General features: G+C 41.1%; 1 protein-coding gene and 1 long non-coding RNA gene across 2 annotated transcripts; one reads left to right on the top strand and one right to left on the bottom strand.

Moving 5' to 3' along the window:
• Nucleotides 1–1,508: 1,508 nt before the first annotated feature.
• On the bottom strand, nt 1,509–4,632 carry LOC148675419 (uncharacterized). The gene is made up of 2 exons (XR_015935524.1): nt 4,330–4,632; nt 1,509–3,235 (listed from the first exon to the last, which is right to left on the bottom strand). It is a non-coding gene; the product is annotated as an uncharacterized LOC148675419 (long non-coding RNA).
• Nucleotides 1,511–170,615, top strand: rngtt (RNA guanylyltransferase and 5'-phosphatase). The gene is made up of 16 exons (XM_088626745.1): nt 1,511–2,113; nt 8,935–9,044; nt 9,810–9,913; nt 13,068–13,156; nt 18,670–18,745; nt 19,662–19,920; nt 21,160–21,269; nt 24,429–24,530; nt 51,470–51,605; nt 56,852–56,923; nt 87,508–87,672; nt 116,041–116,109; nt 145,132–145,232; nt 157,257–157,323; nt 167,299–167,422; nt 169,502–170,615. Exons 1-16 carry the CDS (start codon nt 2,050–2,052, stop codon nt 169,666–169,668), a joined length of 1,815 nt encoding a protein of 604 aa, XP_088482871.1. The 5' UTR covers nt 1,511–2,049; the 3' UTR covers nt 169,669–170,615.
• Nucleotides 170,616–204,706: the final 34,091 nt, after the last annotated feature.

The raw sequence follows: 204,706 nt of genomic DNA, 5'->3' as shown, positions 1-204,706 counted from the left end.
TGGGTCTATCCTGCAGTCATAGACATGACAACTGCACACCATGAATCCATGATAAAAGATTCCCAATTCCCTGTTCAGTACCACTTGGCATACACAGCCCATAGCTACTGGCCATGCTAGATGCCTGTCAGACATTGGAACAAGCAACAGGTTTATTCCATGCTGAAAAGAGAAGAGAGAAAACACATTTTTTTTCTCTCTTCTCGTTTCAGCTTGGAAAAAAACTATTACTTGTTCCTTTGCAGACTGCGCATGCTGACGCAGCTGCCCACCTGGACCACTTCAGCCTGTCAGATATTTATATATTTGCTCAATCAGGGCTAAGAGTGGGTTAATGTAATAACCACAGTTTTTACTCTGTGCCAGGAATGCTCGAGTCCTGCTGTGTTGGCCCTGGCATTGGAATGCCTGAAGACACGATGACATTAACTGGCACCACTTAGCACCTCAGGAGGTCATCAGTGTAGTAGCAGCCCTGCGCTGTGATACACTTGACTTGGCTCAATAGTTCAAAACCCGATGATCTCCACTGTCATACAAGATAATCAATATCACTGTTTGTCCACCAGCAGATACACAGCAAGCCAACCGGGGACCAATTTCACATAAAAGAGGTTTGCTGCAGCTTTGAAAATGCAAGTTGTTTCCATAATTACAAAATACCCCTAAAGATGAACAAACTTAGTGTGAATCTAACTTTCAACTCTTAGTTTATATCATGGTATTTTAGTGTTATTTGATTGCATTATTGTCATACTCTATACTCTGTATTTTTATGGGATCGTGATGTACAAGACAAATTCCCTTTAGGGGCAATAAAGGATAATTCAATGAATTCAATTCTACTGCAATTGAACAAATATCGGCTCGTTATTGTTCTGCAGTCTGGAAAAAAATGTTGTAACAAGAATGGCACTGCAGAAGGAGTTATAAACAGACAACACCGTCTGCAGTTCAGATCCATGCACGGTTAAAATAATTACGGTACGCTATATAGCCGTCCTGAGTGCTGCTGCAGCGTTTTTTTTTTATCACAAACCCTTGCGAAAATGAAGCTGGTCAATTCAAGGTAAAGCATGTTTCGTTTTGCTTTACTTTATACGAGGACTTAACGATCCCACCTTAGAAAATGACTGACTAGTGAATAATATTTGGGTTGACCAGGGTAGTGGTTAAAGAAAATTAGATGTCTGCTTTAACTCTATACTTTTGAAGTCCAAGCTGTGTTTGTGAACTGTAGACTTTACAACCAGCAAGGAAACCAGGAAAACCGTTTGGCGACTCTGCTATCAGACTCTATACCAAGCTACAAACTGGGCGCTCTTTGAGTTAAGTTCAAAACAATACGTTATTTCCCTATTTCCCTTCTCCCAATGAAGATGGCTTGACTCTACAAAATGCGCAGCTAAAATGAAACTTGAATCGCTTAAAAAACGGCGTTAGAACACTTTAGAAACCTTAAATGTGCTGTACCGTGATAATAAGTGCAGACAAAAAATACAATTCAATTTCAAGAGTTGGCAAATATTTTATCAATATTAGACCAAGCTGTGTATCACAAGTCTACCACGACGTGTGGTAGTGAAGTGCCAAACAGCGACAGCTCTTTTTCGAGCCGAAGGTACCATCTAGCGCTGCTTCTCGGCCACTGCAGGTATTTGTATAGGAAGTGCGGAGCACTCTGGGGGAAATGTGGAGGATTTGATTGTAGTTCATTCATGGACGCTGCGTTTGATTCTGGGGAAAACTAGAAGTTTTTTCCCGTTATTCGGGAGACTAAACTTCTCGGAGCTCAGATCCCGGGGAGGCAGGACCGTCCGAGCGAAGCGGGTCACCTCTGCACCCTGGACGCCTCCCGGACTTGCTGAAGTATTTTCAACATCAGCCTTTAGGCCCAAGAGCCGCGGAGCACGGGAGTGCAGCAGCCCGCCGCGGAGGGCTGATCTCCTGGGGACTCTCTCGTAGATGCGGGCCTGACCGACCTGTCCTTCCTGCGAGGTCCGTGGCGAGGTCCTACCGGGGAGCCTTTCTCCCGGTCTTAGAGACACGATGTCGCACGGCGGGGTCCCGCCGAGATGGCGGAATTGCCCGAGAAGGGGGCAACCTGTGGCAGGTGAGTACCTGCGGCACCTTGTGACATTTTCGCTGCTCGGTTTGTCAGCGCATTGCATTAGGCGGCCCCTTTCATAAAGAAAGGGGACGGTGTAGTATTTTGCGTTGCACTGCGTGTAACGTCCAGCTGTTTGTCTCCGGCTGTGCACCGGGAGCGGTTGAGGGTTTTCCGATGAAGTTCGCGTTTTGGAGGGATGGCGAGAAAACGGTGACATTTCGGCGATTTCATCGCGCATCCCAACAGCTGCAGGTCACCGGGTCGGCCAAGCCCCCGAGCAGCTCCCAGCCGGCTCTGTGGTGCCCCTTGTAACCTGTGCACGCTGTTAAGCTGTGTTTTATACACCGAGAGGCTGTGCACGTCAGTTGTATTTCCTTAGCTTGTGACGAGATCCCCACACAAAACAAACGTAGTCGCACGGTCCTAAAAAAAAAAAACCTTTTACGTTTAAATTCTCCGAAAACATTTTTCTTTCGTGCGTTGAGACCCGTCTCTCAGAATGACCTACAGTTCATGTTATTCTTTGTTTTTTTTCCCCCCTCTATTTGTAGGGACTTGTTTGTAAAAAATAAAAGCTTCACCAATGTCTCACTCTTTTGGTTAAGAAGGTCATTCTGTCATGTGTCTAGGGGTTCCTTGGTTCCTATCTGAGTTTGGCGGTATTTATTTTTTTCAGACCTTAATAGACTCTTCTCTCTTCTGTGCTCAAGTGAGAGGTTTTAAGTTGACCAGGATGTCAGTTTTCAGTGTGGATATTCCTACGGCTGCTTCTATTTTATGGCTTTCCAAGACGGCGGTTTCTTTTTTTGTACCTTTGTGATCGATCGCAGATTGAATTTTGGTCTTTCAGGTGCGTTACAGGTTTTTTTAACATTAACACCTTTAACTTGAAATCGGCGTGGTGATCGACTCCTGTAGAGACGTCCTGTGGGGAGATTGTGTGCGGGCTGGTGGCAGGATTGCAGGCTGATTCAGAGCAGTGGGAGAAAGGTAACTGGGTGACTACAGGCACACACGGGTGACCACCCCAGATCTTGCTGGGTCCCTCTCATGCCAGGCCGTGGGGGAGACAGAGCAGAGCCTGGAGGAAGCTGGCAGGAATGATGGGCCCACTTTAAAACTCCACTAAAATGCAAACAATATGTAAAAAAAGCACAAATAACACAAGGTAAGATATAAGAACTGCGTCGCTTTGACATTCAGTAATATCAGTGGTGCTCTATAGGGGTAGGTCGATTATGATGGGTGCTGTTTGCTTTTTTCGGCTTTAGTGAATTTTATACAGGATATTTCCAATACATTAAATAAAGAGCTTGTATTTTAGACAAAAAAGCATGTGAACAGATCCCATTGACACTCTTGAGTGCAATTGTTAAAATAAGTCGAAAGATCCAGAAAGCACATATATATAGTAGTGTATATTTTCCCATATAATGTGTGATTTTAGAGAGTGGTTCTCAAACTTTTTGGACCAAGTACCACCCCTTATCAATCCAAAGCATCCAAGTACCACCTACAAGTCATCATCTCATAGGAACCCCAGAAAATCTCAATGACCAACATGAGCGCGCGTGCACACACACTCACACATACATACATATAATAAATAAACTTTATTTGATATAGCACCTTTAAAGGTGGCTTCTCAAAGCGCTTTACAGAATTACAACAGGAACCACAACAATTAAAAATAAACAATACAAATTTCAGTGAGAGGGTTGAGCCTGTTTAGTTGAGCAAAGCAGATGTGAATTCATTGGTCGAGCCTTGATACAATTCACAACAGATTTTAAGTGTATCCACTTCATATCTGGAGCAACCTCTCTAATTCTTGCAACTACACCACTGTGTCGGCTTGTCATTGCTCTAGCACCGTCTATAGAAACTCTGACGCATTTTATCCAGTCGATGCCATTCACTTCGATAAATTCATTCAGAAGCTGAAATATGTGCTCTCCTGTAGTTCCTGTTGGTAGCGGCTTACAGAACAGAAAGTCCTCATGGGACGTACCCTCAAACTCGTATCTAACCTAAAGGAGCAAATTGGCCAATTTTGACACTTTTGACATCATCCGCCATATCAATAATTCTGTGAATGACTGTGTCTTTCAGAGGGGGCAGCAGGACAAGCTGTTTAGCAGCTTTTTCTCCACACATAATACGTATCATCTCTTTTGCCAATGGTAAACAAAGTTCTTTAAAAATAGCCTGGGGCCTACCTGCTTTAGCAATCTGCAAGCTTGCATTTTTCCCCCGTTTCCATTTCAGGAGTCCATCTCAGAAGTTAAAAAGGTTTTATTTCATGTGCGTGGAAGCGAAACACAGAGACACTTTGTGTATTTTTCTCAAATTAACCTAGAACAGTTCTTAAATATTTTTCTGTTATCTATCACGCTTTCCTGTGCTCACAAGAGTGCCGGCGTTCGTAGTACGCATTTCTATGCTTTCCTGTGCTTACAACATTGGCATTGTTCCAAAATCACGCACATCCTCCTCCCTCCCTATTTGCTGGAGATAACTTTTTTTAAATACAATTGGTCACTTACGTTCCTAGCACGCATTCCTATACAATGGTGTAGAATAACATAGTAGCTGTTGTGTCCACTCAAGTATTAGCGTGCATTGTATTGTAGTACATAGGCTGCGTATTGACACAGACTAATTTTATTCAAATAGAAAATATGAAAACCCGTCCCAATTTTTCAGTGCACACAACAAGGTTCCAGGGTCATATGGCGTACCACCTGGTGGTGCATCACAAGTGGTACGCGGACCATAGTTTAAAGAACCACTGATTTAACAGACATTCGACCAGAACGGACACCCCTTGCTTACTTTCTTTATTTTTGATTGCCACACAACAGTAGCTGGTGGAATTTGCTTTTGGTACAAGAGAATGCTGATGGAGCAGATATCCAACACATGCAATACTGAAAAATAAATACAAATTGAAATGGAAAGACAGACAGAGCACAATCACACATATATGTGCACATTAACCTTACAGGTAGCACACAGAATTGTAGATGACCATGGGAGGCTAAATAGCTGAATTCCACCCCCCATGACTCTGTCAAACCAATGGTGTACTGTAATGCTGTCCTTACATGAGGCCAAAAACAGTCACTACTCCTTCATGAATTCTACACAACATGTTATAACAACATACATAATCCTTTACAACTGTTATTGCAGATGTCATGGCAGGCCTGTAGTTAATTTGTAATGGTTCACATTGAGACAGAGCTTCAGCTGAAAGCTAAGAGCAGAATTCCAGGTCGAGAGACATCTCATGAAAATGCTGGAAGTCACAGTTAATAGACTTTCTGCTGATGCAGCACAGCAACAGCAGTCCTGCTACATTTATGTGACATTTTGTTATGTGTTTTTTTTAATCTTTTTTTATGGCTGTGTTATTGTCTCATGAGGTGTTTAGGAAGGAGCTGTGGGCAGCACTGTGGACCAGAGGTCAGGGTCCTGGGCTCATAACCTGGTTGTGGGTTCAAATCCCAGGCCGGACCCTGCTGTTGTACCCTTGGGCCAGGTACTCCATGTGCAAAGCATCAGCTAAATAAATTCAAGTTAGGACAGACTCATTCAAACAAACATAACTCAATTCTATCCAGGTCAAGCAAAGGCACAAGAGTTGACTGATCCTGAGATTAAGAACGTTATAGGCAGAAAATCCCCTTGTCCCCAAGAAATGCAGACAATGCACCAGTGACTATAAAATTCATTTCAGGGGCCTTCATAAATTTTAGCCAGCAAACAGCACAGCACTGTCCCAACAGGACAGACAAAGAAACTCCCATCTAAATTCTTTTGTAGCTCATCTAGTCCCTGGACTGGCCAACCACTCCATATAGAGTTACACAAATGCATGCTTTCTGCATGCTAACGTATTAATTCCCAAGGGTGTTTGCTTGAAAACGGCACTATTACAGAGTAGTTTAAAAGTTCCGCTGCTGCAGAAAACATGTAATTTAGCAACCTTATCATAAGACACAAAGAGATACATCTGTGCTTGCAAATGCAGTGCCTCAGAGAGAAAACTCACTGTTCAGCCAAGGACACAGCCTTCACAATTATTCATTTTAACTCTCTTGCATTCATTCCTGCATCAGCTTATATAAAGAAACTGCTTACTGAAAGGTGATGCTACATTACTAGGACATTTCAATATTTCTTGCACATTCTGAATATTATGAAGAGGAAGATGGATTTTGACACCGATACTCTTGCAATAGTTAACAATTGCTTGTTTGTGAAAGCACCAAATAGGACAGATACGTTTATTAACCTGTTTATTAAGTTTATTAACCAGACAATTAGAATACAGTTGAATGCACAGATGTGTTAGAGCCCCATGGTAATTGTGACCTAAATATAGCATTTTTGATGTATACATTTGAACACTACTGTAGCGTACTGTACTGTAAAGTAGTTTTCTAATTTTAGAAAATCAGATTGCTTAGTAATGAGAGGTCACAGACAGTGAACTGGGTGCAAATTTATATGACAAAAGGGATGTTTGTGCTTCAGAAACACAATGTTAATGTCTCAAAAGGAATTCATCTCTAAAACAATGAGGTCCAAGGACATTATAGCCCAAATGAGTTAACAGATGTATTAAAAAGTCAATCGCATAAAAGAGCCCAGCTTCAGATATAAAGAAAGAGTAAACCAAGGTTTGGGTGCAGCTGAAAAAGATATTAAAATTGTGAAGAAGCAGGCAAAGAAGAATATTGCATTGTAGAAGCAAAGAAGACAACAAAGAAATAGTAAACATGCAAAATGAATACTTTACACAGAAGCCTTTTATTGTACAGTTGATGTCCCATGTTATGAAACAAGCTCTGTTTTGGGTAATTTTAAGAAAACTAAGACTGTGGTTCTGCAGCTGCCAGCGCAGGTAAAAACCAGTAAACCACCTGCACCTGCTGTTTTCCCAGTCATACCCCAGGAAATGCTACCTGTCTAGTCTGTCCCCCCATCCGTTCTTCAACCCCTTTATCCACTTCAGGGTCACAGGGGAGCCCAGCTTCGCAAGCCACAGGCGCAAGGCAGGACACACCCCGGACTCACACACCCACAACAGGGCCAATCTTCCCAGGAGCTAGGTAACCTACCAGTATGTTTTAGACTGTGGGAGGACACCCACGCAAACCTGGGTAGAACATCAGGTGCCGCCCAGGCGCTGAACCAGCACGGAGAGGCAACAGTGCTAACTGTGGCGTGCCCCTGCCATCCCCACCTGTCCTCTAATTGTAAAGAAAGCATTTACTGCTTACGACGGTTTCAGTTTGCTTTCCTTTCAGTTTGAAAAGCCACGCCTTAGATTTGTCCTATTCCCTTATTGTTGGACAGAGCTACAATGTTCTTTTTGTCTCTAAGAATGGCCAAATCCGCTGGCAGGACAAGAGTTTTCCTGATTGTCTGAGCACTACCAGTCAGAGCCAACCTAGAGCTGGCATTGCAGGGCGCTCCTAAAACTCTTACTCCTAAAACCCTTCCAGAAACTGTACTAAGAGCTTCTAAGCTCTTAGAGCTGGTCATTGGTTTCTGGTAACTGGCTCAGCCGTCTTTGGGAGAAATCAACAGTGCTTTCTTGGTAGCACCGTGTCGCGTGTGAAGATGATTCCAAACGAGTGAAGGTTTCCTGCGGTGATTTGTTGGAAGCTCACAACAGCACGTCCACTTTCTATCCCACTCGCGGGAAATCCGAGGGCTGGATCGCCAGGATCCTTGCTCTTCTGGCCTGTTCCAGGAAGGTCGATATGGGACTGCGGGAGGTCTCCTCGGGTGTTTCGCCAGCCCTCGGCCTGCGCGTTGATGGCGTATGAATTTTCACCAGATCGTCTGTTGTGTCATGGTTTTCTCCCGCTCTCCGTGATCTCGCCACTTTTTCCATTTGGGTTGGAATTTTTGCCCTCGACCGTTTGAAACCGCAGATCCCGCTATTTTAGGGTGAAAATGCGGACTTCAGAACGACGAAGCTGCCTGGTCTTTTACGTTGGTGAGCAACCTCATCCGCGGTGACGTTTGTGTCAGTTGAAGTGACCCCACAATTAGACAGCTGCTAGATGGTGTCAGAAACACCTTGGGGAAGGTAAATGTAAAACAATAAAAAAAAGACTTGAGAGGCATGTTCTAAACACACTCTGTGTTTAAAATGAATGAGTTAACTTGTACCACTCGCAGGATGTCTGTTACTTGCACAGTTGGAGAACCGTGGGTCTGGCACAAAGCCGTTGAGAGGAGTTTGATTCAAGCGTACAGGACCCTAAGGTGTATACGCAGAGGTACAACGAGGCCGCAGACTCACAGCTGGAAACGAAAAGTTTTTTTTTTAAGACGAAAAGTAGGAAACATTTATTAAAGCAAAGAGTTGTGGGTATTTGGAGAAAGCTTCCCCGTCAGCTCTTAAGACTCGGGGCACTTTTAAGAATCTGATGGTTTAAATTTGGTGTAGTATCATTTATTTTCTGAACTTCCAAATGAGCTAGTTGGGCCTTTCTCCTTGCTTGTATTCTTTCGTATGTCTTGAGGCAGATATTCTTGTTGTTCAGTGCTTTTATTTAGTTAACTTCTAAAGTTCCCATTCGATGTTACACATACCATACTAAGAATTGTCTGTATTCACACTGTGAACTGTAAAGCTTTTAAGGTATCTGAGATGTTAAATAATGTGACATACGTTCCTTTACTACTGCTTATGAAAAGTAATGTCTGGTTGTGGCACCCAGAAAAGATGCTGAAGATAAATTCTGTGATCCAGTCTATATTTTATGTTCTTTTTCTATCCCCCCCCCCCCCCCCCGTAGGTAAATTCCTGCCCATGAAGACAATGTTAGGGCCAAAATACGATGACTTGGTCCAGGAAGAGAACAGGTTCCACCCCAGCATGCTGTCAAACTATTTAAAGAGTCTAAAGGTAAGCTGTAGCAGACCGAGGGCCGGTGTACTTGCTGTAGTTAGGTGCTGGGCTCACGTGCTCTGGCATGATGGGGGCAGAGTGGTGGCACTGTGGCTGAGGATCTGCGCCTGTGGCTGGAAGGTTGCCGGTTCGTATCTCGCGGCCGGCAGAGGACTCCTACTCCGTTGGGCCCCTGAGCAAGGCCCTTCGCTCTGAGCCCAAGCTTCTCTCCCTGTCTGTGTGTCTCATGGAGAGCAAGCTGGGGTATGCGAAAAAGACAAATTCCTAATGCAAGAAACTGTATATGGCCAATAAAGTGATCTGATCTTATGATTTTGGTTGCTCAGCCCAGAGCATGTGAATCACTGGTTAACCTCTGTGGCAGCTCTAGAACACTTCTGAAACCTCCTGGCTCCTCCTTTATCATTACATTTCAACTTAGAGTAGTATCACGGTGATCCTCTGAGCTCTTAACTGCCCATATCACATGATTTGGGATTCGGCTCACATTGTCTGAAATCTGTTCTGCATTGAATTACCACCACTCAGTGGGTATCTTAAGCCTTTGTTTACATTATGTTTGTTTGAATGTAAAGACAACGGGCATCTGAGGTTATTGTAAGCTCGCAAACCTAATATGTTCTGTTGACAGTTTTCTTCCACTCTGTGGGCTACATCTAATAACTGAAGTTCTTAACATCAACAAACAACGGCAAAATAAAGACATATATATATATAACAGCAGCAGCAAATAATGGACTAAGACCTTTTCCTTTTTTTTAGGTCAAAATGGGGTTGCTCATTGATTTAACAAATACATCCAGATTCTATGACCGGAATGAAATCGAGAAGGAAGGCATTAAGTATGTGAAGCTTGCTTGCAAAGGGTAAGTGTCTTGTGGCTCTGGAATTCTGCTCAGCGATGGGATTGAACAGCCCGGTGGAAGGCTGGATTGTGAACACATAATAATAATAATAATTGCTTACACTTATGTAGCACTTTTTCTGGACACTCCACTCAAAGCACTTTACAGGTAATGGGAACTCCCCTCCACCACCACCAGTGTGCAGCTGGATGATGCGACGGCAGCCATAGTACACCAGTACACTTATCACACAACAGCTCTCAGTGGGGAGGAGAGCAGAGTAATGAAGCCAATTCATAGATGGGGATTATTAGGATGCCATGATTGGTAAGGGCCAATGGGAAATTTGGCCAGGAGAAACGCCCTGGGATTTATAATGACCACAGAGAGTCAGGACCTTGGTGTTATGTCTCATCTGAAGGACGGCGCCTGTTTACAGTATAGTGTCCCCGTCACTATACTGGGGCATTAGGACCCACACAGACCGCAGGGTGAGCGCCCCCTGCTGGCCCCACTAATGCCTCTTCCAGCAGCAACCTTAGTTTTTCCCAGGAGGTCTCCCATCCAGGTACTGACCAGGCTCACACCTGCTGAGCTTCAGTGGGCTGCCAGTTGTGAGTTGCAGAGTGAAATGGCTGCTGGCTGCTCTTATAAAATAAGACAGGATCCAAACGAGAAGGATTTGGATCCTTCTCGTTTGAGAAGGACTTCCACATGGCTTCTCTGCCATTTGGTAGTAAGTATTGCATACATTAGTGTTACATTATACTAATGAGTATTGCATGTGGATGGCAAAACCATAAAGTACAGATATCTTCTAGACAATATGGAGAAGCAATAAAAATGTAAATAAAAGATTAGGATTTGTCGTTAAAAACACAGAATTTAGATGAATGGATTTATTCAAAATAATGAATGCTTTTTGAGAGCATCAGGAATAGATAACTATTGATGCAAACTTGGGTTGCAAGCAACAAGAGCAAGGTAATTTTCTTTGGATCAATGAACTAATTTCAGTATTGAAGAACTCATCCAGCTGCCTCTTGGGGAAAGACAGGGTATTGACTTCAGCAGCATGACTGTGTGGCTTGTTCGATTCTTCCACAACTCGCTGAGTGAAGTGCCTGCTGTTCTCGATTTTAAGGTGCACTCTGGTTCATGTTTCGCTGTTCCTTGTGAAGACATCTGCTGGGTTGGCCTTGTCAGTTTTAGTGCCCAAAATCTAAAATACATAGTCATTAATTGCATCATCATTTTTGCTGTAGGTTTTTATGTTGCTATTATAATTTTTTTTCCAATGAAACTGGATTGAGTTCATCCCGGTTAAGGTGATGTAAGTTCAGGTATGCAAAATGGTGCTTTTTGTGGCATAACCAGAACACAAAGGATTTTTGTCAAGTAAGATCATTTGACAGCTATGGGGATATGTGAGTTATTCTCTGTTAGTCTACAAAACCTTGTCCGAACACATCTGTGACAATGTAAGACAGGTTTACCTGTTAGCCAAAGGTGTTAACTTGTGCATCTAGTGCTAAAACTGGTGGGGTTTCTGAATAAAAGGAGTACATCATGACATTTTCTGTTTGTCAGAAAGCTTTGGAAAAGTTTACATTAGTAAAATGCAAGCGGAGACAATTGCTGTAAAAGCTTCTTAGTAGAGCATCAGGAAACAGTGTCATCAACTCCAAATGTATTGTGCAGGTGTTGAAAGAGCTGTGTAATATCTGGCTGTTTCAGGCTTTTGCAGTATGGTTAGAGTAGTTCCATTTGCCTCTTTAGTGAATTTAACAAACATTATGTAACATGGTGTGTTGGATACAACTGCAAAACTGTGCTTTGCTTATTTCCCGTCATTGATCTTATAATCTAAGACTTTTTTGTTTTTTTGAGAAATTGGGCTTATAAAGACATTTTATCAGCCTTCAAATTTGTATTTGTTTAGGAATAAAACCCAGCTCTGTTTGTATTTTGAATTATGATTGTGTTTTAGCACTGTTCTAAACTAGTGTTTTTCACAACACTTTGTCCCTGACACAGCTCAAACCTATAGGTTTCCTGCTTGAATCATGTCATTCAGCAGATTATCGTCTATATCTGGTATAGTGGTGCTAGAAAGTTTGTGAAAATTAAGAATGTTCTTTATTTCTGCATAAATGTGACCTAAAATGTGAAACATGGTGGTGGCAGTATCATGGTTTGGGGCTGTTATTCTGCCACGGGACCAGGACAGCTTGCCATCATTGACAGAACTATGAATTCTGGACTGTACCAGCAGATTCTACAGGAGAATGTCAGGGTATCCGTCTGTGAACTGAAGCTCAACAGAAGGTGGGTCTTGCAGCAAGACAATGATCCTAAACACACAAGTCAGTCTACCAAAGAATGGTTGAAGCAGAAGAAATTTTGCATTTTGGAATGGCCGAGTCGAGGTCCAGACCTTAATCCAATAGAAATGTTGTGGCAGGACCTGAAGCAGGGAGTTTGTGCAAGAAAGCCCACCAATATCACTGAGTTGAAGCAGTTCTATAAGGAGGAATGGGCCAAAATTCCTCCAAGCTGGAATTGATCAACAATTACCCTAAACATTTGGTTGAAGTCATTGCTGCTCAAGGGGGTCACAGCAGTCACTGAAAGCCTAGGTTCACATACTTTGTCTGACAAAGACATTTAATGTTGGGTCATTTTGATCAATAAATGAATGAAAAAGTATATACCTTTGTGTGTTTTGTTTTATTGGGTTCTCTATCTATTTTTATGGCTCAGATGAAGGTCTGATCACATTTTAAATTTTTGCAGAAATTCTGAAGGGTTCACAAACTTTCTAGGACCAATGTATAATGATTATAGAATGATTTTTCACAGCACTCAATTTAAACATCCTTGTATAAATTACAGGCAATATAGATCGATATCTGATTTTGGCCCTTGCACTCTATAGTAATGGTATATCTTAAGTTTTAAAGAACTGTCCGTCTTGAAGGATTTTGATCAGGGCTGCGAGAACAGATTTTGAGACCCAAAGGAATGCAGCTGCTGTAAACGTTCAGACCAACTGGTTTAGGTGGCGGAGCGTAGGTTATGAATAGATTTCAGAAAGCTCTTCAGAGATGGTTCACACTGCATTGAAACCAGTGGAGTTTGTTCTGTTTTTCTCATTCCTTTTCTCCCCCTTTAGGCATGGAGAGTGTCCTACGGCAGAACACACAGAAATGTTCATCAGGCTGTGTGAGCACTTCATGGAAAAGAATCCTACTGAACTAATAGGTATGAAGGCATGTATAGTGTTGGAGGCCAGGAAGAAACCGCGTTTCACCATATACTGTTTACAGAGAGACCGAACATTTTTCACAGGCTTGAACTCTGACATTCATTGTGTAGTCATGTGTGATTTCTTTCCCAGGAGCCATAGCGTAACCCACATTTCAAAACTCGAAAATGGTTTCCTTGCCTGTACTGATGTAGTCATTGAAGCAGTGTAGCACATTCTGGTCATTTCCCTCACAACCAGTGACATTGTTGCATGTCTGTATTGGATAGCGTCTCATTTTCAAAGAACAGTTATCAATATGTAATGTGTACGTTGCATAATATACCCTTTTTTTTATCGATGTCATGATTGACTCTAATACTGGCGCCCAAATGTTTCCAGTTCACAAAAGACAGCCATTACCCAATCTTAAACAAAATGTAATATTCCTTTGTTTCCAGGGGCTATCTTCAATGTCAGATGTAAATAGATATTCGTAATTAAGCAAAAAATGATGCATAGCCTCGATGTAGTTAAAACCACTTAATGTTATGGATGGCTAGTCTCTCTGCTGCTCTAACTTGCTCATAATCAGTGGTGATCTCTGCTGCACTGGTTGCAGACAGGCTGATTTGACACCGGACCTTCAGCTTCAGCCATGCATCTCCAGAACAATTGCACTAGCAATTAGGAGATGGAATGCATATGTCACAGACTGCCTAATCTCATTAAGGGTCATTACCTGTGGAAATTAAAACAGTTAAGGCAGAGGTTAATAGCCTCCAGCAAGTGCAATATGACAGGAGTCTGGGAGTGATGTACTTTTTCCTGAAGGCAAAACACCTCTTCTCATTTGTGTCTCTCCCTTTCAAATGTCAGAATCAGTACCAGGCAATTTCCAGTAAATTAATCTCCCCTAATAACTTTGAATATTAACACGATAGGAATTCTAAGTGATCATAAAAAAATAATTTGCATGCTTTATTTTTTTGAATAGCATCATTTTTGTGGCATTCTGCCAGGAAGAGGGGTCAGGTTTTGTAAAAGAACACGACAGCTAGTAAAGGTTTCGTACACTTGGGGGAGCCAGTGTGTTGCAAACTGCTGTGTATTCTGCCGAGACACTACATACACTATTTCACTGATGTCTTTCGGTCTCCTTGTTCATGTGCTCTAGTGCACAGCTGAATTCCTTGACCAGAAACGTGTGTGGTTTCAATGTGATTTGTCTTTAGTTTTTCTAAGCGGTCTTCTAGCTCAGGTATAAAAGGAAATAATTTTGTTTACAGTCAGGATTAACTCGTCACCCGATGGGCAGAAGGGCCTCTTCTCGTTCTTGTTAGAGCTTACACATTTCTGGAGCAAATTTGGAAAGCGCACAAAAGAATTGCACTTCGCGCAGTGATGTCTGTGGGGAGTACGCAGACACTAAGATAAGTGTAAAAATGACATGACAGCTAATGCTTAATGGGCTCCTGAATGGATAATTCAGGAGTACTGTGCAGCTGTTACTATCTCATTATTGATGTGCTCGGGTTGAGGCAGCGTGACGCTGTGAGTGTGATCACTAGTTAATTGGTGTCTCTCCCTCCTCGAGAGAGAGAGCAGATGTTGACTTAATCAAGAGGCAACTCGAGAGGCGGGCCCGGAAGAGCCCAGGATCTTTCATTGGCTGTCTTGTTCCTGACACTTCTCTCCGGTGGGTTTGAGCAGCGAAGAGACAGCGTGGCGGGGGAACGTGTCATCCGTCAACAGCGAGAGGGCGAAAGTGGAGAAAACTGCCTGTCGTCTTTCCAGGCGGCTCCCTCCCAACTTTTCACAATAGGCGGGGTCAAGATTTCTAGTGCGGTTATAATTTTTGGGGGGGAGCATCTTGAAGTGATTAATTGAGACAGAATTTACCTCGAGTACAAAGGACAACCAAAAAATATTCGGGGCTAAAAGCTGTAGTTCTTTCTCTTGCTGAACCTGCTGGGGAAAAGTGTGTGGTCGTACAAAGCCTCCGGTTTAGTAACTAAGACATGAGCCTAAATCGAGAGCAGTACAGTCTGTGATGTATATGGTAATGTGTTGCTCATGTGATCCTCCATTTCAAATCTTGATTTCTGCAGAGGGTCTAAACCTTGAGCCTATTTGTGTTAGGTTCCAGAAATCAAGGAATGGATACCAACATTCAGATGTGTTTTAATAGGGACTTAATGAAACCACTGTAATGGTAGGCTGGCACTTTTTGCTTTGTCAAACCATACATTGTCTTTCCCATTTCAGCACTGGCTTTTTTAAATGGGAAGTCCTTCTTGTCACTAAAACAAGGAGCTGCAGTGATCACCCAAAGTATTGTCTGGATGGAGTTTGAGGACCCGCTGAGTAGATCGCCCTTCTTTTACATGGTGCCTAATCAAATTTGCTCGTTCAGCTTTGCTTCTGACTGCAATCCAATCGCATTGTTCAAGAGAACCTTCGCATTCTCTTCACCATGTCCTTGCTATCATGGTGCCAGACCCTATACAGAGCTGGGGGTTGTTGCTTTGGCAGCGTCTTTGAGAAGCGCTTGCAGGAAATATCACTAGTGTGGTGCTGCTCCGTGATTTTCCATCACCTCCTGACAGACAGGCATCCCAGGAGAGACTCTCTTATCAGAAGGCCTTCCTCTCTGCGTTGCGAGTTGCAGGCCTGCTGTGCCTTGAGGAGAATACATGAATATATGCGTTTTTTGAACAGGGCAGACTGATTCTCTCAAGGTAGTCTCTTGGGTGTTTTTTTTTCCGGGGAAGTAAAAAATGCAGTTCCCCCTTTTGTTGGAATGAACGTCAAATTAAGGTTCTCAGATTTTGCATTGCTTTAGGGTTAATGAGATAGAAGGCTAATGGTGTCATTTTTTTTACAGTTCTTGATTCTGGGGTCTGAGACTGAAACCCAATCAGAAGGAAACTGCAGTTGTAATTCTTAACCAAAAGCATACAGTCTGTCCTGTTTAAGTCTGCATCGTTTAATTTTATGTCCTCCATAAGGAACAAAGGCGTTTCCAGGATGGTGTATGTGTCTTCACTTTATTGCACAGCCAAGATATTTCGGCTGCAAACGCTGGGTTATGATGTGCAGCTCAGCGTGCATGTCTGCTGTTAAGTTTGATGCAGTGACTGCAGCCAGTTTAGGGAATCTGAAAGTGTCTTGGTGAGACAGAGGTTGTGGGGAAAAAAAGCCAATTAATTCTATGAGCAGGGAAAATGAAATGGCTATTATTAAGGTTCTGTTCTAAAGAACTGTGATGTGTTTGAATGATTGTGCTCCTAAAGGTACAATGATGATATTTTTCTTCAGTTTTTCAGTAGACATGAAGTAAAACTAATAAGAATTACTTGCATAAGAACCTATGATTTTGGGTAATAGAAATTTCTAATTTTTTGGATGAACACCTGGAAAAGGCTTCCAGTTTTCAATTTACTCTTCATGAAACCAACATTTTATCACGTATATACTCTTATCTCAAACTCCATGTTGTTTGCCAGTCTCTGATACGTATGCAGTGACTTCGGCACACTCATACCTCGGTTTTATTTCTTAATTCGCTCTGTGGGGCTCAGTCTCTACCTAGACTCATTTGGATACCTGTTCAGTTGTTTATATCTTCATGTTTCTTTACAAAACTGTCAAAAGGTAGTGGAAAAACTTAAATTTGTTGCTAGAAATTTTGAATGGAATAGTCTGATCCCTTTAAAAAGATGATGTACCATCGGAAGGGACTTGATTAAGATTAAGCTCTCAAACACGTCTCTAGCTTATGTGTTGAAAGGATGGAGAATTGTTATCCGTCTGTGTGCGTGAAGCCCTGTGTCCCGGTGAAGGATGTGGCTACAGGGAGCCTGTTCCAAAAAGACAGACAAGGCGGACTGGGAGTGCATGACTGCTCTTGGCAGAGACAGGCTCCCAGACTGTTGCTGTTCCGTGGATGAAGGGATAAACGTGGAATCGCCAATCAAGCCTAGCCTGCCTGCCTTTGGAGGTGGGAGGAATCAAGGGGGAACGTGGAAACTCCACACTGAAAGAAGAAAAACACAATAAAGGAATGAGTACTAGTGTGAGCAGTTCAGGTCCTTAAGAAGGGCTGTTTTAAGTTAGTGATTTGTGAATGGCTTGTAACTGTCTCCTGTTTCTGGATTGCATGGGATATTACCTAGGGACCATTGATTTGAGCCTATTTTCCCTAGTTGGTTCACGGTCAGATTATTTGTCATTGTGGATTTGGGGTTCACTGCTTTTTGGGTGATACTAACAACAGACTTGCAGTCTGGCTTACAGACCAACTCAAATGTTGTACTGATGTCTGAGCTTCATGCGTATCTGTCCGGCGTAAAGAAATGGATGCAGAAGGACTTCTTCCGTAAAAGGTCTAATTTTATTTGTGACATAACAGAGTTTTGTGTTCTTGGTCTCCCAATATCGGCAGTGCTGAACTCGTTCTCTTGATGGCAGTTAGACATTTTCATATTAATTTTTGATCCCGAGTTGCCATTTGAAGCGCGTGGGACAAGACGCATGGGTATCTTTTAATGCTTAACACGAAATTAATATCCTTTCAAACGTAAATGCTGAAGCTTTAATCTATTCCTAGATTTCATTTAGATTAGACGCATGTATTTCCTGACAGAAGTATCTTCTAAAGTTCTTCTAGGCTTCATCATGTTCCTACAGTTTGTGTACCTGCCCTGTGCAGATTACCTGTCCTCTAAAATTTATAATGGACTTCAAGGCTCTCCTGCCTTTTAAGGTGCTAAATGGCATAGCTCCAGTTATTTTCAAGATTTATTGCATCAGTATAGTCATAATCGGAGATAACTGATTCAAGGTTTCTTACTCTGCTGAAAGCCAGTCTCCACAGAATGGGTGATTTATGCTTCTTGGGAGCAGAGGCACAACTGTGGAACATACTGCTCAAGTCCGTTAGAGACACTGCGAATATCAACGTATACAAATCTCATTTAAAGACGTACCCTTTCACTAAAATTTAAAATGTATTATTTACTTTTACTTTTACCATTGGCTTTGCAGAGTCAATTTGATGTGCTTTTTTGTCTCTTACTTCTATCTGTGGTCATTGACCTGTGCTGAATACCTGTGCTATGAGTGTCTTGGTAGCACCAAGAGCAGTAAAAAGAAATTATGCAGTGAGGTATCACATTTTGTGGCCTAAGAGCCTGAAATCAAGACACATCAAATCAGAATTAGTTTTAATTTGAAATATTTTTGCAATTTTTATTTAGAGGTTAAAATAATTCTAATTGAATGTGTTTGTTTTTTAGTTGTTAGGCCACAAAATGTGTTAATTTATAAGGGGTGTGTAGATTTTCTCTAGGCACTGTATGCAGCAAGATACAGGAATTAAAGAAGGCTGGGCCACTTCTTTGTACATCCCTGAATAGTACCGTGCTCTTTGAATTACATTCTTGGGAACTTTTTGATGTTGTGCTCAGCAGTTCATGGTTTGTGTTGAATATTGCAGCACATTTATCCTCTTTTATTTCTTCCCCAGGTGTCCACTGCACACACGGCTTCAATCGAACAGGCTTTCTCATCTGTGCCTATCTGATAGAAAAGATGGACTGGAGGTACGGTCAAGTGAATTCAGTCACCCGCCCTCTTAATGGCTCCTTCATCTTCTGGCTCATTTCAGAGCGTCTTTCACAAACTGGTCCTGGCGATCACGCAGAGGCGAGACGATGAGCCAGATCTGAGGATGGCCCTCGATCAGCCACAGAGCCCCGTTAGTGTCCTCCTTGCTGTGGAAGCAGAGAGGCAGTGTCGAGTCTGTGCTGCTGTAGTGTGGTATCTTGGACACGGGGCAATGTCAGTGTTCATGCTTTTGGTAATTCCTTGCAGAACAGGGGCCTGCAAACTCTTCCCAGCTGAGCCACTTATAAATATTTTAGCGTTGATGGGGAGCAAAGTGATGATGGCTAATGCATTTTAAGTAGTGAAAAATCAGTTTGGAAAGGTCATTGGAATCGTTGTGTGTTCTGCTTGGTGAGAGAAGAGTTTGCTGGAGGCCGTGCTGCATGTCAGGGGCTTAGGGACACGTCTTTTCTTCTGAGCACGCTGTTCTGCAAGGAAGGCTGCATTATAAGCCTTGGACGAAATGCTCTCTGGGAATATTTCAGCTCCTGATTTTGGAGAAGTATCTCATCCTTTTCCACCTAAAATCTGTGAACCTCTGGGCCTCCCTAGTGGGTTCAAATGCGAAACGGGTTGAGGTGGTTGTTGAGGTTAATAAATGAATGGCACTGCAAGCAATTTATGCCGCATTGGTAGCTTAGCAGTTTTTTATTTTTGTTTATCCGTCTGCCGATCTTGAAACGGTTTACAGAAAAAAAATGCAATTTTATTTCTTGACTCTTCAGGAAGAGACTGCTTTTTGGTAGAGAGCAGAGAAATGTGATTGGAGGGAGAGGCCGGCGAGCTGTGGGAAGCTGCAGCAGGGCTGGTCTTTTCCCCGCTGAGTGTCCCTTTCCTGCCTCTGGTCCTCAGTATCGAAGCGGCTGTGGCTGTCTTCGCTCAAGCCAGGCCTCCGGGCATTTATAAGGCGGACTACCTGAAGGAGCTGTTTCATCGCTATGGCGACGTCGAAGACGCGCCTCCCGCTCCCGCCCTCCCTGACTGGTGCTTCGAGGAAGAGGAGGAGGACGTGGACGACGACGAAGACGGCGGCACCCTCATCGGCCCGGACTCTGGCCCCAGCTCCTCGGGGTCCTTACCAGGCAAGAAGAAGAAGGAGCGGCTAAAATTGGTGAGGTTCTGAGTGGGGGTGTGGACAGTGACTCCATGATGTGGCAGCTGGGAGCTGTTAAATTACCTCTTACTGTAACATTGTCTTTTTTTTTTACGTTGTCTTGTGGTTAAGTGTCGGCTGGTGGGTCCGATAATTATCATCAGGATGATCGTTTTTCGCACGTATGGCGATAACTATTTACCCACTGGAGAAAAAGATACATTTACACACTATATTTAGTTTATGTATTTCTTTTGAAGGTACAGTTGCACGTATTCAGGGAAAGGGCTCTTTTAGGAATAAAACCTGTTTTATGGTAGTCAGACCCTGGTCTTCTCCATTTTAGTGAGTGGCCAAAAGAGGGCAGTGTTGGGCCTAGTTGTGCCTTGATTACCAGTATCTTGGCTGCTTTACCTGGAACAAAATGAACACAAATCCTTTTCTTCTGCCATTTTAATGACTAGATTTTCTGACTTGCTTTTGATTATAGCTGCCTCACCCTGCACCAAGTCTTTCTTTTTGTCCTTTACTATAGAAATAGTGTTCATATGGCACGATCTTTTACTCCGTGCCTTGAAGAATTTATGTTTCCAGATTACTGTTTGCAGAGTTTGTTATCCAAGGGGAAAACTCAGAAATTCCTAATCTCACTTGGTGAAATCTGTGTCAAATCTTTGCACTTAACATGAAGTACCTCAGATATCCCTACAGAGTCTTTAAGATCAAGCTCTCCATAATAACCCCTTATTCAAATAGTCATTTCCACCATGTTTAATTTAACCTTTTTACACTGTCTCTTATCACATTTAATAAAAGTAATTCTCAAAAATTCCTTTCTTTGGATTTGCCCTGATGATCATTTTACCAATTCAAAAGCATAAGAAGTGACTGTTAAAATGAAGCTGGGTAGAAGATCATTGTATAAGATGTCTTGCTGTTTATCCAGTGGGCTTCAGAGCCTTGTGTTGCAGTGATTATCTTCCCTGATATATGTCCACACTGTCTCCTGTTGTTTGTTTGGGTTGGTTTAATATTACGTTATAATATTGTTTGTTCTTAACGTCCATACCTGTTGCTTATCTGTGTTTATGTAATTTTATAATGACTTTATCGTCCCCAAATCAATCATTTGTTTTTTTAATATTCATGATGGATCTTTTCATATGATACTTCTGCTTTTCATACAAGCTCCCTGAAGTACAGCACAAATGAGTGTTTGCCTGCATCACACAACATGTACAAGTGTTTGTTTTTCAGGGCGCCGTGTTCTTAGAAGGCGTTCAAGTTAAAGGCGTCACACAAGTTACAACTCAGCCAAAACTTGGGCAAATACAGAGGAAATGTCAGAATTTCTGCGAATGGGAGAAGTAAGTTTAGATTTTTAGTTTAGAAGTTCTTCTGTTTTTGTTGAGTGTTTTATGTCTGTTGTTGAATGTTTTCATTTTCTTATTAAATTGCTTGGATGCATATCTGGATGAGCTAAGAAAAATAATGTTGTTTCCCTGTGTTAAACACCAGTTACGGTGGGTGCTGCTGGAATGATCTGAGCTGATTGCCAGCAGTGCTCTCTCAATTAAGAGAAGACACTTTTGAATTGATTAAGATTGACAGTTTGTCAACAATCAGTTGTTTTAATGCAACAGCTTTAGCTGTTGTTATTCTTTATATCTACCTATCTAGATATTTCTCAGTGCAACCTAATAATGTGGAACTGTGTTGAAATTAAAAAACACAGTCATAGAAATAAGGAGTCATGGTTATCCACAGGATCTAAAGTGCAGCTTCCCACTTATTAACAAAAGTCTGTCTGCCTTTGGACATTATGCTGGCTTTGCAGTTTCTCTCCAGATTTGTACAGGTTTGTTATTTTGCCTCGTCCATTCTAGGCTTTTGAACTACAGTAATTGTTTTGGAACTGGCTTGAAACTATCCAAACATAATTGTCAGTGCTAGTGGTGAAAATGCTGTTGACAAGTTTGGATAAGGATGCTTCTGTATGTGCTTGACCCTGAAACATGTGAAAATCCGAACACAAGGTATTGATAGCCTAGCTCCTGTGAAAAATCTTCATTTCCTTCGTTCATTTTCCCCTGGTTCGCGAATGAAGTATACTCTGTGAAGCACGCATCATATTGAGTGACTGTGGAGGCAGTCGGGGCTGGATGTTCATCTGTCTTATGAACAACATCTGCAGGCCTATGTAGATGCCCTTGAGACAGCCAGGTCCTCCTCCTCGTCTTACTGAGAAGGGCCGCAGCAATCCCACACAGTCCTCTCTTCAGATATCCATAAAACACCTGATCCACCTGATAAGTCTGCTTTTCCTCCATGTTCTGAGCAGTGCAACACGTTCATGCAATTCTTCAACAAAGAGATTCAGAACACAAACATGATGACCACGCCCTTGCCGGCTTTCATGGGTTCACAATGTCATTTTGCTGCTGGTGATGCTGCCTCTGTGACTAAACCATGCAGGCTGGTCACTGCAATGAGACCTGCTGCTCCTTCCTGAACACATTTCCTGCACTCCAGCTCAAAGCCAGCTTCTCATCTCTTTGGCCTTCTGTTAATAACCCCACGAAAAAGTCACTGAACTCTGGTCTTGTTCCTTTAGGTTTAAATTCTTTTGCTATCACACCTATATTAAAAAACGGAATGGGGCCAGGACCCCCAAGTACTTAACAAGCATCTGATCTGCTTCCAGTTTCTCTGAGAAAATGAAAATACTGGAGCAGGCAGTGCGAGCTCAATTAAAACCCCACCTTGCATCTAATGAGGTCTTGGAACCTTTTTAGCAGCAGTTTAGACAAGAATATCGCAATAGTCCTTGTTAAGGTTGTTAATGATTTGCTGATGGCTTCTGGTTTGGAATCACTTAATATTCTTACCATTCTGGACTTAGGTGCAGCTACTGATACTGTCAATCGCAGTGCTCTGCACACATGCTGGGAAATTTTATAGTAACTGTAATAATAATATCGATGAGAATTCCTGGTTTAACACCTCGACTCTTTTGGAGAAACACCCTGGGGTTTTTAATGACCTCAGTTTTATGTCTTACCCAAAGGACGGCGCCTTTTTACAGTATAGTATCCACACCCCTATTTTGTGGGGTGGTACTGCTCCTTCCTTTTAATTAGTTTATCTCTGATTTGGCTACTGTGAACCAGATTGATTGTATTATCTACAAGGCTCATACAAAATGGGCTTTTTTTAAAGTTTAATCTTGTCCCACTTTCTTGGGGGTCTAAGACATTCAGATTTTAGCATTTACATGTTGCTCCTTGGTTCCGCTGCTGTAATCACGGCACTCTGTTTTATTTGCATACAGCTGTAGTCTCTCTCAGGAAGATAAGCGCAGGACTTTAATGCAGCACTACTTTAGGCTAAGCTGTCACCAGTCTGAGGTTGTGTTTTTTCAGGCTCATAGACTCCTATCATTTGCTTCATAAAGTTCTGGATGACGGTGCTAAAATCAACTTTGATAGAAATTAGAAACCTTGGCGTTACTTCTAATCCAGTGTTGTGATTTGGTGACCGTGTTAGGAAAGTCACATAAGTATCTTTCTCCTACCTGCTTAACATTTCTCAGTTGCTCTGCCTATGTCATGTTGAACTACAGAAACAAGCCTTTATTTCATTACAATTCAACTGTTGTAATGCCTTACTTACTGGGATGTACTCTGAGATATTAAATTGCCTCTGGTAGGTTTGGACTTCTGTAGCTTACAGTAGGTTCTCACTAAAAGTACTCTGCATCAGAACATAACTCCCATCCTCCGTAAATTGTACTGGCTTCCAGTAAGGTTCAAACAGCCCAAGGGTCTCCTGATGCTGATATAATGAGCTGATTGGTCTAGCTGCAGATTATTTTGGGGATGTATTGCATGAATATGGCCCAGCTCTCAATGTGAGTATCTGCTGGTCCTGACCTCCTTGCAGTGCTGGCGAAGAGGTTGATTGGAGTAGGCAATGGGGCGGTCCTGATTGCAGCACTGTGCAAAACCCTTTTCAAAACCCTTGTCACTAAAGCTTTTGATTTGTATTTTTCTTTCTGTCTTGGTTCCGCACAGTGAATATGCTGTGCTCCCCCCCCACCTCCAATATTTTCCTGTTGCTTTTGTTGTGTATTATATGCAAGCTATTGTACCGCTCTTTGATGTTCTTCAAATCACTCTTAAATAGAATTATTTTTACAATCCTTTGTCCTTTAAAAGTGTCTCAGAAAAACGGTCTTTTGCAGTAGCTACAAGGGATAGGAAAAGAAATGCAGCTCTCTGTCTGTATATGTATGCGGGTCACAATATTTCATCCCGAGGAGAAAAATAAGGCCTTCAAAGGGTCAGTGGGTTCTAGTGTATGAAATTAAGTTTCAGTCCAAGACTCTGAGTAGTATTGCTGATATTTGGTTAAAAAATCGCACCGCTCATGTTCTGTCTTATATTGGCCAAAAATGTAAGGTTAGCCTGCTGAAGGTTATTCTTCAGCGACGCTGTGCTGACCAGATCCCGATTTGTGTCGTCTAGGTCAGGTTTCCCAGGGGCCCAGCCCGTGTCCATGGACAGGAAGAACTTGTGCCTGCTGGAGCAGAATGCTTACAAAGTCAGCTGGAAAGCAGATGGCACGCGGTGAGTGTATTGGATTCGAAAAATCATCTCTTCTGTTCATGGCTTGAGTCATCGCAGCAGCGCAGAGATCTGGATGTGGGGGATCTCGAAGGCAGGGAGACTTCTGGTGCGCACACGTGCATGAGAGATGACTTGGGAGGATCGGGCTGAGTTTGAACTCGAGTCGTCTTTTCGTTTCCTGCGTCACTTAGTGGTACCCAGATCATGACTGGATTTTGGGATTGAACCTTAAGGCTGATATTCTTTTGCAGGAAAATAACAACAGAAATATTTAGTCAAAATGCAGGCAAAGGAAGCCCAGATAAACCTGCAGTGCCTAATGTTTCCAGGAAGGTGGCTGTTATTACCAGCGTATTGGTTCACATGTTAATTTATCCTGTGTGCCTTTCGCATCCATTCGTGCTCTGGTGGAGGACGTTAAAGACGTGCAGGTGAGCGCTCCTGGTTGGAACAGTTGACAGGCTCGCGGCTCAGACCTCAGCTGACAGCCCGTCACAACCTCTGTCCTGACTGCTCAGGGAGGGGGTGCCTGTAGAGGTGTCAGCCAGGGGACGCCTTTTACTTGGTACCTTTCTGCTCACATTGCTGTTTACATCAGTTATGGATACGGCTGCAACAGTTCCATGCGTTTCGATGAAGACTGCTGACAAGGAGGCTTACAAACGCGAGGAGGCCATTTGGCCCATTTCGCTCACTTGGTAGTTCATTAACCTGAGGTTCCCATCCAGCCATTTTATGAAGTCTCTTGGCTTCAAACACATGGCTGGATAGCTTGTCTAGTTTTCCCCACAGTCCCTACGGTATGCATATAAGTCTTCTTCTCGAGCTTCTGTCAGGCCCTGCGTGGCACATGGCCCTGCTCCCAGATATTGCTGTGTTGGGGTATGCTCGACTTTGTGCTCTGTGTTTTGGGGTGCAAGAAGATGAGAAAGCTTCCGAAGAAGAGGCACTTTTAGTAGCTGGTAGTTAATTGATCCAAGGATCTCTTCCAACCATTTCTGGAAAGAAGCCAGGATATTGGCTTCAACAACATGGCTGGGTAGCTTGATCTATACTCAGACAATCCTTTGGGTAATGAATGGCTCCTGTTATCGGTTTTAAATGTACTCCCAGACAATTTCCCTCTTGTGCCCTCTGGGTCATGTTTCACTGTTTGTTCTGAAGACATCTCCTGGGCTGACTTTGTCAGTACCTTTTAAGGATTTTGAATGCTTTTATTATACTTTATTGGATCTTGAATACCTGTTTCGGGTCCCTTCATACTATAGGCTCCTCTGTTCAGGGTTAATTTTTTTTTCTTTTAGCCTGTGAGTGTAGGACATTTCCTACAGTTAGTTGGGAGGGGCACACTTATGCAACCAGGGTGTTGTAGGTTTTTTTTATTTCAATTTTATTTGTTTTTCTCTTGAATTTTGTTGGTTGCAAGGTCACATCAAAGATGGAAAAATGTCTGACATTATTTATCTTGATTTCTGGCTTTAGTTTCAATATGGGTGTGTAGACTTTTCACTGTTAGTATTCTGTGAACTCAACATTTGGTGGAACCACATTTGGCAGCAAACAAAGTGTTTCTAGGTATGTCTCTTCCAATGTCGCGGACACTGCTATACATTTCTTTGACTGATTTTCTCAAATTCTCTCGGGTTGCTTGGGGTTCACTTACAGATAATAATTAATAATAATTGCTTACACTTATATAGCGCTTTTCTGGACACTCCACTTAAAGTGCTTTACAGGTAATGGGGTCTCCCCTCCACCACCACCAGTGTGCAGCCCCACCTAGATGATGCGACGGCAGCCATAGTGCGCCGGACCGCTCACCACACATCAGCTCTCAGTGGGGACGAGAGAAGAGTGATGAAGCCAATTCATAGATGGGGATTATTAGGAGGCCATGATTGGTAAGGGCCAATGAGAAATTTTGCCAGTACTCCGGGGTTACACCCCAACTCTTTTCGAGAAGTGCCCTGGGATTTTTAATGACCACAGAGACTCAGGGCCTCGGTTTTACGTCTCATCCGAAGGACGGCACCGGTTTTACAGTATAGTGTCCCCGTCACTACACTGGGGCATTAGGACCCACATGAGCCGCAGGGTGAGCGCCCCCTGCTGGCCCCACTAACACCTCTTCCAGCAGCAACCTTAGTTTTTCCCAGGAGGTCTCCCATCCAGGTACTGACCAGGCTCACACCTGCTTAGCTTCAGTGGGTTGAATTAGAGGAATCCCTGAAGCATGATGCTGTCACCCCCATGCTTAACTGTAGCGGTGATGTTGACGGGGAAATGTGCTGTACAGGGTCTGGGCCACAGGTAATGTTTGTCATTTAAACCAGAAACAATCAGTTCTGGTCCCATCTGACAACACCATTTGCAGCACCACTCGGGTGCTTTGTTGCAAGCCTCATGCAGGATATGTGCACTGAACAGGATATTCTTGACTAACGCACATCATCTCTCTTCTCAGCCGTTACGCTCTATAGCTCTTTCGAAATTGCTGTTGTCCTCACAGAGGCCCCCTTCACCAGTTTTCTCCTTGCCCAGCTGCTGTTAGGAAGGACAGCCTAATTTAGGTAGTGACTGCTTTGGGAGATACAGCTTTTGTCCAAGTTTGCTAAGTTCAAAGGGATATTCAGCATCATTGAACTGTTTTTATAGTCTTTTCCCCATCTGTGCCTTTCTACAACTTTACCCCTCAGTTGTTTTGAAAGCTTCTTGCTCTTCATGGTTGAATCTTTGCTTGAAATTCACTACCTGACTGAGAAGCCTTGCTGAGAGGTGTATTTATTCTGAAGTCATGTGGCTATTGTAGCACACAGACAGATGCCACTCAACTTATTGTATAGCTCATTAGGGTAATTTTGCACAGGGCACAAGGTTTTGATTACTAATGAAATCATGGCATTTTTATTTTTTCTTATTACCTCTTCATTCGTTTTGTTTTGTCTCCTGCCGTGAATGTGTGTGGTAGGTTGTGTATAAATCCTGACTTCAGTGTGTGGTGAGCGGAGGATTTGTCGCTTCTTGCCTTCAAGGCCGTGGCAGAGCTGCAGGGGTTGACGTCTCACTAGAGGCCGAGAGAGCCCAGGTCGACTGGTCCCACTCTTTGCTTGGTGCCGCCAACTGTGTGCCATCACTTGGGCAATGCCATAGTCAGCAAGCGACATGACCCGGGTTTGAGCATGTGGTGTTGGGATCATCAGCAGCCAGGAATGTCCGGAAATCTTTGAGCTAGGACTTTGTTTCTGGCATTGTTTTGTTTTAGACAGTGCTCAGGACTTACATTGGAAAATAATAATAATAATAATTGCTTACACTTATATAGCGCCTTTTCTGGACACTCCACTCAAAGCGCTTTACAGGTAATTGGGACTCCCCTCCACCACCACCAAAATACTTTTGGATCTTTCATGGGTCTCTGACCAGGGAACTCCAAAGATCCCCTTCCTTTCAGAACCGTGGATAAAACAAATCTGTCACATATTTTTATTATTTGTGCTCCGTTTGCCTGATTACTTTTAGATGGAGTAAATCCCCACTCGAAAACCCGTTAACTACATAAGGTTCATTGAGGCTTGTGTTTGGTGTGTCCTGAAGTGTTCCAGATAGGCCGTGTTGCTGGTGCTGTTTGAGCTTGGGCTGTGCTGAAGGCTGCAGACCAGACGTGGGATGGCCATGTGACTGGCCGGCGCCGTGCCACAGCCCGTTGCTCTGATGGAGGAGAGCGCTTTCATTTCAGCTGTTCTGTAGGTCTCAACAGGGTTTGAAAACTCACCTCCAGCAGGGCCTAGTTCTTTATCTTCCACCTGTTCCATCATTGGTCAAATTATTTACTTTGCTGCAAAATGGCGGTATTTCTAACCGGACTCTGATGTGTTTTAACATCAATGAAGTGAGCGTTTTGGCTAATCAGCTGTATGCTACACTGTCTGAACCAGAGTGTCCCGTGTCGTGGATTAGTTGCCTTACAATGTCAGCGATTGGCACAGCTAGTGTAGTGTGTGGCGAAACTTGTCTGCATGGGTTTTCTTTGTTAATTACAAATCCTTGTCCCCTGTGGCGCTCGTTAGTGTGTTTTTCCAAATGTGTTGAAGGGACAGGATTTCCTACAGTCCGTACCCTGGTTCTGACAAAGGTCTAGCATGCATTGCTCTGCTAATAAGCCAGACTGGAACTGGGACGCTGAATTACGCAGTGCTTGCTGGCGGAAAGAGTTCACTTTAGCTAAAAGACGGGATGACTCTTTTACTAGACAACTACTTGGCGAGTGATTTTTAAGAACACAAGACCATTTGCCACCGATGGAGGGAGATGCTGAAGCATGTTTTCCCTCTGGTGCTTGTGTGTGCTGCTTCAGCACAGGAAATCCCTAGGAGCTGTAATTGCTAAGCGTTCATGAACAGTGAAAATGCTCCAGATGAAATAGGAGCGGCTCATCTTCCCTTGGAAACAGTCGTCTGCTCGCTGCACGTCTTGTTTGGTATTGGTTTGTTCAAGCTCTCCTGGCCATACGTCATACACCTTGGTGTTGAAGGTTTTGCTCCGAGAGGTGTTTTTATCGCCATATTGGCGTGAAAGTGTTTGGCCATTGATGCTGATAATCTATTTCCATGTGTACATAAATGTTTTCATAAATGTATGGACATCGAACATAATGTAAGACAAAAGAGTCAGTAAAAGGGTGAGATTCTTTTTTCTTTGCAATCCTTTGTGTATTAAAGGTTCCTCGTAGTGTTGCTGAATGATTCAGCTCGTTCAATTAATTCAAAGCCCAGTGCAAATTACCTTTGAAGGAAAATGTTACATAATTTATCTATTAACTTTCTCTTATCTAGTTTATGTTTCTTAACCTGTTTCTACATCAAAGGGGGCTGTGCTTTCGTGCATGAGAGCCTGAAGTGTTTCATAAGCAGTGTGGGACTGAGATGAGCTGTAACGTTTGGCTTTAAAGGTGAGACATTAAAAAAAAAAAATCCAGTAAATGCAAGTGCTTATAGATGCAGGACAGACAGACTTCTTATCCTCAGTTGTTCTCAGGTATTCAAATGTAGGTTATAGGTCCTACAGTAAAATCCCATTTTTGAGTAGGAGTTATATAATAATTTAAAAAAAGGTATGGTCCCCTAGTAGAACAGTATCAGGTCAATAACTTCATATGAGTTACATGTAATGCACCTTAAGCGAATGATAGTCCTAGCTGAAATCTCTGTCTTTCTGATAAAAGATATCTTGCCTCAGGAAAAAGAAGAATAAGGAGATGTGTGGTGTGAAAGGCTTGGTCCTTTTCTACACCCACGTGTTGCAGGGAGGACCCCCTTGAGATGAGGGCTGCTCCACTGGACGTATGCGCTTCGTGGAAATGTTTTGGCTGAGCTTTATCACTCACCTGGCAGAGCTTCCAAGAGCTTCCAAGAGCTTCCAAGAGCTTCGCCGAGCTGGCGCTGTTTCCAGGACAGTTCTCTTTCTCGTTTGTTCCCGCTGGTTATCAGCCAAGAGGAGTCAGGGGGTTATCTGCCTTCCGTTTTTTTTTTTCTGAACGCCTCCGCTGTATCTCGAAAATGCCATAGACACCGCTGGAAATCAACTTTGTTTTCCCATCGTTATCGGAACGCGCGGACTTCCCGGTTCAGGCAGCAGCGCGTCTTGTCTTCTCGATAGATTCGGTGTGGTTCTCCATCCTCAGGGGGTGGTTTGTGTTTAGTAGCACGCACGCTTGTGCGCTGACCGTTTTTGCACTAACATTCAAGTCAAATGCATCTTGGAAATGACCACTTCAGTGGAAAGAAGCTGCTGCTTAATAATAATAATAATAATAATAATAATAATAATAAAAATAAAAATAATAATACATTCCTTACATTTCTATAGCGCTTTTCTGGACACTCCACTCAAACTGCTTTACAGGTCATGGGGACTCTCCTCCGCCCCCTCCGGCGTGCAGCCCCACCTGGAAAATCAAAATGGGAAAGTCGTAGGACCTGAAGATGCATCTGTGGTGGAAGCAACACAAAAAAGTAAAAGTGTCTGAACGCTTCACAAAATTGTAAAGAAAACCGGCACTTCAAAATGATGAAGAGTAATAATATATGGGTTTTTATGTGTGCTTTTGTGTGGGAGGCTGGTTTAGATAAATGTTTTCTAATAAATGTTTCTCTTTTGCCCAAAATGAAATGTCCCAGTGCCTGTTGGAGAAAAAGATCTCATTTTTCTAATACTATAACATAAGTTTGGACAAGGAGGAAAATAAAATTGAATCCCCTGATTTTGATTTTGATTTTGAGGCTATCGGGTGCAACCAGGAACATTATTTTATTGTTTTATGAAAATCTATATAGAGAGCACAGAGGACTTCCAGAGACATTTTCTTCCTTTACTGCATTACTGAAAATTGTTCAGTAACCAACAAAAAACTCTTGACGTCCTTGGAGCAAGGTCAGAAATCATCATTTAATGTGTGGCTGTTTTACAATGGAACTATTTCCCTAATACAAATTTAGGTAGTAGAGTGGCCTTAAGAACTGTACAAGATTGAATTACTAATCTTTTTAAACAATGTCTTGGTTGCTAAAAGAGTTAGAAGCAGGACATCAGTATGTCTCTGTTTTAAAAAATAGCTGTTAGGTGCAGTAACTAGATACAACTAAATTTCTCCATAAAAAGAACCATAGATTATTCCAGATACTTCTGTTGTAAACAACTTGCAGAGAGTTTAAGTGAGTCTGACACACTGATGGTATAATGAGAATAATCCTGAGTTATTCCATCACCTCCATATGCTTTGCAAGAATGAGTCACTGTGATGACTTATTGTGTTTAGTGTAGAACTGCTTGTTTTGCTGTAGATTAGACAAAGCTCACAATAAAATGTATATAACTTGTGATTATGAGAGCATTTTTATTTTTTAAAATGATGTACTTATAAATTAATGTTTGTTTTTTTATTCTTTGTGTTATGTAACTGATCAATTATGCTTTGTCCGTAGGGTGCCTAAAAACACAAAGAATTTTTTAAATGACAGGTTCTGAATGCAAGGAAAAAAGGCTTTGATTGGATGTCGTCTTTGTTGTGGTTAAGCTGCCAGTACTGTAGGGTGGAGATTCTTTTATTTCTGTAGAAAATGAGCCTTTATTATTTCCAGGTGTCTCTTAATGATGCTCTTTGTCTTTGAAATGGAGGTCATGTCAGTATGACAGGATTTTTTGTGACATTTTACAAGCTTGGTTTAGGGGCTTTAAAGTGTTATTGTTTTTAAGACATTTTGAAGTGTTAAAATTGTGGGTGGGCGTTGGAATAAAGGAAATCTCTTTCAGAACGGGAAATATGAGACCATGGATGAAATTTCAAAACCTTTACGTGCAATTTGCCACAATGTGTAAAGGCTGTCATTTGCACCATTGTTTAGCTCCATATGTGCGTTCTCAAATATTGCTTAATGCTGAGTCAACAACCAAGCACTGTCAGTAACACAGTTCTTCTGAAATGGGCTTACTTTGTTTCACACAGGCATGTCTTCTTAAATGCAGTTGGGTAAAAAATGGGATCTCAAATGTGGATTAGCCACACTTCTCATAGTTTCTTACTGCATCAGCTTAATTACTGTTATGGATATAAAGCAATACTGAGAGGTTTAAGTTGAGTGATTTCTGGTATCTTTAGTGCACTAGCTGGGAATAAGGAAAACAAGAGGTGAGAAAAATGGTCATGATTTATTCACCTGCGATTTGCAAAGCTACTCTGACCCGTTGAAAGATGACTGAGGCGTTTCTTACTGAAGATGAAGTGTGTTTGAGCACGGAGGCAATCGATTATTTATATTAGTTTGGGCACTATATGAAACAGAATTAATACTAAGAATTATAAGTGGTTTGTCACACATTTGGCAGGTTCTTTGAGTCCAGAGGAGTGTAATATTGAGTAATTCTGGTTTTGAATAATATGATTTGTCTGTTGATGTGACACAGAGCTTTCACTTGGAATGCAGCGTTTATAAGGACACTGGGTGTCATACTCTGATACTTCTAAAGAAAGATGTTTTCCTCTTTTTTAATTTTATGTTGGTATGTAGGATTTTTGAAACTCTTGTGGAAACTATTGTGCTGTATTTGATTGTGTTACAGATTTTTCAGGTACCGTTGTCAACAAAGCCCCAGAATCTCTCAAGCTTAGTCATTGTGTCAGTTTGTTCTCACCATAAGTCTGTTAAAAATAAGAATGTTACACAAGAGTCTCTCACAACAAAATGGCACACACGGAACATTCCTGCAGAAACCAGCTCATTTTAGTGGATCACAATCTAGAAGATTTTTCTAAAAGAAGCTCTTGATCTTTAATTGCTACTCATGTAACCAACAGACAAACACCATATGTAAGTCAACCAAAATTATTGCAAAATAATGTTTTATTAATGAAGATAGTGCTCATAACATGCAGGAAATCCACAGCAAATAACCAGTAGAACAAGAGAGAGGGTGCAAACGAGAGGAAGTTCCTGTGGTAGTTAGAAGGTGATTGATCCAGGGGTCTCATCCAAACATTTCTTGAACGCAGCCAAGATATTGGCTTCAGCCACATGGCTGGGTAGCTTGGTCTGTACTCCCACAGCCCTTTGGGTAAGGAGCTGCCTCTTGTTCCTGCTTTTAAATGCTCTTCCACGTAGCTTTAATCAGACACCATGCTCTTGGGGGGCAGTGTAAAAGCTGGTGTTTGTGCAGAGGCACACCATGTCATCTGCATGCAAGGGGCTTGAATGCCTGATTCCAAGTTTTGATTAAGTAGCAGGTGCTGAATAATCGCTGGGTAATAAGCCTGAAGAGAATGCACGCATCTAAGACTCTAACCGTTGTCTTGAATGGTGATTATCTGCAAATAAAGCAAGAAACCCGCTTTAATCTCGAAAACAGATAAGGCAGAGACAGAAGCGAAGACAGATGCTGTGTTGTGCAAAGCAGGCAAATCTGGGCGCGTGCAGTGCTAATCTGCTGGTAATGTAGTGTTTTTAAAGTTGTGTGCTCTGATAAAGTCATGTGATTACGATTGGTCTGTTTTAATATCTCCATCACTGTCACTGATTTGCATGAGGTTAAGATTATGGAAGTTATGCTAGGGGTCAGAGGAAATAAAAAAACTTGATAGTGATAAATTGCAATCCGGATTCTTGAGGGCTGATGAAATCTGAAGGCATTGTATTATTCATTATTAGAGGTATTTTGAAGTCCTTTGTGCATAATGTTTTTAAGTCAGTGACATGTTTTCTTATTAAATGGGGAGGAAGGCAAAAATGAATAAAATAACAACCTGTCATTTTGGGTCTTTCTTTCCTTGTCCTCCAGCGTGAATGGTTGGAAACCAGCTGCTTTTAAATTTTAAGATCACTTACACTTTGAGTGTAAAAGGAAGTTGATATTAACACTTCGGAACTATGAAGTAAGACTTGTGAGCGACAGGAGGCAAAGGTGTTGGTTTGTAAGATTAGCCATCGGTATATTTATAGCCAGTGCGTGTTACACATGACTGGTGAGGACTGCTGTGTGTCGTGAGCATGGTTTCACCGTGCATCCTGCTGCGTGTGGAGATCTTTTAAAAAATGCAAAGGATCTCCAAATAAATAATGTTTCACAGAAGATATGGAACTAAAACTATGCAAACTGTGACAAACCAATAATGGCTCATTATTTTCGGAAGACGGGGCAGCTCATCAGATTAGAAGACGTGCTGGGCGGCTGGGAGGCGGCGCGTTTTAGATCACAGCATCTGTCCGTGCAGCCTTGGCTGAGATACTTTATAATTGGCCGTGAGGATCAGTGATGGGACATTAAAAATCACCTTCCAAAGCAACCTACTGCAGTGAGGCCAACAGTGGAGATACGCAGCGTTCTTCAAAATGTTCATGATCATTTGAAAATCACTTTTTTAATCATTTCCTCATTTGAAAGGTTAAAACTGCGGGACTCGAGCCCACACTTCCATTACAAACTTTTAGTAGAAATGTCCTTGTGAAAAACATTTTGCGCAGTAGGGTCTAGGAATGCAAGAGGGGTGGTTTTTAAAATCCGCTCTGGGAAATAAAACCCGGTTATCTTATTTGTAGCGTCGCAAATGTGGTCAAAGTACGGGTTTTGTACGACCATGTAGACTTTGAAGGCATATTAAATATGCACGATACACTTATCTGTAGGCTCAGGCAATAAGAATTCTAATCGGCTAAAGTTAAAAATGATCGAACCACTTTGGTCTTTCTGCAAGACTACATAAAACAAATAATCATCGAAGGAGAAGAAAACTCAGTGTCCTGGTTTTCCAAAGAAAAAATAAAATCGCCGCACTCCTCCCAACTGCTTTCTTGTGTAGTTCATTCAGGATTGCAGCTGAGTTTTGATGTCACTATGGATTCCACCCTTACCAGCTTTATTTTCCACAGAGAGGCGATAGATAGAAGTTGGTAATATTGAAGAGGGAACCAGCTTTTAAATGGATAAACGCACTTCTGCCCGATTGCATGAGTATTTGTAGTTTGCATGCCGTTAAAAATATCGATATATTTAGATTTGGTGCAAACGCAGAGATCTGGAACGCGGTCAAATCACTTATCTGCAAGGGTGGAAAGTTCTCCTTGCTCAGCCTGGTGCAAACCTAATGTGATGAAGATGTGTTTAGTGTGTAGGCTGAGATAAGTGGCACAGCTTGTTTCAGAGCCTGTCAAACAGAGCTCAGGGCCTCCGAGACGGGGCCTCAGGCCACGGTGGGTAACAAGCTTGATCATTGTGCGACTGCGAGACAAGGGGTTGGAAATAGCTGCCTCACAGCTTGATTAAATGAGTTTAACTTGAGGGCACTTAACGATCAAACCGGCTTCAGTGGCTTTGATAGACATCAGTGGAGCAGGATGTCCAGTAGCTCAGCACAATGCCTGTCATCAGTGCGTCTGCTTTAATGATAGTCTGAGGGCTTTGCTCACTGCCAAACGATTAGCATCGGGGACCACAAAAGCTGTTCCGCTCCCCACTTGGCCTTGGATTAAACATGGAATTGGATTAACTGCAAAGATACAAATTGAACAGACAAAAAATTCAGATGGCCAAGTCGGGCCGGTGGATTAAAATGAACGCAGTCGCCTCCTGATTGTTCATGCAAAACAATTTCATCCAAATTGGTGTGCTTGGTACAGTGCGACTCCAGTTTGGTTTTAGCAGAAACAGTGGAAGAATACATGTAGTATCGCCCTACACAAATCCAAGCCACGTTAAATTTGTAACACTAACCGATCTGGGGATCGCGAAAACGAATTTGTCTGAAATAATGGCATTTTCTTCCAAAGAAATGAGGTTCATAAGTATTCGCGCCCTGTTTCGGCTGAAGAGCCTTCTTCGGATGTGAGAAAGAGAGGGAAGTCGGCCTCTGATAAAGCACGTGAAATATAATAATAATTTATTACTTGGGCAATGCCATAGTCAGCAAGTGACATGACCCGGGTTTGAGCATGTGGTGTTGGGATCATCAGCAGCCAGGAATGTCCGGAAATCTTTGAGCTAGGACTTTGTTTCTGGCATGTTTTTTTTTTTTAGAAAGTGCTCAGGACTTACATTGGAAAATAATAATAATAATAATTGCTTACACTTATATAGTGCTTTTCTGGACACTCCACTCAAAGCGTTTTACAGGTAATGGGGATCCCCTCCACCACCACCAGTGTGCAGCAACACCTGGATAATGTGACAGCGGCCATAGTGCGCCAGTACACTCCCCACACACCAGCTCTCAGTGAAGTCAGTTCAGAGATGGGGATTATTAGGAGGCCATGATTAGTTAGGGCCAATGGGACATTTGGCCAGAACGCCGGGGTTACACCCCTACTCTTTTCGAGAAACGCCCTGGGATTTTTAATATCCACAGAGGGTCAGGACCTCGGTTTTACATCTCATCCGAAGGACGGCGCCTGTTTACAGTATAGTGTCCCCATCACTATACTGGGGTATTAGGACCCACATGGACCGCAGGGTGAGCGCCCCCTGCTGACCCCACTAACAGCTCTTCCAGCAGCAACCTTAGTGTTTCCCAGGAGGTCTCCCATCCAGGTACTGACCAGGCTCACACCTGCTGAGCTTCAGTGGGCTGGCAGCTGAGAGTTGCAGGGTGATATGGCTGCTGGCTATATATATGCCGTTTTTTGTAATGCTGCAAGGCTTTGCGGTCATTTCATAGATTTTTACAGTTTCTGAAAGTCACCTGGATGGCTGCTGGGTGTAAAAAGCATGTGTACACACAAGCCTTTCATACCCACGTGTACAGTCCCCACCTCGTCATCATGGGGCAAGTCTGAGATTTGGAAGGAGGCCAATGACCCTCTACATGTTGCACGATGGCTATAAAAACATCACAAATCGTTGAACATCGCATCATGTCCGTCATCAGGACATTCAGGGCTGGAGGGACCCAATGGTAATAGTCGTGACTCTTCAGCAAGCTGCAACATTGCCATGCTGGTGTGTCCAAAACTACCAGTTAAGGTTGATCTCTGATGTGTGCTATAGCTCCACGAGACCTTTTCCAAAAAAGCAGCCAACTCCCGAGTCGCATAAAGCCAGGTGATGTAGTTGGATGAGACACAAATGGAGTTTTGGGGAAAAGTGTGCTGTAAAGGTGAACCTCATGTTGGGGGGGGGGGGGAAAGTCACCCGCACAGATGGGTCTCCTTTTCATTCTCTGCTCTTGGCAGGGGCAGAAGGATATTTTATCGAGAATTAAGATAAGAGATAAGATAAGATCACTTTATGGGCCATATACAATTTCTTGCATTAGGAATCTGTCTTTGTGTATACCCCGGTTTGCTCTCCATGAGACACACAGGCAGTTAGAGAGAAGCTTGGGGTCAGAGCGCAGGGTCAGCCACTTATACAGCACCCCTGGAGCAGTTGGGGTTAAGGGCCTTGCTCGGGGGCCCAATGGAGTAGGATTCCTCTGCTGGCTGTGGGATTTGAAGTGGCACCCTTCCAGCCACAGGTGCAGATCCTGAGCCACAGAGCAACTGCTGTGCCAATTCTAGTTCCTTCTACTAAGAAGCTAAAAACGCGTTTACAAATAGACTTTCCAACAGAATGATGACCCAACACATACATCCAAGTCTACTGTTTTTTTTATTCGGGATTGCAACCCAGAGATTTCTTAATGCTTTAAACTTTAAAAAGAGAAGTTCTGTATGGTGGAATGATCAGAAATCCATTGGGGTCGCTGTGGGATGCACCTATGTAGTTATAAGAGCCAAAGGTGGATGGAGGAAATATTGATCAGTGGAGTATGAGTAATTTTAGATCATACATTGTAAATTGAGGAAAATATGCAGTAAATGTTGACAGATTTGATTTATGGTATCCAGTATAGTCTTAAAATTTTCATGTAGCAAAATGCTGAATAGACATATATAATATAATAGTAGTTATAAGTAGAAACTTTGAAAACTTTCAGATACATTTTAGAAAAGATGAGTAAATGTGGAACTAAATATGTCTGTTATTGTATTTTAAAGTGTAATTTTCAATACACTCTCCAGTGCATCAGATCCGAGCAATGCAGAAAACTAGGAAAGGGGAAACAGAAAATGCATCATAAAATTTTCATTAATATTTTAGTATTAGTATTTCTAATCATGTTTTGGAAAGGTAGCAGGTGTCATATATTGTGAAACTGTCTGTCAAAGAAGTATTCAGTAAAGCATTTTTAAACTTTTCGACTTAGTAAGCAGTTTTAATACAGCCTGGGTGGTTTGATTAAAACAAATGTCACCATCCCACACAGCAGCAGCCCACAGCTCAGCCTCTGAGAGGGCCTGTCATCCGTTTCTGCATTTTCGAGCCGAGTTTTGTGAAAGCGAGCAGCTCGTGTGTTTACAAGGGAGACTCTTGTTGCCATGCCTCTTTGTGCAGTATGCAGTTCATTAATTATATCATCTACCATGAGCATGAGTTGTCACTTGGGGTAGTCTCTCGGATTCTTTTCTGAGGGAGCCTATCAAACGGGGATGTTCATTAACTTTAGTTCTGGTGGGGTTTGTTTGGGTGTAGTGTGATTGCGATCACTTTATTGCCCATGCCTGCAGGTCAGAAATATAATTTATAATCTAATATAATGCGGCTGTAAGTGGCATTGCATTTCAGAGCCTTGATACAGTGCGTAGGCTGCCTTGTGACAGACGATCATTGGGAAGAGACAACCCCTCTCTCCTCCTTCGTGTCAGAAGACATCGGATATGGCAGCTGTCAGACATTTCTCATCTAAAAACCCCTTGGATCAGCTGGAGGCGGCTGGGGGTACAGTGTGTTAGTTATTAGGAGTTCACCCCTTGAAAAAGCAGTGTTCAATTTGTGTTGAATGATTTTAGGAGTTTCTTAAAATTTCTTAAAAAATCATTTTCACCAAAATAGTTATTTCCGACCGAGATGGTTCAGAGTGGCCCGGGTGTCATATTGTATTTGTAGTGTCGGTGTCACAGCTGGGCAGCGTTGCCGCCTCGCCGTGCTGGGGCCCAGGGTTCAATTCCTGACGTCCGGAGTTTGCAGGGGCTTCCTCCGGGTGCTCCAGTGTCCTCCCGCCATCCAGAGACATGCTGTAGGTTAATTGACTTGAGGGAAATTGGGCCTGGTGTGAGTGTGTGAGTGTGTGAGTGTGTGAGTTTCTGTGCCCTGCGATGGGTGTGTCCTGTCGTGCCTGTTGCTTGCTGGGTTTGGCTCCAGCTCCCCTGCATCTCTGTTGGAGAAAGCAGTCAGAATATAGATGGGTATTGCAGCTTTCTGATGCTTCCTACAGTGATTTATGGACTTTAATGCATCATAGTAGAGGAAACCTACTGTGAATATAAAGTTTTATCTTTTCCATTTCTAAAACTGCTCGAGCATCAGACAACTGAGCATGTGTTTGGTGCCAGAGAGGCCATCAAACGTACACCAGGAGTTGGGGTCTTGTGTTAACCAAGATGGTGACCTCCTGTCCCACATGATGAAAAACCAGTTCAGGATCCTCTTTTGAACAGCTTCAAAATTGGATCGAAAACCTTACAGATGTCATCAAAAGCTCTTTGTGATGTTTGCTCCTGAATGCTTCTATGGTGATTTATGGGGGGCTGAGATCCATTTTGAGAAATTCAGCCCATTGCAGAAATGGCTCCTTTTAAAAAAACAAACAAACTCTTTGGCTGACAAATGTGAAACTTGTTAGGTGTCCTTCTATTACCAGCACTGTAAAGATGCAGTCGGCTCTGGAAAATAAAAAAAAATCTAGAAAATGCTTTATTCTCAGAAAAAAATTGTCAAGCACACCTATGAGAGCTAGTTAGTGAGCCTGTACAGTTGTCTTATTTACTTTTAATAATAATAATCATCATCATCATAATTGCTTACGTTTATATAGCGCTTTTCTGGACACTCCACTCAAAGTGCTTTACAGGTAATGGGGACTCCCTTCCACCAACACCAGTGTGCAGCCCCACCTGGATGATGCGATGGCAGCCATAGTGCGCCAGAACGCTCACCACACACCAGCTATTAGTGGGGAGGAGAACAGAGTAATGAAGCCAGTTCAGAGATGGGGATTATGAGGAGGCCATGATTGGTAAGGGCCAATGGGAAATTCGGCCAGGTAACCGAGGTTACACCCCTACTCTTTTCGAGAAACGCCCTGGGATTTTTAATGACCACAGAGAGTCAGGACCTCGGTTTTACATCTCATCCGGTGGGTGGGTTAGAGGAGTCTGACTTCTTCCTCGCTCTCCAGCTTGGATGATTGCACTTGCTCGTATCCGCAAGATGAAGTGTGACCATGGATCATGATCGCCAGGAGCTTACTCTCTTCCTCTTTATTCTAGATCAGGGGTTCTCAGTCTGTTTAAAGGTTAACAGTTTTTTGAGACAGGTTATTCAATATTATACATTATAAATTAATTGATGGTATCGCAAAATCTTACGAATGCCAAATTAAGCACAACATGGGGAATTTTGTGAAAGTCCTGGATAGGCGCCACGTTGTTGAAAGCCCCTGGTCTTGCCACGGGCGAGTGCGAGAGTTAGTGAGCCTGTACAGTCGTGAACTGTGACGTGGAGCGGCCCTTCCTGCTCACTAGTCACCATGATGACTGATGTAAAGCGATGTACGAGTGAATAAGTACAGGTTCTGCAGGACACATGCACCACAGAAATGTTGCAGTGTGATGTGCACGCAGAGATAACAAGTGAGTTGTATTTGTCGACCAAGTTGACTCAAAGTCGAGAGCGATATTTCTGTTGGGTTGAAAGCGATGTATTCACAAGCCTGCTTGTTTGCGATGTAATAAGGCCACTTCACGTCACCAGGGGTTTTGTTGCCTCGTTCTGAATCACAGAACACAGCGCTGTGCACACCAGGAAATTCTGTCTGTTTTGTAATGTAAATTGGAGGTTTTGAAAGTGACTGTGTACAATTTCCTTTCACCATGGTTTGAATTGCACTTATCAATGCTGATTCTTTCGAACCCTAAAATGTAAGAAAAGCCTTGCTGTTTCCCTTTAAGTGAGGGAGTCAGATCCCACAGCCCATGGTTCAGTTTCTAATTTTCTATTAATTACTTTACTGTTGTCTTCAAATTATGTTATTGTTGGTAAAATATATGTAATGCTTAGGACATTAGTTAGTTAAAGTAATATTAAAATATGATTAATAATTAGTTTTATTAGTTGGTAGTACACAATAGTTCTGCCAAAGCAAAAATATTAGAAAAAATGCACAGAACACATGCACTTATCGGTATATTACTGTGAACCTTGACTTTGCACATGCTTAGAATGTGGTTCAAAAGGATAGGAAAACTTTCAGAGCCTCCCAGAATTACTTTTTCACTTTGATCCAGAGGGAACTTAGTGATTCCGTTTGCTTTTGAAAATTGTATCCAAGTGTCTCGTCTTTCTGAATCTCGATAAGCTGCTTTTGAAGCCAGCAAATCTTAAAATGTCCTCAGCCAAATTTTCCATCTCAATGCGAAACGGGCTGTGCACCCAGCTGTAGGTGATGATGATCTGTATGATGTCACATCCTCTGGAATATAGTGGTCCTTCTAGGAAAATGCCTTTACACATGCTCAACCTAGGATTGTTGAGAGTGATGTTATTTTATTCTCTTTAATAAAGATGGTACTTTCAAGGAGGTGGTATTATCGTTCGTAAGCGCTTATTTTTAAACAAAGCTGCAAAATAGTTTGTCTGAGTTTTTTTTTCAGGTTATTCATTACTAATTACTGTGAAATACACAATGTTATCCTGTAGTAATGCAATCATGATTTTTTTTCCTCCGGCCACTCCTGTGTGGTGACACACTCGTTTTTGGGTCCAGCCTCAGGGGTCAAGAACCCCTGTTCAAGATAATTAAACTTATGGCACAAGAGGAGGTCACCCCCCAGGCTCTACATGCGAGAGCGAGAGCTCTGGCGTGTGTTCCGCTATTGGCTCTGGATAGGTCCTGTGGGTTGACTTTGTCAAAGCCTTTGAGGACTTCGAATGTGTCCCCTTGTAGTCTTAAGTGTTCAGTCCTTTCAGCCTGTCAACGCAGGACATGCCTGTAAAACTGGGAATGTGTCTGGACACTCTTCTCCAGACTGATTCCTCAGCCATTTGCTTACCGTAAAAGTCCAGAATTTTAAATTCACAGAGAAATATAACCTTTTCTCGCTTTCCCGTATTGTTTTGGCGGAATGAAATCTCAACATTGATTTTTTTTTTCCTTAGCTTCTTCTGATGCTGTGGTTCTCTTTATATATCTGCCAACACCGTACCTTCCATTTTTTTCCCCATGAGACGGGGTCAGTTGACCTCTGCTGGGCTGGAGTTTGACCCTTTGTTCACGCCTTCGGGGGGCTCTGCTGGTTGCTGTGGGAAACTGCGGTAAATAGAGCCTGTTGATATGATGAGCCTGTGGTCTGTTGCTGCCATGACGTCTGCCGTCCTGCTGTTGAAGAATCCAGCACTTGGCCTTGCTCCAGGTGCAGGACAGGTCTCCCTCCCAGGAGTTAAAGACCACCTCCTCAAGTGTAAGGAAATGATTGGGTTGTTATCACGACCCTAGTCATCTTGACACGTCTTTGCCCTCAGCGAGGGGTTGATTTCCTGTGCAAGGAACTGGAGTGTTGCACCAATGAAGAACGAGGGGGTAGGAGAATAGGAGAACAGGAGAACAGTGAAAATGGTGTAGTCTCAATGTGCTGTCTTCCATAGGAGTGAAGAGGTAACTATATATTAAAGGGTATGTGCCCTTGATCTGATCATCTTATTCAATTGTCAAATAAAGATAAGAAAGAAAGCAAAAAAAACCCTTATCACAGGCCACATATTTCTAGGTAAAGATCAGTGCTCTGTTATTGCTTTGTGTTTATTGCGCGTCTAGATTGGTCTAAACAGCGGGTGTAGTTGGATTGGTTGCACGTGTTCTCGAGGTTATAAGGTCAGGTTTTGTGACACACTAGGTCCTTTTGGGAAGAGAAATTGTGTTTTACCTCTGATCTGACAGGCGCCTGCTTGTATTTGTAAATTGTTTCAGGTTGCCTTCCAGGCAAAATTATGTAAAGCTGTTAACTTGTATTAAATCATTTGGAGATCTTGACAGGTAAGCATAAGTTATTTAATGTAATACTAATAGATCTATGTAAGCCCATGTGTCCGTGTACAGTACTTTTGTACTGACAATCCACGTAAAGACAATTTGTTGACTTCTGTAGCTTTTTAGTAACCTCACTACAGTATCTTTTTTGTTGGACCCATTTTTTTCTGTGCTATTAATTTTCCTGTTCTTGTTCTGGAAGTAGATTGCTTGAAACGATGGGATAATCACTTATTTTCACTGATCAATAGCTGGTCATTTATTCAAGGACATTGTAAGGACTGGCAGTCTGGAGGCAGGGCCAGTGTTACATATGGTCTTCTTTGAGCCACTTGAAGTAATTAAGCAGGTCTGTTTTTTTCCTCACTCTAAGAAACCCTAAAGATCCATGTTTGCTGACACAAATATTGGGTAGTATTTCTTTTTTGCTTAAAATGTATGGCCCTGAGAGGGAAATAAAGGCCCTTCAGCACAACCCCGAGACTGTGCCAAGAGTGTGTAAGGTTTCATCAACTTCTGTTCTTTTCTTTACATTGGTAACCGGTTGCCATGTCTGATCTTTAGAAACCAGAAGATAAAGACCAAGGTCATATTCAAAGCCCTTGTTTTTAATGGAAAGCGAGAGAGGGGAGGGCTCTTCAAGCAATTGCAGTATCCTTACAAGCGGCTGCCTATTTCTGAAGATAACGGGGGCCGCCCCACAGTTGAAGATGATATGAGTCGCAAAACATTTCCGAAAGAACATTTTGCTGATTTTTTTTTAGCAGTATCTTTTTACGATGCTCTGACTTCCCCCGTGCTGAGAAGCAGTGCTCCGTGTTTTTTACTCTGACGCTTGCGTCACTTTGCTTAGACAATCAAGCATGCACTTGTTAAAACAAATGCAAGCAGACAGCACGAATTGGGAGCCAAACACAGTAAAACGTGTTTAGGATAATGTGCATGCTTTTATTATGTTTTCAGACCCATTACATATTTTTGATATCAGAGTACATCTCGGTGAAGTCTGGCAAGACAGACCTTTTTTTATACGCTCTGACAGGGTAGCAGGTGTGTCTGCTCCCTCTAGGATGCAGTTGATCTCTACGAAGAGGGAAAAGAATAAAGCCCTATCACACCGGGTAAATCCACACATGCATTACTCCTGCTCCCTACAGTGTGAATTGTCAGCTGCTGCTGCAGACTCATTGATTTGCGGCCCAGTAAAGCTTCTAGATGTTTTTTTTTTTTGTGAGAGCCGCACTTTTAATGAAATTGGTGTTTTGTTTTGGTTTTGTTGCTGTGCTGTACAGGGACAGTTAGTCTCTGCTGCTGACCTACCAATAATTTCCTTTATGATTTCTTTTTGGGAGCTCATGATTCAATAATATTTCACACTTGGCTAGCCTATTAAAGTCCTTGACGATCAAAGCTAAGAACCGAGCTCATCCACGGAGCTGAAGAGCAGTATTTTAAAAGGCACCTTTTGCACCCAATGGGATTTTGAAGTTTTTCAAATAAAGTTTTAAAGTGTTGTCATATTACACTATACTTACTTGCCAGTTTTATCTCTTCAAAGTTGATTCAGCATTCATTTACTCTAGCACGTAGTAAGATTTTGAAGAATAGTGCTTTTTCATGGCGTGGATGTCTGGTGATTTGTGCTTAAGTTTTATTATTTATCAAGTTATTTATTATTAACACTATAATGTCAGTCTCATACATTTTCTTCTATTGGCATATGTATGTGCATGTACATGCAAGATGGAGAAGGTACTTACTCTGGCAGAGCAGCAATATCCTGCACTTACTGACATGGAGACAAAGCAGAAGAAATGTACTGATAAGGAATACAAACTGGAAATGTGGGAGTGTTTTTTACAGCTATTTAAATATATTAGCTATTTTCAACAGTGGTGTCTGCTTGTCCAGCTGCCCAAAATCAGTGATCATTTTAAAATATTTAGGCTATCTAGTAATACCAGATGTAGTCTTATGTTGCTTTCCTCCTAGCAAACTGTGGCAGTTGCAGTACATCTTGCTCTCAAATTAAACCTGTTTGGATATTTCTTCACTGCATATGACTGGGAATCCTTGGTATAAGTGATTTTGTACGAGGTGTTTGTGATCTCTCCTGGATTTTGTGGTGGGGTGCCATATCTTGGTGATATTGAGCACAACCTGGTATATTTCAAGATGGAGGGCAGGGTGTGGCAGAGGGGTATAATCAGCACTGCAGGTGGCTGTGGGCCAGGTAGCTGTGACACTGGCTATACGTCTATATGTATGTGTTTGAGTCTGTGTACCCTAGGAAACTCTGATGTGTGAAGTTTAGTATGGACAGCAGAGAGGCTGATTAGTAACTCATTTAAAATAGGTAAGTGATCAGTGCAAGGAAACTCCCTAGAAAAGCAAGCCCCTGCATGAGAGATTTTCTGACTGCATGCAAAGTGTTAACACAAAGACAGGATGTCTGCACTACTGTTCATTTCCTATCTCAAAAATGATGATCTGCAATCAGGGATACGTGGCGTTCTTGTGTGATTTTTACTAATTTGTTGAATCGGGCTAATGAGTTTAAATTAGCATGTCTGTTTGTGATGTGCTGATTAGAATAATTAACCTTTTTTCCCCCCCTGTGTGCAGTGGGAGAAACTGTTACAGAACTAGTCATTAAAATGTCAAGGTTCCTTCATTAATGCATATGTACATACTGGCCTTTTCAGTCTTAAGTGGCCTGCTTTCTAAGCAAGCCAAATTATGCTTCCATTTGGAAATGTAATTTCTATATTGCATTTTGGCCCCTGGAAGGGAGAAGTTTGGTTAGAGCTCCACATTTCAGTTCTAGATAATGGGGTATCAATTTCTCCTCCTGAAACATCGCAGCTGAACCCAGGCAGGATTTAAACGGGGCACATGAAATCCCTTGCTGTTAAGTTGATGAAGTGCCTGGCCAACAGTAGGCAGTGAAAGACAGTGCTTTCTGACTGTGAGGGGTGTTAATGATGGCGCTCAAGCAGGGAAGCCAGGAGGTCCTTATTTCTCTGCTCCAGTTTGTGGCACACCAGAGCTGCCTTTCATTTCTGTCAAGTACGCGGTAGCTGCTGTGTCAGAAATTGTAAGCCGTTCTTTGTTACCAAATTGTATTATCATTCAGATGGAATGTAAATAGGATTTTGTTTGGCTTTGCATCCATCTTGCCAGTGTGCGTGCTCATTCAGCTTGTCCTAGCCGTGCTGATCCCTTATCTTTTCAGACATGCACATGTTTAATAGTGGGCTGAAGGCTGGCTTGTTAATGCCCTTCAGGGTGCGGACCAGTCCCCCTCGGACATCTGTTTCTTAATGAGACCACATCACAAATATGTGCTAACTCTGCAGTGGGCATTCTGACCTTTCCCTGCAGGACGATGTGGACTTTGTCTTTAATCGGAGTGATCTGTTTGGTTATTCTAGTGCATCATTGGTGAAATACGCTGGCGGGTAAAATTTGGTGCTCCTGAGACATCTCCAGGTTTAAAAGTATTCCCTAATATTTTAAGCATTTGGTCTGTTTTCAGGCTAGCTGGGAGGATATTTGAATAAGGGGGAGATGTACAGAAAACACCCAGTATGAATATCAATGTTCTTATGTCTTTTGTTATGGAAAGAGTGTTTTGACGCTGTAATATTGGTTAATTGAATACAAGCAAGAAAACGTAAGAAAACAAAGGACAGGTAACACTGCAGTGTGCTTCAGCCTTCGTCGCCAAAGCAATAGGGAAATGTAGTAATAGGGAGAGGTTCGCTTTACCTCAAAGCGTTTGTACCCTACGGAAATGTTTCTGAAACGTAATTTTCCATTGACTTACCACGCTGCACATGGAGACACATTCCATCGTGACTGTCTTCCGTGTGCTTGATCCGCTTATACCCAACTTGCAGCTTCATTGTAGAAATATAGTGGTAGTGATAAATCCATCGTTGCATCCAATTTCCACTGTTAGAGCACGCATATAGAAGAACTGACTGTACGTGCATTGCCTTGGATGACCTGCTACCAGCAGTTTAATTTTTTATGAGGAACTTGATCAAAAGCCTCGAGATTCTAAATATACAATACAGTATGCTCTGTTTGTATCCTTTACAACTGTTCCTAGTTCACAGAACTCTAACAAGGTCGTTAAGCAAGATGTGCCTTTTCTAAATCCATCTTAAAGCCTCTTGCTACCACACTGACAACCCTGTACTGTACAACCCTGTAATCCTGTATGTAAAAGAGGTTAGACTTATTGGTCTACAAATACTTCCCTTGTTTCTTGTACAATTGGTATCATAAAAGATGGTAAAAATATTTGATCATCTTTTACTAAGAGGGATATAATGCAATATTAACACCCTTCTGGAAATAACCTTCTTTAATGGCAGTATTTATAGTATGAAGCAAAAGTGGACTAATAGGAGCCACAAAGTACAGTAAAAATCCAGAGGGGTGCCATCAGCGTCCATTGTCATGTCCAGGCCTGTCTTTATTAGCTTCAGCTCAGACAGGCACAGCTGCTTCTGTACTAGAAAGACAAGGCAATGGGAAGAGAATGAATAAATCTTATAAACTCTCTTAATCTTTTAAACTACCCTGATGCAATTAAAAGAATATATCATTTTGAGTAAAACAGGTAAAATACTCAATTTGTCTGCATGGGATCTGACTAATTCCCTCTGTGGCAATCTAATGGCAGGAATACTTGCAAAATATTCATTACTGAAGTATCTCAAAGCTAGTACATGACTGGATTGACTGCATTGAGAATAGTCATTTTGTCTAGGTCTTAATATAAGAAATTTTGCATGATGTCTTACCGGTGAATTTAATTCCTTTCTTATAACCTTTTCAGCAAGTTTCAACAGGGATTTTGACAGGAGGTTAAAAAAAAACCATGGTTTGAATGTTGTAGGAGCATAAATTGAAGCAAAACCAATTGTAATCTGCCTGAAATATTAGTTTTCAAATGTACTACTCTCCTTGGTTTATCACCTCTGACCCCCATATAGAAATTGAAAATTGCTTTGCTATACAATTAAGCCCTGTTTGTCTTGTTCCATGCAGAAGAGGAGGCTGCCACAAAGTAATTCTAGCAAATCTGCAGGCTTCTTGCTGAGTTGTATGTGAGTCTCGTATTGTGGTGATACAATGCATGTCTGTATGTCTCCTTTGCAGAATATCTAAAGAGCACATTTGGTGAAAGAATTCAGCCTGCATACATTCCAGGGCAGAATAGAAGCATTAGTCATGTGTATATGAATCCAAGTCTGGGAGAAGAAGTAATGTCTTCAATTTATAAAGAATAAATACCATCTGCTAGGTAACAGTGGAAAGACAGAGGAGAAGTCCTTAATTGTGTTCTTTAATGGAGGACCATCGCCCACTCCCAATAAGTTTCCCCTAATAAGAAAAATAATTCACATGTATGCAAAACAATATTCCCTTAACCCTAATCAGTTACAATCAGAGAAGAAAATAAAACATTCTTGCAAAAAAAATGCAAGACAGCTCTCACAGAGAACTGTGTAAGCACCTCACCTGGGACACTTTGAACTGACCAGTAGAACCAATAGCCAGCTGCTCACACTGAAAAAAGTCCCCTTAATCCTACTTCCTCTGAGGGTGCGAGGCAGTCCGTTCAGACCGAGCCCCCACAAAAATCTTCAGTTGTGGGCTGGATTCTGTGGCCCTGTGAATAAAACTTCGATACGCACTGAATGACGTGTTCATTACTGCTGAGCTCTGTAGATCAGGTTTTATCATTGTTACTTTAGATAACATTTAATTCTTTTTGCTCTTAACGTAATATGTTTACCGAGCCAAACCTTTTAAATTGACAGTAATAACGTTGCTTTGGTAAAAAAAAAAAAAATAGCTCAAATTCTGTAATAGTCTTAACAGTTGTTTACGACATTAAGCTTTCAAGAGGCTAAGATCTCCTTGAAACATTTTCACAGTTGTCATATACTTGATGAAGACATACAGTATACTGTAGGTTTTTCAGTGTGCTGTGATGGGGTTTAAGGTTTTAAAATGATTAAGATAGACACTTTCACTGTCATGCTGTGTACCGTTCTTCTCTTCTCTGTTAGACAGCCAGTGTGGGTTAATCAGTGTAGTCTCCTTTAGAAAGGAATCTTACAGTAAGTCTCTTGCAATTTAACTTTGGAATTGCCTTCAAAGTCCCTTCTAAATGTATTCCATTTGCTGCCATTGATGATATAGGAATAGCGAACTCAAAATAACAGAAAGATTTCACCACACAGTGCACGGTCATGCAGTATTTTGAAGTTTTCTTGACAGTAAAGTAATAATTACGAGAGTCACATTTGTTCACTTCCCTGTACTTAGGATTTTGTAAATCCTCCTTGCCAGGATTGATATGGCCTAGATATCTCCTGTCATGTGCTAAGGGTTTCTGGTCCCTCAAAGGGAAACCTGAACATTCCTCTATGTAGAATTGCCCTTCTGACCTGAAGCGGAGAGATATCTTTAATTAGAACCCCAAGTTCTAATTTTAATTGAATGCAGGTACGGAGATGGCCAGTTGAGCACATTTAGCGCGCAGTTAAAATGTCAAACAATTCCTCTGACGATTTGGGTGTACTTCTTGGGTTACTAACATGCTGAAATGTCCATTTTCAACAAAGCTTGAACTTTCTGATAGATAATGTTTGGGTATGAGTTGGAGTTCATGATTTCCCTTTAACCTGGGCTGAGACCGGTAGCCACGAAACAACCCGAAAACATAACACCGAGCATGCATATTTTCTTAATATGAGCTTCACCTTTTTTTTTTACACCAAAAAAAACGCTGAGGGACATATAAAGAAAAACAGCTTTTCATTTCCCGCGACCATAAGACATTGTTTTAGTTTAAGTCAGATTGTTAGGCAAGTTCTGAGTGCGATTCGGCCCCAGAAGAGACATCTTCCTTCATTCAGATGACTTAAGAGTGGTAGGTTTGACGTTTTGTATCCTGAAAGTGCCATTGTGTATTGGAGAGATTCAGCTGCCTTTGGACTTACAGTTGACTTCAATACACCACTTGTTTTACAGCCTGTGGTGGCAAAATACACTCGTGTCCACTTCTTAGCAGGATGGCCCCTATACCAGTATCCTTAAATGCCTTAATAATGGACACTTCAGGGGATGTGGTAGATTCATTTTTGTGGCTTCTTGTCTTGCCACCCCCCAGCTTGTTCAGGTCAGCGACTGCCTTCAGTCTGTGAAGAGCTCTCTGACCTTAATCACGATGAGGCGTGACAGTGTAGAATGTTTTCCATTTACCTCCTTATATATATAAGGCAGCCAGAAACCTGCAGAAGCCTCTGTACAGTGCCAGAGGCATCCACTGTACTTAACAAAAGAAAAAAAAATGTTGCTGTAGTTTTTTGTTGAATTTTATTTAAAGGAATGTTTCGAGGTGTGAATAAATGTCACCCCGTTGCTTTCTGGAATTTATTTAAATATTGATGACACATGGCTTTGCACAGTGGAATTATGATTGCATCATAACATTAGTAGAACTGTTTTAAGTGAGACGCATTATCCAGCTCGTAACTCATTCTGCTGTGTGATGTTTCTTGCTCCTGCTGCTCCATCAAGGGGATGAAGAAATCTGGAGGGCACTGCATTGTGTGTTGTGTTCAATGCTTCATTTCTTCAGATCCTTGGAAGGTAATGGGAACAGACTGTGAGAGGAGAGCTAATCTCTCTTCTGAGAGAGGAGAGTTAATCTCTAAACTAATCTCTTCTCACAGTATAGGGACTGTTTTCGAAGGGTGAATAAACAGTATAATGTTAGAGGTAGTGAACTTGGTAGCTCGATGACAGAACGCATTTTATACTGACGTTTTCTTTGCAGAAGTGTAATTTTTTATGACAGCAGTGAAGTTATGTCAGAAATACACAATTCCAATGTTCTTTTTTCCCCCCACTGAAGTAAGATATTATTCTTTTGTGAATCTGAGGCCCATTATGCATGCTAATCTGAATTCTCATAGAAAGCTGTGCAAGGAGGAAAAAAGCTAAAAGTTTTCCCTGTCTCTTATCTCGTCCTCACAAATTGAAAAAGTTTCAAATTGCAAAAGATAATTTTTGATAACTTCTGTGTCGATCCGAAGCAGCATTGCAAACTTCAAAATGCCTCTTTTAGGTGTTTCATCACATGCTGTTGGAGATAACGCAGGTTCAGACGTCACTATCTAGAAAATATTCCATTTGCAGCTGTACTAGAAAAGTAGGGAGGTTGATATTGTGGGGTTAATTGGTAAACCATGACTTTTGCTATATTAAACATTGGACTTTGGGCTTTTTTTCTTCTCTCCTGCAGGTACATGATGCTGATTGATGGGAGAAACGAGGTGTACATGATTGATAGGGACAACTCCGTGTTTCATATAGCGAATCTGGAGTTTCCTTTTCGTAAGGATCCTCGCATTCATCTTTCAAACACGTTGCTGGATGGGGTAAGTGACTGTCTTCTGAGCTTTTTTGGGGATTTATATTCTTGGTAGACCATTTCTATTTTTAACCCCGGGCTTAGTGAAGAGGAAAACTGAAAAAGTATGCCATTTTCATCATTTGTGGAAGGTAACTTTCCCGAGATGACCCCTTTTAAGGCAGGAGAACTTGTAAGGTAGTTCAGGCCCAGTTGCTTGGTGGTTTGTTACATCGGGCTTCAATTCCCTTGTATTCGTTTTTTGTACTATATTATGACAAGGTGGTTAGAAAGGAACGCATCTCTGTTCATGTTCACTGTATTTTTGCGTTGTTTTTCTGTGGTTGACATTGCTGGACTCCCATAAACTGGTGGAAGGGTTACTTTCTCTGAGGTGATTGTAAGACCTCATTACAACATGTGTTATAGAATTACACACAGAAAACATACAGAAAATGCCATGACAGTTAACACAAACAGTACCTTTTAGGTTATTTTAAGATTTTTGTTTTTCTTAATGTAGAACTTTGACAGTCTTAAAAGTTTTGAAACTCAGCAACTTACAGTGCCTTGCGAAAGTATTCGGCCCCCTTGAACTTTTCAACCTTTTGCCACATTTCAGGCTTCAAACATAAAGATATAAATTTTTTATTTTATGTGAAGAATCACCAACAAGTGGGACACAATTGTGAAGTGGAACGAAATCTATTGGATTTTTGAAACTTTTTTAACTAATAAAAAAATGAAAAGTGGGGCGTGCAAAATTATTCGGCCCCTTTACTTTCAGTGCAGCAAACTCACTCCAGAAGTTCAGCGAGGATCTCTGAATGATCCAATGTTGTCCTAAATGACTGATGGTGATAAATAGAATCCACCTGTGTGTAATCAAGTCTCTGTATAAATGCACCTGCTCTGTGATAGTCTCAAGGTTCTGTTGAAAGCGCAGAGAGCATCATGAAGACCAAGGAACACACCAGGCAGGTCCGTAATACTGTTGTGGAGAAGTTTAAAGCCGGATTTGGATACAAAAAGATTTCCCAAGCTTCAAACATCCCAAGGAGCACTGTGCAAGCGATCATCTTGAAATGGAAGGAGTATCAGACCACTGCAAATCTACCAAGACCTGGCCGTCCCTCTAAACTTTCAGCTCAGACAAGGAGAAGACTGATCAGAGATGCAGCCAAGAGGCCCATGATCACTCTGGATGAACTGCAGAGAACTACAGCTGAGGTGGGAGAGTCTGTCCATAGGACAACAATCAGTCTTACACTGCACAAATCTGGCCTTTATGGAAGAGTGGCAAGAAGAAAGCCATTTCTCAAAGATATCCATAAAAAGTCTCGTCTAAAGTTTGCCACAAGCCACCTGGGAGACACCCCAAACATGTGGAAGAAGGTGCTCTGGTCAGATGAAACCAAAATCGAACTTTTTGGCCACAATGCAAAGCGATATGTTTGGCGTAAAAGCAACACAGCTCATCACCCTCAACACACCATCCCCACTGTCAAACATGGTGGTGGCAGCATCATGGTTTGGGCCTGCTTTTCTTCAGCAGGGACAGGGAAGATGGTTAAAATTGAGGGGAAGATGGATGCAGCCAAATACAGGACCATTCTGGATGAAAACCTGTTGGAGTCTGCAAAAGACCTGAAACTGGGACGGAGATTTATCTTCCAACAAGACAATGATCCCAAACATACAGCAAAATCTACAAAGGAATGGTTCACAAATAAACGTATCCAGGTGTTTGAATGGCCAAGTCAAAGTCCAGACCTGAATCCAATCGAGAATCTGTGGAAAGAGCTGAAAACTGCTGTTCACAAACGCTCTCCATCCAACCTCACTGAGCTCGAGCTGTTTTGCAAGGAAGAATGGGCAAGAATTTCAGTCTCTCGATGTGCAAAACTGATAGAGACATACCCCAAGCGACTTGCAGCTGTAATCGCAGCAAAAGGTGGCTCTACAAAGTATTAACGCAAGGGGGCCGAATAATTTTGCACGCCCCACTTTTCATTTTTTTATTAGTTAAAAAAGTTTCAAAAATCCAATAGATTTCATTCCACTTCACAATTGTGTCCCACTTGTTGGTGATTCTTCACATAAAATAAAAAATTTATATCTTTATGTTTGAAGCCTGAAATGTGGCAAAAGGTTGAAAAGTTCAAGGGGGCCGAATACTTTCGCAAGGCACTGTAAAACACTATTTAGCCAGAAATGTATTACATTGTAATCTACAGCCCTGGTTAGAAAATGTTGCTTGAGTTCCTTGTGTGACTTGCTACAAGGCTGCTAAACTGCTTAGGTTATTAGGATAAACTCTCCTCTCAAGTCTTTAACTTCTGGGAAATTTAAACCTATCGCAGGCAGTGCGATAGCCAGTGCTCCTGGGTCTTTGTTTCTATTCAGGCAGGGGTGCTGTCTGAGTGGAGTTTGCCTTTCCTTTCCTTCTTTATGTAGGATTTTGCCAAACTTCCCAAAGACAAGGTAATTGAGATAAGGGTCTCTCAGTTGTTCTTGTGTCTGTGTACCCTCCGATGGAGTGATAGGCTGGCTTTCTGCTGATGAGTGGATAAACTAAAAATTACATTTTAATCGCGAGAAACCCCACGGTTTGTCAGTCGTATTGACTTTCAACTTTGCAGGCCGTCTGCACCGAAAATGTTTATAAACATCACACCTTTAATTGTCACTCCAGCACACTCTCGCGCCTTCTATCGCTGGTTCAAGTGTAGTATAAGCTGTTGCAGTCCTGTTCTACGACTGCCCGATGCTGTGAAAGAGCCAGAGAAGTAAGAGTGCTGTGGAACATTTCTGCTTTAAAACGAGTCCTGCTCGAAGGGGAGGCTCTTATTATTTTACCAATTAAAAAAAAAAGCTTTCCCGAACATGTGGAACAAAAAAAATGAAATAAAAATGGGCAATGGAATGCTTCTAAATTGCTCCATTATTTCATATACTTATTGTTCTGCAGGAGAATATAGTCTCTCTAGGAGGTTGCCATCAGCACCTTGCATCTTATGCTGACATTCTGTTAAAGTGGTTTACTGAGGTTACTAATAAGATTTAAACTAAGAATCCTGTGCTCACACTTCTGCTGGTGTGTCAGATTGTGTCGTTTTCCTGGAGACATAGTTGTTTGCTCAGAAAGAGCAAGAAACCAACAGTACTGATAGTCATTTAGTATGTAGCTTCAGACCTGTTTGTGTACAACCTGAGCTAGTTCTGCAGGAGTTACTCATCCTGTCTGAAGTACTTTGAAAGGCCAAACTTGTTTCTCTGTACGCGCTGTAAAGTAGTAGCAGACCTGGTCCTCAAGTGTTTAAGTAGGTAGGTGCGCCGACGTGTATTGGCTGCAAAGCAATAAATAAAGGTTAGTTCACGTGGGGGGGGGATAAAGGTAGTGGGGATATAACACATTTAAAAAAGATCTAATTATTTCCAGATTTCAGACTTTCACACCTTCCCCCAGATCTCCTTTCATTTGGACACTTTCTCACCTGCTCCGTGCCCACTCTCTGCAGCTGTGTCCTTTCTCCTTTGCTTTATATTCCTGCTCCCTTCCTCTCTCTGCCTCACACCTGAAGGAGGCTCCACAGCTGAACCTTTTTTCTTTTTATTTTCTACTTTTTTGGTAGGAAATTCTGCAAAATTGTTCCTGGGTTCCTCAGTGTGATGTGTTATGGAGACAAGGTGGAATTGAGGCATGTTTATTGGTCCCTTGTACATAGACCTAGGCAGACCTGTCTACCACATGAGTTCAGACAGTCTTAAGGCATTAGTTGGTAGGTTGAAAAGCACCAGAAGAGGTGATGAGTTCTGCCTGCAAACAGCTGCAGAACTGCTGCCAGCATCTCATGTAGATATGCTGTAATTTAGGTGTTATTGCCTCTGCCAGCCGACTGGCCATCAGTATTTTGGTGGGAGAGCGCGAGTACATGTATGCAAGTTTGATAGTAAAAATGTTCTCGAGATTATTCTTTGATGAGGTCAAACAATTTAAACTTTCAGGAAAAGCTCTTCACAGAGGTGTTCGCTCCAGGAGGCAGCTGTGCGTTCTGTCGTGGTGGGCATGAACGGGCCGGACCCAGTCACCGTCCTTCCTCCCGTCTGAACCTGCCTACTGCCCTCAATGTGGCAGACTGGCTTGCAGAGCCCATGGCTATAGCCAGAACAGCCCAAAACCAAGATCTAAATCAGTTCCTATATGGCAGCTAAAACTATCTTTGATTATATTAAATTACGTTATGAGTTTTACACACAAGGACGGTTACAGATATCACCTAGCAATGAAATCAAGCAATTAAAAACACATAAAAGAAAATAAATTGTATTAAGGTGTCCCTTATTGTCAGTTTAATGTTTCCAATGCAACATGTCACTTTCCATTTCACCTTCTATGGGTTGAAGAGTTCTTTGATCTGCAGGCAATAAAATCCGAGCGTTTGCTGAGAAGGTGAATCTCCCTGGGAATTTTCCAGTGCTGTCCCCTCCCTCTGCTCTAGGTCTTCAGTGCTGTTGAATCGGCCTGCACCTACGTGCCAGGTTGTGCTGTGCTGTCCTGGAGCTTCAATCCTTACTGGAGCATTGATTGTGATCTTTCAAGCCCCGGCTATGAATTGAAACAGCCAGGCCTTTTGTGAAAAAGATGCGTATCGATTAACTGAACTTGGAAATGTTTGATCCTGTAGCAGAATTATACAAGCTCTGGCTATTTTTTATTTTGCTCTCCCTCTTAGAATTGATGGAAGAGCTTAGCAGAGCCCGCTGCTCGGAATGATTTTTTTAATTTGCTTATGTACCTGTTTGTTCCTTCTGTTAAACACCAGTTGAGGTTTTTATGAGTGAAATTCCCACCACAGAGCAGTTTCATATGCCACCCCAACAAAAATCATGTACCACATCAAATGACAGTAGCTCTGCACTGTCCAGAAAGGGCTGTTTTACAGAGCGGCAGCATTCTCACAAGAAAAAATACACTGGATATTGCCAGCGGCAACCTTTTGCCTTTCAGCATTAAGCAGAAGTTTATAAAATGACTACAGAGCTCAGTAATATGGACCTTTCGTTTGAAGCATGGATCAAATACTCCTGCTTTTTTTACATTTGTAAATTATACATGGAAGGTTATTTTTGTTCTGTTTTCCATACATACTTCTATGCGCTTGGTTCGGATTGGTTGTAGGCCTGGTTGCCTCCTGAGATGTTTCAAGGTGACAGAACTGTTATGAACTGAAAATGATTTCTAATGTCTTTTGCTTTGTATTTTCTCCGTAGGAGATGATCATTGACAAGGTTAATGGACAGCCAGTTCCAAGATACCTGATATATGACATTGTCAAATTTAATGTGAGTATGACGATCTTCAGCTTTTCCTCATTGTTTTTTGGGTGTCTTTTGTTTTGTGATATTAGTTCATGGCAAAAGAAAGAGAAACTTAAGGGTACATGGTAATAGCATCAATGATGAAAAGAAAAACTTGAAATGTCAATGCTTTTTAAAAAAAAACCCGACATAACATAAACTTATGCTGAATAGGTAATATTCCGTTGAATTCATAACAGCCTGTAGCAGATTGTGAAGTCAGTCACGTAGCCTCAGAACAGTGCTGTTCATGCATAGTGACAGTTTGAAATAGCATTTAAAAATGAGGCAAAACATTTTGAAAGCCAGACATTAGAGAAAATAGCTCATAAGAGCTCTCTTGGCAAATGGCAGGGACTGACGCTGGTCAACAGGACAATCCCACCAAGCTGTAGAGTGACAGCAATTTATGACACAGTGGCACAATTTAGAGGGTGATCTTCTACTGCAGTTGGTGGTGGCTTTCATTTTGAGGTCAGATTACTCCAAGGTACCTGGGGAAAGGAGTGTAGCTTGTTGTTTGTTGATCATTGGTTAATCTGGTACGCTTTTCTGTTTTTCTGCATGTAAGGGTAGCTAATGGCACCAAGACAGTTGCCATATGCACAGTTTCTCCTATCTCAGCCATGGAAGACTTTTTTGTAGTTCTTTTTAAGAGTTGTCACAGGCCTCTTGGTGGCCTCCCTGATTAGTGCTCTTCTCACCTGGATACTCAGTTTTTGAAGACACCCTGTTCTTCACAGTTTCTATATGAACTTTGCTGTGCCTGGGGGGATATGTAATGCCTTGGACATTTGCTTATGCCCTGATTGGTGCTTTTTAATAACCATATCCCATAAATTACTTTGAAATGTTTTGTGTTGATCAATAGCGAATAATCCCAAATAAATGCATTATAATTCTATATTGTAACACAGTAAAATATGAAAAAATCCCAGGGGGTGAATACTTTTGCTAGTCATTGTAAGATTTAATGAAACATGGTTAGGTAAGGATGAGGGGACTAATATAAATAAGTGAGTACACACTTCTTCAGAAAGACAGCATGAACAGAAGAGGTTATGGTGTGTGGCTCTATGTAAGAATTGTCTGCAATCTAGAGAATTGCAACACAAGAGTACAGGCTCTTTAAAACCTATATGGATACAAATAGAACTTCAAAGGGCTTATCAATAGGTGCCATGCTGTGTGCTACAGAGCACCTACCACAGATGTGGGTACAAGCAACTTACTGTTTGGCGAGATCAGGAAAGTATGTAGCATAGGAGGCGGTATATTATCAGCAGATTTCGACTTGCCATTCATATATTGGGATATTGTGATGGCGACTACAGGAACTGAAGTGGAGATGGAAATTGAGAAATTGCTTCTTAACACAGTTAAGCTAGGCATGGTGCTCTTATTGCCGTAATCTTTTGAAACAGCTAGGATATAATTATGGTAATGGACATGAGAGAACCACTGAATAATTGTGACAGTAATATGAAATCTTTTGATGGGTACTTTAAATCTCCGAAAATGTGAGTCCAAAATGAGGGTTTATAATTTTAGAAAAACAGATGGAAGGAATGAGGCAGAGGTTACGCGATGTGAACTGGGAACAGATGGATACTGAGTCAAATCAAGAAGGACGGGTACACTTGAAAACCGTGATTTGGAATTCATTTGTAAAACAGTGAAGTCCGGGGAAGTGTGGCCTAATGGTTTAATGGAAATATCAAGAAAAAAGAATCAGATGGAAGTGAGCATAAAAGGGTTCATGATTCAGATATCGATTAAGAGTATAAAGAGCTACAGGTGTACAGGTGCAGCTAAGAAAATATATTTAAATTGCCAAGAGAGAGCACTTTTACTAGCATCACAGTGGTAAAAGAGCAGTAGACGTGGGAGCACTTTTCCAGTCAATACTGTTATGTAGAGCTGCTTGAGATGGAATTGTGAAGCAGCCTGTGTATTGTAAGGGGGACCCAAGTGCAGTGGGCAAACACAGGCAGGTATCCAGTAGCGTGAGCCAACAGCACCGTGTCTGTAGCAGGCAAGCGTCGTGAAAGCAGCACGCAGACCAGCACAGTGCAGGCAGACCTGCGAAACAGGCAAACGCAATTCAGGGTTGACAGCAGGGGCCGTGCCAAGTTCGTAATCATGTTGACACAGCGCACAAGCACGAGGGAGAATCCGAGGGACTGTGGTCAGGGTGACGCAGGAGTTCAGTTGTGGCACGACGCTGCGTCGAATCACAAGGGGAATCCAAAGGCATAGTCGTAAATAAACAAGCTGGGTCCAGGCGGAGTCACCACAGAGGAAGTATGAAGCATGTGGGTGATAAGTCAAGGTCACAGGTCCAAACGAAGCACAAGCTAGGGAACACAGGATATTCGGGACTGGAGGGGCTTAGAGTCTAAAGTCTATTCCAGAGCCCAGAGCACAGTTATAGCAAACAGCCTGATTCACCTGAGACGGGCAAGATAGTAATAGCGCACAGGTGAATCAAGCTTCCGGTCTGATTGCATTTCTATGGTGAGTGGCTCTGGGCCTGATGGTATTTTCCCAATTGTATTCAAGGAAATGAGAAATGTTAGTTATAGACCCCTGTCCAACATATTTCTGCTCTCATCTGTAATGGGCACAGAACCCACAGTTTGGAAAATCACAAGCATGACGCTAATCCTGAAAAAGTAAGACCCTGAACCGGGAAACTACAGTTCAATCAGTTTTGCTGGTTTATGGAAATGGAAGTTGGAGCTAAAATAAAAGAATGCTTAGAAAACAAGGCTATTTTAAGAGACTGTCAACGTGGGTTTAGAAAGAAAGAGAAGGTCATGTCTAATTTCCATGAATCCTTAAAACATGCAACAAGGACATTAGAGAAAACTAAAACATATGACATGATTTAGTTCCAGAAAATGTTTGAGAAGGTCTCTCATAAAAGGATGTCAAATCAAAAGCCATGGTCCAAGATAATGTACTGTGCATACAAGGCTTACAAAAGTATTCAGACCCTAAGTTGTCCCATTGTGTCCTATGATTCATACACACTTTTTAAATTTAAGATTTTATTCAAAATATGAATACTCTGTCTGAAGACTTGTTAGTATGTTAAAACAAGTCACAGTAAATAACATTTACTGTAAAAATTAGAAATAGAAAAACCTGAAATGTGTATTCACTTAAGCAGCACTCTTTTTGAGTATGTTTCTGCTAATTTTACACACTTGCTTGGTGCAGGTTTTGCTCCAGCTCTCTCAGGTGGCTTGCGGATAGCTGGACAGGAGTTTTCAAGTTTTCTAGTCCACAGATTCTCAATAGGATTCAAGTCAGAACTTCAAGTGGGCCACTTGAGCACTTTTGATTACATATCTTCAAGCCTCGCCAGTGTAGCCTTTCTTAAAAAATCACTGACTGACACCGGTTTTCCTCATGTATTTGCCTGTGCTGTGCTCCATTCATTTTTCCTTCAGTCCTAACAAGCTCTCCGGCCCTTGTTTAAGTGATGCATCCCCATGGTATGAGACAGCGACAGCCACGCACGGCTGGGAGATGTGCTGTGCTGGGCTTGTGCCAAACGTCACGCTTTAAACAAACATGAAGGCTAATCCAATTTGGTCTTATCGGACTACAACACCTTCTGCCATGTTTTTGCGGATCCATTCAGGTGCTTTGTTGCAAACTCCATGCAGCATCGAGATGGCACATTTCTAGTGCTTTCGTTCTCCTCACCCTGACAGGCTAATTTTGTGTTTTGCATATTGTTGACTGATTTTCTCCCTTATCTGCCATTGAACTCTGTAGCTGTCGTTGGCCCCACAGTGGCCTCCCTCACCAGTTTGCTCCTTGCCCAGCTGCTCAGTGTGGAGGAATAGTCTGATTTTGACAGTGCCTGGGTGGTATGATGCACATTCCATTTCTTGATGGTTGGGTGGACTGTGCGCACAGAAATATTCAGAGACTTTCCTATTTTTCTGTCCTTCTCCCGATCTGCACTTTTTTTCTTCCTTATGTCCTTTGAACAGTCCTTGGTCTTCATGGTTGAGTCTTTGCTTGAAAGTCACTCCCTGCCTGAGGGACGTGTGTTCATTCTGAAATGACGTGAACCCCTTTTATCACACACAGCCAGAATCCTCTCTACTAATTGTGTGGCTCATTAAGGTCATTTTGTGCCTAGATAATTCATCTTCTAGTTCGAGAACTCCTCTGAATTGCTGGTAATCCTAAACTAGTGGGAGTGGCATACAGGAACCGTGGCAAGGGTGTTACCAAAATGTTGCGATAAAATTGCGGATTGAGCTGACACTTAATATATATGCAAATAAAATGTAACATCGATGACTCTAACCACTGTGCCCCTGTGCCTCGTGAGCATGACTGCCTCACAGCACCGGGGCCCTGGGATCAAATACTGGGGTGCTGTCTGTGTGGAGTTTGTATGTTCTCCCCGTGTTTGCGTGGGTTTCCTTCGGGGCTGCGGGGTGCTCCCACAGTCCAATGACATACTTTCAACAGTGAACAGTGTGAGGGTATGGGTTTGTATCCGTTTGTGCACTGTGATGGACTGGCTGAGCTACTAAACTATCCATTGAGCCCTCTCGTATCTCTGACCTTTCTCATGTTCTCACGGAAGGTATTAGAATGGTAAATGAATTGCCTTTGAGCTGCTTTGTTGTTTCTAGCACTGTTTCCACAAGCAGTATTATATAGCTGATGTCCTGCTATGTATTGTATTTAAAACCAGCATTTAGAATGATTTACACGTGTTCTTCTGAAATGGTTATGCATAATAAAAAATGCACCTAGTTTATGCAGTTTTACTTTATTAACCTTCATTGCTTATTGTCTTAAGTTGTATACATCTACATCAAAGGAACCTTTTTTACTGTTGCTTAGAGAAGCACTCCCATAGTTTATTTTTAGTTTATTTCAGTTTATTAGCGTTACTTCCATCCTTCATCTGCTTCCTCTCAGTGCACCTTGCGTCCATTAGATTGAAAATGATGCAGTTATAATACGTTTCAGTTGTTTTTTACATTGATTTTCTAGGAGCATATGAATGTCATGAAAATTCCCTTTTGTGCCTGCGATTTCTGTATTTCTAGAACGACTGTAATCGGAGAGATTTTGGTTTTTGAAGAGCCTAGAAAAGAGCCAGGGAAGCACATAAATGAGAAGTAGTATTTCAAATTGTCTTGTGAAATTAGAATGTGATAAGACAATATGGTTCCTAGAGAAAAAGAAAGCAGCTTAGATTTCCCATTTTTAATACTGCTAGTAGCTGTTCTGCACCTGTCTGGAATCACTCAGTCATTTGTAAATGACATTAAAAGGCAGACATTGCAAGTTGGGTTCAGACGGGTCAGAGTAATTGGGCAGTTATCATTTTAATACGGAGAGCCAGACTCCGTATTGTAACGGAGAATGAAACGTTCCTTGTTCGACAGTGTGCAAACGTGCAGAAAATGCCGCCGGAAGGCAGACCAGTTAAGAAAACCCTGAAAACCCGCTGGTGCTGTGAAACCCAGGCCATCACTTGTGGCTCAACTGGTGTGGATTCAGAGAGAGTGATGAGGTGCTCACTGCCGTCCCGTTCTGCTGCAGATTGATCTTCACGAGCGCTGTGAAAGTACCCGCGGCCTTTTCCTCTCCTGTTAGGCAGTGTCATCCATATACTGCAGCAGACGTTGTTCTGAAACACAGCAGGTAGCCGACAGGGCAGGATTCAGAAAATATGATGGTGGCTCAAACACAGAGGAGGCTGCCTGGACTCCAGAGATCCGTTTTCTGCATCCGACGGCCTGATGGGGAATTATGAAAATGCTTGTGGTTGCCATAGAGCCCTGACAGTAACACATAAGGAAGCGATTGATGAGAGCTGAGGAGGCACTGTTTGGAACAGCTCCCAGTCTTCGCAACCTCAAACCAGCAGGACGGGAAGCCTGAGAGCCACGATCGCCAGCCTGGTGTGCCTGGTGTGCACTTGGCATTTGCACTGGTTTGATTTATTCTTTAATTTCAGACCATCCAGGAGCCAGGGGGGGTTTTAATGACTGTGACTAAGTGAAACTAATGCTGATGCTAATCGACCAGTATCTTGCTTATTGCTTTAAATGCTTGCACATATACTGTACATGCATGCGGCTGATGATGGTGAATATCCTCACGCAGATCTAAGCCAGATTTTAACCATTAAACTTGCCGTGTTGATTTGAACTGAATCCACTTGTGGAGAGTTACACTAACAAAGCTAATCCTCTTTCTGGCACTCTGCATTACTCACACACACACTGCAGTGCCATGTCTGAATCCTTGTGTTAATTCCCTGGAATACTGTGAGGTATCACAAAGCACTGTTGCTTAATGTAAAGGTATAAATAGGCGTACTTGGCAGCTTTGTGATGCTAGGCGTTCAGTGTTAGCTCTCTTTTCCCATTACATATCCATCATTCTTCTGCTGTTTCATTTCAGTATTCTGTGTTTCTGAAAGGCACTGCTGCTACATAAAGAGAATCTCATATTAGCCTTTCCAGTCGTAATGTTCATACATATTATATTGCATGAATATGATTTTCTGTTAAGGGCTGCTTAAAAAGGGCATTTTTGCCAAATATGTCTTTATTTACATTATTAGACGCAGATTGTCATAGAACTAAGATCTGCGTGGGCGTGTTGGAGATAACATTTCCTTGAGCCACTTAATCTTTTTTTTATTTGGGCGGACTTTTGCATTTTTCCTGATCGTCGTTTAGCTTTGCTGTTTTTATCCAGACTCAGTAACACTGCAGTGCATTAGGTAGCCAAGCACAGACACATTTGAATAGCTGCATGTTGAAACTGTGCTTTCCAGAAAATTTATCTGAAGGGTTCATTAGTCACTGTGTTCTCGCGTATCATTCATGACCAGTACAAATCTGTTCTATCTGTCAAAGATTATTAATATTTTCGCCTCCTGTACGACTCAGTTGGTTTGTTATTTTTCAGGTTTTTTTTCGGTTGTGATATGGAGGAACCTTTTACTTGTTTCTGGTGTAGTCAGTGGCGTGAAAGTTTGGCAGCTGCCATCTGCTTTCCACCTGATTAGAAAAGAAAATCGCTTTTCATATTGTGGTCATTATGTTCTTGACTTGCAGTTATTAGTAACACGGTTGATTTAGTGATACATCGGGGAAAAAAAACCCAGCGCTTGTGTGAAACAAGCAGAGCTTAAGGGAGTGTTAGTTTCTGAGCCATGAGTGAAGGCTTCTCAAGGATTTGAAACCATCGTAATGGCACCCATTCATTTTCTCAACCTCTACAGCACAACTGCGCCAGTACATTTCTATTGAAATTTGGCACGGGAAAGTGCTTGGGGATATTTGGCATACCTCAATGCCCCTGTGAGGATGTAGCAGCCCTTTCATTTTTTCAGTGACACGCCCTTTGCTATTCTTAAAATAACATCTGCCTTCTTACAAGACTCCGATATGGTATAATTGCGTGTACTTCACAGTTGTATAGCAATTGTTGTTCTGAGAGAAAAGCAAGCACGCTGAGGTGCTCAAAATGCAGGGCCGGGGGATATGAAAGGCTGTTTAGGTCCTGCATTGACGATAATCACTGCTCAAAAGTAGACAGGAAAAAATCAATGCCACTTTGCAGAAAGTGTTTATCTTCTTGAGTGACTACAATTAAGTTAGTGTGTCTTAAAAAGTGCTACTTATATATGTATTATATATGTATTTAGTTAGAGTTATTGTTCAGGTGGGTTGCTGCGTCAGCGTGCGTAGGCTGCAAAGGAACAAGTAAAGGTTTATTCCATGCTTAAAAAGGGAAGAAAAGAAACACAATGTTTGGGCGACACCTGAAGAATGCTACAGAGCCAAAACAATGTGTTTCTTTTCTTCCCTTTTTACGGATGGAATAAACCTTTACTTGTTTAGTTAGAGTTATTGTCCATTCATTTCTTTCTATCAATGATCATCAGGCTTGAGGTTTCTATGTATATGTGCTATACATGGCTTCATCTAAGTGTTTCTGGTCATACCCGTCTGTCGCCAAAACTCGCTGCCGCATTTTTCAGAAAGAGTTATTGGTCTTGATTGTGAGTGGCGCAGTGGCAAGCATTGCTGCCTCACAAAGCTGAGGCCCGGGTTCGATTGCTGGGAAGTCTGTGTGGAGTGTGCATGTTCTCCCCGGGTTTGTGTGGGTTTACATCCTGAGCTTCAGTTTCCTCCCACAGTCCAGAGGCATGCTGGGAGGTTAATTGGTTTCTGGGAAAGCTGCTCCTGGTGTGAGTGTGTGTGTGTCCTGTGATGGACTGGCCCCCCATCCAGGATGTACCCCACCTTGCCAGAAGGGGCTCCAGCTCCAGCTCCCCCACGACCCAGTACAGGATAAAGCAGTTAGAGAATGGATGGACGTAGACTGCGGATGGACATGTTTACTCGGATACGAGCGGAATGTGTTTTGGAGAAGGGCGGAGAAGTAGCGGTCCCTCAGGGCCTCACCTCGCCTCGCGGCCAGCCGCTCCTCCTCCCGCTGCCAGCCCAGCGCGCCTGGTCGCGGGGCCGCGGCTCGGCCGTGAACACGGAGGCGTCGGCCCGTGACCCCTGGTTCTTCAGGCCTCCGTCAGGCCCTGGCCCACTCCAGCGCCCTCGGGCCTCGACCTGGGTTCCAGACGGAGGCCTTTCCTGCTCCAGCCGTACGGAACCCGTTTTCAGCTCATTTCAGTCCACCTCCGTCGCCATATTTCAGATGTCTCTCTGCAGAGATAAGTGCGTCTCAAACAGGGTTCTCCAAAAAATGTAACCCTTTCTTGTCTGAGAGGTGCCTCGTTATTCCAACAAGATAATTTCCTTAGTGTGGTGACTTTCAGTAAGCACACGTTAACGAACTTCAGCACTCTCTCCTGTGATTTAACGGACAGCTACCGTCAACTTCTCGACCGGCAGCGCAGTCTGCTTGCTTACACTCCCTTCTCTAGCAAGAGCAGGCAGACAAGTTTCAGATCAGCTGTAACACTTCGATCTTCAAACGCTCTCGGCTCTTTTCTCAGACCATGAAACTATTAGGCTGAGGTATATTTAGGCTGAGAGCTTTTTTAGGGGCAGAGTGGTGGCTCTGTGGCTAAGGATCTGTGCCTGTGGCTGGGAGGTTGCCGGTTCAAATCCCGCAGCCGGCAGAGGAATCCTACTCCGTTGGGCTCCTGAGCAAGGCCCTTAACCCCAACTGCTCTAGGGGCGCCCTACAATGGCAGACCCTGCGCTCTGACCCCAGGCTCTCTCCCTATCTGTGTGTCTCATGGAGAGCAAGCTGGGGTATGCGAAAAGATAATTCCTAATGCAAGAAATTGTAAAGGGTTAATAAAGTAATGTTATATTATATTATATATATCCAAAGCTCTGTAAGAGATTACACTTATCTTTTTTGTTTTAACTTCCATTTTATACAGTACCTTGTTCAAGAGTACAAGTGTCCTCACCTGGGATTTGAACCCACGACCCTCTGGTTTTGAGTCCGAAGCCCTGACCACTATTTTGCACTGCAGTTAGTTGAATGTGCTATTTGACACCGGACCCATAACTTCGTCTGTCCAAGTCGCTCTGTCAATGGGTTGTTTTTCACATTGTGGAGTGCCACAGGCCTTTCTCATACTTCCTGAGTTTTATTGCATCACTGCCTGCTTACACCATAATTCCTGTAAATTGCTATTGATTTTCGATACAAAATTCACTTCAGGTCTTGGCAGTCCACAGTTTAATTGACTGTATTCTTAGTTTTGTTTCTGCTATAAAGCACTCTTGTTTCTTATTAGACAGTATCTTCACTTCTTTTGCTTGAGGTAAATACTCTTCACGAGGGTGCCAAGCCAAGTGGCAACTTGCAAATTCACCAGTAATTTCAAAATACTCTACTGGCTATTTACAGACAGCAGTTATGGCCAGCAAATCGTGAATGCAGGGTTACCATATATATTTCTGGGTATATCGGAGCTAATCATGTTTAAGACCAATTTTACTGTGAAATTCTCTTAAATAGTGCCGCCTATTTGCTTCCAAGAGCGCAGCTGTTAGAAATCGAGTCGAGCGAGAATCCCACATTATGCAATTTGTTTCCAAAGAACATGACATACCCTGCAAGGAAGTGTAACATCCAGGGATCATATTCATAGCGGTTTTTACTTGGTTAATTCAGCTGAAGGCTTGCATCATCACTGGCTTAAGTAATTCACTTAATCAGGTATTCAGTGCTAAAGCGAGTGGAGCATTTAGAGGCCCTGCTTACGACAGCAGTTGTACCATTGCTCTTCGTGTTGGATCAGAATCACGGAATCGTAAATCTTTGACTTTGTTATGTTTCAAAGAAAACTATAAAAAAAGAAAAATTTCTAAGGGCAAATGATAAACATATCTGTTTTACTATTCTGTTTAAGGAGATTTTATCAACTTTAACTGATTTAAATAAAAAAACAACCCAGTATTGACATTTAGTGGTATCAAACCTCTCAGTGACTAGATTGTCCCAGTCTTAATTTTCTTCTAATCTGAAGCATAAGAATTTAACATTTCCCCCTTTCTGTGCCTAAATGACCTTATCAAAGTTTTTTCAATATTTATTTACACAAAAGAAGCAATCAGACTGAGCAAAATCAGAAGCTGAATGTAAGATTTTTATCTTTTTTTTTCACTGAAGCAAATAATCACAACATCCATCCACCCATTTTCTAACCTCTTCTTCCAGTTCAGGGTCGTGGGGAGCCGAAGCCCGTCATTGGCCAGCAGAGGGCGCAAGGCAGGGTCCACCCTGGGTGGGATGCCTGTCCATCGCAGGGCACACGGTCACACACATGCTCACACCAGGGCCAGTTTTCCCAGAAGCCATGTCTTTGGACTGTGGGAGGAAATCAGAGCACCTAGAAGAAACCCACTCAAACCTGGGGAGAACATGCAAACTCCCCACAGACAATTTCTTACACTTATATAGCGCTTTTCTGGACACTCCACTCAAAGTGCTTTACAGGTAATGGGGATCCCCTCCACACCCACCAATGTGGCATAGTGCGCCAGAACGCTCACCACACACCAGCTCTCAGTGGGGAGGAGAGCAGAGTGATGAAGCCAGTTCATAGATAGTGATTATTAGGAGGCCATGATTGGTAAGGGCCAATGGAAAATGGAAACACCCTTGGAGATTATAATGACCACAGAGAGTCAGGACCTAGGTTTTACGTCTCATCTGAAGGACGGTACCTGTTTACAGTGTCCCTGTCACTATACTTGGGCATTAGGACCCACATGAACCGCAGGGTGAGCGCCCCCTGCTGGCCCCACTAACACCTCTTCCAGCAGCAACCTTCGTTTTTCCCAGGAGGTCTCCCATCCAGGTACTGACCAGGCTCACACCTGCTGAGCTTCAGTGGGCTGCCAGCTGTGAGTTGCAGAGAGATATGGCTGCTGGCATTAAAACCTCAGGAATTGAACACGGGGTCCCAGAATTACCGTATTACCGCAATGGTACTTTTCATGCAAAATAGAGTTTTAAATAAAAAGAGCTGAGTAGTTCAGAATGATATACCCAAAACAACTCAAGGAATTAGTTACTCGACGGTGCAAAAAATTGCCCAAGTAACTGAAATGGTTCTGGTCTAATTAACTGGAAGGTATCATACCAGACGCTTTTCTTCTAATAGACGACCGTAAAAACGTTTATTGTAAACGCGCGTTCTCTCAGGAGTGCCATGTTTTTTTTGTCAGAGTCGGCCTACGGGTGGCTTTGTGGGGAAAAAAAAAGTTTTTAAAAAGAGATTAAATGACAGTCATAGGCACTTAGGTCATGTCTGGTGAGACAGGGGAAATAAAGTGGAAAAAGACTTCCTATTAAAATGAACATTTTAGCACATTTGTAAAGTCAAAGCCTTGGCACAGTCGTTTAAAGACATGCTATTGAACGAGGCATGAAATACCTCATTAGAATTCTTAACGCTAACACGAGAACTAAGAACCCCACTACGATTAATGCGTTATATGAATACCAGATTATGGAAGTGCCACATTTAAATTTATAAATAAAGCCCACTCAGTGAAGAATTCCCAAAATTTCTTATTAGTGTGAGCAGGTGCCCACACCAATAATGTGTAATGTTTGATAATGTTTAACACTAGAAAATGAAATGTAAGGAAAAGTCTTCTTAGAATGTTTTTCAATGGAAAATAAACATTCTTCACAGCATCAGTCGTTGAAAACCTGAATTTTAGACGCCACTGTTACACCGTGGAAACTGTCAGCCCAGTTTTGTGTCATTTTAAAGGGCGTAAAGCTCTTTGCCCTGGAGCACACTTAACATTTCCTCTCTCACACAGTCCAATAATCTAACCCTGAAATTTGCTCTGTGCTTTTGGCTAGATAATATGTAGTGCTGTCACCACGTGGCTCCACAAATGTTTTGCCCTTTTAAATTGCGCGTTCGTTTTGATTTATCGAGCAATCTCGTGTTATTGCACGCGCAGGTCGGTCGTGACGCTTATTCGCTCACTTGAGCCACGGAGCAGAAAGTGTGTCTTTTCTTAAAGACACGCTTCACAGGTGGCCAGCTACAAGTCCCTGGATCTCTCCCTGGCTTTGCAGCCACTTTCTTAACGACCAGCTAATTTACTTTATGGTACCTCTGCCTTAAAGGCTGTGTAGTGGTGTGCCACAGATTTCACATATGCACTGCCCTGTACAGTATATTGCTGCAACCTTTTTTAGTACTGAAATGTGAAATAAAGCTGTACTGCCATGCTGTTCAAGCCCATACCCCGGCTTATTTTAAGAAACAGCTGGATGAAATCCTCAAATTAGTTAGATATTAACTACCCAACAAACCAGGTGGGCCTAGAGGCCTCATCCTATTGCTATGCGTTCTTAGGTCTGTAATTTTCATTTTCACTATTTTCACTATTTTTAATGTCCAAATAAATGTTTACACTTACAAGTTTCGATCGTATTCTCGAATCTCCATGTTGGTACCAAGGTTCCTCTCCTGATTACTGCCAGGCAAAAAAAAAGTATTTCCTTTTAGAGCCTCGTGGATCCTCAGTTCTGTGTTACGTGTGATGTATTGTCCTATCAATGTGTCAGTCTATCAGTCTGTTCTTTCTGTCTGGCTGCCTGCATAACCAGAATAGTATCTTTTTACTGGGGGCGATAATATAAAAGATCGATAGGACTGAAAAAAGATTACACCAGCAAAGATGTCAGTGGAATTTCCATTAACAGTCCGAGACATTAGGCTCTCCATTAGGAGAACACATATAAATGGCTTTCTGGGCTGAATTCCATATTATTTGCGGTCTGTCATTTTTATAATTGCTGGAGTCCTGCTAATGGAAATCTGGGGGCAGGTTAAAATGATTAAGGCCTTAGATTTTTTACCCTCTTGGGCAGCCTAGGTGGTGGTCTTAATTTTGTTGTGTGTGAGAGTTGTAATGGTCAGGGTGTTCACAATTGCAAAAAAAAAAGATTGTAGTTCTAGACACTGTATGGTCTAGTACATTTCATTGATTACTACTATAACTTCCTATATATAAAATCCTGTTGTGTTTCTTAACTGTCACGATCAGTCTAATAGCCAAGACCAAACGTTTTTTTTTCGTCACAATTTTGAATTTTTCTATATTCTGCTGATTGGGCTGTTTAACCTGATAAGTGCCAGAGAGATTGAGGTTCAGCCTGCAGTTATTGTCTTTAAGATATGACTCTGTCTCTCCTGTGTCTTGAGGTCTTACTGGTGTTCTGGTTCTTAGGCCCAGTGCATGGAGACACTGTAGCTGTATCTCCGTGCATTGGATTGGATATCCCTAACATTTTATACTGTAGTTTCATTTCACACCTCTCTGCACCCATTCTGACTTCACACCTCTTGATTGGCCTCTCTTTCTGTCCCCTGCTCCCGCCTCTCGCTCCTCCTCTCTCCCAGCCTTTGTTCTCTCGCTACTTTACCTTTGCTTACTGCCCTGTCTCTCTCACACCTGAAGAAGAAACGTTGTGTTCTCTTTCTTCTTTTTTTCAGCATGGAATAAATCTATTCCTTGTTCCTTTGCAGCCTACGCATGCTGACGCAGCTACCCACCTGATCTTATACTGTAGCTGTGTACTGGGTATCCCTGACATCTTATACTGTGGCTGTGTACTGGGTATCCCTGACATCTTATACTGTGGCTGTGTACTGGGTATCCCTTACATCTTATCCCTATGACACCTGAAGAAGGCTCCACGGCCGAAACGTTGTGTTCTCTTTCTTCTTTTTTTCAGCATGGAATAAATCTATTCCTTGTTCCTTTGCAGCCTACGCATGCTGACGCAGCTCCCCACCTGATCTTATACTGTAGCTGTGTACTGGGTATCCCTTATATCTTATACTGTGGCTGTGTACTGGGTTATGTTGACTCAGGACATTGTTTCTTTGGTAACATCAGGCAAGGATTGATTGATGTAATACTGCTACAATTTGTTCCCGGTCTTTTTTTCCACTCGACTAATGGCTATTAATCAGTCCCTGTGTACTTGAATAAGTGTATCAAGTCACGTGACAATGTGTTCTGCCTATGCCTGACGAGATTAAGGTCTTTTAACTTGTTGGTGTTTGATTTTAGAAATCAGTCTTGGTGTTCCCTTTTCAGTTCTTTTAAAGGACATCAATATCTCGTAGGATGCTTATCGATCTAAATCTTACAACCCTCCCACTGAATAATGTGTTGGGCTTCTCTGAACAGCGAATCCAGTTTTAGCAGGACATGACGTGTGTTCCACTGTGACCCGAAAAATGAAAATCCCAGCTGCATTATGTTCATATAGCACCATCAGATCTTGCTTTTGGGTGTGGGTAGAGATGTAGAAAGTTGAACTGGTGTTTCAAAAGATTTCAGTAAGAATGAGATCTGGGTTATTTAGTACCAGTGGAGGTGATGGAAGAAAGTCTGTCTCATGCTATTGAAGCCTGTCAAACAATCCCTGCCTGGTAGATTTAACCAGGGTTCCTAATATTTTGTACGTTTGTAAACTATATATTTCATACGTGAGGGGAAGCTCTGTGAAAATTCCCAAGATATTTCACTTTTGTTTTTGGGGGTGTGACGTCAATCAATCCCCCTACAACGGCGACAACAGCCATCTGGCTCCCTGAAAAAAGAAGGCGCTTCATCTGGGGAGAGAAAGCACCTCAGGCGGTACTTTTACCAGCACCAACCCGACAGGCAGAGTCGAGACCGGCTCAGTTCTCCTGTGCCGTCCTGGGGAAAGGAGTGGTGAGGGTCGTCGTATTCCCAAAGACATGAGGCGCTCTACCTCGGGAACAAAAGCAGCACAAACTCTGCTTTCAATGGCACAAACCTGTACAAACTGGTACAAACCGGCACAAACCAATGTGGCTTCCATTGTGCTGTTTGTAGGGGTGCCAACGTCACAGAGCCATAAGGGAAATGTAAACTTGCAAGAAAATAAGAGACTTTCTATTGATAGTTCCCAAAGCAGTGGTGAGATTCAGGGAAATGAGACTGAAGTGACAGAGAGGAAAACCTGAAAGTTCTCTTTACAAATACATTGTGAACATCAAGGATTGTTTTGAACTGTAAATGGGGTTTTTACTTGGAAATCTTACGGAATTTTTTACAAGGGGATTATTTTGCAGAAAAATGTAAATTAAGACTTTATCTTCCTCTTGAAGAAGTAAAACTTGCATTATAATTTGCATCAATTATACAAAGGGGAAAAAGAACAGTACCTCAGGAATGAGATCATTTGTATTCACTTGATGCAGAACTCTTATATCAAAGAAAAAGTTACAGACTAGCGATGCAAATTTCCCCCCATCCTGATGTGGATTTACAACTCTGCAAAGAAAATAAAAGATCAGCTATTCCCAGAGCTCTTATACAAGCTGTCTGACTTAAAATTTAGATATTAGTCTGCGCTCCAAGGCTTAATGAAAAGTGTAGTGGTTTTGATTTCTGGTAAGGCAGAGCATCCTCTCTTTGAAGCTCATTATTAAATCAAATTCAAAATGTCCTACCCTGAAGTTACATGCCTCCTCTAACAGAAATTGTGGACAGCAAATGACCGTTCCCTAGCTACTGAGTTATTCTGTCTTGCCTTGATTAACCAATGACCAAGAATAAGGAGTTCTTCCTGCAGACTGAATTCCTTCTGCACCTGGCTTTGAATGGATCTAAATGCTACCGAGCTGTCCAGTATGGTCGTGTCCTCAGATATGGTGGATGACGTGATTGACGAAGCAGAGGAAAAGGATGTCATTTTCGCTGCCAAGCTTTTATTTTTAAGTGTCCTTTTCTCGATATCTTTTAAAGCTACAATGATCTGCGAACACCTCCACTTCTCTCCCCCATCCCTGTTACTCATCCGTGAATGTTCATATACTGTACCATGGATCTCCTTCGGGGAAAATAAACACTAGAAAAGTGTTCCCTACATCAGCCCTGTCTCTTGTTATCCTCCTCCCTGTCTGTTCCTTATTTTATTTAATTCAGTTAAAATAGTAGTTTGAAGTGTAAATTGTGCCTGATTTATTTATAGCTAGTGATGCTCTGTCAGAAAGAAATGTGGTGCAGCAGTGGCGCACACCAGTGTTAGGATGAGCTTGAAATCACATGGACTGTTGTTGTCGGCGAAAGCCTAGCTTGATTTTGACGTGCAAACTTGAAGAAGATCACTGACATAAAAAAGTCCAAACGCTTTTCTAGTTGTGAGATTTTGTATGTGCTGAGGAAGGAAAAACGACTTTGACTATCGGTGAACAATGTTTTTGTTTCTGCTTGAACAGTGTTCCGACGGCAGGGCTGGGTTTTGCTGAAATGATGCTTCTGTTCAAGAGCTCTTCAGTTCCCCGAAGGCAGCCGTGTGTCACTGTCTCTTGTGGGACACTTTGGCAGAGTGTTTAACTTGCCGACTGCTCTGGCAGTGGAGTCTGTGCCTCTGCAAAGCTTAATTCTGGCTTTTCGATTGAAGGTCTTGCATGTGTTTCGAACCCTTCCAGTCCGAATGTGTTCAGACCTGTGGAAGCTTGAAATAATCTGTTCCTCAAAAAAAAATCTCAGGCTACATAACATTTGGTTAAAGGATGCTGTACCGAAATCTGCAACCGTACCAAAGAGAAACGCATGCACAAGGAAAACAACACTTCAGTTTTAAGACTGAAGTCTAATGCCATCACTACAAAGAAATGCTGTTGTATGGGATACGTAGTGAGGGCTATGGTCATTTTACTGTATTGTTTTCCTTGGAACGAAGTTTTACTCTGTAAGTAATGTAATTAGCAAAATAGGATTGTTGCATGCGTTGTCCATATGAAGGTTACTAAAAATGGCAAATTAAGTAGTAGTGCAATATGTGCAGAAAGTGTTCAACAAGCCTTGGTATTTCACTCAAAAGAGATGATGGGAGCATGCGATATGTCTTGATTGAGTAACGAGGATTGGTTGTTGTTGGTGCAATTGGAGGCATCTAGTCTGATGTTCATGGAATGAGATGTCTGAACAATCAGATCTTTCCCAAGGAACCAAGATGTTTGTTTGATGTTGCCCACATCTGGAAGATTCGTGACCCCCCCAAATAAGATTGACACACATGTTTTCTGTGACTCTGGAATGGTGTTTTGATCTCGCATACCACAGATCAGCAAAATGACAGCCCGCCATCTAGGCAGAAATGGTTTGTGTCCTCTGAAAACCATTCAGAAGAAATGTCTGTATGGCTGAATGTTGAAATAGTAGACCCAGAGGCAGTTGAGGTGATGGCATAAAGACATGTGGAATGATTTTAAAGTACTAGTGTATTATTTGTTTTCATTCCAGCACCGTGTCTTACTGGGACAAATTCACAAACTGGCCATTAATGTACAGTGTTCAAATATCTGATATTTTGTTACGTGGGATTATTTTAATTATTTTCCAGCCTGCCAACACGTATCAAAGGCAGCGTGGTGGAGCAGTGGTTCGCATTCCTGCCTCACAGCAGTGAGGCCCTGGGTTCACGTCCAGACCTGGAGTGCTGTCTGTGGGGAGTTTGGATGTTCTCCTTGTGTTCGTGTGGGTTCCTCTGGGTTCTCCAGGTTGCTCTCTCAGTCCAAAGACATACTGGTAGGTTTATTCTAGGAACAAAGTCCCGGTGTGAGTGTGTGTATGTGTCTGTATCTCTGCGTGCCCTGCGATGGCCTCGGGTACCCTGCTTTGTGCCCATTGCTTGCTGGGTTAAGCCCCAGCTCCGCTGTGACCCTGAGTTGCAAGAGGTGGTTTGGCGATGGATGGATGGATAACACATGTCACGTAGACCCGTAAAAAAAAACAAAAAAAAACTTCATCTCACACAAGCAGTAATCCGGTTTTGCTGCCATTTCCAAGTTATTTTGCAATTTGTATTGTTCTGCTGTAGCCTGCAGCATTGGAACAGAAGCACAGGCACTTGTTGTTGGTTTTTTTTGATGAAGCAGAGAAAAACTATTTTGTCTGGATTGTTTTTCTATTGAACAGTCTTTGTTTTTCTCAGAAACCTTTCCTCTTGATTACCTGTTGTTTCCAATATAGGCGTCTTTCAGTGACTCTAGTTTTCCCCGTCCTTTATTTTGGCAGGAAGTTTCATTTTTCTTCTTCTACTCGGAAGCTGCTCTTCTGCACTCTCTCTTCTGTCTCCCTTTCCTGGCGCAAGAGAAGCGTAGAACCCAATGCTATTAACCAGCCATATGTAAAATGGACAGGAGGCAGCTGCACAAGTAGCAACAGATGCTGCAGGTGATCTGTCTGTTCAACAAATGGCAGCAATTCTGCAGCGTTTACTTAAACAGGTGTTTATCTTCTGTCCTCTTTGTTCCAGTTTATTTCCATCTTTCCAGCCGCATGTTAGGCTGTTTTCTGACTGTCGGAGGTCTGTGAAGGGCTCTGGAGTCTGAAAGGAATTGCAGTATCCCGTTTCTTGTTTTTGACTTCGTTTCTTAGCCACTCACAGTGACGAAGCTTTCAGAAGTGACCTGCAGGTCAGGTCTGATGTCTTCAGTTGTTCTCCATCTGATGCAACATGTTTATATTTTTAAAATCTCACATTTCTTAGATGCTCCCTGGCTTCCTCAAGTTTGCAGACTTTTTGTTCAGAGCCATATCCTTGAATGTTTTTCTTTTGCAGCCAACAGCATTATATAATCAGCTGAAGCCCTGATGCATAATTTCATGCTTTCTTAAAAGAGCAGTTTTCCGATCAGCCTTAGTAAATTTCTTGTTGCTTTTTTCAATTTCAAATTTTAATGAGATATTTTTATATTAATTCAAAATGTTAAGAGGAGGAACAAATTCCATTTAGAAAAGTTTTTTTTTTTTAATGGAATACATTCATAAAAATAATGTAGTGATATTTTATTATTAGTCTCTGTTGTGGATTTAGATACATATCTAAATGCTTTTGAAAAAGACCTAGGCAATGTGAGGAAGCAATTACAATGGCAAACAAAATGCGAGTGCATACTGCTAAAAGCGCAGAATTTAAAACAAGGGTTGTTAATTTAAAATGCTTGAAAGTGTAACACGAATGAGCACAAATTCCCCAACTAACGTGCAATCAGCTTAACAATTATAAAATGACCGATCCTATTTTATTGTTTTTATGGAGTTGCAATAAAACAGCAAGGCTCTTCTGGCCTTATCTCATCAGAATATCAGTCTAGTTACCAGTGTGGCTTCCAGCCATCCAGCTCTCACCACTTGAGCCAGTTCAAGGTTGCTGGGGAGAAGGAGCCAGTCTCGGCAAGCAACAGGCGCAAGGCAGGGCACACTCGCACACACACAGACACTCACAAACACACACGCGCACCCACACAGACACTCACTCACAGACACTCACACACTCAAACACACACTCACTCACAGACTCACAGACACACAGACACTCACTCACAGACCCACAGACACACAGACACTCACTCACAGACTCACAGACACTCACAGACCCACAGACCCACAGACACACACACACAGACACTCACTCACAGACTCACAGACTCACAGACTCACAGACTCACAGACTCACAGACTCACAGACACACAGACACACAGACACACAGACACTCACACACACTCACAGACACACAGACACTCACACACACAGACACACACTCACTCACAGACACACAGACACTCACACTCAGACACACACACTCACTCACTCACTCACACACAGACACACACACTGACACTCACACACACAGACACACCAGGGCCAGTTTTACCAGAAGTCTATTCACCTACCCAGTATGTTTTTGGACTGTGGGAGGACACCCACACATACGCGCGGAAGACATACAAACCCCACACAAATAGCACCCCTGGTATGGATTTAAGCCCAGGGCCCCAGAACTGCAAGGCGGAAGTGCTGACCACTGCAGTATTCTTATTAATTATAATTGTCTGTATTATTACCAGTATATCAGCATAATTACCAGTGTTATTTATAATTATCAGTCTGAACAAGTGATCTGTGAGATGTATGGCGTCCTGATTGCAATCCTGCAGAAAGATGGACACATGCTGTGCATGTTAATCTGTGTTTTTGTTTTGCGGTTTTAGTAAAAGTGTGTGCTGTGTTCTTCATAGGAATTCAGGTCAGGAGTCTTCCTTCTGTGAGGCGGGGACCCATTCTGTTTGCAAGGTTTAATAAAAGACATTTAATAAAAAGATGACGATAAAAGTTTTGATAAGACAAAGAAGGCTGTTGACAGGGTATTATTGGACTTTCAAAGGTTTACTGATGCTGTACGAGATGACATGGAGTAACTGCAGCATTGTCAGCAAGTAAATGGATTTTTACCTCTTGAAGGGTTTGGTGTTTTTGAATAAGGCGTTTTGTCTTTCCACTTTGCTTTGAAGTCAATTTGTTTTCTTTTTTTTTTGCCCCTCACCTTTTATTTTCCGTTTTGTTTTTCTTCTTGATGAGGACCTATATGTAAAAAGAGGACTGCTTCCTGTACGGTGCTGGGAGCACTTTGCGAACGAGGATAAAATACAAATGTCAGAAACTAAACGTGTGGCAGAATGTTTGCTTATTATATATCCAGTATGTACCAGAATTCAACCTTTTTATTTTTACAATGCCAGTGTACTTTATTGATATTTCTAAAGGGAGAAAAGTAGGTGTTCAAATACAATTGTTTTGGTTTTTGAAAGGGCTTTATAGAAAATGTAGCGCAAAATTATTTCCAGCTATGTGAGGCTGAGCTATAATTTTAGTCTCAGAAAAATCACAGAGTGAATTTTTTTTTAAACAATCGGGTTTCTGAATTGCCGTATTTCCTACGTTGTGGATATTAAGTGGAAATTGAAAGCCATTTTGAAGAATGTGACCAAGAGATGACCGTGGTGGCCTGGTCAGGCATGGCTGGTAGATGTCAGGCAGCGGATGACCGTGGTGGCCTGGTCAGGCATGGCCGGTAGATGTCAGGCAGCGGATGACCGTGGTGGCCTGGTCAGGCATGGCCGGTAGATGTCGGGCTGCGGATGACCGTGGTGGCCTGGTCAGGCATGGCCGGTAGATGTCTGCGGTGGCCTGCTCAGGCGTGTCTGCCTCTGGGTCTGGCTCACTCATCCTTGCTGATGTTGAGTCTAGCCATGACAGCAGCAGGCATTTACACTAACGTTGCGTCTACTTATGCAGAAAGAAATGCTGCTACAGTTTAGCTGCTGGGTGGTGCTACACCGTGCAGCATAACAATAAGCCTGTGCCAGTGAGTGCCAATGTAACTGAGGAGTTCTTCAGGAGGAAAAAAGTGGAAAATCTTCGACTGGCCAAGGCAATCTCCAGACTTCAATCCAATTGCGTATGCATTTTATATGCTGAAGTCAGAACATCTTCAGAATAGGCAAGAACCCAGAGTGCCTGCAGCAGCGTGTCTCAAATGATTGCACAGGCTTTGATGAGCGCAGTGGGTCACAGACTTCATGCTGTTATTACCTCAAAGGGATAGGCAACCAGATACTGACTTGGGACACATTCGCTTTACGTTGCAGGGTGGATCAGTACTTGACTTGAAACTCTGGGTTTTGTTCTAATATGAATGCAAATATATGCATGGATACAAAACATAAAGTATGCATTGTGCTTATTGTTCATATTAATCTCATAATCACAAATGCATATTGCTTGACTGTAATGCAAAAATAACAGTTTGTATTTTTTGAGGGCACTGTTTTTGTGCAGCATACTTAATTACAGACACATCGAAGCCATCTGTATGGGGCCGTATTGAAGCACCCCCCCCAATTTGTTCAGGCAGCAAAGCCTCAGTGTCTGGGAGAGATCGCTCGATTGTTCCTAGTAGCTCAGCTTGTTGTATTTTAAGCCCTTTTGTGTTCTGTGCAAGGATGGCATAGTGTTAAAATAATGTCTGAATACAAATGTCTTTATTTTTATTAATAACATTTTTGCAAATCAAACAGCCTTTGCCAGGATTGCTTGCATGGTTTACATGTGTAAGACAGAACAAAATGCAAAACTACTGATTCTGTGCAGCTCTCTTATAAAGTTCTCTTCTAATGTTTCAACAGACCTTCCTCATCATATATGTATAACTCTTGTCCGAAAGCAGTTTTCAGTTCCAAGATGTAATTGTCTTCATGTATATAAATTTCCTTATACAGGAGTATCCATCATGTGGATATCCATGGCTCAGATAATATTTACTGCAGTGATTTCAAGGCATCCTGAATTTACAAGCAAACGAAACATCTGTAGCAAATGAGGAACAATTATTCTATAATTGTCAGATATTTCAGATATCACTGATTTTAAGTGCAATCACATAAACAAACTTGAGTGAGCCCTCTGGTCTGTCAGTCTCATTCCATTCTGTTTCTCTGCAGTCCCTTAGCCAGTTCTCGGTGTAATGGGAATAAACACTCCCCAATAGATATCCCCCTAAAACGATCACTGAAAAGTACAGTTTATTGAACAGTTGATCAAATGTTAGCTGCATGCCTTTGGGTGCTCATGGAGTATCTGGCATGAGCCTAGATAGCATTAAAACTGCACACAGACAGGCATGGCAAGCTATTAGACAGTAGTGCTGTTAGCCAATGCAACTGCCATCAATCAGTGTAAATCCTCAGTGTCCTACATATCTGCATCATTTCTCAATGCCCATAACGATTGATCGGAAATTCCAAAGTCAGTGCTAAATAAAGCTATTAATTAACTCTGTTATTATTTGAAAATCCCACCCTAAGTGCTTTCGTAATGAGCTCTGTTGGCGAAGAATAGTGTCTGCCACAGCTAGAGACATGCTCCTCTTTTGATTGCATCGATATTAAAAATTTGAAACGTTTTTTTTCCATGGTGCTTGATTTCAGAATATAGGGTATATTAATTTGCGCCGCTTGACTTAATTTCTGAGGCCTGTCTAATTTAACAGCTCTGAAGTGACTTTTCCTTCATTTTGGCGGTTAGATGTTCAGTACCGAAAGCCTAAAGAATTTAAGGGTAAAGCTTAGCGCTAACTGGATGTGCCAACAGGCTGTAACAGGAGATAGTGATAAATGTTCGGAGAGTGTTGTCTCCTCACCTGATCTCCCAAGGGCACTGGGAAAAAAAGCCATCTCTAAGACGAATGTAGCCAGTGAATTCTGCAAACCTCTAATCTGCTCTTAAAAACAAGACAGACAGAGAAGGAGTTGGCAGAGATAAGGAGACAGTAGATCCTGAGCAATAGAGAAGGTGACGCCGCTTGAACTGTTAAGTGCCTTTATGGACACTCAGCAGCGGTCCAGCAGCAGGTCAGGCATGTTGTGTTGGTGTGTCTCTGAAGATGCAGTTTCAACAAGTTCTAGAAATCTTCTCACCATGAGTAGCTTTTCAGTGTGCTGTTCTCAAACCCAGGGAGACCATATTCACTTTGTACTCCGAGATGAAAAAAATCAACAGGTTTTTGATTTTTTTTTTGTCATGCTTAATACGGCTTTCTGAATGTACAAATAAAGCCAGTGCTCCTTTAAGAAAGAAGAAAAGCTTCTGTGAAAGTAATGATGCCGACTCTTGACTTGCATATCTTTTCTAGTGTTACCCAGGGGCTGCTACCCCACCTACACTACTGCTTTTCAGAGCTGTAGCGCATGCTAATAGGCGGCGTGAAACCTCACATGTTCGTGACTGTTTCTAAGTTTTGCAGTACTGCATGTGAAGATAATGACGTTCTGAGTGATGGCATTCTGGTTTCATGGCACTTAAAGAGGTATTGGTAGCAAAGTGAACCTGAACTCTTGTAATTAAGGAAATATAAAACCAGTTGAATCGGTGCATAGAGCAGCAATGGATTGCTTGTTACTTCTGTACCCCGGTTTTCCTCGCCCTACACAGAACAGCTACATTTTCTACTGCCTGGTTGTAAAAGTTTTGTTTTATGTACTTAGTAAAATATGGAGTGGGAATTAAAGCAGTTGCTAGTAAAAGCTGGAACTTACGTTATAATGCATTTCTCAGATTTTATTTTATGGGATTTTTTTGCTTGCTTTGATAAGAGGAAAAAGCAAATACCAGTTGTGTTGTAATTTGTTATTCTAGCAGTGTGCAGCATTCGTATGTGAATGCTTCTCAATAAATACAGTTATCACACTATGCTCTGAATATTTAGAAGCCTATCTGGGTTGTGTCTGATAGCAGTGTCCGTTCCATTACTAGGAAGTTCAGTATTCATCAAGTCGATTCTTGAAGTTTTTCCTGTGAAGCTTCTTTTGCGTGTGTGGATTAATAACACAGAGGAATGCTCTTTTTTCCCCAGTGTTCTTGACCAGTCATTTCACACAGCCTGTTGTGATAAAACAAATGATCAAAACTAAAAGCGTAAAAGGCCAAAACAGCCCTAATCCAATATTTTTCCACCTTGGCTGTTGCATAAATTAAATGTATGTTCTGATAATTATCAAAGAATAGAGCCTGCTCGACCACAGACACAGTTGCAGACACTGCTGCCAGTTTTAATTTGCATGTCAAAGAAGAGACGTGAAGAAAAAAGATGGTGTGCTGAAAAGGTGGATTAGTTGGTTTAAACCTGTTATACACACTTTTTATGATCCAATTGCTTTATTCATACCAAGGAAAGCATACTGTAACTCTGAAGAAACTCCTGAGGAAGACATTGTCTGTGTGCAATGAGTTTCTAAACAAGGCTTTCAGTAGTTGTTTTTTCAGTCACTCATGATGGAAAAGGGACAGAATATTAGCCAGAAAGTATATAGAAAATGTCAGATGAAGGTGTTATTTATCTTAGACGTTAAATACGTTATTTTTCTGGCTTCTGGATTACATTAAGAAGTTCATTAATTGCAAGGTTGATATTGCTAATATACTGAACTATTGTGCAGCAGAAAGAATCAAGATCTTCCTAGAACTAGTATGCAAGACAGATCTAGTCATCTGGTATGTCAGGTTATTACTTATTGTTATTAAGTGTGTACATTTGGAAAGGGTCTTTTTTTTTCTGTGCTTTTTTTTTATCTTGTGCTTGTAGAAAAATTACCACAAAATCATATTGAATCAATTTGTATTTCTCTGGCTAAGATTAAAATGCTATGGTTTAGTGATTTGATTAATTAAACAAATTGACACACCGCATATTTTCCTAAGTGATGCGGGAGTTGGAATACTCCTCATGTCTGAAGCAGGAGTCGGGCAGACCGAGCTAATTGTTCCTTCACTGCTGTGAGAAACGCATTTTGTCACTGTTGAATTCTTGTTTCTTGCCTGTCTTGTGAAAGTCAGATTTGCTTAAATTCAATTTTCACAGACGTCCCGGGAGCTCGTAAATAGCGAAGTCATTATACCTCTCCTTTGCTCCTTGACCAGAGTAACAGAAGCAGTTCTGCTATCTTCTAATGCCACTGTGACTCACATGGCCATGCATTTTTAAATGGGTTGACGCACAGTTTCGCTCCTCTTCATGCGTTAAATATAAACCAGGCAGATCGCACAGAAGCGTATTCCTTTCCAGTCAAAGCAGATGCCTTGCTGCGGCCACTTTTGAAATTGTCACCAGTACTTGGGGAGGGAGAATCGGATTACATTTAATTTTGTAAGATATTGTACCGAGGTAATAGAAATCTAAGAATATGTTAGGCGGCATTCAAACGGAAGCCAGTGTGTTAAGAAATAGTAGATCGACAGTGCTTCATTCTATACTTTCAGAGCTATCAATGAAATGAGAGATATAGTAAATTTATGGACATGTGGCACTGATTGTTGGCATAGTGTATTTTATTTTTATCCACCTTTAAACCATAGCTGTAGATTGTGTCGTGTGTGATTTTGCAGTTCCGTATGTAGAAGGTCCTGGCCCTGGTTGTTTGATGCCGTGTGGTTTCAGAAGAAAAATATTGTGGGATTGATTCAGTTGGACTTCACAAATATGGTGTTACAGCCTCTCAGCTTGGAGGTCAGCGTCGCCTCTGTGGGCTGAAGATGAGGTTTATTTCTCACTTTCGAGAGTGGCAATCCCCTCAGAGGGACAGGAAAAGAAACACGCTCTGTTTTGAACCAAATGAGGGCGTAGATTTAAGGAAAATGTTACTATACAGTAGGTACATTTTACAAAGCAGGCTTCCGTTTTGGTAAAAAGCAGGAGAAATGCTTCAGTGCTTTCAGGGCATCTAACAGGCTTTATGCTGCATTTCAAAACGAAAATAATGCTGCAGATACATCCACACGTATTGAGCGAGTGCATGATAGTTGTATTTGTTCACTGTTGCCATGGCAATTGTTTGCCATCAATTTAAAACATGTCTGAAAGAGCAGTATTAATAGAGGCTTAATTATAGGATTAAAGCCATCCATCTGCATTAGTTAACTAATTGCCAGGTTATTTTGTAGGTTATTTATTCTGAATGAGGGGCACTCAACTTATTTAGTACCGCTAAGCACAAACACAAGCAAAAATGGTTTAGGTAATTGAATTACATTCTGTGTCTGTGAGTACATCATGTGTGAAATTCAACATGTAATTAAGCGTGTGGATTGCCGTTTCTTGCAGTACAAATACAAACGTTTGAGCGCCCAGTAAGTGGTACATGGGTGTGTCCCCCTCCTTTCCTGTGATTTTAAACGAGCTGGGTTTTCATGTCTTTTCATCTGAGCCCCTTGTGATACCCTGAGTGTTTTTCCATCCTAAATGAAAGCAGCGTTTTGGAGAAATGTTTCAGGGAAGCAAATTATTTCACCAGTGGGCAATGAAGCTCTGCTGCTTCACCTCACCACCCCCTGCCCTCTCTGTGCTGTGGCAAGCAGACTGAGACGCCTTTCCAGAAGGGTGACTCGCTCTAAGTGGAGTAGAGTGGCCATTAACATTGTCAAAAGAAAGAAGACCGAGAGAGATGTGAAATCAGAAAAAAAACATGAGATAGGCAATAAATGCTGTATCTGAATCCAATATCAGAAACCTGGTAAACTGCAACAATACGGAGCTCATCCCAAGCTCTTAAAGCACACTGTGCATAGAGGCACAGAAATAGTATATATATGAAAATATTGGTATATAATATAAATGCCTTTTTATATTGCCAGCTTTAGAGTCAAAGGGGAGCTGTTGCTTGAAGAAATCATACCAGCAAGCTACAGTGTGAGAGTGCTTTCGAGACCTGTGTTCGTGTAGGGGGTGATGGTACAGCAGAACTGCATGTGGCGCGATCGCTGGCTCCCGAGAAGGAACCACACAAGGCAGGAGTGCAGATATTCAGAGCTGTGGCTCCCGTGGGCTTGCAGCTGGCTCGGAAAGGAAGGGAAAAGGCCCGAGGCAGAGGTTTCCGAGCTCCACGCTCCCCGAGAGCACCGCGCTGCTCTGGAAGAAGCGCGTCGCTCCTGTGTGTGCAGCGGGGCTCGTCACACGCTCTCCGCTGGTCCGCTGCCTCTCACGCAGACCCGTCGCTCTCAGGAAATTTGCTTTGCCCTTGGATATTTGGGGTTTTCTTCCTCTACAATGTTTAGTATCGGCTCCAGTTCACTGGTCTTTTTTACAGTCTTGCACAGAGTGAAACGTGAAGCTAAGGGGCAATCTCTTGATAGGAGCAGCTCTTTTCTCAGGAGTAGCTCATAGTGTTCAACACACTTAAAACTCTACAACCGTAACTATTCTTCTATAGGCCTTGAGACACGAGAGGCACTTTCTATTGGATTGTATATATCATCTAAATATAAGAAAGTCTAGGTAACGATTCATTTTTGCACACAAGCTACTAATTTAGATTAATATATACAGTGCCCTCCAGATTTATTCATATCCCCAATGGAATCTGTACAAATCACATCACATCAACACATTTTATCACTGCTTCAAAAAGTATTCCAAAATGTTATGCTATAATCTGAATGGCATTCACCGAGGAAAATCATATTTGTCATGAAGTCCAGGAAACACAGGGGTCACATTTATTCACACCTCTGTCGTTGGCAGTTTTGACATTTTCCTCTGGCATGAATTATACAAGATTCCTCCTGTAGGCACCTCTGAGGGGGACTTTGACCACTCTTCGATGCACAAATGCTCTAAGTCCTGAGACCCTTCAGTCTCCATTTGTGAACAGTCTTCTCGAGTTTGAATAACAAGTTTTTGATTGGATGGAGATCTGCAGATGGAGATGGCGATTTGAGAACATTTATTTGTGTGCAGTTAACCTTGCCTTTAGTGATTCTGAAGTACGTTTTGGATTGTTGTCGTGCTGGAATGTCCATTTTCTGCAAAGCTTGACTCTCCTGGCAGAGGAACCGGATATTAAGCCTCAATGACCTGGTACGTGACGGTGTCAGTGCTTTACCTGTGCAGAGTTTGAATGGTTGTATCAGGTCTCTTTGTAGTCTTCTCTCTTCCAGACTAGAAAGGTTCAGTTCTTTCAGCTTGCCAGTGTAGGATGTTCCGTTAGGTCAGGGAAGAGACAACTGAGACAACTGTGCCTTTGGGTTCACAGTTGTCTCCCAAACAACTTGTGTCACAGTCCGGCATGGGGAGATGCACTGGCTTCCTCTTCCTTGTGGGGCAGACAGCATTAGCCTTAGGTGTCTTAATCATAGACAATACGGTGGAAAATAGAAGTTTGAACTTATTGTGGATTCTTTTGAAGCCGCTTCCCAACTTGTGAAGGTTAATGAGCATTTACCTGCAGCCTTTAGAGAGTTCTCTGACCTTAAGTCTAATGATGCATGATACAGTTGAGTGTCTTCAGTGTGTTACCTCCTTTTAGAACCCAGGGAAACAAGACAAAACTCTTATTTGGTTGCATTGCACTTCCAGAGAGCAATTGTTAATGTCACTGCAGATCTGTTTCTGCTGGATTTTATTTAAAGGAACACTTAGAGCTGTGAATGAATGTAAATTCAGTTATTTCTGAAAAAACATATTTTCTCCGGCAGTGCTTTTCTGATTACATTATATCATTTTTACGTTTTGTAAAAAGGGCACTTCCAGTCCGTAAATCTTTCTGTTAGATAATGATTTTTCATGCAGGGTATGAAGAAATCTGGAGTGCGCTGCGTATTTGCGGAGGATTTTTATCCTTTGCTCAGGACTTGTCTTAGTGGGAGTCATCACTATGTGAAGTATTCTTCCAATACTACGTGTCCCACCCAAGATAATGTTGGCCCCACAAACACGAGAGTAGACTTTTCAGCAGGTGATAAAACCTGCCTGCCTCAAGTTAAGTGACTGCGCGCTTGGAAGGATTTTACAGCGTTTGTGACTCATCCGTGGGTCCCTAGCTGATTCTATATTTATAGCGATGAATTTTGCTCAGGAGGACTGTCTCAGAAGACTTCTTTGTATTTATTGAGTCAGTGCTCTGTCGAGAAATTAAAATACAGTGCCTGCGCATGTCTGCATTTGAAAAAGTAAGCAATTATTGCAGGCTAGAATTGTTTCATTCTTTATTGAAGTTTGGGTTGGCTTGGAATTAAGCAAATGGATCGAGAACGCTATACAGAGAAGTCTGCTTAAAACTAATCAACATGGCACTGTGGCCCAAACAGAAACCACAGCAGAGGATGTTGTAAAACACAGTGACTGATGCCTTTAAAGACATTTATGAATCGGATTGTTTTAATCTCAATGATCTGTCAGTTTAAAACAGGAGGCAGAACTTAAACTAGTGAAGATGAGATGCAAATCAATAAAGTTAGTGCTGTCATATCTGGCAGTTCAGGCTACGCAGTGGATACAGGAGTACCTTTAAATGAGTAAGCTTCGCCATCACTTTGTTTCTCACTCATTTTATGCACATTTTCACCAAAAGTTAAAATGTATTGATGTAGTAAAAGACTTTACATAACAGGTCAGTGGTTGATCAAATCCAACTTTCTTATTATTGTACAAATGTGACATATTAAGAAACTTAGTTAATATTTTTGCAACTAATACTCCTCTCCACTAATAGACACTAATAGAATATTGTACAATATTGACTATTTTAAGAATTAAGGGGTAATGATGTGTAAATGGGCTTTACAGAACAAGCAGGAAAAATAATCAGATTTTTGGTCTTTTTTTAGGTTGAAAGTATTATTCCAAGGAGAAACCAAGTAATATTCAATTTTTTTCTCGTTTTCAGGGGCAGCCAGTGGGTCAATGTGATTTTAACATCCGGCTGCTTTGTATAGAAAAGGAAATAATATCCCCGAGGCTGGAGAAAATGAAGAATGGACAAATTGACAAAACGAAGGAACCTTTCAGTGTCAGGAACAAGCCATTCTTTGATATCCATGCATCAAGAAAGGTAAACGGCTCATATCCTTCCTCAGCACTGTTTCAGCATATGTGCTCAGGCATCACAGCATACATTTTGAATAACTTGCTTTTCTGTACAGATTATATTGAATGAAAGGTGAACAATGAGAAGTGCCCAGACTGTTAAGGCAGTGTAGAACAGTTTAGGTCATACTTCATAGTAGGCTTTAAAATTGATTAAATTTGTCTTTTTTTAAACGGTACTTCTCTTTTGCTGGAGCTGCAGTGTGCTTAGTTCCCTGAGATTATTGTAGCTGTGATCGGTATACATAAGATATGTTCTGGTTTGTGTTCCCTTTTTTAATATACATGACAAACATGATGAAATTCTATAACTCAATCTAGAATTTATTTCATTTTACCCAACTGAAGGCATTATAAGCATTGTCATTTTTCATTATGTCAAAAAACCCGTCTGTTAGCCAGTTGGTCATTTGTTTCTAGTTCTCAACATTCATTTTAAGGTTGTCTTCTCCAAAAAATAATAGAATTTGAACAGTAAAATGCAAAGGAGCAAAATATATAATATGCCAATCCTTCTATTTTTTTCCATGTACTGTATTTTAAAGTACCGGCATGAGAACAAATGTGAGAAATTTCCAGCCACCGATTTCCTCTCCTTAAAGTTTTTTTTTCATTATGAAATTGGTTCGTTTTCTTTTTTTTTGCAAGAGCTTGTGAATAATTCAAGCGGTCCTAAATGAGGGAAAAAAACTGTAATTTTGTTTTGCAAAAGAAGATAATCTATCCCGCTTCCTAGATCTTATTTGTACTGCCGAGCCTCAGTTCTCCTACAATTTGCAGCCCTTTGATTTAGATTAATTGTCCGCCACCCTTTCAGTTTATCACAGAGAAGGATTAAAAGACACTTTTCAATTGCTGGCTGTATGCAGGCAGTCTGTTCTTCCTGTACGCTGTCAGCGAGGTCTTCCAGTTGAAGGTTAGGTCTGATCATGTCCAGACAATTGGCTAAATTGCTGTTAGGTAGGCTTTAGAAAGCTGTCTATTCCAACTGCTAAATTAATTTTTCAGTAATGAGTACAGTTCTGCTTATACTGATGTCTTGGAGAGATTGCCCGCCACTGCTTATCAGATTCAGTCATTGTGCATTCATGCATTATCTTTTCAACATGACAATACATACTGTTGATTTCTTATAATGGGCTTTTGGCCTCTCTATGCAGGAACATACTGTAACATCTAAAACTATATTAACTGTTAGTGGCCAAGCGTGTCTACATATCCCATGTTATTTTCAGAATAGTACATTCTGGTGCATGGTTTTGGATCATTTATAGATATGCAATTGGATGTCTCAGGCGCAGGAGTCATCAAAGTCTCTATTGAAAGGCATCAGTTAAAAAGCCTCTTTTGTCAGTGCATATCAGATTAAGTAGGAATTCCAGAACGATGATGACTCAGACAATACAAACGGCATCAGACGAGATGCTCCCCAGTTTGCCTTACACTTTCTTCTTTTCTCACAGTGTCAGTTTTCGAATTTTGGAACACGTGTTGTGTTGGTTACGATTTGCAGTGAACACTCTGCCCTAATCATTTTATGGATTTTTTTTTTACCTGTCTTCAATCTAAACCCGGCATGCCCTGAGTAACAATTGCATCTTTTTGTATTCATTAACAAAGACATCCTTTCATGCTAGAATGGATGATGTAGTTCCGAAAAATGCCATGACTTATAGACTGCTTTACTGTTCTGTACAGTAGGCTTTTGTTCTGTGTACAGTGAGTACTGAAGTACAGACCATGAAGCTGAAAGCAGAAACAAAAGACACTGTGTAGTCTTTTTATTGATAGGGATAATTTTCTTTGACAGGAAGTTCCTGTGAAGATGGTGTTTTTAACACGGGCTCTTGAATCTTATAGAGAGCTCTGAATGTATTAAGCTTTTTCATTCCATAAGGCAAGAATATTCATTTTACGCTGTTTGATGTGTGCGGTTTGAAAAAGTATATCTTTTCCAAACCTGCAGAAGTTTAAAGCATTCTTTCTCATTCTTATTGTGGTTCAGCAGGGAGCATGCTGAGATGAAAACAATCCAATTACCCTGTAGCTTAGCTGGAAAAGTCGTGACACTGTTGTAGCCTGACTGGCAAACTGCTAAAGACTGAAATAGGTGCTTATGGTAATTGCAATCACTAATGCATCAGACTCTCATTTATTTCAGTATATTTCTTTGTCTCATTTGGTAAAACCATTAAGTTTGGAGCAGAACGTGAAATTACAGTTATGGCAAACAGAGCTACATCTTTCTTAACTGCTGGAGTTTTGTGCTGCAGTTGTGGCTGGTTTTATGGTTCTGGTTATTTGGCAGCTGCTTTTGCAGTACATCTCTTAATACTGCAAAACCAATCACCACTCATTGAAGTTGCCATTATGTTGTCTGACAGTTTTTTGCTCTTCTGTGGATGGTCTTTGTAGTCATGGTTGGAAGGGATGACTTCAGGTCAGAAGTAAAAGTGAGAGAATGAAAAGGAGAGGGAAGAATGTGCTCAATTCAGAAAGTTACACGCTGAGTCTGCTGCTCTGTCTTTATTATTTGCTGTTCTTGGGGATACATCTTGAGTCCATACTCACGAGGTCAGACTTGTATGAAGTGATGATATTACATAATATGTGGTAATACGAGGAACATCACTAGCTTCCCACCCGTCAGGATTTTGAATTTTGATTAAATATATATATATAGGGTGACAGGGTGGCCTAGTAGTTACCATTTCTGTCTCACAACATTTGGAACCTGGGTTCGAGATCTGGAGTGCTGTCTGCATGGAGTTCAGATGTTCTCTCTGTGTTTGCATGGGTTTCCTCCTGGTGCTCAGGTTATTGGAAAAGAAAAGGATTGCTGTTGTTTGGTACATATTTTGATTATTTGTTACTACAGAAATGTTGTGCAGGAGCTGTGCAGTGTTATGAGCTTTGAAAATGGATAAGATAAGATCACTTTATTAGCCCTGTACCATTTCTTGGAATTAATATTTTCGTATACCTCAGCTCGCGCTCCATGAGACACACAGACAGGGAGAGAAGCTTGGGGTCAGAGCGCAGGGTCAGCCATTGTACAGCAGCCCTGGAGCAGTGGGGGTTAAGGGCCTTGCTCAGGGGCCCAACGGAGTAGGATTCCTCTGCCCGCTGGGGGATTTGAGCCGGCAACCTTCCAGCCACAGACCCAGATCCGTGGAACCATGGAGAAACAGATGTACCAAGGCAGTAATATTCACCCACCCCATAACCCACTGGCATTAAGATCAGAACTTTCCTCCTTGATTCACACAATATATTTAAAGGGGCGAGAATTAAATACAATTTGTAAACTAATAAATTATTACAATCACAGCATTGAACAACCGTGTGAAAGCTTCAAAGATAAAGATGTGTATTGCTCTCTTCTAATTTATTCCGTGCATTTTATATGTTATATTTATATTATGTATCGCTCAAGTAACTGTAGACGAATTCCCATGCAGTGCTTCTTGCCGGGTTTGGATAGAATATTGTCTGGTGTCCGACTCCAGTTTAAGAACACATTGGTTAAACTGGATAATAAAAAAACTTTATTAAAAGATATTAGTTCCTGTGTGTTCCTTTAGCCAAGAATTATTATAATCATTTTTCTTTTGAACATCAAAAGTGGCTATATACAGGTCATTGGAAAAGCTTATCTAGGGTGGACACTACACCATAGTGACAATTAAGGTAATTGGAAAATGCTGCAAAGAAACAGGAAATATTTCTACTTGGATAGCCATTGACCAGTAACATGACATCCTGCTGTAATCAGTGAAACACAGCTGTGTGCAACAATCTTCCCTCTCATATTCCCATCTCTGTATCCCAGCAACAGTCTGAAGAGCCTGGGTCAAGATGACTATTTCCAGTGGCTGAGTGCTAGTAGAGTGCTTTTCATTTGGGGAAAAAAAAGACTAACAAAAACCATATAACATATAAACATTGAAAACCAGCTTTTTTAAAAAAAAAAAGACTCATTTTTAAGATGTTGACACATGCAAACCTAAGTAAACATACATTTTCTGTTGACAATAGCTTAATTTTTATAACACTGGAGACTGTTGACGTTGAACATACTTCTTGATTGTTATAATTTTTCTGCGCAACATTGCTTCCCCTTTAATGCATTTGTGGTAAAACTTGCATTAATACACAAGAGAAAAAAGCATCACAAGTGTATATACAAAGTGCTCACCCATTGTGCAAGCTTGAGGCCCTCTCCTTTTTTAGGATAGCATTTGTGTATTTATTTCTTCTTAAGTGTTATTGATTAAAATGGGTTCGTGCTGTCTCAGTATTATCTGGGACTTCAGTTTCCTTGGTCTACACCCAGACCTTCTCCTGTTTTTTGTGGCTCCGTTTTCCCTTTTCATTAATACAGATGTTGTGGGAATTGTTGTGATGAGCTTTGGTTAGTGAGCAGTTGTGTTTGAATTCACTCTTACATTGTCTTTGTTCTTCAGTCACTGCTCATATGAATCATATGAATGAATGAATGAATTTGTTTTTGCAGTGTAAAAGTTATTCCTCTTCATAGGTTCATAGATCATTGCTGCTTCTTCACATAAACAGGGGGGTAATTCTTATTTAAGATAATGTGAAAGCTACTGAAAAGAATAGCATTTGAAACCTTTGCTTTCAGTCCCAGGTCTTAAGAAACAGGATTCTTGACATGAACAGAAGGTAGAGAGATGCTGTACTGTCATTACACATAATTCATTACCTTGTTGAAGCAGCTTTAATAATAGTAATAATGATTTATTGTTGTTAATGTTCCCAAAGTCTTGCCTTGAATGTAATGAGTTGTGAGTGGGGGACCTACTTCAGTGTGTGAGCTGCAAAGGGACAAACAGAGGGGAAAAATGCAGTATTTCGACTGTGGAGCCTTCTTGAGGTGTGAGGGAGCAAGGACCCCCTTTCCCATATTCCAGTACCCCTTACTCCGTCACACTGAAGGGTTGTTTTGTTAACTCGACATTAACCCCCACGTGCTGCTAAATAATTTATTAAGGTGATAAAAGCCTGTTCGAGCTTTTCTTTCTTTAAAGAATGAATGTTGAATTTCCAAAGGAACCAAAACGATGCATCCTTCATTTTTGGTGACGTTCTAAAAAAGCTGCTGTGTTATAAAGGGCACTTGAGCCCAGTAATGTGTCGGTGTCGCCAAGATTATTAAAGAGACGTGTTAACGAAGAATTCTCTACACTGCAGGGGAAAAATCACGTCTTAATCCCTTTATGGCAGATAGGGATAAGGCAACAAATGATGAAAACATAAAACTGCAGCCTTAGTGTTATTCAGTCTGAATCATACTTGAAGCCCTTTGCTAGAACCAGATTAATAAAAAGACCCATATTCTGCTTGCTGTTAACTGTGAAGCTGCTATTCTTTTCCATTCTCTTAAGAGCTTTTTTTCCATTTAATTCCTTTTTTTTAGCAACTGTTTCTTGGGTGTTAATACCAGGAAAGAGAAGTATTGAAAAGCGATACAGGCAGATGTGCACATTACTGTACATGCTGTAGATCGTCAAGTCAAACTTATCTAATCACATGGGTTTGAGAATGAAAGATTTGTTGTGCAAATCCTTTGTCGTCTGCGAAATAAAATTAGGATTCTCCTGGGGTGCATTTTCGCCATTAGGTTGCTGACACATTATACTTTCAGCAATTGTGCATGTAAAGGGAGATGAGTGGTGGCACATTATTAGTGAGTGGTACTGTCTTGCTTCTTTTTTAAAGGGTTCTTGGGATCCATCTAAATAATATGTATCCACTCAAAAGAAATTGAATCTGCATGTTTTGTACTTGTGGTGGCATGATCGTGCACCAGTTAGCATTGCTGCCTCGCTCTGCTGCGGCCCTGGGTTCAGGTACTGGGGTGTTATCAGAGTGGAGTTTATTTATTGGATTAAACATTAGAGAATGGATGGATATATCCAAAAGTCTATTTGGTCCTTGATGTGAAGATTAGTATATTACTAGGGCACACCATCAGAAAAGAATTGTGGTTGGTGTCTGTGTCTTCGGTATGCACGTGTCCTAGTTCTTAACGAAGTGGCACAGCTCAGGGTCGGCATGAAACAGTGAAAGTGACCTGTGTGCATTGGAGTCCTGCTCATGTCAAGGAAATTAACTTGAGCTTTGCCAGATTTGGCTTCTTTTATCATGGACCATGATCTCATTTGAGGAAGAATCAAAACCAACTGAATTGTTCACTTTGGTAATTGTAATAATTGTCCATTTGGTAATAATTACTGTCCCCAACCAGTGTTCTTGTTTGTATGAGAGTATTTCTCCCAGAAAACAGCCACATTTTTCCTGGGTGTTAGTGAAATATTAAAAAATGTCAACACCTTGTATTAAGATGGCATTTAGTCCCATATGAGGGGGAGAAAAAAAATGTCATAACTGCTGTGTTTCCAATAAGGTAAACCATGTAAGAACATAAGACATGCGAGAACACTTGTGCCATCTGTTACAGCTAGCAGCTGATTGGACCGAAGAGTCTGTTTCGCATGCTTTGATGGTGAACAATAATTGCAATGTATTGAATATTAAAAAGAAGACACACAGTTTTACTTCTGAAATCAAAACTGAGAATTTGTACCTCTTTGAAGCTTCAACTATTCTGAATGAACTTTATTCAAGCCTAGTTTTGCTGTTCATAGCCCCCAAAACTCCACATTCCTGAGGAAGAATCTCCCACATCAATGTACAAAAACTATTTTTGCAGCATCTGGGAGTCAGGAAAGGTAAAAAACAAACTTAAACACGCTTTGGGGGTGTGTTTTTCATATGTTATTTTTATTGCAAGCTACTTAAAGATGCAAAACACTTTTTGATTAAATGAAAGGGAGATTTCAATGTCAGTTCTTAAATAGGTTTGAAATGGCCTGTCACAATGTTTATTTTTCTTTTTTGTTATTTGTAGATCCCTTATCAGCATTTTTCTTTGTCTGCCATCAGTATTTACCTCCAACGCCTATTGTAGCAAGATTATGGGTCTGCCTGCCACTGTTTAAGATAAAACAATTGTGTAGGATGAATTATAGAACTAGAGGGGAGACAAAATTATCCTTTTTATAAGAATGTGGTCTTGTTAATTGGAGGGTTGGGCAGGATTCCCCTTCTTTGTATTTGAGATGTGGGTTTTGTGTTGACAGACAAGTCTTTAGGCTTTCATGCTGTCAGTTTAAATAAAAAAGGACAGAAAGAAAAGCACTTTTAATAAACCAGATCTCATTAGTGCTATGCTGTCAATCAGAGTGCTTGCTGTTCTGAAGCAGTGCTCTCCATCTTAACTGCTGATGGTGTCCTGTTGGGAGTAGAGGTGAAAAGGCGGAACGTGATTTCTGTGCTTGTGGACAAACTTTGCAGTATGATATCTCCTGTTGTCAGCAATCTTTCTACTCCTGACAAAGGTAGCATGCAGAAGCTCACTAATATTCAGACATGAGACTTGACCACTCTTTGTAATGTTGTTAAAACCTCGAAAAGCTGTAGAAATAAATCTATAATGTTTTAAATTATATATCTAAAAAACAAATTGGGATATGTGAGTGTTTATTAACTTTAGAAGACACTTTTATTAATCAAGTTTTATTGTATAATAATACTTGACTAAATGAATAATTAGTGTTTATGGAGGTCCAGATAGGCAATACCTGTGTCTGCATCTATATATTTATAATATGAAAAACACGGTGTACAAGAACCTGGCACTTGCTGGTATAATCGATTTTATTATTTTATTTTTAGTAAAGTGGCTTTTTAAAAGAGAGAAAAGCAAACAATATGGGATATAATTATTCCAAACAATTTCTTTGAATTATCGCACCAAATAACAAAGATATCAGAGCGATGTCGATGCACCAGTAGTGCTGAAGTAATCCTAGAAGATTTTAAAAGTTAGCATTCGTTTTTAGCACACAATATAATCCCATAATCTGGCACTTAACATTATTGGAATTGTGAGGGGGGGGGGAATGAATCACAATGTGAGTTAAGATAAAAAAAAATGACTTCAGAATTGTATCTGTTCAAACAGACAAAAAGTAGGCATTGATGGACTGGACTGCAAGCGTGTGTACTGTATGGGAGTATCCTGGTGTGCACATCTGCTTCTTTTTTTTATTCCCGTCAGTTTCCAGTTGTTCTCACAGGTTAATAAGCATCTTTAAAAAGAAACTACGGGCTTCAGCTGGGCTTTCTGTCTGCTCTTGCCAAATGCTTGCATCTAAAAAGAAGTACACAGAGCTTATTGCCCAAGTTTTCATTCTGACACACTCCCGCTTTTTACATCACATAGAACAGATTGGACAGTAACAACAACTAATTGTGTCTCTCCGGTTCATATAAATCAGTGCTGGAAAGCAAATGCATGACATATGCTAGTCTTTGCAGAAGTCGGCCCATGTGGGCTTGTCTCACCTGTCATTGTGACTCCAGCGGCTAATCGGATTTGTTTGGGAATGAATATTGAAATTTATGCATAATGGATGGATCCTAGCACATCCTATATTCATAATTACTGTAACAAGCAGCCCATCTCCAAGGTCATGCTAAGAGTAAAGTGTATTTGCATATTTAAAAGCTCTGTAATGTGTTGAGCTGCAAACCAAATGCTTTGGTTACCGCGGATCTTATATAATTGATGTAGTTTCACACAGTAAATGTCACTGCAAAATGTTTTAAAGGATGCTTCTGTGGAGTAATTAAACCATGACAATAGGAAAACTGTCTAGTCAAAGTTACCTGAAAGCACTGCTCTAGAGTTAATACTTTTTATAGCAACTGTATTTAGCTACTGAAAAGAATGTATTTTAACCTCACAAAAATAAAATCTAGATTTCTAAATTTAAGGCAGTGGGTAAACAGAGTCTAAGATGTACTTAGTTACAATCCTCTGAGATCCTTAAAAGAAATAATGTTTAATAAAGGAGTTTGTGTAAATTCAACTTTGACACTATCATACAGTAGTGTCACAGAATTTTATGAAATGATCACATTTTTTTAATTCTGGTAAAAACGATTAATGCCAGGTTTCTCATCATATAGAGATGCATTTATCCATTCAGAGGGCTAAAGGCTGGACCAGACAGCTTCATTTCTTTCAGGCATTATCTTGTCTAGATGTTGAGACACTTCCTGTTGTGATGTCTTTTAGCATTGTGTCCCTCTGTGTAGGGGAGGTTTCCCTCACAGAAAGTCCAATTTATTTTTCCTCCAAGAGAAAACAGACTTGTTGCTTAAAATGGAGTAACATACAGTTTTGGGTAGAAGAGATGTGATTTGGCTTGGTGTGGCCTGTATGAAACAGAGGCTATGCAATGAGACTTGAAGCGCCCTGTATGATTACTGTACATGTATACTGTGAGGGTCTCACCTTACCTCTGTGCCTGTCACACTGATGCTAGAAGAACATCTCAGCCACCTTCTGGTCCTCTAGGAGACCCTCTGCCCCAGTTCTCTTTGTAAAAACAAGAGGGCAGATCTGTGAAGAGGTGAGAAGAAGTGCTACAGCACCAGGAAGTGAAACTGAACCCAGAAAATGGAGAGCACACCCAACCTGGCCAGACAATCGTGTTTCATGAAAAAGCAACAGCATATTCTCTAACCAATAAAAGACTCAAGCATGCATTAGGGTGTCATGTGCGATTATTATTCTTAATAGCAATCACATGGTCCCTGGTGTCAATGTGCAGTCATCGCCTGGCCAGTGCATGCAGTCCTTTTGCACTTGTTTTTGTTTTGGGAGAGAGTGTCTTTATAACCCCCAGGCGGCAGTTTGTTGTGCAGCAACAGACAATATAAAGAAAACACTCAAAACAGCTCATGTGAACAAAAACAAGAGATTCATGTGTTGAGTGGGGGTTATTGCCACAGGTATAAAGGAGAACTTAAACCTGTTTGTTTTTAAACATTTGTAAACCTGTCTGTTGTAAAATTGTAACAATTTAGGATGTCTATATTTTGGGGAAGGCTAGCAAATTGATCAAATCACATGGTTTATCTTTCAGTCTGACAGGCTGTCTGACGGTATTATTAGTAGGAAACTGTAGGAGTCCTCTGTTGCATAAAATTGATTTTTCAGGGGGTGTCTTTTTTTTTTGCTTATCCTTTTTCTGCTTTCTCAGAGATTTTCAAGTTTTCAGCATGTGATTTCTGGCTAGTGATTTATTTGTTTTTAGAAAAATATCTAAAGTTACTTAGATCTTCCTTTTAGTTTGCGCTGTGCACTCACTGTGAAATATTGAGGCTGTGCATTCTTTTGCTTCCTTGGGATGGCATCTTACTTGTTGTGCATTTACAGAGGCAACAGTGAAACAAAAGGCAAATAATTGCAAGAAGAGCTTTGAAAACTTGTCCTTATTTGACTTAAAAGTCAAATGTATTGATTTAATCTTATTTGACAAAAGATATCCCTTTTGGTTTTTGTTTTAAATGCCGGATACAGAGTTTCTGTTGCTGGTAGTCTACAGGGGACTCTACAAGAGTTGCAGAAAGTAAGTGGAATTAGTCATGAATACTTTCAGCAGCAGTAGGCCTGAGAAATGACTGGAATATCAATATAATCATTTTCATTTCATTACCTGGTACGCCTGAAGCTTTGCAAGTTATGGTAATGAGATTTAGATGGTAACTACCTGCACTCTGAAATTTCTTTCCATATGTACTGTGTGAAATGGTTTAAAAAAACGGGAGTTTGTGTATTTATCACAGAAGGAACTTGTATCGGTGAAGTGAAATGTACGCTGTGCTGCCCGAACTGTTTCTTCCGTTCGAGAAGAAAGGTTGGGTTAAGGTGCTGGGGCACATATAATTTGTAGATGACTTGACATTCATGAATGGGCTCCAGGATAAAGAATGATGATAAAAACAGTCGGGAGGTTTGTTTCAGTTTTGGAGCAACAGGATATAAACCCCAGGCTTTCAGACTTCAGAGCTTCATCCTGGGAACTGAAAGAAGGCCCGGGTCTGAGAGGGCGCACCACGCGTTTTTCTGTATAGGCATGTGTACAAGGAGTTAGCAGCGAACCAGCACGTTCAAGCTTAAACACGTCTTAAAGGTGAGCAAACACAATTTAGAATCATATTCTGAAATCCGAAGGGAGCCTGTTCAAGGACACTAAAACCGGTGATATTTTCTCAGGCATTTTAATTTTGGCTTTAAACCCGAGCGCCTTGGTAAAGGGCGCACTTCATCTGTTTTCAGTGCACCAGGAAGCACTGCGTCGCAATAATCCAGCCTGGAAATGACAGAAGCATGCTTCGCCTTTTCTGTAATAGACTGGGGGGGTGTGTACCGATACGTTCTGAAGACAGAGGGACAGAAATGACCCTAAAATTGGTTCAAAACCCTGAGACCAACCTGAGTGCTTAGATTGATTCCAGACAAGATCAGCAGTCAGACTAAGGGCTGATCGACGCTTTTTTTCTGAAGCATGTTTCCACTTGTGCGATGTTCGTCTGTCTCTCTTGTCGCTCACCTATTGAAGTCAGTGCTGCAGTCTACACTGGCTCTCCATCCTCTTGTGTTTAAGCATCTATTTTTGCCAGCCTACTCTTGTCAAGGGAAGCAAAAATACATATAGCAGCTATAAAATGCAGTGTAGATATTTTTTAGCTTATCATACCACTGTGTTGTTTCAATAGCCCACTATCCCCCCCCAGGGGTGCTGGGCCCAGTGGCTGAAGTGGACGACCAGCAGATGAGGTCATTTCAGAGATGAGCGCCATGAGTGTTCTATGAAGTAGGGGAGTACAAAGAGCTCTGTGACCCCAGCAGGCCTTTGTGCAGTCACGTCATAAAGTTGTCTGGAACGCCATTTCATCTGCCTGCTGGGCACAGTTTGTGGGTATCTTGTTTGATAAACTACATTTCCGGGAATGGTGGAATAGTCATTAGACACAATTATTGTTTTTGTGGTGGTCGTGGTGGTCTGGCTCTGCCTGAAGAACGTGCTCGTCGGAGGCAGTGTAGGTTCAGTTTAAGATTGACGCATCTGTGGAGTAGATCAGGAGAGCCCATCGCCATAACTCCGATCTTGTCAGAGTTGAGATGCAAAACATTTTCTGGCAACCCATTTTTAACACCTGAGCACTGCGATAGGGAAGATAATATTTGATTTAACACATTTAATGTCCTGCACAACCTGCAGTTACAAATCTCAAGTGGTAGTCCTGTCGGCTTTGGACCCTCTTAACTCAAGAAAGATGCCGGCTTTTCTGGGATTATTAAGCTTTATAAGCAAAAGTAATTGCTCCCTTTTCCTTATCCTTTTGTGTGAGCTCTCACTACACGTATGCTGTGTTTGAAAAACAAACCATAAGGTCCTGCCTACTGTAGGTATATATAGGCACACTGTTTGTAAATCTCCTCTCTTTTTTAAGTCGGTTTGTCAGATCTCCTGGTGTGGTGGAGCCTTTGATGCATGTGTCAGCACTCCCACAGCGGTCTGTGACGGTCGTTTTTATCCTGCTCCCAGGGGTCAGGAAACGTTGCCAGAAGCCTGCATGAACAGTAGACCCAATGTGTGCAACATGTTCCTTGGCTGAAGAGGCATCCTCATGTTATCTGACATAAAAAAAAAGCTATTGTGATGCGAGTCGCTTTTCCATCATTTACTGCCGTTTTTGTATTATCGGAAAGCCTTTGAGCAGGGAGAACTTCTCACTGTCTTTTTAGAGCCGGAATAAATTGGAAGGAGGTGCCTTCTTATTTTTTATATAAAAATGTGTCTTTTAATACATTTTCAACGTCCATGGTATCGGGACAGAAGCTCAGGAAGGCAGCCAAGCCTCAGCGCTGTGAATCATTTCTTGTATGCTGAAGTTGGGAAAAAAAATGGACAAAGAATATTTTTCCATTTTTCAAATGGTGGCTAAAAAAATTTGAAAAATTAAGATATTCTGAAAGTTCACCTGGGGTTTGCCGAGTATATAATATCAGTCAGCAGTTTTTGCTTTATCTCTTTGCACAAGGCTTTGAGGGTGTCTTGAAAGGGCAGATAGATGGTTACAGTTCTGAGATTTTGAAAAAATGTCTGGGTGCAACTTTGGAGAAGAGCCCTTTTCTTGATTGTAGCCTTTTTATATTCCTGTATTTCAGCCGAATGTCAATAGCTTTTAAACATATTTCTTGCGTTCAGAATATTTTACTTTTTTAAATGTGTTTGTCCTGTGAGTATAGTGAAGGTGAATTGAATTGTGTTGTGTAAACCGTAATGTCCATATACCTTATTGTGAAATAAAATAAGACCCGTATACCTTTTTCTTTAAGGAGACAGACAGATACAATTGAAAGTTTTGGTTTTAAAGTATACAGTATGTGAGGTTTTCACCTTTAGAGAGTGCACATTCTGATTTAGCTCCATTGGTGGTATACTGTCTGACTGAATATATGTTCCTTTTTTTCTCTTCTCCTTTTATTTTCTCTTCTTTCTTGTGGTATTGCTACCATGTTGTTGCCATTTTCTTAATTTCTTGTTATTAAAGTGGATTTATTTCCTTATTTCTTAGCAGTTTTCTAAACAAAGCTCTGAAGCTGCTTCTGAGAAGTGTAAAGTGTACAAACCTATTAAGAAGTGTTCAAAATTGGAAATGAAACCTCAGTAAATGCAAGACTTTGTGGGAAAGAGAACCTAGTACACGTCACTATTTCAGGACAGTAAAATTGCCAAAGACTCTTTTTTATGTGTAAATCCAAATTGTGGACACAATATTGTAAAAAAACAAATATATATTTATCTTTAATATGCATAATGAGGAGCTGTATTTTATTACCTCTGAAATTGTGTAAAAAGGAAACTATTTTGACGTGTAGAAGTAAATTAAAAGTTGCAGTTACTTGAAAGGTAATGTTATCTTCTGCATGCAGTGTTTTTGTGAAGGTGGTGAAAAGCGTCAGAAGGACAATTCTGGTTGGCTTCGGACTCGCGAGCAGGTCACGCTTTTACAGCAGAAATTGCTTTCCCCTCAGTCAGGATGCATCATGTGAAGCGCTGACAGCCGTCTGCAGAGATTAAAGCCAGAACTAGATTTGAACAAGACCAAAATGTCCATTGTAGAGCTGGCACACAATTAATCACCTCAGTGAAAGCAAGTCGGCAGAACCTGCCTTGATCTGCCAAATTTCTCTCCTGTCCTTGAGCCATGTCACAATATGCAGCCTTATCTATGGGCATGACTAGAGTAAGTGGCTTCAAGTCAAGCTGAGCTGTATGCTTGATGTTTCCATATCTTAAAAGTATTACTTGCGTCTTGATGTGCAATAATTCATGTTTCCTTGAGACTTCTCTCATACAGTGTGCATATATACATACACAGTATACACTATTTTTGTCTTTTTAATGGTGTCAAGAAATGACAGTTCTGGAGGTGGTTAACTCATGCTTTTGTTGATCTGTTTTTTTTTTAACTAGAAAGTTGACTTCATCCCACTTGTAGGTTTTAAGCTGCTGGAGGTTTTCCAATTCAACAAGAGAAAGCTTTAAAACTCAAAGCGTGTTTTGCACTCTCACGGAGGGTATTTAATTTACCTTCTTGCCACCCCTCTCCCCACAGACAGTGCTGCTTTCCTGCTTGTGGCTAGATAGAAGCAGATTGTCCCCACCTTGCTCACTGTATGAGGCTGACCAGCACCTGTGGGTGCTGATCACAAACCTCTCAGAGATTCAAGGATTGCAGTTCTCTTTTACCTTTTCTTCTCTTTTCGAAGCAGAGATGTTTGCCTCGGGGTTGTTCTGTTTCATGCTAGTAGGATGTCCTTCAGCATGTACTAGTTGAAAAGGACGCTTGAACGAAAAAATGTTTTCTCTTCATGACCATCACTGTTTTATTAATAACTACTTCATTCTATTTTTCCTGGTACTCCTGTTATTTAGTGCTTATTTGTAAGCTTTGTTTTTTTCAACTTGCATACTCATTTGCTCTCATCCTTAATAGCCTTTTTCCTTATCCTCCTCCTCTTGAAGGTACAAATACAAAACACAACCAAAAAAGAAATAAAAGGATGACATAACAGATATATTTTTATATAATTTATATACCCATACAAACAGTAATTTCATGGCATTCTTGCAGTATCCCACTGAAAGCATCTCTTGGTGTGTCTGCCCCTTCGTTTTCCTTCTCACTGCCCTTAAACCTGTTGTGTGGTGTGTAGCTGGATAAACAAAATTACAAAGTCTAGTTGCCTCAGTCCTTTGAGCCTGCTGTGTATGGATGACCAGAATGAGATCAAAGCTATACTTAAGCTTCAGTAGTTGAGGTCACTGAAAAATGTCAAATTACAAATTTCATTTTGTGTTAGAGGTGACACTCACCTTTCAGCAACAAAGAAGTTGCATTTGTAGGTGTAATACTTTCATCACACTGAAAGAGAAGGAAATGACTTTTTGCATTCCTTACCACTAAAACGCAAAACACGCTGTCAAGGAATGATTTTTTAAAGAACTGCAGGAACTACAACACATTGGAAGTTTGTCATAAGCATCACTGGTGTTTTGTTAAGAGGAGCAATGTTGCTCCTGTGCGATTTGCCAGCACATAGAAGTGCAGAGACCTACACCGTAGTGTTACAAAAACTGTGCAGCAGTCCGCCTGCATTAAGCTTCGTTATGTGTGTTCATTGTTTTGACTCTGTGTTTGTGTTTAATTATCCATGTTGCTGGGTGCTGTGTTTGTTGTTGTTCTCCGAGTCAGCAGTGACCATCTTCTCTCAGCTGTGCTTCACCTCTGCTTGCCGACCCCTCGCGCCCCCGCTCCTCGACGACCCCTCACCCCCTCTCCTGTCCTCAACAACCCCTCCTCACCCCCGCTCCTCGACGACCCCTCACCCCCTCTCCTGTCCTCAACAACCCCTCCTCACCCCCGCTCCTCGACGACCCCTCACCCCCTCTCCTGTCCTCAACAACCCCTCCTCACCCCCGCTCCTCGACGACCCCTCCTCACCCCCGCTCCTTGACGTCCCCTCCTCTCCCCCGCTCCTCGACGACCCCTCACCCCCTCTCCTGTCCTCAACAACCCCTCCTCACCCCCGCTCCTCGACGACCCCTCCTCACCCCCGCTCCTCGACGTCCCCTCCTCACCCCCTCTCCTGTCCTCAACAACCCCTCCTCACCCCCGCTCCTCAACAACCCCTCCTCACTCCCGCTCCTCGACGACCCCTCACCCCCTCTCCTATCCTCAACAACCCCTCCTCACCCCCGCTCCTCGACGACCCCTCACCCCCTCTCCTGTCCTCAACAACCCCTCCTCACCCCCGCTCCTCGACAACCCCTCCTCACCCCCGCTCCTCGACGACCCCTCCTCACCCCCGCTCCTCGACGTCCCCTCCTCACCCCCTCTCCTGTCCTCAACAACCCCTCCTCACCCCCGCTCCTCAACAACCCCTCCTCACTCCCGCTCCTCGACGACCCCTCACCCCCTCTCCTGTCCTCAACAACCCCTCCTCACCCCCGCTCCTCGACGACCCCTCACCCCCTCTCCTGTCCTCAACAACCCCTCCTCAACCCCGCTCCTCGACGACCCCTCACCCCCTCTCCTGTCCTCAACAACCCCTCCTCACCCCCGCTCCTCGACGACCCCTCCTCACCCCCGCTCCTCGACGTCCCCTCCTCACCCCCTCTCCTGTCCTCAACAACCCCTCCTCACCCCCGCTCCTCAACAACCCCTCCTCACCCCCGCTCCTCGACGACCCCTCCTCACCCCCGCTCCTCGACGACCCCTCCTCACCCCCGCTCCTCGACGACCCCTCGCCCCCGCTGGATGCCTTCAGGCCTTCAAGTGTTTGTATCACTGGATAAGCCGGAAGATGGGGAATTAAATCTTGATTGGTAGAGACTTGTCCAAGTAGACTGACAGCTGTCATTGCTGCCAAAGCTGCTCCTCCCAAGTGCTAGCTGAAGGTGGTTAAAACGCTCAGCATTTTATTTTTTAATTTTCTTTGTAGTTTTTGCTTACATCATTTTTTTCACCCTTGAATGTGAGGGTTCAAGTTATGATTAAAAATCAAACAAAATGAGACTGATGATTAGAAGGATCTTTTGCAAGACTCTGTATTTTCAAGACTTTTTTTTACTGTTTTGCTTCACAAATATACCCATTTTTCCATCTCCTTTATTTGATGTCCAGTGGTCAGTGGTAATTTCTTTTTTTATTATACAAGGAGATAATCACTTTGTTTCACACATTGATGATCTTTAGTTAGTAGTTGTCAATGAAGTGACTGCAGTTTTTAATTTAAAACATTAAACTGTTTTCTCTATTAGGGGTATTTCAATTTATGCATTTAATTACTATCACTTTGGTTGTACATCATTCAGTACAATTAAAGATAATTTAATAAGAATGATGTTAAATTATCATTTGAAACCATTTAACTTTTGAAATTATTTTTACATTTACGAAAAAAAGATCTACTTTGGATTGGTTTTAAAGGAATAAAGGATCCTTTGATTATATACTGTACATGATAAAATACTTTATAGTTCAATACAACTGAACTTGCTTTACTGTTGGGATACCATACATCTGCATACATTACTGACATTAGTGTGTTCCTGTAAAACAAACATATGGCTTTCTACTGCTGTTTCTCCTGCTTCAAAAGGAAATCATAGATTTCTTTCTTTTGTGTTTTAAGATCAATATAAGCACGTAGTATCATCTTCTTGCAAAAGTGTAACAACTCCTAAATGGACTTTTTAATGTAGCACCTGACAGTTTCTCAGGGCTCTTAGAAGCAATCTTTATAGATTGATCGTAACACTACTACCACTCAAAGATCTTAAATATCATGCTCGAGGTAACACACTGTAAGTCCAGCCTGTAAAATTCTAATCTTCCTTTCATAGCTACCTGGCTGATTGCTTCTTTACTCAGGCTGAATATGAACAGAACAAAATAGCTGTCTAGCACCAGGTTTTGCTCTGAAATTGCATTATTTTATGTATCTTTGTACATTGCAGAGAAAAACAACTGTCAGTAAGTCATAACCGTTTAGAACTTTCTTTCTATGCTATTATAATTACCTGAATCTTTACCATAAAAAAAGCTTTAGATATTTTACATATGTTCATATGTTTACAATTCTGCGAGTATTGTATTTTACACCTTTCAGACATATAGCAGGACATATACAAATAACTGTTTCCTTAAAAAATCTCACTAAGTAAATTTATTCAGATGTGTAGACATCAGAATATTTGTAGTCACAAATTAGTTCACTTTAGGTACACCACATGACAAACCATTAAGATGTAGGAAGCAATTTGCTTTTCATACTGTCCTGTTCTCTCTTTATACTGACTGAGTGGAGGTTACTTTTATGCATACTGTACGTGCATTTAGTTCTATAGAATTAATGTTGCCCTATAAGTTTGCAAGTGAAAATATCATAATGTATACAGATTGTTGGATATATTTTGCAGCATCGAAATAATAAACATATTTTTTTAGCATAATGGGATATAATTTTTATGGGGTGTAACTTTTGATCTTTGTACTATCAATAGTTTAACTATTTGAAGGGTAGTAAGATTGTGGGGAAAAAAAGGGTCTGTCCACTGGAAAATATCTGTCAAAGATGTTTTTGAAAGCTAATTGATGGGTTGAGACCAAAAGGTGTCACTTCTCATGGCTAATAGAAAGAAAAATGGCGTACTTATTGCTCAGCATCACATTTAAAAACAAAATCTACCTTGAATGCTGTTAAAAAGCATTTTTATCCATCTTTGTGGTTTAGAGCCAATGTTTTATTTATATTTTCCTCATGTTGAATTCCATAAAAGTTTTGTATTTTGTATTTCATATTTCTCCAGAAAATGTGACTTCACTGTTTCGTTTCATGCAGGGAAATGAGATGCAACATTTAACTCATTAGCCAGTCGCTGTGGGATTTCCCAGGATGCAGAGGGCAATTAACTCGATACCCCCCAGTTTGGGCCTCATTTGGCTAGGGTACACACAGCTTTTCCAGCCAAGACACGTCGGGCATCAGAGTTCGTGCCCAGTCCTCTGATAAGCACGCCCTGTCCTGTCAGACTCTGTGAGCTGGCATCATGTTGAATGGCAGTGTTAGAGGAATTGTCTGCATTGTCCTCCCTGAACAGTTGGTGCAAGAGTTGTAAACATAAAGGGTCTAAGAACTGGTGGTTCCATACTGGCAGAGTATGAGACAGAATCACCTGTTATTTTCTCTTTTGTTTTAAATTAATGTTCTAAAAACAGGAGATGTACTTTTAAAAGAACAGTATCATAGGGTTCTTTTAAACCATGTAGTTTAAGTAGGGAGTCAGCATGCGTAGGCTGCAAAGGAACAAGTAGAGGTTTGTTCCATGCTGAAAACAGAAGAGAGGAAGACTCCACAGCCAGAACGTTGCGTTTTTCTTCTCTTTTCAGCGTGGAATAAACCTTAACTTCCTTGTTTTAAACCATGTATTGAACCATATAATGCTATCAGTGTCATAAATTGTTTGATAAAGGTTTTGTTGTTCATAACATTTTTCATAACAATGCTAACCAGTCTAAACCAAATTACTCAGATGGGAAAGAAGGTCCTAAATCTGATTAGTGAAGTCGACTGGCATTGTCTCCTTTGAGATTCTAATGGACAGGGAAACAGAAGAGTGCAATGAGCATAGAGACAGAGAAAATGTATTCATAGCAGGACTACAACCATTTGAAGGGCAGCGGACAGTAAAACACGCTGTTAAAGTTCACAGAATATGGCCATTGTGACAGTTAACGAGGGGACATTTTCAACAGAAGATTTTGTGGGAAAATAATAGCAGAATTTATCCTCTTTTTTCAAATGATCATTGCCTTTTCATAATCAGTTCTTCCTTAGTTGTATCTTAAATAATTGATTATCTTTTTCTGTTTACTGTGAGTTGGTGCATATTTGACTAAGCTCGCCACGTACCCTGATGAATTTAACAGCCTATTGAACTCAGTTCAGTGTTCATTAATGATCAATGTATTGATTCTTTTCTATTGGCCTTCAAAATGTCAGATATTAAAAGCATCAAGGGTTTTTGCATTTTTATTTTTTTTAAGCAGCCTGATGCATGTGAATTTGATCAAGTAAAGGTTTTCTCAGCATCTTATGCTCGGGCAGTGTGAAGACTATTCCCCTTGTCTGTAAATGACAGATTCTCCCGAGAAGGCTACATGGTGTTGTAAAATCCGCCATTATTCAGCAGTTTTCAATCTGCTAATGCTGATTTTTAATATGGGACTCAATTACTTTTTGCCTAATCTGTGGCACAGAATCCTCTCTTGTCACTAAGACCATTATACCTGGCTGTGCTACCCTGAAGGACCAGCCTTGACATTCATAAAAATGCAATTTGGCCTAGTTTATTGTCTGTAAAGCTCATATGAAAAATGAATCTGCTTTTTTAGCTTTAAACCTTATTAGATTTATTGATTTATTAATTTTTTTGTGAGAGTTTTGTGTGACTTGGCTTTTTGAGAGAAAGACGTTATTTGCCATATTGTTTTTGTAATATAATCTGCACTTCCTGAGGTTCCTCTGTGATTTTATGAAGTGATGTCATTTTTGAGATATCATAGAAATATCATGGTAAATAAATAGTACACGCCATAAGGGGTCTTAACACTAAAGGGTTTATTTACTCTTTTTTATGGAAAAAGATTAACCTTTGAAATCACGTTACCTTCCACAAAAGTGAAAACCCATCTGAAAATAGCAAAGTCTGTAAACAGGTGTGGTTTTCAGATGAAAAGCTATGTGATCTCCAGGATGTCACAGTAACAGAGTAGTAGTAGAACTAAAGAGTACAATTGCCGAATGACTGTAGCGATTTCCCAGCTTGCTTTCTTATGTGTGTCATTTCATTCACGTAAAGAAAAAGAAGCACATTTGACCAGCAGAGGGGTACCGTGTCAAAACGCTTCAGACCTGAAGTCAGAGCAGAGATTATTACCCATAGTGTCATTGAATGAGGAGAAGGAATGGGGAGCACTGAACAGAGGCACCTAAGGAGCACTGGTACTGTAGTTGCTCTCAACAGTAGTGAACTGTAGTGGGTAGACCTTCCTCTTGTCTTGGTAAATCTAAATCTTGGGATTTGTTAAATTAAGTAATTTAAAGATTACTTGGGACCAAACTCCGAGAAACCTTCAGCCCTCAAGGGGTGTCTCATCCTGGCCTGGCGGTCTTGTGTCTGCAGGTTTCCTGGGTCTTTCCAAAACACTGGATTGGACACCTCTGCCCTAGTAACCAGCAGGTTACTTGCTTTAATTCATCAGTAGGTTACAGGTATTCCGAATCATTGGAAACAGGTGACCTACTGTATAAGTTGAACACAATTAAGGCTCTTCAGGACCAATGGTAGAGACGCCTGACCTACAGTATGCTCATGGAAGGAGGAAACTGCTGCACATCATTAAAATCTAATAATGTGCTTCAGTGTCAATGAAAAATGCTCCTGTGTGCATGACTCTACATATTGCTTTAAATACAGTGTGTGTGAATGTAACAGAGCGGTGGCCAGTCAGATTGAAGTTAGGAGCAGTTTACAGGTCAGTGATCCTCTTGATTGATAAACAGGAAAGTTTGTATAATTGAAGTTCACACAGAAAAATGTGAGCCAAGTGGTCAGTCAGTTAGGACCAGACCCACATGGGAAAAGACAGTCTCTCACTGAAAATTGAATTCTGTCTCCAGAGTGTCTTACTTCCAGTGAGGGGTTCTGTAGGTTCAGCACATTTTCAGTATTTTAAAGTAATCTTTTGTGGCATTTGGTTTGCACTGATGTTTAAAGTTTTAAAGGTGTGACATTTAAACAATATGACAGCTCTCTGACATATTGGCCTTATTGTGACATTTCTAAATTTTCCCCCTGGAATTGTTATAATTATAGCCCAAGATTGCTTACAGTCTTTGATGTGTTCTAGTTCTCTGATTATGCATAATGAGTGGCTCTCGTAGTCTTTAGTAAAAAATAATGCTTGAACACAGAGCGCTAATTTGATTATTTTAAGTGTTCTGTGGTGATTTTGAACAAACTAAAATTCAGTATGTATATCTGTTTGCAAAGCATGCGTAGATACAACCTTAAATTTAGTATGTTCTTTAGCTGTAGGTGTGATAGTGACTTTTGCAAGCTACATGGTTTTGGGTCTCATAATATAATGGAGGGTTAATATGTGAGCAAAACTTGAAACTTGCAAATGGTATAAAAATGTGTTGTATTGCAAATAGCTTAACACCAGTACAAGTAATACAAGATCCATCTGACCCATATACTGTAGTGACCTAGAAGACTAACTGTACTGGGCTTCTCCAGAACCAGGGCTGGAGACCTCTGCACTAGACGATGTGGGGAAGTTAAAACAAAAAGTGAACAAAATGCTTGGATGCATTTTGTATGCAATGAAAAATATTCCTGGAGTGAAAAGGATTGTCATACTACCACAGGCTACGGGAACTCAGTCATTTTAGGTTTTTGAGCCTGGAACTTAGTTAGCTTAGCAGTTCCAAATCCTGAAAGGTATTGATCAAGCCCACACAGGGGAGTCTTTCAAAATCAACAGGAACACAAGGACCCGGAAAATAAGTTTTGGGCTATTCAGGACGGACAACAGGAGATACACCTTTACACAGTTAAAGCTGTACATGTCTGAAACCAACATCAAGGACATGGTTCGGGCTGACATAGTGGGATGCTTTAAGAAAGGAATCGGTAGAGTTCATAAAACTTTCAGCCACTAGCAGTCAGCCGAGCTCGTGGGCCTGTTTGTCCTGTTTCTTGCGTTCTTGAAGTACGTTCTTGCACCGCCTCCGAGTCGGCAGCCTGCAGGCTTCTGGTCGGAGGTCTGGGCGAGTGGTCCAGCAGCTCGCCGCTGCCAGGATGTGCTCAGTTTGTGCTTCCTGTGAAGGGTCGTGTCAGTGAAGTCGCCCTGATGAGAATGCCCCCACCCCACAATCAAGCTTTTCACAGGCGCAGGATCTGTCCCCTCAGCTGTCAGCTGCGAGGAAGCGCCTTGAGTATCCAGCCTCCGTTTCAGGAGAGTAAATACTGGGCAACGATTCCCCCTTCTCTCGACTGGGGGCCAGAAGGCTCTTTAGATCTTTGTCTAGTTATCCGGCAGCAGCTAATCTTTTATAGGAAGTCGTTGAGCATTTTTCATCACGTTTTGTGATGTCTGATGTAATTTGACTTCTGAGCAAGGGAGCGACCAAAAAGTGGTTTTAATTCGTGAAAGTGTGTTTTCCACACACGAGCAACTGCTTATGCCTTCAGAATATTTTTTTATGATTTATGCTACCTAGTACAGTCAAGAGACTCTTGATTTGTTTTAGATGTCCTGGGGTGCCATAAAGTCTGTATTTGTGTACCATTTGCATAACGATATTGTGGGACCCACTGTACTTTAGTAAAAGCTCTCCTCATTTGCATAGTTGTGCTTTCTAGAATTTTGCTGGGCTCCGTGGGAAAAAAAACGAAATTACACTTTAATTACACCAAAGCACAGCTCTGAATGTATGGAGCTGCTGGCACATAGTGTCTGCTGTAGGGCGAAGCACTTCAGTGGGTTCTCCTGCTGTATATACGGAGTGATTGGGGGTAAAGAGCACTGTACAGTGTTATCATTGTTATTAATTATATCAGGTGATTGTATATCAAATGTATGCTCCAAAACTTGTATGCCATTGATATCTGGCAGAAGACATTTAATGTACATTTACATGTTAACGTAGGTGCTTCTTTCGCTTCATGAAATTGTAATTTTACTAGTGAAATGGTAAAACTTTAAAATGTGATTCATTTTACAGAGAACAGAATGATCCAAAGAATGCTGCGCAGAGCAGATTTGTCTATGGGCACACGACTCCTGGATTTTCCTCACCGTTTGCCACCTATCACTAACAATCACCACATCACATTTCACTTGAACTCGATAAACATTCACAAATCTAATGTAACAGGACGTTTATATACCATGCTGTATAACACATTTACAGTGTGCATATTTAAAATAGTTTGTAATGTGTGTAATCGTTTTAATTTGGGAGTTCAGTCGCCTGGTTTGGAGTGGACTTGGACTTTTCAAGCACTCTTATCGGAAAGTGGATCTTAAATGCCACGTTTTTGATTTATGATGATGATGATTGCGATCAGTTTTCAGTAACATGTTTGCCACAGAGCTCGAGAACTGCCTTCTGTCGGCAATGCTGAACAGGCTGAATTTTTTTAAGCTTCCCAGCCAAGTTGTGGAAGCCGTGGAAGAAGAACTTTCAGAACGTTTAAGAGGAGGTCATTTATGTAGCCATCACAAGTGATGTAAAGGTATGCACTTTTTTTAAAGTGCACAGTTGTAATGAAAAAAACGAATAAAGACAATCCAGTCTGTGCCCAGCCAAGGTCCTTACTTGAATCTGCTAGAAACTATGTGGCGCGTCTTAAACAAATTGCTGTCTGTCCCCAATTCTCAGTCAGCTTAGCGCAAACGAAGGTGCTCTCATCAATAGAACAAGTATGCAATCAGCATATTTTAGTTTTTGATTTTCCCAGGCGGTTCTTTTGAGACTGAACTCGTTTTAATTCATGAAAACATTCAGTTTGAACGTGCAGTTTTGAATGAAAATATATAAGGATGCAATGCTGAGAGTGAATTTCTAGTTCAACAGAATGGGGCCTCCTTGGAAGGGGGTGAAAACATTTCGCAAGGCGCTGCACATACTGTACTCTGCCATTGTTTCTTTGAAGGGGTGGCTGATGCGATCCTCAGACCAGTTAGCTACTAGCAACCCAGTGGGCTAGATGGGTTGAATGGTGTCAGCTCTTTTGTAGATTTACTTATCTACTGCCACACTGCAAATCTAGAAAACTGGTCCTCTCTGTATGGCCTGCTTTGCCAGAAGAGAACCTCTCCACAGAGGTATTTGCACTGACGCATTCGGGTGCACCTCACTTATTACAACCTCGTGTTGAAAGCGGGCTTTGGACTGCGTGCAGCACAGGGCAAAAACATTCTTGCTCTGTACAGTAGGCAGCATCCTGCAATTTAGCCTTCCAGCCTTGACTGTGATTTAGTTACTCCTTCTGAAATTCGGCACAGTTTTCAGCTCAGACAGGGATGCAGCTGGTGTTTGAAGTGGGTGCTGAATCAGTAAGAAGCAAGTGGTGATAATAAGCAAGCGAGACCTTTCTTTAATTACCCAAGCTTGAAAGGCGAGCACGGCTGTTCCAAAATGCATGTCTGTTCCCACTTACTGAACACCTGTGGCTGGTTCATTTTTCGAACAGGTTCGTTTTTACTGTCCCTTTCAAATAAACAATACCTCTTTAAATCTAACATGTACTTACAGGTGCATGTTCTTTCGGTGTTCTTTTTGTGCAAATTTTTGACCAGTTCATCTGTGTCATGGACAAAGGCAGTACATGGGCTTACTAAGTTATTAGAGGGATCAAATCATTTTCATTTTTAAATGGTTTTGTTGTCGCCGATTATAAGATTTAGACCTGAATTTGAATGCCCGAACTGCACTAAGCTGCATCTCACTGTTTGAAAACTGCACAAAATTCTGTCAGGAACAAATGCTGCATAGTCTGTTCCTAACTTGATATACCTGGAGTGATACCTCAGGCTGCAATGCTGAGAGTGAATTTCTGCTCCTGTAGCTTGTGCTGACAGTCTGCAAAGCAGGGCATCACGGCAACACAGATTACAAGCACCTGACCGCCTACATTTTTGAGCCCTCATCTCTGGATAAAAAAATATCCCTTGGGCGCATTTTCAGCTGGTACAGAGTTTGATTTTGTGGAGAGGAACATTAACTCTCAGATAAAGGAGCAGCCCAAATGACATTGTTTCATTCTAGAGAAATAAGATCCAAGTTGGATCTTCATGCAACCGGTAAGCAGCTGACAGGAGAATGCCAGAAGGGCTTCTCAGCTCTGGGCAGAATGCCTCATTGACAACAGCTGATCGTGTGCCTATGGAGTGTTTTCTGATGCAACTGGTGGGCTTGTTAGAACCCCTCGTTGTGTTGCTGGAGTGAATTTCTTCACACAAGTGTCCAATTGGCATCTGTGATAACTGAAATATTGTGCAGCGGGCTTATTGCATTTGCAATTCTTAAATTTTATTTTGTGATGCACGTACCTCTTTGAAAAGCCAGGAAATTAAAACAAAACAACCTTTGCAGCCGCCCGCGGAAAAGTCCGTTTACTTTCAGAGCTGTGAGGCAACCTGCAGAATATGAAAGCCTGCATTCCAGCATATTCTGTGGAAGCTCGTAGCGGAAATATCATTTCTGTTCTGCAGATTCTGATTTAAGGTGCTGACCTTGACATGAATGAGTTCCTGGCTTTATCTCAGAGGCGTTTCAGAATAAACAAAGAGTAAAGGCAATTAGTGAAGCCTGTTGTTTGTTTGTTCTGGTTTGTGCCTCTTCCCTGTACCCGTATACATCTTTCACCACATACTAACCTTTGAGAGCAGAGCACATCAGGAGACATGCAGACAGCAACTGAGTAAGCCTGATAAGTGGAATTCTGGGGCCTATGTTTAAGTTGTGAAATATCACCCTTGAAAAACAATGATAGCTCTTGGTAAAGAGTAGAGTTTATTGCCATATGTCCATGTTAGAATTCTTATTCACACTGATCTCTCAGGACATACAGTACACAGTACAGCAGACAACACCACACAGCGTAAATTATATAGTTAAGTGTGATACCACTGTTGCACAGAAATGAAAACAGATGGAAAATTTTCTTTCTGTGTACTGAATACTTTAGAATGACCGGTGAATAGATGTTGTCCATCTTTCAAATGTCTTCTTTCAGCTCAGGACCTGAATAACCAAGTTATCTTTAGCACCAAGAATATTTTTAACTTGACGCTGTCACACATTTAGAGACAAGCAAACAGCATTTGATCTATATGTTTATATTCTTGTTTTGTAAAAGAAAAAAGAAAAGTCCCATAATGTGCATTACAGTACATCAAAGTAATTAAACACTACTGCTGAAGTAAAAGGACTGTGGTCAATAAATACTGTAGGTTATTGTGAAGATCCATCATACCCGTGCAGGTGTTTGTAGCTCTTTGATCCATTAAGTAATAACTTGAAAGATTCTGTTCATTTGGCACGCACACGACATGGTGATTTTCATCACACAGTCTCTTTTATCTCTGTTGTGGATAGGTCCTCTGTAAATGTTCCACATCTTCCTTATTTCCAGGGTTCAGCTGGGATTGTGGTCTTTTAGTTGTGTGTTATTTTCTTTTTAAAGTGGATTAGCCACTTGTTTTCTACCCATTCCAGTGTGAAGCTGACAGTTCTTTAGCAGCGGATCTGCTCTGCTAGGAAGAGAATGAGCAGCCCGCTTGTCAGAGCCCCTTAGACTTGGACACTGCAGGCCCTTAGAGAACAGGTAGCACCGATAGGAGGGCATCTCTGCCCGGTGTCACTGCATTGTCACAGGTGCTGAGTTGTTCCAGGATTCGCTGTTGTGCAGCATGCATGTGGAAGTCCATCTTATCTCCAGGGGAATGCCAGTCCCAGTCGACTTGCAATTTTGTTTTTGCTCAGCCTCAAAACAGTGATGTCCGGACTATAGGGCTCAACCTATGTAGAAGCACTTACATTTTCATGCATCATTGTATAGTAGTTTATCGCAGAACCTCATGCGTCTGACTTTGTGGAAATCGCTGTCCTAGAAATGTTTTAGTATTGTACCTTGCATCCCACTTAAAAGAATCACATTTATCCTTGACTATTGTATTTCTTTTAAGCAGCTGAGTCTTAAAAGCAGACTTACAAAGTATGAGTGAAATTGATATATTTTTTCCACTTTGTTTCCTTTAGCATTGCTAACTTACTTTGATTTCAAACATGTTTAACATGGATGAAGATCGTGCCCAACTTAAAAGAACATCCGTCTCTTCGGCTTCCATCTGCTGAAAGCATTTCTTACACCTACCATGTGGACACGGATGTAAACAGCACAGTTTTTTTCAAAATAGGATTTACTCTGTACTTTACATGCTTGGTGCTTAATGCAGCTAGATATTTGATCAGATTCGAACGTTATTAGCTAATTATGCATCATTGCACTCAATTCAGTATCATATTACATAGAGAGGTTATGTCAAGAGAAGTGACACAGCAGATAGTTTCTTAGAAGAAGGGTATATAAATGAGGTCAATGTAGAAATAATTTTGCCCCAGTGCTTTTGGTCACTGTAAGTGGCTGATTATCATAGAAATATTTATTCTAAGTGAACAGTATGCATGGGAACGTAATCATTTTTCAACTAAGCCTGTTCTGCTTTCTTTTTTTAGCTCCTGGAAGGAAGTTTTACCTCTCAAGTTAGTCATGAAGTAGACGGTCTTATTTTTCAGCCTGTAGGGGTAAGTATCGTTATATTATTCTGACATTAATCTCGTAAATGACAGCTCTCCATTTCTCAAAAAACATGATTGTCTGTTGCAGATGTTTGTATGAACAATTCACATTTGTGCACTAATTCACATTGAGGCTTTTTACATGCACTGTAGTCCCCATACTGGATTGACAAGTATTGATTGTTTCCATTGGTTTCATTCTGTATCTCAGTCTTTTATCATTCTTAATTTATTCTTCCATGTATAGACACAAATATTTGTTCTAAGTGTTCTCCTGGTTTCATGTCATTCAGTACGAAAGAACTACAAGTAAATGCCGAGCTCCGGGATAAGTGGATGTGACCAGCTTCTCATAATGAAAACCCTTTCTACAGTGTGTTCCTGAATAAGAACCTTTTGTTATTAGTCGGAGGAAAATGGCATTTAAATCCTGTTTTAAAGAAATAATTAGAGTTTGGAATTTACATTAGTAGAATCTAAAGTAGTAAAGAAATTTCGGTAACCATTCTAAATTTTTCTGAAAGAACTTCCCATCATCACTCCATCATTAATGATTTCTAATATAGATCATTAATTATTCCAAGATGCCTCAGCTTAACTTAAATGTCCTCATTAATTTAGTGGGAATTACAATCTTAAAAACACTGAGCAGTGAATTTAATTTGAAAACCTTTGATATGCCAATTAAAGGGGACCTGCAGTCCAAATTTCTCAGACCAGTTATTAAATCTCAGTAACAAAATAAATTCATTGATAGTGTAGAAAAAATCACAGATTTTCAATTAAACACAAAATCGTGAACTTTTTGAAAGTATTGTAAGTGGCCATGTTGTCACAAACTCCCATGAATTGTGATGTGAAGCGGCCCTTCCTGCTCACTAGTCCCTGTGATAACTATTGTACTGCGAAATACAAGCAAATAAGTACAGGTTTGTAGACATTTCACTGCAGAAATGTTCCGACGTGGTCTGCATGCAGAGTTAACAAGTAAGTAGTATTTGTCAGCGAAAACGTCTCAAAGCCGAGAGCAGTATTTCTATTAAATTTAAAGAGATGTATTCACAAGCCTGACTGTTCACAATGTAACAGGGCCCTGTAACCTCATCAGAGATTTTGTTGCCTTGTTCTGAGTTGCAGAACATTGTGCTGCGCATACCTGGAAATATTGTCTATTTTCTGATGTACATTGGAGGTTTTGCAAGTTACTGTGTACATTTTACTTTCATCATGATTTGAAATGCACCCATCAACTTACTGTTGATTCTTTCTAACCACGAAATATAAAAATAGCATTGCAGTTCCCCTAAAAAACGTTGTCACGCTGACTCTACTACACTGAAGGAGTCATGAATATAGGCACCTTCTTCCTTAACAATGGTATTATGCATGTTTATTAAATGGGATTAATGTTGTTTTCAGAATCTATGACCATTTCACAGTGATATATTTTATGTTTAAATAGTTATGATAAAATCAAGATATAGGGTTTGTTCATTATTTCCGTAACTCTGAGAAGTCCCTGGAGATGTAGAAATACATATTCACGATTAATCAATACATGAAGACACACACAAACAGTATATAAAGACAGTAAATGTGTATTTAAACTCTGAATTAATATTTCTGTGATTTCAAATAAAGGAAAGGAGAACAATACTGACAGCCAGAGCTGAGAGACAAATGTGTTTTAATTTCATACAGCTACAGTGTTTCCTTGCCTTGGAGCTACCTGAATAATAATTTAAAACATGCTGAACATTGCTGTGATGGAGGTGTTGTTTAGATAAATTATCTGATTATAGTGCTTTCTTTGAAATTATCTTTCTTTCTGCAAAAGGTGATCGTCATGATTTCTATTCCAATTTTTGTTGCATCTTTGTTTTCTAGTTATTGATTTGAAACCTGCTTTTTAAACAGCAGGACAAGCTTTAAAGCCTGATGGGGGGAGTGAAGAAAGACGAGCAGCTCTCTTCTGAAAGCACGAGATTCTGGAAGTGAAATAGATAAATTAGGGAGGATTTTCTTGTCAGGGCATTTGAGCAGCAGCTGTTGAACGAAAAAGAGAATATTATGATGTCGAATTACGGCTTCATCACAATGCTAGGGAAACTGCACGTGTGAAATAGTCCAAAGCTGTGTTACATGGGGTTTGCAATCCCAGCATTGCTGCTGATCAAATGATGCTCTAAAGTGAAAAGCTCAAGAGATCTTTGTGTTCTCCATGCATAGCAGGCACTGGGATTCAGCCAATGTAGTTTTCTGCTTTTTGCTTTTAAATGAAATCTCCAGTTGGCTTTGGCTTTGATCCCACCCACTTTGGAGCTGCCGAATCCGAAACGAGTGCGATTGATCCGTTGTTGGCGTGGCTGGTCGCAGGACACTCCCCCTCCTGCCTGACCCGCCCAGGAGAGGGGCAGAGGGGTCTTGTCTGGACCACGCACCTGGTCTTCCTGCTGCGTCATTGTGTGAGTGGCGGCCCTCATCGATATAGACCAGAGGCACCTGAACACCTCGCAGGTCATAGCATTTGCTGTTGTGTGGCGTGCTTGGCTCAGTGGCTGATCCAGTCTATTGCAGATACTTTTTCAATCGCTGCTGGGGGAATCCTGGTCACAGCTGGGTAAAGACACAGCCGAGATTCAAACACTGTCTGGACTGTAAGGCTCCGCTCCTGTGCTCTGTGCACACGCCTTGACTGGTTCTATCTGTGCATAGATCATTTCTCTTAATCGGAAGGCACCTTTGTATGATTTTATGCAGTGATTGGGAAGAATCTGATGTAATCGACAGAGGATTAATCTCCCCCCATTGAAAAAAGGGGAGAATGCCAAATAATAAATTGGTCAGGGTCAGTGTTAATTCAGTGATGAGCTTTTCTGGCTGAACACTTTTCTGAACACAAGGTTTGTGTCAGCTAGTAGATTTCGTTATTTTGTATTAACATAAAATAGAAGATAACTAATTAATTCAAGGTACCCATCTTGTATGTCTGTGTTTGAGACGTAGATATTGTGAAGTGTCAAAAAGTGGATAAGCACCTCTAAAATGCAATTATGAAAGAAATCATATAATTTTAACTCAATATAATCAGCTCATTTTCTGCAAAGACAGGAATAAACGCTAGTTTTTAATTCTTTTTAAATCAGAATAGGTCCCAAGCAAAGCCACAGGAGCTGTAATGGCAGTAAAGGAATTGTAGTTTTTTTTACCAATGACTTAAAGTTATAATTGGAAAATGTTAAAAGCGTTATAGTTTATCTGTTTACAGCAGTCCTAAGATACAAAAGAATTTGTCAATTGATGCAAATGCAAGCGGACCCATCCGTAATGCAATTACACTTTATAAACCGAGAGCACCTCTTTCACCAGCCTAATTGGTCATTTAGTATTGCTGTCTTTTAAATTATTAAAATCAGTGTGCTTGTTACTACCCTCATCTCCATAAATGACTCAGTCATGTGTTTCAGTGTTTGCATATTTAGTGAGCTTCTTTTGAAAGACTGAATTTTGATTTTCAGAAGACATGACTGTATAGACTACAATAAGTGGTTAAGAATAAGTTCTTTTTTTCGTTCACACAGTATGTAGAAATATCGTCCTTGCTTTCTGTGTGTCTGGAGAGGAATCTTGTGTTTCTCAGAGAAGCAGCCTGAACATGTGAGCACACAGCCTGTGCCTAATTAACGAAGATGAAGAGCCGGGCACACTGATGATAGACTTTTCTGCATCTGACTTCATTGATTATGTGATGAACAAAGCCAAAGGACACATATCTGAGCCCAAACTGCAGTTTCTTCAATATTTCAGTGGTTTTAAAATTTAAAAAAGTTAGCAAAATGTCTTTAGGGGTGTTTTTCTCTGGCCTTCAGGTTTTAACACGAGTATAGTCAGCATAGCTTTTGGTGATGAATAATTCCTAGGAAATTTAAAAAAATCCTCTCAGGCTCTGAAAGAAAACGCTCTGTATATAAAGTCAAACAGGGTGCATTTGTCTGTGTTTTTTCACTTGGGAAGACTTTTTCCGAATTTGAGATGAGCTCAGAGTGCAGACTTTTCTTCAGAGCATTTTTTAACATGATTGCACCTAAGAAAATTGCATCTGGTGCAGACAAAAAGTGTTCATGGAATGGCATTGTGTACTCTTTCTGTTCTGCTTCTGGTTTGTTGTTAAAAAAGTCCATTCCCCCCAAAAAATTGGCATCATTAAGTTTAACCACAATAACCGCATTTTCGCTGTATTGATCAATATCCGTGTATGCAATCCTGTAAACTAATTTTAGTATAAGCAGTATATAAGAGTATCTTGTAGTAGTTCAGGTGGGGAGCTGCGTCAGCATGCGTAGGCTGCAAAGGAACAAGTAATAGGTTTATTCCATGCTGAAAAGAGAAGAAAACACGTTTCAGCTATGGAGCCTTCTTCAGGTATGAGCTCACACCTGAAGAAGGTTCCACGGCCGAAACGTTGTGTTTTCTTTCTTCTTTTTTTTCAACATGGAATAAACCTATTACTTGTTCCTTATAAGAGTATCTTACTTGAAATGGCTATTGAGAAGTGAAGACTCTTTCCTACAGTATGCTACGGTCACCCACAAAGCATTTGTTGTGTTCATTAATTAAGCCACTTAAAGACGGGGACGTTATTGTTTGACTCAACCAGTGAGACATTTGCATCCTTCCCATACAGTTGTGAGGCTTAAATACAGCAGTGCCTGTACTTTCTTTGAAAGTCCCAACAGTTTGAAATGAAATGCCGTCATTTCCAACTATTCTCCGGCTGAAATAAATCCGCTTTGATTAATTTATTTAATTTTTTTTTGCACGACACAAGGGGAAGCTGAAGGACACGGCTTCTGTCAAAAGCCAAGAGCACAACTCCGGTAGAGATGTCCGGTGACAGTACTAGACTGGAGAGCCAGCCAGGACTTCCCGGAAGTGGGGCTTGGTTAACTGCAGTTCTGGCACGGTTTATTATTATTATAAAAAAAAAAATTTACTCTGTATCGTTGTTACGTTGGTCGTTACATCATCTTGTGTTTACGAAGGAGTTGCCCAAAACCCAAACCCAACCCGTGGCCTGAACTCCACGCGTTAGATTAAGGTTAGGGCTACCAAGAATTATTGAGAACTGTTTAGGTCATTAGTAATAGTAATATTGATAACTAGTTTACAGATCGTTTCAAGGGACTTAAACAAACATGGAGCTGAATTTTAAACTTTTCTTCTCCTCTCTTCCTGCAATTCCTGGGCTTATTCTTTCCCTCTGCCACAAGCAAGGAAGGCTTTTATTTTACCTTTTAGTAGGAAAATAAGGACCTTACTCCAGCTAAGGGACATTATGATGAAACAGTGTGCACTAAATTGACAATAGTATGGAATTGGATTAGGTCCTACCGATGATTAATTATAAGATGTAGTTCTGAAGAAAATGTTTTTCCGAAGTGCGTCAGGCCCTCTCACCTGGAGTGTGAAATAGGAAAAATCCCATAACAGCTCCTAATGGATGCTCATTGCGCACATTGGAACTGAATTATTGCTGTCATCTCATTAATGATTTTGTAAGTGTGAGGAAATCTCGTCATTTGCTTTGAGGCACCTCCCACTCTCAGTGTTCACACGCACATCCGCGCACTTTGGAACTGGCCCATTTGCTCGTGTTGTCATGATACAGCTGCGACGTTCACACTTTGTGATTCCCAGAATTTGAACTCTTTCGTTGAAAATTTAGGACTCTTCGGGACATTTGTTAATTTTGTACTTTTGCTGTGTTCTGTAACTACAGCCTCGATACTATGACATGCGGCCACTGTGCAGTCGTGGCCACAATTGTTTTCAGTTAAAGGTCCACCTTTAACTTTAAGCCTCTCACATGTGTTTTCTTTTTTCAGATTAGAATAATCCTTCTAATATCAATATCAGGAGTAGTTAAGGAAATTTTACAACTAATGACCTAATGAATCAAATCAAGCTTACCTGCATTATATCAGTGTTTATTGGCATCAAAGAGGTCTAAATGCCGAAGATGCTCCACTGTTATGGAGTGGTAATTCGGGACCCATAACTGGGTGGTTGTGGATTTAAATCCCTGATAAAGCACTGCTGTTGTACCCTTGAGCAAGGCGACTCACCCAGATCGCTCCAGTGAAATACTCAGCCATATAAATGGGTTTAAATATCAGTCACTTTGAATAAAAGCATCAGCCAAATTAATAATTTGTTCATAGGTGTGAGATTCGTTGGTGTTAAAAAAACAAACATTGACATTCTTTACAATTTGATGTTGGCATTTTTGCTGTGCTAACATCTCCCTGCAAATAAGACTTGGATTGGATTAGAACAGTTTCTTCAAATGGCTTTGCTTCATTAATTTTGATTTGTTTTGCTTATAAAATTAACTATTTGCAGATGTACTTAATCACTGTAGCTGAAATCCTTGCCAACTGTTCTGCTAGGCAAATAATTGATTGTCTGATATAATTTTTCACATTAGTCACACATGGAAAAATGTAGAAAACGATGTGATAAATTGCATGTGAATTTTTAGACATTTGGGGCTGGTTATCTTTGCAGCATAGATATAGTCATGGATCAGTATTTTAGTGTGTCAAGCTGTTCCAAGTGTGGAGAAATAGATTGCTGGAGTTGGAATTTCATATTCCAAAATGACATTGACAGTAAAACCACTTCCAAGAAATCTCAAGTTGGTGGTTTTAATTTAAAAAGTTTGCTGAAAATTAATCATTGTTATGTAATTGTAAAGGAATATCTATTTTGTACCACTATATACAATAATGTTTAGCAAATAGCCTGCATTTAGATGTTAAAAATAAATGTACACACTACTGAGTGGAAAAGAAAATTGGAAATGGTACTAGTTCAGAAGATGAGTGTTTTTCATTTCCTGTAGGATACAGACAGTGAAAGACCCATGTAGGAGTGTTCGGTGAAGAACATGAGGTGGACAGTATTTCGGGAATTAGCAGTGATTCCCGAATTTTCTGAAACTCCAGTCAACTTTGGTGTCATTTAAAATATTGGCTTAAGGAGCCATTTAATTATTATTATATGTCTTGTGCATGTTTAATAATAGTGACGACGTGCAGGAGGAATATTGTTTCCCTGCAGTGGTGGAATGCAATGCCTAATATTCTCATCATTTCAAAAACTGAGATATGTTGGCAGACAGTAATAATTGGATTTAGTTTTTCTAACGGTCATAATTCAGCCTCTAGTCTCTAACCTATAGCGGGTGCTTGAGAGAGTGATTACAATTGCTACCTCAGATTCCCCATTCATTCCACTTGTGAAGCAATTATTTAGTTCTGCTCCTTCTCCTGGCACATAATAGCAGTTTATTGTATTACTGCTGTGCTTTGTCACTGGATCTTTGATGGCCCGGTTGTCAAGTCCTAGGTTAAACAATTCAGGCGAACGGCAGCACCTCTTCCAGCAGTGCCCAGGGTCACTATACACTATATATGGGCGGAGCGGTGGCTCTGTGGCTCAGGATCTGCGTCTGTGGCTGGAAGGTTGCCGGTTCAAATCCCGCGGCCGGCAGAGGAATCCTACTCCGTGGGGCCCCTGAGCAAGGCCCTTAACCTCAGCTGCTCCAGGGGCGCTGTACAATGGCAGACCCTGCGCTCTGACCCCAAGCTTCTCTCCCTGTCTGTGTGTCTGTGTCTCCTTGGAGAAAAGCTGGGGTATGCGAAAAGACGAATTCCTAATGCAAGAAATTGTATAGGGCAAATAAAGAAACATTATTAACATTATTTATTATACTTGGGCATCAGTGTGGGAACTCTGGTCCAGTGAGAAGAGTCAAACCTGCTGGTCAATCGGCACCAGGTGTTCTTTAAAGGTCTCCCGTCTCTGCCGAGCCTTGCTTCGCTCGTGAGATCTGGAGAGGACAGTAGCAGCGTTGCTACGAAGTCTTGTGCTGAGGAATGAAGCCCGAAAGAACCGAGAGTTCAGAAGAGTGCAAATGACGTGTAGGTGCACAGGGAGATAAATGTTCACTGATGTAGCCAGGAGCCAAATCATTTAAGCCTTTAAAGATGAGCAGCGGCATTTATAATTTGATTCTAAGTCCACAGAGAGCCACAGCAAGGATGCTACTGTATAGCACAAGAGAAACGTTCAGGCATTTTAGGAGCTGAGCAGCTGACTTCTCGACATTTTGCAACTTAAGAACACCTTTGTAAACACCAGCAAGCACTACATTACAGTAATCAGGCCTGACAGACCTGAGTGTGCAAAAGTGAAACAGAGGTTATCAGCGAGATCCTCTCCATTTTCTTTCAAATTGGACACAAACTGCTGGCTCTTGGCTGATAATCTAACCAAACAACCGCAGAAACCACAGGGATTTCACTTAAAACTGACTCACTGTACTCCATCAGTTCAAAGTAAGCTGTGTCGGTATAACTTTGTGTTTGAAATAGAGTCTGCTGTAAAAAAATGATTAAAAGGGAACATCTCAGGAGAGAATAGAATGTGTTACTGAATAATACCATTTTGTTGGCACATCTGATTTAAAGATCATAAAGCGCTGGAATTATGGAACTTTATTCTCTGAGAAATCAACAGGAAGACTTCATTACAACAGCACCTCTTCAGAGATTCAGATGCTGAGGTTTGTTTGAACTTGAAATTTGAATGTAGAACTTATAGCAGGCTGAGAACAAAAAGAATAAAATAGAACAGAAACCGGGGGCTCAGGGAGGTACGTACAGGGGGAGAAAGAGCAGTCGAAACAGATTGCCAGTGTAGAATGTCAAGGGGTGTAAAAATGAAGCCATTCTGCTGTTAATGAGGCGAGACAATAGATCTTTCCAATCCAGGAAATATTATCCCGCTGTCCTGGTTATTGGCCTTGACTGGGCTTTCCATCTAAATGTCTGGCAAGTTATCACATGGGCTCATCCTTGATATACAACTGAGTACATCATAGAGCCCTTAGGGATATTTTTCAGGAACAGGGACAACATGAAGATGATGTGTAACTTCTCCTATCTGTGTGGATCTGGACTGTGCAAGTGGTTTAGTTTAAAGTATCCTGGACACCAACTTAAACTTATTGTGTATGAACAGCAAAATACGTGTTTGGTAAAACCTTATCAGGAAAATGTCCATTGTGTTGTAGATCTCCACTGAGATTTTGCAGACAGCAAAAAAAAAAGTAAGTAAGCTCATTATGCTGATGAATAAGGGCCTCTGCCGTGAGGGTTCTAGGCTGTAAGCTTTACATCTGCAACATATGCTTTGCACCAGGTTCCAGATGTTATTTTGTAGAATTCTGTCCCAGTTCCCTCATAGAGCCTGGACAAGCATTTGCCTGTTCACTGGTCTCTGAGCCAGAGGAGCCCACATGTTAATCTAGCTTATACCACAGATGTTGGCTGGGGCTCACGTTTGGCTAACGGGACGTTTTGAGCAGAACTCATGTTTCCTCTCACGAGAAAGCCAGTGCTGTACGAGTGGTGTGAGGCAGCGTTGTCCTACTGGAATATTGTCAGGTCAGGACGAGCCACAGGAGGGGCTGCAGGTGAAGTCCTGGAACGTAACCATCATAGCACTGGGCAGTCGGGTTCACATCTGTCAGTAAATTTAGAGTATTGCCCTGCCCATCTGCACCATACCTGCTGGTGTGTCACCAAGGTTTGATTCATAGTTAAAGCCGATAAGAACATCTTGAGGAGTTGTTCCAATATACTGATTTGACAAAGGTGGGGTTTTTTTTTATAAGCACTAGGGCCTTCTGCATTCCTCTGTCGTTATCACCAGGCCTGTTTTCCAGCAGGTTCAACCACCCATGCCTAATGAACTCTCTGACTAATGTGCTGCTTTAGTGGTTATGCAACAGGCGGTCACTCTAGTGCCTCATAGTCATGAATGAACAATTAATCAGAAGGGCACCAAGAACATTTTATCAATACCAAAAATCGTATGCTTGATTCATCAAAAGACATAAATGCATAATGATGTTTCATTTAACTTAATTTCATAAGAAGTGAAAACAAAAGCATAGCTGGAATTGTTTCAGATAAAATTCCTCTTTTATTGTGCATCTTCTCAGCACCTTCACAGCAATGGCTGTGTGGCCTGTTATCAGTTTTCCTGCATGCAGACGGAGATTTATAGCGCTTGTAACGCTCAGTTCTAGACAGAAATTAAAGCAAAATCCCATGAAATGAATGTTGAGCTTAATTGGTTTTCAGAAACATTGATTGATTTTGAACAGGAAAGCAACTTGTCTGGTTTTCTATTATGGCCTCTTAACTTTCATGTTGCCGAAAACATGGTTAAAATTTAAAATGATAACATTCAATTAATGCTCCATCATCGAAGCGCATCCAAAATGCAGGTACCGCTGGTCGATGTGCTGCACATATAAAACTTTACACTTGAAAGGTGTCCATCTTCAGTTTAATCAAAGGAAGCTGAAATAGAGAGCAGAAGCTCTGGAAAAACCTTAAATTGTTCTCTGGCCAGCCTCAGACAGGTTATCTTACCAAGGCAATCAGAGACTTGTACCAACCCCTTGTCCTGAGTTCTTAAGACTGATTGCAAAGGTCCCCAGTGTCAGGAACAGAGATTAAGCAGACTGGTACTTATGTGAATTTAATTCCGAATAAAAGGGGAAAATTCAATCCGTAATGCTTTAATGTGTCAGAAACAAAGAAGAGGTCTGAGAGGATACCAGTCTTTTCTGTGAAAAAGGAAAGGCCATTTTTTTTTCCTTTACCCAAACAGCCCCTGTTTTTAATGTCTGCTTTATGGAGCTGGATGAAAAAAAGATTTCCAGTACTTTTGAGTGCTTCCATCAGAATGAATTTGTGATCAGTACCTGCAAATTGTATTGTTTTGGTTGTTGATACAGAATTATGGTGATCTCAATGAAATTGAGATATAATTGCAATAAAATTTCCAAATTTTTCCTTGATTATTGTTTATTTCGGTTCAATTTTTTTTTTTTTTGGTTTGTCTCCACATTTTGAACAGATTATTGCCCTGGGAAATATTTTTACAGGGGAAAAATACAAGGATTAATCACAGAACATAATGTACTTGCTACAGATGGGTGCATATCAAATCAGTGTGTGTTCCAGATGGTGTGCTTTGTATAGTGTGCAGAATGCAATACATCCCAACATGTACTATATTTATTTATTTTTTTAAAGATTAAAATGCACTTAAGTCCAAATTGCTTTGGAGTTGCATGATACCATTAGGAAGGCAATGTGTCTTTGGCAACACTATGGTACAGACCTGGTAGATAAATATGTGAAAGGTTCCAGAACAGAGGCTGCCGTTTGGCCCATATCGTCAAATATGCAGTAATATGAGGGCTTTTAATCTCACATTGTTATTGTATAAATTGGTACACAAATCCTGAAGAAAGAGTGACAGGAACGTCAAACAAGAAGACAAACTTAAATTAGCCGTGGCCACTGGCCACAGATCTTGTTCCGGGAATTGGAAATTTCAGCTGAAGGGAGTTTAACAAGATTCTACATTTCTGTGTATCACGTCCAAACTAATGATATCTAACACCGTTGGATAAAAAATGGCGCTATGTTTAGTATAAATCTTAGTAATTCATAAATAGATGCATCATTTTCTGTTTTTTTTAATAACTCCTTATTGTTAAATCAGCAATCTATTGGTTAAACGGACAGAACGGTGCTAATATTACAGTAGGCACTGGAACACTGTGTATTACTCTTTCACAGGGTGAGCTCTTCCCTTTTTCATGGGAAATGTTGCAACAAGAACCGAAACTCGGCACCTGAGAGGATTATTTGGAAAAGAAAACGTGCATATGTTGTTAAGTAGCATAAAACATGTTCATTTCCATTCCCCTGGCAGTGTCTTCGTGCAGGCACCAACCCTGTCGCTTGCAAAGTGAATAAAAAATGCTTTTTTTTTTCTTGAGAAAAAAGTCTTGAACATTTTTAATGTCAGATAGCAAAGAACACAGTAAGGTTGTGCATTCCCAGTACAGACTGTGCCCTGCAGTGGAGTTCCAGTCTGTGCAACAAGCAGAGGTCAACAGGCGCTGAAGCTCTGCTGGGTCGGTGGGTTTAATGGCTCAGGTTTCTCAATAATAATAATAATTAAGGTAAAACAATGAAAACAGCAGAGAGATTAAATTGGCACTAAGAAATGGAAGAGTTTGTAATGTAATAGAGGATGCAAAGGAGCAGACAAATAAATAAAAGCCTTTCTAAAGAATAAGGTTTTGAGATTTAAAATGGCTCAGGGACGGTGACTCTCGGACGTCCTTGGGGATAGAATTCCCGGGCTTTGGGGGCGCAGCAGGAGAAGGTCCTGTCACTTGTCCAGAGAGTCCAGAGTCAGACAAGTGAAGGTTTCCAGATGGGAAGCAGGAATATAATAAGCCAGGGTGGTACTGAAGCCATGTAGAGCCTTACAGGTGATGCTTATAGCTTATGAGGAGCCTTATAGCTTATAAGGAGTTTGAATTCAGCACAAAACCTGATAGGAAGCCAGTGCAAGGACTCCAGGACAGGAGTGATGTGATCACTTGCACAAGATCTGGTCAGGACTCTGGCTGCTGAATTCTGGATGTGCTGAGGTTGTTCAGAGTGCGTTCAGAGTGCGTTTAGATGCCCCAGCGAGAAGGGCGTCGCAGGAATCGGTGCGAGAGAAGACGAATGTTGCCCATTGTAGGAAGTGTCTGGTGCCTGTGAGCTTGCACATTTTTTGATAGAGAGGCATCGTTCCCCAGGTGAGTGCAGATCTTCCTGTAGGAGCTGTGAAAATTTTTCAAAAACAGACCAGCCCACAGTCTTTATCTTTCTCGTGTGGTACAGAGGGTCACAGTGCTGATTCCAAGTTGATTAACAAACGGAGGTTCCACAGTTGGGTGGGGGTAATTAAAAACTAAAATTAAAATCTATGTTAATAATTAATCCTCTCTTAGGCAGTAAAACCCCCATCTGTGTGGCAGGAGAGAAGGTGAAGAGGTGTGGAAAAATCTTAATAATGGAAAACTGAAAATCAAATTTGTGTGTGTTAGTGTTGATCTGAAGACATGTAGCCCTGCTGTGGTATTATATATTGTAAACCTGCATAAAGGCTGCTTCTAAGCAAATTAGTAAGTAAAAGACATAAATGTGTTTGGGTGGAGTGATTATATGGGAATTGTTAATTACTTGTCATGAATAGCCGTTGTTCCCCTCTGAGTTCTTTGGAAACTTGTAAACAGTGGCTGGTATTGAACAAACTCATTCATCTAGACATAAGAATATGGTATGTTGCTTTCTTTTAGACTGAATTCTGAAACATCTATACTGAAAAACTGTCAGTTTTGCACTCTTTTAGTATCTTTTTAAATATGTACTGATCTGGGTGTAGGGCAAAGTTTGCAACAATTGGTTTGAAACTTTCAATTTTACTTGAGGTGTTCTTGTATACAGGTAGTGGACAAAAAAAAACAACGTCATACGTCTAGGTAAATAAGAGCCACCAGGTATACAGTATCAGTTGCCCAGCTGATAGTCACAGACTGTGACTTTGGGGCACGAGCAGCTACTTTAATCAAAAATACTCCACTGATAACTCACCAGGGGAGCCAATGTGGGGCTTTTTTAGTGCACACCTGACAGTGGAGAGCAGGCACTGGACTGCAGTGTAAAATTGATGTGGTTAGATGAATCACTCTTCACTATATCCGTGGTGCAGCTCACGGGTGGAATTTTGCTTCCGTCTCGGACCATGAAAAGAGTAACCACACCAAGAAAAAGCTTTTGGGGATCATTTCCTTAATGCTCAACCTCCGATGTTTACGAATGACTCGCAGAACATTTCAAGAACCGTGCATTTGGAAAACCGATTCCATCATCAAAGATTCCAAAAAAATCCATCATCATGTATTACTGTACTGTATGTACTGTAGCTCACTTTTTCCATTATGCGATGCTTCATCAAGGGTATTTTTATGTAGTCCTACCAGTGAATGCCAGTGTGAACCCTGAGTCGTGTGAATGTTTGCGTCACAGTTGCACAGATAAAAACTGTAAGTGTTCCAAGGCTGGAGAACATTCGGAAGTGGAGGTGGTTGTGATTCAGTCAAACACAGGAATTTTTAAGTGTGAAAAAACAAACTTGGCTTACTTTTAATGTGCCAGAGAGGTTGAAGAAGAAGTCTGTTTGTGTGAATTTGCTGGGATGCTGCACTAACGGCAATTTCTTGATTCAATGGCTGTGACTAGGCATGATTTTTTTCATTGGCGGAGAAAATTGATATAGGACATGGAAAAAGGTTTTGCCTGTTTGTGATATTATTATTTTTGTTCAAGTCTCAGAAATTGGAAGATTAATGTTGCCTAAAGCAATTGCATTGATTTCTGTTTTACTCATATCTCCAGTGTCTGGTATGATCACCAACAAACTGGCTTGTCTAAGACTGACGTATTAAGTACTGTCAGTATCCTTCTGCTTCCATAAAAGTAGGGTTTGCTCTTGGAACGTATTAAAATGGTTAACATTTTGCATAGTGTAGTGAAAAAAACTTAGAACTGGACTTCAGCATAGTGCATGCATCAGATCTGAGAAGGCACTGCTCTACATCAAGAACTCATAAGCGCTCTGCTCTATACTGAAGAGTGACTTGCATCTGAGAAGTTTGATTTATGCCAGGTGTAAGGATCCCAGTGTTTGTATACTAAAACAGTAATGAGCCCATTTTTATTTCATTAGGTATAATAGTGTTTCTTGTCATGTTTTCAATTTGCGATCCCCTCAGACTGTTTTCCTTTTTTATGACGTCTGCTCATCTGTTCCCTTTAATGTGTTCTCACATTCTGAACTTGGTAAAAAACACTCAAAACTGAACTGCATTTTCCCAAGAAATTGCAAATAGCAATTTCAATAACTTGCCTTACAGCTGCTTAGAATGGTTCCAGGGGATTTGGCTACAGTTTCATTCACAATTCACCAGACTTCCAAAGCGGACAGTTCACCTCTGTAATTATGTGCAGCTCAAAGAATTTGCATCCCAGCTGCATGAAGGGGAAGAGAGAGAATTTATGCTTTTATAGCAAAATGAGCAAGAGGAAGGTGAGAGAATGTGAAGGTGGATGGTCAGGTGTAGATGACTGAAGATCAGTAACCTCTAACCTCTAACTAGTCAGTTCTTCATGCAAATCCCCAATGTCTCTGAGGACCATGTCAATCAATCAATCAAAGTTTATTTATCAAATTCACAACAATACAGTACGCAGCAGTAGTTGCTGGCAATGAAATGTCTTTTCTATGCGCTCACCGGGGGGTAAAAATCACAAAATTAAGGTTACATAATAATAGATAATACTACAATAGAAATGGAATAAAATAAACACAGACAGAACTCAATATAAATAGGGCTGCTTTGTCTCCATGGTGTATGCAATATATTATGTCCAAGTAGTGCAGTGTGCACAGTACAATGAAAACTTGTGTCCATGTAGCCATTACAGTTGATTTGCTAAAGAAGCTGCAGTTTGGCTGTTCAGCAGTCTTATTGCCTGGAGGTAGAGGCTGTTCCGTAGTCTGTTGGACTTTGACCGAATGCTTTCATGTTGATGTAAAACAGAAAAAACAATCTGTTATGGAATTTTGTGACTTGAAATACTGCAATGCAAAAATATCCACACTTATCCAGTGTTTAATCTGAGCAGGTGCTGTTTGATTTGGAATTTTTCAGATCAACAGTAACAATGTTTCCAGTGTTTTTATTTCAAGATTCAACTTGAATGAACCTCATTCAGGCAATGCATGGGAGAAATCAACGTTTAGCACCTCTTCAGCATCTGATGATTAATCTCACTAAGAAACACCTTTTAGCAAAAAATGAAATTTCCCTTACTAAAATGTATTAAATTAAATGGAATTAGAGCAGAAGAGAGACAATTTAAAAGTGCAGACGGGCTTTTACAGATCTTATCTTGGTTGGGAGATCTTGCCACAGCCCTGGAGCCACACAACAAAAAGCAGGGTCTCCCAAGGTTTTGGAGCCTGGTTTGGGGAACTGTTGGATGGCCAGAGTTCAAAGAACACCATTGACGTGTAGGTGTTTAGGGAAATCAGAGCAGCGCAGTTGGTAGATCTATTTAGGAGCCAGACTGCTCAAGCGTTTTAGAGGCGAGCAGCAGTATTTTGAATTTTTTCCTGAAATCCAGAGGGCAGTGCAAGAATGCCAAAATATAGGATCCGCGTTTATTTTAGTTAGCTGAGATCTGAGCATGACTGGATGTGCCAGCGATCACTGCATTACAGTAAACAAGCCTGAAACAGAACATCCGCAGGGTTTCCCTGCATCAGATTGGGAGAGTCATGAAACGATACAGGCAGTGTTACAAAGACGCCTTTACAGCATCATGATAAGCCTCAAACACAAAGTTCCCATCAAAACTGGTTCCCAAGATTCCGGAACCGAGTCCTTATTCCAGCACCATCTGGGCTTCTAGAAAAACAGGTTCTAGAATCCCTTTCCCCTTCGGCTATTAACTTCCTGAAAAATGCTGACCTAGGGGCAAGTAGATGAGAAGATAAACACAGATGGAGGAATACTAGTCCACGTTTACCTCCGTGAGAATTCATGGAGTGGAGCAGGCTGTCATGCTAAGGGAAATGACTCGTTTTCCTGGAGCTAAGCAGCCTAAAATGCCACCATTATAGATGTGGAATTGTAAGGTGCAGTGGAGTGCTCAGTAACAGCTGGCATTAAAAGAAGAGTAAAAATCAACTGGAAAAACAAATCTGCATTTATAGACTTAATGTTGGGATTCTTGATATTATGCTTAGGTTTGTTAGTAGTTGCCGCAAACCTCCAGATCGAAGCAGATGGCAAGGCAAGATACAAAACTGCCAGCTGAAGGGCGCGTGGGTCACTAGCAGCCTGGGAAGACCACAGGCTGCTCTTGTGCTCGGTGTGTGTGCTTTATCATGAGGGCGCACGTTCATGTAAACTAAACAATGACATTTTAGTACAGAATCCCGGTTAAAAAAGAAAGCTAGTGAGATTCAATGTGAATATTAAAAAAAAGAAGCTAAAATTCAAATCTTTGGAAAATCGGGAAATATTTTATGGCAGGGGGCAAAATTAAGGTTCTGTTTAGGTGGTCTTCATTGCAGACATCTTTATTGCTACAGAAATCTGCTGTCTAACAATACAGTTTATACGAGTGTTTTCCAAGTGTAATTGCATACTAATCAATACCAATTTCCCACATGAGATTCCCGGGTTTACCATAAAGTGTAGCAGCCAACACCCATACAGCTGATATGAAATAATCATTACTTTCTACATGACCATATCACCAGAAACATTTGAATGGCCATAGCCACCAGTACTGTACAGGTCTCGTTCTCTGTTAAACTTTCACCTCCTTGACTTTGTATATTGTACAGGGGCAGTAGACAGACCACGCAACCCAATCACTTCAGGGCAACCTGCCTTACAGTCTATGACAACAGGAAAGCTTCTTACTCGGCGGCAATATGAGATGTGTGCAAAAACCTCTGTCAGGAAGTGAAAGTTTTATATCTACTTCTATTAGATACACTGTGGTGTAATACACATAATACTTAGTTTAGCTGTCTCTTCAGGTTATAATTTCACAATGTCTAAATCACCTAATATATTAAGAATTTGGATAGGACTTAATAGCTAAGTATTGATGCCAAAACAATACCACATGCTTATTCATTATTATAATTAAGACAGATTTGGTAAACGTGCCCACACAAAATGTTGTTTATTTTCTAAGTACAATAACACGTTTGCTTACAGTACATTACTCGCTGATAAATTTGGGAGTCACTTATTACCAACTTATCTTGCTGGTATGAAAAGGTGTCCAGGGGCACCAGGTTGCACAACAGCTGAAGTTACTGGCAGCATCCGCCAGTTTTTTTTTGCATTCATTTACCTGCCTTTCAACGGCAAGAGCAGCAGCTAACGAAATGACAAGATCATCAAATCAGCACGGGACAGGATGACAGGCAGCCCTTGAAATAAATGAAAGTATTCTAGTGCTGTCGAAGAGGGGACCTAACCACAGATCAGGGTGGAAACAGAACAGATGATAAAAATGAAATTTACTCGAGTTGGATTTCACTAAATCATTCCAACTTTAAATAAGGCTTACCTATTCAAGGCAGATACTCTCCTGGCGGTTTATAATTCTATAAAACCTGTCCTTCAATTTAGCCTCCAAATGAAAAGAGAAAAGTTTTTTCTTGTGATAGAGCTCGGCATGTATGCTTCTTTAAATGGCCTTGTCCTGTTTGTACCCTTTTCCGTGTTTCATTTCAATACCCATCACAGCAGACATCTCCTCCACTGTTCAAAGGCATTGTTTTATCCCAAATATAGGATATTTGAATTTCACGCTTTGTGCATTGTAACAATAAGGGGTGCAAGATTCTATCACGGGGTAATCTTTCATGGTGATTATCTGACTGAACCTTAGGTTTGCCATTATGTAAAGAATATATAATATATATTGCTTTCAGTTCTTTCTCAAACAACAAAGAAGGTAACAGAAGGATTCTGTGTAAGGATGCAGACAGATTAGACAATAAATATGAAAAAAACACATTAAGATTGTGCTGTGCATCATGTGAGCTATTGATAGAGAATCTGTCAGATATCAAGATTTATGTCTACTCATAATGCCATTTAGGGTAGCATTATGAGATGCTGGTAATATTCATAAAGTCTAGTAAAGGTTATAAACTGTTACTTTGAAGAGGCGTGATAAAATAATTAGTTATAATCAACCGGATAGTCGCAGCTTCACAACGGGGATCGAAGAAAGACAGCCTTCATTTTCAGACTTAAAATAAAAAAGCCTACAATATATAACACTAACCCTCAATAATCTAGTCTAATTTCACTGCTGCACTGCTTAATTCAATCTCTAGTTCAAGAGGTGTTTATTAAGCTGGATTTTTGGACATGGGGAGTAAAGTGTGCACCTGACAGATGAAGTTTTCAAAAAAACATTGGCTTTCCAAGAGGTTTCTCTCCTGCTCCTTGCAGTGGGCATCTAAGAACTGATTCCTTGAGTGGAACTAAGGCATGGCTGTGATTCAGCAGCTCGAACTTGGTTCCCTAAGGGCTGTGCTCACAGAGCATGGGTATGTAACTTCCTGCGTCAGCCAGGTGCGATGTTAGTAACTGCAGCGACCTTTAAATGTTGTGCTGTAAACCAGTTGAGTACAGGTTATGCTGGGTTTCTGGTCTACTCCAGCTTGTTTCTTTGAGAAATCAAAGAACAATTATTATGTTTGGGTTTTTGGGGGAAATATGTTTAGTCAATCAAATTCTAGATTTTTTTTCATTCTTCTATTGCCTCAGAAGAGAACTGAAAGATTACATCCTTATTTTTATAGCAGCTTTGAAGGTTAGTGGAGAACTATCAAAATAGTGTTGAATAAATTTCTTCAAAGTTCTTTTTCCCTGAAGCTTGTTCAGATTCTAAAGAGATGGAAGTTGAATACTTTATTTTCCTCAGTGGTAATGGTTAATACCCCAATACATTTTTCACATAGCAGCAGAATATAAATTAAGGTGAATTGATAACGCAGCTTACTGTGTTTACAGATGTGTGACTTGTTGTAAATAAATTTTCCTGTCTGCTGTGATGCATCTCCCCCTTGATTCATGGTTTCTTGTTTTTATACATTGATTTTCTTTCATCTGAATGCTTTAATTTAAGTGCTTTTGCCTATGAGGAGTTTTATAGGCTACCTATCAGATGGAAACGATCCAGGACTGAAATGTACACTTGTTGTTAAAGTTTAAAGTGGAGTTCAGATCTATTTTTGGTCCTTTGTTTAGAGGTTTGCTGACAGAAGATGGAGACATGACAGGAGACTGGAAATGTTAGAGAAAGCATCCTTTAATGCAATGATTGTTTTATATAACATCTACCTTCTGTTTAAGAGAGAGGTAATTTGTTGTGGTTTCTGATCCTAAGGGTGCATGTTTTGTTACCTGGATCTACAGTAACTTTGATTAAGTGCAGTACCTTTGCTGGCTGTATATGCTGTAGTTTATATACTGTATGTGCGTCCACGTCAAATAAATTACTTCAAGGGGGCAGCTGCATCAGCATGCGTAGGCTGCCAGGGTACAAGTAAAGGTTTATTCCATGTTGAGAAGAGAAGAAAAGAAACACGTTTCGGCTGTGGAGCCTTCTTCTTTGTCACACCCGAAAAAGGCCCCTCAGCCAAAATGTTGCGTTTCTTTTCTTCTGTTTTCAGCGTGGAATAAACCTATTACTTGTTCCCTCATGTATAGTGAATGTGTACTTTTTACAGAAAGAGAGAATGAGGGACCTCAGTTATTAGACTGATGGCGCACATTAGATGTGTTCTGGAAATAATCTTCATTTTATAAAGAGCGCGCACTTCGCTTTATGTAAAATCCTGAGCAAAATGTCGAAATACTTTTCACAAATTGAGGTGTCTGAACATCTGTCAGAACAAAGCATTTGGTTCAAAGAACAGAAGAATTCTTTTGTTGAGGAAAGGTTGTTAGGAAAGTGTTCTCTGACAGTTTACTCCACTGTTGATTGTTGAAAAACGTTACTTTACCCAAAATATTTTGAAGTTCATATAAAACCATTTGGCACCCACAGCCTTCACCATGTAATCATACATCCTTTCACGTAATGGATATTGTTCTTTCAAAATCTAATTTAACTACCTGCAATTCCTGCAATTTCCCTCACACGATCAATAAAGAGTCTATCTACTGTATGTTTGGTCTCGGGCAGCAGAGAAGATGACGAGTGGCTGAAACCTGCTTTTTCGTAGGTTGCATTTTGGTTGTAAGGGAGACTCAAGCAGGCCAGAGAGGCTCGTGTATATGTGGGCCTTTCTAAACACTAAAACACCTTCGTCAGGCTTGCATTAAAGCAGTAGTTGAAGTATCGCATCACCAGTCTGGAGAGTCAACATTTGAACCTTACTCTGTTTCTTTAAATGTGCTTGTAAATGAAGCTCTGAAACCGATTTATTGTATAAAGATGCTACTTAATAATAATAATAATAATAATAATAATCATAAAACTTTATTTTATGTAGTGCCTTTAAAGGTGGCTTCTCAAAGCGCTTTACAGAATGACAACAAAAAATTCAAAGAATACACAAGATAAAACACAATTACAATACACAGAGGAGACTGTGGATGGTGTTTCTAAGTAACATAGGAGCAGAGGAGTAAAGAATGGAACCAGCTGAGTAAAGGCTTTTATAAAGAAGAAGGTTTTGAGTCTGGATTTGAAGGAGTTTAGAGAAGGTGACTCTCTGAAATCCTTGGGGAGAGACTTTCAGAGCTTCCAGTATCCTTAGGGAGAGACTTCCAGAGCTTCCAGTATCCTTAGGGAGAGAGTTCCAGAGCCCTGTCACCCATACAATGTAGACGAGCTTGGGGGACAGTTAGGAGACCAGAATTAGAGGAGTGAAGGTTGCGAGGTGGGGAGTAGGGCGATAATAGTTCAGACAGGTACTGAAGTGCCAAGCCATGCAGAGCCTTAAACTGTAGGTGAGCATGAGGATTTTAAAGTCCACATGGAATTTGACAGGAAGCCAGTGCAAGGACTCCAGGATAGGAGTAATGTGATCACTTGCACTAGACCTGGTTAGGATTCTGTCTGCTGAATTTTGGACATTCTGCAGTTTGTTCAGAGTAGATTTAGGTACCCCAGGGAGTAGAGCATTACATCAGTCAATTCAGCTTTACCAAGCCTAAATGTCAAGTAGTGTGTTCAGTCTTTGTTCTCTTGCATGTGGAGTGTGCCTATATAAGCAGCAATTAAAACAGAAGTATATTCAGAAGTCTGACTTAAAAAAAGTGCAACACTGAGGCGAAAACTGTCAAAACAATAGGCTCTCACGGTTCTCCAACAGGTGTTACCGCAATCATATGAATATTTATGTACCTAAATATTATTGTACCTCTGTGGGGTGAAGTCACCGAGTGTGCATTAAAACTGCAATTGTAAGCAATTTTGTAAAACTGAATGTTTTAAAATGTACATGTTCTTAACATTTTAAAGAGAAGGTTCTTAAAGCTGTTGGCTATATTGTAGAATATCCATGTATTCTAGTCTCAATTAAGAAGAAATTATCTTATGTCTCAAGTTATATAGTAAAATATATACTAGTTTAGCTCTAATTATAATTATCTAGATTAAATTGGATCCTGAAGGATAATCCGCCGGTGTTTAGATAAGGTACAGTAGATTTTGCTTGTTTGGAGTTGAATGAAAAAGCAACAACAACAAAGAACAAAGAGTGTGGTATATTTGGATCGCTTTTCAAAGTTGCTCTTCCTGTACATTGTCAAATTGCAAGCAGGAGGCATTCAGAGTAATGCATGTATTAAGACTGAGAACAGCTGAGAAAAATGGATAGAAAACAGATCACAGGTAATAGGTGAATGCTTTTACCTGTGATTCGGGTAGTGATTTCAAGCAAATATGAACCATGATGTTATTCCACAAAAGGAGCTAATGTGGAACTGAAAGAAACCTCTCAAATCCTGCGTTCAGTTTGAAATTAAAAAGCCTAATACCGCAAACATGTGACAAAGGGTTGTTTGGTCAGACAAATCACTACTGGAACTATTTGGTCTGAATGCCAGGTGTTACATTTGGCGCAGACCCAACACAGCATGTCTGCCCGTCTATACCAGCACTGCTGTCAAGCATGGTGGGGTCAGTATCTTGCCTGGGGATGCTGCCAGGGAATGGAAAGCTTGTTAGGACAGAAGGAAAAATGGACAGGGCCAAACACAGGCAAATACTAGAGAAAAAGTCTTAGAACTGGAGTGAAAGTTTACCTTTCAGCAGGACAACGATCCAAAGCACAAAGGCCGCTATGCGGTACGCTGGAGTGGCTTAATAATAAGTAAGTGAATGTTCTTGAGTGGCCCCGTCAAAGTCTGGACCTGAATCGTATTTAGAATCTGTGGAAAGACTTGAAAGCTACTGTCCATAAGCGATCGTCAAATAACATGAAAGATCCTGAACAAGACTGCTCGGAAGAATGGGCACACGTTGTTTTTCAAGCCAGTATGGAAAGTTGGTGGGGACTCACCCGAAAAAGGCTTTCATTGCTGCCTAAGGTGCTTCCCCTCAAATATTGTGTTTTGAATGTTTTTGTTTCTGAAATATACTGTCATTTATCTGAACCTTAGAATTTTAAGTTTGGGGCATTCAGGCTGTGAGTAATAAGTTTTGAAATGACTAATTTAAATATAGATTTAATATACACATCTGTTTAAATGTGTATGTATCATTTTGTAATTTCACCAAAAAAAAGGACATCATAGGCAATGTTCCCTCTAATTTTAATGTCCTATCTGCGCAACAATTTCAAGTTGTGCAATTTTTCTTTCAAGTGACAAAAACTTGTGCGCACTAAATTGAGTGTATGTAAAATTGTAAACCTGAAATTATTCTTTGTTAATATAGTCAGTCTCATAGAAGCATAGAGATCCAAAACCCTGGGACAGCGACTCGACGAGCCCAGTCACAGAGACTGAGAGTCGTGCGAGCAGGAGCAGGGAGGTACGAGACGACGAGAGCAGAGATATCGATGATCGAGCGGTAATAATGCACACAGCCAGGTTGGGCCTCTCGCAGCCTGTCTTGTGTGGTCAATTTAGCATTTTTCAATTGACGACCGTGTTTGTTTTATTCTTAGCATATTTTTGGGGAATTTAATTTCCTATGTACGCCGATTTCATAACTTTTGTGTGCACACACACGCGCACGGCTTAGAGGGAGCGTCGACCATAGGAAAGATCTGAACACTTTTGCAATGCACTGTAGTTAAACGCCAAGATTTTAAATAAAGTGATGTTACTTTTAAAGTTGACCAGTCGACTGGGAAGATCTCATTTGGTGTAGTATGTATCGCTTTAGTCACCATGATACAAACAATATATTTCTGCTCTGGAAGAGCAACCATTGAATTCATAGGCTTTAAAAGAATGTCCTATACTGATAGGCTAAAAGAACCAAACCTTTTTAGTCACTAACAGATCATTTGAGGACTTATTTTTAAGTATTTAAAAACACTTAAAATGTTAACGATGTCAACATAACTGACTTCTTTCAGATCAGCATTGAAATACCAAGCAGAGGACAAGTAAAAGATATGTGAAAGTGATCTTACAACTGAGAAAAGGAGGCACTTTTTTTACACAGATTTGTGGCAGTATGGAACTAGCTAAAACATGTTGTTGAAGCCAATACCCTGGCTTTTTTCATGAAATGATGAGATGAGATTAAAGTCTTTACCGTATTAAAACAGGGGTTCTGTGGATTTCATGCATGTCCAAAGCAGGAGAATAAATGTGAAGTAATTTTGCCTGTGTAGAAACTAGCAAACCGTCTATAGTAACACCTTCACCATACAATTAAAAGTGCCAGTTTAAGGACCTTTTTATGGCTGATCAAAACCAGTTGAATGAGTTGAGATAGAATTTTACGGTAGTTTTTCACTCTACTTTTGTTTCTTTCACTGGGATATTGTTCCTTCTGTCTAAACCACAAGGCCGATTAAAGAAATTGGTCTACTTTGTTCCAAATCATTTTCTTTCCCTCAATCATTAAAAAAAATAATTTCTACCAACCAAAAACTTATGCATTTTAAAGACAAATATAGTAGATTAAAGCATTTAAGTAGGTTTTTTGAATTTCTAGACAATACTGGGAGCAATTTCTGTAATAAAACTATTCAGTTGCAATCCTGTACATTTCTGTATTAGTATATGATGGTATATATATAGTATATTTAAGTTATGCTTCTTACACTTTTCTGTTTGTACATGTTAAATTGAATGACAATAAAAATCATTAGACATTCAGTTTCTTTCTGTGATTTTAAACCATGAATATTACCAAGCCACAGGTCTAGACATGTTTTGAATGATCTGTATACTGTAGGTTAAGTAGAGAATAGAGACATTCAGCTTTTTCCTCTGTACTGTTTCCTCTGAGCCTATTGACTGCATGTAACTGTCATCTGTATGTGGTATGGTCATTGTGTGTATATATGTACGAAATATATATCACAAGAGTGTGGTGTGCCTGTTGAGCAGCCTGATCTAGAATCTCTAGAGAGTTTTAAAGATAGAGTCTAAACCTGACTAACATGAATAGAAGCAGCCACAACCAAATTAAAAAGAAGCATGTCCTTGGAAATACACTGTAACAGCTGGATGACAATAGTGTCAAATGGTTGGATCTGTCCTCTGTTACCAGGCCTACCAAGTGTGATGGATAAAAAGGGCTGGATCTTGGTACAGTACTTTGCATGTACGGTATTTTGTCTGTTATGTTTTGAATAATTTTCTGGCTCACAGGCTGTGATCTGCAGTTAGTGTGACATTTTAATAGAATATGAAAAAATGAAATTTTCTGTCAATACTAGTTCATTCTTAGGAACACTGGTCGGGTGTTCACAATTAGAAGTAAAACAAATACCAGGGACTAACCCGTGTGATCTCTAACCAGTGAACTCACTATGGTTATAGCACTGGCCACAAATAATTCAATCTTAATTTTGTTCAAAATAGTTGTTTTCTTATTCGCAGGTAGTTTGAAGTCAGTGGTGATACAGACTCAAATATGAGCATGCAGAAGTGACATGAGATAGCTGTTGCACTTAATATAAATTGATGCTTTTCTTTAAGATCTAAGACTAAAAATGCATTCAAACGGAACATTGCTGACAGTAAACGTTGTTGAAATAGTTTTTTTTTAATAGGAGTCAGCCTCATTTCAAGGACTATTCTGTTGGCATGCACTTGGCTGAAGCATGATGAGAATGTATCTTTGGGAAGAGGTGTATTGTAATGTACAGAGAAGTATTTTGCTCTTATTCAGTATAACAGGTCACTGCGAGGTTCTTTGCCCTTGGTTCACTCATCTAGTCTCATTATATGCTTAAGTAGAAAACAACATTTTGCAGTGCAGTGCGCTAAACAGAGTAGCTTAACGACAATGCAAAAAATGCAGAATAGTGCAATAATATCCTAAAAGTACACAAATCCAAAATAAAGTGCAAGGTTCTGGAGCTCCAGACGAAGTGAGGGATTGAAATAAAATGTACCTGAACAATAAGCACGTTGTAGACCACAGAGTTCAGCGAAAGGTGGTTAGGGTGTGATCTCAGACCTCAGAATCCCATGGAGAGAGAACTCTGTATGTGCAGTAGTTCCTCCTGCCTGTAGCCTTGCCTCTCAGTGAAAACTAAAAGCATCTTAGGGCCAGGCTCTCTGATGGAGCTTCTATGTGAAATCGATGAAATGCAAGATGGAGTTGAAGCCAGAACAAGAATAATGAAATATCCATATAGCAGTGTTTAACTCTCACCATGATAGAGGAGCCCTTCTGCTATACCGCCATTGGCCATTAAGATACCAGAAAGATGTGTGCCCTTTGAGACGAATCACCTTGCAAAAAACCAACATTGGAATGCATATTGCGCTTTAGAAAAACCTTTTCAGAGCATTAGTCTTTCTGGGATTTCAAACGAAAAAGGCATACAGTGAACTCTGCTCAGTCTTCATAGCAGAAGATGAAAAGGTCCCTTACTGAGGAGTTGGGACTGTGAGAAGTATTAGGATTCAGGACCCCAGTCTTACTGCCACTAGCATGAAAACCAGAAACATTTGACATAACATTCAAAACAAAGTTTTGTTTCGGAGTGCAGTGAATAATACAGATGAGCCACTGTCACACTGAATTGGATAAGTGGCTATCGAAAGTGATATTCGTATCGCAATTATTGTAAAATGTTGTCATCAGTGGCACCGGCTAAAAAATAAAAAGGGGATAATCTGGCCACCCTGATGTTTTAATAGCATCATAGTAAAGATGGATATTGATTGACAAAGGAAAGAGGCTTTTGTTGCTTTGGTACGAGAGCACAATAACATCAGTTTACAGCACTGAGAGCTGTAAGATCAGTGCTCCCACAGCACATAAAACTTATATATAGCTGCGCGGTCCAGTATAACGTGTCTTTGCTTTCATTTTAGCGGACATATTCTGTTTGAAAAAAAATAATGTGGCCTTAGAAAGGCCTTGCATGTAGACTGAAGATCTTTTCTTCGGTGTCGTCTCATTGCTCAGGTAACATGAAACAAGCATTTTCCGTGTGTGTAGAAAAACAAACTCGAAATGCTCCATACTTACCTGCATGGTCGAACTCCATTACTTAACGCCACAGAATGACAAAAACAAATCGCTGCAGGTTAGAAACGTGGGCAGGTTCCTATGCAGGCTTTTTGTGTAGATTCAGCAGTTTGCTGAGAAGGGACCTTCAGGAATTTATTTACACTTGCCGGGTGCTTTAAATGGTCTGTTAGATATTTGCCTTGTTATCTGTTGTTCAATAACAATTTGTTACACAAGCCAGTTGTAGAAAGTATCAAATAGTTTGAGTAGGTAGCTGTGTCAGCATTCGTAGGCTGCTAAGGAACAAGTAAAGGTTTATTCCATGCTGAAAAGAGAAGAAAAGAAACGCAACGTTTTGACTGTGGAGCCTTCTTCGGCTGCAGGAAAGATTACAATGCATTTTATACACCCAGCCATTTGCAGTGGAGCCGGAGCCTATCCCAGCAAGCAATGGGTGCAAATTAGGGTACACCCCGAACGAGATGCCAGTCCATCGCAGGGTAGACACAGACATGCCCACACTCGCAGCTAGGGCCAGTTTTCCCAGAAGTCAGTTAACCCATGCAAACAGGGAGAACATCCAGACTCCACACAGACAGCACCCCAGGAAGTGAACTCAGGGGCTCACTGTGCCACCCTGCTGTTCCCACCTGCATGTTAGCATGACCTGATATGGAATGCGTCAGTAATGTACAGGAAGTGCAATAGAGCCCAAATTGATTGATTTTGATTCTCCACTGTGCATGCCTTGACTTGGTTCTGGTCACTGGTCGTGATATTATGAGACTGTGTCCTCAAACATGACCATGTTCACAGTGTCTGTTTGTGAAAATAAACACTTCCTGTTCCTGTATTTTATTTATAATCCTTTGTGCTTGCAGTTGATTCCTACATTAAAAAAAAGAGATACCAGGTCATGTTCTGTCTGCCTTTCCATTTGCCAGATGGGAATTTAATTATATTTTTCCAGAGTGCCTTGTGCAGTCTCTTTTGAGAGACATTCAGTTCCACATAACCTGTAGAGCTTGAGCACAGATATTACTTCACATACTTCAAAATACATTTCGGAATGAGATCTGAAAGCAACATGACTTCAGAAAACAGTTGTCTAGTTAGAGATTACCAGTGCTTAAAAAGCAAATATGGTACAGTAGCTGTGGAACTGACATTACTATGAAATCTCCTGTTTGAAACCTTTTTTTTATTTCAAGTAGAAAAGGCTATCTTTCAGCTGTGCTTAAGTTCATATCCAGGAAGTGCGGATGTTGAAAATCATATGAAAGAATAGAAAACAAGTGCTGTAAAATCGGGAATCAGCAGACTTTACAATCACCTTTTCGTCACCTGTGCCCAGTAGTGAAGAGCAGGTGTCTCCACTCTCTTGGCAGGTGCTGAGGTATTTTTCCTCACTTTGCAGCACAGTTGGTCCAGGCCCTGGACAGCCGCCCCAGCTCAGGACTGTGGTTTTAAAGGTGCATTAAAACATACTCTACGGGAGAATGTGCTGTAAAGCTGGCGGTATTTAAGGAATGTGCAATCTCACAGGCACTTTCATCCTGGCATCCCTGAGGAAAGAAAAGGTCAACCCAAGTGGGCAAGTTTTTACCTGCACTGTAACAGCTGAGTGTGTCTTATTGTACCTCTGTCACACTGTCGCCGAAGACAAAGAGAGGTGTCAGGGGGCAATCTGCAGTTTCTCATTTCACCTTATCTGGAACGTCCCATGCAGCTGAAATTAAAAAAAAAGAGCCTCGCTTCTCCTGAAACTGAGACAGCTAAATGCATTTGTGAATGCTGAGCCTGCCTTTGTGTCTCCTAGAAATACAAGCCGGGCAGATGTGATGACATCCTGAAGTGGAAACCTCCCAGCCACAACTCCGTCGATTTCCGTCTGAAAGTCACTAAAGTAGGGGGAGAGGGGTAAGTAACATCAGAAGCAATTAATTATTTAAACATTGCTTTGCTCCTTGTACAATAGTGTTACAGAATGTTACTTTTCTAACCTGTGCAGTAGTGGATGAAAATCTGACCTCTGCAACTACCAGATTTTGCAAATGTCATTTAAGTTTAACATTAGAGAGCAAACATTCTGCGTGATACTGCATTTAATGCACATTTATCTGGCTTTGTATATGTTTGATCATTTGTGTTGATCTGATTATTACTGGACACACTTCCTTACTGTAGGTTCATTTATTTTTTGAATGTATGTCATGAAATGCTGCTTTTCACTGCTCAATGTCTTTTAGGTATAACTTTGAAATTTTTGTTTCAACAAAGAGTTTTCGTAGTTGCAAGGACATGGATACATCGCTAGTTTTATCTTTTGCTAGTTTGTTTCATAAAACACCAACACGGATATATAAAAAGCCGAACCTGGTTTTCCCTCGACATAAATCAAAAGCTTAATAATAACGTGCTCAGGTGATTTGGAATTAGGTATCAAAATGGAGTAAAAAGACAAGAGCTGGCGGACAAGAATTGTTTCAATCCTCTTACTGCTGTGTTCTGTAAATCCTGACATCCTGAATTAAGGCTGTGTTTTATCACACCGTCAGCAACACTGACTTGCAGGCATTTCCCCATCATTCATGCTTATATGACTTAGCATCTTATTAGGGACTTACTCTCCTGTTGAGCCTGTTATTGTGACATCCCTCCCTCCAGCAGCTGTTCATTAGATAGCCCAGATCCCCCATCCTAATGACAGCCACGACCACATCTCAAACACCAAGGCTCGCTAATGAGACACAACACCTTTTTGCTCTTCAGCTTTCCTTGTTCGCTTTTCTAGAGGCCTCGTCCTTTTTCCAGCTAATTAAGAGGTAACGGTTTTCTTCCAGACGTTAAACATGCAAAAACAGAAAAGAAACGCACGCGTTGTTTGGCATATACAGTAGATACAGTTCTGTAAATAAAATCTTCTTAGATTTTAATGGTTAAAGTAACCTACCAATTAAATTATCAAAGTGAAGTGTAATGTTGATGCTGAGCTGTGGTATTCCTGTATTTTACTTGGCTGTTTGCTTCAAATTAATAATTGAGGCAATTAATGTCAATTTTGTCATTAAAGAATTTTAAAGCCATTTGGCTTGAAGATCGAAAAGTCTTAAAATGTGTCTATGGCTAGACTACTACTGCTGGATTTGTAAAGTTAGATTTAGCAAATAGTTTAACCTTTATACTCACCATGTATTAGAGCCAGGGCTGTATTTATGACATGTATTAAAGATGACAAAGTTATAACATTTTATCAGAATGTCTTCTGAAAGCTGGCTTTTCCTCATACAAAAATCTTCTACCATTTAAACTTTTTGCAGCTCAGGCATAGTTTTCCTGTGTGTTGACAGGTTGCTGGTCAAACAGTATGATCTGCCATTTTGTATTGTATGCTAGAGTTAAACAGTGAACTAAAGCAACAGCATCAGCTCTTGACAAAGTAAGCAATAGCAGATCAGAAGTCCTGGAAATACTGTGTAAAAGCCACAAGCACACTTCCCATACATGTCCAATCATTGTGTGTAACTCGAGCACAGTGTACAATAACATGTGAAACATATTAAAGTAAATGACATGTCTAAATAAATTTAGAAAGAAATGTACAAATGAAAATAAGTAGGAAAAGTTAAGAAAAGATAGGAGGTTTATTATAACATCAATCCATATTTTGATTAAATCCTAACAAACTTTATTGTGTAGTAGAAAAGAAACGTTAAGTACTGTACTGTTACTCAGCGATCATGTGCTATGGATACGTAATTGTGCGTCTTTTATTCTGAAATTCCTGCTGCAATGCAAGAAAGTCGTATTTCCACACGTCATAATCAGCTGCCTCTTCTTGGCAAGGTGTCTGACGCCAAAACCGCTGGCCTTGCGCCTGCAGGTGTGGGATCAAGAAATTCACCAGCTGCTCCCATTTTTAAGTGTTTTTGCTTCTGCATTTGGTGTCTCCCGAGCATGTATTTGTGGGGTCGGAAGGGGGTGCCCAAAGCCAGAGGGAACATGCTGCTTGCTTATCGGTGCTGAACGCTGTTGTTTTTGACAAGTCAGAACTGCGAGCTGGCCGCACGCCGTCCAGGTTCGGATGAGCCAAGGTAGTCGGCTCTGGCGTATCGGCGGTCTGGGACTTTCCTGGGCTCCGGAGAGGCCGTTGTGTTGTGAGAGTCTCGTCTCTCTTCCACTGACTCACACCATGGAAAATTGGCGACCATCCGTGTAAAGTGCTCCTGTTCAAAGAAAGATTTCCCTGTTGTTTGTAGAGGGGTCTTTTTCCATTGCCACTTGTACAGGCATGTACTCTTGCAGATGGTTTTTTTCCCCCATTAATTCTGGAAAATCCTGTACTATCTGCAGTCATGAAACAATTTTTTGTTTCATGACAGCAGAAGACAGAAGAGAAATTGCAAGCACTGAGACAGAACTGAACAACGTCAGGAAGCATATAAATGAGGAGGTCATTCGACCAAGCGGGTTTGTTCGGTTTGCAGTAGCTAAGTGATCTGAGGATCTCATTCTAACTTTTTTTTTTTATCCGAAAGACGTCACAGTATAGACTTCAACAACATGGGTGGATTGCTTGTTCCAGACTCCCACAACTCTTTGTGTAAAGAATTGCCTCCTGTTCTCTGTATCGGAAATAAATCAATAATTCATGGTTCTTATCTGCCATACAATAATAATGCATGCACTACTTCCCTGCTCCTCGCTGACCTGCTGTTTTTTAATAGCCTATGGCATTAGCGAAAACGGCATGAGGAACAAAAGTGCTGCCTTAATGTTGAGCCGCAGCGCTTCTCTGGGACTCTGGGAACTCTTCGTGCCCCAGACAGGCAACAGGATTGATAGGCTTGGGCAAATATTAATATTACAGAACCACGATATCTTTGTTTTGTGGTGAAATGAAAAGCAAGCTTCCAAGTTTAAAAATGAAATAAAAAGCAGTTTTTTTTAAGTTCAGCAAATTTCTGACAGCCTTCTAAAAGCTTTTGTTGGGGGCCGCTTATTGAAGGTTATCAAGAGTTTTGCACTGTAGTGTTTTTAAGCCCACACTCATCAGCCTTCCACCTCCACTTTCCCCTGACTAAGAACCTACAGTGGAGTCTTGACAGGGTTTTTGTTTCTCCAGAATTGTTTTTGTTTTGTTTCCTTTTGTTGTTTAATGTTTTTTCTTTACATTCTGACATCTGGTTGTATTATATGTACCGTTTCTGTGGATAATTCATACAAATTATCCTTTTAGTTTCTTCAACAAAGAGGCCTTTTTGTATCCGTTATGTTTTTGTATTTTTTCCCTATCAGACCAAACTCTTCAGAAGAGGTTGCTCAACAGTTCCTGCGCCAGCTGTTAGTCTGTTGGGAGTGCGGGTAGCTGGCTGCTTGGTCCAGCTTGTCTTGAGCAACGCCGTCTGGGGGCCAGTTAACATTCGTGATACAGGGCCAAGCTCACGCATGCGCCCCGATCTCCAGATCTGTCTTTTGCGTTTTGAGTTTGGCACAATGTTTTCTTTCTGTGTTTTTTAGAAGTGCTCACTAGCTATCGGGAGGATTTCCTGTGACTGGCAGTGCCACTGTCCTGTGTCAAATTTACCGGCCGCAATCTCGTTGCACGAGAGGCTGAACAAGTTGAGGGGCTGCATTAAGGCCTTTTATTTAGCTGCTGTTTGTCGTTGCCTAGGCGTTTGTCATCTCTAGTCTGGCCTCCTACATGGTGGAGCCCAAGACACGTTACCAAGGTCATCATACACCATAAAGCATCGATCCACCTCAGCTCTGACCCTGACAGCGCCTGGCAGGGCAGATAAAGAGATGCCATCTTTCCCGTTGCAGTAGTGCTCTTTACTTCATTCCCAGTCGCTGCACCCGGACAGGGAAGTGTGGCTCATTAACCATGCTGTCAGGAAGGTCTGCATAAGCAGGACCACTTAGATGTCCCGTCTCTCTCATCTTTCTCACCTTAATGAAGGTGAGGGAGCACCACTGATGCCCCCCTGGAGTGGAAAAACCAAAACGAATATCTCCAGCCCAGAGCAGAGGAGCATTCAAAATAAAAATAAAAAAATCAAGTTAAGCTGCTGATGTTTTTTCCAATTAATATTTCCTGTAGAAACCTGCAAAGATGTGACTAGCGTTCGTTGACTGATGTTGAAAACGTTATTTTTTGCTAAAGAGGACATAACGAGACTGTATTATATGTAACGATTTCTAAATTTATTTTCACGTCTGAATATTGCTGATTGGAATTATATTTACCATAAATTCACAATTGATTTCCCCTGGATGATTTAAGACTAGGCTTAGAAAGTTATTCTGTTGCTAGACCTTATCATTTAGGGAGTTGTTCCTCAGCAAAACACAAAACAAGCTGCCTGGGAAACAAAATGCATATATACTGTCTTTAATATATAACCGTTCAAATCGAAGTTTGCAAGGAAATTGTTCATGCATGCCCAGTAAGCTTATCTGCTCTTGTGCAAATTCAAAGGAGAATATTGGCTAAGTGTATGCAATGTAATGCTTTAATCCAGCTTACTTCCCTTGCCAATAAACTGGGCAGTGCAAATATTATATTTCCATGTGTTCCTCTTTGCATTGCAATGAGCAGAGCTGTGTACACTGTGTATCTTTTAAGATGCACAGTAATTTGAAGTGTCTGGTCCTGAAGAACTGGTTTGCATGAGTTGTGTACATAAAACAAACTCATTTTATATGTGTTTTTGATTGCGGTTTTACATAAACAGAACTTCATTTTTCAGGCGTTCACTGTCCGAAACCAATGTGCTGCTAGCACGCAGAGCCGCTGAGCAGAGACTATGAGTTTCTGCCTTTACCAAATGAGCCATGAGAAAGCCTTTTCTATGGGTTTTCAGTAACAATAACGTGAAGATACACAAAGAGTAGGTGTGTGAAGAAGCCATGTGGACCACAGTGTTAAATCCGGCAAATACAAAATGAAATAATGAGTCTCAGTTTGGAAGGAACAAAAAATGAAGAAGAAGAAAGAAAAACACTGACTGAAGGTGGGAGATTACATAAGAGCCTAAGAAAGGCTGCGGATGAGAAGAGGCTATTTGGCCCATCTTGCTTTTTTAAGAGTATTGTAGTTAAGAGAAACTGAAAATTCATTCAGCTGTTTTTTTAAAAAAGCCCATAGTTTGGGCCTCAAATACCTGTAAGAAGTGTTCCTATTCTTTGTCCCAAATGGACTGCTCGTTTTTACCGCATGTCTTTTATTTCACTCTTGAGTGTGAATTAAGTCCCCTGGGTTAACACTTCCTATACCACCTTATCGTTATACTTGGTGTGGTGTCGCCGGGGGAAAATAGGCGTAAAAGAGTTCTGACTCACACCACACTGTTCTTCTGTGCTCTTCGTCCATATGTCTCCCCAAATCCGTTCCGCAATCCGTTGCCAGTATCCTTAAACGATCCAAGTTCCCAAATCCGTATGTCCACACTACTCTGCGTCGTATCCAAGCCGTAATCCGTAATCCTAGTCAAAATCCGTATCCAATAGTCCGTTATTCTTAAATATCTTCTAGCACACTCCTAATATCTCTCCTTCCTCCGAAACGCTTTCACCTTATCGGCTTCCGCCCCGGCTCATCGCTTCTGGGGCATTTATATCCTGTTTCCTGATGTAGTTCAGCTGTGCCTCCTTGTTTCGCTGCATAGGCTTTTCCCAACAGCGGGTCAGCTGGTTATCCTGGGTGGCCATCTTGCCCAGGTCTATATCGAGTATTTTCAGCGTTTCGTTCCGGAAATACCGGTTATAAATGACCCTTCCCCAGGTCCTCTTACATTGGATGGAATTGCCTTTTTGTGTCCTTTATTCTGAACTGAAGAGATATTAGTATTGTATCTGCCCATGTGCGACAGTATGCCGAGACCTGGAATCAGTCTTGTTCCTCTCCTCTGCACTCTTTCTGATGTCCCTGTTATGGATGGTGTATGTATGGTGAGCCAAGCTGCACATCCTTATTCCCAGTGACACCCGCTGCATCCAGTGCATGGTGACCCGTGAGCAAACGTCCCTTGATCTAGATTCCAGTTTTTGTCGTATATTCCTGTATGCAGCAAAAGGCTGTTTGCTTTATTTGTTGCTTCCGCACATAGTCTTGATTAGAACCTAGAAGGATCTTCAATAATATCAGTTCCACCTTTCATCTAGAGCTTCCTGTATCCCAGAATCGCCTGTAGTGGTACTCTGTGTCCTTTTAACCTGTAGTGTAGTGTGTATCATTCTGCACTTATGGACATAAATTTAAGTCGCTGCCCAATTCTTGATTTTGTCTTTTAGTGTCTCCCTTGCCATTTGTTCTGTTTGTCACTCCCACTATTTGTGTATCACCTGCAGTGGTAGCCAGTTTGCTGTCTACATTGTTGCTACATAGTGCCTGGCTGGTTTCCACCCTACACCTGGAAATTTCCACAATTTGTTGCTGTATGTGCTTGCAGATGAGAATAGGACTGAATAGCTAGAACCTACACAATCTACTCCAAACTGAGAAAGTTGAAAGATGTATATGGAAAATGAGAAGATTCTCAATTGCATAACTATCCAACCCCTGTTCTATTTCAACCCTCAATCAGTTCATGTGCATAAGTTTAAAAAATGTGTTCATTTCAAAACAGTTCTATATAGTATGTGTTGCTCATCAGAATGTAATATTGTTGGCCACAGACGGCAATGTACAGGACGAAGAGCAGTGGGCCTTAAATCGTTCCCTACTGTTTGCTCCTGCTGACGTCTACCCAGTTAGACTTTGTCCCTTGAGAACACTGCTTCCTCTTCATTCAATTAACAAACGATGTGCAAACATTGAATCTTTGAAACTTTGAATCCCTATGACTTTAACCTGTTACATTAACCTTATAAGAAGGATGTTGTCACACGCTTTCTAGTGATCTATCATATCTTATGCTAGGCAAAGTGACATCCAGTAATTCTGTATTACTACTAAATTGTGATGCATTTTCCATATATAGCTACAGTATGTTTCTCTAACTTATTAGTGTGTATAGTGTAATTAATTAGTGTGTATCAGGTTATCTTACTATTCCTAACATGAGCTCTAAGCACTTTTATCGTAGATCCTTATTTTCAGTCAGCTACAATGCTAGTTTAAGGTAGATCTCACCCCTGATGGGCAGCCTCAGATTGCTGGTCATGGGTACGCCTCTGGTCATGTTGTAAGGCGACCACTGGCCACTGTATGACAGTTTCAGCAGCTCTTCAACTAAATAATTAGTGCAGAGGTAAATTACAAAACTAATATAAAAGTATTAACCTTTCCAGGGCTTTCTACAGCTCACTCACTAGTGCAAGAAACAACAGCCAAGCAGTATTTCCAATCAGTTCTGAAATGCCTCATGCACAAACTGCACCATGCTTTTTTCCAGTTTGTCAGTGACATTGGTGATGAAGAAACAGTGTACAAACCTTACTTGCAGCAGCAGTTAGTCTTTGCACAGCTACTAACTTTGATCAGTGAGACATTTGAGTTTACTTTAAAAATCAGACCTCAACAAATAAAGGCTCATCATTTCAGGAACTGCTTATGGGCCACAACAAAGTGCTGCATGTTGGTGAAGTCTAACAGCTTTCAGATTACATTTTGATTTATTTGTTTTTCTGCTCAAGGAACAAAATTAGTTTTTTTTTAGACTGTCTCTTGATTTTCTCCACTTTGCAAGAAGGTTTTGGGTTGAAAGTACAGTAAATGAAATGTTCATTGGAAATGTCACTTTTGCAGATTCATCTAATGAGAGGATCATGAAACCTTTTACTCCGTACACTTATCTCCTCTGTCACTGTGTGCCTCTCTACGTACAATGACTGTAGGAAGTCATTAATTGTGTACAGTACCTAGACGGTGTAGAAATTAACACTTACATAGCTAGGAAAACAGGCAGTATACCAAATATAACTTTTCACATTTATTCCCACACTGTTATCTTGTGAAGTATGTTTATTCCTGATTCTATAATATCCCATGAAGAGGAGAATGACAGATACTGAGCCATATTTCTGGTGCTGATTTTTACAAGTGAAACTGGCTTGATATTTATTGTTACATGGCAGAAGAATTCTTAAAGTGGAAATGCGCACAGTTGTGTGAAACCGCCTGATTTAAAATTTCCACTTTAAGAATTCTTCTTGACTTGTTTTGGTTGTGTCTTTAAGAATGACATCTCAGATCTGCTTCAGTTTTTATTTTTTTGCAGGTTTGCTCTCAAACCTTATCTCCAGAATTACTTGCCTGATCACTAGCTGCTACTCACTGTGGGCCTTTTGTCCTCCACTGGTCCAGTAGGTTTTAAGAGATTTTTATAAAATCCCAGTGCCTTATGCCAATTATCATGGCGTATTTGCTTATGTGTTGCAGCAAATTGTCTGATTTCATCCATAACCTAGACTAATCGTGTGTTATGGGTTCAGGAATTTGATTCTTTCTCTACCCCAAAGAGAGAAAAGTCTTTGATTGATGATTTTACTTCCCTTCTAGGTGTAAGAATGTTTATTATTATCATAATAATCAAATATTCTGATAGCGTTGAAGCATGTGAAAAATATTTTCCTGTTTTTTGCAACAGTTGCAATGCTCAGCTATTGCTACATTACAACATTAAATCTTTGTAGTATCAAGACCATGTATGGTAAATGCGTATTTCAAAATGCTGAGTTTTGAAATACATATTGGAATCATGTCAGTGTATCTGTTATTTCAAAACAACTTTTTGTTTTTTAACGTCTTGGCATGAGGGATGTCTCTTTTTTCTGCAGGTTTAATTTCACATCGGACTAGTAATCTTTCTGCTGGGCCTCGTTGTGTTAAACCTCTGTTCTGTGTTGTGTCCTCAGTTTGATGCTTTCAGTAGTGTTGAGTCACTCCTGTCATAGTCCTCCTGGGAGAGCACTGTGCAGGAGTTCAGACCTCTCAGTGGAGCAGGCAGGCTTTACAGCTTGCTGGAATCCTATTAACAACTGTTAAAGGGCTGTAAATCACATTCAATCGTTGTAATACAGCCTGTAGTGGTAAAATATTTATGTATTTCATTCTCTCATGGAACCCATAGCTAATTTTCACATATTAAGATTATGTAAAAATGATTTGTACGTTTTAATGTGTGCTTATGAAGATGAAGTGCCATCTGTATTTCTTTTCTAATTGAAGTATATTTTTTAAAATCTGTGTCTTGCTAGACAGAGTGCCGAGTTCGTTGTAATCCATTTAAAAGCTGCGGCGGTATTTTTCACATGATCTTTCGGCCAGTTCAGTGGCGCCGACAGCAGTAAAGGCCTGTTCCCTTATTTTTAGACCATTGTGTTCTTCGGACCCCAGTTGTTCCTGCCCTTAAATTCCATCTTGGTCCCATGAATGCCGCTGAAATATTTGAGGATGCTGTGGCTCGAGCTGATTAATGTCTGCTCTAGGGTTTCGCTGAAGCCACCTCATTCGATTGTGTGGCCTAAGGAGGACCCGAGTTCAGGTCTGAAGTAGGAGTGGAAAGAGAATTGGTGTCCTTCACCACCCCCAGCCCTATTACTGTAACGCGTGATCGATGTTCCTGGGCCCCAGCTTGCCGTCTCCGAGTCCTCCTGACCTTTCCCTTGGCTCAGGCGCGGCGCTGGCTCAGCAGGCTGCCACACACGGGGCAGTCTGAGCGCAGACGCTGCAGGCGATGTGGGCCGGGAGCCTCACTCCCTGCCTGCCGGTGCTCATCGATCGATCCCACGCCTGCGTTGCCCTTCTCTAAATGCAGGGGTTTCAAATCGGTAAACCTTTGGAAAAAAAGGAGATCTGTATGGTGCTCTGCGATTAGCTGGAGGCCAAGGTCTCGTTCCAGAAAAGCAGAGAGTTTGCGGCGATGTGCAGTACCTGAATGAAAACAATCGAGTTACAGATTTGAGACAGAGCTCATCATTTCAAAAGCCTTCCCACACACTCTGTTCTCTTCACCTCTCAGCCTTTTCCCTAAGATAGACGTATTCTGAAGTGTTGTCATAAAATCAACATGATCAGAGCTGGAAAAAAGGCTCCTCTGATCACACACTAGTTGTCATATATGCAGGTTATGTTGGACACACAACATACATGGTATGAGAAGATAATGACCGTTCTGACACTCTCAAGTGGCTTCAATTATTAGCCAAGGATCTTGCATTTGTGGACACAACTGTGTGCCACCTAATGCCACAGCTGGAAAAAATCAATTCAGAGTATAAAAAGCTTTTGTCGTATCATGCAAGATGTATTTGTGGTAATCAGTCCGTGCCACGTGGTCTATAAATAGATGTGACCATTTATTTTAGATTTATTTTTTAAAAATAATCAGAAATGGATAATTGCATGGCTTTTTGAAATGTCCCATAGTCTTTTATGTTGGCAGACTGAGGAAAACTGAGCATGTAAAATTGTTTTGAGGTTATTTTTGTGTGTGCAAGTGAGCTGAAATCCCATTTTGCTTTCCTGTCGGACCCCATGATTATTAAGTAGGAAGTGCTACGTACTGCAGCAGTCCTATAATGACTGCTCTTCCGAGTGTTCTGGGGAGATAAAAAGGGTTGTTATATGACTAAGCATGGCATGAATGAACACTTTTCTCTTCACTGGATCCAGAACAACCCACAACTATTAAAATGTCAAGAGATGTGTGTTTGTGGACAATCCAGTCTCTCACTTGTAGTGTGGAACCATAACCCCTTATTTTCTTCAGTGTAATACACATTCAATTATAGCACCCAGAAAACGCCTTTGATTGCCTTTGAAAATTATTAACTTCAAGCAAATTAATCTATGTAAAAAAAAAGTTTCCTTAAAATAATCTTTTGCCTTTTTTAAGAAATACGGATGTTTGTTTCATTATTTGAAAGTAAAATTAGTACAGAGCCTTCATGTATACCCTAGAACAGTCATGCTGCATAGCTGCAGTGTGACAGAACTGTTAATTTATGACTCACCAATCGCTGTAATTTGGTGACATTTTAGATTCACAATATCAGATTCCCTTTATTTGCTTTTTCCTTCTGAACATCAGATGTAGTTGATGTTTTTATGAGTGTTAAAACAAAAGCACTGCATAAGTATGAAACAGTACCATCGCGTTGAAGGTTTTAAATTCGGACTGGCACCGATGTTGGCTTCTCCCCCACAAGAAATGATCTGCTCAAGTGTCCCTGTGCCGTTGCAATAGACATGAATGAGAAGGCCTGACCGGTATCGATCTGGAAATTCTAATAAGATCCTCTCTTCACCTTTGGGCTGCACGGCTCAGTGGTGCTGAGGGACTGAACCCGAGAGGATGGGGCTCACAACAGCAGGCCTGTACCTGGCCTCTCTGGGTTTCTTGCTCATTAAAAGCAGCTCCGGCACCCTAAGGGAAATCATTTCCAGCCAATGGAGTCCCAGTACAATCATGCAGCACCATGTGTATCTCCAGGCAAGACTGACAGCTTGGCAGGGCCGACACTCATTAAACCAGAGACTCGTCACACACATGCCACGATGCACAGTTCAGGCCAGATGAGGTGCTGAAGCTTTTTCCAGTCTGAAACTCGGTGAAGGTCACACCTGCTGTTATACCCACACAAATGGACTCTATTGTACAGCTGTAATCACATTAAAAATGTCATATTTGCTGTTTGTTGCTTATCGTAAAATGACTTCTGTGAAGATGAACTGTAATTTTCCACCTGTAATTCCAACTGTAATTTTTAAACTAAATAATGGTACCACAAGAGTGTTCGTACAGTAGAAACTTTTATAGTCATTAGTTTTGGCTACTACTAAGAGCAAAAAATCATCATTAGCAGGACATGTGAAGTCATATTTTAGATTTAAGAGGTTTAATAGAAAGAAGATTTCAGTTTAGATTTTGAAATGTGTTAGAATGTCCAAAGGAAGTCCAGTGACGTCAATTAAAATGTGTTTTTATTTAATAACAGGTTGCTCCCCCAGACGGTTGGACTGCTGTACGTTGGCAGCTATGACAGACCCTTTTCACAAATGAAGGTGAGACTGCGGGCGCCAGCCGAGCGCAAGTCCTCTCTTTCTTCATCTCCGAGCTCCGTGATTCAGAGGCAGTTTGACAGGGTTCAAGCAGGAGCCTCCTTGGAAACATGCAAGCTCACACCTTCAAACTGGCAGGCCGTTTTAATCGGGAAACTGCGGGTGGAATAAGAATATGCTTTTTTACAGAATATAGCATCATTTCACGTTCATCAATTCATTCTTTGAATTTCACTGACAGAATTTTGTCAGACTTTTATTGAGAATTTTTCATTTCATCCCCTTGCACTTTCCAGCTTTCAACTGATTCATATTGTTTCTTGAGGAAGCCCTACTCTGACAGTCAGAATCCTTCTCCTGCCTATATATTCCTGTTCCTTTCTCATAAACCAGCAGAATGATATGTTATCATTCAAGGTCACTGCCATAAGAATATTAATACATTTTTGTAAAATATTTCCTCGTTAGAGTTTTTGTTGTTGAAGGCTACACATTTCATTGTATTCTCTTGAAATAAAATCGAATAGCTCTTTGGGAAAATGTTTCAAGGCCTAAACCTTTTATACATTATGTGCCATTCATGTGAGTGCCCCCCTAAAAGAGAAACAAAGACATGCTGCATCCATTTAATAAGAAAGGTTACAAACGACAGGAGGCAGTTTGGCCCATCTGGTTCGTTTGGCTTTTAGTAGCTAATTGATCTGAGGATCTCATCCAGCTCTTTCAAGAAAAAAAACAATATCAGCTCCAGCAAAATAAGACCCTCGTTTGCCTTCCCAGTTAGAATGGAATCAGGTGGTTTTCATATAGACTGTCTTTACTTTTTAAATGCCTTCTGGGGGAACTGACAATGGTTTACTTTCCCTGTTATTTATGCATCCTGGCAATCAATTGCATGCAGCGAAGAAGCAGTATCTGACCTTGACGGTTCCCCTCCCTGTCTGTCTGTTGGGAATGTCACCTGTCTTTGAGTCCTCCAGTACCACTGAGGCTTTGTCAGACAATGCATTCCCATCTTCAGTGCCGCCTGCAGCAATGTCAATGTCATGCTAAAAAAGAACTTTGTAGACGTAAGCACACATTGTTAGTTAGCCAGGTCTTTCACCCATTAGTTAGAACAGAATTATTCAAGATTGCTCTTGCAGGCTGTTTTGTCAGTTAAGTTGCATATAAAGTCAACGATTTGCACTGCTCTTTATTCCACATGCATCATACTGGTAATGTCTTCAACAGGAAAACCACTGTGAGATCTTATTGTGTCTTCTTTAATACAGTATTATGCATTATGCTGACCTTCTTTTTTCCTTATTAGTAATATGTTTCACTGTTTCCGATGTATCTTACGCTGCGTATAGTAATTTAATATGGTTACTTGTACCTGCCTAATGAGGGCAGATATGGAGAGTACCTCTTCTTTGAAATTCATTAAATTATACTTAGCAGGTTTCACATTCTACAAATGGAGGTCATGTGGAGTTCTCCTTGGTTTTTCAAGAACTCTTATTAGAAAAACCCATATCGACAGCTGAGCCGTTGTAAAGGGCACGGCTTTTTCACCCAGAAAGCGTGCTTCCCTTCCTCATCGTGACTCGCAATGAACTGGAAGCCAGCGGGCGGCCGAGTTCACGCATGGATCCCGAGGCACTGGAAGTGAAATGAGCTGGGTCAAAACGCTGACTGTTTCACCCTCATCATACCCACTGGCACTTATGTGAATTACTGTTAATTTAGCAGCGATTGAGGTGCTTGCTTGGAAGGCTGAGGCAGTGTACCATGGTGTGTCTGTTTTACATATATGAGAACAGTTCATTTCATATCTATTTATGCCAGTGAGTGTCACCTGAGGAGAAGCAGAAAATGTTTAGTTTTCCAGGGGGACATAAAGTGAGTATGTTTCGCATTTTGAGCTCCTTTATTACAGCCGTTTAGTATTAAACCGTATTATCTTGTATGTTTTATATCTCAGGAGGAACACACTTGGGGCCATATTCATATTCTGAAATTATTACCATCATGCCAAATTTCTATTGTTTTTCCCCTGATTAAACAACACGCACAAAGTTTGGAAGTGCCATATAAATCTTTCAGGAGGCTAATTTTAGAAAATTGAGTAAGTGTTCCTTTTTATTACATGACACTAAGTTTATATTCCTTTTTCAGAGGCATGTGACAGAGGTGCTTTCTGAAATTAGCCCTTAATTGCGAAAATCAGACAAACATCTTTAGGGGTGAATCAAGCACATTTTCAACATGTAGAATGTTGATGGTTTTTGTTGCTCAAAAGTATCGTTTCCACTAAATATTCCTTAGTCTGTGACCACACAATAGGGACAGAGACAGGAATCTGCTGGTACCAGAGCATAACCAGATAAACCAGTCTGATGATAGGTGTGTGTCCCATGGAGTTTAACTGGGACCCCATTCATTTGTGGAGTATTCCCAGAATGACAGCAACGATGTGCAAGTAGGGAGCTGCGTCGGCATGCCTAGGCTACAAAGGAACAAGTAAAGGTTTATTCCCTGCTGAAAAGAGAAGAAAAGACACACCTGAAGAAGGCTCCACAGCCCAAAATGTTGCGTTTCTTTTCTTCTCTTTTCAGCATGGAATAAATCATTACTTCTTCCTTTGTAGCTATGTACCACTGCTTCATTTAAACTAGATTACAGAGTGATTTCTCAAGATTTCTTTTGATATAACCATATTTTTCATGACTAAGTGGTAAAAAATGTCAAGATTCTGCGTTTTGTGACGAGGGAAATGCATAAATATTGTAGTGATCATGGTTTTGAGACTTGAGATTTCTGACAGATCACCTGGCAGTCAGCTGTTTTTCAGAGCTGTATTCAGTGTCTTGGGACCTAATGTATTAGACCTCAGCTGTGTCTGTTCTTTGTATCATTCTCCCAGTGTGCTATAATTCTGCTGCTTTTGAGTGAATCTCTGAAATTCATTCTCAGAGAAAATGTAACACATTTCTGTCAGTTCTTTTTCACGTACTGTATGCATATTTTAATGGTGGGCTTTGCTACAGTGTAACAGGTTATATGTAGAGTGCTTTACAAATATGTGTAGAGTGATACCCACGTGCCCTGCCCAAGTTTTAAAAAGAAAGTAAATGATTTAAGAACCTTTTCTGTGCTACCATTTGGTGAAGTAGTGGCCTGTGTTCTTGTTGTTTTTTTAAATCATCCCAACCATTTCATCCTTGTGCTCTGAGTGCGTGAATGATTGCAAAGTAGTGTATTCGCCCTGGCAGATTAGGAGGTTCTGTCTTGTTTTTTATTTTAAAAAATACCCTGAAACTCCATAGGCGTTTAGTAAGCGCATGTTGAGTCTGATGGTCCAGATGCCTGTGTTTTGCCATTAGCCAGCTGTGATCATCTTTCCCCACAGTGGGCTCAGGCCTCTGTGAGCTGGCAGTGACATCAGCAAGCGATGTGCCACTGAGTTTGCCATGAGTCAAATGGCAAGTGGCTAAAACAGCAGGTGTTGTAGGAGTGTGCGCTCCAGTCCTCGTTCTGCCGAGAAAACGATAGTTTTCAACCGAGTGCTAACAGTTGTGAATCACAAGTTGTGAGGGGTATAAAACAGAATAAACACTGGTTCCAAATTTGAAAATGGTTAGGCTTCTATGTAACAATTGTGCCAAGACCAACAACTCAATGAACACTGTCTTGGTTGAAGTATTTCAGGTGGGTTTTTGTGCCATCTGTTTCCCAGCTTTTAATTGCTTTTCTCTATACATGTTAAATGTGTGTAAGTGTCACTCTCTCTTGGTGTTGTGTCTGTGTTATGTGCTGCAGTCATTAGTCAATCCAGTAGATCAGAAGTGTGTAAGAACTATCAGATCAGGCCATTTGCTTCTGCACTTTCCTCTCATTCAGCTTTCAAGATCAGCTTGATAGTCAAGATCACAGCAATCTAGGGACATCACACACAGCTTGACCCAACACTTATGAAGGACAGGCAGTAAAGAAATGAAGGGTGACATAGGGTAAACAAATAAACTCTACGTCATGTTGGATTTGTATCTGTGTCATAATATCTTGTTTTACCTCTGGTAGAATTGTTTTCTTTTTTGTTTCAATTTTTAGGTATTTTGAGATGCTTTGACATGAAAGGCATCCTAAAATACACTATATTGTTACAAAATACAAGTACTTCATTTAAGAGTTTGCAGTAGTAAAACAGGGTTCATAATATTTCATAATATTACTGTGTTTGGTACAGTATGTTGTAACATTTTACTCACAGGAGGATTATAGGTATTCTGTTGTTCCAGTTCAGCAGATAGTATTTTGATAAGACCATCTTCCCTGAAAAATGCCTTTGAAAAAGCAGTTGGTTTCTCAGTCTTCACTATAAACATACAACACGTCTTACATCTTTATGACAAATTTCTATAATGTGTTATATGTATAAATCTGTGATACAAATTATTTTATAAACACATTTTTAAAAAACATGTTTTTAAAAATGCATTTAATGCACAGTGATACTGAACTGAAGTTTGCTATGTGCGGGCTGGCTGTCAGATCTTGACTGCTAATTGAGCCATGTGGGCAGTCTTTTGGTTGGTTAGGTTAGGTACAGTGGTTTCTGTCTTTGCAGAACAGTAGCCTGCAGTACTGAAAGGCCTCCTTCAATTAAAAAGGGAGCTGTCTATCCTAAAACACACAAGAACTATTCTTACTTTGGTTATTGAGTTATTTGATCTCTTTCTTTCAAATCTGTACACATAAAAGATCCCTTTAATCGCAGAGGCATTAAGTTCCTTTACATCAGTCTAGAAACAAATTAGGGAATCTGTAACAATTAACTCTAATGGGATCAGATAAAAACATGCTGTTTGCCCTGCTTCATCTGAAATTGTAGCAATGTGTTTCATGAACTAAGATGGTGTAAATGCATCATCCCGTATCAAATTCCACTGTCTGACAAGAAGAGGCTTTGTTGTTAGCTTGAGAGGAAACTGTGAATGACATTGTTTGAGTGTTGCTTTTAAAGTATTTTTAGTTTCACAGTTACCCATTTACAATAGCAAAAAACACTGTTGTGATGTTATGAAGCTCATTTCAACCACAAAATACCGTTTTTGGCAAGTGAATACGTCCCACAAACATTTCTATAATGTGATATACATTAAACATATGCAGTTCACTTAATCTGCTGCAAACATACAAGGTAATGAAAGGCTTTTTTAAACCACATTGGGGTACAGTATAGTTTCTGTTTCATTAAACAGCCTGATAGAAATGTGGAGATGAAGCACTTCTGGTGTGTATTCTAGTCAGGTATACTGCTGGCAAGTTATTATATGAAGAATGCCACAGGATTTCTCCATTATGCATCTGAGAAACTTATTAAAATGCACTGAAGCGGTGGAAAACATTTCTGGACTTTGCACCGAATATTATTAAGTCAAAGATGAAATAAAAGTGACTTCACTGGCAGTAATATTTTCAGTTTTTCCACTGAAGACTGATGGAATTGAACTCAGTTATTTATTTCATTTTCTTCCTAGTGACAGCAGTTTTTTTTTTTTTTTTACTTTTTAATGTGAAAATGGTCAGGAAGTGCTCGGGGAGAACTGCTTTTGTCCACCTAAAGAAATTGTGCTGAAGAGAGTGACTTAAGTCTGGTGCTCTTATTAGTTACAAAAATCATAGAGAACTCGATCTATCCAGCTGTATAGAAACAATGAGGTGAAGTATTTCTGTATTCTGTATGTAGCATTTGTAGACTGAGGTCACCTTCAGTAACGACAACTGAATTCTAAAGTTTCAGACTCTACTGTGTTATCATAATACTAACCTATTGGACAGATTAAAACTACCCTGATTGAAATTTAAAGTCAAGTCCGGACCTTAGTAAAACCTTAAAGAGAAAAGATTAACCCGTCTGTCTTTTTTTGGCAGAGGTAACGTATGACTGCACGGTTTACATGCGCTCTTAAGGCAGGGCTGTCAAATACACCACGCATGGGCCAGGTCCAGACTGCCAGGCTCGTGCGTCTGGCCTGTGAGTTAGTCGCTTGCAGACAGAGTTCAGTTCTCACCTTGTATCCCCACACAGGAAGCAGGCCCTCTGAGTGGTGTTACTGTAGCAGCTTCGCAGAAACATGCAGTCTCTGTGGATCTCTGCCTCTGTCCAGTCACTGTGCTCCTGGATGACGATATCACAGCTCTCACAGATTGACAGGAACATCTAGTGAAGTACACGACTGCTAATTGAATTTTAAATGCGGATATCTACAGTAGTTGTAAAAAATGCAAAGCAGCACAAATGCTACGTCAATAGTTGTACCTAGTAATTTTTAATAATTTATGGTTTGAGTGGCCCACATGAAGTACACTCTGATCACATCTGCCTCGGGAATAGCTCATGAGTGTGTCACCCTGCTGTAAGCATGCAGAAGTGCCGAGTCCCTCTCACCTTGCAAGTGTACAGCGCAGGCAGCAGAGGTGAGGGCAAGGCAGAGGACTGAAGCTCGCCCTGGGTAGGGCCTTCGAGCAGTGCTGTGCAGCCTGGCAGGAGGCCTGAATTGCACAGCAAAAGCACACATTTTATAAAGGACCCATTTCCAGCTTTGAAGCCACCCAGCCCAGTGGGCCTCAGCCAGTTGTGCACGGTCTCTTGTGGTATTCCAGGCCCAATCGGGGAAGTTCAGAGTCCGAATTCAGATCCCCCAGCCATGCTACAGAGCCCAGGCCCAAAACCGTTTTCCTAACAGTTTCGTCCCATGCCAATTTCATCCTTTCAGTCAGTTAAACAAGTGTGAAACACCCCTGTGTCGACTTCAGAATTGATCACATCGAGAAAATGTATTGGGCGTCCTGCTGTCAAAATAAGACCTAGTCCACAATGTGGGAACAATTGCATATCTCCTGCTGCTTATCATTGATTATTCTTTAAAATGAGGAGTTTTAAAGCCTACTCATTGCAGCATATGCTTCAGTGAAATTTCTCCTGCGAAGACTGAGAAATTCTATATTTACTCTCTCTCTCTCAGCAGTGCAGTTTTGGCTTTTAAGGAGTGTGCATACCTCAGGCTCGTCAGCACAGATGCCTGTCTCTCCAGGAGCGGGGAGGCTTTCGGTTTGTTGCAAAGGCACAAGTGCCAAACGCAGTGCTGTCCTGGCAGCTCCGTCGCGCCACACAGGCCAGCCAAGCACGGCCTTTCTGGACTGGCCACTGCCCCTCTCCAAGCTGCCCTGCTGTGCGGTTCCTGTTTTTACTTCTAAACCATCTGCCGAGAGCGATAAAATGGGGCTTCTGTTCAGTGCGAAAATGACGCACCTGCTTACTCGATTCGTTTACATGCCTAAACTGATGCAAAAACCTGCACCGATCTCTTGATGTTTCACCAAATCAGTAGGTCTTAGCAGAGGACACCAGCATAACACAGGTATGGCCAGGGGTTCTCAGACAAAACGGCAGATAAAAACCCGTCCACCGGCTCGATATAGCTTTATCTCCCTGTACTTTTTATAACCTGCTTCTTTTACTTTTCTCTAAAATAAATCTGACATCAGACATTATTATTATTTTGTTTTAATTATTTCACAGAAAACATATGACAAGTATAACAATGTTGGTAATGCTTTGTTTTAATTAGCATTATTACCATGTTTTTCATGACATTTTGAAGTAATTTTGAGGTGTCTGACATGCTCAGGCTACAGCGTGTGTAACATCATTAACTGATGGCATTTGGGTCTGCTTTGAACAGAAAGATCTGAAGTTCCTGTAATGCGAATGCTAAAAGGAATGCAAGTACATCTATAATGAATGTGCTGGCTGTGCCAAAGTGATGAAAGTCCGGGTACTTTTGGGCAGAAGGCAGACATGTCGCCCTTTTATGATCTATTAGGTGTTATCGACATGACATCATTGTGCAGAGTGCCGTAATGCTGATTAATTGACTGAATCATTCGGCCAGTATTTCATTTATTTTCAGTGGCACACCTAGAAAATGTTATTGAGCTGAACCTCATGACGACGCTAGGGAGAATATTTCTGATAATGAATTCCTCCCGTTGCACTATGTACCGATATGAAGACGCATTAGTGTCCAGCTTGATTGCAGATTTCCTGATGTTACACAGACTTGATCGCATCCTGTAGGTCAGTGGTTCCCAGTCCTGGTTCTGGTGAGCCACACACCTGCTGGCCAAGACCAGGACTGGGACCACTGCTGTAGGGGATACCAGTTACAGGAGTGGAATAGCAGTCAGCAGCCATATCATCCTGCAACCCACAACTGTCAGCCCACTGACGCTCAGCAGTTTGAGCCTGGTCAGTACCTGGGTGGGAGACCTCCTGGGGAAAAAACTAAGGTTGCTGCTGGAAGAGGTGTTAGTGGGGCCAGCAGGGGGCGCTCACCCTGCAGTCTGTGTGGGTCTTCATACCCCAGTATAGTGACGGGGACGCGGTACTGTAAACAGGCGCCGTCCTTCGGATAAGACGTAAAACCGAGGTCCTGACCCGCTGTGGTCATTAAAAATCCCAGGGCGTTTCTTGAAAACAGTAGGGGTGTTACCCCGGCATTCTGGCCAAATTTGCCCCTGGCCTTTACCAGTCGTGGTCTCCTAATAATCCCCATCTCTGAACTGGCTTCATCACTCTGTTCTCCTTCCGACGGAGAGCTGGTGTGTGGGGAGAGGACTGCCATTACATCATCCAGGTGGGGCTGCACACTGGTGGTGGTGGAGGAGAGTCCCCAAAACTGAAAAAAGTTGATTGCATAAGTATTCACACCCATGAAGTCAATATTTGGTGGAGGCATCTTTGGCAGCCATTATTTCTGCAAGTATTTTTGGATAGGCCTCTGCCAACTCTGCATGCTGATTTGGTATAATTTTTGCTTATTCTTCTCATGATCAAGCCCTCTGAAGTCTTTGCATAAATTCTCAATGGGATTCACTGGGACCCTCAAGAGCATTTATTTTCTCATTCTTAAGCCTCTCCATTGTAGCTTGGGCCTTATGCATTGAATAAGTTTACTTTCTGATTCCCCCATTAGCAGACTGGAACAGGTTTTCCTGTAGTATTTCCCTGTGCTTTGCTCCTGTTTGCTCCCGTTTCTCTGGAGCTCTTACTGAGTGGCTGTGTGGTCTCGCAGTGCCCCCCCCCTCACCAGTTTCCTCCTTGCCTGGCTGTTTGTTTGGACGGGACGGCCTGATCTTGGCAGTGTCTGGGTGGTGTAATGCATCTTCCATTTCTAGAGGATTGAGTAGACTGTGCCAACAGGAATCTTTGATATTTCTTTTGCTTTTTTCTTCAGATCTGTGCTTTTCAATGACTTTATCCCTGACTTGGTTTAAAAGCTCCTTGATCTTCATGGTTGATTCTTTGCTCGAAATTCGCCACTTGACGAAGGAAACACACAGAGATAGTTGTTATTATTCTGGAATGATGGAAACCACTATTACTGGAAACAGACAGGGGGCCTCTCAACTAATTGTTCTCTCATTAAGGTAGTTTTGTGCCCCCAATGACTGCAAGCTTTAAATAGGAAAAATGTGAAAACTATGCAAGGGTCTGAAAACGTTTGCAAGACTGTATGCCATTTTAGCACATGAGAGATGTGGGCAGTTACGGCCTTCGGAAACGTCCCTCCAGGTGTCTATTCTTGTACACAACATTTTTCTTTAGTTTGTTCTCCAGCTGGGGAGGCTTGGGCAGTGTTGTCATCCTTTCGAATTTCCACCGCCTCAAGCTCCTCTGTGTCTCATTTCATCTCTCTCATCTGTAGTGTGCAAATCAAGGGTGCAGAGTTGTGAAGGCTGTTTCAGTAATACCCTTCTTCTTCCTCAGATCTCCTGTTTGGATCATGGTTTTTGTGAGCAATATGGCAGCTGTGTGTACTTACAGTGTGACAGTCTCTGCAGTGCTTTTTTAGAGAAAAGTAGAGACTATGAGGTGCTCAAATGGCAAGTGCTGTGTATTAATCAATTTACATATTTCCTGAACAGGTGACAAAAGATCTGAAGCAGTACGACAACAAAATCATCGAATGCAACTTTGTGAACAACACTTGGGTCTTCATGCGGCAGAGAACAGATAAGAGCTTCCCGAATTCCTACGACACAGCAATGGGTAAGAGATCGCAGACTTGGAAACAGGTGTCCTTGTTTGATGGCACACACACTGACGCTGAATCTTCAGCTTCGTATATCTGCAGAAGGAATCGACATTTGGATCTCAGGCAACAATGACCACGGGCATAACAACAAATGGGCAGCACAGCAGTGAACACACTACATGAAAATGTTAAGATAGCACTGAGAAGTCAGTCAGTGAGAAATAAAAGGTTTCTTATCTGTGAAGTACACAGCTCCAGTATCACTTTACACCTGTTTCTCCTGCAGACTAACTCCACACCTATTTATTTCTGCTTAGCGGGCATCCTTGGCCTTCTTACAAATGCATTGAGTCAATGAACAAGTACAGAAATGTACAGCAAACAGAACACCCAGTAGGATGGGTATCTTGTGGAGAGGTAATTCAAAGAGCCAAGCAGCTAAGATCATCAGCAGGGTAGATCATGTGCAGTGAAGTGCAGTACAATCGCCACGTCGAATAATGGATGCTACATGCAGCAGGAGCTGGAAACGAGGAGTGGCCGCGGAGGGTTGAGGAACCAGGTTAAGCGCAGCTAAGAGAGGACGTGATCCCAGACGAGCTGTTCTGAGGCCACGCCCCAGAAGGTGGCGACTCACCGTGTGTCTCAGCTCTGCAGGACAGGAGGAGAGACGGAAGGGGTTTTAAGAGTCACAAGACCATTAGTGGATATGGCCAGTTGTAGCTTGTTATTTTATTTTATTTTAAATTGTGCTTTTTACACTACCGTCTCCTTTTAAGCACTTTTCTGGGTTGAAGTAAATTTCCCTTTCCAGAAATGCCATTTTGTACTAAAGAAAAGCTAAGTGACCTCGAAGTGTGAGTCCAGTACACAACCTCACTTCACAAAATGATTTGTCATTAGGTTTATGTTCAAGTGCAAACACTATCAAGTGCTTTCCAGACCTGACTTGTCATTTTTCCTATGCTGTTTGACTTTGAACAAAGGATGAGAAAGGTCTGGAAAGTATTACATTTGTACACAAGTCGGAAGGAGGTCTGTGAGTCTTACATTTAAGTGATTGTAAGTTTTAATAACGCAGAGATTGTAACTGTTCTTTTTTCTTCATCTGAAATTGGGATTGGCGAATAAAAGCAGGAGGGGCAGTATGGTGAGGACAGTTCCTGCAGTGCTGCCTGTGTGGAGTGTGTCCTCCCTGTGTTCCTGCGATTTTCCTGCGGGTGCTCTGGTTTCCTCCCAGAGCCCGGTGATGAATTGGCAATCCTGTCCAGGCTGTCCCTGCCTGGTGCCAGTTGCTTGCTGGGATCAACTTATCCTGTACTGGATAAAGCAGCCAGAAAAGGATGGATAGTGGATTGGTGGTTTCTAGAGTTCATGTTCTGAATTTTGCTTGACCAGGATAGATACAGAGGAACAAGTAACAGGTTTATTCCCTGCTGGAAAGAGAAGAAAAGGAAACACAACGTTTCGGCCGTGGAGCCTTCTTCGGGTATGACACGCCCACAGACGAAGAAGGCTCCACAGCCAAAACTTTGTTTCCCCTTTCTTCTCTTTTCATCTGGAATAAACCTTTACTTGTTCCTTTGCAGCCTACGCATGCTGACGCAGCTGCCTGCTTGAACTGCTTCAAGATAGATACAGTTTTGTTGTTAGGACTTTCAGTGGTGATGAATGCTGGTTAGGACTGCTGCCATGCAGATCTTTGTCTCCAGGTTAGAGTACAGCCAAAAGATTGTTCCGTGTGGAGCCTGCATGTTCTCTCTAGTTATGGAGCTCCAGTTTACTCCTGTTTACTCCCACCTGCCAAACAAAGACCCGCGGGTCTTTTCTCAAGGAAGGGTGAGAAATAACCCCTTTGTACCATGATTTAAACCTTCATTACTAGATACTGTACCTCTTTGATGTATTCTGCTGCATAATATGTAATGATGGATTAATTACTCTGGTTTTTAAACTGGTGTGGCACCCTGCTTTAACTACCAAAGAATTAGGGAAAAATAACCGTTCATTTAAGACTTTGATGAAATTGTTCTTGCTAGGGACTTTAAATAGAAGCTAATCATATCTGTTGTATTTTGTTTTATATCTTCCAGCTGTTTGCCAAAGTATTCAGAATCCAGTCACCAAGGAAATCCTGCTGGAATTCATTGACAGGTGTGCTCTGGGAGCCCAAGGACAGACCCGCAAGCACCCCCCTGACCCGGACTCCGAGCTCATGCCCCCTCCTCCTCCAAAGAGGCCCCACCGGGCGATACCGTAGCTCACAGCCCAGCGGCTGCAGGGCTTCTGATGGACAGTGCTGCAGTAAGGGCCAGTTCACTTGCACTGAGCACCCCAGTAGTGTTTCAGCCCATCGTACACCCCACCCCTGGAAGAACTGACCTCATGCCATTCAGCTGGTCCAATTGGCTTTTAGGGCTGTAAAACTAATAACATAATTCCACTAAATATACGAAAGCAATTCATTTTCATTTCATCTGTGTGTTTCTGTCCTAATGATAAAAAACACTATGGCAAGCCTTATCTTGTTGTGTTTTAGCTTCCCCAGTTCCACGTCTTTGTTGTGTTTTTTTCTCCATGCGAGAGTGGTCACAGCTGAGTAATCAGTATATGCAGGCATACTTTCCAAACTTTTGTAAAAAAAAAAAAGTCCACTGTAATATTTTTATATTATTTTCTTCCAGTTTCCATAGTTGCTTATTGAAAAGGGAATTGGTTCTGTTCGCAAATTGAAAGAGGAACTGGAGATTTTTGAAAATACAGCTAAAATGAAACTTGAAAGAGTAACTTTCCTGAAGCAATTAGCCTTTTTCATGACACGACTTTCTTAAAAAAAAAACTGCAGGCAGATGGAATTGTGCACAGTAATGTTTGGGGGTTATTAAATGTTTTTGTGTCTTTCCCATTGTGAGTGCTTATGAGAGAGATATTGCGGTCTTTGCAGTGGACCCCTCTAGCCAGCAGCCCTTGAATTTTAAAGTAGCATGCTGAGTAGGAACAAAGAAATCCATATCTTTGTTCCATTGTTTCACCTTTCCATTTATTTTTTCCAGTTTTGTTTCAGTAACTTGTAAGAAACAACCATATGCAATCTCAATTCGTATTCGTGTAAGCAGGTGGCCTGGTTTAGGTTCCACTTATTTTAAAAGGTGTTTTACTGCTTTATTTGTTTGATGTGAAACATTAAAGTAAAGTGTCTCAAGCTGATTTCTATGTTAATGTCTTTAGCCTGCATCCAGACTAAACCTTTCTACAAGAAATTTGCAGCAGCAGCACATACTGTAGCTGGGTTCTAGATTTTAATATCAGAGCCTGAGTAAAACTGTATTGGACTCGTGACCACTTCAGATTAATTCCTTACATTCACATATCACTTTTCTGGACACTCCACTCAAAGCGCTTTACAGGTAATGGGGACTCCCCTCCACCACCACCAATGTGCAGCCCCACCTGGATGACGGCAGCCATAGTGTTTCAGTACTCTCACCACACACCAGCTCTCAGTGAGGAGGAGAACAGAGTGATGAAGATGGGGATTATTAGGAGGCCATGATGGGTAAACCCCTACTCTTTTCAAGAAACGCCCTGGGATTTTTAATGACCACAGAGAGTCTGGACCTCAGTTTTACGTCTCATCTGAACGACTTTAAATGGTATAGTGTCCCCATCATTATACTGGGGCATTAGGACCCACACAGACCACAGGGTGAGCGCCCCCTGCTGGCCCCAGTTTTCCCCAGGAGGTCTCCCATCCAGGTACTGACCAGGCTCACACCTGCTGAGCTTCAGTGGGCTGGCAGGGTGAGATGCAGGGTGACATGGCTGCTGGTCACTAGTTGGCTGATCTGCCAGATACATGAATCAACTGACACTAGAAAAAATAATTTAATAGTGTACATATATTTCAGGCATGTAGAGTGTGTTTTAAAATAAGCAGTGCTGGAATAACCTGCTAAAGTATTTTATCTGATATAAACAAGTTTGTTTCTTCATAACATTACTGAGAGAGAAATTGCTAACTTAATTCACTTTACTTGTAGAGTAAACACATAGGTTGATTTTCCTTTACAAATTATTCTTCAGCTGCAAATAAACATTCTCCTCTTTTTTTCTTTTGCTGAGTAACTCTTTTTTACATTAAAGTGACTCTACTCCAGACAGACACAATAAGCAGGTAGACCGTTTGAATTCAAAGGCATTGGGTTGTTGTGCAATCATTACCACTTCATTCTTTTCAACAGATAAATACAATTCATTTGTTGCAGGACAAGAAGGAGGCAGAGTACAAAGCTTGTCACACTATTGTTATTCGACGTGACTTCAGCGATTTTACAAGCAGGTGCTGTAGATGTCTCAGTGCAGTGACAGTACAGTCCTAGCATAAACCACACTTAAAGGACAAACACCGTAAAGTAATAGACTGTAGAGCTATATTCTGTAGAAGTCAGTATTCTGCTGCTGTATTACTGTTACATTTTAAATCTTGCTGCCCATTATCTGCAGTATGATTGTAGCATCTGTGTATGTCCCCTAGTCCGCTTACCCTGGTTAATCCAGGTTTGCTGGGGTAAGCCAGCACCTATCTCAGTAGCATAAGGAACCAGGCAGAGAGAATGCAGCTGCTCTGGATAGGGTAGGGCTACAGAGAGAGGCACAGTGCGTTATGGCCGATCACATCTAGCCAGCATGTCTCTGTGGCTGGATGTGGTGGCCAGGTGTCACCAGATGGCACCAGGTAAGACACTAAACACATGGAGAACATGCCATCTCCACACAGACAGAGGCCAGAGGCCTGAACGCAAGCCCAGGCACGTGTAGTTGTCAGGCTACCGTGCTGCACACCAGGCACCCTTGTCACACACTTGTGTACGGGTTATGTAGAACATATAATATTGAGCTGTGACTGACAGACCCACCTGCAAAAAATGAAATTAATGCTTGCCCAGTAAACACCAGAAAACACACCAAAATATTATTCAGATTTCATATACTTCATCCTCCCTAAATGCAGATTTAAAGACAACTGTTCTGCCCCCTTTCTGGCTTATATACAGTATATCCGTTGATGTCTGATGTGTTCTTAGTATATTAACCCTCTCCCAACAGCTCTATTCAAATTGACCTAATTTAAGGCAAAACGTTTAGATTGGAAGAAGTGTACACACCCTGTGGATTTTAAAGCACTAATTGTGGAAGAATACATAAAAAGAACCAGAAGGGTGTGCACATCACAATTAGTTTTGGGAAACATCAAAGTTACAAAGATTGTCGTGTGGAAGTACTGCCAAGGTACAATATTCATAAACCGTTTAGGGAAATTGTACATTTACAATACATTTCTGGCTGAGAGGCTGTCAGACAGACAATATTGGTATCAATAACAGACATGACCTTGAGCTATATATCCTGTTTATGTGGTCAGGATATATGTGGAAACGTAAGCCCTCCCATGAAAGTCCCAGTGTGCTACAGTATACTGCTGTCTTGAAAGATGCCATGTACAGTATCATGTCTCTCTCATGAAGTCAAGCTGAAAGGGCCAGATGGTGTGCTTGGCTTCTCTATAATTGCGATTCCTTCCATTTGTACGGCACTCCTTATCCCCGAGGTTGATAGGGGGGCACCCAGTTCGCCCACTGAAGAGCGGCACCTATGCGGGTCGCGGGCAGCCGCCTGTCTGCCCTAGCTGTCACAGGGAGAGGTGGGAACTTCACCCAGCTGAAATAAGGGGAAACTCACATGGTCGGGATTGTGGAAGGCTCTTCTTTTTCCTCCATTTTGTCTTCTGGAGATCTGTGGGGTTCACGCTGTTACAGTCCATTAGAACCCGCAATTAGTAGTCTAGCATTTACTGTGAGTCATAAAACCAATTGTGCACTAATGCGATACCTATTGTAACATATTCACCGGCTATCTCCCTACGCTACAGCTGGCTAGCGTGTGTGGGTGTGTCAAACTAATCCAAAATCCCAACGCACTGAAAAGATGAGGGGCTACGGGGGCTGTTTGGTATCATCCTGGATGGGAATATACAGTATCGACAGAATTGTCTTTTCTCCTTTGACGATACTCGGGGAATCACCACCCTGACCGAGGACGTTTGCCTTCCGGATACCATGTTTGAGCTTCTATCCTGGTTTGTGGAAAGGTTTTCTCGGAGGAGGGAAGCCTGTATGTGGGGGGGGGGGGAAATAATCATTTCTAACAGCGTTTTCTGAATGAGGATGTAAAACAGTAAATCGTACGCGTAAACAACGTTATACTGAGTTATAGTGGAAAACCTAATAAGAAGTGCAATATTGATGCTGTGTTATGGATAACACCGATATCTGTATCCATGATCAAATCCGGTTGAACTGCTAGTGTACAGAAGTACGAGTTCTAGTCAGTCGCAGAATAATTTGTTCACAGTGCAAGGTAATCACTAATTACAACAACAGAAGCACGTTTAGGTCATAAGTGTGTTTTGTTCTAGAAATTGCTTACATCTGCCAGTTCGCATGCAAATGATAGTAGCAATATCTGTTCCTGTAATGTTGCTGTCAGCCTAGCCTACCGCACTTCATTGGTGGAAGAAATGGGTCTCCTCCTCTGTTTCGATTGCTTTGGGTAAGGAATAATTCTGCATCAATGCATTTAATTGCAATAAGAAGTTGAAAAATCCATTTAATCCGTTTTTATTTATTTATTGAGTATTAAGTGAACTTTACCTTGGACCAGATAAAAATTGTCTGTCTGTTATTGTCTGTGAATATCGGAGTCCTGGGTCACGGAGGCTTGAATGCTTTTTAAAATCCCGAGCGACTGTGTCCTTGACTGAGAGCCGGCAGCTTGTTGAGAGGCTGTGTTACACGTTACAGTCTATTGTGGTATAAAAAACTGCAACTTTCCCTGGTGTAGAGTGCAAATCCAGAATCAATACCGTGCATCTGGTCTTCGGCCTGAAGCATTTGTCAGGATCTATTACTTTTAAATATCTGAAAGTTCAGACCCCCTAGCAGTTTCTCCTTCTAAATATGAAATGTCTGTTTGCTCCACTTGTTTCTTGCTCTTAGATTGTTAGTAACCAGGCATTGTGAAGACAGTGTTTTACAGTAGTTTAGATTATCATTCCATTTTATTGTATAGTCTGTCTTTTAAGGTTGCATGTTTAGAATTGGCACATTTTCACCAACAGGTTAAGTATTTACTTTAAAAAAGAGTTAAAATCACAAGAATGTCTTACATCATTTTGACCTGTTTGATTCCCTGAGCTTTTTGTTATGTTTAAAAAACACTCTTTGCCCTACGTACTTGATTAATTGAGTCTCTGGAGACAAATTTAGTCTGAAAGTCATTATGCTTATCAGACAGAGTGAAACCTACAGCTTTCCACCACTGAATATCAATGAATTGGAATCATGTTTCATAAGAGAACAACAAATGAGTTTCTTACATTTTCTACCACATATAGTGCCTAATCTGTAATTCACCAACAAATGAGTGATCAGAATCTTAAATCTTTGTTCTATTTTAGTGAATTAATCTTGAAGTCTTTAGTGGTTGTACTGTATAGGTGCCAGCAGCCATATCCCCCTGCAACTCACTGCTGTCAGTTCACTGGTGTGAGCCTGGTTCGTACCTGGATGGGAGACAAACTAATTTGCTGCTGGAAGAGGTGTTAGTGGGGCCAGCAGGGGGCGCTCACCCTGCAGTCTATGTAGGTCCTAATGCCTCAGTATAGTGATGGGGACACTATACCGTAAAAAAGGTGTTGTCCTTCAGATGAGCTATAAAGCTAAGATTTTTAATGACTCTTTGTAGTCATTAAAAATCCCAGGGCATTTCTCAAAAAGAGTAGGGGTGTTACCCCGATGCCCCATCCAAATTTCCCATTGGATTTACCAATCAAGGCCTACCAATAATCCCCATCTCTCGATTGGCTTCATCACTCTGTTCTTCTCCACACTGATAGCTGGAGTGTGGTGAGCGTACTGGTGCACTATGGCTGCCGTGGCATCATCCAGGTGGGGCTGCACACTGGTGGTGGTGGAAGGGAGTGCCCATAGCCTGTAAATCGCTAAAAGCGATATATAAGTGTAAGGAATTATTATTATTAGCTGTGTTCATTTATGGTGCATTTAAAAATGAATCATTTCCATCTAAAATCTGCAGTATAATTGAAATGTCAAAATTAATAGGCAGTCAAACTTGCTGTATTGTGCAGCCACTTAAATGTTTAGAAATAGAACCTGGTTCTCAGCAGAATCTTTATGATAATCTCATGAACAATAGAACTTGTTAGTAATTGTTTGCTTCAGTCAACCGAATGCTGTGTCTTGCAAAAGCTTGATGCAGTTTTTGCCCATTCTCCTTGGTAAATTTGCTCAAGTGTTCTCCATTTGTTTGGGGATCACCTATGGACCGTGTGTTTGAAATCTTTTCACAGATTCTCAATTGAACTCATGTGAAGACTGTTACTTAGGCCACTCTAGAACATTTACTTTATTATTCTTTAGCCACTCCAATCCCTCAAGCAGTTCTTATTCTACAACTGCACAAGCGCTGGCCTTGTGCTTTGGCTCATTGTCCTGCTAAAAGGTGAATTTATCCCCAATGTTAGGTCTGAAGCAGGTTTTCCTCCGAGATTTGCCAGTACTTTGCTCCATCTGTGTTCCCATCAGTCTTGGCAAGCTTTCTAGTCCCTGCTGATGAGAAGCAGAACTATAACATAATGCTGCCACCACCATGCTTGACAGTAGGGATGGTGTTGACTGTGTGATGCATTATGTTGGGTTTGCAGATGTAACACTTTGCATTTAAGAATGAAAAATTCAATTTTTTTATCTGACCACAAAACATTTTGTATCTCTTAGGTGCTTGGGTGAAGGATTTGAGATTTTTCTTAAGTGCCGTACATACTCCACTTTGTGGAGCGACTGGAATATTGTTGACCCAATATGGGGCATCTTCTCCCATCTCAGCCACTCAGCTCTGTAATCCATGCTTTGCCTCAGTGCAGCACCCTCACCTGTTTACTCCTTGAACACCTGCTCAGTTTGGAGGAACAGACTGATCTAGCCAGCTATCTCATAGAGCTATCAAGGGTTTTGTAAATGTTTTATACCTTCCTCCTGATCTCTGCCTTTTCACTTTATTCCTGAATTGTCTTATAAGTTTGTTTGATCTTCATGGCTGAAGACCTTCATTTGTTGATTTATTGTGAAATCATGTGAACCACTGTTAATTGCACACAGAGGCCTCCAACTAATAGTTTGTGATTTTGTGTACCTATCAATTACTACTTCAGAGTCTCTTGACTGCAAGCTTTAAATCAGCAGGTGGTGAAAATTGTCCCAGGGTTTGAATAGTTTTGCAAGGTACAACTAAAAAGAGATTGCTGAACATATTTCTGTCTAAACACATAATGGAAAATTACATAACTATCAAAACAATTCTTGTTTATTTGCTTTAGATAGATTGCCTGTTTGCTGTTATTGATATTGGAAACCAGTAAAAAGTATTTGGGTGTAGGTATTTTTTTAAATAATGTGTAGGCATTTTAAACATTTAACTTGCAGAAAACATTTAAAAACAGTTTTGGTATAGTATTTTTTCTGGAATATTTTTTGCTGTAGACAGGGCTGGATTTAAAAAAAATGAAATTGGCAAAACAAACTTTGTGTGGAAATAGACTGCTGCTTATCCTTTGATATAACTGGGACTTGGCAGTTACAAAATCCATAGCTCTGCAGTTTGTGACACCTCCCTGGGTGATCAAGTAGCTTGGGTTCCGGGCAAATAACTCCACTGAGACAGCAAGTGTTACTTCATTGAACAAAACAAATCCAAGCTAGTTGGGGCAGTTTTTATATTTAACAAAAGCATAAGGTTAATCATGATGTCCTCCTTTCTAAACTTTTGATGCTTAATTTCTGTACTAGTTCAATAAGGTGGTTTGAGTCTGGTAGAAAGCAGTGCACTAGGATTGCTAATATGAATTTACATACACTGAGGTTCCTCAAGGATCTATTTTAGGGCCACTTCTTTTAGTCTGTATATTAATGATCTCCCACGTTATGTGGAGAAATTGATATACTGTATAGATGTATGCTGATGACACGGTTCTTCATATATATTCAAAATCCAAACAACAGGTAGCTCATTTACTAACCTCAGCTATGAATAAAAGATCAGGCTTTCAAATTCGTGCCTTACGCTTAATGTAAGCAAGACCATGTATCTACTTCTCTATTAAAAAGAAGGTGACACGTGATCCTGATGTTGTTGTAAATAGTATATTAATGTTTTAAATGCATTGGGATTGTTATTGATTCAAATCGCTCAGAAAATGTGAAAAGGGTTGTAAATATAATCAGATACAATCTCATGAACTTCAGATTTATCCCAAAAAAATCTAACTACAGATTCTACTAAGTTTTACAATACGTGTATTCAATGATCTCATCACATTCTTTGTACCGTACAACGAGTTGGTCACAAGCAAAGAAAAAGTCACAAGAAAATCTGTGCTCAGACCCCTTTATACACTGTAAGAAAACACTAAAAGTACCGCATGAGAAATCAATGCACTATCACCATTGCAATATAATTGAGAAGTATTTTCTATTGTTTGACAAGTGCAGATGCCTGACTGTGTTTAGAATCATTAATTAGCTTAGTCCCCCTCCTTTGAAATGTTTTCTAACACTCTACTTGTTGATCTGAGCATCTCCTCCAGCCGTTTCCCGTTGTTTCTTCCTCAGCTCTTTGTGTACGGCGCTGTCTCTCGTTTCCCATTTTAAAGGCCCTTCCAGGTAGTTTCCACCACTGTCCTCCGGCTTGTGTTTCTCTTGATGCTGAAGGAGTCGACTGGGGTGACTGTGTCGAAGCCTTTGACGATATTGAATAATGGAATCCGGTCCACTGGTCGTGGTTTTCAATTTAAAGACTTTATTCTGTCAGTGTACAACATTCTTTTTAACCCGAGTAAAGTACCTGGCTATCCTTCTCTGGTCAGATCCCAGAACAGCAAAATCATTTTATCTTGTATCGTGGTAACCAAATCTTCTAAATGAGGTCTTACTAGTGCATTTTACAGTTTAATTATACCATTTCTAGATTTACAATTACTTTTTTTACCTACTGTACAGTATATCTCTTATCATTTTGTTTGTAAATACCTAAATCTTTTTCATACACAGATTATTCAAGGTATGCTTCCCATTTTATATTTGTACAGTATTTATGTTTTTTGCTACTTGGTTGAAGTATTTTGCAATGGTCTACATTAAATATCATATGCTAGGTTTTTGCCCTGACTACTCTTATTAACCGTACAAGAATCTTAATTACTGAAACAAATTTGAAATAGTCCGAAATACAGATCCCTGCAGTACCCTCATAATTAGATCACCCAATATCAGTATTCACCTCCTGTCTGTAATCTGTTGTCTATCCATTAACCAGTTGGTATTCCAAATGTACAGTATAATTTCCTTAAAGGCCTCTGTCCTGCAATTTCAAATCTAATCCTTTATGAGGAACTTTATCAAAAGCTTTCTGAAAATGGAAATATTCTTATTCATATGCTCTGTTACATTATCCATTATAACTGTATATTACAACTGTATCCATTACAACTGTTGCTTGTTTAAAGTACTTTATAATGTTACTGAAGCAGCTTGACCAAGCCCTTAGAATCCTATTGCCATACAGGTGATTTGCTGTTCTTGTTTTGGCAAAAAGTTTCTAAATGCTTCAATACCCTTGCATGCAATCGAAGTAGGAGCTGTCTATGATCACTTAGTTCAGTTTGTTATCCTTTTTATGGAAAGACACCGCCTTAGCAATTGTCTAGTCAATAGTCACTGGTATATACTGTAGAATTACAGGTGTTACCCCTGCCTTGAATGACTGTTGGAAGAGTTGTGTTAATGGCCTATGAATAGTACCTCTTGTTTGCTTAATTAAAATGAGTAGAATACCTGTCTGGCCCTGGAGATGTATCTAATACCTGTAACACTTCTACTTCTTTTATACTAATAGTATTTGACGTAGAACTTTTATCTTTTTCTCAGCCTGAAGCTCATTGTTGGTTTTTTCCTTGGAGAACACCTTAATCAAATATTAATTTAACATATGAGACATTTCCCTTTCAATATCTAAAGGTTTCCTAATTTTCTCTGAGAGACATTACTACAGCCTTTACTCTCTTCTTGTAGTTGTAATCCTGGAAAACATTATTTTATCTTCCATTTACTCTGAGCCTTTCTGATGCTGATTTTACCTCTGCTTATAGCTGCCTTTTTCCTCCTTATATATATATATCTTATTTTATCAGATCACTGGGGCCATGATCCTTAATGTTGGATTTGATTACTCTTCAGATGAATCCATTTGATGCTTCATAAACAGCTGAACAATTATCCATTATCATCCATTCTTTCCTAGTCCCATAAACTGTATATCATATTTTAAATGCTGTTTCATTCCTTTATAGTCTGCTTTCCTAAAATTGTAAACTTTTGTCTAGGAATCTAGCTGTACTGATTAAAAATAAAAGAATGTTATGATTACAGTTTCCTTATGGTTATTTCTTTTCTGTTTTATTTCACTGTTTTGATGGTTTGAAAAGACTAGATCAAATACAAGTATTCTCTCCAGTGTTAGTGCTCTAGGTGTGCTGCAAAACTGCAATCATAAACCTTTCAGTTTCAACTATAGACATCCCTGATGGGTTTTCTAAATGTATGTGAGGACAGTTAAAATCTCCCATGACAGCTACTTCTACCTCTAAATGTTTGTTTCTGATTGCAGTGTTTTGAGTCTGATTTTTAATTTCTTTCTGAATTTTATGGACTTGTAACAACCCCTGGCAATACCCTTTTTAAGTGATTTTTATAAGTGAACCCCATAAATATTCTGATTTTTTTCTTTCATCTAGGTTTAGTCTGAATGCTTTTTGATGTAAAATATTTCATCTTTCCTGTGTCTTTGGAATGCCAGATCCCTGTCTGTTAGCCATTTTTCAGTTATTCCAGTGACATCGTAATGACCTGCCAGTGCAATAACTTCTAATTCAGTAGTTCGCTTGGATGAATGTAATGAATGTAATAGTGGGATGAATATGTTAGAGGATATTTTCCGCAACTCCCCTATCTGAGAAAATGGCAGCCTGACCAGAAGACCAAGGCTGACGGAACCCCTTTCACTTTCTCAAGGAATGAGCCAGGGAGCTGCTGCAAGAGTGAAGATGGAGCAGTGGGAGGGGTGTGAGAGAGATGCTCAAAAGGCTCTCCAGTCTATAGACTGTATATACTGTATATGTATGAGAGTGGAGGTGGGCAAGATTAGGATTTGACCTTCCTCCTGACCTTCTGTTATAAACTCCTTTTCTTATATTTTGTTTCCTGAAACTCCTGACATTTAGGTATAAGCAATTAATTTCTTGTCCCTTTGATGTTTATTTTTCGCTTGGGGTCCTTTTCTCTGGCTCTGCTCCTTGTGTATTTCCCTTGCACATTTTCTTTAAATTCTCTCCTCTGTCATTCTAGTTTAAATGTTTTTGAATTCCTGTGTAGAACCTTGCCCCAAGCCAACTTGTATCTGTCTCATTTAGTGTAACCTTACCAGTAATCTCTGACTCACATCACTGTTATTTAATTAAGATGTTATGCTGCTGAAACATATTTCAGCAATAGAACTTCAGTGGGGTTTTTGGCATTTTCATAATATTAAAGTATTTTTCTGTCAAACATACAGATACAGTGCACAATTTCATAAAGGTAATTTTCCAAAAGATTTTTCTTTTACACAAAAAAAACAGTATTTGGGAAACAGTATCATAGAATTGTAGAAAGGCTTCAATCATGTGGAGGCCATTCAAGCCATCCAGCCAGTTTAGTGGTTAGTACCTAATTGAGACAAGTACAGAATCCAGCTCTTTCTTGAAAAAAACCCAATAAAATGGCTTCATGTGCAACAACATGGCCAAGTAGCTTGTTCCGTACTCCTGCAACTCTTTGTGTAAAGAACTACCTCTTGCTCTATTCCTCTACAATACTCTTTGATGTCTGAAAAAAATACATTTGTATATTGTATTTGTCTGCATTAGAGACAAAAATGGCGATCCTTGGCGATTAATTTAATAGTAGCATGGGGAAACTAGTAGTTATCATAAGTTCTGAGGATGTTTTAGGTAATCAGGGCTAACACGAGATCACTGACTGCAGAGAGAATTATGGTTACAAATCTCACTAAAATGCGTATATTAACCTTCTGTTACCATAGCAAACACAACATCTTTAATGCCTTATCTCTTGCAATGTCATGTTTTAATTGCAATGACCTGAAGATGTAGGGGTTGTAAAGATGGTGCAGCACGAAACAGGAAGGGTTTTTTTTTGCATTCGTTTTGGTGTGCAACAGAAGAAAACTGCAAAACCGATCAAGCTAGTTCTGTGCCAAATGTTGGTGATGTGTGTTATGTCTTAATTTGTTTTAAAAATACAAAAGGTGTTTAATTGAGCAGGTTGTTTTGCGTTATTCTGATATACACCTTTGGCTCGGCCAACCTGCACCTTGAAATAAATGTAGTGAATAGCACTTTGATATGATCTGTACACACACCAATCAATACATCAGACACCTGTGTTGCACTATGGCCTGCTTACAGGGGCTGTTAAAACAAAGTGTTCTGTTGTCTGCCTCTAATGGGAAGTGAATGATTAGAGAAACCATTGATTGTTTTCCTTAACACATGTATCGAGCTCTCTGCCTCATTAACCTCTACGAAGGGACAGGTGGTGGGCTTAGAGAGAAATCTGCCATGCACCTGCAGGAGTGCTGAACCGAATGAAGGCTTCGTGAGGAGTCTGGGAAACTGATCTCCAAGCCGGCTCCTCACCTTGCGAACGCTGCGCATAGCTCTGCATCCTTCCTGGGCCGGAGACTTACCTCGCCTCAGAACACTCGGCTACCGGCAGCGGAAGAATCCGAACAAGTAGAAAAGAGGGAGTCAGTGGCCTTGAACACACAGAGAGTTTTTTTTTTTACTCTCATACAAGATAAATGCATGTGGGTGGAACAGTATGTCCTCCGTCAACGCAGTGCAGTGATCCAGACAGCGCGGTAAAGAAATACTGATTTTACAAGCTAAATGAATTCTGAAATGGAACAGATTCATAAGTCGCAATAATCCTCTCTAATAACTTCAGGGACGTTAGCTCTCCAGTACAAACTAAAAATTTAATTAGTATTTGTTTTATAACTTCATTAGAAGTAGGAGGCATAAAGTGGGGATGGGGGGGATTGCTGGTTATAAATGTTGCCATAATTTCACTGAAAAGCTCAGAGGCGAAGAGATGTGCTGCCATGAGTCAGGGCAGTGAAGACATTGAGGCATACCCTCCACATTGACTAGAGTTAAAAATAGCTGTATCATCCTCATCAGTGATTGTCTATCGCAGGAAACAACATATCAAAGGATTCCTCGGTTTTCCTACGGAAATGAGACACAGCATAAATGTTAGTGTTGTGATGAAGGTTTTGTCACGACCACCAGCCTGCCCAGACCAGCCCCCAAGAGAACTAATCAGTGCCAGCAGCAGGGCGATAATTACAAGCGCCGCCGCACGTGTTAACTCAACATCAGACGTCCTACCGTGCGGCAGGCTACAGTATTTAAGCCTTTCCAACCCGCTTCTTGCTGCTCGGTATTAAGTTTACTCCCTGAGAGCTCCCTGTGTCACTCTGCTCCTTTGCCTTTTGAATTCGGACCTCGCCTCTCGACTCGGATTGTTTGCCACCGGTGTTTGTCCTGGATTTTGACCTTCCTTACTCCCTCTGACCACGAACTCGCCTCTTGATTCGGATTGTTTGTTGCCGTGTCCAACACCTTCTCCTGCTGCTGCACAGGATCCATATTTCCTCATTAGGGTTTCCTTACAGAATACCGAATAATGGATTCCGCAGACGCGCAAGCTCTTCGCTCCCTTCACCAGCAGCACTCCCAAGCCCTCTCCCAGCTACAGCTGTCCGTACAACATCTCACTAATCACATCACCTGGCTTTCGTCCCCACCTGTGTCCCCGTTCCCCACGCCGTCTCCTGCAATGTCTTCCTCCCAAGCCTCTGTCCCGCCCACCACTCCCCTAACCTTATTGTTTGTTCTCCCTGAGAAATATGATGGTGATCCTACAGGTTGCAGAGGCTTTATTGCTCAGTGCTTTCTGGGCTTTCAATTGCATCTCGAGCGTTTTCCTACGTCGCGGGAGCAGATTGGATTTCCGTTCTCCTTGCTTACAGGCAAGGCTTTGGATTGGGCATCTGTCTTGCTGGCCAGGGGAGATTCTCAACTCCCGGATTTTCGTAGTTTTGCGGATCGCCTCCAGGCGCGCTTTTCACAAAACGACCTGGACTTGATTCACCTTCGGCTATCAATGCTTCAACAGGGCGACAGACCACTCGCCACGGAGTCTGCCTGGAACCCAGAGACTCTTGTCTGCCTCTTCTGTAAGGGACTGTGGGAGGAGTTGAAGGACCACCTGGTGCTCACGCCAATTCACTCCCAGTCCCTTGACGTGGCGCTGGACACCCGCATTAGAATGCAGAGAGCAGAGAGACACCCTGGAAGCAGACATGGCCGTCCGAAGGGGTCACTCCCTGCACTGCCAGCTCTGCCGCATGCTCCTTTTTCCTCTCAAGAAAAGGAAAGGCGCCGTCAAGAGGGACGATGCCTGTACTACCAGCTTTTTCTGGGTTTTGCCAATTTTTACAGGCGTTTCATTACGAACTTTAGCTCCGTCGTTGCGCCCATCACTGCCTTGACTCGTAACAGACCTGGCCGAGTTAAGTGGAACCCGAAGGCTGACAAGGCATTCCTACGCCTTAAGCACCTCTTCAGCTCAGCTCCACTTCTTCATCACCCAGATCCCTCCCGGCCTTTCGTGGTCAAAGTTGACGCCTCTGCTTATGGGTTTGGTGCAGTCCTCTCCCAGCGCCATGGAGAAGGACACATTCTGCATCCATGTGCTTTCTTCTCCAACAAGCTCTCTCCTGCCGAGGTGAATTAAGACGTGGGTAATCGCAAACTCCTCGCTATCAAGCTGGAGTTTGGACTATAACAAACATCCCTTTGTTATAATCATGGACCACAAGAACCAACTCGCCTCAACTCGCGTCAGGCTCGCTGGTCTCTGTTCTTCTCCCGCTTCAATTTCGTGACTACCTATATGCCCGGATCCAAGAATGGAAGGGCGGACGCACTTTCCCGACTCCACGACCCCCTGGATCTGGACTACGCACCTGAACCGATAATCTCGTCCAACCGTGTTGTGGCATTGGTTCACTGCTCCATTGAAGATCAAGTCAGGCGGGCTCTGGACAAAACTGAAATCCCTCTCCGTTGTCCCGCAGACAAACTATTTGTGATAGATAATTAACGTTTGGCAGTGTTGCAGTGGGGTCAGAACAGGGACTTCTGGTGGCCTACCATGAGAGCTGATGTCGCTGACTGTCTTCGAGCATGTCTGATCTGTGCCAGAACCAAGACCCCACGAGCCAGGAAAACGGGTCTCCTTCGCCTCCTTCCAGTCCCCTACCGCCCTTGATCTCCTATTGCGGTGGATTTCACCACAGATCCCCTCAACAGTCAAGGCCATACAGTAATCATGGTGGTCTCCGATCACTTTTCCCAAGTCGGCCCACTTTGATCCCCTCCCAGCATTACCCACAGCCCAGGAGATGGCAATGCTGTTTGTTCAGCAGGTTTTTCGCCTACACGGTTTGCCCAGGGATGTGGTCTCTGACAGAGGCCCCCCAATTTGTCTCAGCCTTTTGGTAAGCCTTCTGTCACGCTCTGGGCACTCATGTGTCGTTAACCTCAGGACACACCCTGAAGCCAACAGACAGGTGGAAAGAACTAATCAAAGCCTCCTTTCATTTCTCAGAGCCTTCACGTCCTCTTCCCAAGATGACTGGTCGTCACTGCTTCCCTGGGCAGCATATGCACATACTGTAACTCCCTCACATCCTCCTCCACAGGACTCTCCCTTCCTTTGTTCCTTAGGATACCAACCCTCCCTCATTCCCGACACCCCTCTGGTTACGGCAATCCCTTCTCTGAGACAATATATTTCTAAATTACGGAGGATCTGGAAAGCAGCTAGGACAGCTCTCAACAAGTCAACCCAGCGCCAGGCCACTTTCGCCAACAGGCATCGAAGACCAGCCCCTCATTTCTGGAGAGGCCAGTTCGTCTGGCTTGCCACCAAGAACCTACCTCTACGCCTGTCCTCCAAGAAGCTAGGCCCTTTCCTGATCCTCTCACAGATCACCCATAGTCTAGCACTTCCCCCCACATTCAGAATCCACCCATCCTTCCACGTCTCTCTCTTGAAACTGTTCCACCGCTCGCCCCTTGTGGCTCCCCAATCTCGCCCACCACCCCTACGTACTATTCAGGGGCGTCCAGCATATACAGTCCACAAGATCCTCGATTCAAGATGGCACCGTAGTACCCTCCAGTATCTTATGGATTGGGAGGATTATAGCCCTGAAGAGAGATCTTGGGTCCCAGAGAGAGTATTCTGGACCTGGCATTCATCAATGCCTTTCACAGTGACTTCCCCCAGCGGCCGTCTTGTGCGTCGGGGGCCGCCCATGGGGGGGGGTACTATCATGACCACCAACCTGCCCAGACCAGCCCCCAAGAGAACTAATCAGTGCCAGCAGCAGGGCGATAATTACAAGCACCAACGTACATGTTTACTCAACACCAGACGCCCTACCGTGCGGCAGGCTGCAGTATTTAAGCCTTTCCAACCCGCTTCTTGCTGCTTGGTATTGAGTTTACTCCCTGAGAGCTCCACCTGGTGATTCTAAACCCTGTGTCACTCTGGATTTTTGACTACCCCTTTGCCTTTTGACTTCGGACCTCGCTTCTTGACTCGGATTGTTTGCCACCTGTGAGTCCTGAATTTCGACCTTCTTTACTCCCACTGACAACGAACTCGCCTCTTGATTCGGATTGTTTGTTGCCGTGTCTACCACCTACTCCTGCGGCTGCACAGGATCCATATCCCCTAGAGTTTCCTTACAGGTTTGTATATCTAATCAACAGCGGCACTCAGAGAGAGAGAAATTCCTGTGTCACAACTTTTGAGGAAACTTGCAGCCATTGAAGTCCAGCACTTATTTATTTTAAGCTTTGCTTATCTAATGCAGTGAATTAGGATAAGGTGTTCCTGAATGTGGTGGATGCCGACCTCCAGGCCACAACATGTATCCCAGCGACAGCACATCACCAGTTTAGGAGAGCGTGTTTCAGTGGTCTGCATTTGTTATTGGATTTCAGGACCCTCTGCGCTCCTGTGATGTTCTGTTGGTCCCCTTGTGGGGAAGCCCGCACAGTCCCATAGCCAGTCCATTCCTTGGAGGTTCCATGTGCAGACACTCCAGTTCCTTTCCCTCTCCTACTGTCCAATCTTCAAGCTTCAGAAAAATACTAGGAGGGAGGAAATGAATGCAACAATATAAGGCTCTCAAGAAAGAAAAAGTCTGCATTCCCAAAGTTTCAGATTCCTACCCTGGAGCACCCTAACACACACAACCCGGGTTTGCCCTTCAATGGGCAGATTCCCTTCTCTGGAGGATTCATGTTCTATGTTTCCCCCCAGACCTTCTGATGTGCATTACTTGCTTTAGAACTTTTACAGGTAAAGGTTTATTCCATGGTGAAAGGAAAAGAAGAGCATGTTTTGGCTGTGGAGGCTTCTAAACGCGTCACCTAAAGAAGGCTCCACAGCAGAAGTTTTGTGGCTCTTTTCTTTTCACCATGGAATAAACCTTTACCTGTTCCTTTGCAGCCTACACATGCTGACACAGCTACCTCCTCAAACTTCTTAGCCCTCTTGCACCTAGATTCCAACAAATCTATACTCATTAACTTCCCTTTAAGACTTAGGAGCATCAAAATGAGTTAAAAAAAATCTTGATCCTTCTACCCATAATAGAACTACTCCAAAAGGAAAAGAGAATCCTTGCAAATCTTCCTTTAACCGTCTCAATGTTATCAACACTGATACTGCTGGCTGGTCTGCTGATGGAACAGTACAGGAGTCATAATTAGCCCTGCAATGTTAAAACTTACTGCAGTTCTACTAGACTCTTCCCCCCAAACTGGAGGAGTCTAGACACAGACTCCAAGCCTTAGCACACCTGCCTACTAATATAGCCCAAGATTAAATCCTGTGGAATGTGGATTGGACCAAATCACATGAGATTGTTCTCCTTCAGTGGTATTCCAATCACACAGGACACTAGCTAGGCAATTAAGCCAGGAGTGTCCAATTCTCACTGCCAGAGGAGGCCCTGACCAACACCTTGCCATGCACAATCACATTACCCCCGCTTCTTGGTTTACTCAAACTTCATCCTTGAGCAACACTAGTGAGAGTTGGACATGCAGGACTGACAGACCACCAGGGTACACACTATCCCACTACTACCACCATTTGTGATGAATGCCAAAACCTCAATTACAACATGTAACCCAGAGACAGCACATCACCAGTTTAGGAGAGCACATTTCAGTGGTCAGTCACTGTTAATGTCTTTCTGTCCCCCTCCAGGTTCCTGTGATATTCTGATGGTCCCCTTGCGGAGAAGCTTGCACAGTCCCATTACCAATCCATTCTTCAGAGGTTCCATGTTACGTCCCAGTGTGTGTTCTGTGTGTGTTTTTCCTGTTATGTCCACACTGCTGACCCTTGATTGTTCTCCCTTCCCCATTGGCCCACCATTACACCACAATTTCAGTACGACGTCATCATCAATTAGCTCTCAGCCAATCAGAACACATCTTATTCAGCATATAACATGGAGGTTTTCAGCAAGGAGAGGCCTTTCGTTTGACTTTGGTCCTGTTTGGTTTTGGTTATCGCTTCACTTCTGGTTATTGCTTCGGCTTTGTTTGTTTTGCTTTGTGTGTGTGTATTTTCGTATAGCTTTGGCTTTGTTGTTTTGTTGGTTTTTTGTTAGTTTCTTTGTACTTTCGTTTGTTTGTGTGTTCAGCCTTGTTTTGCCATTACCTTGCCCCAGTGTTACATGTTCAACTTTTGTGTTCTTTTGTACCCTGTTCCTGTTGATTACTCTTGTTTTCCCTTATTTGTACTCCTGGTTCACTTGTGTTTTTGTGTGAACTTTTGTATATAAGGTTAGTTTGTGTTGTTGGGTACACTTTACACACTTAGTTGACTTTGTATTAGTACACTAGTTTAGTACGGGTGAGTGCCATTTGTCTTGTTTGGTTTTGGGTAGTCAGTGCAGGTTAGCTAAGGTGTTGAAGACGCCGAAGACCGTGTGTTTCGGGTTTTCTTTTGTAGTCAGATTAGCTTTCCCTCACTGTCCTAGCCAGCTCCATTTTGTTTGTTATTTTCTTTTCTTTGGCACCACTCTAGTTCCTTACCCTTGTTATCACGCTTCCTAGTCCCTCACCAAAACCCACCTGCTTCCAAAAGAATTATCCTAAATGTTACACCCCTTTACCCCTAGACACTTGGGGTCGTAACAAGTGTACAATTGTGTTCAATTAGGTCTGTTCAGCCTGTCCCCACCTGGCTACTAATAAACCCTGAGTTAATCCTGTAGAATGTAGAATCACTAACTGGACCAATCACAGGAGATTTTCTTCCTCCAGTGGCATTGCAGTCACACAGGACATGAGTTAGGCAATTAAGCCAGGTGTGTCTAATTTTCACTACCAGAGGCAGTCCTGGCCAAAATCTTGGCATGCACAATCACATTACCCCCCATCATCACTCAAACATCATCCTTGAGCAACACTAGTTGCTAAACAAGTGAAAACTGGACATGCAGGCTTGGTAAATGTGTCTCATTATTCTTGTGAGAGTTGTGAGAGTATAGAACGTACCCCTGAGTAGCAGGTTGGTACTCAGTCGTGAAACATTTTTTTTAATGCAATTTTCAAAAATTGCACAAAAGTGAAATCATAACAGAAGTAAAAAAAATGAAATATCAAATAAAGCCCATGGTAAAAAATCATACTGTGAAAGTTATAGTAAGATTAAGTTTTAAAAATGTCCATAGTCAAACTTTATCGTAGATCTGAGCAGTGAATTCTACAGTTATAGAGTTACACAAGAGAAAGTCCAACTACCTCTTGTGTGGAGCCTGGACTAAGGTAGAATAAAAAGACTAAATAGCATTTATCATACAAATTGTTAGACAGAATTACTATGTAAAGCCTTAAGATAAGCTCGGGCACTGTCTTGCTTAAAAGTAGTTGAACTTTAAAATCCTATTGTTATTTTCAATCAATTTACAATTTCAATTTACAAATTAGTGACCCCAAGCTAGAAACCATCAGTACTATGTCTTTAATTAAGCCACGAGTGTTTAAAAGAGCTCTTTAGATACCTGATGAGATAGCAATTGAGCTGCAACCTGTCCCAGAATCTCTGGACGAAGGGTCAGTTTGGAAATAACATGGTAGTTATCAAGTCCTTTTCTTAGCACAAATATAATGGCAGCAGACTCTAGACCTACAGGTATGAGATCAGATTTAAAGCAATCATCAATAAAGTTAGTAAGAAATGAACCAGATAGCATCCAAAGATTAAGATAAGAGAAATTCAAACAGGCCTGAGCAGGCTGTAGTTGCCATCGTTGCAGAAGATGAAGTAAGCAGCTGATTACTAATAACGGGCTTCACTGAAACAGAATTAAAACACCCTCTTGTTTTAGTCATGAAAACACTCTGGCCATCGGTTGTAGGCACCATGGTGGAAACATTAAACGCCAAAACAGATACCTACTTTTGCTTCACCACTGTGTCTCATGTAGCATACAAAAGAGGCAAAACCTAAAGGTACTGTAGGTCATCCTACTAATGATCACTCACTACTGTCAGTAATGAGAGGTCTACTGTGCATGAATTGCAGGATTCCTACAAAGACTGCTCTAACAAATGTCATGAAGCTATTTATCATGCCAGTGTTTATAGAACTTAGGGGTTGCTTTTCTTTTACTCTGACAGAATGCTGCCAGGAACCAAGAATCTCCTGTAATTAATTAGCTATCTAGTGTCAGTTGTAACTGAGTTGATATAAAATGTGAGCTTTAACTAAGTTTAAGCAAGATAATGATAATAATAATGATAATAATAATAATAATAATAATAATAATGATGATGATGATGATGATGATGATACCTGGTGATGCATGGCTACCATTATGTACTAGCAGCTCCAGTACACAACAGATCAGCCAGACAGGTGGGAAATTGTTGCACCGGCTGAATGAAGAAGCAGCTTCAGGAAGGAGGGATTGTAGAAGCCAAGGCTGGACCTTTCACCAGGACAACTGTGATTAACATTTTTTCCTGCATGAGAAAATGCCATGAGATCTTGACTGGCCAAGCAGTCTGGTCCTTGGCATGTCTGACCTGAAGTCTGGCACTTCTTAAAGCTCAGGTCTCCCCTGTCATCATAGTGGGCCACTGCTTTGGAGGTTCTGTTCTGGAGGAGCTGAGTGACACCTACAATTCCACAAGCCTCATTTCCAGCAGTGACCTGCTGGTTTTCTTAGGTGACCAGGGCCAACCATGCTTCTAAAGACGTGCAATGACTGTATTTCAACCTGTAGATACACTGTTTTAAACAAGAGCAGAGTTTCAAATGATTTCAACTGAGCTGCAATGGCAGGGATTAGCTATATTTCCACACGAGCAATTCAGAGCCCTCACTGTAATGAATACCTGTAAAGGAGCGTTTCTTTATGGTGAACGGTTTATTTTACTAAAAAGAGTGACAAGAATTACGAACCTCTGGTTTTGTTTTGGGTTTAAGTCACATGTTCTTCTGTTTAAAAAAAAGCGCAGTTTTAACACAATAAGCTCAAGCGCTTCTTAAAGGCAAAGTATAGTGATGTATAGCATAGCATGGTCATTTATGTGCAAATAAAACACACAATCAAATGTTAAAAGAAAAGGGGAAATGAAGAACAAGTGACACTAAACAAAATAATCACAACTTTGGGCAGAACTAGGTGTTGTATAATCTGAATGTGTGTTTCATGTTCCCTGCTCACTTTGCATTATTGGAAAAGCACTGTTTGTTTAGCAGAATCTATTCTTTTTTCAATCACTTTCACAAGGGTAAAAAAATGAACATGAACATTATAACTGACAGTGGCAATACAGTAAAATAGTATTTTGATGTGTCAGACTTCTGTGCACAGGAAACAGACCTGACACGCTTTCCTCTCAGCCTGACTAGAATGCTGTAAGATTTGGGCTGCGCCTGACATCTTTCTAATATTGTCCTAGATGTGTATTGATATTTTGGGGACGGTGGCATCAGACAGGTCACAGACCTGTATCGTGAAAGGTCACCCTTACGGAAAGCTGTATAAGCTGAACGACGTGCAAAAGGACTTAAAATAGTGATTTTGAGCAGTTGTTTCGTATTTTCCTGTTTAGGGTGTGCGACCTACTGTACGGTGTGCTAGAATCCAATGACGTGCAAGGGTCATATTATTGAAATTAAAATTTCATTCAGTTCCTCACATCTTGCGAAAATTACGTGGGGCGTGCCCGGTGGCGCCGGTTAATGCATGCCGAGCTAGATGGAAGAGACACCGATTTAAATAAAACTAGCAGCAGTAACGACAAAGGTAAGACGCCGCGGGCGTCGTGCTGACTGGGAAGCACGCAAGCGAAGCTCCAGTCCTGCGGGGCTGGGGAGAATCATGAAGCCCGTCTCCCGCCTGTGGAGTCGGTGCTCACAGCTCCCCAGAGACACAGCTCATTATCACTCCGGTTTGCAGGGGGTTGTACGGCAAAGATGGGCCCATCTGTGCTGCATTTCAGCTGTGGGTAATATTTAATGTGCATCTGGCTTCCTGTGCTCACTGATTTATTGGAATATTTGCACTCTCAATAAGAAAAAAAAAAGCAAAACAGGACTGTACTGTAAGCCTATCTTATTCCTGCTGGAAATCCCCGTCTCCTATTGATATTATTATACTGACAGGTGAAGTATTACAGGGTCAATTTTCTGTCTCTTCCTCCTGGCCTTTTGGAGCAGTCCCAGTAGGATATGAGCCGCATGCATTCTCATAGCAACCTTTATCCGTCCAGTGCTATTTTATGGGATTGTAATCATCCGCTAACGAATGGAGTGGTGTATCAAAATGGCCATCAACACAGGGTTAACATTTCTTAAAAGGTGAATCTAGGATTTCTAAGAAAAGGTGCTTGTACTAAAAAAATAAAAGGAATTAAAAATATTTGTATTGGTATTGATTGATGTGAAAATCATTTAAACATTATTTTTAAGGTATTTTTACTATGAGCTTTGAGCCCAGTTACTCTTTAAAAGCTGCACTGAGGTCAATTGTGCAGTTAAGCAAAACAACAAAATAGGAATTAATGAGTGAAGAAATGTTGTCTTTAAGAATCTAAACAAACAGTAGAAAATTAGATATAGAACTGTACTTGTGAGAAAACATAATTTACAGTAGAACTGAGTCATTGTGATTGACAGAGTTTATAATTATGTTTATGTAAATCAAAATTATTTAATTACTGTTTTGCGATTCATCTTTTTTAAAAGCAAATAGATTGAACAAGAAAGCAAAACTTGCTTTATTCTAAAGTGTTGTTAACTAACGTTTTCTACATGAATGTAACATATAGTAATATTGCTGCAAGGATAATATTAAAGCTATTCTTCAGGTTCTCCAGTTACAGTGTATTCCGGTTATCCAGTAATAGATCTGTGAGGTCAATAAATATAAAAATAATATAACATTCTTGAAACCGTAGTGAAATTAAGATGCCTTGGCTCTTAAATGCTCGTGCTTCAGAATTGGCATGAGCTTTTGCAGAGTGCAGTCTGAGCCACCTGTCATTTGTTTTGTCAATAACAGTTTTCTTCTGGTTCTCAAGACAAAAGCAAGGCTCATGATAAATTGTCTGTTGATGAATTTATAACAGTAATTTGAAAGCCTCACACCAGCAGATATTGACATTTCACGAGCACGGTTGAGAATATAAATCATCATCATATGATATGTTGGTTAGGAAGGTAAATAAGAAAACGTTTTTGACTGACTCAATTTTTTTTGTTGTTTTCCTGTCATGTACCCTTTCTAAATTCTTGATAATTAATGTAAGAAAAATGTAAGAAAGCAATGTAAGAATGATAAAATGAGGCAAGGAAACTGCAAGCAGTTGCACATTGTCTTGTAAATTGCTTGTTCTTCTTTTCCTAAAGGTAGAAGATGTCAATGCTGCACACATTCCCATCACATAGTAACGTGTCAAAGCCATTTGCATTCTGCCTCTTTGTGAGCTTCATTCAGTTTATTTGTACCTTTGTGAGAATTAACGGTAGCCTTTCCACTGTGTTTTCCATTGGCTCTGCTTTCTTCATTTGCTTCTTGTTAAGAGTTTAGACATTATCTACATGTTATTCCATTATATCTTTTTTTCTCATTACCTCAACATGTACCTTAATATTCTCTTAATACGTCCCTTAATAACCTCTTTCTTATCTTTACATTTGAAGAAGACTCCACAGTTGAAACATTATTTTATCTCAACATTTCAGTGGTGAATTGACCTTTACCTTTTCCTGTGCAGATTTCTCGTCGACACAGTTCTCCACTCTAAACTCTGTTCGTATTTACTCTCTTTGGTACCGTATCATTAAATGGCAAGTCTCAAAAGGTTTATAATTGACCAGAAAGTGGATTTCATTTTCCTATCTGAAGCATGGCACCTACCGAATGACTATTTGCTGTTGAATGAGGTTATTCCCACCTAACAAGACTATATTGACAATTATTGCAACTCTGCCTAGAGTAGTGGTTTAGCATTCATCATTTAAATGCCATCTAAATACCAGTCTTTCTACTTATTTAACACAAAATTACCTCATCTTCTGCTGGTAGTTCTTATCCTTATTCTGTTTCTACCCGGGTTTCAAAGAAAGTAGCTTTACTTGGTCCACCCCATACAATTAGTTTGCTTCTTGGTGGTTTCCTTATGCATTTGAATTCTCCTACATGCTTAGGTGCTGCAGGATTCATAGCTAATTTGTACTGTTTCAGCATGTCAACTTTCTAAGACGCAGGAAAAGATAAGAAACAAGTATGGCCATACATTTCATTTGATCTATTTGTACCATCTGGGCATTTCCAACCTGCAAGACCAGGCACTTGCTGATCAAAGGTCCTACTGAACTTGGGTAGTTATACCACATCCACCTTCTATTCATAGCATCAGGCAATCTGTAGGTGAATCTGTTTGGTGAATTCCACTAGACTGATAGAAAAGCTCATAGAAATTCCACTCAGGAGAGGTCAATCCATGTCACTCGGGCATTCTGCTACTCCTTACAATAAAATACAAATTCTTCAGCTCTTATGAAAACTCATCCCAATTATTTTGCCCATTCATCACTCGTTCAGGCAGAAGGAGGAGATCTTGAGTGTTTGTGGAGGAGAACAGGACTGACTTCATCTACAGGCTTATGAACAATATCAGCAGATGCGTTGATGCACATAAGTTGGACAGATCCTCCTTCTATTCCGTCATATAGAAAGCTGTTACAGCAATCCTACAGTCCTTTATTTTTAGTTTTCCTCGCCCTGCAGAACAACGTAGCACATTCTTTCAATCCTTTCACTATAAAACATATTTTAGATAGGTGTTTACTGTACAGCAATTGCATCTTGTCTTCTGTGCATTTGTCTTTAAGGCCCTGACTTCCACTGCCATGCTGATAACACTCTTGTTTCTTAAACTGTTGCAAGACTGAAGTTATGCTCATAAGTATGCAGCATCAGCTTTGCATATTTTGTGACCTGTGTTGTTACGGGTGCTGGAATCATAACTGTTCTTGATTAAGACCCTTAGTGTGACTATCCGATACTAAAATATGAATACATGTTTTTACTTTATTGTGGAACATTGTGTGGCTGCTTCTTCTATAAAAACACATCTGGTTTCACGTGATACTCTTCTGCCTTTGATCTCCCCAGAAACAGATGATAGCGTGCGAAACTGTGGCTTCTTCTACGCACTTGAAGGAAACTCCGACTGACTCTGCAAGAAATTAACTCCAGGCTGATGAAAAGAAAACAGAGGAAAAGAGAAGAATCCTTCCCATCCCAAGCTGATGCTTTTCCAGCTTCCATGTGCTCTGCAAGTATGGACTCCACTTTCACAAGCCTCAACACCGTATGCGTTGAAAGGCCCTCCAGCCTTCCCTTCATTCCCTGCTGGTATCCATGATGGAACTTTTGGCACCTGACACCCCTTCAAATCTGGTCCTCCTGTTCGTCCACAAATTACTGTGAAGTCATCTTTGCTCTTGCAAGCTTGGAGAAGCTCCTTGTTGATCTCCACGTCTCCACACTTCATGGAAAACAACCAGATTGCCAGAGTCTCCTTGATCTCTACTTTTAGCTCTTTCTGATGAAGTCATCCCTCCTCAGAGCTCTGTACAACTGCGGCAGTGCAAGCTCTGTCGCCTCCTCTCTTTCCTTCGCACAGTCTGCAGTTCCTCCCTGATCCACTCTCTTTCTTCTGCCTTTCCATTTATCCGCTGTTTCATCAACAGGCGTCCTACCCTTCAAAACCGCAGCCAGCAGCAATATCTCTCTTGTTGAATCTCTCCCTTCTCCAGTCCTCTCTTTCATTAATCCCCACAGGATTCTTCCCAATGCTGACACTCACCCTACTCTCTCTGTGGGCCAAGAGCACAGCATCAGTCTGTGTCAGATATGGGCTTCTTGTTCAGTTCTAACTACCCCCTTGTCTGTGCACTGGCCACAGCTCAGGCAATGTGTCCCCCCACCCCTCAGCCCGGTGTCCAGTTGGTGCAGTGTCGGCCCTCAACAGCCCCCCACCCCAGAAGTGTTCCATCTGTGGCACTGGCACTGAAAATTAATCCTTCCCCGGCACATCGCATTCCACCTTCCTTTTGCATTACTCCACTCTCACCTATTGTCTCAGAAATGTTTCCAAGACTATGGATACCTACTTCCCAGCAGCAGCTCTCTCTGCACACCTCCTACCTTCGGCTCGGGCCGCCACTTGGTAGCATCAGTGGAATCATCTTGCTTCAAGATCCACACCCTCACCCTTCACCTGCATCCATGAACTCACATCGCTCCTCTTCCCCTGTCCCACAGGAAACAACCTGGATATCAATGCCTGCTTTTTCTGCCCCCCTTTTCCATTCCGTCCTTGTCTCGCTTCAGGATTTGCCTTCTGGGTACAGTATATCTTTCTGGACATACTCTTGTCAAGCGTGCCCCATCATTGAGAAGCGAACTCCCTTGTTCAGCCTTTCCTCTGCGCCACATAATCATGACATTGCTATTTATAAATGACAATCAACAGCTACTGACTTGCCACTGGCTCCCTTACCACTTCCTTGATACATGACCTGAGTCAGTTTCAGCACTGAATGCTTTCTGGCCATGAGCACTAGTCCTCTGAAGGTCCTAAACTTACATCAGATTTGAACCTGCGAACCACCTTGTTTGACAGTTGAGCATACTGCTCTGGTAATGGCTTTATAAAAACACTCTGTGGGAGATTAAAAGACTGTCACATTAGCCTCTTCTCCATCTTAATTAAGATGGAGACCATATTACTAAATACCACTTTGTATCTTCTGTTATGGGCAGCGCAGTGGGGCAGTGGTTGGCATTACTGTCTTGCACTGCTGGGGCCCTGAGCCAGTTCTGAGCCTGGGGTGCTGTGTGTGCGGTGTTTGGATTGTGTTCTTCCCGTGTTTGTGCGGATTTCCTCCATGTGCTCTGTTTTTTTCCCCACAGTCCCAACACATGCAGATTAATCTGCTTCTGGGAAAATTGGCCCTGGTGTGAGTGTGTTTTTGTTTGGGTCTGTGTGTCTGCCCAGCGATGGACCGGTGTCCCATCCTGACCCTGCATTGTGCCCCCACCGCACTTAATTGGAACGAAGCTGTTAGAAAATGGACGGATGAATGGATGGCTCTTCTTTGATGCAAATTCAGTGAATGTAATAATGTCCTATTTATTGCTTTTTTCATTTTGTTTGCTTGTATATCTTAATGAGCTATTTGGAGTACTGTATGTGATAGCTGGTGAAAGATCTATGCTGAGCCAAATATGCATGTCATGATAAAGGGGTATTTGTGCCAAAACATCAACAGTTTATAATAATATATGGTTTTTGGTCGATTCTCTTTGGGCAGCACCTCAGTCATTTTTTTTATGCATTGTTTTCCAACTCTTCACAGTCAGCTAATGACATGGCCCCGATTCAAAGCAGAGACATCTGGGATCGTAAATTGCATTCTGTGCACTATTTATAAGTTGATTCATAACAGTGTTTCAGGTTGATTTTTTTACAGATGACGGTAGTTTGCAGTGCTGTCATTCGTTTACGTTAAATTGTTATTAATGTAAATGTGACAAGTGCAGACCTGCCCCCACAGGGGTTTAATTTCACACCTCTGGTTTCTGATCCATGCAGCCTCTCCCCTGAAGAGGGAGAAATTCATGCTCTCTGAGTTCGGGGGGGCTGGTGTCTCTTTGAGCAACAGGCTCAGTGCTGAACGAGTCCTGGTACATAAACCATTCACATTGAGTCCTGCACCTTACAACCGTATGAGTTAACTGACACAAAATTCAAAATGTTGTTGTTTTTAGACATAAGACATTAGAAATTAAATGAAAAGAAGAAGTACACAGTACATCTTGGAATTATCCATGACACAGCTTTTTTCACAAATTATCTGTTAGATTTAAATGAGGGGGAAAGGCAGTCATGAGCAGAAAAAATCCATCACTGCTAATATGAAGTCTTTTATAAGAGTTTATTTAACAAGACACCGAAGGGACTAAGTAATTTATTGATAGGTCAATTTGTCTGATTACTAGAATAATGGAAAGCAGTGATCTTAATCATAAGAACTTCTGCATATTGTCAATCCAAAAGTTAATAATTATAAATAATTGTTTTTGTAATCATAGAGGGACTACTACGACAAGTGCAATTTCTTTCCATAGATAGCATACTGTACATATCATCTAAATAAAGAACAAAAAAAAGAAAACTCTTCTACTTACAGTTTCAGGGGCAGTATATGCTGTAGAATAATTTTACTACTTTAATACTTTAGAATAACTTATTCCACCCTCACATCACCTCTACGATTTGTACATTTCATGTGTTTCTAATCTTCCTCCACTTCGACCCATTTTTCAAATAGTGATGCCAGTTATTTCATGTCATGAAGCTGTTGTGCTATGAAATTTTGAACTCAGTCCCAGTTATGTGCAATTGGCTTCTGTAGCTCATTAATACTAACCAATCTCAGGCATCCTTATCTTTCTCAGTCCTTAGATAAAGCTTACAAATTGTTTGTCTAATTTTCTATGGGACACCTGTATCAAACGTTGATCCCGCTGGAGGTGTGAAGCCCTGAATGTAAGAATCTTGTCAGTTCAATACAGTAAACAGTGCCACTGTGTACAAGTTCATAGCCAGTTCATAGCTGGGGTTAGAGCATAGCATTTCAAACTTAATCGTTTACATAATAACAGGACTATCACCACCAGGGATCACCAGTGATCTAACACATTGAAAAAAACCCAGTTTTGTGTTCAGTTCTGTTTTTTAATGCTATCTCAATCAAATCTCAATCTAAAGTCTAATGTTTAACCCATTCATATGAACAAAGAGCCACTCCATTTAAATTGCTAATTGTTGATACGACCACAAATTAAAGGAACATAGACATGAACTTTAGTTAAATATCTTTGTAAACGGGAAGGTTTTACAGAGGTAGCAATCAAGAAAACAACATCAGGACATACAGTACATGATACAAATTGTTGCAGTCATCTCTTATACTATCTTATGACATTTGAAAAAGAAAAACTATTGCCTCTGTTGCTTCAGGCAAGAAGTCAGAATTTCATCAGACCTTGAATTTGTATACAATAACTGCAATTCTGGTGAAATTGTTTTGCATATGTGCCAGGTTCATTTCTATCCTATACTACTGCTGTGATCAGTAAAGCCATCACCTTATCAGTCATGTATGTTAGAAGCAGTTCAAATAGGGAGCTGCGTCAGCATGCGTAGGCTGCAAAGGAACAAGTAGAGGTTTGTTCCATGCTGAAAAGAGAAGAAGCGAAGAAGACTCCACAGCCGAAACGTGTTTCTTTTCGTCTCTTTTCTGCATGTTGGTTAGAAGGTCTGCAAATGACTTCCCAGCTGAGTTGACTACAGCCTCATTTCCACTTCTAATATTACCCTTCACACACTTCTCTTGCACCACTGTCTGTCACGATCATCATCCCTCCTCTAGAGGACGCTCCTACTCTTTTTTTCGTTGTGTTCCCAGCTTTATTTGTCCTAGCTGTGTCCTTTCTCCTTTTAAGCCCGGCGTCTCCGTAGTTCTAGGCTCAGCTTTGGAAGACGGACACCCGGAAGCCCGCCTACCACCGGGCACAGGAGTGGCCCGAGGGCACATGCTTCACCATGGCGTCCTACCCTACTGAGTCCGGGGCTCGGAGCACTCCCGTCAAGGTTTTAACTCTCCGTATTCCTACTTCCCTGTTCCCATGTTTGTCTCAGATGGATCTCCCGGCACCTGGACCTTGGACTGCCCCACTGGACGTCCTTCTGGACTCGTTCGCCTGCGCTCCACCCCCTGCACCAGTTCACTGGCGTCATCACCCCCAGTGTTTCTACCCGCCCTGATCCTGCTGTGTCTTCCCTGATGTCCTCCTCAAGCCACTTCCGGATCACACCGTCTTTAACTACACAATCCACAGGAGTCAGAGCCGGCTTCCCGCGACACTGTCCTTCGGTTTTTTTATAGCATTCAAATTGAAAACAAAACTAAAAAATGGGGACATTTTTTGGAGGAATGTGAGGAAAACATGAGGAAAACGAGGACAGCACAGTGGTACAGTTGTTAACATTGTTGCCAGACAGCGCTGGAGCTCCAGGTCCAATTCCTGACCAGGGTGCTACCTGTGTGGATTAGTATGTTCTCCCCACGTCCGTGTAAGTTTTGTCTGGGTGCTACAGTCTCCTCTCACAGTCCAGGGACATACTGGTAAGTTAATTGGCTCCTGGCCCTGTGTCTGTGTGCCAGTCCAGTCCAGATTGTATCCTGCCTTGTGCCTGTTGCTTGCTGGAAAATGGGATAGGATTCCATGCTTTATTGGAAAAGAGCGTTTAGAAAATGGATGGATGGTTGGAAGTTGAAAATGTCCCCAAAGAGTGTTAATTATGGGTAACCAGAAAAAAATGACCAGTGGATGAAGCGAATAAAGGGAATAAATAGAGTTTTTAGGAATGAGACATTCCAAACCAGTATTGAGATGCTATGCACAACATAAAATATTGCTGGAAATCTGTAGAATCAATAGGTAGAAGATCAGAAGAATAACACAGAAAGATATCAAATACATTGTATTTGTGTCAGCCACAAAAATTCTTTTTGATCCAGGAAGACAAGTTGAAATGTTGAAATAGAATACATATGAGGACTCCAGTAAGAAAGTTTTGAGACAACATGTCCAGTATCTGGTTAAACAAGGACAGAATAGAAATACAAATACATTTTCTTTTCTTAAATTGACTTTTTTTAGTTTTTAAGTTTTACTTAGGATTATCATTATATATATTTCACTGGTGCTGGATGTTTAGATGAACACCTGTCATGATACTGGACTAATAGTGGATCATCCTTATGTCATTTAAGATTCTAATGTCTCATTTCCACATGTACTGTATAACCTACTGCAGCAAATCCTTGAGACAGTTTATTTTGTGATTCCTGTTGGAACAACCCTGAATACTCATTAATGATCAACACACAGCTTTGGTAGAATATATACAATACATCATTATTTTATCTGTTTCATCGGGTTATTGGCGGTTTCAGCAGTCAATCATGTCTATCACAAAAGCATGTTCTAAAAAATGTCCCCTGTCAGGCCATCAAGTTATGGTCACACTATTAGGTCACATTGCCAACCACACAGCTCAACCATTACACACAAGACTGCTGTGGTTCTGATAACACGGCAGGCCCATAGGCGTCATGCCAATCCACAGCAACGCACAGCATATTCCAGGAGGCCTGTCTCACTGTGGACACACTCAACCCTGCACTCCGTCAACTGTGCAAAGCCCCATGGGAATTTATGGTCAATGCCAGTTCGTGATGGATTTTAAAACAGCAGTCTCTGGACTGTGGGTTTTGATCCTTTCTGAGAAAAGGTTTTTGAACCACTTACTGTAAGTCCCCTATCTATTTCTACTGTATTTTCAGATTTTTTTTCACATAGAATTTAACGTATGTGTTCCAGGCATACTTTGCTGTCTCCCACGGTCCACAACTCATGATTGACCATCTTGCAATTGCATTTGGATGCCGAATGGGATTCACATGGAACTTGAGTGTGGTGCACAAAACAAGCAGAACAGATGAAGGGAAAAAATCACTTGTGCATGAACAATATCGTGTAGGAGTCACAGCATATTTGTCATTGGACTGAATCATGAACTACTGTACTCGACTGCATTTTTCAGTCAAATGTGTTAAAAAAGACGGTATGAGATGCTGTAAACAAGCTTAACAAGAAAAATGAGTGTTACAGTATTCTACCATCCTTAGACATTATCTTCCTGCAGCATGTCATCAATTATCTTTTAGAAGTTCACTGATCCCTTAATTAAACTTTCAGTTTGCATAATTAGATTATTGGGATCTCTGTTCGAGATGTGTTTTTCATATTCCTTTCGGAGATTTGATTTCAATACACCTATAAAGTTTTAACCTATAAACCTAGGAAGTTTTACGATTATCCTGAAATCTCCAACTCTTCAGGAGATGAAAAAATAAGTTAAAGATCCGATGAAGAATATGTTCACTTTTATTAAGGGTTTATTTATCCCTTAAGATCAATTTATTGTCTACCACCGTCAGAGATGTTTAAAGTAGCAATCTCTTTCAAACACAGCCAGCTTGATTTTTATGTGATATTTTAAAGTTGTTAGATTCATTCTTCTTTACCACCCTTTTTTTCCCTGTGAGTTAAAAGTTGCAACTTAAGGGATTTAGCTTGGACGGCACAATTTAGAAGACAAAAGGCAAAGTTACAAATTGATACTAACTCCTTTTTTTTCCAGATTTCGCGTGACATGGTGAGAAACACTGGAGAAACAGATGGCTTGGTCATGTTTAAGGAGGAGGTCATTAGTCATGAAAATGTGGGCTGTTCTCATGCTCTGTGTTCCAGGTCTGCATCATGAAGTTAAAGATTTGTATCTCATATTTCAGACAGGTGGACGCTCCTGCTTTTGCAAGCATGTGATGGACAGTACAGCAGCAACACAGAATGGAAGGTCTCTGGGGAATTGAAAGTCCCTTCCTGAGTCTAAAATCTACGTGTTGCTAATAACACATATCTTTACACGGGCACTCACTTTCTCAAGTACAGTAGATAAAGAAGACGGTTTAAATGTATGTTCCTGCAACACATATTCAACAAGTACGTGAAGAAAAACATATACAGGAGATAATGATAGTGATAGCTGTTTAATTAAGATTACTTACGTATCATATTTTTAAAAAGACACACACACTCATCAGGGCCAGTTTTCTCCAAAGCCAATTAACCTACCAGTTTGTTTTTGGACTGTGGGAGGAAACACACACCAACATGTGGAGAACATACAACCACACATGGACAGCACCCCAGGAATTGAACCCAGGTCCCTAGAGCTGTGAGGCAGCAATGCCATGTCCCTCTGTTCTAAAGTCATCACCCAAAATAATTGCCAAAACCTTAATACCTTAAAACTCTAAAAACATCGTTGTGTACAAAACGGGGGATGCATTTTTCTTCTACCCCATTATCACACTAATTCATGAACTCCTCTTGGTTTATTAAACTGAAATTCGAAACTCCTACACCTGACACACTGGCAGAATAATTGTCATGAAAAAGAAAAGTACAGAGAGTTTATTTAAATATTTATATGAGTAATATACTTTTGTTTGGGAATTTGATGATTACTAGCCCAGAGGGATCTCTGCAGCAGTTATTTAGTTTGTACTATCATTTAAATCTGAAGTGGGAAAAAAAATGCTGAACAAAAGCTTTTTTATTGTTCATCATATATCAAAGAGATTAAGGCCTGTCATTTTTATATATGGATCACTGACAATGACTATTTTTCTCTCAATAGAAAACTAAACAATAGAAGATTGCAGCAAAAAAACACACCACTTAATGTGAATGCAGGAGTTTCCAGATTCCCCTTCTGAATTTATCTTCCAAAGAATTATTCTAAATTATATCTAAATGTATAAAATATGTTTTATGGTGTATATATACCATAAAAGTGTTCAGAATTGTCAGAAAAGAGCTGCGAATTGACACGTGCAATGGTTCGGCAGCTCTCAATGACGGAGAATTCAGAACCTCAATTTTCTGGCTGTTCTATACCCTACAGCTTCTGTATAAAAGAGTCAAATAAAATACACAGCTTTAAAAGGTTTCATTTCAGAATTGTGGAGCAAAATGTGGCTTCTTAGAATTTAGAGTGTTTGAAATGGCAAACAGGAGATCAGATGAAAACTACAGCGGTGCAGTGTTCTGAAATGTTTTAAATATTTGTTCCAGGCAGAAGATTTTACCTGTATTATGCAGAAACATACTGTATAATGTATTGTATATCTTTGTGCTGCCATTGTCAATGCTCACAAATATACCTATACTCTCAGCAACAGTTATTTACTTTATTTATTATGCCATTTTTCATGCAAGAAATTGCTAAGCAAAAAAAATGTGTTCTTTCATTATGCCAACAAAGTCTTTCGTATCACTATCTCACCACAACGAAACAATCCTGTCTTTATGTACAGTGTATTTGGACATCTGAATCATCATACCAAGCAGCAGTTAATACATTTTTGCATTATTGGGAACACTTACTAGTCCACTCCAACATATAACTAAGTCATATATTCTAATATTTATATAAAATATATCAAATCTAATATCATCTAAGATTTTTGTGGTAAATAAGAAGTGGTCATCATGGGAGATCTTAATTTGATTCACACAGAATGGCAAAAAATCATCAGAGATGTCAGCAGACAAAAGTAAACAGGTAGGCTTTTCTAATGATTTCTTCCTAACCCAAGTTTTCTGCACCTTTACTATGCGGAATGCTTGAGAAATCTGTGGCCTACACTACT

The sequence above is a fragment of the Lepisosteus platostomus genome, chromosome 3, assembly GCF_059453375.1.
Source record: "Lepisosteus platostomus isolate fLepPlt1 chromosome 3, fLepPlt1.hap1, whole genome shotgun sequence".
Lineage (NCBI taxonomy): Eukaryota > Metazoa > Chordata > Actinopteri > Semionotiformes > Lepisosteidae > Lepisosteus > Lepisosteus platostomus.
Note: the sequence above shows the minus strand (reverse complement) of the source record. Positions and strands in the feature narration are given on the sequence as shown.

Coding starts and splice junctions, on each gene's coding strand:
- rngtt (XM_088626745.1), top strand. CDS start 2,050: ATGTCGCACGGCGGGGTCCCGCCGAGATGGCGGAATTGCCCGAGAAGG. Junction 9,045..9,809: donor ACTATTTAAAGAGTCTAAAG/GTAAGCTGTAGC, acceptor CCTTTTTTTTAG/GTCAAAATGGGGTTGCTCAT. Junction 21,270..24,428: donor AATTTCTGCGAATGGGAGAA/GTAAGTTTAGAT, acceptor TGTGTCGTCTAG/GTCAGGTTTCCCAGGGGCCC.